General features: G+C 39.8%; 10 protein-coding genes across 32 annotated transcripts; 6 read left to right on the forward strand and 4 right to left on the reverse strand.

Moving 5' to 3' along the window:
* Nucleotides 1–952: 952 nt before the first annotated feature.
* On the reverse strand, nt 953–4,619 carry lg4h1orf35 (linkage group 4 C1orf35 homolog). Its single transcript, XM_018676365.2, has 8 exons — nt 4,470–4,619; nt 3,362–3,512; nt 3,224–3,269; nt 3,033–3,115; nt 2,803–2,875; nt 2,533–2,612; nt 2,262–2,384; nt 953–1,673 (listed from the first exon to the last, which is right to left on the reverse strand). Exons 1-8 carry the CDS (start codon nt 4,564–4,566, stop codon nt 1,418–1,420), a joined length of 909 nt encoding a protein of 302 aa, XP_018531881.1. The 5' UTR covers nt 4,567–4,619; the 3' UTR covers nt 953–1,417.
* guk1a (guanylate kinase 1a) lies at nt 3,961–12,795 on the forward strand. 4 transcript variants are annotated; one of them, XM_018676373.2, is made up of 7 exons: nt 5,108–5,248; nt 9,328–9,441; nt 9,582–9,623; nt 9,744–9,979; nt 10,176–10,260; nt 10,353–10,438; nt 11,324–12,795. In XM_018676373.2, exons 1-7 carry the CDS (start codon nt 5,215–5,217, stop codon nt 11,360–11,362), a joined length of 636 nt encoding a protein of 211 aa, XP_018531889.1. In that variant the 5' UTR covers nt 5,108–5,214; the 3' UTR covers nt 11,363–12,795. The 4 variants fall into 4 exon arrangements, with proteins under 4 accessions (XP_018531887.1, XP_018531889.1, XP_018531884.1 ...); XM_018676371.2 differs by lacking the exon at nt 5,108–5,248 and adding an exon at nt 3,961–4,341 and having other exon boundaries at nt 9,582–9,979; XM_018676368.2 differs by having other exon boundaries at nt 9,582–9,979.
* A 59-nt stretch (nt 12,796–12,854) lies between these two features.
* Nucleotides 12,855–67,325, reverse strand: obscnb (obscurin, cytoskeletal calmodulin and titin-interacting RhoGEF b). Of its 16 annotated transcripts, XM_051069948.1 has the most exons (88): nt 66,933–67,325; nt 64,529–65,615; nt 61,773–62,042; nt 61,404–61,664; nt 60,825–61,130; nt 60,453–60,719; nt 60,180–60,286; nt 59,657–59,825; nt 58,917–59,192; nt 58,549–58,830; nt 58,096–58,371; nt 57,699–57,980; nt 56,586–56,879; nt 55,930–56,211; nt 55,476–55,751; nt 55,121–55,393; nt 54,756–55,022; nt 54,388–54,657; nt 54,024–54,290; nt 53,593–53,859; nt 53,364–53,476; nt 53,117–53,270; nt 52,876–53,037; nt 52,640–52,744; nt 51,548–51,814; nt 50,459–50,728; nt 50,030–50,296; nt 49,628–49,894; nt 49,263–49,529; nt 48,890–49,159; nt 48,531–48,800; nt 48,121–48,387; nt 46,801–47,067; nt 46,380–46,646; nt 45,892–46,158; nt 45,322–45,588; nt 44,831–45,097; nt 44,276–44,542; nt 43,685–43,951; nt 43,104–43,370; nt 42,531–42,797; nt 41,686–41,760; nt 41,018–41,092; nt 40,425–40,520; nt 39,693–39,764; nt 38,532–38,612; nt 37,266–37,532; nt 36,839–37,105; nt 36,116–36,382; nt 35,336–35,605; nt 34,202–34,471; nt 33,440–33,718; nt 32,699–32,956; nt 32,159–32,425; nt 31,737–32,009; nt 29,307–29,573; nt 28,800–29,075; nt 28,365–28,637; nt 27,751–28,041; nt 27,498–27,527; nt 25,959–27,260; nt 25,502–25,783; nt 24,933–25,014; nt 24,691–24,812; nt 24,376–24,573; nt 24,232–24,264; nt 24,034–24,132; nt 23,726–23,944; nt 23,515–23,548; nt 23,345–23,397; nt 23,139–23,237; nt 21,914–21,970; nt 21,072–21,211; nt 19,936–20,136; nt 19,735–19,811; nt 19,483–19,653; nt 19,167–19,326; nt 18,776–18,892; nt 18,481–18,645; nt 18,196–18,354; nt 17,901–18,078; nt 17,682–17,795; nt 17,365–17,532; nt 17,030–17,132; nt 16,780–16,909; nt 16,342–16,435; nt 16,150–16,192; nt 12,855–15,295 (listed from the first exon to the last, which is right to left on the reverse strand). In XM_051069948.1, the coding sequence occupies exons 2-88, from the start codon at nt 65,604–65,606 to the stop codon at nt 14,191–14,193; spliced, it is 20,511 nt and encodes a 6,836-aa protein (XP_050925905.1). In that variant the 5' UTR covers nt 65,607–65,615; nt 66,933–67,325; the 3' UTR covers nt 12,855–14,190. The 16 variants fall into 16 exon arrangements, with proteins under 16 accessions (XP_050925905.1, XP_050925906.1, XP_050925907.1 ...); XM_051069949.1 differs by lacking the exon at nt 29,307–29,573; XM_051069950.1 differs by lacking the exons at nt 29,307–29,573; nt 31,737–32,009.
* Nucleotides 67,326–71,307: 3,982 nt separating this feature from the next.
* Nucleotides 71,308–82,570, reverse strand: atg9b (autophagy related 9B). Its single transcript, XM_051069964.1, has 14 exons — nt 81,867–82,570; nt 81,657–81,702; nt 81,261–81,323; nt 80,474–80,644; nt 78,573–78,714; nt 77,721–78,469; nt 77,100–77,253; nt 76,663–76,842; nt 76,280–76,525; nt 75,736–75,974; nt 75,511–75,604; nt 75,156–75,240; nt 74,540–74,712; nt 71,308–74,390 (listed from the first exon to the last, which is right to left on the reverse strand). Exons 1-13 carry the CDS (start codon nt 81,973–81,975, stop codon nt 74,558–74,560), a joined length of 2,433 nt encoding a protein of 810 aa, XP_050925921.1. The 5' UTR covers nt 81,976–82,570; the 3' UTR covers nt 71,308–74,390; nt 74,540–74,557.
* A 635-nt stretch (nt 82,571–83,205) lies between these two features.
* abcb8 (ATP-binding cassette, sub-family B (MDR/TAP), member 8) lies at nt 83,206–89,198 on the forward strand. Its single transcript, XM_018676379.2, has 16 exons — nt 83,206–83,414; nt 84,464–84,794; nt 84,898–85,053; nt 85,652–85,746; nt 85,865–85,970; nt 86,058–86,219; nt 86,689–86,774; nt 86,889–86,986; nt 87,091–87,196; nt 87,286–87,319; nt 87,418–87,554; nt 87,641–87,735; nt 87,828–87,961; nt 88,097–88,244; nt 88,330–88,580; nt 88,798–89,198. The coding sequence occupies exons 1-16, from the start codon at nt 83,320–83,322 to the stop codon at nt 88,879–88,881; spliced, it is 2,118 nt and encodes a 705-aa protein (XP_018531895.1). The 5' UTR covers nt 83,206–83,319; the 3' UTR covers nt 88,882–89,198.
* An 887-nt stretch (nt 89,199–90,085) lies between these two features.
* Nucleotides 90,086–97,410, forward strand: cdk5 (cyclin-dependent kinase 5). The gene is made up of 12 exons (XM_018676383.2): nt 90,086–90,307; nt 90,612–90,700; nt 90,788–90,855; nt 90,996–91,056; nt 91,141–91,197; nt 91,404–91,499; nt 91,753–91,827; nt 93,316–93,412; nt 93,852–93,921; nt 94,102–94,162; nt 94,266–94,346; nt 94,590–97,410. Exons 1-12 carry the CDS (start codon nt 90,271–90,273, stop codon nt 94,674–94,676), a joined length of 879 nt encoding a protein of 292 aa, XP_018531899.1. The 5' UTR covers nt 90,086–90,270; the 3' UTR covers nt 94,677–97,410.
* Nucleotides 97,411–98,026: 616 nt separating this feature from the next.
* asic1c (acid-sensing (proton-gated) ion channel 1c) lies at nt 98,027–182,056 on the reverse strand. Of its 4 annotated transcripts, none has more exons than XM_018676388.2 (11): nt 180,471–182,056; nt 112,632–112,782; nt 111,912–112,039; nt 107,410–107,560; nt 107,241–107,297; nt 106,628–106,781; nt 106,311–106,402; nt 105,876–105,955; nt 105,514–105,585; nt 102,382–102,434; nt 98,027–101,194 (listed from the first exon to the last, which is right to left on the reverse strand). In XM_018676388.2, exons 1-11 carry the CDS (start codon nt 181,023–181,025, stop codon nt 101,116–101,118), a joined length of 1,572 nt encoding a protein of 523 aa, XP_018531904.1. In that variant the 5' UTR covers nt 181,026–182,056; the 3' UTR covers nt 98,027–101,115. The 4 variants fall into 4 exon arrangements, with proteins under 4 accessions (XP_018531904.1, XP_018531902.1, XP_018531900.1 ...); XM_018676386.2 differs by lacking the exons at nt 111,912–112,039; nt 180,471–182,056 and adding exons at nt 109,429–109,556; nt 115,504–116,731; XM_018676384.2 differs by lacking the exon at nt 180,471–182,056 and adding an exon at nt 115,504–116,729.
* Nucleotides 182,057–188,408: 6,352 nt separating this feature from the next.
* Nucleotides 188,409–188,994, forward strand: zgc:92591. Its single transcript, XM_018676391.2, has 2 exons — nt 188,409–188,615; nt 188,704–188,994. Exons 1-2 carry the CDS (start codon nt 188,502–188,504, stop codon nt 188,938–188,940), a joined length of 351 nt encoding a protein of 116 aa, XP_018531907.1. The 5' UTR covers nt 188,409–188,501; the 3' UTR covers nt 188,941–188,994.
* A 5,257-nt stretch (nt 188,995–194,251) lies between these two features.
* On the forward strand, nt 194,252–199,420 carry asb10 (ankyrin repeat and SOCS box containing 10). 2 transcript variants are annotated; one of them, XM_018676392.2, is made up of 5 exons: nt 194,252–194,711; nt 196,047–196,314; nt 197,249–197,753; nt 198,291–198,404; nt 198,670–199,420. In XM_018676392.2, the coding sequence occupies exons 1-5, from the start codon at nt 194,387–194,389 to the stop codon at nt 198,853–198,855; spliced, it is 1,398 nt and encodes a 465-aa protein (XP_018531908.1). In that variant the 5' UTR covers nt 194,252–194,386; the 3' UTR covers nt 198,856–199,420. The 2 variants fall into 2 exon arrangements, with proteins under 2 accessions (XP_018531908.1, XP_018531909.1); XM_018676393.2 differs by lacking the exon at nt 194,252–194,711 and adding an exon at nt 195,193–195,789.
* Nucleotides 199,421–201,347: 1,927 nt separating this feature from the next.
* Nucleotides 201,348–203,983, forward strand: gbx1 (gastrulation brain homeobox 1). The gene is made up of 2 exons (XM_018676168.2): nt 201,348–202,176; nt 202,908–203,983. Exons 1-2 carry the CDS (start codon nt 201,726–201,728, stop codon nt 203,420–203,422), a joined length of 966 nt encoding a protein of 321 aa, XP_018531684.1. The 5' UTR covers nt 201,348–201,725; the 3' UTR covers nt 203,423–203,983.
* The last annotated feature ends 3,756 nt before the right edge of the window (nt 203,984–207,739 follow it).

Consider the following 207,739-nt stretch of genomic DNA (forward strand, 5'->3'; position numbering starts at 1 on the left):
AGACTTCAGGAGACAATGCTGTGATTTAACAACAGACCCAATTATTTGGTGTCAGAGTAAACTGTTGGGGTGGTCACCCTTTGACCTAGGAAGAAATGTGATGCCCCAAGGTGATGGAAACCACCCAATGTTTGGGTTAAAGCAGTAATGTGGAGAGCACACCCTGACTCACATTGTGTAGGGGTGGCAATCTAGGACAGCATTCTTGCAGGTTGATTAGGCTGCCGTGGTTAATGCAGCCAAGCCTATAAAACATGGCAGGATAGTACGGCGGTGGTGCAAGGAGAGGGAGTTCGAGTCTTGGATCCCTCATGGGGTGGCTTTGTCTGGCCTCCTCTCCTGCTGCTCCATCAGCTTGGTTTGTGTGTGGCGGTCTAACGGTACTCGGCCATATAAAAGGACCAGCCTGGTTTTTTGCACTCTTCTTTATGAATGCCTTGCTCTTTTTTAGTGCACCCCCCAGGTGCCAGCAAGCAGAATACCCTCTTTCAGACCAATTCAGGGCAAATGCAAACACTACACTCTATTATGACCAGTGGAGAGCATTCCAATGGTATCGCACCAGTCGGGGAGCTCAACCTTAGAACGGTGAGGGATTAAGGAGCGCTGGGATGACTGAGAAAAAGAAAAGGACCAGAGCTGCTGAGTAGTGCAAGAGGCACAGCGGGATGGAGGACACGTCTGAAGACAAAAAGGCATCAAGGAGAGTAGCATCCTAGAGGATTTTCAAGAGAAATACACTTAATTGATTTTTCAAATGTAGTCTCAATTTTGCAGGAGGTAGCCATGAAGTCTTATATTTAAGTATTTTCATTGTGTGACTGATGCTTACTGATATGTTTTATCTGTGACACAACTTGCTGCAACCTTCAAAATCTTCAGCTACAGTCATACCATTATACCTGTATGGTACCTTTAAAACAGACACATAAAAATGATAACTAAATCTGTATCTGTTTTTGAAATCTTTACTTAAACTTCAGGAACACACAATTATGGCACAATAAAAGTTTCTGCAGCAACAATTTCTATTATTTCCTGAGCAGAAACAGCCACCAGGGCAAGACATAGGAATAAAAGATCATTCCATTTGCTATTCAAACAATTTTTATCTTTGCATGATATTTTATCTAACGAAATAAAAACTAAAAATCCACAGCCTGTTACAATACAGAAAATATTGGTGGTATAATCACATAGAATTAACTTGGTGTCAAACACAACCCAAAATAACAAAAAACACCAGTGTCCTGTGATGAACAGACCAACTGGTTCAGTGAAAAGTTAAAACAGGAGGCCAAAGCCTTGTCTGTCTGTATGGTCGTCCAGGGTAAATGAGGTCTTCAGGGCCAGTCGAGCTGCTGTAGAGCGCTCTGTCCACATTATGCATCTTTGAATTGCAGGGACACGGGGGGCATCAGTCGTCCGAGTCTGTGTCGTGGCGCCGCCTGTGGCTTTGTGTGGCACCAGCAGGGGCCATCTTGTGGCTGGCAGGGTTACGGGAGACAGGAGACCCCCCGTCAGAGGAGTCTGTGTCATGCCGCTGCTGTCGATGATGGGGGTGGGAGGGCTGTCGCTCAGCCTTTGTGCCCCCCCTTGAATGGCTGTCATGGGGTCTGGCTCCAGTCTGACTATGGTATGATGGATTATGATGATGGTGGTCCTTTCTGTGCCTGAAGAGTAAAAGGAAACAGACAATCAGGGACTAGCATTGTGGTGAGGATCAGTTAAGATGTTGTGATGCTGGTGAAGAAGTAATTGCCCGACTAGCTTTGCAGTGACATCCGCGGAAAATACAAAATAGCAGCTGTTACTGAATATAACTGGCTACTGCACTGACAAATGTCTGTATATTTAGCAGTTAATATCATGAATTCTCTACATCATATGTTGGTTTATATTGTGAATACTCCCTTGCTGGCACCAATTACTGAAGCACATAATTTCCATTATTCAATCTGGTATGCCCAACCAACACCTGATTTACATGATATAGCTATCATCTTGGGATACATGCTCCCCAACTTTTAGAAGTTGCTGTGTACAGGAAAGTGCCTTGGTGCCATCTAGTGCTGACAGAGGAAACCTTCTGTATCATAGCATGTCTGCAAGATTGCAAATTTGGTGGACTGCCTCTGTTCCCAAACCAAATTCATCTGTTTCTTAAAGCCATGGTTTGTGATAATTCCATTATTTTGTTCATTCTCAGATGACCGGTGACTTCTGATGACCAAAATCTCCACATGGAGAAATGAACCAACCTCTTTCTGTCGTCATCTGACTCTGAGGAGGATGAGTCTCTTCTTTGCCTTTTCCTCTTTTTATCCTTCTTCTTTTTCTCTTTTTTGCTCTTCTTTTCTTTCTTCTTCTTTTTGCTCTCATGCCTAGAGTTTAAAAATAAGTGGTGACAATAATTATTATTCAAGTAAAAACTGAAAATTGGATACAGGGTCAGAGTTGCCCCAGTAGAACTGAATGTTTGATGTTTTTTGAGCTTGAAATGTGATATAGGTGGTAATTAATGTTACCCACTGTGGTTCCAGTTCTCTTTTTCCTACACTCTCAGTGGTTCTTGTTGTTGCAGTTTCTGGTCGACCCTCAGTCTTGTGGTGCTGTAAAGACAGCATTTCTTTAACTCTGCATCATGGTGCAGATCGCATGATATAAACTTCTCAACAAGTCACTTTCATTCATCATACTGCTTTGTACATTGTTAATATTATCAATATCAATATATTAAAGATGTGAACTATTCCTTCTTCTGTGACATTTGAAAAGGCAGTGGACGAAAAACAAACTTACTGTAAAAACTGGTAAGCCTAATTTAGCAGCCTCCTTTTCTTTTTGGGAGAGCACCATTTTCCTTGACCCTGCACTGTACATGGAAGCACACACTTGTAGAAAAACACTTTACAATCACAGTACATTCAAATAAGCAGCTCTCTCGCCACCACTTGAACGTCAAGAGCAACAATTTAACTGAACAAAAATAGACCCACGCTTTCTCATTAAGAAGACAGAAAAAAAATCACCTGGAGCTTCCCAAGCCTGAGACACGGTCCACGTTTCTCTCCTCACCATCAGCCTCTTCCCTTCTGCAAACATCTGCAAGATCCTAGTATCAAAATTGGATAAAATTCATATCATTCAGTATTTTTAAAGCAGACAATTAAAAAAAAAAAAAAGCTTTCAACTGAAAGCAAAACTGAACAAAGTTGCATACTTCTTTAGTCAGGCCAGTTGGTTGTCTCTTTATGTTCTTGTGCCCTCTAGGTTGAGAACAGAAAACATAAATGGATTACATTTGTCAATATATGTTTGCATTTGTTAGCCATTTCTCTTTTTAAGAAGTCATACATACAGGGCAGCCATCAGTGCCTCGTGCTCTGCAGCCTTGACAGCAGCAAGTTCATCCTCTTTGGACAAAGCTGCGCCTCCTTTTTTGTCCTTTGCATACCATGTCAGGTCTTTGCCTTTTTGCCATCGTCCTACTGGTGCCATCAAAGAGTTCCCTGGAAATGACACAAAAGAGTTGAGAGCCGTAGAGAAATACACAATATACACGTTGTTTCCACTGTACTAAAATAAAAGTTTTACCCTGTGAATTTTAACTACAAAAGCCAATCAGATTCTCATCCTTTTGTCTCTAGATGCTGTCTTTTCAGAACAATGCTCCAAAAGATTCAGCAATGTTTACATTTGAGAAGCCAAACCATCACATATCTAACAGTGATACTATTTGGGAAAATGACTTGACTCATTAAACTGTATAAAACAAACAAAACACTGATCATTTTTTTGTAGAATGACCAACTAAATCACTGCAGCTCTATGAGGATACTGGTGTTTGCAGATGCTGACTTGATTATCGAGACTCACTGGAACAGCACACATTAAATTCTGTTTTGGGGTCTGACTGGACGCGTGAATGAGGAGGAAATTGGGACACGCACATTTTGAGTCACATCCTCTTTCCAGGGTCACCTGTTGAGCTCAGTAGATTTTAAAATCCCTGCTGCTGACAGGATGTGCGCGGAAATTATACGCATTCTATTTTTTTATTTGACTTGCTGAGCAGGTTGTGTAACAGTACTCTGTTTTAACCTTTTATGTCGCAGCTGTGGTGGGTGCTACGTCGCTCCTGATTAGCATGCTGACATGTTGGCAGGTGGCTTAGATAACGGGGTGACTACGTATGAGTGCTCAGAGAGAGAGAGAGAGAAGGAGAGAGGGGGGAGCAATGAAAGCTAGGACCTGCTGTTTGTAAAGTGGAAAACAGCAAGAAAACCAAGCGACTAGACCAGCGCAGACACTGTGGAATGAGGGACTCTACAACAAAAGGTATGTAAAAGCAGTACGTGGGGCGCTTGAGCCATTATGTGTGAGGTTTTAAATGTCTTCCGCTGTTGGTCCTAAGTTAGCAGGCGGCTGTTAGTATCGTCTCTGGTCAACGCCGATAGCGAACTTACCGAGATAATTTTCTCTGTGTTTATCGACTTTCACGTCATCCCAGTTGAATTGGTCCTGGCCTCCCCGGATCCCTCCAGCTCTTGAAGAACCAAACATTTTTAGTCAGTTACTTTTAGACTGAGAGCAGCGGGCCGTTAGTTCAACTAGCTAACTTTTAGCCACGGTAGCACACGAGCAGCGTGATTGGTCAGGCCTTCAGCGGTCACTCATCCGGGGAGTTTTGCGGAGAGTTCATGCGTTGATCGGACCACCGTGGTTCCTGGTCCACCACCAGGTTTCCCTTAAGCAGTGGGACTAACCCGGCAACTAATTTGTTCGTATTCCCCTGAAAGGACTACAGAGCGCCAGAGGAATAGTTGAGTAAAACGGCGTCAACAGATATGCTATGCTATGCAATACAGCGTACGTCACTCTGTGGCAGCCTGAAAACAAAGCTACAGTAATACGAACGCCTCTCCGCGCTTTTAGTAATCTCTCCGTTGCAGGAAAAATGTAGCTACCAGCCCACTACATTCATATATTTAAACTGCCATCGTTTGCACCATATCTTAAGTTTGGCTAATGTTAGTAAAACTTTACGTTTATTTGGTTTGTGTCGCGCATTCTCGGCGTGACGTGTTAATGTTGTGACCCGCAGTGATGACGTAGACAGCACAGGTTCCCTAATGGCTCTCGCAGCGGAGGAGGGAGAAAACCCAAACCCTCCAGACACGGTCCCGCAGTCTTAGACAAACGTGACTCCCGATGTACATGAGCTATTTTTCCAGACTATTTTCAGGTAAGAAGGAGGATGTTTGCTTGTTCGATTTTTTTTTTTTACAATCTTGATATGTTTGAACTGCCTGCCGTACCACTGTAGCGAAGAAACAGCCATTCATTTCCCTCAACGTGACTGTTTTTATGCACCGTTACTGCAGGAGAAGATTCTTGTTGTTTACTGAGCTGGATTAAGTTTAGATGATGCAATGTCACTTAGTAGTCCTCAGTAAGGGGGCTATGTCTCTTCTTGCTAACAACTGTTCATTCAACTGGTCATTCATTCATTGATGGAAGAAGTATTCAGATCCTTTACTGAGATTAAAGTACCAGTGCAACAATATAAAAACACAGTGTACTCCATTACAAGTAAATGTCCTGCATTCAAAATGTTATTAAGTAAAAGTACAAACGTATTGACAAGAAAATATATTTAAATGATCATAGTAAGAAAAATTACCCCTGTGAGTGATATCCTGTTATGCATTATATTATTAAATGATTTGCTGTTGTAAAAACTAACTCGCTAAAACTTTTCTTTTTATTAAAATACAAGATACACTGAATATGATTTAAATACATGCACTGTTTTCTGTCATAATACTCTTCCACAAAGGCAAAATAAACAAACAAAAAAGCACCGCTAACCAAGTCTTGCTAAAATCTTAATCATAACCTAGTGACCACAGCAACATGATACATGTAACAATTATAGCAACCTTTATAATCATCATTTAATCTTCACTATTATTTATGCAACAAAACCGCTACTGTTTGATTTTTAGTAGTTGAATTTATGACATTTATGTGTGTATTTTAAAACCCATCACATGTTTTGAATGTAAAATCTTGTACAGTAACTAGTAAATATATGCTGCATCTTTATCTCAGCCAATGACAACAAGGTCATTTAGTTTTTATGTGATCAGCATCAGTGCACACAACAGTCCAGTGCATTTTCATCTTCTCTAGGTTTAAATCAATAACATTTTATTGCTCCTACCAGTGAGTCAAAGTGCAGTTTGCAGTGCCTGATTTAATTGTTTTTATCTGTTAGATAAGTCTGGCACAAGGCTGTAGACACTCACTATATGATAGTAATGACTGGGAAATGTTACTTTCGTAGTTTTGTCAAAAGATAAAATGAGTTAGAATAAAATCACAGCATTACACAGAATAAAGAAGAAAACTGGTTTAACGTGTGCCCACATAAATAACCTCTATTGTGGGGTAAACTGAACTAATAACACTACTGTTTTGACAGACTGTGTATTTTGTATGCATGTATTCTAGGGCTACAACAAATGATTAATTTCACTACTGGTGAGACTGTCAAGAATTGTCACATAGTAGAACCTGGAACGATGAAACATTTGTTACTTTTTGCTGATCAATTCTTTGTCGATCAACTCATGTGACTACTAAAGTCTAATAGATTTCACATGACTGAAACTTTGCTTCAGGCAAATATCACTCACATGAGATTTAGTGCACAAGGTTAAAGTCAAGCACAGTACAGCTTCTAATAAGTGTCAGCCCGTCCTGATAGTAAACTCACATGCCTCTCATTTCCTGTCACGGAGCTCTAATCAAATTACGAGAGGTTGGCCCTTGTGCAAGTGAGTGGGAGCTGCAAGTTTCAGACACTTTGTCAGTAAGAAATGCAAATTACATCTTGTTAATTATTGGGGTGGAGGTTTCCTTCCTTGAATAAGACACAGAACTTCTGCCTGTTTGAAGAATTAATTCATCTCGACTCCGTGATCGAACTTTTCTGTAGACACGCAGAGGCAAAAGGAGACTCTTCAAGTGGCAGTGGTAGTGTTACATGCTGGGGCTGCAGCTGATGATTCTTTTTATTATCAGTTCATGAATTTATGATGTTTTCTCTTATTCAGTCATTACACAGGTTATTTTTTCATTTTGGCAATCTGTTGTTAAGCTAACTTGATGAGGCTTTTAGAAATGTATTTCTTTTTTTAAATGAATGTTTGATGAATGTACAGCAGGTGTACATTGCAATGGGCATGAAAATCTCCTTTACTTCCAGAGCTGAAATGAAAATTAATCAGTTAATCACTTTGGACATCTTTTTTATTTTATTATTTTATACACTAAATAATAAATAATAAAATAATTTAATAGAAATATTTGGTAGTTGCAGCCTTGCTTGTTTCTAAACGATAACAGCAAACCACTGTAAGCTGCCCAAACCGATTCATGGATCACATCATCCGGTGGTGGAGGGTTTGAGGAGGAGGTTTAATGCCCATTCTAAAACAGGACTTTGAAAATTCTAAGGCCTCTTCACTGATCTCTGAAAAAGGAACTCCTGCACCTTTAATTAGCCATGTTGCTGTTTATGGGAAGCATTCAAGAGCCAATGGAGAATGACTCTTGTCATTTGCACCTGCAAACACAACCTCGCTGCATCTGGTTTGCCTGGAGACAAGACAACTCCCAATGCTGTGATTTTATTCTTTTCTGTTAAAAGACCACAGAGACGTGCCAAAGTCTAGCACAGTTCACTTTTGTTTTTAAAGATGGATTAGGATAGTGTACATATTTTTTTTTGTAATTTAGTGCATGTTATCATGTTATATGGATTACTCATTTTTGGAGTAATTGCCAACCCATCTGATACCTGATACTGATGTAAGTAATAGGACTATAATTATTAATTTTAATTATTGAACACGATGGCTGATATAAGCTCTCCACTGTAGTTTTAGTAGCTTAGCAGCACAGCTGGTTTCTTATTGCTGATATCTGTTTGGAGTGTTACTGAAAAACTTTTATAAATACTTTGAAGAATGTCTCAGCCTTTGGACTAGAAATAATACACACATGGGTCTTTTCTGCAGCATCACATCATTATGTGTAATCCTCTCAAAATATTACATTTCTACGACAAGCCTAGTGGTGTGTAAACACGGCCCTGCCCTCTCTTTCCCTCCTCCATCCTGCTATTGTACACAATCCACCTAACACACAGTCAGACCCTCCCTGCTCACTTCTCACTTAACCACCCTGTCTGCTTTCGCTCTGTGTGTTTTGAGGAAAGGTAAGAAGGAACACTACAGATTGAATTCTTTTATTTGAAATCACTGGTAAAGGGGAATGAAGTTGTGTTGAATATATCACTTTAGCTGTTTTACAAACCTGTATACTGCAATTACTCCCCTTATAGGCTTGTCAGTGACTCGATGGCTGTATATTTTAGGTAAAGGAAATCATGCTTCATTCTTCCTGACTGTCAGAAATGCCTACATATGAGCTGTGAGCATGCGCAGGAGGTGGAGACATTTTATCAACAAAGTCGCATGTGGAATGGGGAGGGACTTAAGCTTAACACCCTGTGCCTGTTCTCCTCTTTTTTTGCCTAAGCACACAAGTTTTGTATGTTGTTAGCATTAGCTAGCTTTAGCACCTTCCCACCTCTGCCACTGTTCCTAGCAGTGTTACACATGCTGGGGTGTTCTTGCCTCGGCAATGCCTGGCAATATGCTTTCCATTTACAACTCCTGCTTGGCTCCTCTTAACCCAGAGGATGGCCATGTGAGATGTCAGTCATATCTTTGCACCACCTCGTGGGCATCAAGTCCAGTCAGTCCCTGCAGTACACCAGGTTCTAGGACATTTTCTCCCGTCCTTGGGGCAGAATGACATCCTCAAGTCTGTATTAAAAGCATTTTTTCTGCTCAGTCCTCAGTAATTCTTAGCTGTTGGAGTGGAGAAGGGCTCTCCAATTAGTGAGTATTTGTTCCTCCCCAGCACCATGGTAACCTCACGGCTTGCTAACCTCTGCTGATAGGCTCTGCTCCCGTGGGAGATATTTTGGTCTCATCACTCGGTCTGCCTTTGAGAACCGCTGGTTTATCATTTTATCATGTTTATCGCACCAGAGCAAGACTTGTCCAAACATGTTAACCTGCTCTAATGGTGTGAAACTGCTGTCTATTTAAAGTTATACGTTGGTTGGACAGACTGGCTCCTGTGATGACTCATGCTGCAAGACTCCAGTGGTTTTGTGTAATTCTTTCAGCCTCAGCCTTTCGTTTCCAGTACTGAAAACCCCTCATTTCTCTGCCTCTCTTTCAGCTATGGCTGGACCAAGGCCTGTGGTGCTTAGCGGCCCGTCCGGGGCAGGGAAGAGCACTCTGCTAAAGAAACTCATGAAGGAATACGACAGTGTCTTTGGCTTCAGCGTCTCCCGTAAGTGTGCTAACAGTGTGGATGTATATGTGTGTGCTTATTGTCACTCAAGTAAACAAACAAATGCAAATGAACTAATCATTTAGCTTTAGACTCAAATGCAGCACAGACTATGACATAAATGTGATTTCATTCCTCAGACACAACAAGAAAACCTCGACCTGGGGAAGAGAATGGCAAAGGTACAGAATGTTCCTCCTCTTTCGTGACCAAGCTAATGGCTCATTTTTTAATTTCCAGTCAGCAGTTTTGTCATTTTTTTTTTCCTTCTGTACATACGTTTCCTTATTTTGGGGTTTCAGATTACCACTACGTTACACGGGAGGCGATGCAGGCAGGCATCGACAAGGGTGATTTCATCGAGAGCGCAGAGTTTTCCGGGAACATGTACGGGACGAGTAAAGCCGCTGTGCAAGACGTCCAGGCCAAGAACCTCATCTGTATACTTGACATTGACATGCAGGGTGTGAGGAACATCAAAGAGACAGACCTCAGTCCCATCTACATCTCCATCCAGCCACCATCCATGGAAGTCCTGGTGAGAACGGAGGGAAATGCCTTTCACTGAAAAACCAGTCTGCGTCAGGAGGTTCCTATTATTATATAAAGGAGTTCCTGGGTGTGACCTTGAGTTTGCTTTGTACCATAGGTATCTGGTCATACAGGTTTTGGATGCTCTATGAATATTTTGCCTTTTGTTCATTGACGTCTGCTTTTGGATTTTATTGTTTCAGGAAAAACGTTTAAGAGACAGAAAAACAGAGTCAGAGGAGAGCCTCCAGAAGCGTTTACATGCAGCCAAGGTGGACATGGAATTTAGTAAGTATTGACTTTGAGTTTGATCATAAAAAACTTTTTAACAACATACATGTTCAAATCATGGCTGTAAGAATAATTTTATCTTCCTCTAGGTAAAGAACCTGGTGTATTTGATGTTGTAATTGTCAATGATAATTTGGATGAAGCTTACGGGCAGTTAAAACACACTCTTCTTGAGGTGAGCTACAATTGCAACACACACATTCCACACACTTTTACATAGATAACGCACATTGAAATACTGTTTTAATGCTTTTAGTTGTGCATCTAAAAATGGTAGCTTTATTAGTAATGTAGCTACAGCTGATAAAATCTGTTAGTGACAGTTATCTTCACCACTAAAATTCATTGTCACCCAGTAAGAATGAGAGTCCTGCTTTTATCTCCCCCAGTCTGAAATTAAGGACCTATTGTTTAAAGATTAAGTGTGAATTTTAAGTTTTAATCTGCCTCCATTATTGTAAACTTCACATGTGCCATCAAAAGGAAAGCATGACAGACGTAGCAACAGTATTTAAGGAGAGTATATATATATACACACACACACACACATATATATATATACATATAATTGACCATATATATATATATATATATATATATATATATGGTCAATTTATGAAAAATAAAATGCACTCTTGTTCTGTTCAGTATACTCAGGGTTTTGTTGCCACAGTATCATTTGGTCTGGTATGACCAATAGCTTGTGGCGGCAAATGTATCTAATTTTAGGTTGATATTGCTGTGTTATTCACATCAATATGATGGTTAATTGTATGATCTTTCACTACTTTCGCTCCTGTTAACATTATGCTGTAGCATGTCACAAATTTTTAATTTTTAATTTTATTTTTTTTAAAGAAACTCACTCTTGAGCTATTCAAGCAAATTCAATGTGCCATTGTTCTGTAATTACCACTGGTGGCCACAGGTCGCTGTTCAGCAAAATTCACAAAATTTTGCTTTAGATTTGCGAGTCCATTGATTTTTTTCTTTATTTCATGATCAATATTAACTACCTGCATTTGGAACGTTTGTAAAAAATTTTTTTTTCTTTCTCTAGGAAATTACTAAGGTCAAGAAGATCAACATGTCTTCGTAGGAGACAGCAGCATCCTGGCACCTTTTTAGTCCCATCCAGCCACTCCTCACAGAACTGCAGACCTCCATTCCAGTTGTGTACATTCCCTCAGGTGGTGGTCTGTATGAAGGTTTTACATAGTGTTTAGAATTACATGGTAACATACTTTTTATATTTTTATTTTCAGTTATATGAAAAAAAGATACTCCAATAATCCGTACTTGATATATGACTGGCATGGTAGGGTGTTTTCTGTTGAATAGGATTTATGGTGTGCAGCTTGGTCCTCTCACCAGCGTGGACTAACACAAACAGGTAGTAACCTAATTCATTCCATCTTGTGGATAAATTGGTTTGTCAAAGGTATGAAAAAGCACATAACTTGGTTAGTGGCAGCAAGTTATACTACCCTTACCACTTCATGGTTTCTTGGGCAAACAGTTATACTGTGTTTATAATGAAAGATTTGCAGAGAGAGTAAAATGTCCTGGTGACAGATATAGTGAGAGTTTGATATCAGCACTCTGCCCTCTGTGCACATTTAGTTCAGGAGGGAAACTTCAGCATCATAAGTAATCTCTGGAAAACATGGCGGCTGTTTACTTACAAGGGATACATGCAAGTCAATTGTGCTGTTAAAATAATGAAACTATTCCAGTGCTGGTTAATGCTTTTACTCTACAGAATTTTTTTGTAAATTGCCACATAATGTGCTAACTCCATTAAAGCTTGGTTTGCTGGATAAGGATAAATACTGATGTGCTCTAGAAGGATTTAATGATAGAGTTAGAAAATGTGGCTTAGAATAAAAAACAATAGTACATCTAATGTCACTTTAGAATGAAGCTTTTTATTTTTGGGGGGGCTACGACAGAACAGTTTTAACTGTTTATTTTACAGTTGTAAATTTGTAAAACTTTTATATTGTTAACTTAATCACTCTGCAGCTTCAGCTGTAGAGTAAAACAACATTCAGTGGACTGTTTTGATTCCTAAGAAAAGGAGAGCTTTTTAACTTTGAAGTCAGATTAATTGGCATGTTTATCTTTTTTTATATTGCTTAGACTTGAGCACACGACAAATCTCCTTTTACTTGAAAGCTAAAAAGACATTTATAAACCATTTGTAAATTGACACATTTTTTAATTGTCAAATTTTTCAACTTCATGGATATTTAAAATACCCAGACAATTATATTCAGGCACCTTGTAACACCCATTCCTTTGTGCAGATAATTGTGTGCTCCTGATATAACTGTTTATTCTTCATTTGATTAAATGTGCAAATGTTACATCATATTCATTGAGATGCATGCAGTCCTCTGGTTTGCCATTCAGACTTAACCAGCTATTACAATATTAGGCTTGTTGTGTAAAAATATGTCATTATGTATTTCCAACGTCTAGCAGTAAAACTATGTTACCTGTTGAAACTCCAATAAATATGTTACAGTACTAGAAGAATAATTATTTGTATGTGTGCTAGAAATAAGAATTGGGAAAGAAACTAGTGATTATTTGCAGGACATTTATTTAATGTTTCTCATATTTCCAAAAACTACACATGTACAGTAGAAGCAATTACAATCTGTTAGTGCCTTCAATATTATTACATAACATGATCCTTATAGCAGACTACAACACCAACACCACACATCTTTAAGGAGGCAGTTATTCTAGTCACTTTTTAAATTGCATTGAAAAGGTAGTAAATTCTGTGAGCTCAAGTACTCAGCACAGACTTTTGCTCATAATCAAATATGACAGGTCAGGTTCCTTTGGATAAACACATCTGCTTTGGAAAAGCAAGTACATGCAGTCACTCATCTACTCTATCACATACATGAATATCCCTGTGATATCCTGTGAGTTCACAGGTCATTGCAATGCATCAACAGATGTCAAAAATGTCTAAAAAGCTAAATTCACTGTAGACATATCTGCAAACAAATGCAGTCAAACACAGTTAAACATCTTCTGTGAAACAGGTTGTCAGTTCACCTACTACATGATATGCTTGTAGAAATGCCATATTCATATAAACTGCTCATCAAGAAATCGTTCACAAACAACCAAAGTAGTAGAGATTTTACCAAACTGACTATAGTTTGACCGTACATCTTTGATTAAACTTAAACAGCCTATGGACCACAACAGTCACTAAAGTTCTGTTGTTAATGTTACATAATCAGTGCATATTTAACTATTGCAACACTGAAATTGAAACATATAGTCATGACCTCATTAAAAGTCAATAATAATGTTTGCTGATCCAGGAATTCAAGACACTGCAAAAGTGCAAAAGGCAACATTTCTTGCAAGGTACAAAAGTAAAACCAAAACAAATATATATGAACATGGCAAGAATCATACTAAAGATAATGCCTGGATCAGTTAATATTAGTCAAGGTTTTCATGAAGTTATGTGTAAGTGAAATGTGATGTTTTTCTTTCTTACAAAATACAGCTCAGCAACAGACAATGAACCTCTTCATCAATGAAATGTCAAACCTTAGTTTCTAGGTTTTTGTCCCTCATGCGCATTGTATAACACATTTTCATGACATATAGCAGATGTAAAGGAACAGCATGAGTTTGAAACCTACTTACAGTGACATGCCTACATTTTCCAACTCGCCCAGTCGAGAGAGACAAGGTGACTCTAGCCATTTGACAAAAAAAAAGAGACTCAGAGAGCCTATTTTCTGATGGGAAGCTTCAACATGGAATGGTCTGTCAAATGCAGTAAATGTACTTGAGGTTAGGATATGCTCCTTTTCATCATGTAAGTAGAAATGTCCCCATTTAAGACTAAAAGGGTTTATGGTACCAAATTAAAAATGTTTGCCTCTACTGGTTCTGATAAAGGTTATCTCTAATTTGAAGAGTGACTGGCTTACCCACTGATGTGTAGCCGTAGGTCTGAGTCGACACTTTTGTTTTAAAGCTCTGCTGCCCGCCCTCAACTCTCTGCACCTCTGAGCAGTATGAGGGCTTCACTTCCAGCTTTGCGTGGCTTACTTGGATTGGGACGTGCCTCTCCGTCCTGGACCGTGCTCCACTGGTTTGGGGGGAGGTGGACGGGAAAAGGCTGCTGGAGAGATGCTCCTTGAAGCGACTGAAGAAGCTGCTCCTCTGCCTCGGTGCTACGACTGGTCGCCCCACGTTCAGGAGCACTGGCTGTCCCACCGTGGACCCGCCAATCTCCCTCTGCAGCACAGAGATCTCACACGGCTTTTCAACTGTGACGTTGGAGGAACGGTAGGTCTCCCCTTCTTCTGGAACGTAATCCTCCAAGTCCTCGAGGGTCAGAACGCGATCCCCTTGTTTCAGGATCTTAGGTTCCTGCTTTCTGTGCACATCATGATCGTTATCTTCGTCGTCAGGTTCAAAGATGACAGTTTGTTGATCGTCCAGGTCGTCGCTGTCCTCTCCAGCTGCAGTGAGGACAGTTGAGACCTCATAAGGCTCTCCAGAGGCAGAACCAGAGGGAGCATTTCCCTCCTCTTCTACCCAGGAAAGCGTCTGGTTGCTGACGTCTCCCGGCAGCTCAGCTTGAGCCTGCTCCACCAGTTTGTTGTTGGAATTGTTAGCGTTTGGATTTTCTGGTGGAGACCTTTTGGGTCTGGAGGGAGTGCCTGCACGATCAGACCCTGCAGGTGAGATGCCTCTCCTCCTGGGAAGCCTGGGAGATTTATTGACCTTGTACTCGATGACCTCCTCTACCTCAACCCACCTGGGCTTGATCTCCATGGACCTGGCTTCAGCACCCTCAGGCTCAGTAACATAGAGGGTAGGGATGGTGGTCTTTCTCGGAGTGGGCATCCTCCTCGTCCTGACTGTAGGGGGCTCTGGGGTGGATGTCTCAGATCGGTGGGATCCAGCAACAGTTAAGCCGGGAGATCGGTGCCTCCTCATACGTGGGTTCTTCACCACAGTGGTTATAGTCTCCTCACTAGATTGAAAAGACAACCACACGCAATATTAGTGCTATAGATAAAGATCATCTGTGCAAAAAAAAGTTTTCACAGTGATGATCGAAGCTGTTGAGCTTAAATGGCCACTCATAATTCAACCGCACAAGTGACACTGAGCTATGTAACTAATTAGGAAAAGGTGACTCCCCAAATACTGCAAAGGAAAGGATGTCACATGTATCCAGAAAGCATTGTGCCCTATTTACAGTGCATGGTTTAAAAGGATATAATCACAACAATATGAAGTCATCCTTTCTTTACATGCTGTAATTTTGATATTTCTGTCTACTATGTACAATCAATGTCGTTTGTATGTTTGTCTCTTTTTGGAGACAAACATACAAATCTGAATCAGAGGTCTAAACTTAGAGGGTGTTGAATGCTGTATAGATTAAGACTACATAAATAAAACTGACTTGAAGTGACATACAAATGCTGTATGAGGAGCTGCAAAAATAAAGTTGCTGGTTAAAAAAGACAGCACCCTGGTGAAAACAGCCCATCCTTTCATCATCTTTGTGTTAGAATCCTTTGCACTCAGGCTTTAAATACTACACAACAATGCATACATGGGGCCAGAGAGAGGAACGCACACATACAGAACTGCTCCAACCTCTCAGCCCACGTTCTAGTAAGCAGTATCTTCACAAAAAAAGATCCCAATCAAGTCAGCTCCTGCAGTGGAAATCTATCATCAGACAACTATCCTAATTATCATCTGACAATAAAAGATAAAGCTACACTTCTTACTTGAGGGAAACTGTATAGATGTCTCACACAGGCAACAGACATACTTCATGCAGGAGGGTCATTTTAGCCCAGGAACACTTACATAATGATGGTTTTCTTTGGTATTTTCATCTCCTGCTCAGTAACTATGGAAGAAGAAGCAGAAAAAACAAAGAAGATGATTAGTCTAAGCTTGAGTTGAAATGAAAAAGAACAGATCTATAGACTTCAGAACATGGAAAATGTGTATATTATACAATGAGTCCCTCTGCAAGGATAAGGTCAGTTTTCCTACCTTCAATAGTGATGGCCTGTTCACCAGTGCGAGCCACAGCAGAGGGTAGAACTAAATCAGCAGCACACTTGGTACTGCCCAGACGGTTGGAAAGCTGGAAACATCAGGATATATTTTTAGAGTCTTAAAGATGACTTATTGTTGCTAATTGATATCAACTGACTTATAGTCAACTCTTAGGTCTAAGACATAATTAACATTACTAAAAAAAAAATTTAACATACATTTTCTTTAAAACTAGAACTACTGCTTTCAAAATTGACTGGAACTCTTAAAGTTGCTCAGAACTCTTCAGGGTTTGTTGTGGGTATCATATTTCAAATTTAAAGTTTCATAAAACTCACAGGACTTGTTTTTTCTCTCTACATATTACATTAAAAACACTTCTCATATGATTCAAATATAATACAAGTATTGTACTGAATAGTGTAGACCAACCTCACACTCGTAGTGTCCCAAGTCTCTCTCTGTCAGGTTTTTTATTACCAAGACCAGAACCCCACTACGGAGCTCACTGTAGGTCTGATACTTTTCCTGGTCAGTCAGCAGCCTGCCATCTTTAAACCATCTTAAACAGGTACACACAAAGAGCAGAGATTAACACACAGAGTCACAAGATAACTTACTAAATTTTATTAAAATGTTTTACCAGTTTCACAGTGATGAATATAAAGTAAAGCATCCATACCTGATCTTGGGGATGGGGGCGCTCTGTATGACACAGGTGAACTGTGCATCCTCACCGGCAACAAAGACAGCATTCCTCATCTTATTCACAAAACGAGGAGGTACTGTCGGAAAACACGTCAAAATGGATTATACGTTTAAGCACTAGAAAAATGCACTGAAGTGATGAAGGATCTCTTCATCCCTCCACACTTTAATATGAATATATAATGTAAACTGCCAAAAAAAATGTAATCCTTAACTGCAAAAGGATTTCCTTCTTAGTCTGAGTTATTATAGCTATCTCCAATGCTGCATTATAGTCATGAATGAAACCATCTGGTATTTGCTGCTTACCCTGAACTGTAATCTTTCCAAGAGTGCTGGCATTGCCAGCTGAGCTAGTGGCAAAGCACATGTACTGGCCAGAATCATCTGCAGTCATGTTGTCTAGGATCAGTGTGCAGGAACCATCAGGGTCCTCAATGATGATGTGATGAGGATCTGCCTCAACTGTACGTCCATCTGTATTCAAAATATAAACCAGTGCATTAACAACACACATTTGGCCAAGTTAGGCTGGCACCAGATTTAGGGTACGTACCGTTAGTCTCCATTCGTTTATATATTGTCAAGTATAGCAATGTCTAAAAAACATTGTGCACATTTCATACCTTTGTACCATGTGACCACAGGCTTGGGCACTCCAGTGACTTTACAGGCCAGCTTAACAGTCTGTCCCAGCTCTGCTGTGCAGTTTGCCAGAATTTCATCAAAGTCAGGGGGACCTGTAAAAACAGATTAATCATAAAAGGCAATGTTTGAAAGTAATTTAAAAAAAAAAAGGATAAGATACAGCAAAAACTTAGATTGTGTGTGTGTGTCCTGCTCACTCCATGTAGGCATGCTGTAACGCTGCTGGAGTTCTCTGAAGTCCCTCAACCATGAGTTCTTGATGGTAACAGTTCGGGCCTGCAAGGTGTATTTCCTCACAGAGTCCTCACGTTCGTGCCAGATTTCAAAGGCACGGTCATCACCCTCCACCGTCTCATTCACATCAATGTTATTCAGCTGTGACAAGATGAACAATACAGAGAACATCATTTAGGCTGTGGATCCAAGAAAAATGACAATAAAGAGGAAAATCTTTCAAAGAAAAAAAAGATGTGATCACATTAAAGGTCTTACCTTCATCATGTTCTTAAAGACATATGCTTGAGTATCAGTGTTGCTGTCTCTCTTGGGTTTGCAGATTATACAGTAGTTCTTAAAGAGGAAGACGTGGCGGTGGTGACCTCTAGAGGACGTCCTAATTCCAGGCGCTCCCTCCCACACTTGGAAGGGTCCCTAGTGCAAAATTACAAACAAACAAAACAACACACACAAAAAAACCCAATACAGAAAGTTATATACATTTAATCACAAAATCACGCCCCTAATCAGTGAATTCCTCAGTTAGTTAAGATATCCCACCTGTCTAATTGGCTCTCCGAGTACTTCCAGTGTGGCCGGATAGTTCTCGATCATGGAGACGTGGTGGGTATTCTCTGAGCGTTGAGGGAGTGCAGACACCATTGCATAAGCCTCCTCCAGCAGGCAGCAGTTCTGACCATTTTTTGCCTTGTTCCGAATGAGCTCCTGAGGATGTTACAGTAGAGGCTTCAACACAACTGAGGTGATAGTGATGCAGGTCTAAAAGCAAAATGCCTTACACTTGCAAGTGATATATCCTAGCAAGACTGCTGCAAGTTCTATAAGAAGTTGTCACCTTGAGGAAAGCCTTGTATTTCTGAATCCTCTCCAGTGGTTGTTGGAGGTAGGTGTTGATGCTGTGTACAGGGGGACCTGAAGGGTCTGCATTAGCCTGTTCTTTCTCAGTGTATTCCTACGATGTGATGAAAGGAAGATTTTTAAATTTCAATATTTATATTTTGCCACTGCACAGTCCTTTCAGGGTCACCATAATGATCAGGTACAGATGAAGTATAAGTTAGCAAAGAAATTCATGCTTTAAATAAGACGACAAAACAAATTATTTGCAAGTTATTGAAAAATAAATATCTTCATAGTGTGGTAACAGATATTAAGTTTATATTTGGGTTTAGGTTGTGACACACTGCAATATTAGCTCTGGCCTTACATGAGCAGAGCTGTGTTACCTTGAAGAAGCGGTGGACCGTCTTGTCACTGACAGCAGATTCTGCCTGACCCTGACCAACGAGATACTGGAGGTACTTCTCAAAGCCCTCCTTGTTCTTCAGGAAGCACATGGCTATATCATCATCTGTGTCGCAGTCATTTAGCTTTGGCAGGAATGCCCTAAAAACAGAATTGTGGAGAAATTGATGCGTTGACGAGAAAATGTCACCATCATTTTTCAGAAAAGAGAATGAATATTCTCTGGGTAGAGAACACTCATGTTCTTTAACTTGCTTTTAAAACAGTTGACTAAAAGTAATTAGGAGGTGAGCTCACTTGCTGTGGAAGGACTTGATATCATCAACGTTCCTGAATATGGTTTCCTTTTGGCTGCTGACATCAGGCGGTGCATCAGGGCCATCTGCATGCTTCAGGTGATGGGAGGTGAAGAAGTCTATCTCCTTTACAAACTCTGATTCACTGTTTATCAGGTCCTGGATCAGTTGGCTGGGGAAAAGAAATAATAGTATGGCATAATGCTTCCTTTAATTCCAGTATTTGCTTTGAGTGCAGATGCGCTTTACTTACAACAATTTCCTCTTGTATTCACCCTCAGTCACCTCCTCTGCACTTGTCTCTGGGAGGTCACCTGTATCAGCTGAGAGCTGAAATAGCACATATTTTTATTATTACCTTTAAAATGCTCAGAGGCATCACAACAATGAAATAATTCTTGAGTAACAAATTTCTATATTACACTGGGTCAGTGGCTATATTCTTGAGACCTACTTTGAGTTTCTTGTCCAAGTAGGCAGGTGAGACCCAGCCTTGACGGGATGGTGTAGTTTTGGTCGGTTTGGTCCGGACTAACCATTTGAGTGGATGGGCTGAGTCCAAAACCTCCACATACTGTCCCTCTTTCAGAGAGATAGATTCTTTGCTTGCCATGGTGGGGTTGTAGTCAGCTGTTGCCACATAGATGTCAAACATCTGTAAAAAAAAAAAAAAAAAAAAAAGTATTAGTATGTATGTATGAACATTAATCACAGGTCACATCAGGTCATTAGGTCCTTTTGTTTATTGCCAAATACATTTTTTGCATTTTGCATATGAATTCCAGCATTACATAAGGAAGTCGTGGGAAGCGAGTGAGAAAAAAAATTATGGTGATCTAGAATAATCTTTGTAAAGTTCTCTTTTTTCCCTCCATCTGTGAAACAGTTTTGTCAGACAAAAAGAAAAAGATTTTAAGATTGGTTAGTGATGCACTTTGGCCAAAATGTGTATTACTATTAACAACAAACACTCTTTTTTACCCACCTGTATCACAGATGAAAAATGTAAAACTTCAGCAAGATTGTAATGGCAAAAACCTTTTTTTCACCTATTCTTAGGTCATAAACACTGGATAGGAAACAATTCAGATCGGACTTGGTCCAGAAAATGGATCACCAGAATTTTTTTTCTCACTTGCCTCTCAGGGCTTCCTCAATTAGATCTGTTGCCACTTTTGTCCAAATAAGTAAAGTAATAAAGACAGACTATACTGTACAGGTATAAGCTTCTTGTTTGCAGTTCACTAATGTCAGATTGGGTAAGGTAAGGTACAGGTAAGATATTGAAACTGTTTTGTATCACTGTCATTTGGAGTCCAAGTTTTTCCTATTTATCCAGGGTAGAAAATAAATGTTTTTTTTTTCAGGAAATATTCTGTTCTAGAAATGGTTTGATTCTATTTTATGTGGCTGTAGTTTGTGGTGTCCTTGGACTGTAAGTTGCTTTTTATATTTTTTCACCTCTATTTATGTTCATAAGTCTCACAGTCTTAAAATGTAGGGTGATTTCTTCATATGTGTCACAAGTATAAACAACTTATGGTCCACCAGTATTCACTTCATAGTAAACTAATGATTTCCATATCTCACCTCTCCCCTGGCATCCCCCTCATCAGACTCTGATGAGGAGTCGGCAATGAGGGATGGAGGACGAGAGCGACCGTGATGAGGTGATGGAGAAGGAGTCTTGGTCTCGTCATCACTGTCGACACCAGGTACGCGTAATGAAGCTGGGGCAGCGAGGATGGAGGGAGGCAATCAGAGGAACACAGGTCAGTCAGTTGTGCAAAGAACTTGAGCATGAAGAATTAATATAATCTTTTTTTGTCATGTACCATTAAAACAAGATATTCAACAAAGGAAGGAGTTATTATACTGTCAAAGCTTAGCTGAGGCAGGACCACTCAGCTTCAAGTCACATTTCAAGTGATAACTGATTCTCTGCTGGCATCTGCTGGTGATGTTCCTCCAAACAGGCAGAGTCAATATTCCAATACATCATTTCAGATTTTGGTTCAAAATAAATACATACAGATGTAAAGAAGTGCAATATAAAAATCCACATCAACGATCAAGTCGCTAAAAATACTTTGCTAATGACTACCAATTTAATACTGACAGTGTTAGTGTTGTGACAACATGCAAAACAAAACTACAGTACAGATAAAAATAACTGTCTGAGCTCTCCACATACATGTCTGTAAGCATGTATTCAAGATATAAGTAGGTGAGAGACCAATTTAAAAAGACAAGAAAAGTACATTGATGATGTCTGAGGAGGTGTAAAGGTGTGCAGAAATGACACATTTTCCTGTATGTATAAAACTGTTTCCACAAGTCATGTCCATTGCGACCCAGTTCTATTGAAGTATCTCACTAACTTGTGTTCCTTGTAGAAAAATGTAGAGATATTATGAAGCTGAGATACATACTGGTAGTTTTGGGCCAAGATTTCATCCACTGGAGCACTTCATGATTCTGTAAGCTGTCTGAATAACAAATTAATGATTGAATGAGCATTTAATTGGTTGGATTCAATAAAGTGATGGATGTAAAAAAAAATGGTGAAGGAATGATGTCTGTGTGAATCAGTGAGAGGTTTTAAGTCATGTACACATGGGTAAAGCAAAACATGCTGGAAAAACAAGCACAAGAAAAGCATTTGTCAAGTTTGGTGTAAACCCAAAATTTACTGGAAAGTGAATTCTAATTCAAGAATTCAAGTGTTAAAACATTCAAATTAAACAACACTTTTACAATTCTTGAATAATCAGAATGAATTCACTGAATTCAACCAAACCTGACTGGCATGTAACATTGGATTATTTATCCAACAGCGGATTATTTAGCATTTTTTAGCATTAGCTATTTGCAAGGCACTTCACAGCAGCTTGCATATTTCATATGCAGTATCAGAAACTTACTACTCAGTATAATTTAAAAGGGGAAAGGCAACAAAGGGATTTTTATTCCAACCACAGATAAAACCAGGTAAATTAAGAGACAGGGTCTCCGTCTGTGTCTGAAATCACCTGGTATGGTGTTTGGCTGGGATGAAAACCTTTATACTTTTGTGAGTCTAGGGCCTTAGTTACCTCTCTCTGACCTACAGTATGTTATGTATGATGACTGAAGAATTAATGATTTCACACTGTATAAAACACTCTGTAATTATATTTTTTTAGCTGAGCATGCAGGTTGAGGTTTGATTACCATTTACAGCCTGGCTGTAGCCTTCCTGGCTAACCTCTAGAGCTGGAATATATTCCTGTGTCCATATTATGAGGTAAATGTAAATCTGGACACATAACCAAGCTAAAACAATTTATTCAACACATCTAATTACTTTAAGCCATGGCAAAGCTGTCAACGCTTCATGGGAGCTGCAGTAAAATATTATCATTGTTTTATCTTGGTTTAAACCAGGTTTGAAGTAGCCTGATTATGTAAGCTATGTAATGCTTTAAACATGAATCAACCTGACTCAAGTCAGGCTTTTCACAATAAGTCAAGCTTTTTTAAGCTTCCTATCTGGAATGCCTTCTGGACATATTGTTACATTACTGAGTATTTCTTTAGTAGAAAATACTGTAAACTGCAACTTGAATAGTTCAATGTTTTATTGCAGAGATAAAATGGTCCATAACATAGACTTACCCTGGCTGATCTTTGCTGAAACCATTTCAGTGATCTGGGAGGTGAGTTTCATTAGGAATTCCTCTGTACCTACTTCACCTAGGCAGGGTATTTTACCCTCTGCAGTAGAGAATAGAGGACCATTGGGTAACAAAGAGGAAAGAGCACCATAAATATTGTAGTATTTATTACTACAAAAAATATATAATACAATAAATAAGTCTTACCTTTTGCCGTGCTAGCCCCCTCTTCTGGTGGACTGACTGTAATGCCAAGAACCCTGAGGAGAATTTAATGGTAAATGTTATTTTCAGATATTTTCATTTACTTTAAATGTATAGCATATTCATGTCCTTTTTATGTGCAATTGTACTCTGAATCTCAAAGAAAAACATACTCTGAGGCTTTGGTCTCTTTCTTTGTTTGGGGTGCTGGGGAAAGAGGACACACACACACACACACACACACATGTACAGTTAGAATCAAACACAGGAGGCAAACTCTAATGCAGTAGGTTTGCACTCTACTAAGGGTCTTGTAGTTTATGGATATTCTTGTGGTAAATTTAATTTTGGTATAAAGCATTTAGTTGTCTTTGTTTTCCTTACTGTCATCCACCTCAAGGTGGGCAGTGCAGATGGACTGTCCTGCTCTATTTGTAGCAATACAGGTGTAGGCGCCAGTGTACTCTGTGCCCACATCCATCAAGATGAGGCTGTGCTGGCGTCCAGAACTTGCTATTTTGTATCCCTTAGTATCAGGTTTGATCCACAGGACATCCTCCTGTGATTCCTCCTTTAGCCAGGAGACCATAGGAGTGGGAGACCCTGAGAAAGAAAAGGTGGGTATAGGGATGACGGATGACAGATAAGCCAGATCTGATCCCATTAAGATAAAAACAGTGAAGTGAACAAACCTTCTACTTTGACAGACAGAGTGATGCTTGCTCCCTGTTTCACCTTCCTGTTACTGAATCTTTCAAGGAAGCGAGGTGGCACCAGGGGTTCCTTGGAGTCTGTAGAAAAAAACAAAACAAAAGCACAGTCACATATAATATATTATTATGATCTACTAAAGTACTTGGGCCAAGTGTGTAGGCTGAATGTTAAATTACCTTTCTTATCTTGTGGCATAATCTCCCCAGGACCTGTTGGAAAATACAAGTGTTACTGTGTCTGTAAACATCTTAAACACAATTTAAAATACAGCACTTCTTACTTTTACGCATCGTCAGCTTTTCAGGCTTTTGCATACGTACTCAGAACTATCAGTCGGGCAGAGGAGTAAGCAGAACCGGCTGCATTGCTGATGTAAGCAGAGTACTCCCCCATATCTTCTTTCTTCACCTCTAGAATCTCCACACCATGAGCATCTCTCTCTGCCATCAACTGAATCCTTTCTGAGGGCCGAAGAGGGTGGCCATCTTTGAACCAGTATACTCTGGGTTTGGGGAAGCCTGGAAGACATAGATATTTCAGAAACATTATTCTTTACTCATATCAATTTTTTTGTAAGTTGACTTTATAAGCCTATTCCAAACAGCTGCTATATGTTTGCCTTCCATGAAATTTACCTTTTACTCTGAGTTGCATTTTAGCAATAGGTGAACCTGGACTAACATGAACGTCATGAAGCTCCTCCACCACTTGTGGCAGCTGATCATCTTCAGCCACAGACTCAAAGGTCTCAGTTTCCCTGCATGAGAACAGTAGAATACTTCACCTCAAGAATTCAAGATTCATTAATATTATGAAATAAAATACCTTTATTAGTACGTCTTTTTAGACAACATAAAACTGTTTATAGTATATTCACCTGGACATGTAGCCTTTGGCACTGACATAGGAGGATGTCTCAGTGGCATCAGCAGCAGTGTCATAATCTGAGCTGCAAGACACTGATGGAAAGGAATGATGTACATTATACAATGATCAGGGGAATCAGGGATAGGGTGTATGTCACTGTGTGCATCTGATTCTCTAATTTTGCCATCCCTTTGAGAACCAGTTTAAGTTTTGTACAGTTAGTTTGACGATGCTTTTGCAAAGTAGGCTCATTTTGACCACTCTGCTTTTTTAAGAGGGTAGTTAAAGATGAAGAAATTGGTTTCAGGTTAAGACATTCAGTCATTAATTTCCAACAACTTGTATAAAATGTTCTATTATAATACTGTTGTATTTAGTGTATGTGCTATAGCTGTGCTGGAGATATCTCAAGGTGTCAAACCCAAGATGTTGCACTGTGTAAGTTAATGGCCAATTTTCCACAAGCAAAACAGAAGTGCTCACTAGAGTGTGTAGTTGAGTAATGATTCAAACCAAGGTACTCACTGCTATTTGTAAAACATACGTGAATGTTTATGTACGTAATATATGTTCACTTACTGTCAACTCTGAGTTCAGCCTTAGTGGCTGCGATGCCGCTGCTGTTTTCAGCTGTGCAGCGATAGACGCCCATGTCAGTGGGAAGCACAGTGGTAATGATCAGCTGGTGGCAGCCCTCCTGGTCTTCATTGATCATGTAATGGTCATTCTCCTCCAACAATTTACCATCCTTATACCAGCGGACAGTTGGAGGGGGCTTGCCAATCACAACACAATCAAAGCTGACCGGATAACCATCTGGAACGTCCTGGCTCTGCAGCTCTGTCAAGAAGACTGGGGCAGCTGGGTAACAAATTGAGAGTAAAAAAAAGAAAATAAAAATGGCCACAGGTAATGGGACAGAAATCTAAATAATATTGATTATTTAAAAAACGATTTATTGATGATTTAGAGAGTACATTAAAAAAAATGCGTAATGATCATAAGAGGAAAACAACCACCCTCGTTTGTTTCTTACCCAGGGCTCCAGTCATGAATGCAGGAGGCTGTCTATCTTGTGTGGGGGTCTGTGTGCCATCTTGCACGTAGCCCATCTTTCTAATCCGCAGCTCCACTTTGAGAGGCCCTGCCTCCAGGATGGTGGTCTCCACAGGAACCCCATGGACTGTAAACATCTCCTGGAACCTCTTAGAGGCGACTTCAGCCTCTGTCCGTGAATCAAAGCGAATGTAGATGTAATTGTCATCCTCACGATAAGAGTGAGGATCTGGGGGATGCAGGTCTCCTTCATCTGCACTGACAAACGGTTCTTCCTCAACATCTGGTGGGAGACGTGTGCGCAACAGGCGCCGCAGACGTCTGCTTGCCTGCCTCAGTGACTCATCCATTTCACTACCTGAGGAGCTCTCGGGCTCACTGTCGGCACTGTAGCCCACCGTTAGTGGACGGCGCCCAGATGACTCTCTTACTGTTCCTACTGTCACTTTACCACTGTGGGAGGTAACTCCAAACTTGTTGGTGACCTCACAGGTGTAAACCCCAGTATCCTTTGTGGTGATGGCAGTAATGACCAGTGAGCAAGTACCATCATTGTAGATATCAATGTGGTGGTGTTTGCCATCTGTCAATGGTTCTCCATCCTTCAGCCAACGCACCTTATCAGGTTTACCTTCTGCCACACATTCCAGATGTATGGTGCCATTAGGTTCTTTGGTCTGATCTTTGAAGACGTCTTTGAAGACAGGACGCATGTCCTTGCGGGCCTTGTAGCCCTTGAAGGCTGCTTGAATCTTAATGGCAGCCTCTCTGAGCTCAGGCTCGTCCTCTTTACTGATCTCCATTATGCTAGCCTCCTCTGTGGATACCTCTTTTTTATCTATCTGCTCAACTACAGTTGTTTTCACTTCAGTCTGATGCACTGTTCTCTGCTCTGCCATCTGGAAATGTGCAAAGAATCTCTCAGTGGACAGTGTCTCTGCCTCATTGGCTGCTGTGACAGTAGATTTGCTGCTCTTCTTGAGGTAAGACACAAGCGATGAACCCCCTGACTCGTCCCCAGAGCTGGTGCATAAGTTGGACTCTGTCTGCTTCTTAGACACAATGACCTGCTCCTTCTCTCCTGATTTTATTTCTACTGTCTTTGCCGACTTCTGTCCATCCTCAGGTTGTTCAGTGATGGAGTCCAAAGTGGGCTCTCGACTCATGCGCCGTTTCTTAGCCGAAGCCTCCCACAGCTCATGGAGATCACCTTCTTCAGCAGCCTCTGGAGGCAGGCTTGGCTGCCCCAGCACTTCTGCCTCCATCTGTTTTGCCTCTCCACCTATAACCAAAATGCAGTTTTCATTGTTACTTTGATAAATGTTTTAACATGTTACTGTCAGCATTTCCACACAGCACAACACCTAGTGGTGCTGACCAGTTATTCCAACTTAGCATGACAAACATTTTGTCAGATGGCTTCAGATGTTTAAAAGGGATAAGTGTGTAGAGGTATTTAACTACAGCAGAACTTGTAGGATAAATACAAAAAACCTACACACCAAACACAATGTCTTACCTGGACAAATGAGTGGCTGCACAGGTGCCTCTGTGTAACAAAGACAAAACAAACAGCACCAAAATAAATTTTATAATCCGAGATAAATAATTAACTATGTACTACCAAACCAAACAGATCCAAGTACTTTTTGTGTCAAAAGTGACAACAAGGTTTTTCATACATAAAAACTAGAAGTTAACTGAGCAATAATAAGTAAAATGTCCTGACTAATGTCTTTGGTGGATGTTAGAAATGTTACTAATCCACTCACCGAGCTGCACAGTTTGAGGCAGCTCAACAGGCTCTCCAGTCCCAGCTCTGTTAATGCCTGCCACTCTGAACCTATAACTGCTCCCTGGAATAAGATTTTCAACCACAAACTCTGTGTTACACACAGGTTCGGAATGACACGGAAGCCAGAGGGCACTGTCCACCAGCCGCATCTCCACCCTGTAGCCCAGGATGGGACTCCCCCCATCGTGTAGTGGAGTGAACCAAGAAAGAGTAACGGACTGTTTGGTCTTACTGAGGACCTCAGGGTCCTCTGGGGGATCAGGTACAGCTGTTGGAAAGAAAGGGAGCTCTTATGAACACTGAGGAAAAAAGTACACAGAAAGCAACCTTAATCTGTCAGTGTTTGCTTTCAATATTTTGGTATGTGTGCCTATCCTTTATCCAATAAAGCAAAAATATTAATTCACAAACGGAAGTATGGATATATCTTTATTTTTTGTCAAACCAAATTTTTACTTAAAATCTAATGATTACATTTTTCAATGTTAAGATACAAAAAGCTAAAAGATTAGAAACATTATGATAAGGAAAGTTTGCCTTAAAACAAATAGTTCACAGTGGTATTGCTTTAGAGGAGACCAAAACACTTACTGATGATGGTAAGCTTGGCCAAAGAAAGAGCATCCCTAGCAGCAAATGTTATTTCCTGCTGGGGCAAAAGTGGTGCCTGTCTAAGGACAAGGCGATACGAGCGGCCGTCAGCCCTCATAGCCCAGAGATCGCTGGGCTTGAGCTCGACTCCATTAGCATACCAAGCTACTTCTGCCGCAGGGATGGGCTCGGTCAGCTCGACACAAAATTCAACCTTCTCTCCCACTGCAGCCACCCTGTCCTCCAGACCCTTCACAACATCCAGCTGCCATCCTTATGAGAGAAATATACAGGATTAAATGCAAAAAGATGTTAGTTACAGTTATGGGAATATATATATACAAAACATAATCATAAGAATGATAAATGATTCAGGCATGATGTTGCTGTAAATACAACAAGAGAGTCTTGCAGTGATCATTGGGGGCGACTCACCCTTGACAGAGAGCTGGGCAGATGTGGATGCTGTGCCAGCTTTGAAGGTCACTGTGCAACTGTCTTTAACGCGCAACTCTTTCAGCAGGAGCAGATGACGACGACCACTCTCAAACGTCACTACCTCAGCATTAGGAGATTCTTTCACTGGTTTGCCATCAAGAAGCCAGCAGAAATCTTTGCTCTCAGGACGTGAGAGGGCACACTCAAACAGTGCTTCGCCTCCATCAAAGGTTTCCATATTCTCTAAGCCCTGGACAATGGTAATGGGTTTGCCTGTAGAAGACAAAAGGAAAATGAAAAAAGAAAGAGAGCACTCTCAAAAAAGATTTTAAGAAGACTGTAATGTTTAGAATGCCAAATCATTTGGGATTTTGCCAACAAATGGCACAAACTTTGTGACAATCAGCAACAGATCATTTTATTTGGCCAAACATTTGTTAGGCTTGAGGGAGCAGAGGAGAGTCCCTAAAGGTTGGTGCTCTTTCCATGTGGAGGGAAGCTCACCTTCCACATGAAGTGAAGCAACCACACAGGTCCCCTCTGCTTCACAGGAGTATGTTCCCCTGTCCTCAGCGGACACGCAGCTAATGTACAAGCGAGCCACATTCCAGTCCTGCTCCACTACCACCCTTCGGCCATCAGCCAGCAGTGGCTGCCCGTCTTTCTTCCACTGAGCCTTGACCGGCCGTGAGTACTGGCAGATGAACTGGGCCGGTTGGTTTTCGACCACCCGAAGGTCCTCCATCTCGCTCACCACTTCAACTGTGGGATCTGAGGTTGGGGTCAGGGGTCATAGGGTCAGGCCTCGGCCATGAGATATAAGGAAGCAGGACATGCCGACTGACATATGGGCTTTATAACCCCCAAAAGCATACTGAGGTATGGTTCATATGGGAGCAACATTATTGTGTTTTTATGGATTGTCCAATACAAACTCTAAGTACTGTGGTATAATATCTAAATGTATATTTTAATGTCCACTGTGACCACTGTCTCATCCTTTGTGAGCATCCAGGGGGTCAAAAAGCCCAAACATCAAGGTTCAGGGTAATGGTCACAACCAAGGGCCAAGAAGAGATGGCAGCTAATGAGAAGGGAGGGTATGATAAGTGGATAGAGATATCAAACTCATGAGGTAGGTAGAGGGGAGTTAGGGGTTTTAGTGCTTGAAGGTTAGGACTTGGTGGGATGGGATGGTGGAGGTGGAACAAGAGCATTCAACAGCAGTAGGCCTGCATGGATGGGTGGAGCAGCACTTGATGAACACAACATTTCTGTTTTCACTATTCAGTAGTTCACTGAATAAAACCTTAACATCACCAGAACCAAGCCTACTGTTTGTTATTCACTGAATCCAGTCACCAAATAATCGCTCATTATTCACATTATCAAGGGTTATATACAGTTGGGGCTGCACAGTTAACCATATAATAATCACGATCATGCTTTTGGCTTTTGACACTTTAAGAGTGCAACAAATCAACTTCTATTGATTGTTCTCTGCTTCCCAAAGGCAGTTGTTGATGTCGGCAAGAGCATTAGCTGCAGCTTCAACAGCAGTCATAACACCGGGTAGAGTTCACTGAGTTGATCAAATCATAAACAAGGCTTCAATCTGGGCAAAAATGTAAGAGGTCATTTATATGAGTCAAGTAAAAAAACAGCAGCGAGATGTTGGGGCAGCATATAACAGGACATCAGTGGACCAGCAGCAACACCCGACTTAGCCACCAGGAATGCTCGCTTGAGTGATGAAGACTGACCAAACTGTCAGGGAAAACTGCTGGTGGGAATGATGAAGACTAGACCAATAAATTCAAGAGTGCTCATCAGCTGAGCAACGGGAGTTGTAGGGCAGAGCTTCACCATGGACCAGTTGTTTTTTTCAGGTTCTGCTATGGACAAAGCTCAGAGGGAATTCTGCCTGGGTCCAATAACAAGTTTGAATGTGACCAACACAAAGAAACCACTGACACCAGACACATGGCAACAGTTGACTAATGAGTAATGGTTTATGTAATGTTTGTGTGTGTGTGTGTGTTATAGCCAGCGATGTACCAGTATCTTACTTTCTGTTCTCACACAGTTGCTTAAGTGCAGGAATGGTTGTTGCGTGGGTGATGTATATTTTAAGGGAACATTTGTTGGTTAAAGCACTAACTAATATTGACTGTAGATGGCACAGGAGTCAAAAGACATATTCTTCTTAGTATTTTCTGATTGTATCCATTTTTATGAGAAAAAATTGATTTCATGTCAAACACAATCGTGATTATCATATTATCATTTCAGCAGCCCAAAATACAGCAGATTGCCAGGATTCCAAGACAATCCAAGAGACGAGTAAGTCTAAATCACAGATTTCCATTAAAATTAAAGACTGGTCATTTTTGATCATTGGCACATTTAGCCAAAACATTTGTGTTTTGGTTTAGATGCTATTCTGCTCTACACTAACAAAAAATTTGTTGTGGTGCTGCACCCAGTTGTATGTTTTGGTTGTATTAAAGCATGGGACATGGAACGCTCTACTGCTATTATTATTATTATTAATCAAGTGAGGACCAATGCTGATCATGCATGATGAAGCACTGATATGTTAATATTCATGAACTTCAAACTTTTTATGCAACCCTGCAGAAAACAATCATAATTCACGGTATATTCACTCATTTTTTTTCAAGAGGAATTTTGTTTGGTCCATGCTAATCATTACGCAGAAAACAGAAAAGATTTGGTACATGCCTACTATTTAATTCAAAATGATGATAAATGTTGCCAGTTGCTAAGGTTGCTTGGATTTAAAATAAGCAATGAATGCTGTGTTTGTAAGATTTCAAATGTGCTAGCTTGACTTAAAATACTGCAGGGTCTAAAAAAAGACTGAGATACTGCTTATCTCAGTCTCTAGTGGTTTTCTGTGTAACATGATACCTTTGACTAAGAGCTTGGCTGTTGACGTTAAACTGCCAGCTTTGAACATGACGGTGCCAGAGTCATCTGTGGCCAGGTTCTTTAAGGTGAGCGTGTAGATGTGGCCCTGGCTCAGCCCTATCTCACTAAAGGGGCTGTTCTCCAGCAAGGTGCCATCCAACCACCACTGCACCTTGCCAGGCGCCCTACCAGACAGCTGGCAGGAGAAGGTTGCCCATTCCCCAACAAAGACGTCGGTGGTCTTAAGACCAGAAACAATGAGGACTTCTTTCACTGTTGAGTGAAACAAAATATGCACACACTGAGCCTAAAACTTAGTCATTATCAGCATTATGCCAACTTAAAAGACAACATGATATCATACCAGAAGACAAGAAAATGTACCATCGAGGACAAACGCAAAAGTATTGAAGAGAGGCTACCTTTCACTGCCAAAGAAGCTGTAGTGAGCTGGTCTCCTGCGTCACAGGTGTAGTAGCCACTGTCTTCAGGCTCCAGGTTCTGTATACAGAGCTCTTGGACGCACCCTTTCTGCCTCATCTGATACTTCTTACCGGGCTGGAGGACCATGCCTCCTTTCCTCCACTCAACACGAACACCTGGCTTAGACACCTCACAACGCAGGGTGATATCATCACCCTCAATGGCGTCCTCGCTCGTGAGCTCTTTTTGGAAGAACACTGGGGCACCTGGTGAGAATTTGAAATGGGAAAGTTTGGCGTCAGATGTTGAGGTGACAAGTTTGGCATCAGACAGATGAGGTGACGAGATAAACATCTCTGAGGGACTTGAGACAAAAATTTTGTGGATGCATAGTGATGCCAGACTGGATGTGTGGTTGGTTTGAGGGAAGTGGAAGTTCAAGAATATTTGAGTTGTTCATTTCAATTCAATTTTGGTCCATAGTCTTGAATTTGATCAACAGGAAAGAGACTTATTTTAGAGGTGGCATCATTCTTTACCTTCCACGGTCAAGGTGACGTCACACTGTGCATCTCCGGTGTCACAGGTGTACGTTCCAGAGTCCTCAGGCACCACATTGTAGATACAAAGCTCATGGAAAGCTCCATTCTTCCTCAGGTCATACTTGAGACCTGCTTGGATGGCCATGTTGTTTCTGATCCAGATCACATTGGCCTTGGGGTCAGAGATGGTGCAGGCCAGAGTGACCGTTTCATCCTCTACTGCCACAGTGTTGTGCGGTTTCTCTAATATTAACACTGCAAATATGGGAAACCCAAAACTAGATTTAATAACAGTAGCATTTATATGTACCCCTCCCCCTGTCTTTTACAGCCCTGGCATTAATCATTTCAGAACTATATACATAAATAAATCAATGCATGCACTGATTACTGTATGCTGTCATACATCTTACAGCATAGTGAATAATGCTCTGACATTTAATCAGAAACAGATCTAGTGTCATTAAAAAAAACAAAGAAACCAAGCTAAAAAACAAACACTTGATAAGTGCTGAAAACTCTCTATCTTTAAGAAACTAACTGACAAAATTAAGTAGTTGCTTTAGTTAGGATTTTGAGGTTAGTATTTAGCATTTTTGGAGAACATTTCTAAAAGTTAGGATGTTGAAGATGATGGTGCCAGCAGATTTCCATTTGCCAAGACAAAGCTGTTTGATGGTTCGATGGAGATGGATGTGAGGATTAAAAACTCTCAAGTGATCACGTCATCCCCTTTACCTTTGGGTTTCTCCTCCACCAGCAGGCAGGCCACGCTCTTCTCTTCTCCCATGACAAAGGCAACATCTCCTGATTCGTCTGTGGTCACCATCTTCAGGACCAAACGGTGCACCTTGCCGTGGCTGCTCATTTGATTCAGGTCGTTATTCTGGAGAAGGTTGTCTCCAAGCCACCATTCCCCGTTTGCCACGCCTGAGTGTGAGAGCTCCACTTCAAAGACAGCGTCCTGCCCAGTGATTACGGTAATGTCGCAGAGTTCTCGGGTGATGCGCACACGCTCTGAGGGCAAACGGGATGAATTTTGAGTGATCAGACGTCAGCAGAGCTTCCAGAGAGCATCACTATGAGGGTGTGTCCATCATCAAGAGTCTAATTTTAATTCTCTCTTAACATTTCATTCCTCAAGTTTGATCTCAGGAACAATAATGTAGTACTCTGGCCTGTGCAACTGTAATGACAACTGATTACACTAGCATTAGGTTATCAACTACATGATAATATTTAAAATAAAACAGAAAAAAACTTTATATTTCCTGCATGTATATTGTAAATGTGATGACTCCCACCACATTACAGATCAGAAAATTCATTCATTCAAGTCAAGGAAAGTTACTATATGGCTGTGAAATCCAATAGCATAAAAAGACAAGTAGAAGACATGATCCAGTGATTTAGAATGGGTTGGGTGAATGTAAAATGAACTTCAGGAGGGATGAAGACGAGACGAGATGAGATGAGACATAGATGAGATGGTGCCATTACCTTTAACAGTCAGGGTAGCAGTGCTTTTCCTGTCCCCTGTGTCGCTGGTATAATCTCCACTATCCTCCACATTCAGCTTGTGTATAACCAGGGTGTGAGTAGTAGCTCTCTGCTCTATGGTGTACTTCTCCCCATGTGTGAGCACAGTTGAGCCCTTCCGCCAGGTCACCTTACAGTCAGGGCGGGACGTCTCACAGGACAGGGTGGCTTTGCCTCCTTCGGTGGCCTCTTGACTTTCCAGCTCCTTCTTGAACAGCACGGGTGCGGCTGCTAGAAAAACCATTATCGATTAGGATGAATTATCTAAGACTTTTCAGCAGTAAACACGGCCACCACAAAACACAATGTACTCAGAAGAGAGTTTTTAGTCATACTCACAATTTCAATAATTCCATACAATGGAGAAGCTTTGAACAGAACATTAACAGCACTGTTAAAAATCACTAGTTAACCTATACTTGACCCACTTTTTTAAGAGGCATTGATAGACTGAATAAAAAAGAAAAAAAAAAAATTGTCAAAGAGCACTGTAAAATAATATGAAGGATTTATCATTTCAAGTGCAGTATGCTAATGTGTAAACACTCTATTGACACAAAAGGTTATGGAAATGTAAATTTGGTTTTGTCACTTGAAATAAAGGAATAGAAGAGTGAAAAAAGTTGACAAAAGTTTAATCAACAAATAACATAGCATCTTCTTCAAACAATGAAGAACTGTTGATGCTGTGCATCAAAAAACTGTACTGCAAGAATTAAAGGTAAAAATATTGGTCAACAGGACCAATATGTAATTTAAATACAAGGTTTGAAAGAAAGAGGGAATGTGATTAGTTCAAATTCAAAGGAGGGAGGAGTGAACATGCATATACTACAGAAATGTGATGGAATATGCTGTGAAGTGCACAAGTTGTATGAATAAGAAAGTGAGATGAGAGTTGAACATGTCAAAACAAATCCAAGCATCCAAACTTTGGGATGCTCTGCAGGAAAGTTTTGAAAAGACAGAAGGCAAGTGTCCCATGAGAAGGAAGACAGGGAGTAAATGAACAGAGGAAACAGAGGAAGTCCAAATGTTACTGCAGAAGCAGCAGATTCTTGTCTTAAGAAATAAAGAGCTAAATGTCTCTCTTACCTCTGACTGTTAGAGACGCAGTGGAAGTGTGGTTTCCCACTGTGAAAGTGACTGTTCCTGAGTCAGCTGCGGTGACACCTCTGAGTGTGAGGCTGTGTACTTTGCCCTCAGCCTTGATCAGGTTCATTTCGTTATTCTGCAGTGGGACGTCCTCGAGTTTCCACTGGGCCAGAGGTGTCTCCTCATGAGAAACCACACACTCAAAGTGGACGTCTTCACCCTCACATACAACGCAGCTCTCCAAGAATTTCAGTATGTTGACCTCAACCTCTGTTTAGCAAATAAATTTCATTAAAATAGTCACATATCTATTGCCTGAAATGAAGTGTGCTTGACAAAGGCATGGCTGAAGTTGTGCAGTCTGTGATCAAAGTGTGATTAAATTCATAAAGATTTCTGTCAAGCTGTTATTGTGAGTACCAAGTGAAGAGAAACAGAGTTGGGTGTGTTATTTTTTGTGAGGAGAGAACAAAGACAGGCACAAATGATGAGATGAAATCAGTGATCAAGCTCAACAGAAAAGTGTTTGTGTGAATATTACAAGTGCTTTGAAAATAGTGAATGACAAAACAAGAACACACGTGGGATGAGAAATAATTCTTGAACATTCAAGTGCAGCCAAGAAGGACAGGACAGGACCTCCAGATGAAAGGTTGATGCACTTCACACTCAAGTGCTGCTTTGTAAGGCAGTCAACAAGACAGAGTGATGAGGGACGCGCAGAAAGATGCGACACAAGAGAGAGCATGAAAAAGAAAATGTTAAATAGAAAAACCCTACCCCGCACAGTGAGGACAGCTGAAGTCCTCTGACTGCCTGTGTCACAGGAGTACTCTCCTGAGTCAGCTCCCTGCAGTTTATAGACAACAAGCTCGACTACAGTCCCTTCCTGTTTCAACTGATACTTGCTGCTGGATTCAAGCACTCTGTCGCTGCACCTCCAGACCACACTGGCTCCTGGTTTTGTGGTCTCACAGCGAAGAATGGCTATTTCTCCTGCCTCTCTTTCGAGGTTCTGCAGCTGGGTTTTGAAAAGAACAGGCTGGGCTGCAGGGGAGAAAATTGAGGAAATGAGAGGGAAAAAATTTGGTGAACTGAAAGAAAACTGGCACAATTTGTAACCCACCACACATAAAACTACTGTGTTGGGTCAAAAAGTAAATAGTAAAGGTGGTCAGTCATATACACAGTCTCTTAGTCTCAAGTCTTAATCCTAATTTGGGCGACTAAAAATAAAGTAGCCCAAATTAAACTGTTCCTCACAGTAAAAGACAGTCTAACATAGCTTAAGCATAACTAAAAAAGCAACCAACATTAGGTAACATTAGATAAAAGCTTATCTTTTCATATTCTTTTCATTTAAAGTATCTTATATTTAATGTGTAATATTCACAGTAATAAAAAGGTCAAGTCTTTTCAAATTTCTAATAGGGGTTACAATACTGAAGTCTTTAATCCAACTCAAGTATCTCCACTGCAAACAAGAGTTTCTAGCCAGCGTACCCTTTACAGTTAGTTCTGCAGTGCTTTGATGGTCACCAGTGTCACATGTGTAACTCCCAGAGTCCGCTGGGTCTACATCATGGATTACTAGTGTGGCAACTTTTCCTGTCTGTCCAATTTCATACTTGGCACAAGAACATAGACCAAGCTGTCCTTTCCTCCACTCCAAAGGAACACCAGGTTTAGAGAGCTCACAGTGCAGGGTGACACTGTCGCCCTCGTCAGCTGTTAGGCTTTCCAGCTCTTTTGTAAATATGATTGGGGCAGCTGATGGGTGACAAGAAATAACCAGATTTTTAACCAGATCTACATTACAAAAGTCAAGAATGGCGATGAAGAGATGCAGTGAAATAAAGAATGAATATATGAAATGAAAGACTTCAAAGACAGAGGACAGAATGAGATGACGACATGTTCTCCATCCTACCATTTACTGCAAGAGAGGCTGAGCTTATTGTGTCCTCTGAACAGCATGAGTAGTTTCCTGTGTCTCCAGGTTTCAGATCAAAGATGTGTAGCTCATAACTGAATCCTGTTTGTCTCATTTGGTACTTTTCTCCCAAACTCAGAACTTGAGTTCCCTTCTTCCATTCGACAGGGAGTCCGGGTTTAGAAAGCTCACAGTGCAGAGTAACACTACCTCCCTCCTCAGCTTCCTGGCTTTCCAGGTCTTGAATGACTATGACTGGAAGAACTGGGGATTGAATACATGAGATAAGGTGTTGGCATGTACCTGTTGTAACCCACATGCTTTCAGATTGGATGCCAGATGCAGCCTATGGTATTCTGTTTAAAAAAAAATAAATTATAACTTACCTGACTGAGCATATGTTTATGTGTAAAAATAAGTAAAAACAAAAATATGAAATAAAACAAGGAAATATGTGACTTCTTTAATATGTATACGCACACTCGCAGACACATACACATAACAACACTGATGCACAGCCAATGATCCCTGCTCCCATTCAAAACAGGAGGCCAGCTAAGTGTTTATCGAGTCTGTCAAACCCAGCTCTTAATTATTCCCCTCTGCAAACAACAATCCAGAAAACAGCAAATCAGGCATTCACAACTGAATATGACGTGAGCAACAAGAAGCCAGACTGAATATACAGCATACAAAAACCCACATGGAAAAAAACAACAAAACTAAGGGGAAACAATATGCAGGTGCCACAAAAGTTCTACCTTCTCCTTTCACTTTGGCAACCAGCTTTGCAGGCTCTGGCTTTAGGTTGACTTCAGAGACAGCAGGCTTTTGTATCTCTGCAAGTGTAATTAATGTCATTAGACCTTACATTTCTGCTGTGATAAACACAGAGCAGCACAAACGTAAGAATATTAGTGGAATTTAAGATGAATAAAAAGGAACAAAGAATGTTGGTAAACTGATAAATTGCACAAAAACCACCAACAATACTGAAATCAGCAGAGAGCAATTGATTCACTCCAACTAAATGCAACTGCTAGTATGCAATTTATAAACTCATCAGGAGAACAAATGAGCCAGACTGTTGGCAAAACCCTCAAGACACAAAGATATTGTGTCTGGATGTGTAGCATATGCTATCAAAGAATGTGCTTTGGCAAAACCCCAGTATACAAAAAAACCTGCGGAATACAAACACAACTCCACTTACACACTTTACAAAATGTGTTCTTGGAGTTTCTATATAAAACTACCACATACCTTCAGCTCTCTTTTTGGATTCCTGCTTCTCAGGTTCAACTTTGGAGATCACTGCTGAAGCTGGTGACTTCTCTGCTGTAACTGAAGTTATTTAAATTTTAATTTAATTTACATAAACTGGAAATCTTAATCAACAGACTGTTTCCAAGACATCAAAATACCACAGAGACTGGATTTTAATGGAACGTGTCAAAAATCCTCACTTCTTGTGAAGATGATACAAACATTCATGCACAGTACACCATGAAGCAACAGCAACACGTGAAAAAACAACAGACAGTGCCATAACCAAGAGCCTTCTCTCAATTAAGAGACAATAGTAGCACAGTGACAAATGCCAACCAAACAACATCAATGAGTAGATTTCAGATAAAAAGGATATTCTCTTCTGTATAGTGAGGTAACACCTTAATCGAGGTTCAAACCTTCCACAGCTTTGCTAAGCTCTTTAATCTGTAATGTCACAGCTGCTGGAGCATTTGATGGCCTAACTGCTATGATAAAACCCTTAAGCCTGATCATACCTGAAACATGGTGCCCACAGAGCCCAAGCAGCCTCAGATCTTGTTTTCAGAGTCTATTAATCCAGTAAGCATTTGCTGAGTACACGTTATAGATCTTAAGCACTCAAACTGTGTCACAAGCCACGATATACCATACAATTCACAGAACAACATGTCTTAGGTAACATGCCCGCTGCTGACAGTCATCTACTAAATGTGATAATAGCTGCTTACAAATTTCATCATCATTTCATCATGTCACTTCCATCAAAAAACAAAAGAAGCAGTTAGAACAGTTAACAAAATGAAACACTGCAGTGCAAGGACAAATATCACATAGCAGCTGTAGCCAGACATCAATACAATATCCAATAGAATTCAATATTATACCATCTTTCACTATATTCATATTGTGATATCCTGTAAACATGACTTTAAGAGCTAATTTTACTTTACATTATTATTGTTTGTCAGTTGCCAGCCCCTCACAGCAACACAAATAAGCTACAGCCAAACATACAACAAGCTTAATACACCACAGAAAGTAGAAAGCATCAACAGACCATGAACACCTGCATTTGGTAACACAAGGCATGGGCAATGCGGCAGGAAACAATGAAGAAGCAGGAAGCTAAGAAGAGTTCAAATCCTTGCATACCTGCTACTGATCCTTTGGTCCCCTGCTTCTGGGCATCCTGTTTGACAGATAGTCCAGCAGCTGTCTTCTCAGCTGGGATAAAACACAACATTAACTTCACAATCTCATGAGTTTTATTACCTGAAGACAATTGCCAACCAGAGCCAGTAAAGCATACACAGTCACCAGTAAACCCAGTTTACCATCACTTGTTTACAACTTGGCATACTGATAGATGCCCTTATGTCACATTAAATATGTTGATGTCCACATAGTAAGTGTCAAAACAAGGGTAAGAAATATCTCTGACAACAGAAAGCAATGAAAATTAATAAAGCTACATGCAATGACAATGAAAGCCTCTCTCCTCTCTTCTCTCACAGATCATTATCAGCGGTCTAACACAAAGCAACAATCCAAACCAGTGCTGCCGTAAACATGTTCCACCTTCAACCCAGACCAGCAGTAAACAAGCCATTAAAACAACAGTGTTTGCCACAAACTGTAACTGACAGAATAGCAACAAATGTCAAAGCCAATAAAAAAAAACAAAAGTCACCTTCTTTATACATTTCAGACATTCATCAGGCAACACAACAAGCTGCACAGACAGTAAATCCAAACTGTACTGCCCCTGTATTTTCCAGTTATACAAGCCTGAGAATTATATATAAAACAAATAGCAGCCACACTTCCAGTAAGAACAGATGTCACAGTATCCGACAAAAGCCATGCAAATGTGTGTGTCATTACCTTCACCTCCCACTTTAAGCTGTTGTGAATCTCTCTGAATCTCCTGTTTGAGAAGCTGCTGTTTAGGAGCCTGTTCAGTAGCTGGCAGAACCACAGCTATGAAGTTGAACACAATATTGGTACATGTGATTCTCATATCTTACAATCAATCTTAGTCTCAGTCTTAAACGTTTTTTTTTTTAAAACAGTTGATAGGAACAAAGACGTGTCTCCAAACCAATCAGTCATGCAACACATTAATCCAGAGACCACAGAAATCCATAGATGTCTGGACTCAAATGGAGCAGAAGCACCAAAAATGACATAGACCATGACATTGAACAGGGGAACAAAGAAGCCACATTTACCAGCAGCCAGATGAAATGGATTTTAGGTAACAAATATAAAGGTAGGGTAAATCCCTAATCCCTGAAACAACAAGACACTATGTAAGCCGATTCATGACCCAACAAGTTTCTGTCTGTTAATACCAGTCAGAATCCAAGACTCAGCCAGTTTCTCACTTTTGGCCTCCATTTTTGAGGCATTGCACACATGGATTAATTATAAATGCACAAATAAACAAGCAAAGTTGATAATCTTCAGAAAATTACCTTCCACTGCTCCATTTATCTCCTGCCTGTTGTGTTTGTCTTTAGCAGCTATGGAGGGAGCTGCATGTGTCTTGGCTGAAAATATGACATGGGCATAGAAATGCTGCATAAAGTGTAATGGCAGGAATCTGTGACACTGGCATACCAACAGTATTTAATATGGGCAGCTGAGCCCAGCCTGTATAACTGCCACAAACACAAAGACCTTCAATCTCCTCAAACCACACAATGTAACAATAAACCATGCCACACAAGTAAATAATGCAGATATTAACTCCAACCAACAACATTGTCAAAGTATAATCATGCTACTTTTTGGCACAAATACAAGGGTTCCTATTTCTTCTTTCTGTGTTTTTTTTTAAACATTTGCTGGTTTGGTGCATATACTACAAATAAAACAATGACATAAAAATTAAAAGGAAATCCCATTATCAGACAGAAGCAACATTTAATACTGCAGAAGCGACCAAGAACGACCAAGTAAAATATCTGGTAAACCAGAAAGAAATAATGCCACAGGAACAGTTTTATCTCGCAGTGCATAAGCAAAGTATAGGGCCAATTTAAGGGCAGCCTGCACAGGGCAACACAAAGGCTATTATCAAGGTGGACAAAGCACAAAAAGCTGTAAATCAAGCCAGCACATTTCCACCGTCCCTCCGTACCTTCCATTGTTTCCCTGGTCTCCTGCCTTTTAGTTTCCAGTTTAGCTGCTGAAGGAGGAGCTGACAGCTTCACAGCTAGATAAAACAGTTGCAATTCAGAATGCTGTGACAGACTTTATTATCTGTAATGCTTTACCACTATAACTAAATATTGCCTTACAAAATGGCGCAGAACTTGAGAATTAAAATAATTTCACAAATCAGCAAGCACCATAACACATAGCTGATAACTACAAAGATCAATTGGCTTGTCTGATTAAATAGACGAAAACAGTTTATGGACCAGCATGCATACGTTATCTGTGGTCGACATTACAATCAACAAAAACAAACACAGAAGACATACAGACAGACAGACAAAAAGCAACAAACAAAGTCAACTAAAATGACATTTTTTTCTCAAATGCACAGTAAAAAAGGAAAAAAAAGAAAAAGTGAAAGATGTGATGAAAAATCTTCCAGAGAAGAGGCAAAATTCAAACTCATAGCATACTGCAGAAAAGCAATCCTGTGAAAGGCATTCTAGTGATTCATGAGTACAATGTGAAGAAGATATCCATGAAAGCTGGAAGAAAGCTGATATTTTATGCGCCAGCAAACTCAAAAAAAGACAGTGACAAAAATTTCATAGCAAAAGCAAGTTCTTCAATACAAGTGCTCAAGATCAGTTTAACAAAAATATATTTTCTATTGATTCAACATTAGTGCTTCAAGTACTCTTGGTTAAATCTAAACAATGAAAAAAATATGTTCCAACACAAAATGGAAGAAACTGGTTAGTTTTTCCACATTATAAAGACACATCTTAATATATTGTAGAGGTTTAAAATCACTAATCCTCCTACCCTTAACGTTGAGGCTAGCTGTGGTCTTCTGATCCCCACACACACAGCTGTAGTCTCCACTGTCTTCTGGTACAACTTTGTTGATCAGGAGTTCATTCACAGAGGCCTTCTGCTTCATCTGGTACTTCTCTCCAGACTTCAGGACCTGTGCTCCCTTCTTCCACTCCACAGGAACTCCAGGTTTAGAGATCTCACAATGCAGAGTAATGCTGGTTCCCTCCTCAGTCTCCTGGCTCTCCAACTTCTGTTTGAAGGTCACTGGTTGGGCTGAGAAGTTTTTGTTTGTTAGCAGTCAGTAGCATGCCTTAACATACAACACAAAAATACATATGTATAAAATGCAGAACACAACAGACAGATATTGACAATTTGCAATCTGTGACAACATGCAGATTTTGAAAGAAAATATCCATCCATCCAGTAGCTATAACATCCTTTGAGGGTTGTGGAAGGCTGGAGCCAATCCCAGCTGACACTGAGTGAGAATATCTAAATATGTACATACAAAACATGGTTCTATACAACTTTCCAAAAACATCCCATAAACAACCTCTTTAGTAATCCTCTTCCTACCCTTCACATTGAGGCTGGCTGTGGTCTTCTGATCCCCACACACACAGCTGTAGTCTCCACTGTCTTCTGGTACAAGTTTGTTGATCAGGAGTTCATTCACAGAGGCCTTCTGCTTCATCTGGTACTTCTCTCCAGACTTCAGGACCTGTGCTCCCTTCTTCCACTCCACAGGAACTCCAGGTTTAGAGATTTCACAACGCAGAGTAATGCTGGTTCCCTCCTCAGCCTCCTGGCTCTCCAACTTCTGTTTGAAGCTCACTGGCTGGGCTGAGCATTGATTAGCTGGTTAGTAGTCATTGGTATGCAGTATATAGAGTATCAAATTGGTAAAACACAGAACACAATAGACAGACATCGACTATTTGCAATCTGTGATGACATGCCAGCTCCAAAACAAAATATTCATCCATCCATCTATCCAGTAGCTGTACCACTTATCCCTTTAGAGCTGTGGGGAAGGCTGGAGCCAATCCCAGCTGACAACTGGTGAGACTGTCTAAATATGTACATACAAAATGTGGATCTGTCCAATTTTCTAAAAACCAATCCATGGGCAAACTCTTTAAAAATCCCCTTCCTACCCTTCACGTTGAGGCTGGCTGTGGTCTTCTGGTCTCCACACACACAAGTGTAGTCTCCACTGTCTTCTGGCACCACTTTGTTGATCAGGAGTTCATTCACAGAGGCCTTCTGCTTCATCTGATACTTCTCTCCAGACTTCAGGACCTGTGCTCCCTTCTTCCACTCCACAGGAACTCCAGGTTTAGAGATTTCACAACGCAGAGTAATGCTGGTTCCCTCTTCAGCCTTCTGGCTCTCCAACTTCTGTTTGAAGGTCACTGGTTGGGCTGAGCATTGATTAGTTGGTTAGCAGTCATTGGTATGCAGTATAGACGGTATTAAATGCTGTGACATACAACACAAAAATACATATGTATAAAATGCAGAACAGACAGATATTGACAGTTTGCATTCTGTGACATGCCGGTTCTGAAAGAAAATATCCATCCATCCAGTAGCTATACCACTCATCCTTTGAAGGTCACCTGGAAGGCTGGAGCCAATCCCAGCTGACATTGGGTGAGACTGCCTAGATATGTACATACAAAACATGGATCTGTCCAATTTTCTAAAACCAATTCATGGACAAACTCTAATAATCCTCTCCCTACCCTTAATGTTGAGGCTAGCTGTGGTCTTCTGATCTCCACACACACAGCTGTAGTCTCCACTGTCTTCTGGTACAACTTTGTTGATCAGGAGTTCATTCACAGAGGCCTTCTGCTTCATCTGATACTTCTCTCCAGACTTCAGGACCTGTGCTCCCTTCTTCCACTCCACAGGAACTCCAGGTTTAGAGATCTCACAATGCAGAGTAATGCTGGCTCCCTCCTCAGTCTCCTGGCTCTCCAACTTCTGTTTGAAGGTCACTGGTTGGGCTGAGAAGTTTTAGCTGGTTAGTGTCAGTGGCATGCCTTGACATACAACACAAAAATACATATAAAATCAGCCAAACACAGAACACAACAGACAGACATTGGCAATTTGCAATCCATGATAAATACCAACTCAAAAACATCCATCCATCCAGTAGCTATACCACTTATCCATTGGGGGTCATAGGGAGGTCATTGGATGAGTGTTTAAATACATACATACAAAATCTGTTACTGTGCAATTTTCCACAAACATTCCATGGACAAACTCTTTAATAATCCTCTCCCTACCCTTTACATTGAGGCTAGCTGTGGTCTTCTGGTCTCCACACACACAGCTGTACTCTCCACTGTCTTCTGGTACAACTTTGTTGATCAGGAGTTCATTCACAGAGGCCTTCTGCTTCATCTGATACTTCTCTCCAGACTTCAGGACCTGTGCTCCCTTCTTCCACTCTACTTGAACTCCAGGTTTAGAGATCTCACAACACAGAGTAATGCTGGTTCCCTCTTCAGCCTTCTGGCTCTCCAACTTCTGTTTGAAGGTCACTGGTTGGGCTGAGTATTAATTAGTTGGTTAGCAGTCAGGAGCATGCTATAACAAACATTTTTTTTTTAATGTTTAACACAGAAAACAGACACAGAACCCCAAAACAGACACTGTCAGGTTGCAATTGACAATGTCATGTATAGGAGATTCCACAATAAATGTGTCTAAATATGTACATATAAAAACCTGTTGCATACACTTTCTCAAAAATGTTCCAGGGACTAACTCCTACCCTTCACGTTGAGGCTAGCTGTGGTCTTCTGATCCCCACACACACAGCTGTAGTCTCCACTGTCTTCTGGCACAACTTTGTTGATCAGGAGTTCATTCACAGAGGCCTTCTGCTTCATCTGGTACTTCTCTCCAGACTTCAGGACCTGTGCTCCCTTCTTCCACTCCACAGGAACTCCAGGTTTAGAGATTTCACAATGCAGAGTAATGCTGGCTCCCTCCTCAGTCTCCTGGCTCTCCAACTTCTGTTTGAAGGTCACTGGTTGGGCTGAGAAGTTTTAGCTGGTTAGTGTCAGTGACATGCCTTGACATACAACACAAAAATACATATGTATAAAATGCAGAATACAACAGACAGACATTGGCAATTCGCAATCCATGATAAATACCAACTCAAAAACATCCATCCATCCAGTAGCTATACCACTTATCCATTGAGGGTCATAGGGAGGCTGGAGCCAATCCAAGCTCACATTGGATGAGTGTTTAAATACATACATACAAAATCTGTTACTGTGCAATTTTCCAACATACATTCCATGGACAAACTCTTTAATAATCCTCTCCCTACCCTTTACATTGAGGCTAGCTGTGGTCTTCTGATCTCCACACACACAGCTGTAGTCTCCACTGTCTTCTGGTACCACTTTGTTGATCAGGAGTTCATTCACAGAGGCCTTCTGCTTCATCTGGTACTTCTCTCCAGACTTCAGGACCTGTGCTCCCTTCTTCCACTCCACAGGAACTCCAGGTTTAGAGATCTCACAACGCAGAGTAATGCTGGTTCCCTCTTCAGCCTTCTGGCTCTCCAACTTCTGTTTGAAGGTCACTGGTTGGGCTGAGTATTAATTAGTTGGTTAGCAGTCAGGAGCATGCCATAACAAATTTTTTTTTAATGTTTAACACAGAAAACAGACACAGAACCCCAAAACAGACACTGTCAGGTTGCAATTGACAATGTCATGTATAGGAGATTCCACAATAAATGTGTCTAAATATGTACATATAAAAACCTGTTGCATACACTTTCTCAAAAATGTTCCAGGAACTAACTCCTACCCTTTACATTGAGGCTAGCTGTGGTCTTCTGATCTCCACACACACAGCTGTAGTCTCCACTGTCTTCTGGTACAACTTTGTTGATCAGGAGTTCATTCACAGAGGCCTTCTGCTTCATCTGGTACTTCTCTCCAGACTTCAGGACCTGTGCTCCCTTCTTCCACTCCACAGGAACTCCAGGTTTAGAGATCTCACAATGCAGAGTAACGCTGACTCCCTCCTCGACTTCCTGGTTCTTCAGCTTCTGTGTGAAGGTCGGCGGCAATGCTGTGCAACCAAGTTTTCATTACTTGACTCAAAATCAGTTGAAATAAATAGCTTAACAAAACTTTTAACAAAACATGACAAAAACAAACACACGTGGAACTCTTTTGGGAAATAAAACATAATCATTTCCTGTAAGACTTTGCTGAATCCATACCATTGACTTTCACAGTTGCAGATGTCTTCTGATCCCCACAGACACAAGAGTACTCTCCACTATCTTCAACTTTCAAATCTTTAATATGAAGTTCCAAAGAGCTGTCCTGCTGCTTCATCTCATACTTCTCTCCAGCTTTCAGAATTTCAGAGCCTTTCTTCCACTGAACATCAGCTGCAGGTTTTGATAACTCACAGCGAAGAGTCACAGTCTCCCCTTCTTTTTTATCCTGGTTCTTGAGCTTTTCTGTAAAACTGGCGGGCAGGGCTAAAACAAAATGAACAACAAGGTGAATATATAAACATTGTGGCATTTTGTTGGGTTGTGATGGAGGATGGAAAACGATAGAGGCGAAGATGATGAATGATGAAATGCTCCTGTTGTCCAACATCACCCTTTATGAAATGCACAAAAGATAACGAACATAGGAAACATTCATTTATGCAGTGAGTCAAGACAGTGCATTTGTGAACGGGTCACCTGGATGGATGTCATTCATATTTTTGCAAATGTGCAAACAGTCTCTCGGTCATACAAATCCCAAGACAAAGAGGACAGAAATGGCATGAACTCAAGAGCTACGCAGATCCTTTAGTAATACACTCACAAAGCAAGGCACTGAGAACCATTTTCCATAGAAAAATACATAATATGTAGTAACAATTCTTCTAATCTATGACATGTGGGACCCATATACTTTCTGATCCCCAGCAACCACAGAGATATTGCTTGAGTCCCTTGGAGTCAGCTCTCAGTATTCTACAGGATATACTACTGTAGAACCTGAATATCACTTGGCTGCAGGGGGGGAGTGACCTAAGCACTATTATAAACTAGACAGATCACAGTAGGGCTGACACAGCAAACAAATGTAGCAAATTCCCCTTCAAAACACATCCCATATTTTTGTTTTCTCCACAGTAACCACAGCGTTGCTTTTAGTAGTAGTAAAACCAAACCAAAAAAAGAGGTAAATCAATATGGCATTCACTTCCTGTGGCATGACCAAATTTAAACAGGAACAAAATAGTACTGAACACAGGCGCACACAGATCTTGACAGCCTTCAATAGATGTTACAAAAAATATGCAAAATGCAATAACAAGGCAATTGTCTCAGCTTCATCCTTGCACCCTAGCACCCTGTAAATAATGACTTAGCATTAATTATGTTCTTCTAAACCTCATCATATCTTCCAAAGGTGAGACCTTGTAGACATGTCTATTCAATTATCTCTTTGAACAGAATTCATAAAGATAATTGGCTATGCAGGACAAAAACTTACCCCAACCTTGTACAGATAGACACTTAAGTCCTTACCTTTGACTGTCACCTTTGCCATGCTCTTAGCAGTGCCCACGTCACAAGTGTAGATATCGGTGTCTTTCTCCTCCAAACGTTTGATGGTGAGAGTTAAGACCCCCTCTTTCTGGGACATCTCATATCGACCGCCAGCCTTGAGCTCTGTGTGACCTTTAAGCCATATCACCACGGATGGGGTCTGGGCTGTCTCACACTGCAATGTCACAGAGCCCTTCTCATCTGCTTGGCTGTCCTTTAGTGGTTTGATGAATTTATGGATTGGTTCTGTAAAAAGAGAACAACCTCACTAAAATTTATATGCGCCGTTTGGATTTGCAAGATTGCTCTACAGTTTCTGCAAACAAAGTTGAGCTCATACTAAAAATAAGAACTACAGTAAGATGGAAGTAAAGTAATTTCCGTCTTACCCTTGATTTCCAGTTGGGCCCTGGTGGTCGCACCACCAACAACTTCACAACTGTACTCTCCAGAGTCTTGAGCAGAGACATTATGGATTGTGAGCTTCATGACCTTATCTTCTTGGCTGATGTCATACTTCTGGCTCTTTTTAATGGCTCTGTCTTCCTTGGCCCACTTTACTGTGGAACTAGCCTGTGTCACCTCACAGGTAAATACAGCATCTTCCCCTTGAACAGCACTAACGTTCTGTAGTCCTCTGGACACAGATGAGGCTCTGCCTGCACCAAGGGATGACAACATGTTTATATTAATACCTTAATCTTTTTGTAACTTTGTCAAGGTCTCTTCAAATAGATATGAAGCTTACCTTCAACAGTTAATGTTGTTTTAGAGCTCAGGTCTTTAATTTTGAAGACCACTTCACCAGCATCAGCAGGGGTGACATCCTTAATGGTTAGCATGTACTTGCGGCCTTTACTGATAACCTTAAAACGGCCTCCGTTTGAAATGGTTTTACCATTAAGAGTCCACGAGCACTCATCCGTGCTCTCACGAGACAGAATGCACTCAAAGTTGCATGTCTCTCCCTCGTTCACCTCAGCTGACTTCAGCCATTTGGTAATTCCAATGCCAATCTCTAAATTTGGGACAGAGAACATAAGGTGGTGAAGATGCTTAACAAAACCATATGTATCCAGGCTAACACTGTAAGACTGTACATCTCTAACAACAGCACCAACCTCTTACAGTGACCTTTGCTTTAGAAACCTCAGTTCCGAGATCGCAAGTGTACTCCCCAGCGTCATCTTTGGTGACATCCTTGATGATCAGTCCCAAGGACTTGCCCGTGTGAAGGAGCTCATACTTTGGTCCAGCCTTCAAGACTTTACCCTCTTTTCTCCATATGGGAGAAACCCTGGGCTTAGACGCCTCACACGCCAGAGTTATCATGCCTTTCTCCTCTCCGATGATATCGTCCAGAGACTTGAGGAACACTGCACGCTTCTCTGCAGGGCGATTGAGAACATAAAGAATGGTCATCATCATCATTTTATGTGACAAACCTTTTTTTGTGCTTGTAAACATAGTGAGTGATAGTTCTTACCTTTAACCTTAAGTGTAACAGACTCTTTCACCTTGCGTACTTGAAAGGTGATAGTGCCCCCATCCTGGGGTGCCAAGTTCTTCAGTGTGAGCTTGTGAACCTTCCCCTCGTGAGTGACTGTGTTAACTTCGTTAGTAAAGAGCACCTTGTCATTCAGAAGCCACTGTGCCTCTTCATCTGCATAGTTAATCTCACATGTGAACACTGCATCATTGTCTTCATCAACCTCTGTGTTCGACATGTGCTTGGTGATTTTAATTTCACGCACTAGATGGAAGAAATAAGACAGTCGTTTTAGTTTAGTTCAAAGACCATGTTAGTCCAAAACAATTTGAAAACAGCTGCTTTATGAGATGTGTTAATAAGACAATGCATAAATGTTTTGTGATATCCACACTGTACCTTCAACAGTAAGTTTGCCTTTGGTCTCAGCTGGTCCAGACTGACAGCGGTACTCTCCACTGTCTTCCTCAGTTAACCTCTGAATGGTAAGTTGAGCCCTTGTAGCATCTTGCTTCATGTTATACTTGTCTGATGCTGTCAGAGGTACCTGTCCTTTAAACCAGTTAACCTCTTTGGGCGGTGCGGAAAACTTGCAGGTTAATATGGCAGAGCTTTTCTCTTTGGCCTTCACATCTTTGATGGGCTCTGCGATCTCAAGTGGTCGCTCTGAATGTGAGGAGCAATATTTGATTAGGTTTAACAGGACTTTGCTGGAAATATTTATCAGTATTAACAGATTATGAATCATTATAACCAACTGCTGTATCAACTACTGTACTGTATCATTATAACCAACTATTGTATCAACGTGCAGCTGAACATATTTACCTTTGACTGTGAGTTGAGCAAGAGATTTGCTCTTCCCAGCTGTGAACTGCACAGGTCCCGTCATCGATGCTTTGGTCTTTTTGAAAGTGAGACGGTGCAAAGTGCCCTCTTTCTCCATTTCAACGTCAGTGCTCTCCTGCACAGCGACTCCATTCAGTGTCCATATAGGAGGTTTCACCAGTTCCATACTGATTTCAACTTCGAAAACAGCTGCAAATGGTTCTGTCACTTCTACTGAACTAAGCTCTCGCACAATGCTGATGGACTGCTCTGGAGGGGTCACAAAAAGAAAACACTTTAGTTAGAAGTCACTGAAATTATTTTGTAAAATAAAAGTAATGTAGATTTATAGTAAAGACCCAAATCAAACTGCAAATCCCATTTACTGTACATTCTTGTCAAACTCTAGTGGTGAGAAATCAAGAAATAGCATCCAATATTTTACATGTGCTATAAAACTAAACTTGCAGGAACTTAAATCGGTAATTAGGTATTAGGTAATACATGAGTGAGCACTTTAGATTTTTGTTATTCCAGGCAATAGGAAAAGAATCAAAATAAAAATTATAGTAATCTTTGAAAAATGTTTGTTTAATAATAGCCCCTGTTTGCACAAGGTCCCCAAAGCTAAAGCTAAATTACAGCTCTTGTATGATAATCCACTGTGAGAAATGTGTTTGAAATTATACAGTTAACTTGAAATTAACAAAAACCGGTGTTTTTACTTATTTTGCCCAATGTGACATTTCGCCCTCCTGTGTGTTTTGTTACACCTGTTAGCACAGTTTTAATTTCTCTTGAAATATGAATTTCCATGTTAATTCATTTCTCAGGTCTGGCTTATTGCAAAACAGCCAAGAAATAAATCAACATTATGTTCCATATTTCCCATTAGTACAATATTTTCAGATAGATTTTGTAGGTAGACAGACAAACAAATACCTCATTGACTGGGAGTCTGATGGCTTGTTTTGTGTGAATACTTTGAGTATGTATATGTATTTACACAATCATACACATAAGTGCCCTACAACTGCTAAACCTCACACTAAGTTTACAATCGACCTTTGTCATCTTCCATGGTGTTACCTTCTACAAGCAGTTTGCAGGATGTCTTGTCATCAGTGGCGTCACAGGTGTATGTGTCTTCGTCTCCGGAGTCCACATCATTGATGGTGAGTTTTCGGTACACGTCCTCACTTTTGATTTCGTACTTCTTGCCGGGTTTGATCTCCAGCTTGTTCTTGTACCACTTCACCTTCGCACTGGCACGTGACACTTGGCATTCAAGATGACCACGATGCTTATACATCGCTATCTTATCCCTGAGTTTCTTCACAAACTTGACAGGCAGCTCTACAGTAACAATAACACTGAATCAGTGAAAACTATCGTGTTTGCCACAAAAGGAACATTAATGGCTATGAAGGCCTTGCCAAAGCCCTTGCCTAAGCGCACTACAGAACAGGCAATGTTCATAACTGAATTATGGTCAAGCCAGAGCAAATGAGGCTGAAATGTAATGGCATATTGATGATTTTGATGCATAACTGGTGCCAACACTTTTTGCAAAAGCTAAAGCAGCAGAGTCTATAATGACACACTACATTAAATAGGAACCACTGTGTGTCAGTCATTTTTTGTTTACATCTCAGCTGCTGAATTACATCCAGCAAGACACTAACTGATGCAACTTAAAGCAACTTATGATCAACTGATAGCAAAGTATGCCAGTATTTATGCCTTCAGCATAATTTTGGGTAGATTTTTTTCACATGTCTAGAGATTTCCAGTCATTAAATGACCTCAACATGTCCAAAATCACTGGAGCAATGACGTCATCTGTATAAACCATCACACAGATGTTTACCTATATTCAATCAAGAAAGAAATCTATGACAAAACCCCTGGGAAATGATCCTAGACCTCAGCTAGTCACCACAAGAGTTGTGTTCCCTTTGCCATCAGGCCTCAATGAGGCATAACAATGTAAATGCAAGCTGCAACTGGATTTTCTATCTCACCAGACTAAATATTATAATCCCACTGGTTTTGACAAAATGAATAGAGAATCCACTTGCAACCACATCTGTACATTGTGATATAATAGTTAAACAATCCATGCAACAGTATATACAATATTTGCTGTGATTTTAGTACATAACACCTTGATTCATTTACCTTTCACTTTAAGTTTTGCAGTTGAAGAGGCCTTCTCAGCTGTAAATTTAATCTCACCCATATCTTCTGGGGAAACTGACTTAAACAGCAACACATAGGTTCGGCCTGGAATAAGACAGAAGACAGCATATAGAAACAAAATATTATTAGTGATTATCATTATTCAGATAGATTCTATAACTTTGCATAGAGCACAGGTAGATGAGCACATTATTATAAATCACTTGAGATCTTACCCTCCTGTCTCATCTTGATGTTGTCACCAGCTTTGAGTTTAGCACTCCCTTTGTGCCACTGACAGTCCACTTCATCGTGTGAGATTTCACAGACGAAAGTGGCACTCTCCTTCTCCATCACTTCCACATCCTCCAGTTTTTTAATTATCTTGATTTCTCTGGCTGCAGGGAAACATTTTAAAGATGTTTTTATATCATGGGTATCAGTAAACTGTGCCCTAAGTAACAGTACAATGTTTACCATGGACAGTGAGCTTGGCAGCGGTGTTGTCATCAGTAGTACGACAGATGTAAGAGCCTGTATCTTCAGGGGTGCATTTGTTGATGACCAAAGTACGCTTTCGGCCCGAGGAATGGATGCTGAAGTTTTTCCCTGGTTTCAGTTCTGCATCATCCTGAAGATAATGTTTTCCAGAAGGTTACACATGCTCCATACAGTTTTTCAGTCTTGTTATTTTACTCTGCAGACAGCTCAAACCCTTTCTCACCTTGAACCATTTAACATCTGCATTTGTTCTGGACACTTCACATTCAAACGTAGCTTTCTCCTTCTCAGGAACACTGATATCCATCATGGGCTTGGAGATCATTGCTGGAGGTTCTGTAAAATCAACAATCATTGTGGACGTGAAGTTAATTGGTACTACACAGTAAGTGACAACTGGTCAGCCAACTACTACTACTGACAGAGGACCAGACGGACTAACAGGCCCTTACCTGTGATAATCAGTTTCCCAGAAGTATGGATGCCCTCTGCATGGAAGGCAATAGTTCCTGCATCCTCCCTCTTGAGATTGGACAACGTAAGGGCGTGCTTCTTTCCCAGAGCCGTGATACGGCAGTTTGCCCCCGACCTCAGCTTGGCCCCATCCCTGGTCCAGGAGCCATCGACATCAGCCTGGCTCAGTTCTACCTCAAGTGTTACTGTCTCTGTCTCATGTGCCTTGGTTTCTGCTAGGCCCTTTATTACATGGATCTTCTTCACTGAAGAGAGGAGGAAGAAATGTTGGAGTGTTAGCATGCAGGCATGTTGTCCTAGCTTATAACTCAAAATTTATAGCCAAACACACATCACACTTTTTGGGTTAAGATATGTGCTTAAATACTGTATATTGTATCTTAAAACAAATGTAAGGGACAAGTCTTACTCTCTACACTGAGTTTGGCCTGCGTCTTATCATCCAAAGTTTCACAGGAGTAGATGCCACGGTCAGCGTGAGTCACGCTCTTGAAGACCAGAGCCTGCTTGGCTCCATCTACCCGAATCTCCAGGTTTCCTGCAGGCTGCAGCACTACACTGTTCTTCATCCACCTGACTTCATTTGATGCTTTACTGAGCTCCACCTCCAGCTTCACTTCGCTCTGCTCCTCCACTGTCAGGTTTTCTAGCTTCTTCTTAAAAGTCACAGGCTCATCTAAATGGGGCACACAGAAGTGTTGACATTAATAAGGAAATTATATTACTCCAACATACATAAAATAGATATTTTAACACTAAATACAAAGTCTTACGTTGCACTTGCAGGGTTGCTTTGCAGCTTTTGCCTTCTGCATCAACACTAATCTCTCCAGCATCTTTCTGGGTGACAGAGGTGACGGTGAGTGAGTGACTGTTGCCACCGTGCTCAATCTTATACTTCAGCCCAGCAGTGACGGGAATACTGTTGTGGAACCACTTAACGTTGACGTCGGCTGGGGTGACAGCACACTTGAAAATGGCATCTTTTCCCTCCATTGCAGCCACATTGTTCAGTTTGGCAGTCAACCTCACCAGTCTGGGCGCTGAAAGGAATGAGTGACATAAAATGAAGCTGAGTTCCAACTTTGAAATGGTGAATTTTTCAGTATTAGCCACAGATCTTAGTTAAATGGTGAATTACCTTTGGAGGAGACTTTAGCAGAGGTCTTGTCATTGCGACATTCACAGCTGTATTCTCCCTCATCTTCCTTAGCCATGCCGGTCACAGTGAGAACCCGCTTGGCGCCGTCTGTCCTGATGCAGTACCTGCCTCCAGGTTTTATCTCACGACCATTATGGTGCCAGATGACATCCCCCGAGGCTTGATTTAGTTCACACATCAGGCTGAACGTGCCCCCCAGCTCCACATCAACAGATTTCAAGGGGACAACAAACTTCAAAGCTGAATCTGAAATGAAAACAGAGGGGTTGGATGTCGAAGCAGAATCTGGCAGATGCAGACATCTACACAGCAGTTATCAGGTTATAAACTTTTCTATGACCTACCTTTAACCTGAACTTTGAACTCCAGTTTGTCATCAGCAGTTTGACAGGAGTATATTCCACTGTCTTTGGCTTCGGTGGATTTTACGATCAGAGTGCGAGAGCGGCCATCTTTTTTCATCTCATACTTGCTGCTCTCCTTGACCTCCACACCATCTCTAAACCACTTCACACTGCCACTCTCTGTGGTCAGCTCAGTGGTCAGAACAATGTTTTCACTTGCTTGAACTACACATGTGTCCTTGACAGGCTTCTTCTGGAACTTAACAGCTGCATCTACAGAGAGATAAGAACTTCTTTTCAGTAGCTTTCTTATCAATCTTGTGGCAAAATTAATCGTATTTAAAATATACTTTACCTGTCACCTGCAGCTTGAATACAAGCTTCTCTGTTCCAGCCTCACATGTATACTCTCCAGCGTCTTTTTTCTCCATTTTTTCGATCACCAGCTCACGACTCTTGCCCTTTGACTCCATGTGAACTGCTTTGCTGGAAGTGAGCAGCTTGCCGTCCTTGTACCATTTCACCTCTGTCTTGGAATCAGAAACCTCACAGCTCAGAGTGGCTTTCTGGGAGAGAGTGGCTCTCACCTCTTTTTGGACTGACTCCTTGTTAGAGAAGCCAGCTGGGGCATCTGCAAAGTAAATAAAAAATGTGATGTAAAGGAATGACAGCAAATCAGACGACCCAAAAAATACACGGACACTGCCAAAACCTTTCAGCTGCAGTGAACAGACTTAATAACAAATAAAACAAAGTAAATTCAAATTTGCATACTCTAGGAAATTCTAGCAACATCCTGTTCCTCCTACCTGCCACCTGTATCTTAAAGACCAACTTGTCAGTCCCAGCCTCACAGATGTACTCTCCAGCATCCTTCTTCTCCACGCTGTCGATCACCAGCTGGCGACTCTTGCCCTTCGACTCTACATGGATTGTCTTGCTAGAAGTGAGCAGTTTGCCATCCTTGTACCATTTCACCTCTGTCTTCATATCAGCTACCTCACAGGTCAAAGTAGCTTTCTGGGAGAGAATGGCTTTCACCTCCCTTTGGACAGACTCCTTGTTGGAGAAGGCTGACTTGAGTTGGACATCTAAAAAGGTATTAATGAAAAAACACCTTCATTTCGACACATCTGCACAAAAAACATAACCAATAAAACAGCAACAGAGATTGAATAAAGTGGACAAATGTGCTATATTTGAGATTAGCAAATACTACTGCCACTACTACATTCATAAAAAAAGAACGACAGTATGCACAAATGTGTGATAACAGTAACAAATGATAACAATCCAACCAAACCAAGCATTTAGGCAAAACTAAAAAATCATATCTCCACTGCAGCTGTTTTTCAGCTTTGTTCTGACTCACCTAAAATCTTCTTTCAGACAGGCAGACAGACATACTAGATTTGCACAAGTCACATCCCACTCACATATACCATTCCCATTACTGTCCTCATACCTGTCATCTGTACTTTAAATGCCAATTTTTCTGTCCCGACTTCACAGATGTACTCTCCCGCATCTTTCTTCTCCACGCTGTCCATCACCACCTGACGAATCTTGCCCTTTGATTCCAAGCGAACTGTTCTGCTGGGACTCAGCACTTTGCCATCTTTGTACCATTTCACCTCTGTCTTGTTATCAGCTACCTCACAGCTCAGAGTGGCTTTCTGGGAGAGAGTGGCTTTCACTTCTTTCTGGACAGATTCTTTGTTGAGGAAAGCAGACTTAGCTGAGATTTCTGTGGAGGTGACTGGAAAGAAGTGTGGCGGGGATACAATTACTAACACAAAATCAGTCTGGACTCTAAAACCACAAAACAAACACTGCTCTGGCTGAACTGAAAACACACAAGCAAACTTTACAGATGTAGAACACAGGGCCACAATGAACTCTGTTAAAGCATATAAAGCTGAAGGACACAACTACAGTATGTAACAGTTTGCAGTCATAAAGTGAAAGCAGTTATCTGAAAACAGCCACAGAGAGGCACAACTGAAACATCAACAATTCTTTCTGAATGAAAGACCAAATTACAACACAGGACCTGACAAACAGCAGAGCCACAAGATACCAGAGCAGCTTCGCCAAACAAATGCAACAAGAAATTCTGATCATGGAGCTTAGTTGTTCATATATGCAGCAACAACCCAAAACACTATGACCATTTCAATCATCACTTAATAACTTAAGGACAATACTGGACTTTAGACATTTGAGCAAATCATGTCCAATATCTGATAACTGACACAGACAATGCAGCCAAAAAAAGAGCACAACACAGCACAAACACAAAACAAAATAAATTTCACACAGTAAAAGTTTTTCTCATCTCTATAAAAAACAAGACAGCATAAGCTTTACATACAGGTGCCATTTAGTATTTTATTTTATATATATTATCTTATATTATATATATTACATCTATTACAGTACAATTATGACCGAATAAGACAATCAACAAAAACAAGATTTAAACTAAAATGTACATTTGTATTAAGTGTCTACCAATGACTATCTCTAATTTAATAATCATGATTGGTCATTTTTAAATATCATGCATTCTCCTTACCGTCCACGTGTACTTTAAAGGCCAACTTCTCAGTCCCAGCCTCACAGATGTACTCTCCAGCATCCTTCTTCTCCACGCTGTCGATCACCAGCTGGCGACTCTTGCCCTTCGACTCTACGTGGATTGTCTTGCTAGAAGTGAGCAGTTTGCCATCCTTGTACCATTTCACCTCTGTCTTCATATCAGCTACCTCACAGCTCAGAGTGGCTTTCTGGGAGAGAATGGCTTTCACATCCCTCTGGATAGACTCCTTGTTGGAGAATGCAGACTGGACCTGTGTGTCTGTGGAGAAGACCATAAATGAGGATGACAAGAACTTTTTCCCTGTCCACTGATGTGTTAACATCTGCAATACCTGTTGAGTACATCAGTAAGCTAGTTCAGTCGTTGCCCCTACCTGCTACCTGGAGTTTGAAGACCAACTTGTCAGTCCCAGCCTCACAGATGTACTCTCCAGCATCCTTCTTCTCCACGCTGTCGATCACCAGCTGGCGACTCTTGCCCTTCGACTCTGCGTGAATCACCTTGCTAGAAGCGAGGATCTTGCCATCCTTATACCATTTCACCTCTGTCTTGGAATCAGCTACCTCACAGCTCAGAGTGGCTTTCTGGGAGAGAGTGGCTTTCACCTCCTTCTGAACTGACTCCTTGTTGAAGAAAGCTGACTGGGCCTCTGAGGGTAACATCAATGAGAAATACTGTGTTGTTATGAGCACTGTTTAAGTCTGCCAGTGACTGAAACATATTAGAAACATATAAGGCACCTTCCTCATGCCTTCATAACTCTACAAATGGGAAACATTTGCTAAATCCAACAGTCTATATTAATTAATAAATCGAGCAGTCCTACCTGACACAGATACCTTGAAGACCAGCTTATCCACTCCAGCTTCACAGGTATATTCTCCAGCATCACTCCTCTCCACTTTTTCAATCACCAGCTGACGAGTATTGCCTTTTACCTCTGAGTATATGGTCCGACTGGATACCAACACCTTGCCATCTTTATACCATTTCACTTCTGTCTTGCCATCAGACACGGTGCAACTAAGAGTTGCTTTCTGGGAGAGAGTGGCTTTCACCTCCCTTTGGACTGACTCCTTGTTGGAGAAGGCAGCGAGGGCTTGAGTTTCTGAGATGAAAATAAGGTGAGGAATATTATATCTGCGATATGCAGTCTAACGTTGAACAGCACTACAAAAAGCATCACATTCTCACCTTTTATCTTGACCTGGAATGTGACTTTGTCCGCTGCCGTCTCACAGGAGTAATGTCCTTCGTCACTTTTCTTTGCGTTCTTGATGATGAGTTTCCTTTGAGTCCCTTTAGAGATGATGGTAGTTCTTTGGTCCTCAGTGATTTCCACCTGATCTTTTCTCCACACAACGGCTGCGCTGGCAGGAGACACCTCACAGCTTAGCTCAAGATCTCCTTTAAGGGAAGATGACAGCCCCATGGGACCTCTGGCCTTGTTCAGAAACTTGGCAGGTTCATCTTAGAGGAAAAGAAATGGAAACTTAATGTGTTTTTAATAAATAAATATCTGTCATTTTAATTTTTTGCTCTCATATGAATAATTATGTGTTCTCTCAAGCTCATGTGTAGGACGAGCGTGAGTTGGCTTTGCACGGCCACACTGAAGTTGACTACATGATGACAGATAGCTTTCCTCTGTTTGATGGCTGATGGACATATGCTAGTTGCCATCAAAGCAGGTCACATTCCAATATATCACATGGTCTAAGACAAACTGTCTGCACATGGGCTTGAGGCAGCACTTGTTGCACACACTGAGCCCAGTTCATTTTATGAAATCAACTCTGCGCCACGCAGGACATATATAGTACTTAACATCTGGTAAAACATTTGCTTCACTGATCAATAGCTTCAGCACATTTTCAAACAATCAACAGCAGACAGATACTGGAGTACTGGAACCTGTACTTGTGTAAGTGTACCTTTAAGAGCGAGTTGCACAGACATCCTGTCATCAGCTAAAACACACTCATAGATGCCCACATCTTCCTCTGTAACGTTGTGTACCATCAGGATTCTCTTGCGGTCAGTGATGACGTATTCATACTTCTTGCCCATTTTCAGCTCCTTCCCATTCTTCATCCAAACCACCTGCAGAACAAATACAGAACAGCCACAACAGACATGATAAAGTAAAGGCTAGGTTTAAAAAAAACAAAACTTTAATTTTCTACCCAAGGGCCAAGTAGCCTACTGTTACTTTAGCATTAACAAATGGGAGTTTTTGTGCTGACACACACTCACTACAAAACAGTCTCTTCTGCAGACTATTCTGAGCAACAGTAGCATATGGTTGATGTTAGTGGGTAAATGCCTCTCAGTTACAGAAATCACAGCACTTGTACATCTTCCACCCCTGCATACTTGTGAAATTAAAGCTATATTAATATTATCTATGAAAGCAAAAAGTGACAGTTGGAAATGGCGTATGTTTCCATTGCAAACCTGTGTATCGTAATCCGACACCTCAGCAGTCAGCTGAGCGGTGGCTTGGGCACTGCAGGTCACCACCTCCATCAAATCTGACTTGTTAGTGAACCTAACAGAAGGGGCTAAAAATACAGTTGGAAGGTGAGGAGGTGTTATTGATTTGCTTCTCACAAAAATACATTAAATAGCAATTGCCTTTAATTAAAAACAAGGTGAAGAACTAGTCTACAAATCTGAATTTTACATTTTTCCTACTGATAGTTTAACTGGCTATGATTAAGTGCATACCCTTCACAGACAGGATGCAACTGCTTTGTGAACCTCCACCCACAAACTTGACTTCAGCTCCATTCATTTCCATGGTTACGACACGGATGAGCAGAGTGTGTGTGGTCTTGGCCCTGGTGATGAGGTAGTCAGCTCCGCTGCGGAGGAGGCGGCCATTCAGAGACCAGAAGCCAGAACAAACAGCAGACAGCTCCACGGAGACAGAGAACTCCTCGCCAGAGACTGCGGTGCTGTTCATCAGGCCTTTCCTGATTTCTGCAGTGGGTTCTGGAGGCAAAGACCAAACCAGACGTAAAAGGAAAGAACACTTGAATGAGTGCAACAACGGCAGATAGCCATGAATGAAAAATGCCACGGAGACGTCAGCCTTACCAAGGTAGAAGCTTCCAGGCACCTCCAGGTAGGGACTCTGGCCAAAGTCATTCATGGCAGAGATACGGAACTGGTAGCTGGCCTCTTCAGTGAAGTTGCAGATGGTGATCTCTGTGGTTATAATGGTTTCTCCAGCATTGCACCTCTGCCATGTCTGAGTGCCAACCTTTCTCCTCTCCACAATGTAACCCTTGATAGGCACAGGGCGATCGCTGTCAGGAGGAGACCACTGGATGGTGATGGATGAGTCAGTCTTGTTCTGCACCACAGCATTGACTGGGGGATCGGGAGGATGTTTCCTTGCAGCTAGAGCAGAGAGAGTGATGATGGTCATGCTGTTTATCTTATTGGATGAGTATTGAGTGATTGTAGTATATCAAAAGAACAATTTATGGGTTATATGTATTTTTTACAAGCTAGGTTTTACTCTCTTAGTTCATCATTCTTGTCAGCTTACTTATTGTTGATGCTGTATGAAGTCACAGGGACACAAGGCATCACAGACTTAAGCTTGGCCAATTTTTATCACAATTTAAGGTTAAATTCAGGCCTAAAAAAAAACATTTTTTCCATCCTCACCAGTGACAGAGAATCGAGTTGAAGTCTTGCAGTCTCCAGCGACAAAGGCCACTTCTCCTGAGTCATCCGGCTGGCAATCTCTAATGGTGAGTGTGTACTGTCTGAGCACACACGCAATGGAAATACGGGAATCCTCCTTCAGTCTTTCCCCATTGCGGGTCCAGTAGGCGTCTGGGCAGGGATGCTCCAGCTCCACAATGAAGATGACAGTGTCACTGACGGGAACAACTGTTCTCCGGGGAAGCTTCTTGGTAATGTTGCCTGGGATATGAGAATAAGTAGATGTTACAAAAAAGAAAAAATAGCTTTATGGTCTCCCTATAAAATATCTAAACAAGAACAAATGGAGGAAAAAAATCTCAATTATACCCAGGACAGTGAGCTCAGCCACAGTGCGACTGCCCTCTTTCATCTCACAGACATAAACACCATCATCGTTGGTGGTGACGTTGTGTATGGTGAGGCGACGCAGGGTGCCCTCCTCTTCCATGCGATATTTAATACTTTGCTCCAGCCTGGTTTCCTCCATGAACCAGTTGGTCTGGGTGGCAATCTGAGGCACCTCACACATCAGCATGGCCGACGCTTTCTCCTGTACTTCCACATCCTGCAGCTTCCTTCTGAAGGGCACTTTAGGCTCTGACACAAGGAAAGTTACAGAAACTTCAGGTTACACAGCCATATTGACAGTTCTGCATATGTCAGTCTATCACCTACAAATGAAAAATATACTTTATGATACTGTCAACTGCTTTCCAAAATCTCTGCTTTTATTCCCCTGTGATGTTGTCTGTAGTTCAGGCTAGTGCAATTTCAAAATCAAGTCAGAGAAACTAGAAACATGCTCGTTGAGGTAATCTGTCAGCATTTAATCAATGTAATCTGTGTGCTGTGTTTAAGGAAGCTTCAGCACCCAAGATTAGAGACTTGGCTATTGAGCAATGTTTCTAAGAGTCAAAAGCTCTAAACTGACATTACTGTTTTCATCACATGTTTGCATGTCCTTTAGTTTAAATCTCTGACAATACAGTGGCAAGTGAAATAAAAGCTTTTTGGTAGTCAGCTGTTAAACCTTGAATGTTGACACCAAGGCCGGATGGTAAAACAATGGTTGTTTGGAAGGTAGGAAATCCAACAAGTAAAAGTATAATAATTTCTGAAGCTAAACTATACAAAATACTGTGCACCTAATAATGTCAAAAAATTACTGAAGATTTACATGACTAGCTTTTAATGTGAACTGAAGGTTTCAATATGCTTACTACACCCACTATTTACTACTATTTCACTGGAGGTTTCAGAGTACATCTTGTATGTTTCCCCTACATCTGTGTTCTCAGTTTTCTTTCTGCACTCTGCACCATAAATGAGGGGTACAGTTTCAGACTGTATCCATATCCATACTTTGGATCTAAGCCAACAGTTTGAACACTTTACCTCAGGAATCCAGTGTTGAAACATGTGGACTCTGAGTTATGGGAGAAGTCCACTGGGTTCAGTAAATCACTCCAAGTATTCACATAAAATAAATGTAATATTTACATTAAGATATTTATGATATTTCCTATAATGTGCCTTCCAAAGGACAAGTGAGCTGTTTTCAGCTTAGTGGTTAAATATTTTTGCTTTGAGAATATCAGTTTGCACAAAAGTAATGGCCATTAAATTAGATATAGTCTGGCTGCTAAAATAAACCAACCCTTTTATTCACATTTATTTTGTTCATTAGTATACAAAAAACTGTGCTTTGTTAGGTAAATCCTCCCAGGAATGTGACTGACTTCCTTTTCTGCAAGAACTCTCATTTTGTTGAACAGTCCAATGTAAAGCTGAATGATAAGCCAGATTTTCATGTGCGTGTTGTTGATGGCTGTAACTGTGTATTGTATGTGTTGTTACCATTTCTTTTCAGTTCATTGTATTTTTCTTTTTGTTCAGTGCTGTAATTTATGTATTTGTTGTAAAACTGATAAATGGTCATTCAACCACCAAAAGTTCAAAATGTTCCTTTTTAACAGGTTGCGGGGCAAACATCAGACGTATCCATTTTCCTGCACCCACCAGTACAACACAGGTAACATCGGTGGCACAGCCAACTGAATGGAGATTAACAACTAACATCAATTTACAACACTACAGTTTCATCCCTTGGGCCAATTTCTTCCCGGGGGGAAGTCACACTAGCCATGGTGCCAGTGTGCTCCAGTAAGTGAGTGACCGTCTTAGCAACTGCGAACCACTCATCACCAGCAGAAAATAGATGCAACACAACACCTTCCTTCAGAGATAGAGCCAGAATTCAACCTTGTTGTGAAAAGCCACACACATTTTGAGAGGATTAAATGAGGATTCAGTACAAGTGATTTGGACCACACTTATGGTACCACAGCTACCAACAACAAATTTATGTTATTAACATACACCTTATTCCTCTGGGCCATGTACCTCCATTTATATTGCTATTAAACCACATGAATGAGCCACACTGATATACAGGGGGGACATGTTCGCTCATTACAATGATCTTAGTCACTGTAGTTTATTTTGAGTAAATTACATATACTCCATCCTGGTGTTATAAATACTCAGTAGACCACCAAACGTGTATTAATGTACAGCTCAAAATAGTCCCTAACAAATAACTATTCGCCTCTGTTTGCATAATGTTTTCTATAAACTACACTGCTCAGCTGTTTAAGGAAATGATTCACCCTTTTTTGAAAATAAGATGATACATTTGAGACCTGTGTTTACAGAGTAATGTCTTCAAGTGGACTTGGGGCTTTGGGCAGTATTGGTTTTAGGCTTTCCATGGGAAACATGAAGCGGTCTAGAGCTTAGATGATATATGTGTTTATAGATGTTGCATCTAATTCTTCAAGAAAATTTTTTCAAATGTCTATCCATCCATTATCTATCATCCATTATCTATCATCTTATCGTTTATCCATTAAGGGTCACAGGGGGGCTGGAGCCTATCCCAGCTGACATTGGGCGAGAGGCGGGGTACACCCTGTAGAGATCGCCACTTTCTTTCAAATGTGATTTATAAAAGTTGTTAGCTAGTTAGTTTAGTTATCACTGCATGACACCTTTTCTTAGGATGTGGCATTTTAAAGGCTTACCTTTCACTGTTACCAACACAGCACTGTAGGTCTGCCCAGCCATGTTGGTTGCATTGCAGGTGTAGAGGCCATTATCGCTCTGCTTGCAGTACAGGATCTTGAGGATGAAGTTTTCAGCTTGGTCCTCATAAATTACATGTCTGCGGCCCTCACTGATGTTGGTTCCATCCTTCCTCCAGATAATGTGGGGTTTAGGGTGACCCGTCACAAAGCAGCTGAGCTTGGCATGTTTGCCCTCAGTCACTGTGCAGGTTCGGGTGAACACACCTTTGGGTAGCTTTGCCAGCACTGATGCCCTCAGCTGATGTTCCAGACTCAAACCGTCTGCGATGGTGGCTGTGGAGGAAGAGGAAACCAAGGAGCTGCCCTCTTCAGTGCGATAGATGGAGATATCCTTCTTCATTTCCTCTTTGCGCTTTTGGAGGTGAGAGAGGAGGGAGGTGTTCTTATCCGCAGACAGGTGGCGGGAATCCTGAGCGTCTACAACAAGAGCTGCTGCGGTGTGCGCACGGCCAACGCTGTTCTGGGCCCTGCAGGTGTAGGTGCCGTTGTCAAGGTTACGTACACTTTGGATTTTTAAGGTGCTGCTGTCGCTGTCAGAGACGATCTTGATGCGGTTCGTCTCCCCCAGGTAGCGCCCATCCTTTTCCCAATCAAAGTTGGCTTCAGGGTGAGCTGCAACCCGGCAGTGGAAAACAACATCACCTCCCAAACCTACACGTGCAGAGGTAGGCTTTACAATGAAAACAGGGGCCCTCTGGGCCATCTCCGTCGGCAGGGCCACTTTAACAGTTACAGCAGCATAGGCCTCCCCAACACTGTTTTTGGCCCGGCACATGTACTGGCCACTGTCCTCCAGCGTTAAGTCATAGATGGTCAAACGGTACACATTTCCATCCTCCACGGTCTTGAAGCGGCCCCCAGATGTCAGCTTCAGCTTGTCCTTCTCCCAGGTGATCAGTGGGGTTGGGCTGCCTACGATGGTGCAGCTGAGTGTGGTGTCTTTGCCCGCACACACCGAGAATGCCTTTGGGCGAGTGAGAAACCTGGGGGCTCCTCCAAACAAGTTTGGATCCATTGTTTTTTCCTATATTCAAAGAAAAGGTGAAAGTTACAATACAATACCAGGGAAGGAATTAAAACAAATAATATGCTAAATTAAACAGGGCTTTAAGTCCTTATGAATGTTCTCATAACTGGCAATAAAATAATGCTGTAGTATGACAGAGTTTTCTACTGGCCAATTTAAACACATTTCATATAAAAATTTCATAGTGTGTCTGACACTTAATTTTCTAGAATTATTCAGTTTCACTGTTATAATTGAATTCGCTTAAATTAATTTGCTTATTAACTGTAACAAGTGAGGATTTTTTTCAATGATCATAGAAAGACTGTGTCAGTCATTTTATATTACTTCCTGATCACGTTTTAAATGAAGTCAATTTTATTTATATAGCGCTGAATCACATCAAAAGTTATCTCAAGGCACTTTTCATATAGAGCCAGTCTAGTCTGTACTATTTATATTAATATATTTACAGAGAGAAACCCAACAATTCTCAACATGAGCAACAATAGGTGAGAGTGGCAAGGAAAAACTTCTGTTTAAGAGGCAGAAACCTCGAGCAGAACCGGACACATCTGTCTCGACCGGTTGGGTGACAAAGAAACCCCGTTAAATAGACCCAAACCACTGTGAGATGAAACCGTTTGCAAGGTGTATTCTATAAATACGCTATGCTGTGAAAATAGACATAACTCCACACTTCAGATTGTAATATTTATAGGTGGCAGCAGTTACAGTATCAGTCATACCCCCGTCCTGGCCTTGCAGACATTCATTAGCACAAAGACTTAACCTCATGCCACGCAGCCTATTCAATAGGAAGATACTTTAGTAACACAACAACAAATGAATTCCTCCTGTAACAAGGTCAAATCGAGAAGATATGTGCCTTTCAGAGACTGACATTTGCCAGCTTTGTCACCTCTCTGTCGCTTGAACCGCCTGTCCCAAAAATAACCTCAGCTGTCAGACCCCGTCTCTGTCCATTGCCATTTCTAGAAGTGAATGGGACATCAGCTGTTTGATAAAGCTCCCTACAGAAACATTTATCGCAGTGTCTCTTTTCTATAAGCCAATGGAAACATCTCAAAAAAATAAAATATATGTTGCACTTCAATCACTAATGTGCTGGTTTGTTTAAAAAAATGCGAAAATTGGAGAACACACGCTTGTAGCTGGTCAAAAAAAAAAAAAAACAACCTATAAAACATCCTAATTTCAGAGGAAATCGACAGAAACGCAGCCTTTAACCTGGGTTAAGTTCTCAATATAAGTATCATTATAAAAGTAAGTATTAATGCTGTTATATTTTTTGGCCAAACAGTACTTGTTCACCTTGAGTCTTCAGCCACTCAGGTAAAAATGGCGTTGAATCATGTGGGCTTTAACTTCAATTGGCCGTCAGGATTTCCGGATGAAGCCTACTCCAGTATCAGCGCAGTAGAAATCCCACCAACATTAATGACAGAAAAAAAACTTTTTTGTGCTCAAATATCCTTGAAATGGTTGTAAATCCAGGATGGTGGAACATCCCCCCAGTCTCCTGCGGTGGGCGGTTGACTAGACTTATTTTTTCTTTCTTCTCCGGTACCTCATGATGCCAAATAGCTGACGTGCCTCTTTTGGCGCAGCCTCCTGTCCAAAATAGATTTGTCATTTACTGTGGAGATAGGAGATAGCCTGTTGGTGAGGAAGGGAAGGAGAGCGGAGCAGACTGGCCTGGCCTCTGCTGAGCTGCTCACTGCTGCACGCTGCACACGACAACTCGGCCAGTTAAGTCGTAAACAACTCATAATGGTGATTTTTTTTTTTTTTTTTTTTTTTTTTTTTTACTGCTAAAATGTTTTTATACCGGCAAGTGGAAACTTTCAGTGGCAGCACATCATAAATTAGACAACATTTCTTTAAATCCATCCCATTGTTTTTTTGTTTTGTTTTTTCTGCTCTTGTCTATGTTGAGGTCACGAGTTCAAATTCCCAAACACAACCCCCATTTCCCCGTCAGAAATGTGCAGCCAGACACCTAAAAGAAAGTCTATGATTAAGAAAAATCAGTAACACCTCTGTTCATTTTATCTACCTACATAAAGGTACAACGCTTTTTCCACACTGTAAAACACAGTAAATAATCACAATAGAACTTTGGTGTGGCAATACTGATTGTTGTCTTTGTGTTTTTATTTGATGGCCTAAAAGTAGTCAAATTTAAACAGACTGAGTCATGTGTAATTTCAGCTGTAAGTCTTAAGGTCAGCCTTTTAAGAGAAGGGGAAAAAACGGGAAAAAACGGAAGTTGTGTATCCCTATCCTCGTCCCAGGAGGTAGGGTGAATTTACAATTTGGTCAAAAGTCAACGATCTTTAAATTTTGTTGCATGGTTTTTAACCATACAATGACAATAAAGGCGTTCTATTCTAAAAATACATAGGTATTTCAGACATTAAATCACTAACACTGTAGCTGAGGCTGCATAAGGTCACTGATCGCTCATTTTGTGTTGACTTGGGTCACATGACTTGGACTGGAGTCACTGTGGAGTCAGACTATAGATCCACAAGAAGCCAAAAATGCTGAAAATGTGCCTAGTACAGGACTATTGATGATTTACAGACTCAGCACAACAAAACCAAAAAAATACTTCTGAGCCAACAACTTGTAAATCAGTCTCTTGCCACTTACACCTGTAAGTAATGATCTTTTGGCTCATGTTACCACAGGGTGTAAAGTAGAGAGAGGTCATCTTAGGATGAGCCAAATTAAAAATAAAGTAGTTGAATGTGAACAATAAAGATAATACCAGTCCTCTTATCAGACTCTGGTGAGAAATAAACACATTTTACAAAATGTCAGTGTTCCTTTAAAACTTTCTGTTCTGACCTTTTCTCTTGTTTCAGGTGAACCTGTCAGTAAGCAGTAGCAGACAATCTGTGAATATTTCATTCACTGTCTAAATAATAACAGAGCATTATTTCTAAGTCAATGGTCATGTTGCCTGTTGACTCATTTGTCTTTTCAGTCACAATTTTCTGAGTAACCTCCCCTTTCTCACAGACTATGTCCTCTGAGTAAGACTAGAAAATCCCTGTCATCCATGTGTGTATGTACACAGCGTGTGCTGAGCCTGTATTGTGATTGAATGTAAATGTGATTGGGGGTAAGCTGAGAGATTAGCTGAACTTGCCCCAGAGCCTGTGGCACATTGTATTCCACAACCACCTGCTGCCCATAATTAAATTATGACTTCATGCTGTAAAAATACAGTAATGTGTTAAAAGTATCTCTGATGACATCTACACAATGATGAAAACACTTAGCAATCATTCAGCATGACAAAGCAATCCTGACACGGTAGGGCATCTGTGTGCCACTTTCTATTATGCTCTAATTTATCACGTTTGGAGACATAATTATTTTTCTGAAATCTAATGCTAAGTCTTACCCCTTCCCTCCCTATTCTTTGGCTCCCATGGTATTTTCTTAGTCTTGTAGTGTGGGCTTTCCCCCTCTGTGCCAATGAGTGACAGCAGCAGGTCGCTGGGACCCTGATTTAAACTTCCCGAAACTCTAGCAGGTCGGTAATCCACTGTTGCTGCTTGCCCCCACTTCGTCCTGTTCTGGCTACTGGTTCAGTAGCCTTAGTATCTACTGAGAAAAAGAGAGATGTCTCTGTCCCACATTCATCCAAGCCATCCAAGAATATTTTATATAAACTTAAATTTTAACTTACCTCCAATTATTTATCCTGTCCTCTGCCCTTTCTGTAGTCTGTGGTCTTTGTTGCCCAATCAGTTAGTAGCATCAAATCACATCGTGGATGGTATTTCCACAACCTCTGGTGATCGTCCAGAACTGACTCTCAGCTAGCTGTCACCCTCTCATGGCACCTGGAGCACAACACACAGTAGAGGGCAGCAGACAGACACACAGCTCCTAGCTGTGCTTTCAACAACTATAGAGTTGGATAAAATCCCATGCAAAACATTTCATAGCGATGAGACAATTTTCACAAAATGGATGCAATGTATACTCTCCAGTATTTGACCTCACAGCCTTCCAGATGACCTCTCTGCCATTTCAGGAGTAGGGTCACGGTTGTATCATGTTCACAGCCCAAACACCCAAGTGTTACCTCAAAAGAACATGTACAAAGCAGATGACAAGTGAGACAAATGTCGGTTGTGCCAAGTACAGATAGCCAAGAGTGAACAGCAGATGGCGTACATGTACCTTAAAAGGTCCAGTGGGACAATGATATTAACTAAATGGGGAGATAGACGAAGCTAAATAGTGTGTAACAAAATAGAAACTCATCGTGTTTATTTACAGTGCAGATGCCTTTCACTGTAGTGCCAGAAATAAGACAACAGGGTGTACACAGGACAAAAAGCGCTGCCACAGAAAACCATGAAACAAAAGTCACCATAACCATCCTAACCCACAAAATGAAGACAAACTGCTAAAATGAGGGAACCAGTCATATAACAAAGTACACCTAGGCAACCTCAAGATTTACACCACCCTTGAGCCACCAATCAGCTTTTATTAAAAACAGTCTAAACAAAGTGCAAATCAAAGCAAGCAAGTGCTGTTCACACCAAGGACTGGACAACAGAACCGATGTTAGAACTGTTATGCACAGAAGAAGAGGTGCAGCACAAAAAAATACAGATGCTTTTTGAATGACAGAATGAACATGTCCTCTGTAGGACTGTTTCAAGCCAAATGCACTGGATACATCCTTTCTTTTTGAGAATTTGTGCCAGTAAGTAAACACAATGTAATCAATATGCATGTTGTTGTACTGTGTAACAGTGCATTTTAATTTTAATTTATTAAAGATACTATTTATGTTGTTTTGATGTCTGTGACTGATGTTAAATGTTGAATAAATGTTTTGTGTACATACCATGTTGTGATGTCCAGGTTAGTGAGTCCCAACCTGAGGGTTTAGATGAATCCTGAAAGAGTTTCAAGAGGATTAACAGGAAAGGAAAACAGGGGGAAAAACACTGAGGTTTTTTTCAGTTAACAAGTGCCTAACTTTACTCCCTTAAGTAAAAATCACTCTTTAGCTGAAATGGTCACGATCACTAGACATGAGAAACAACTAATAACGACGCAGATGGACACTGGTCACAGGCCAAAGGGTTGGGAACAACTTGTCCCGGTTAGGCTTTTTCCTGCAACTTGTATTGCTCTCATAGGGATGAGAAGTATGTTTGAGGTTTGTTAGTTTATCCTCTATACAATGATCAGTTTGGGACATCTCAGACTTAACTTACTGAGCAAACAATAGTTATTTAGCATGCACCCACAGTTAGTGTTTCAAAAACCACTCCATGTTAAGCTGTTGGTGGTGCTAGATAAAACTGTCAAAAGTTCCCCAAACTCATCACAATTCATCCACTGGGGACCATGAATGTCTGTAGCAAATCTAACAGCAATCCATCCAATGGTGGTCGAAATAATAAACTGTTGGGCAGACAAACTGAAAAGGCATTGAGCCATGCAAAAAAACAAAAAAATCCAAAAACACTTTTCTAAATTAATGCTGTGACGTAAAAGATCACCTCTTAAATTCAGAAAAGCCAACATCATTACCAATATAACAGGTTGTGATACAATTAGAGTGGCACCAAACATGTTGTCATATAGATGATTCATTCACAAGCTGACACAGCAAACTAGCAACAGAAATATACAACAGAGAGAAAATTAAAATATATTTTTATTTCAAATAAACGTCACATAGTCAACCACACATGAAATGATTAAATACACTCAAAATTTGCCTCTCTACTCACTCACAGAAAACAATATGTCTTGTAAAGCTGTGCTGAAAACAGGTTCTTTTGGCATGTTTCATTTTTCAGCTAGTGTTTCTTAATTTACAGAACAAAACAGACAGACAAACCAATGTACCAAAAAAAAAAAGTCTTAAAACATATTCAATATTTCAGGATGAAAACTTAGCACCTTGTTCCAGTCACTGTGATTTTTAGACTGGTGTATAGTGGATAAGAAACCATAGTATGATGAGAGGGTTGGCCATGATGACACTGCCAATTACAAGGCATACTCCTGCTTCTTTAGAATTTTCAAGACAGTGCTAGTTTAGACACCATGATGAGAAGAAGTGCACTGTCAGGTGCAACAGACTGACACAAGATCTCAAGATCTCATCTTACAAGCCACATCCACAATTTCACTACATACTCGATGCTATACATGATGACTTGCAAAAACTAAAATACTGTACATAGTATGTGCTGCTAAATCTGTGAAAGCAAATCTGATGGTTTACATGAAATGGCTTCTAAAGAGAGCGAATACTAGTCCTTAACACTAAGGCACTGCTGAAAATAAAATGACAAACGCAACAGTGAGGTACAAATGTGGAGACCGCCAAAAGAAATCAACTCTTAGCACAAAGCTGAGCTCCAGTGTCTCTGCAACAGAAACTCACTGCATTTGTAAGATGTACCACAAATAAACAGTCACCACGATACCCATGTAAGCATAGAGTGTGACAGAAACACACAAGTCATCCCCTACAGGGCAAACTTCTTTTTTTTTTTTTACTGACCAGAGGTAAGAATGACCTTATGTGATTGGCCACAGTGTTTCCAAGTGGTCTGCTGTGGACAATGACATTACAATACGTGCTGATGCTAATATACAAACAATAAGAAGAGGTCATTTAAGGATGGAGACTGACTCAGCGTCCCTTTTGAGACCTGCCCTTTCTTAACTGATACATTTGTATATATACACACACATTTTAAAAATGTTTTTTTTTCAGTGCAAAATTCTTAGTTTGTGTTAGCATAATAACGCAGGTGTCTAAATGAATTTCTCCCACAGATACACACATACTCAAAAAGAAAGTGGAACAGTTTCTAAGCAGTGTCGGCAAAGACGTATCTGTACCCTCTAAAGTTTTGCAGGAGTGGAGGATGAGATCTTTGAAGAATACAATAAAAATGGGTAGTGATTTTTTTTGAAGAATACAATAAAAATGGGTAGTGATTTTTCTTTTACGCACTATAGCAACAAGCAGATTTAATCCAAGTTTATTTTACGTTTAAATCACATTCGCATCATGCAGCTGGGCATGTTATCGTTGCACTAATAAAACCTTTTTATCAGAAGTTCAAAAGCAAAATTTGTTTTTTGAAACTACTTTTAGTGATTGGGGGTACATGCCATTTCTTTTCATTAATAAGATTATAAGATTTTGTGAAAGTGACAAAACAGTCTAAATATTTTCTTCAAATAAATAATACATATACATCAATTAAATATCCAGGGGGAAACAGGTAATAAATACTCTTAAAGCTAACAAATGATGCTGACTGTGGAAAAGCTTTATTTTCTCCCCATGCTCTTACTTTGAAAGCCCGAGAGGAACTGTCCCTGTTCTAAAATCTCCAAACCTAACGCTGCAGAGGCAGCAGCCTCTGATATATATATATATATCAGCTTTTATGATGAAGATCTATTTATATGTGAGCTTTTGTGAAAGATTTGTAAAAGTAATATCACCCTGTTTTGTTAATAAAAAAAAAAATCTTCCCCATCATTTCTGAGACATCTGACTCAAAACATATGTTGGACAAGAAATACTAACAGAAAATGAAAGGGGTTCCTCTTACACCTGCCATTAAAATCAAAATGCAGTTAAAAGATGCATCTGTACACTGCAAAAAAAAACCCATATGTTTATATATATATTTACACAAGAGTAAATACACTGCAGAGGTATTGATTGGAGTATTAGTTTTTCTTCACCACCACTGAGGTAATTCGGAAAACTAAGATTTAAATACATATGTTTATATGGGTGTTAAGGCATTAAGCTGACGTTCAGCCTAAAGAGAATTAAAAAGACATCTTCTTATCTGCATTGAGATTTTAATGCCAAGTGTACTTGGTGCCCAAAGTTCAGTCCTGTGTTTGAGTAAAAGCAACATCTTGATAGATTGGCTGTATAAATATTAACACTGAACACAATCTGTATTTAGGACAACTAAACACAGACAGCAGCATCAAAGCATGTGTATGCCTAGTTTAAAGACCCAACAGGCTTTTGCCAGGTACACATGGCATTTTAGTATTACGGCTACTGTACAGTCAGCTCTTTCTCATAGCAATACTTGGTATCTTTTCCGACGATTAGATCTGGTAGTAAAAATGTGGACTTTTAAAGGATAAGTAAGACGCAAAAGTGTATTTACAAATCACCAGGGTAAAACAGCACAACTTGAAATACTGAATTAATTCTTTTTTTTTTTTTTTAGATGATCAAAATTGTTCAGGCAGCTAAGATGCAGCTTGCAGTCTTTGTAGCACAGAAGACACCATTCAGTGAAATCTTCCATTAGACTCACACTGTAAAACCTTGTGATGCACAGATACTTGGATTGTGCGCACAGAGGCTGAGAAGTTGTGATGAGCCTTTTTGCATTCCACAATAAAACTGCTCACACCCACCATCACACACTGATCCTATGAATACAACTATATTGTGTCTCTGTCACGTGTACTTTATATGTAGTTTGTTTGTACAAGTTTATGCAAAGATCATGAAGAAACGGACGGAAGACGTATGGTTTCCCTGATGCCATAGTCTGCCTGGTGTGACAGGATGAGGCGCATAGGTGCAGAGACAGTGGTTATTCAATGAGTCCCTCCCACAACAAATGCTGAATGAAGTTTTAAAGGTCCATGCTAAATTCTCCATGACGATCATCTAAGGCCACAATGTTCATCGAAGAAAATAAAATGTAAACACTACAAAAGAAAAGAGAAGAGAAATTATCATGGTAACGTATCCTTTGTAGGCTAAAAGGCCACTGTTAGGTTCAGTTAACAAGTACGTCAAAGAATACAGAATCACAAAGCAAAGTGTCATCTTAAGAGTTGAAAAACTGAACATATACCTTATGACATAAGGCACTTCAACAGCTACTCCTGGTGCCCTGCTTTGGAGTAGATCCACTGTTAATCTCCTGATCATCTTCATTCTCCTCCTCCTCCTCTTCTTGCCAGCCACCAAGGTGGACTGTGGTGGGCATGGACATGCTGGAACCAAGGCCACCATGTGCCTGGAAGCCTGAGGAAACAAAGTGGGATTATCTAGTTTAAATTCCACACTTTTTCACACCCTGCAGATTTAGTGGTCAGTGTTTTTAATATGTTCTTGTTAATAGATTACCAACTGTAATATACTTATACATACAGTATGTTACTATTTTCACAAATTTGAGAATTAGCAAACTTACATACTGCTCTCAGATTTCCATGACCCCAAACAAACCATTAAAATGTACATAATCTTATGGTTTTAAAAAAAAGGACTATACTTAGGAAATCGTCTATTCTAAAACCTATTCTAATCTAATATTAAGTCATTGTAAGGCTCTGCTGAATTTGCAGTTATAGATCACTGAGTCAATGTTGACATCAAAAATATAAGGAAAGACATCATATATAAACTAGGGAGAAGTTTTTTCCCTAAACTTTACATCAATGTTCAAAATCAATATTTTTTTTTACCAGTGTTTGTGTGCAGGTCTCTCATTGGCACTGCACTCTGCCACTGCCCTGAAGTTCTCTGTGGGTGAGAGCTCTGCTGATGGAGCTGGAGAGACAAGCAATTGTCAGTGTACAGCAGAACAGAGTCCTAGACTAGTGGTCTACAAGGAATACTCAAAGTGGTATTCCATCCAAATTCTGTTTTTTGAGCATCAAATATTTATCCCTGTAGACTTGGAAATAGCACCATAAAAACTGAAACCAATACATTTTGTGAAGTATAACTTTAAAACTCCAGGCACACAACAGCAAAAGTGGGTTATGTATAATAATAATAATAATGTCTAAACGCTAAGGTTCATGATTAGGAAATCACCTCATGCATGTAGATGGCATGGAGGCTCATCTCGGCGGAGGCGAACTCTGAATGCAGCGCATTGCTCCGGATGCGTGAGTCACTGTTAGACATACTGAAAAAATAAATGCATTAATTAAAGCTGATGGTGCTGAAATATTTGCATTTATTTATCACTTTCAACATAAGCTAACCCAGCTGAAGTATGTAAATAACACTACAAAAAATACAGTGTCTGGTAAGCACCTGTCAATGATGGTACGATCGCTGCGGTACATGGTGCTCTCGGGGTGGACGGAGGACGGCAGCAGGCCCTGTGCACGGCTGCGGCCAGTATGTGCGAGCTGGGAAGTGGACAAAGAAGCCAGGACGCTGGCAGCAGCAGATGCAGCGGTGCTTGGTGGGATGAAGTGATGGTCTCGCCCTTGTAGTCCAGATGCAGTTAGAATAGGGTGGGCCAGGACGCTGGCCAACAGATTATCAGGCTGGAAACAACAACATACTTTAATATAGTGTCACTAGGTGAATAAAATTATATTGGAATAGTAAAAAAAAAAAAGACAGTGACATAAACAGTGGGTTTATGGAGAAAGATCTATGCTAGAAATATTCAAATATCCAGTGGTAAAGAATATTTATTTGTAACATTTACGCTGATGTATTACTATAAGCTGACTGTATCCACGCATCTTCCAATATTTACAGACAATACAATTTAATTAATATGACTTATATCTTTAGCTCCTGTGTGGCACATGTTGTGATCTCTATGGTGCTCAGGTTTTCTTACCCCAGTGGCAGACTCATTGGATTGCAGTGAGGTGCAGAGAGGAGCCTCAGAAAGCAGCAACTGGGGAGAGGGGCCACCCTGTGCATCATGCTGTACTTTCTCCTTCAGATGGCTGATAAATACTGAGCTCTCCTGTGGCGGCTGCCAGTGTGGGTTCTTAATGGTGAAATGCATGAGGGACAGTTCTGTCTTGCCATTTTCAGCCTGTTGGTACACAGAGGCCTCTGTCTGACCCTCAGACATCCACTGCAGAAACATCCAAAGATATGTATTAATTCAAGAAACATTATCATCAGCTTATTACAGTTCAGCCTTTCTTCAGTTTCAGAAATGTGTTGAATAGGCCGGCTTGAATCTTGTGTAACAGAAGGAAAAAGCCTTACTGTTGGGTTTCCATGGCGTCTGATATCCATCTGCGCAAAGGAACAGATGTCTCCAACTCCAACCACCTCCACAGTAAAGTTCCTGAAGAAGTCAATGATCTCCAAAGATTTGTTCCTCAGATGGAAAATGAGAATGAAGGGTGTGACGATAGGACTGAGCAGCTCCTCTAAAATAAACACCTGAATTGGACAGAGACAACATTTATTATATGCTCTCAAATTGTTAAAGTATTCATATTTAGAAGGAGTCATATGTTGATCAATGTTCGAAAAAATGCATCAAATAATCCAGTGATTTTACTAGTTGACTCTACCCAACCTGACAAAGTCTTCATGTTAACCAGGTGCTACTTAAAAAACTCTATCAGTCACAACCAATACACATCCATCACTTCAGTCTGAGTGTGACAAATCCATGGAGTTTCTCCCTTCCTCACCGCTTTGTATTGAAACAGCTGCGCCACCTCGTCACGGGTCTCGCTCTTGTTAGCACTGCCCCTCCAGTGGTCTGGCATGTAGTGAATGTGTGCCAGCATGCACTGCAGCAGCTGCTCTGGACACCACACCATATGCTCATCCGGGATGAAGGACCTGGCGTTGGACACATACAAAACATGAACATTTTCCAACAGAACCATTGTACAGTACCTGTACATGTGAGATAATTAAGACAATCTAAATTTAGTAAAATCTGATTTCTGACTGAAAATCTGTGATTGATTAGGTGATTAGATTCATACAGAAGGGATATATAGGATGAAAGCAGTTGTAAATTAAAATTAGCTATTGTTCTTGTGTTTCCTGTACAGATAAGATAGATAACCCCCACAAGTTGGAGAGGTCCTGCAAACTGATAAAGTGTAAATGAAAAAAAATTATTTAAAAAAATGCAAATCAGGTTATATCACAATGTACAGACATGTATCTATGTACATCTGTATATCATCATATAAATAGCAAAAGAAACAGTAAAAAGTACTGACAACTTCCTCAAGTGTTACACCTACAGAGAGTGATCCAGAATAGTCGCAGGAAAAAATCTTGCTCTGAAAGCTCACCTGGCGATCGTAATAACCACCCCCAGCACAGTGATAGCAGTAAGAATGTGCTGCACTGTCAGGACGTCCTCATCATAAACTGTCAGCGCAATGAGAACAGCCAACACTGAGCCTGAGAAGAAGGCTATATTCTTTGCGAGCACAGTCAGCAGTGGTGATGTAAAGGAGTTCATATATTTGGTAGTGGGTTTGTAGCCACGACCTAGACGTCCATGCAGCTCATGGTCCAGCTCATTGAAGTGACGCAGGTACAGGCGACCATACAGGGACCAGCGCCGTGCACCCAGGTTTCCGGGTTCTCTTCGGATTATTTCAGTATAGCTGAAGAAAGCATAAAGCACCTGCCACACCAGGATGAAGGGGCAGAGCAGCAAATTGGCCAAACCCATCAGCAGGATGACTCTGCTAAGCTGCTGGGCTAGCTCTAGGCGGTTTCCATTCCGCTTGTACTTGGGGTGCAGGTTCCACTTATTCTGAAACAGAGAGCCGGGACCCCAGAAGAGGATGAGCTCAAAGTTGTACTTGAGGCCCTGGGTGAGGAACACCACATTGCCCAGCAGGGGGAGCTGCAGCTGCACTGGCAGCAGTGATTTGTTTATCATGGCCACCATGTAGTTCTTGAATCGAAGGATGCGGTGATAGATGTCAAGTTCTGTCAGCTCCTTCTTGTGTATGCACATTTGCTGTTCCCGTTGTAGGCTGATGAGCCGGTCCTGGACTTCTTGCCATGTGAAGTTGCATAGTTCGTCCTGGGACAAAGAGGCAAGAGGCAGAAAGTAAACAAACTATGCATGACAATGCAACTCATTTTTTGTGGCACTCTTGATACAGGCCTCCAAGTGTAGCACTTACCATTCTGATCTTCAGAGCTTTGATGTAGAACTGCCTGATCTCCCAGTAGCTCAGAACATTGCAAAAGACTTTAACAAGTCGATAGATCCAGAAGATGGCTGCCATGATGAGAAGAAATATGATCCAGCTGTTCTCTTGAATCCTGAGCAGAAAACGGAGGTAGAAGCATGGCAAATAAATAGAAGCTTATGAAAAAAAGTGGTCAAGACATGAGGCCTATTTGAAATCTGAGCATTAGAATTACAGAACAATGAAAAACATTAACACTGACCTTTATTTAGTATGCAATTTAAAATACAATAAACAGATGAGAAACTGTTGCTCTCAGTGTATGTTGTAATCTATTGAACTGACACTGAGCTCCTGTTTACAGGTTTTAGGTAAGGTGGCCTACTTACATCACTCTATAATTAAGGAAGCTTCCAAGTACTCCATGTCAAAACACACAACATGTTGAGCTTCAGTAATCTGTACTTACAAACACATATTAGCCAATACCTGTGCAGTTTCTGAGGCTATGTAGTTTCTATATCATTGAAGGCAATTTGCAAACATAATAAACAAAATATCAGGAAGTTCTCTGGGGAAATATCTGGTTTTAAAAGGGAAATTAGACATGGTGTATGAGGAAGACAGAGTTTCCAAACAGTGGGGCAAGCTGTTCCCAAATTAGAATTCCAAGTGGTCGTACGTCATTGACTTTGATATAAACAAGTTTAGAGTCACAATTAGAATGAGGAACAAATTGATGAGAGGCCTATTAGACTAACTTGAAAAAATAAGCAGAGGCAGGACTACATCTTGGGGAAAAAAAAAATATAGGGCTTGGGGGGGGTGTCCCTTGCAGCCAGCCAGTGAGGTGTCATGTGGTTGTCAGCTTGCAGGCCCGGCCAAGTTGTCAGTATCTCAGCTGCCAGTTTTACATCACTGACGCTATCAATTACATTGCCCTGTTCCCTAAAACCAGCCTGAACACAGAGTACACAAATACCCTCCTCTGAGTAACCATTACTTGCAGGAATGTTGCAACTCGAAGCTACTGATCTCAGGTTGAAATAAACAACAAAACTAAGAAAGAAAAGCAATTTCATAGAAACTGACATCACCTGTACTTGAAATGAAACAGACTTAAAAATAACATGTCAATTGGACCAAAAAAAAAAAAGAAAAGAAAAAAGAATTTCAAAGCTTGTTTTTGAACCATTTTAAATTGACTGGAAAGTGTAATGCTAGCTGTCCTGGTAGTGTTATCACTACTGATAATATGACTCTTTTCCAACATGAATAACCTTAATTTCACAGATTTTTTCAAAAATATATTACACAAAATATTACAACAACTTGCTTGTCCAAGGCATAAAAACAAAAAGAGGATACTCAGGTCAGCAAATAACTGGTTTAGTGTTCATGATGTCAGACAGGGTAATGAAAAGACTATTTCTTCTTAAGTCACTGCAGTGCTGACAGTTCATAAAAGAGCTTAAAGAGTCATTGATTAGCATTATAAATACAGGAGTGTTCTCATAATTTTCTAGAAACCCACAGGGTACAACTAAATAGGCTACTGTTCCATATTCCTGCCCTGTGAATGTGACTGTATCTTGCCATCTGAAGCTACATCTGACACGATCCAATAAGAAATGAAGTCTGTAAGTCTGATTACAACTGTATTAAGCCAGACAAATTAAATCCCTCTGAAGGCCTGTCTCTAAAAGGGTTCTAATAATATCCAAGACCATGTCTGCTTGAGAACAAAGTATCTAATCAAACTGGCTGAAACGAGGGGACAAGCATATTGGACATCACTTTATGTGACTCTATAGCTTTTCCGATTAATTCACCTTGACTTTTCCGCTAATTTTCTCCCATAGGAATAATATTACTCCATTAAACATCATTACCTCTCAGTGCACTGCTGGCTGGGTAGGATGGCATCTGGGAGAGTGACTTTGTTCCTGTCCAAGGGATTCTGGCCTGGCCCGGTGTGGTTGACTGCTCGATTGGCAAACAGGACATCGTACTCCACACAGTTGACAAGGAACGTTGTGAATGTGACAACAAACAAAAACTGACTGTTTGGATGAGATGAGGGAAGAAAACAAGAGATTAGGCATCATATTTAATATGCATATACTATACGCTGCATATACTGACAAGTGATTAATTGATAATAGGGTGGTTAAGACAGATCAATTGCAGTTCACTCATTAAATATGTTAACAGGATGAGGTTTGTTTTGAGCTGTTATTTTGAGGACAGATTTTCTACAGCTAATGGTTTAAAAAGCTCCTTATTAATAAACCCATTGTGGCCAGACTGAGACATACACAAGACCAGGATCCAATAACAGAGATGGCCTACTGGCATGGTATCTCAGTCAGCAGGATCACAAAATAAACAATATGCTGCACTGATACACTGGAACTAAAGTGATTAAGACTAACAGAAATGCTAAGATAGTAAAGGAGAAAAACCTATCACATGATATTCAAGTACAGGTGCTGTTGAAATCACCTGGTAGGGCTAGTTCATGCTGAGGCCTGAGGCACACTCAGCTGTCATAACAACATGAAAAATACCAGTGACTTAAATAAGGCCTGGATTTTACTGAAAATAAGCATGCTGTTTGAACTGCACACTTGTGATGTTTTCTTTAGGTATCTGAACTCTGCACATCCTTATACTTACACAAGTTCAAAGAACTCTGACAGCATCATACAAGCAAAGCCATTCTTCTGATGAAAATGATAGATGTGGACAGGCTGGTTAAGGAAAATCTGACATAACATAGACTGGAAAACATTAAACATGACATTATACTCGAAGTCTGACTGTGCATTGATTAAACAAGGGTAATGTTCAGGGCATGATATCACAAATGTAGCAATCATCAAGCTGGTAAAAATTCACTTTCATAGTGATCACTTTAGTAGCACTGTAAAAACATGTAACAGACAAGAGGTAAACAGCGTGAAACAACTACTGTCAATAAGTTTGTGAGTCAGCATAACATAGTATCAGTGACCTGTGCAATGACAGTACACTTGGTAGACCTGCTATTCAACTATACTGTATTTAAAGGATATCCTTGTGAAGAAATTATCCAGGTTCTTGATATGGTGCCATGAATCTGTAAGAGAAATGTAAGAATGAACTCGCTAGAACCCGTAATAAACTTTGACACAGTTGCATCGCCTTTTTCAGACTAATAACATTCAGGTACAAGTCTTTCACAACGAAACAAGTCAATTATATCAAATACCACTTGTTCTTTTGTCATAATAACATGTTTACCTTTCAGGCCTTCAGGCACATGCACCAGTAAATCCTCCTCCCCTGGTGGCGAGTCCTCCTCAATATCCTCAATTCTCTGGTACTCCTGATAAGCTTCAAAGTTGGCCATTGTGCTTCACATTCTTAAGGTCACTCCCAACTGACGAGCTGCTTGTAGTAAACACTGTCTGAAACGAATGCAGCCTCGCAAGCTCAACTACATACTGTAGCTAGCTCAAGCAGTTCAAGTGAGGGTAATGTTAGCTACAGCTAACATTAGCTTGCTAACTTGCTAGTCTGACGGACGGCGCTTGTGTAACTCTACACTACCATGATAACAAGTAAAATACAGGGATGCAGTTTAAAATTAACTAGACAAATATTCGGTAGATAACTAATAAATTCAATATACCTGCATGTAAGCTAAGTACCTAAGCCAACTGTGTGATGGCTGGCTAGCCTGTGAATGATTCAGCCACTCGTGTAGTCAGGGTGACAACGGTTTGTTTTGTTCCCGACTTGGTCCGTCCATCTGCTGCTCTTGATCTTCTTTCGTCTTTGCTTCGAGTCTAGTCTAGAGCCAGGGTTCGTATAAAACGTACGGCGTGTTTTAATCACGACACGGAGGTCTTCAGTCTACCCCGAGGTCCGTTAGTCGGTTTCCAAAAATACACGCTCCTGTGTGTGTCCCACTGTTTTTGTCTTTCACAAACAAATGTCAACAAAACGTCATTGACGTCACTTCGGGTTTAACGCTGCATTCACATATGTCAGGAAGAATGAGAAGAACAACAAAAAACACGCGTTATTCCGACTTGGAAGTGTTCATGTATTATTCTAAGGTGGTAGTGCTAACCCTGTAGTCACACCACATTAATAGCCTAAATTGGCTACTTTTGTAGTGGTACGTATTGATGGCGGTTCGCTGGAGTATGGAGCTAGAACTGATTGTATTATTGTTAACGTTGAATTTTACTCTGCGTCTTGCCAAGTTTGTTTACATGTTCGAAGTTCTGCTCATCAGATGTGATATATCGTTAGTGTCAGAAATTCCCGATGTATCCGATTCAGAACTGCAAGTTGGAGGTCAACGTACAACAGGTTTTCCCACATGGCAGATCGTATTTACAACCTAAACGATGTCACCTGAACGCGGCACTACTAACGTAATTTCCGGTTAACGGTTGTAGTTTTTCTGAGTTTTCCCCGAAGAAAGTCAGTTTTTGTCGAGTCGCTGTCAAACCATGTTGCACATATCACTTAAATTTCGTCAGTATACTGCCTGTTGTGAAACAAAATAACACCCTGTTGTCACAAACCAATACTAACGGTAAATACGAAGTCCTGTGTAGGCACAGAAATGCACTCTGGGTCAGTGCAAACATGGCAGCCTGCGGGTTGCCTGTGGATTACTGTAGAGCTTAACGAGTGTTTTGACCTAACGAGCTTGTTATTACTGAAATAAGCATCAAACATGTTTCAGATACTTTGTAGTAAAGCAAGCATCGCTGCTCCTGTGCGGTCATTGTCGTTATACCCGCGATGTAATAAAACAGCAAATATATCACGGTAGGGTAATGTGACCGGCTGCTAGTTTAGCTAATGACAGCTGATCTGTATCCGATTTATAAGTTAATTAACCAGTACTGACAAGCTTGGCCTACTTTGGTTTTCTAGACAGGACGTCTTGACAGTTGGTTTTGCATTCAGATACAGATAAATGGCTACAGTGGGATGTACTTGTGTTCCAGACTAGAGCTAAACCAGTGAGAAGATTAATCGATAAATCGATCGAAACTTTTTCAGCAAATAATCTCATGCTCAAGAACTGCACATTAAAAAGAAAAAAGCATTTAAAATGAATTGATATATTTTTAAAGGTTAAGGAGAGTTAAGTTGATTAATTGCTTTCGTTGTGTTCAACATAGCAGGAATTTCAAACATTTGTCTGTTCAAGCTTCTCACACGAGCTGCTTTTCTCTGCTTTACATCACTGTAAATTTTATAACGTTAGGTTCTGGAAGCAGTTTGAGGTTTATACTCACAGTACTCACATGCCCATGTGTGGTGATAGAGTTACTAGTTGCTGCTATCATTCCTCCTGTTCATCCCTTCCCAGTAGAGACAGATGATAAATTGTCCAGTGGCTTAATGTAGATATATCTGTATCAGATGATATGTAACAATAATTAGCAGTAGAGAACTGCCAAACTAGATTATTAATAAAGTCATTTCGAGACAGTATCACCTTTCCACTAGAGAGCACTAACCAGTTAAGTTTTCAGTTCTAAACTTTCCAGCTCATGATGTATCTTGATATCAGATTTTGGAAACTCCTGAATATAGATATTGATATCAGCCTCAGAAATCCTGTTTCGATTGGACCATATTTCCCAGAGTGACTCCAGCAATTAATTAATATCAGTTAATTCAGAAGATAATCAGTAGGTTAATTGATCATGATAATTGCCCTGATACAGATCAATCTTGACTTTGTAAGCCCAAAAATTGACTGGCCATAATGTCTTGGAGGCAATGCTTTTGTTACATTAGCTTTGCAGAACTTTAATGATTTTGGTTATTGAATGTCTAATTGTATTGATATTCTTCCTATCCAGATGGTATATATCTCCAGGATCTAATGGATACTGCTCCTCACAACAGCCTGGAAATGCCGTCAGTCGTATTTGGAGCCTCACTCAGAGAGCTCTCCGCCAGTCTGCCACCCGAACATCCAAACCCCCAGGAGTGGCTCTGAAGTTCATCCTTGGACCAGCGGTACTCACCGTCTCTGCCCGACTATTTTGCCACATAGCTTACTGTGAGGCGGACGTGAATAACAACACTCCTGTGGAAGTTGTAGCCAAAAGCCCTGCACCTGAGTTCAAATGGCATATCCTGTGGGAATTCGTCAAACCTCAGCTCTTTGCTCTCATTGGGGCTGTGGTGGTAAGCCTGAATCAGTTCACTCAAATCTAATGTCAGCGTTTTTAAAATGAGTGAAATGAAAAGTTATATGCTGATTAACTAAACTGAGTATTTTTCTTTTCAGCTTGCATTTGGTGCAGCTATCTTGAATATTCAAATCCCCTTGATGCTTGGAGACCTGGTGAATGTTGTGGCACGTTACCTGAGAGAACATACTGGGAATTATGCCCATGAGATAAGAGGTCCTGCCCTGAAACTACTTGGACTGTATGGCATCCAAGTAAGTACACAAGAAATCTGTGTTCTAAGATATGTATACTGGGTAGTATCTTATGATAATAATAAAGTAGTTGTGAGCATGTGTAGTATTAATATACTTTCCTGCCATATTTTGCTGTCAAACAATGATATACCTTGGATATAACTATGGAAGTTCAGTGAGGTGTTTTATTTCCACGAGGATTCCTGGGCTAAGTGTGCTATTTTCAATGAGACCTGGACATTTATTTCTTTGTAAATTAACTGCAGAGGGTTCGTGCAATAAATGCAACACCTGGACAATAACGCATTCCAATACAACAGCTCTGAAATAACTACCACCTTTACGAGCCTCATTATACTACATTTTTATTGAAACTATGTCAACTTTACGATATTGTCACTGTAGTTTGTTTGTTATGAGCGACTTGCAGATCTGATAGTTTGAGAAAGTTCAGTTTTTCCTAGTTAGTCAGGATGCTTATTTGCCTCACACGTCTGCATCCTCTGTTCCACTCTCTTTCATTTCTCAGAAAATGGGCATAAAAACATATAAATGTCACAGTCGTTTTTTGGAACATGGCCTGTTACAGCAATTGTTAATCACTTCCTTTGCTCAGGGCCTGCTGACGACTGGCTACATCATCCTGCTCTCGCGGGTCGGGGAGAGAGTGGCAGCTGACATGAGGAAAACCCTTTTTGCATCCTTGCTGAGGTACACACAGCAAGCATAACACTAATTATCTACTGTTAAGATTACAGATGGACCACATCTGCAGTACAAACAACATGACCATTGTTAATGCTGTCATTGTTGGGGGTTTTTATCTCAGGCAAGACGTGGCTTTCTTTGATGCCAATAAAACTGGGCAGCTGGTGAATCGTTTGACTGCTGACATTCAGGAGTTCAAGTCATCCTTTAAATTGGTTATCTCTCAGGTATTGTGTAATAATCAGTAATATGTAAACTGTATGCTGGTTTAAACCCTCTAATTCCTGTTTTTTGCTCTTTCTGCATATTTGCAGGGTCTGAGGAGTATTACACAGACAGTTGGATGCTTCATCTCTCTCTACATCATCTCCCCTAAACTCACAGGTTTGACAGTAGTTGTCCTTCCCTGTCTGGTGGGAGCTGGGGCTCTCATTGGCTCATTCCTCCGCAAACTATCCCGTATGGCTCAAGAACAGGTACAAGATCAAATACAGTATTATGTTTGGACTGCACGGTGTTTTGTATACAGTTTTAAAGGACAGCCATATTACAAAAAGCTGTAGAACAGGCCTTGTGACGACTGTGGCAGACACTGAACCTTCTCCTCTCTTGACACATTATAGATCTGTTCTAACTACTGCCATCAAATGTTTAGATGTTTAGTTTCTTCACGTCTTCTTCACTCCTTCTCTGATTTTCATGATTTTGTGGGCTGACACAAAACATAAAGATATGTCTGTGCCAACACCTGTATTGTGGGATATATCGCTGACACTCAAAATAAGTCATCACAAATAGTCTGAAGTGACAGAACATTGTTTTCTTAAGATTTCTGTCAGCATTGTTAAATTAACTTACTACAGACAACACATTGGAATTGCATACTTAAAGTAAATCAATTTGATGTCTGACTGTGCCTTTACTTAATGTTGTGTTAAATTTGAGGTGGCAAAAGCAACAGGAGTGGCAGATGAGGCACTTGGCAATGTGCGGACTGTGAAAGCTTTTGCCATGGAGGAACGGGAGCTCCAGTAAGTGAGAGTATATTTTGATATATTCATAGCTATAATACTGTTAGTGCCACAGTGTACTGTGTCTGAGTTTTAATAGGTAATATGTTTTAATTTCCATCATCTTTTTCCCAGATTATACGCATACGAAGTTGACAAATCATGTGAAATCAATGAAAATCTTGGTGCTGGAATTGCGGTTTTCCAGGGACTGTCAAACATTGCCCTGAATTGTGAGTGTGTGTTACTAATGTTGACCACAATGTTAATCAGATTGGTATGGTATCCCAGAACTTCTGTTATGGTAATATTTTTGCATTGTGCACCATTGATACAGGTATTGTTCTGGGAACTATTTTTGCTGGAGGGACTTTAATTTCTAGCAATGAACTGTCCCCTGGAGACCTCATGTCTTTCCTGGTTGCCTCCCAGACTGTTCAGAGGTAAAAGACAACTTCACAACGGTTGCTCTGTATTACCATTTACTGTTAAACATATGAGTTTAAATGTAGTTGATTGTCTTTCTGCTCAGGTCACTGGCCAGTATCTCCATCCTTTTTGGACAGGTGAGTAAAAATTCTATACAGGTACAGAGAACGTTTCAGCTCAGTGTTACATGTTTAAAAGGTAGAATTATATGACGTGTCTCTTACCTTTTCCACAGGTGGTGAGGGGGATAAGCTCCGGAGCCCGAGTTTTTGAATACCTCACTTTGGAGCCGACCATCCCACTCGCTGGGGGAGGACGCATCCCGTACCATTCTCTGATGGGAAGAGTAGACTTTATGAACATTTCATTCAGGTTGGATCCCCATCTGAACTCAAAACAGAAGCAGATTTCTGATCCGATGATACAATCTATTGATTTCTTTTTGTGTATATTTACAGTTATCCAACAAGACCTGGCCATCAGATCTTGAAGAAGCTCAACTTAACGCTGCCTCCGAGTAAAACTGTTGCCATTGTTGGAGAATCTGGAGGAGGTAATTTATTAGCTTTTGCTTCTAATTGTAATTAATGGACAAGTAAACAACCTGATGGTGAGCATATACATTGTCAATCCAATGCGTTGTAGGAAAGTCTACAGTGGCGTCCTTGCTGGAGCGTTTCTATGACCCGACCAGCGGTGTAATCATGCTGGATGGACTGGACATAAGAACACTTGACCTGTCCTGGCTCAGGGGACAAGTTATTGGGTTTATCAATCAGGTAAGGATTGCTCATCATTAGTGTGTCCCAATTTTTCTATATGGGGATATGAGTAATAAGTCAGTTTAATAGATTATTAATTAGCCATATTTGTCGCTGTCCAGTTTTCACCGTATCTTTCAATACTTTGCGCAGGAGCCAGTTTTGTTCGGATCATCTATCATGGAGAACATCCGCTTTGGGAAGCCCGAGGCCACAGATGCCGAGGTCATTAACGCAGCCAAGCAAGCCAATGCTCACCGCTTCATTACAGGTTTCCCAGATGGCTATAACACTGTGGTTGGTAAGTGCTCTCATTTAAAACGTTTACTACTGATAAGGAATTGGCGGGACATGTAAGTACTAAGCTCTGGATTTCTCGAAACCAGGCGAGCGAGGTGTGACATTATCAGGTGGCCAGAAACAGCGCATTGCCATCGCCCGCGCCTTGATCAAGAACCCCAGCATCCTGGTGCTGGATGAAGCCACCAGCGCCCTGGATGCAGAATCGGAGCGAGTGGTGCAGGAGGCTCTGGACAGGGCCACAAAGGGTCGCACTGTGCTCATCATCGCCCACCGGCTGAGCACCATTCAAGGGGCTGACCTCATCTGTGTTATGAGCAACGGCCGCATTGTGGAGGTGAGGCAGCAGAGTACTCAGAGTAAATAGAGGTGCTCTTATCTCTTGTTAAATGTCTCGGCTAATTTATTAGACAACCTTGTAAGTTTAAAGACGCACTGAGGAGAATTGACTTTATTCAGCTGTCAGTAATTCATATGGATATATTGGATGCTTCTCAGTGAACAGTGTAATATAGGTTTTAATTAAATCTAACAGCTTCCTCTTTTCTTTTAAGGCTGGGACTCACTTGGAACTGCTGAGCAAAGGAGGACTTTATTCTGATCTGATCCGCAGACAAAGAGCTGAGGGGCAGCAATGAGCATGTTTACTATAGATCTACAATAAATAATGGAGTTTATTTTTAAATGCATGGGGGAGGCTTGCTTGAACACAATGAATTATACAAAATGTACTGCATCTACCAGCTCACCGTCTACTTTTATGACTCTCAGATTTACATGTGTAAATGTACTGTGTAAGTGGACCAACTGGATAAACCTGTGAAGATTAACAAACTACACTACTGTACAGTCTTTACCCAAGATGGGAATTTCATGGCACTGTCTTCTCTTATTCTGTATAGAATGATAATTTATCCTGTGATAGAACAAATAATTAAAATTTGTTTTGATTAGAGTGAGCTGTATTTTTTCCTTTAATGGATCATAATACACTGAATTTTTATTTTATTTATTTTCTTTTCACAAATACACAGCTGAAGAGACTAACCACTGGAACTATATAATCTGATACCTGTTGATGAATTGCTGTTTCAGCACCAATATTAAGCCCCTTACACAGGTGGTAACTATAAAACTACTTCTTAAAGCAAGCAAGTACCTGTGCATATATGATTTCACCAACTATAGTTACATATTTTGAGTAATCTGAGACACAGCTACTGAAAACTAAATACCACTTTCCAACCCTAGTGTTTGATGCTACCAAGACTTTGGATTTAGTATGACTTTTATGCCTCTTTTTGATGTGGTATTATTATTTTATCCACCCTTTGCATATGTGCTGAAACAAAGTCTTTCACATCACTCATCACTCTTCCTTAATAGTATTATGAGCTGCCAAATGGAGTAAGTAAATAGCTAAGATTTGCATCCCTTTGAAATGGTGTTTACATCAATGAACAGGCAAATTATACTAATCAACATGTAGCCTGTGGATAGTTGACTCCTTTTGTAGTTTAAGATTAGATTACACATGATCAGAAAGAGCAACAGATTTAAGAGGATTTTTTTAGATATCACATAACAGTAAGTATCCACCTTCCCTTACAGCTGTTCTCTTTAACTGCAGTCTGTGTCAGTGTGTGTCAGTCAGTGTGTCAAGTTGCAGAGTCTGAGAATCTGGTCCTAGTTTATGTACTGTCAACAGTCATTTTGCTTTTACTACCACAGTCTCTCATAAAATGTCTTCAAAGAACAGGAAATTGCCCCTGCTACTAAGATGATGCTGCATCCAGCAATGATTAAGATTCTTTGGTTTGGGGTTTCAAGAGTGTTGCAGTTTATGTTTTGGCCTCTAGATGACAAACAACACAAGCCTGGCTGCTGCAGAGCGAGCAGGAGCAGCAAGTGCAGATAGCTTTCAAGCTAACGCTAGCTATCACAACATAATAAACCCCCCCGCAGTCTGGGGCTTTAATCAGTCACTAGTTTGGTAGCTGGTTCAAGGCTGGCTTCGTTGGCCCAACATGCAGAAATATGAAAAGCTTGAAAAAATTGGAGAGGGTAAGTTTCACAAGCTTTTTGTAAAGTTAACATTAGCTAGCAGGGTTTGCTAACATAGCATTCATGTAGTTGCAGAGCTAGCTAACGTTAGCCGGATTGAAAGGTGTGCCTGCGTTAACAAATCCTTTAATGAACCATATACATATGCTGTAGTATTTACTTATACAGTGTGTGTCAGTCACAATATCTGTCCGAAGATTTCTGCCCGCCAGCCTTTTCGATGTTAACGTTAGCTTGGTAGTTCAGCTAGCTAATGTTAGGGACTTCTTGCTTTGCCATTCAAAAATCAACGTTTTCTCCGTAGGCACGTACGGGACAGTGTTTAAGGCTAAAAACCGAGAAACCCACGAAATTGTGGCTTTGAAAAGGGTGAGGCTGGACGACGACGATGAGGTATGTTTTCAGAGTGAAATTGTTGCCATTACAGTATACATTTGCTAGTAGGCTAGTGCTAATCACAGTAGTTGTCATTTGTTTCAGGGGGTGCCCAGCTCTGCTCTGAGAGAAATCTGTCTTCTGAAGGAGCTAAAGCATAAAAACATTGTCAGGTCAGTCTTCTACCCACACTGAATTTAACTTATTGTTATGTCATGTCGTGTTTGACTGTCAGACAAGCTGAAGTGTCAAACAATTTGCATTCAACCCTGACGTCAACAAACAATAACTTAAAGCTGCTCTGTCTCCTCAGACTACATGATGTTTTGCACAGTGACAAGAAGTTAACGTTGGTTTTTGAATATTGTGATCAGGTGAGACAGAGTCATCTGAAACGTACAATTTCTGTTTTTAATCGGTCTCTTCTGAGGCTAATCTGTGTCTCCTATCAACTGCAGGATTTGAAGAAGTATTTTGACAGCTGCAATGGGGATCTAGATCCTGAAACTGTGAAGGTGAGAGATAAACATGCTGGGTAATCCACGAAGAGAGTTTTACTACAGACAGCATGCCTGCTTAGAAGCATACTGTAGATAGCTTAATTTTAACATAGCACGACCTATGACTACTGAATATCATCACTATGTCAGTTACGTTTTTTGAAAGTTGCAATTAACAGCTTAAATGTCATTTTGTTTTTACACTGGGTTTTCCTCTGCAGTCATTCATGTACCAGCTGTTGAAAGGCCTTGCTTTCTGTCACAGTCGAAATGTTCTTCATAGAGATCTGAAGCCGCAGAATCTCCTCATCAACAGAGTGAGTGTTTATGTGCATTTGGACTTTGACTTGAAGGCTGCTAAAAATTCAGTAGTGTGTGAGCAAATCATTCAGTTCCATAATGCTGAAGGAAAGTGGTTATTCTGTCTGGATGGCTTGCTCCGGATCTTATGGTGCAAGCCAGTGTGAAATGTATTGCTAAAGCCGATCTAATGCACTGTAGAGACTGTAGTTTATTAGTGCACGTTGATATCATTTGGAGGGATTTGGTAACTTGTGTCTCTGTCTACAGAACGGGGAGCTGAAACTGGCTGACTTCGGGTTGGCTCGAGCCTTTGGCATTCCTGTGAGGTGTTACTCAGCAGAGGTAGGTTGTACATCATTAACACAGCAGGTGCTAATAACTGACTGCTTCCAGCTGAAGTCTAAAAACCTGCATGAAATTGCATTTATTTTTTGGCACATTCAACACTTAAAAATAAACCAAGTCAGAGACTGATTTCTGAACATTCTGACTACCACAGAGGAATTCTGAATCTGGTGCTCACTAAAAGTAAAGATTAGTCCTCTTTAATCGAGGCGTTAAAGAAGTAAACAGTCCAAACAGTATTTCATAAATAAAATGAAACATTCAGGCTCTGTTTTAAGGCTGGAAAATATGACCTAAAAATCCCTATCTCAGTGTAATAAGTGATATCAAAATATGGCACAGTAACAAGCAAAGTGCAACAACACTGACAAAACTGTGTGGCCTCTTTCACAATCCCAAATGTTTTTTAGACTTTTAAAATGAGTTTGTCTCATTTGTGGTCTTGTTATTTGCCTGCACAGTCAATGGCCTCAATTAAATTCTCTGAGGTCCTGAAGTTGAGCTGTTAAATTAATGATGGGATAGAGTGGAACACACTGCAGCATGTGTTGCTGATGCTGATGCTATCAGAGAGATGACAGGCGAGTCTTAGATAGGTTTGGTGCTATTGGTTGGCTGACCTAAGGGCCCGCGAGCCAGTCTCATGGGGCGTTTGACCCGGGGTGACACTACTGATCTGAAAATGTAATAAACAGAAAACCTAGAGGGGAACAGAGTTTGAAGCATTGAGAATTTGAAGGAAGGTCATTTGAAAGGTCATTTCATTTCAGAGAATGTATTACCCTGAGACTCTTAGCACTGTTTCAGCCAGAAGAAATGAACAATTCTTCACTGTGTGGATATACTGTATACTGTGTGTGGTACATGCAGTGTACATTGCATAAAGTACATTCATTCAGGAGCAAGAGGTGGATCTTTTTTAAGCAAATAACTAAAAGCATGTTCTTTGTGCATTAAACAGTGTGACATTTTCCAACTAATTAGACACTTAAAGCAAGTTTATGCTACTGAAAATGACTTATGAAAAGTTAGTTGTGTTTCTGTAGCAGGTGGTCACATAATTAACATCTGTACTTTCAGTCTGAAACAAGCTTTTCCAACTGCCCACATGCTCTCTCTTGGGGAAATATAACTTTTTTATATATATATATTTAATTTTATTATTTTTTTTCCTGTGCTCTGTCAGTGCACTTCACCAGACACATTTTCATAAAACCTGGGATTAGAACTGTAAAATACTTGACACCTGACAAAGCAGCAGTTTGTTAAAATGTCAGGAAGTTGTAATGGAAACCAGATGCAGGTGTAAGTTCACCATTTAGCGTTAGCTGACAGTGCTGCCAAATCCATTTCACTGTCAGTAGAAAATATTACTCACCTCAGAGACACTGCATGCATGAACGGTTGTGTTAACACTAGTTTTGGCCAAGATAATTGATGTAATTAGTCTAATTATAACACTGTGCTTTGTGTTTTTGTACGTAGGTGGTGACCTTGTGGTACCGGCCTCCAGATGTGCTGTTTGGTGCTAAACTTTATTCTACCTCAATTGACATGTGGTCCGCTGGATGCATATTTGCAGGTTTGTTTGTGATGGTTGATGCAAATGAGGATATAAGTTAGTCTGTTCTTGTCCTTGTAGTTTTGTTTTCTTACTTAGCAGAACTGGGATACAGTTGAAACTAATAATGTCATCCATTTAACTATAGTGCATTTTAAATCATGACAGTGGTTAAACATTGTAAAGAGGTTTCACTTTCTTTCAGGTCATGTGTATAAAGGCCACAGAGTAGAATAGGTATAATACAATACATTATCACAATTCAAACATATGACACTAAAATTTGGAACAGCTTACCAGATGATGTGAACTCTATTAAATCTGATAGTTTTCAAAAACATATAAATTGAAAGAGGCTAGGACCACAATAGAAATAAGTTATTTTAATTTTTCCAGATTTTATTCCAATAATTGTTTTATTTTAAATAAATTTAACCGTGTTTTATTTTGTCTAATTCAGAGCTGGCTAATGCTGGAAGGCCTTTATTCCCTGGGAATGATGTGGACGACCAGTTGAAAAGAATCTTCAGATATCTTTTTTTTTTTAAACCTCATATGTATTGATACAATGAGGCTCCTCCTTGGCAATGTGGGACTCTGAGACCACACAGGTTTGTTCAGGCAGAACTATTGATCCACTAGATGATCAATGATTTACACTAAGTCTTAACCTCTCTGTTGGAAGAAGTGTTTCTTTAACCACACAGTACATTGTTGGGTACACCAACTGAAGAACAGTGGCAGACAATGACCAAACTCCCCGATTACAAGGTAAATTATTTACATGGTTTATTTAGTGTTAGCTCAGCTTACATTTTGTTTTATCAAGTTCTGTAACTGAAATATTTTTTACTGTCTCTTTTTCGGCCTACAGCCATATCCCATGTATCCAGCCACCACCTCATTGGTGAATGTGGTCCCCAAACTAAGTAGCACAGGACGGGATCTACTCCAGGTACTTTCACTTTCAATTTGCCTCTTTAAATTAAAATAATGTGGTAATGTATGTCTTTTCAGGTAATGCATACCCTAATACTAAAACACATTTTTAAAAAACATCCTAAAATGATTTCTTCTATAATGTTTTTGTGAGTGGCAGCTAGAAACTCATACCAGTTGCTGCCAATATGCACTTGTGCTTGCCAGAAATTTGATATTGCTGCTCACTTATTAAAATGTTTCCTTTGATCTCACCCAGAACCTGTTGAAATGTAATCCTGTCCAGAGGATCTCTGCAGAGGAGGCCTTGCAGCACCCTTACTTTGCTGATTTCTGCCCACCCTAAATGTTAAATTTCCTCTCAGTGAACCTCAGCCGCCAGAATCAATCATCCTTCACTCTGTTGGTTTCATTAGGACCAGTCCCAACAAGGCAAAAATCACTCACCAGTTTGTCAAACGCTCACCCTGCAATTCATTCTGTTGTGCCTCTGTGTGGAACAAAGTCCTAGTGGCTCTGCAAGGTTTTAGGCTCTTTTAAGTTGCAAGCTGGTTTAATTTGGTATACCTACACCTCTCTGCTCATTAGCTGTAATGTGGGAGGGTACACTATGTGTTGTAATGAATAAATTTTATACCTGCAGAAATGGCTCTTAACAAGGAGCCTCTCTTATCCAAGAGAATTAATTTAACATGTGCTGGTTATCTCTGACTTTTAAATAGTTGACCACAAATGAACGAAGGCCCTTTGAATCTGTGGTGATCTGGATCCAAAATTCTAAGTGTTACTGCATCAGTTACACAAACAGCCTCTCTAACATGATGGTTTCTATTCCTGTTCTAATGTGTTTTGCCAGTGTGCTTCCATTAATATAAAAGACTTAACATTGGTGGAGCCTATAGCCCAATTGGTAATGGATTTTCATAGCTAATACTAATATGGATATTGAAGGAGTTTTAAAAAATCTGATAACACTATATCAGCCAATATTCTTTTTTTTTTATACACATAGTAATTAACATTTTTGATGAGGATTTATTAATTTTTTTTTGACCAAGATACACGTGTACTGAGTGAGATATTTTGTAGTGCACACAGTTGGACAGACACTTTCTAAATGATCTAAAACATATCTTTGGCATTTCAGGACTTTTGTTTGTAGTTACTTATCAGCCATGATATACACAGGTTCTAATAAATATGTGATAAGTTAATATCTGTTGATATATTGGCTCTACTTGAGACCACAGATTCCTGGGGCAGCTAATACTAAAAATTCACTATTTAAAAACAAGTAATAGGACATTGATCTGCCAGTTTTAGAATCACAAATGACTTGATTTTTTTTTTTTTTTTTCTTGAAACGGCTGAAGTCAATGTTACCCCTCTTTTTAGGCTGCATGTTTTTTTGTATAATGCTGTATTTTACAGGTTTGATTAATTTCCATATTATTTCCTTAAAGGTTTCCTGGTTAGAACTATGTCATTTGGTACTAATGACAGGGAAAATCTGAAGTCTCTTGAAATAACTGATCCAGTTGTATTTGCAGATTATGTATTTATCCATCATCCATCTATTACTGGAAACCTTTTTTCTTTATACATTGTGTTTTTGTTTGCACATCAAATTCATATTTTTGCTCTCAAGGTTACACAAGCTGTTCATCAGAACTGATCGATTAGAACTGTACTAACTGAACAGTAGTATATATAATTAGGACAAATAACATATGTCTCTCCTGGAAACATCCTATGAAATTAGAAACTTTTTTTTTTTTTTAACTTAGACCAGATTAGACTACAAACCTCTATTTCATTGTCCCACTAACTATTACAAGATTGTACAATAGCATGGGTAGCTAATTTATAATTTTTTTTTCCCTCAGGCTTTTTATTTCCCATTTTGGATTTGTCTTTGTGCACTTTGTAACTGACAGTTTTATTTTAAATCGTTTAGTTATCGATATTATTAAAACACATTGAACACTGACAGCCAGGATTATAGCCGGTTATCAATAAATGGGCCAATATATTATATGTATGTTAATGACTAGAGGACCATTTGTGACACAACATCTTTATCATTATTAAAATGTCTTTTAGCTTTTCTGAAACGCTTTTGTAATAGTTAAATTAGAGATGGAAAAAATGCAGATAATCTACTGGTAATCTGTATTTTCATATAATGATTGTTTTGCACCATTAGCTGTTTCCATTTTGGTTACTTATTATGTTAACATGGGTAACAGCTTGCAGTGTTATTTCGCTTCAGATTGTTACAGTGCTACTTATCCCATAAAAGCCTACATAATGAGTTGTGTTACACGTAGCTGTCTTAATAGGGAAAAGGCTTTATTTTCATTTCGCTGATGTAAGACAAAGATAATGGATGCATGTATTTATTAATGATGGAATGTCTGCTCTCTTTTTTTGCATTTGTTTATATGTAGCACAACTTCATTTGGTACAGAAATTCCTTTTCAATGATTTAAGTAATACTCAGATCTATAATATTTAGCAGGCTCTTTTTTAGGATTTAAAATGTTGAAGGTTGTGAATTAAGTTATAATGAAAAAAAAAACAAACACAAAAGCATTTGCTCTCAGTATTTCATTATCTCATAACAACAGGACATTTCAGATAAACTGCTGTAGAGTTTACACAGCCTAAAGTTTAATTTTAAATGAAGAGTGGATTTTGCACTTTGCTAGTATCTTTGCTTTTGTTGGTAGAAAACTTGGGATGAATATTGTCAGTGACTCTTTTTGTGTATATTTCAGCCAATAAGACTCAGTATTCAGTAAAGTTGACATAAATACACGTTTGCTTTTGAAATTGGGAGTTCATTCTTGACCTTGTAAACAGTAGCTGACAAACTAACCTTGCCACAGGATCCATGTAGTAGCTGCACTGGAGCTTTCAACCAAGTCCATACCAAGAGGGCAAACTCCCATCTGCTGAGGAAGATTGTGATAGTCAATCAAAAGCTTCAGAACAGCTTTTAAATGAATCTTGTTGTTAGATTGCTTTGTCAATGCTTGCTTTTTTTTTTTTTAAATAAACAATTTACACAGCTTGCATATCAGTAGTCATCTATACAGCTTCAGCATTTTGGGAACAGGTCTTTGTTAGAATTGCTGTTGTGCAGCAATTATGTTAAATAGTGCTCTCAGGTTTGAAAAAGCTGTGAAAACTTGCTTTCAAATCTTAAGTGTTTCTCAGTAACATCATAAAATTCACACCTGACATAGCAACAATCAGAGTTAAGAGTTAAACTTTAACTTCTTTAGGTACAGTAATATTTGGCAGAACTCTGACTTTAAAAACTCAGCTAATCTGCTTCATCAGCCACACAACTGGCATCACATTTTGATTCAAATATTGATTAATTCTGACTGGTACATGGAAGTACGTGACATAAACCTTTTCCCTGCAGAGCCCTGTCTAAATGTAATCAATGAGAAGAGCTCAGACTCACACACACACACACAAACACAGAAATCTAGTGTCAAATAACCAGAATTGAATACCAGAAACCAGAATAACTTTCATCTAGGATCCCATCACTCAAACTGAGCAGGTGACTGAGGCAATATTTTTCCAATACTTTTCAGTTGTCAGGCAGTTAAGTTTGGTGGTGAGGTGGTTTGAAACACTCACGGCAGTTTTAAGACTGAGTACGTTACGCATAGATAAGTGTGTATTAACTATTTAATGTACAGTTCAGAGTTAAAATCACATATCTACAATAAAATGCACATAGAGCATGTAGAGCCAGATGAAGCAAGTCTAGTTCCCCAGATGTGTGTGAGCACACATGAAAATCTTGATGTTACCTGTAAGAACCAGTCTTAAAGGCACATTTTTTTTCCACTTCAAGCCACATTATGTTTTCTGAATCCATAAAAACGTGTGACAGATATTGCAGTTTCCCACCTCTGCGTAATATCTCTCTTTTGTTGAATATTGCACAATCCCAAGCCTGGTTTGAGGAGGATTTTCATAATAAAGATCCAAGACAGTGTACCACAGGATGTGGAGAACACTATTTTTGATTCATCTGGCTCCAAAAATACACTTTGGACAATACAAAGTGAATAGCATGGCTAATATTACATTAAGAGACCAGAGATAATAGGAATACACAATGGTCATGCAAGGAAGAAAACGGGTGATGTGCCGTAAAATTATTAACCTTAAGATTAAAATAGTTCAAATCTCTTGTGTTTGGTGACAGAAATATATAGAATATTGTTATCTACTTGGCCATTACTATGCAGTAAATGTCAGTTGAGGACTACTTAATGAGCACAAACAGTTCAGTAATAGTTTCTGCCAGTTCAGATACACTCTGCTGTTCTTTCACTGGTAGTATAAGGCAGGGGGTGGGGAGAGAGAGGTAAAGACCCGGGACATTTTTCACAAATCCTACATATCCCCACAGTTTGCGGTAGGTGTTTTTGCAACAACATGACACACACACTCAAAGTCATCATGGCAATGCAGCATCTTCAGAGTAGCATCATCGTGTAACATGAATTGGCATTTGTGTCTCTTTGTTTGGCTGATGATGGTTATTATACACTTATACGTATCATACATCTGGCGTCGCAGTTGGCAGCTGTTTTAGTCTACATCCATTCCAGCTGTTGAGTACGTTATGAATTGAAAATGGGAGTCTCAAATCAAATAATTTCTTTTGATGTCAATTTGTCAACAGTGGTATCTGATTCAGTGCATTTATTGCTCAAGACACAACGCCACTGATTCACCCTTTTTTTCCTGTTTCCTGAAAGGTAACATTTCCATTTGGATAGAGTCTCTTCACGAGGTGGTGTTTCTGGCTCCTCTTGGGAGTACTCTATATTCCTGATAATGCTGGAGCAGTGAACACACCATGTATAACAGTGTGAGAAAGTTAAAACTTGAGCCAAAAAAAGGTAGTCACACAACCATAGACGTCCAGTCATTGGCTTTCGAGTGATGGCTGATCTCCAAAGGTTTGTGCTTCACATCAACAGTCATCTAATACACAGACAACAGAGTAATAAAGCTACAGTGTTATGAACACCACTCACTTGATCTGCATTATACTTGAAAGTTTCACATTTAAAAAAAGTTCTCAATAAAGTATTTATAGTGAAGGGTGCGTACGTGTACCTACAAGTCCCTGTGGTGTCAAGGACGTTAACAAGAGAGGAAGTAGACTGACACGAAGATAAGAAGAAAAGTTGTGTACATGAGTAAGATGGGTAAATATAGAGTTTATTATACTTGATCATTTATACATCACAAACTGGTATTTGTGACTTATTACATGTTCTGGAATAATAATAATAATAATAATAATAATAATAACTATAATAATAGGATACAATGGTAAAATTGTACAATGCATTTCTGTTATAAATCAACTGAACTGAATGGGGCTGAGGTGCATGGTGGTTTTTGATGTTTTGAGGCAATTCTCTTGTATCTAGTTAGGTCTATCCAGCTGTCAGTCATGTTGTAATCACCAGAAACTTTTTTGATCTATATATATATATATATGTTTGACAAATGTCTCACATTAGCAGTATAGAATTTCTTCATGGCATTTGATTGCATTTATTTACAAATTTCTGTCAAGTTAAGGAATGTCGCCATCAAGAAACTCTGCTTATGTTCAATAGAGAATAGATTACTATCACAGGGGATTGTGCTGATGAACACCTTTAAGACACGATAATGAAAAAAAAAATTAATTAAAAAAAAATTTTAAAAGGCAGAAGAAAGCCAGATTGTTCTTGTTCTGATGAATTACACAGAAATAAGGGGCAACTTTTACAGCAAGCTGAACGCTAGCATTGTTTTGCGACGGTCAGCATAGCAACACTATCCCAGAAAAATGGGAAACATAAATGAAAATTAAAATGTCAGCTATATAAAGATATAAAGATACAATCAACAGCCTTTTTTTGCCTCCTGACTCACTTTTTTAGATCCTTAATGCATGTAAAAAGTGAGTAAAGTCATCCCAGGGTCCATGTGGAACACAACTAAATACTTGCATATATACAAATAATCAAGTTCCTCTTCTGGTTTTAAATCGAATAACCACAGTTGTCTAATTAATGAGGCGATTCAAAGCCTCACAGTAGCAAAAGGCAACATTAAACACTAGTCTAGTGTTTTGATTCAGGTGTGAGCAGCTCTTTTAAACCAACAATCAGCTCCTCAAAGTTGAGCAGATTTCTAAAAAGGCTCTCCTGTTCTAACTGGTGACAGGTATAAGGTCACTCGATACAGCATTGGTTAGATGCTGGAGACGTAACACTGATAAGAAACTGCAATGCTACACATACCAATCCACATGTATTATTCTTTTTTTTTTTTGTTTCTTTTTTTGATTGATGTACAACAAAACTAGCACAACAGTACTACGGAACTCATTTCAACACAGGTCAGAATCCCTTTTTTTTTTGGATACATTTATCTTCAGTGATTGTATACTCTAAAATGACTGGATAAGAAAAACAAATCCACAAAATGAAACATGAACAAATTAACATTGATGCCTTGAAATGGCAGTTAAACCTGAGTTCTGTTTTGGAAGTGGTCTCTTTTTTTCTGATGATAGTATTCTATTTCTATTCAGGCATTGATAAACTCTACTATACGCTTTTGAGTTGTACACTCAACCCTTTTGTCTGTTAAATACATAAATTATTTCACAGTTTGCTGTCAAGTCCCCCTGCCCGCGACCCCTACTTTATGTTGTCAACAAGCAAACTCCTCAAAGTTGCCTAGAGTCGGGTGACGAGGTAACATGTTCGGCGTGAATCCGAGACTGTCCGAGTGACTCCGGAGTGTGTCACAGGTGCTCTGCAAGACAGAGGGGAAGGAAGGAGGGAAGACGAGTTCAACCGGGTTAAGGGAGGGGTAATGAAGGGAGTGATGATGATGATGATGATAATGATGATGATGATGGTGATGATATGGGAAAGAAATGAGCCACAGGTAAAATGAGAGCGAACGGGACGATCGTGGAAGGATGTGGAGGATTTAAAAACAATGTGGCGATGGACAGGTTGAGCAAAAAAATAAGTGGATCAGTATTAATGCAGCAGACATGGGGACAGGACATATAACGGAGGACAATGAATGACAGAAACATATGTGGACGATGGTAAGGGAATGAATACAACGGATTTGGAGGGTCCAAGATCAGCCACGTCGCATATGTTTCACAGGTAGTGGGAAGAGAGTTTAAAGAAAATTGGGGTGGGAGAGGTGGGGAAAGATGGATGAAAGGAGGGAGAGGAGAAAGAAAACAGCATATTTTTAGTCCTGTTTTTATGCTAGCATGTGAAATTCTTTAAGTTACGGAGGCTGAAACATCCACATATGTCTGCATTTCCCTGTATGTGCGCTCGCTGAGAAGATAACTGCTGATATGTGGATAACAACATTGGTAGTCCCATTGGCAAAAATGGCTATTCCAGCAGACAAAGAACCATTTATGTTTTGTGCAAACTCACTGCATGCAGACCTGCGATAACATCACAAAGTAATGCATCTAGTGATGTTATCTGGCACGAAATGCATTGCCTCTAAATGGACCTCTGTGCTGCAGGGAAACAAATAGATCTCAAGTGGTTCAGCTTTTTGTACAACAGTTCAATAAATACGTAATCTGTTTTCACAGGAGAACTGCGCTTTATCCTATGGGAGAGAAAGCATCATTATTCAGTGGATGGAGCAGGTTTTGCATAGTGCAGAGTCAAATCTCTTTATGCGCTTGGAGAATCCAACCAACTCATGTCTTCTGTTGAGCCGATAAATACAGACACACACCAAAACTAAACTGTCCTGACACTGCGGTAGATATTAAAAAGCTCACTGCAGCTGGATAATCACCCCTTCTTTTTTTTCCCCCGTTGACTGTCTGCTAAAGCCAACCAAATCATTTGTAGCCACTGAGGAAATGATGTATGAGATGGTCTCAAGTATGTATGAAAGAGAGGGACAGCATGGGAGGGAGGGCATCTATTATTAATGGGGTGTGCTACCTGGGGGCATGATTAGGCGTGACACCAGGGCTGGTTGGGTTCTCTGGAAACTCCTGGAATAGACATGATGAAAAGAAAGATGGGTGAGGGTGACTGAAATGAAAATAAAACACAATGCAAATGCTATTAGTTAAACCTGTGAGGGAATACTGAAAGAGAGCGTCTTCCCCTCAGTGATATCATTAAAGTACTGAAGGAAGTTGGCAGTTCAATTTAAGATTTTAGGTTTTTTTTTCCTCAATAAGCAGGCCAATTACTGTCATCCAAAAGTGTTGACGATCATTGAAGAGAATGAAAGTCAAACTTAAAATAGAGTCTAATAAACAACTGAATGCATTACTTCATTGCCAGGTTGTTTGAGTGGAGATGTGACAATGGACTAGTTGAAAAACAGTTATTGAATATGAGATAAAGTAAGTAAAGAGGATGGTTTATAGTAAGCAGGTGAACACATGACATGAATGGAGCAGAATACAGTAAATATCACACTATGTCAGACTCTGAGAAAAGCATGACATACTGTAAATATCAGCCTATTAAATAAATGCTTTGTCTACTGCCACCTTTTAATTCGGAAAATGACCCTCCAAATAAAACGGACTAAAACAACCTCCTCCTTTAACTATGCTGGCTTAAATGACAAAAATCCATTTCTACAAAAGAGAAAGGAACAACTTGTTTTTCAATCTTTTTTTTTTCCCTCCACATCAGCTATTCAAACCAATTTCTGAACCGAAGGCAACCAAGCATGCATAAACACAATCCTCATGCAGACACAAACCCATAACTTTTTCACCAATTTAAAGAGAGGCTAGTGAACAAACCTATTTTGCATGCTGTATTTTTACATGTGATGAAAAAGTCTTGGGCTTGTGTGACACATAACAAGGAAATACAGCTTGCACTTCCGAGATTCAGCCAAGAGGGCTTATATATATGTGTGTATATATATATATATGTATATACACACACACACACACTCAGGGACAAAAGGAAGTGTCTGTGTTTAACTTAAATCTGCTTAAATGCTTTGGATTACAACAGCACCAGAAAAGAGGATGTTTTTTTTTTTTGTCTACAGTGAACTGCAGAGATGGATTAGTGGCCTTTAGCTGTTATTTGGACCTTGGTCATGACCAGTGGTCCACATGTGTTAGAAAATAATGGATTAGATTTTGAAAAATTCTATTGGCAGTGTAATGATATAAGGGATATTTCACATATTTCAAGTGTTCCTTATTTATTACGTGAGTAATTTTGACAGAGAAGTATTATCTGCAAAAAGTATTTAAAGTACTTCAAGTAGCAGTACATGTTTAAGCACAGTACTCGAGTATTGTATGTATTTAGTTACATTGCACCACTGAAATCAGCTAACTTAATGCCCAATAATTTGGTCTTTGCAAGCTGCTCTGCAGGTACCTCATCAACAGACAAATTAAGATGAGTGGCCTTAGCCAAAAAATTCTGCAGCTAAAAACTATATATTTAGCCCTAGCTATGTTCAATACTAATTTATTTGCAAAAGTAGTGGTGGTCTCTAGCTCTATTGACACCAATCAAACACAGATCAGATTCAAGCTGTCCACATACATAACTAAATAAGCATTTTTTAAAGAACGTAGGGTTTATAAACATAGCAAAATAAAAGAAGACCCAAGCTACTGCCTTGTGGTACTCCTTAAAATGTTTGTCATCAGTGAAGAATCTTGCTATCTTCTGTCAGACTGATAAAACTCAATCCAGGCAAAAGATGATGTGATGAATAATCATATTTAAGTTTGGCATTAAAAATAAAATGATCAGTAACATCGAATCATTCAGTTAAGTCGAATGATTCGAATGAGCTCAACATGGTTTACCATGAATCAGTCATGTACTAATTTAGAAGCCTGGTCTTCAAGCATGTTGTGCTGTTATAGTCAGATTCTACTAAAATAATGTACATTTTATCTTAAAATAATTTATTTCTAGCCTTGACAGCACAGGAATTACACTAATACAAATAAGTCTACAATTGCAGAAGTAAGACCTGACTTTCCATCTTTTGGTGAAGGTTTGATTCAGCAGTATGAGCAGAACATTTGCTGATTACTGATATTAATAACGTGTGTTTCAGTTATAAATAATTTCTTAATTGCTCTATATAAACCTTACATAACAGTCTGCAGGGGAAGTAATGTTGCCTCTGGATACAGTGCATTAAAGCACTGGGCTCAACAAAATACTGTGATTTAGAGCAAGACAGAAATGCTTCACATTACTCTAGTTCTGAAGTTAAAATAGGTTTTATCGCCTCAAAGGCTTTGAGAATGAGTTGATCATCAAATGTTTATAAAATCTCCAGACCTCTTAATCATGTTCTGCTTTCTGCTCATTCATCTACTCTCTTATGAAGCTATTCTGTTTTCTCTAATCATACTGCCAGACATAAAGCAGGAAAACGTAAGCACAATAACAGCTTTCTCTGCTCTAAGTGAACTGTAATTACATGATTGAGGGTGATGCAGAGGAGCTACTGGAAATTCCTGAAAAGTGGGTTGGTGTGTGGGATTAACTAAGATTAGGTCCCTAACCTCTGATCCTAAGAGTAGTTTATGATTCAGAAACTGAAACACAGGTCAGATACTTCTTCTGCTTGTCTATGCACTGAGGTTTAAGGGCACTCAAGTAGCAAAACATTTGACAAACCACAAAAAAACTGCTTGGAAAAAATGCTTACAAAGTCAGTTTGTAAATACTCATCTACATTGCATCTGAAAAACTATTTAAGATTTTGGTCCTCATAGGCAATAATTTGTGTTGCTTCTCTAATATTCACCATGTAAATAAAAAGTACTGTGTGAGTATAATATTACACTGATTATGCATTCATACAGTGCCATAAAAACAATATTTATGTATTATTAATAATTGTGTTCTCTAGAACAATACATTGTTTCTGCAAGATAAATTGAAGCTAATGACGACATAATGTTGTGTGGCTGCGCTTTCTCTCTGGTGCTGTTCAGTAAAAGCATTTCAAATGTGAGCAGACATTTTGTTGTTGTCACTGTTGTTGTTATTCCTGAGCTCATTACATTCATATACATCACATTCATTTCATTCAGTCAAATCCATTCTGAGAATTACCAGATTGTCGCTCTGGCAACGCTGTGGTCGTTTCTTGCGTATGAAGTAACCCAAAACCTTATCCTTCAACACCTAAATGCAAAAACATCAGATACACATTACAAACAGATTAAATAAATCACTGTCATCAAATTAAACATTAGCAGTACAATTCTATTCAAGTGCAGTCTGTGAATAATTTAACTAATAAATTAACTAGCTGTTAAAACAATAGTTTGACATTTCTAGCTCTCATCTAACTCTCAGCAGAAATGCATATTTCCCAAAAAATGTCAAATTATTCCTGTATTAATTTGCCTTTATATACATAGACAAAAATATGGAGAAGTAATGATTGGTAGTGTAAATTGTAATTACTTTACCTCATATAGGTAGTCAAATATTTCCAGTATTGTTAAAACACTGGCTCCGATGAACAGCCCCATCTGACCTCCAATGTCACCTAGAAAAAGAGAGATTAACAGATATTGGCAGGTACAGTAATTGAACAATGGTGAGTGAAACCATTCCCCGCGCTGTCACTTTTAATTCAGTATCTCTCTGAGTAATCTGCAGCAGAATTGTCAAAAGTGTCCATCCAGCCCAAACTCCTCATCAGACCCAACCCGGCCGCCCTTGCAAGAGCATCAGATTATGAAAATGTGTTCAGCCTGTTTCACAAGTTCAAAGAGGAAACCTCAAAGCACCAGGCGTGAACATACATTGTGAAATGTGCAGCAGGGGCCCGCTGAGAGTGCAGATACCGAGGTCAGCCACATTTTTCTGTCACAATGAACCAGGGAGTGCGAGAATCTTACCGAGCAGCCCTGCAATTTCATAGGCCTTCTTCTGCTCAATCTTCTCATAATTCAGAGCTTCAAAGAAGATGTCCAAGACCAATATATTTTCTCTGGAGAGGGGACAGACAAGAGCACACCCAAAAGATTTTATTTCTGATGATATTACACTAGACTAAATTTTATTTTACGTTTCCTGTGTAACTATCTTTCATTATTGTTACATTGAAGGTGAACGATGGAGACTCAGGTCATGCTATTTCACAGTGCATCCATCCATCAACAGAAAAAAAAGAGGCCATAATCTGAATAACTCACTGCTCCCAAATAATACTTACCCAATATACTGCTCAGTTTTGTTGAATTTCTTAGCCAGATATTTAGCAGATGCCTTACTGGGGATCTTAACCATGGACAGCTCCTTGCCATAGCGAGTCATGTTGCAGGGGGTCTGACAGACACAGTAATCGTTGTCTTTCTCTACCAAAAAGTCTGTGGATGATCAAAGTCATTCAAAAATATCGTGATCACTGCGAGGAATCAAACAAACCTGCACACAGAGAGGCTCTCAGTTTCTGCTAAAAATATCTCTTCACACGACAGAAAAACTACATTCGCTGCCATCGTTCACTTTCCATGAAAGCAAATAATGACTGAAGCTATAATACAGAGGAAGGAGGGAGAAAAAAAGGAACCGCTGTGGGATTTATTTGGCATCAGTGAAGCATAGACACATCACAAATCTTCCTGATGGAATTTTTAAACAATAATTTAACTTTATTACTTTGCTTCAATACTGTTTGAGATCAAAGTAATTCCAAGTTAAAGCTACAGAGGCATTGTCTGAAGGCTGGAATAGTCTCATGGTGCTGCTGCTGAACACTTGGTTGAATTCAGACATTAATACAAAACTATTACACTAATATTTCATAGTAGAGTGTGTGGGCTCACCTAAAGCTGGGTCAGCACAGTCTTTGTACTGCTCAGGTGTGCAAACTGTTGATGTCCCTGTTTAAAATAACATAAAAGTCAAATCAATTATGCATTAAATATAAAAGAGATGCTACATGAGGAAACAAGTATTTACAATATTTTTCACTGGTGAAGTCTGAATTCATACCAGGCATGTGAACCATCCTGCAGTTGCAATTCTCCAGCAGGTACCGTGTTTCACAGTCAATGCGGCAGGCGGTGATGCTGTACGTGGAGAAGTATTCAGAGTCTATGGGAGTAGACTTGCAATCTCCCCAAGGCGGAGGGAGGTACTGAAGCTGAAAGAGCAAACAGCACATGTTTTCCCTCAGTATATAAGCGCTCGGGATTACAACGAACAACATGATGCAAGCCCAGTACAACAGAAGTACAAGAAGAGGACAACAAGATGACAAAAAAAAAACAAAAACAAAAAAACACAAATGTCTCAAACATAAAAAATACAGAAGCATTTAAATGAAAATGAGCACTGAGACAATATTTGCACAAAATGTCCAGTCAGAACAGCATTATTGCTCATGTATAGCAGCAAGCAGATGTCATGCAGAACATTACTAATGCAGGTCTAGTCCCTGGTAGGAAGCAGAGTACCATGGGAATAGAGACAGGCTTAATAGAAATCTTTAAAATACTGTATGTCGTTTCAGACAGGACACCACAATCAATGGACAAATTTTACAACCTTGAGAATGAAACTCAGAACAACAAACAGTTTACAGTTTTTAAATGAACAATTATATGGATTTAACAGACATTATACAGAATATAACATCCTATAGTGTAGTAATAAGTGGTATATTTGATGAAAATGAGTCCTAATAAATAAACTTCCCTCTAAAAGCTTATTGTTGATGAACTGTTTAGATTTTCTAATCTTCATCATTGAGAGTCTATTATAAGACTACCCTGACTGCAGAGGCCTGTGAATGAAGATGCAGCGTACAGTCACTCCGCAGTCTCATTAGAGGTAAAACTCTCATTAAAAGGTGAGGAGCAGGTCATTACATTTATGAGTAACTCTGGGAATTCTAAATGAATCCACTAATGAGGAATATTTAATGACTTTTAAGGTTTTGGTTCACACTAAACATTAGACCCCTGGTGCTCGTCGTACAGTGTGTGCACAATCTGCTCAGAGCTCTCTTTAACATTTTAAGAGGAAGTCCTTTTTTGGTAATCTGAACACTGACATTTAACCACCAGCAACACTTTTCTTTCCCCTTTATAAGTCTTGTTTACAGCAGTTTATGATAATGAGTGCCTACTACTCATTTTCATGACAAAAATGAACCAATTATTTACGAAGGGCACTGATGCTTGCTTGGGCATTTGAGCGCACAGCTGCTAATTGCGGTGGGAGCTAGCCAGCAATCAATGCCAAAGGCTTCTTCCTGACAAACTTCACAGAGAAATGATGCTGCTGTTGTCACATTTAGGTTCACTGTAATTCCCAATCATCTCCGCAAGCTCTTAACCAGGCTAACTCTGACAATCTAACGGTCATTTAGTCGATAGAGAGTGACAGAGATAGAGGACAATTCTCTGAGGAACTGGACTTAAACTGGCAAACATGATTAAGCCTGTATTGAACTCCTTTCTAGCCCACAGACTCTCATAACTGGAGATACAGTGGGGATAAAACCCTGGTGCAATAAACGCTAGACTTCAAACTGATGCCAGAGTCCTCATGGGTAATAAACTCTAATGAATCACATTGTCTGGTCCCTCTAGATGACATTAAGGAGCGGTCCAGTGGATCGCCCCGACGACACATAAAAGCAAAACAAATAAATAAATAACTAAAATGCTAACAGAACTGCACATGGCTGTGAAGGGGTAAAGCCAAGCAACAGCTCTGATGAAGATACGGACTCGGATGAATGGCTTAAAGCTGGAATGAAACACATTAGTTGCTCTTTATTGATATCTATTAAACAGAGAAGACCATGACGACAAGGAGAGACTGCAGATGTTGTTGCTTCAGCCACACAGAGGGGGGCAGATGGATCCATTCCTCAGGGAAGGAAGAGGGCCAGCAGATGAAAGGATGGAATTTGATGATGGGTGTGTAGCTATTTAACAATACAGTATTTATTTATTTATTTATTTTAATGGCATGCAGCAAGCCCAGACAGTCATACGCTACCCTCTGCTCTTGAGTGGAAACGAACGTTTGGAAGCCGGGGGCGACCCCGAAGCCCAGCTCATGGAGGAAAGGAGGCTCTGACTGAGAGTGAAGCTGTACCTTTATGCCGGCCTCATAGGACGTCTCATCTAGGGCGGAGGGGTGAGGGAACACAGCCCACATCATTATCAAAAATTAAAGAGGAGCAACAGCAAGGTAAGGGACAGAAAGTGGTCAACCCCTCTCCTGTCGTTGGTTTAACAACAAAACAGCTCCCAGTGGTGGTGCGTGAGCACTCTGCAGTATTAGTGCACTGGTGGGTTGTCATTCAGCCATTCTCCTCTTGTCTTCACTCAAACTTGAGTTCAGTTACAACCGTTACATAATTCTAGCCCAAAAATTTAGTGGTGTAGTCCTCATGTCTCTCTTGGCTCACAAGTCACAGCCTCCTATTAAAAATTAAATTCCTCTGACAGCAGCTTTACAAATGAAAAGTCTTGAAATCATAAGTGCTTCATCCAGCTGTCTATTATTACACTGAGAGCAGTGTCACTGTACTCGTCAGAGACTGACTGAAATTAATGCTGGCCAGACTTTAATGACAGCCTAATTAATTCAGCACGTCTTTCAGGTCGTAAACATGTCTTTTAGCTGTCACTGGCGTGGGCGCTCGTGTCATGATTATAAATGACAATCCATGAACTTGTGCTTTCTGGGGCGGGAAACCTTGCGATGGTGATTAACAGTCCAGATTCACTTCCTTGGAGATGGCTGAATGATGATACACTTGGAGCATTTTTACGACATTTGTAGAGAGAAAGAGAAAGAGAGAAAGAAGACAGACACATATTCAAAACTGCTTCTCCCCCCAAAAAATTAAATTTGTCATCTTTGTGGTGTCCAAGTGTCTGTCTCAGGAAAACTCTGCCTCAATCATCCCATGTTATTCTGCTAAAAAGAAGGGTGACGATTTTATTTGATCATTTATCTCATGCTCATGAACAGACCAAGACCATTAACTTCAGGAGCAAAATCATTTAAATTAGGCTCGATTAATAGTTAAAGTGATGAATTAGAGTTATTGCTAGAGTATTCATTACTTCAGAACTTCACAAGCACTGATTATGTGGTGGAAATTTTAATCAGCCTGCGGCACAATGCAAAAATACACTTGATCTCAAAGGTAATCATTGCAGAAACCTAAAATCCTTTATGGCTCAACTGCCATTTTCTTGTGACTTACAATTAGGGTTCTGCTGTTTGTCAGAGGATATTCTGTCACTGTTTCCTTTTGGAAATCAAAGGTGTTTGGCTTGTGCGCTATTCTAGCACAGACAAAAGAGACATAATTTGAATTTGTTGTCTTGGCAACATCGCATAGCTGCTGTACAGTTTCATTAGGTTTGGATAGGAAATCTGTGCACTCAGTATTGTGACCTTGCACATAGGCTTTTAGATCAATTCAGGCTTAACTATAGTTATTACTTTTCATCCTTCATTAGTAGCAGTGGGGGGACAGTTGAGGACTAAGAGCGAGTTTTCTACAGCCGTTTTACTGTGCCCCTGAATCATAATACATTTTAAAATATGTCTTCAAAATAGCTGTGGGGCCATGTTTGCATATTTTAAGTTTCAGTGGAGATAAACTAATATGATGACAGGTGCACCAGGCTTCTTAACATCAAAAACATCAAGGTAATTTAATCGTCTTTCCCTCAAGATATACTAAGTCTTCAGAGTCTTCAAAGGTTATTTGTAGTATGGCTTTAAAGCAGCATGAATGTTGCTGCCAACACACCATTTAGCTATCAAGAAATCATCTTTAATGTTTAATATTACATTATCAATTTCTTTCAGGGGTGTTAATTATAGGAGATTGGTCATTTTCTCCTCAAAACCTTTAATTGAGGTTGACTTTTTTTTATTGGTCATAGTTAATGTTTTGGTCATTAAAGCCTGCTGACCATATCTTTGTGTGAAATCTTTGAGCCTTTCTCACAGCTTTTCTCTGCCTGCTCTTTGAATGTGTCACTAGAGACGACTTTCACAGTCTTCAAATGGCAGTATTCATAATTTCATATATTCACTTTTTTTCCCTGACTAAAAGTAGTGAAGACTGAATATGAAAAATAAAACAAACACTTTAAGCTGCCAGATATTTCGCATGCTGTGTGGTCTGAGGTTCTTTTGGCTCTGATAAGCACAGTATGCTCGCACGCTTGCATCCAATCATAACTTGGCCCTGCTCTATCAATGTTCCTTGGCTGCTATGATTCTTCAGTTTCATTTTTCGTACCCAGATTCACAGGCTGTTTATTTAACACTTTAACTGCACATTTCCCACACAAGGTTAATATGAGATCAGATTTTGCTCCAGGCTCTGCGACACAGAGGTAATGGGCACTGGCTGGCGAGGATTTGAGAACGAACATAAAATGAAGCAGAGCAAAAGAAAAAAAAAAAAAAGGTTGAGGTTGGAGGGGAGGAGGCTGAACTTTAGGTACCAGTTGCTGCTGACATGACACAAAAGTTTGAAAACCAGGGGCCACACCAAATCCCAGTTGGTCAATGAAGGGCGGCTCATCCTGGCTGTGGATCTGAACCTTGATGCCTGCTTCGTAGGAGGTCTCATCTGTGGATACAGCACGCCAGAAAATGTAACAAAAGGCACGGTCGCCTATGGAAACCCGCTTTGTGGCTCTTTATCCTTTCACTAGTAGAGATGCTGAATTGTATATGGATACATAGAGGTTTTCTAAAGCCCAAACTAGAAGCTTCTATCTGAGAAATACTCATATGTTAGTGTGCTGCACCAATATTTAACAGATTTACAACCAAAGATTTATTGCATGCTGTTTAGTTTATGAATGTATGGTACAGTGGTGTTGTTGTCCACCATAAAGTGGAAACAATATGCCAGTGAATGGAATTTATTAGGTCTGATGTCAGCTTTAGATCTGTAGAAATAGATCACGGTAATATGCTATTAAACATGGTAGTATATCACTTCTGCTCAGTGAAAAAGAACGCAAAGATTTAGCAGCAAGTTAATGATAAGTACTGAAAAATCTTGGTGTTTTCTACATCTACATGTCATAGAAATGACTAGAGGAGTAGTAGGGATTTCCAGGGTAACCAAACAAAATGGATAAATCTACACATCACTGTTACACAAGTCAAAATATTACCATAAATGTCAGACTGGTGGATTAAACTGCACTCACCTGTCTCTCCCCAAACAGGCAGATATTCATCCTGCTGAATATCCAGCATGATCTCCAAGCCGTTCCCCGTGCCGCCTTTTAATGTGGTGAGCAAAGGGTTGCCATCTAATCCCGAGTTGAAGGTGTAGCATTTTCCGTAGCGTGTGTAAATCTGTAAATTAAAAACAGAAAAAAAACACACAGGAGCATAAATGAAAAGTCAAAGCTTTTACTCAATGCTGTGGTAAAGAGTGCACCAGTACAAGATGTATTACAAGCCAGCCTGTAATTGTGCAGGACAGGTAATCATTGCAGAGGTTTTGTGATTATCAGAGAAAGCAGTCCCGGCTTTAAAAAGGCACCTGGCTCTGATTTGAGGAATTAATGAGCGTTCCTTAGCAGCAGCAGCAGCAGCAGCAGCAGCAGCAGCTATCAATCTTTACCCAATTTCACTCCAAATTTCCCCTGAGTAATTTAGAGTGAACGTACTATTTTGTCGTCATTAAATAAGAAACATCTGAGGTGGGAGCTCTCTGGACACACAAACAAACTCCAAATTGGGTTTGTAAAAGACATTTGTGTGTCTTGACTTACAAACTTCTTAAGAGACCAAACCTGTGCCAGTATGAGCTCAGTGGTACTTAACGATTGATGTGCAATCACTACTGTGGGTTTGCTCACACCAAATATCTGATTTAATTAATCCAACTTGGGTTATTTATTTTCAGCTCACAGTTAACAGGCTGGCAAATTTTTCAATTTTATGGATTTTCCTTGTGATTGGAAATTTCTCCATCTTGTCCCAGACAAGTACAAATAAATCTGTATTATGATTAGAAAAGATAATATTTCAAACTGAACTCAGGCTACAGTTTGATTAAGGACTAAAAACGCTTACAGTCCTGAATACAGCTTAAGGGGCTGAATGAATTCAAGATAATACAGATGCAACTCTACAGATGCAACTCTACCGATATAATATCTTTTTATAATGTTATCATTTTTTAGGCTTCACAAACAATAAAGCCTATTCAAGTGGTGAAATCCAGACACCAAAATTCAAGATGAAAATCAAATAGATGGTTTTCAAAGCAAAATATTTATCTAAATTTCAGCATTAATTATTGGTGGAAACATTTCAGAATAAGGTATTTTCTCTCATAATATTCATATTATTATGGCCCTTTTTTGCTTCCATATATACCTCCCTACTGTAAAAATGAAAGAGCAATTTGCTTCATCGAACCATATTTGCTACATTCATGATGCAGGTCATCCAAATATCCTTAATTAGCAAAGAGTAATACGGCATACACAGTATAATGTTGCACCCAGACAGAAATGTTTGGCTGAGATGATATATTTGCTGTCTTGCTCAACAATTTGCTCTCCACTTCTGTCTTCACTACATTTCTGAACAACATGTCACCACTGTAAAGAAAAGGAACCCATCTAATGGTGAATTTTCTTCAGTATCCAGTGTGGTGAGGTTGTGGTGAGAGGGCTGCTGGTAAAAAAACTCAACCGGCATGGCAATGGCAAAGCTGATCTCGAGAGATCAGAGGCAGTGCTCCATGTCCAGACTTAGACAGATTTACATGAAGCTCAGACAGATAAGACAGAGCTTTGGTCCTTTCCCCCTGCTGGCTATATAATGAGGTCTGCAAAGTGAGTAGAAACTGCAGACTATTTTTTAAAGATTCAGATTTAACGTTAGATAAAACAGGAGCTTTATTCAGTCACAGAACAGCATCACCATGTGTTGCTTAAATTGCAGGCACACAAGACAGTTTATATCCTAATTCAACCCTGATCTGGCCATGATAGATGATTTTAAAGAGCATGGAAGCTCTGCACTGGTTTGTAGAAAACAGGGGAAGCCCCCATAGACAGCTGACATCTTGCTGTATGCAAGACTTTACATTGCAAACGTCTCAGTGCAGTTGAAGCTGTCACAGATACATGTTTGATTTTTATGACTGGGATCTAGATGAACCTGAAGTGGATGCTGAGATTTTTATCTGCAAAGGTGGGTGGTTAAATGCCAGCCATGGGTTAGTGTTTTAAATCTACAAGCAAGGTCCCAGATTTATTATTTCCAACGCTGCAGAAATTAATTTGTCACTCTGCACGCAGGCTTCTCACTGCAGAAGTTTCCCCATTTAGGTTTGTGAATATTTTCTGATGGTGTTAAAAGCTACCGGTTTGTGTTGAAAGTATTTATTAGAAACATTACACCATCTGGAATAGTAGGACTATGGTTTACAAATGTCACCCACTTCCTTCATGCAGCATTCAGCAGTTCCTCAAAGGGTATAATAGACTTCCGTCTGGTATTTTAAATGAGAAACTCAGCTGTATTTTTCAAGCAAGAACATATACTCTACACGCCCTCCAGATGTTTAATTAGAGAAGCTAAAATTTTAATTTGGACTGATTTACGATGTCTGAATTATTGATGCTCTAATTTTTCTTCCCTAATATTGTTGTCACGGGTTATAAAGCAAAAAGGTGCTGAAGCACCTGGCAACTGGAGAACTCGCCTGGGTAAATTTAGCTGAATGAGAAACTTCAAAAACTGTAAAGCAGACATTGATGTCATTGATGATGACGTGATATTGATTTCCCACCACAACATGAAGGTAACATTGTGTTTGTTTCTTTGAGTGACTTTTTATAGACATCAAGTTTAATAAGGCGAAAGCTGTCATGTTTGAGAGGCAAAACCAGGACAGGCTTGTTTGCAGCTTTAGAGACATCAACACTTTAAAACACCCTGAGAGAAAGCCTGCTGGAGGGAGCTTCATCAAATGCTTACATTAATTATTAATACACCTTGTAAACAACACTCATATCCACACCTGGCAAACACCATCTTTCTCTCTGTACATACAGTGCTGAAGTTTTTGTAGGTGCACGTCTCCCCGCGAAACCTGCACTCCAGCAGCATGTCCTCCAGCTGGTGGCCGAGGCGTCCCATCATTTCAGTGGTGTTGATGCGATAGTCAGGGGGCGGGGTGTAGTTGTTGAAGTCCAGCAGGCTCAGCAGACCCTGTTTGTGGCTGTCTTTAAGGATGGACATGCTCCTCTCCATTACTGTGTGGTTAGGATACATGAGGTCCATCCAGTAGCCGCTGTGATACAGGTCGTCCTTGGTCAGAGTGGATACACGGAAAACATTTTTGTTGCAGAAAGTAACAGCTGGGAAGGACATGTTGTGAGCCCACACCATGTAGATCTTGGTGATGGCGGGGTACGACATCAGGTAGAGGATTCGATTCCAGGACCAGGTGAAGAGGAGACCTACACAAACAAAGAAGGCCATAATCCAGATGACTCGCTGCGGTTTTGACTTGTCCGGAGAGAAGACGAATTTCAAACCGTGGATCTTGGTCTTCATTATGAAATCCACTGTGATCTCTTTCCATGTTGGTTTCAGTGAGCTGGACTCGGTGTTTCGTAGAGTTGCCTCCTGGGTGTCATTTTGTTTGTGTGGCCCCAGGGCGATTGATTCGGACGTGGGTGCTTTAACCATAATTGCTCGAGTCAAGGCAGGTGCTTCTTTACCAAAAGCAGTTTCTCAATAGCCCACCCTAGACTTCCCCAATTTACACACAGTGACTTTCTCCACAAGCATCTCCAGGTTTATGTATAAGAAATTCCAGGTAGCAGCGACTGGAGTCCTAATGTGCAGCTGTCCCACTGTTCAGGCTTGAAAAGATATAAACAAAGGAAGTGAGCTCCTTGGGGGACGTAAAATTGATTTACATAATGATTCCTTTATGAGAAAAACAGCTGAATCACTCCATTAACAAAAACCATCAAGCGTAACCATCACTAGTCCTTCATCAATAGATAAATGGACGTGATAATTGCAGATGTAAGCGACGGCTTCACTCCCAGAGGCAATCACTTTGAAAATCCGGTGAGGCTTACCCCTGTTGCTCAGATCTTTCACTCCTCCATCTCCCTCTCCAGTGCCAGACAATACTTGCAGATTTCGGTGGTTTCTCTCTTTGTGCAGTAGCTGCCCAGAATCCAACTCCTCCCTTTTTCCACAGATTGAAGAGATGCTTTTTAGTCTGTTGACTTGCAGCCTGCAGAAAGGAATATAAAGCTTGTTGCCCCCCCTACACACTCTCTCTACAGTCGAATGGAGAATGAGGTGGAGCCAGTGGATGAAATTGTTTTCCTCCGGTGATGAAGTAGACCTCCAATGGTATGGAGAGGCGGGGGAAGGTATCAATCAAAGTGGAAATAATTGTGATAAAGAAATTGTGCAACCGAAGAAAGCATGAAGTCTGAAATTCTTTAATATTGCAGAATCTGCAGCTCGCTTGTAGATCAATATATCTATATAATTGATAACTGAGAGGAGGCAGCTAGTTGGAAAAAAACACAGGAAAAATCCCTTTCAAAATGTGTTAGAAATAGCCATTATGGCACATTTTCTCGTTCTTCTTTTCTGCCAGTTTCAAATATAATTTCACAAATGCAGTGTAATGAGAGCTGACATCCTGCTGCATGCAGATGTGGCACTGGCTGATATTAAAGGTGCTTTGCTCCATTTATGAGAGACTATCAGAGGATTCTGCTTGGCAGAAAGCGCAGCTTCATCCTGAGACTATTTTTTTCATTATGTTAGCTGGAATCTTTTCAGTCTGTAATGTGAGTATTGGCTGGGTAACCTGATCGCAGCTGTGATGATATATGGTTGTGGAAAATAATTCTGAAAAGTGGAAAGTACATAGAGGAGGGGGTATTATTTGCAAGTTTAGATGGCATGAATTGGACTTAAATAATTGGATCTGACTCTGATTAAATTTAAAAGATAAGGGTGGAAATGACTTGTGGGCATCATGGGGTCTGAATTTTAGTAACTGGAGTGACTGGACTGCAGAAATGTCAAGAGTTGCCAGAACTGATGTTTCAGTGTCTCTCATTTCATCTTAAAAGCTACAGTCATGAAAATTGAGCAAATGGGATTTTTTGTAAAACACAACATTTTTTAAATGGATTAAACAAACAAGCTATGATTTTTTTTAATTGGTGAGCTTTAGCGACACTGGGGGGGTGTTTTAACTTTGGGAACAGCCAGGGTAGCTGTATCCAGGCTTTATGGGCTTTTAAACTAAGCTAATTGTCTCTAGCTTCATACTCAATGTACAGACATGAAAGTGGTATCAATCTTCTAATTTAACTCTCGGCAAGAAGCAAATAAACATGTTTAAGTGTGGAAGTACTTCTTTAAGAGAAAGTAGGTGGAAAGTGGTCTCATAATAAGTGTTTTCAAGTTAGAACTGTATGAATTCCTGGAGCTATCATTCAATTTTATTTGGGTGCAATTATTTTAGCTCTGCTATGTCATGTGAGAGAGCAAGCTTTTTCCTTTTTCCCCCGCAGACATCTGCTGTCTAACAGCCCTCAGGCCTACTTTAAAGTGTGTCGAAAATAACCACTGGTTTATCTGTGATGTCTTTTTCATTTACTTGCACTGACTCCTTAAATTACTGTGCTGTAGTTTAAGTTCCCAGTTTTCATCACACTGGCACGATTTGCTTTCTTTTAATCAAAACCAATGATAAGCAATTCTGTAAGTAAGTAAAATTCTGTTTAACTAACACCTTTACAAAGTGCTTCATAAAAAAAATATAAGGTTTAAAGAACAAAAAAAAGTGAACAGAAGTTAAAAGAGGCTTATGATTACTGCGAGCAATGTAACTGGATGTCATAATAACCAGCTGTGATAAGGGTTTGGTAATCACACATGAACTCTGTCAGGATCACACAGCCTTCCAGTTCTGGAGGACAAATAAATAAAATGTTACAAAAATGCAACAGATTTTTTCTGCATTCAACAGAATTATCACAAGGTCAGACTGTAGTCTTCAGGTGGTCACGCACTGGGAATCCTCTTTTCCTACCAGCTAATTTGTTCTATAACTAAGATGCAAAACTTAATTTAATTAAAAAAAGCTTATTTCAAAACATTTAAATTTACTTCCAGCCAATTAAATTACAGCCAAAAAAATATTAGTTCATAACAGAGACTGAGAGCAATACTATGCAGAACAGTGTTCTGTGTGTTCAGAAGTTGTGGTAATAACAGTCTGATAACATTAATGAATGTCTGGATGCTGAAAAATAAAGAGAAGCCACAGTAACAGCTTCAGTACTGTGGTAATAGTTATTTTCCCTCTGTGCGCTTTCAGAGCATTCCAGCAGCAAAACAACTAAATTAATTGCCTAAATACAGCTCCCCCAACAGCCACTGTACGTCATGTCTGCACCAGGCCTATTTTTTTTCCTGGCTTCATTTTTAGCCTTATGTTTGCATCACTTTATTCTCGGAAACAGCCAGATAGGGCATTTTTAATTGTAGAATGCGGGATGCTCTTTCTGTTAGGAAAAATCCAATCAAAGTGAACATCAGGCTCTGTTTTTGCATCAGCAAGGATGACTACCTCAGTTTCAGACCCAATAACAAAGCAAAACTGAGAGAGAAAAAATACTAGAGCTGCATGAGTGGTGGGCAAGTAAATTACTTCAACAATACATCTTATCAGAGTTGCAGCTGACTACCTGGTTTCTCCACTTATTGACCAGCTGCATTGATTTCTTCTATTCTCAGTTTCTTTGGAACCATGTCAATAGATATGAGGCACATTTAACTGGTGAGTTAATTGCTTGAGCTCATTTGTCCTATACAAACCCAGTGGAGGCGTGAGGCAGACAGCTTTCCTGCTCCCTGAATCGTCCCTCGTCAGCAGTTTGAACCAAAGCACAATTTCATTACTTCTAGCTCCAGAGGTTACACACTGGCAATGCATGAGAATCATCATTAGTCTTTTTAACATGGGCTTTCTGTATCTGACAGCAGTTCTCCACCAGTAGACTTCAGTCTCAGCCTTTTATTGTGTAGTGCATTTGGGGACAAGAATGTGCTGTGTGAAAGCACTCCTTTACATTTTAAACTTTTCATTTTGGACCAAATTCTTGTCAATTTAATCAACAAGACCTGAGATGAGCCTCGACCCTTAATATAATATACTGTGCTATTAATCAAAGTGATGTATTGCTAATTTAAAAAAGGAACTCTTTAAGTAGTTGAGACTAGAGTTCAAAGTCTGCAGAAAAGCTGCAAATAATCAAGTAACACTTAGCTGAGCATCCTCATTTTGTTACCTCATCATCAACAAGCTGTAAACACAACACTAAGATATCACCATCTTATAAGGCTGATAATGGTTAACATGATAGATTGATTCCTAATTACACAGAGCAACATTTGCATTCATTTGGTTTATTCTATCTTTTTTGCCATAAACAATCAAACCAAAACAATGAGCTGAAAGTTGCTAAAATGCATCACACACAATATTTTTTTCCAAAGTTAATATAAACATATTGATCAGTGCAGATCAGTTAAGAATTAACACTGGAGTACTTGAATTAAATCTTATCAATGTAATTTTTTTTGTTTTCAGCAGAGTCTGTGATGTGTTGGGGTATAGATAAAAGAACGAGGCAGTGCACTTCATATCTTTGTGTGAACATGAATTCTCTATTTCCCCTGCACCTCTGTTATTGATATAAGACGATATAATAAGGTCTCAGTATTTCCAATTCACTCTATGAAAATAAGAAACAACAAAGCTTTCCAATCTGGTGCAACACTCTGCAATCATGTTTCTGTACTGCACTGAACTGTTTCAAAACTTTTTCTGAAATGGCTTACACTTTGTCTGACTCTAACTTTAAAATAAAATAAAAAACTGTGTTTATTTGTGAAATCATTTCACAAAATCATTAATTTAATTAAAATATCCCCTCCAACACAATGCTGCAATCACTCAAGAATATCAAGCGCTCCGGGCAAAAATTAATGATTTTTCTTCTCTATAAAATTGCTAGCCTCCTTATTGAAGACACATTTCTGCTGCTCACACATTTCCATTGTTATCTTCCTGGGAATGCAAACACGTTTCATCTTTGTCTCAGTATTCAAGCATGTAATTAGGGGATCATAGCGTAATAAAATGTACCACATTGAAATGAGCCACTGATTGCTGTTTGATGGAAAAGGAAAGTAGAACTATTTGAAAGATTTTTTACATTTACTGCCCAGCTTTAAGACCCAGCTGAGTGATTCCTGAGACAGTCAGGGACTGACACTAACCACCCTCTTTTATGTCAAAGCCAAGTTGAACCCCAGAGGTCTCATTAGAGGAGAGGCAGAGTTTTGACTGAGTAAAGGGGAAAGCTCCTTCAAGGCCCAGTGAGAATGTTCAACACCAAATGAAATCCTGGCAGCAATTAGGTGCACATCAGAAACATACAGACACAGAGACAGGGCATAGGGGAAGATGGGGAAAAAAGTTAAAGCCATATCCAACATTAATGTCCAGTTACTGTGAACAGTGGATTTATTAATTAGCAGATGAACAGAAAATTAATCTGGAATAATTTTTGTGATTGTTAAAGCAAAAATGCCAAAAATTCACTGTTTCTGTAGCTTCTCAATTGAGAATATTTGGTTGCTTTCTTACTTCCCTATGATATACTGGACATCTATGACGATAAAATGGACATATATTTGGGGTTTTGGACTGTTGGTCAGAGAAAACAAGCAATCTGATTATCTTAACTTGGATTAATTTATGATTGAGGCATTTCTGACATAGGCAAAATAACTGGCAGATTAATCAATAATGAAAATAATCTTAGCTGCAACTCTAAGTGAATGCTTACTGAACATACATAGAAAAAGAGCTGCAGCTAACTATCATCTTCATTATTGATTCATCTGATAATTGTTCTGTTTATAAAATGTCATAGACTAATTAAAAACATATCCATATTATCACTTTTTTGCTGACTCCATACTTTATGTAACACTGATAGTGAGTCTTATTAACATACATACAGAGACTTGTTTTTGCTTTGAAACTTTTAGACGAAAATCGACAAAGTTCTGTAATATTTAAAGCTTGAATAAATAAAGCTGATTTGGTGAATATTAAAGAGATATTCCACATATATTATACCAAAGTTTCTCGACTGTGAGTTCAGGATTCCTCATGGAGCTACTTGACATGCAGCATGCCACACTTAGATTCACATGAAAACTTTACAACTTCAGTCCTTGGGAATTTCCAAACTTCAAAATCAGGACCAGAAAACAGGCTGGGAAGTTTTGTGTTAACACAGTGATTTAAGATGACCAAAGCCTCGTAGGCTGTTAGAGCCAAAACATTTGCAATCAGGTCTGTCACTCTAGCGGACAGGCAGCTTCTTTAGCAGAGGGAGACATCTTGTGGCCTGCCTCTAACTAACCTCTCACTGCCTTGAAAAGCAGCATGGCCACTCTGTATGCTGCAGGAGTAATGCAAGGGAAGCAAGAAAGGATTTTTAGCTAAGAGAGGCTGATACTGTGAAATACCTCATAGAAAATTCATCAAAAAGGGAGAAACGTTGGCATGTACTTTATAAGAAAAATTTAATAAATAAAATAGAGGCCCAAAGCTGTTTTAGAGAAGAGTATATCAGTATATATTTTATTGGTCATAAACCTATTTTAATCTTTTTTTCTGTAAGTGTTATATTCTTGAGTTGCTGCAGCATGTTTTTCAGGTTCAGTAATGGAAAAAGCAAGACTTGGTGTTTTGTATTTGAAATCTAGAGTAATTGTAAACATCTCTGACACAGCACATGTACTGTGTATCCCCTCCCAGTAGACCGGGTGGAGGGCAGATGCAGTCTGTATCAATAAAAAACAGATGCTGCTGGCTGCACCTGCTGTCTCTCTCCCTTGTTCCATCCCAGGCAGAATCCAACTAAAAAAACATAAGTGCGCTGTCACTCAAGCTTTCAGTCTGCAGCCTGCAGTCACACTTTGATAAACTCAGTCCTCAAATTTCCTCACTGGTACTTTCATTTGCAAGGATAATCTTGCTTTTTTCCTCCCCCTGCATGTTCTCATCTTGTTTGCTCAGCTGGTGGCTTTTGGTATCTATTCCTGAATCCATTTTGCCTGCTTGCCCAGAAATTAAGCAAAGTAAGCACTTGCCAGGGGACTAAAAGTGCCACAGAGAAAACACCATTCCATCCAGAGTTTTTCCTTCTATCAGGTGAACATATTATGTATTCAAATCATATCCTCAAACATCCGCAAGGCTACACGGGCCATCTCTCTTTCCAACATTCAATGAAATGTCATTACAAGATGTAAATGTAAAGGATTTTTAACACTTGCTTATATCATCAGTCATACTTTCAAAAAATGCTTTGCCTTTTCCAATAACATGTCATGTCTGGCTTCCCCTGTACAATATTAGGTGGTGTCGAGGGAAATCTCAGTTTACTTGAAAGAAGATAGCGATACAATACTTTGGAAGACGCAAAGCACTGCTCTTATTGGCTAAGAGAGCAGGATATAGATCCCACAGGCCATTAGCAGAAACAAAAAGTACATATGCTCATGACAGGCAATCCAAGATCAAAGGCAAATGTGGTGTGAAACCTTGAGTAATTTTTTCCTCATTATTATCAAGTAAAATATGAAAATCTGGATACTAACAGGTATACTATATGCTTTTGTTTGGATATCAGACCATGCCAGAAGGATGGTAATCTACAACATAACATAATAGCACTATTGGTTTTGGACAGAGCCACACTTGTGTCCGGTGTCTGCACCTAACAAGCTAATTAACTTAAGAGGTTCTGTCAACTGGCACCTCCAATGTCTGCCTCTGGCTGTATGATGTGCAAGTCAGCAAAAAGCGTCCCCGCGCAGCGTCCCTGCTATGAATTCCTTCACTATTCCTCTTCAGCGCCATTGATCGGACTGCCAATACTGCACTTACAGTAACAGTGGCTCCCACACTGGCCTTTACTGACACTGAGTAATGGAACAAACACATTAGGTATTTGCTATTTGGCCTGTCATCTACGCTCACTGCCTCAGATTTGTTTATTTCATTGTTTGCACTGTGGAGCTTTATTTCATCTCTCCCCTCCCTCTTCATGCTCTAGGCAGCACTGTAATTTTGTGCTTCTTCACACACCTCTTCCCTTCATCTCTCCTAATGCTTCCAGTTGTGCATCGTGGCGCTGGCTCGGCTCCAAGGCAGGCTGAATCACAATGATGGTGTCAGTCCTCAGCTGAGTCCCAGTCCCACCTCAATCTAAGCACAGCACAGCCTCCTTTTCTCCTTTCTCTCCTCCTTTCTCTTTTGTTTCCACTTTGTCTTAGCTCTCGCCTTCAACTCTATTTCTTGCTTTTTACCCTTTCTCTATCTCTCTTGTATAAGCTACTTCTCGTCTGTCTTTTTTTCTCCCCATCTCCCACACTGCCTATTTTCTGCTTCTGTCTGCAGCCAGACTCATTGTTTCTGAACAGGTCTGACACTCAATCCTGACTTCTGCTTCCTCTCTTCACCTCTTCTCTTTTCTTTGCCCTCCAAAGCACAACTTTAGCCTCCAGACTATACTGCAATGGATGAAGTAATACACCACATGTGGGTCCTGGTTTGGCAGACCCTGAACAAATCCCTCAACACTGCAGACAGGCTATAATGTAATATTAAAAAGGCTTGAGCTTTGGTTTCAACAAGAGCTGATACCTCAACAGGAAGTTCAATCACAACACATGATATCAACAGTAAATGGATAAACGTGTTAGAATCAAGTCCCCGCGCTGGCACAGACTCGCTAAAGCACTGAGCTGGTGATCGATTGAAATGATATTACACCAACTTCAGCATGCATCCTGCATATACACACTGACAGATGATTTATCTGGTCAGAGCCAATCTTGCAGGTTTAATCCACAGCAGTGAGCTCGGTTGTGTTGGGGCTGCTTACACTTTGGAGTATTAATGAGGCAATCAATCACACACCAGTTCACAGACAGTGTGTCTACGGCAACAAGATGGAGGCATGAGATTAATTTTGATAATGAAAGAAAGCCTCCACTAAGAAAGTTATTTGGCCGATCAATTGTGTTGAAATCTGAAATGTTTTCTTCGGTATGATATTGAGTTTTAAACACTGTCTGATATACAAAAATAGATTAATTTCATACAGATATAGTCTTGCAGAAAGACAATTGGAACAAAGCTTATTACTACAGTTCACTCACAGACTGGTACAGAGACACTCAAGACTATGTAACTGTATATATTTATAGCACAGAGTAGAGAAATTCCAGCATCTACCATCTGCCAGCTTTTTAATATCTGAGACTTGTTCTCCTCCAGTGAATTACAGCATCCTCTCCCCCCAAAAATATTTTATTACTTTATGCAGAGGGAATAATTGCACTTGGGGACCCTGATATTTCTTATCCAAGATCTCTCAGTACCACTGCACCCATATCCAGCTCATTAGTTGAAACATCTGGTCTCTCCTGTCACTGTGGGCATGCTGAGTTTCTTTAGCTGCTATTTCTTTGTCTGACTTTGACACAAAAATACACATTGTGTGTGGCACCCAAAAAAAAAAAAAAAAAACACTACACAGAATGAAGTATCATACAGGTAATATGTTAAATTCTAGGAGAGCAGAGATAATGGTACTCTAAGGGGTTTAGATAAGAAAAGATAACTGTCTATTTATTCTAATGTTCTGCTGTTTTAATGCAATATCAAAATGCATAACTCTTAAAAGTAATATGTATCAGCGGAGGCATTTGTGTGATTTTATGCATATATTTTCTCCCATTTTTCCACATCCAGAGAGCTAATTGTCAGATGTTGTCTAGACCTTGTGTGAGTCATCTTGCAGTGATGTTGCTGAAGTATATAATGGGTAATCTCAAATCCATCACATCTCATCTCCTGTGAGAGGACCTGCCTCTGAGCCTCCCACAGTAAGATCAGCAGGCCGAGGAGGGGGAATTCAGGCAGCTCCATGAATCTTTAATTAGTCCCCTCTATACTTAGGCCCTCAGAGCATCTCCAGTTTCTGACATTTAGCTGAAATTTGCCCTTTATGCGTGAGGATGTGACAGAACCAAGGTCACGTAACTGACCACAGTCATATCAAAATCTGCCTTTACTGGTGAACATGTGCCGTTGTTTTTCGAGCTATGAGCTATGAGTCAAATCTGATGCGCCATTTTAATGTACGAGTCTGAAGCTCTTCTTACAGTAGATGTCAGGCTTGGTGTGGGTTGAAAAGCCAAAGCTCATCTTTCAATTTAAACCATTGTCTCATACAAAATAATAGTATTGCCACTGAAGAACTACTAAGTGATTAGTTTAAATCATTTGCCTCAGTTTCACTGCTGCTGGTTTTCAAAGAAACTGTGCAGCATGACAAGCCCATCTTGGTGCTGGGCTTTCATCACTCAAATCAATGGTCCATTTCATCGAAATACAATCCTTCCCCTGTCTCTGCAGCAGGACGATTAAGTTCCATTCAAATTCTGCTGACATGATTTTATCTCATTGGTGGAGGCATGAAAATTGAGGGAAAAAAAACTGGATTATGACAAAAATAAAAACTAAAACTTAAGAAAAACGACCTTTTGATTACAAATATGACACAGTTTTGTTTTTGTGACATTATGTGTTTTTGGTTTCGTGAGAGGAGAGAAACCACTGGAACATTTGGTGTCAATGACGATGATCATTCTGAGGTATTTGCAAAGGAAAACAATACTGTATTAAAAACTCTACTCGTCTTGAAAACAGCATATGCTTGCTTCATAATGCATGATGCATGATGTCAGCAGAGATTTGTTGAACCATATGGCACTTCGGTAATTTACACATTTCTGAGGACATTTTAGAGGAAGTAACTCTCATTTCTCCTTCAAGAAAAATAACTATTAATACTAGTCACAAAATGAAGAATTGTGCACAGTATAGATATTGGCATCACCATAAAAGGCCAGGAAATATCTTGCTGTTTTTGGCGTCAGCTCTTGTAAACAGAGATAGAGCATTGCTTTATTAGTATTCCTCAGAAACTGTTCCTGTCTTACACCCCCATACCTGTTGTTCCCCCTAGAGCTACTTAATCTTTCCACAAACATGCCATTAATTTTTAAAAAATGTAGGATTACAAGACCATTCCTGAAAAAAACAATTAAGAAATGACAACATAATTTGAATGAAAGTGACGTCTCTTTCCCTAACGATATCTGATGTGAATGTGTTTGTCTCGTCATGACAATGCTCATTTTATATAAAGAACCGCTCTTCTTACAGCAGTTCTCTGCTTAAATGTCTCCCAGCGTTCATAAACATAAACTGACTCATATTTCATTTTACCGTGGGCAGAATGAAGCATTCAAATTGTAGCATTATAATGACTATTAAACAGCTCACAGTTGTTGGTATTGTTGCCAAAGGCTTCTGCATATATTCAAATATCACTTTTAAACACTTACGTACATTTTTCCTTTAATTTAATACATAAGTTTAGATTTTTTGATAAATATCCTACAGACATATTCTGAAATATTTAAGATAGGACTCTGTAACAGCTCACCATCCAGAGATTAGTGTTTTCCTATAATGAGCCTGACGCAGTCAACCCTGATTTCACCCAAGGGTAGACCTACAGAAGGAACCATACTTACTGTAGTAAAGTTCTCTGGACCGCAGTCCTTGCCTCTATATTTGCAGTCAAGCAACATATCCTCTATACTGTGGCTGGCCCTCTGCACAAACTCCAGCATGTTGAAGGTTTTGCTAGGGAAAAACTTGCTGTTGTCCGTGGGCTGCCCTAAAGCAGCCATGAAGTCATCAAAATCCCCCTGCTCCACACCCAGGAGTCCAGCCATCCAGAATATGTCGTTCCGGCGGATCTGCGACTTTCGAAAGCTGTTGTAGTTGCAGAGGGTGATGGCGGGGAAGTACATGACAGGACTGTCCATTTCATCCAGGATGGTGACATGGGGGTACTGGTAATACTCGATCACACGGTCGGCCACTTGGTAGAGGAAGATGGAAAGGGAGGAGCTGAATGCGGCAGCCCAAAGCAGCCGTCGGATAGTCACTCCGCCAGGCAGGAAGATGTGGCTCAGGCCGTGTAGGGTACAGTTGGCCCCGAACACGGTGATGTCCGATGGCGGGCGTGGCGCCTCCTCCTCTGGGGCTCCCATTTTCTCCAAAAAGCTTCCAGGTTAAGCTCTGTGATCGTTGAGTGTGACCTTGCTGCAGTGGTGACCCGCTGAATACTGGTGTGAGCAGAGATGTTCACCGAAACTAAATGTACAAGGGAGGCTGGACCAGACAGGGTCTGGTTTCCTCTTCAAACCCGTGGGAGGGGAATGAGTTGGATATCTGAAGCTGGGAAGGTGCAATGGACTGTTATATCAACCAATCCTGATTGAGATCTTAGAGGGCACATTGAATTCAAGAGATCCGGTTTCATTTGGGAAGTAAGACTAATCCCACAGCGGGTAGTGGTGGATAGATCAGAGAGGGATACACCAGAGAAGCATAGATGAAAACGGAAGCATATTCAATTCAGTGACCTCTAACTCACCAAAATTCTGGTATATTCTGTAACTCTAGTGTATCCAGGGAAGGTTTCTGGATACTCATCATTGTTAATGTGTGAATAATACCTTGTAACTCCAACTTGAAGGACCTCATTCGAAATGATTTAATGCTATTTAATGAGCGAAAAAACAAACAAACATTGTGACCCAATCAAAACCCATTGGAGACATCACAAATGTGTGGTCGGGCGCTGAAAACGAGGATGGTCTTCTTAGTTCCTGAAAAGCTGACATTTTGCAGATACAAAATGTCACCAATTCCCAATTAGTATCACATTTAACAACATCAGCACACAAATAGCGTGAGCTGCCATGTACAACCACAGCAATCTATTATTACTCACTGAGAACCTACACTGGGGTAATGGTTTAGTGCTTTCCTTAATGAAACCTTAACGGACATTGTTGTGAAAGGCCAGAGTATTACTCATTCATGGCTCCCATTATGCGTATTGCAGCTGGTGACAGGATTCAAACCTGGCACCCTTCATAATCACAGACTCACATTTATAATCTTTGGGCTGCTGCCATTCTTCCTGAACATGTAGATTTCTTTTAACGATTACATATAATACAGTGACATAAGTCATTCTGGAGAGGTAAAGCAGGTATTCATCTACTGTACATATTCTCAATAACTGCTTTAAATCCATTAAATCCAGAATCAAAAAACACGTTAAGTTCTAGTCGATTCAACCAGAGCTGATCCCTTAAGTTTGCAGCACACATCATCTTCTATCTTGCTGCAGCCTCCCTATCATGTGTTTTGTAACAGCATCAATTATTAATGTGTTCTCCTGCATACATTTCAACTCATGGACAGAGGTGTATTTTCGCAGAATGCAGGCCCGAGTTTATTTCAGTCCATCCTTATAAGCATCTGTCTCGACTGAAATTGATTTGCTCAGATCAGCGTTCATTTAAAATGAAGTTAATAAGTTAACTGATGTTGGGAGCGAAGCGAAGACCTCAGCCACACCTCTAATCATCTGTCAGAACTGCTGCCAATATACCTGTGTTTTCAACCTCTTCTGTTTGTCTCGGCTGTCTTTCCCAACCCACCAATCATTCTTCATCATTTATACCTCTTCCCTCTTCGTGTATTCCCTTATCTAACCTTCTTTTCATCCTCAAATCTCCTTCTATCCTTCCACTCCTTAATTTAGTCCTGTGCATACCTCTCTCAGCTTTACTCCCTGCAGTTACTGTCTGGGGCTCCCAAATATTATTGATGACTGATTTCCTCAAGCTTTGTTGTCTTGCATTTGTGATGTCTGATCATTAAGCCACTTTAAGTCTGAATAACTTAAAATTTGAACACAGTGTACTTTCTGAGTTCTTGATATGCTGTGCAATGCATCCCTAAAGTGAAGACATTATAACCTCAAACCTGCATTAATCAATGTTTTGGCCACTTGGAGGCAGCACAACAACCTGTAGACACAATAATAGCATGCAGACACCTTAAAGAGCTGATATGGGAAACGTGTTAACAAACAGCAAGCAGCAAACTCAACAGTAGCATTCATTCGGAGTCAAGTTTCCTGGTGGTGCTGGTGAGCACAAGTCCAGTATTGACTTCACTGTTAGCACTGTTTAGGTCTCAACAATCTCCCAAGGGAAATGCTTGGCTCTTTAGCTACTAAATGTCCACCATAATGTTCACCTTTCATTTAATCTATTCTTAATGTAAAATTATTGATTTGTCCAGCTTTAACAGCTGTAGCTTTACTGGTGGGGGTTGCCATATGTGTCTGCACCAAACACTCAGATAGCCCTGACCCCATCATTTAATTCATGCCTGCCAGAGAAGGACTGTACATGAAGGGTAGGTCATAACTCACACTGCATACTTATACTTTCATAATAGCACTTGTTTTCTTGTTTGACATGCTTTAAAAACATTAAGCACTACCTAAATGTTCTGACTCTGTATACATGGTGACAATCAATGGATATATGCAACATAGCTTTCATTTGAGTAAAGTTAGTGGTTTAATGAGAAAATAATGAACTGTTCAAAAATGCAACATCCCACAATGTTAATAAATCTTCTCCTGGATCTGCAACAAGGACTTATTTCTTGTTCCTTGGCTGATTTCCTACTAACTTTCCACCAAATGTCATTAAAACCTGTTTACTGTTTGAGATAATCTAATAAAGTAACAGACAAGCCTGCAGAGAAGTGCACAGGATGGGAAAGATATAAAAATCCTTGGCAGTGGTAGTAACTAGAACAAGTACAAAAAAACAAAAACCTTATGCTAAAGCTGCAGTATACTTCAACTGAGCATTCAAAAACTCAAAGGCAACCAAATCTGACTAAAAACTGATGTCTGAGTTGTCTTTAAAGATAATGTTCAATAAAAGAGAAACAATCGGGACCTCTCCCTGCAGCGAAAATCTCAAATGACTGAGAAAAACAATGTAGGCAATGTCAAGTGAAGCAAAGACACATCAAAACTACAGAAGTTCACAAACACAGCACCTTAAAGAATGTGCAGCTTTAAACTTAAGCTTCTTTCATGCACAGTTTCCAGAGACATTGAGTACTTCCCTTTACTTAAGTGTAAGTAAATTCATTCAAAAGCTCTTCACTATGCTCACAATAAATTGAGCAGTTGCCCTGCGAGTACCATCTCTGCTGCTCTATGTCACCCTTTGGGTAAAATGAAGTAATCTTTCTTCAACTACAGCAAATGGGAAAGTGGTCGAAGGGTATTTCAGTAATTAATAGGTGCACTCTGAGGGAAGTGCAAACCACTACTCAATCAATAGGCTGTGGAGTTTCTCCAGCTGCTTTAAGTTGGGCGTACTGGTTAACGTGCTGCCTTAAGAAATCAGCAATTCAGTGCATCATGGGCTTGTCCGTGGCCTGAAAACACTTTCTTTCACTCTACAGTGAGGAGAAGCAAAGGCTGCATTCACACGTGTCAAGATTACTGATATCTTCTGAGACTGACTGCTCTTTCTCATCAGCCACTTTGTATCCTGACTGTGTGGAGAATGTCAGAGAGTTAGTCTGGTGGATCTGATGGAGGACATGTTACGGGTGGCTACAAGAATGTCATTTTCATAATACTGAAAGGTCATTTAAATACTGAGCCTGGAGGAAAAAGGTTTCAACCTGTCCCTCTGCTCCTCAAATTCTAATTACCTCTCCTCCACTGTGGTCAACCCGAGTGCATCTCCGCAACCAGCCATCCAGCCAAATGTTGAGTTTACAAGAAGGGTAAAGTGTTCTTGACAATTTTCCAGTTCTTTTTTTTCTTTTTTTTGGGGTTAAAAACTGCTTGGCCTGCACAGGAAAGTCAGAGGTCAAGAGCAAAGCAGTGTACCTGCAACTGTCCTGTGCAAGGACACTTCAGATCATAGAGATTTTATCCAACTGTTTTCCCAACTCACAAACTCCTTTCATGTATTTCCAAAATCAAAACCGAGTGAAGGAGCCAAGTTTGAAAGTGCTGAGCTGACATATTAATGTAATGACACATTTCACATCAATAAGCCTTGGTGAGATAATGATGAACAAGTATGCAAATAAACTGATTAAAATTCAGGGACTGAACAGGATGCTGGAATTCATTTCAAGATGTTTTAAACCCCACACCCCAAACTCCTGAGTGTAGAGCTTCGAGGTTCATCCAAGATTTAATTTCTTCAACCACTCAGAGGTGACAAATGCTAAATAGTGACTCACTGTGAGAATTTAAATTCATTCTTGACTTCGGACCTGTTTTGCCCAAAATGTCCTGTTTTTTGGACCTTTCAGCCACAAACCACAAGCTCCATCTGCTGAGAAAGACTATGAGATATGGTTGAAAGTAGAGCTAAAATGATTAGTTTCATTCTAGATTAATCTGCTGATTATTTTCTCCATTAATTAATTCCTCTTTTATTTCATAAATAAAACTGTGAAAAGTGCCCATTTCATTTCAATTTTCCAAATTAGCTACAATGTGTCTATAACTGCAAATTACTTCCAGAATCAAAAACACTTCTCAAAAATACCATTAAATAAATTATAATTATGACAGTACCTCTCTCTACCAAGGATCCAGCTATCAAGGGCAAAATCCTTACACAGACTTCCAAGGGGACCGAGTGAGTGAGTGAGTGAGTAAGTGAGTGAGAGAGAGTGATTGTGTATGTGCGTGTTGACAAAGTCTGAAATAATGAACTTCAATACAACACTCGCCAAAAATATTGTTTGTGTGTGTGTGTGGGTGTTACATGTCCCCCGGTCCCCCCATGGCAATTTCATGCATATCAGGTTAACAAAAATTCTTCTCAGAATCACAACATTATAGCTTAACAGCATGACATACATTTGGTTTGGTAAATTTAGATTTCTATCTTTTCATTCTCTGCAAAATAAAGGAAATCACTGATCGTTTTTTTGCCAGCTGGACCACCAGGACACCCCCAAACACATTTAATACCAGCGCAGTATCTGCTGCTCTGCATCCACTATTCCACTTTCACCTCATAAAAGCAGATTTGAAATGCCAATAATCAGAATCTGGGACCTAACTGAATGTAGACTGCAGCTGGCTTCTCTTATGGCAAGCAGGAAATGGGCAACAACTAATGAGGAAATTCAATATTTCAGTATTGACCCAAACGCATTAGAATCCCGGATAAATTGGGTATCATAACAGTAAGGGGAAGATGCGATAGCTGTTGGTTAATACTGTGGAATTGCTTCACAGGGAGCATGGTCTATGACTTCTTATGTCTTTGTGCTTCATGGTAATGACAGAATCCTTCCCCAGTTTGATTTAATGCCTAATTCCATGCAGACATTTATTCATCAGGCATAAGCAGAGGACTTCATACGGCTGCCAAAGTAATCACACTGAATATAAAAGCAAGAAAAGCTTCACTGTGGGTACTTCAAAGGACCTTTCAAAAATTAATTTCTGTCCATCTAAGACAGCAATTAGCTGTAAGTACAGTTAAGGGGAATAAAAGGTGACTTTCCCCCTTCCCCATCTATTTAAGGGAGCAGTTTGGAAACAACGCTCAAGGAGAAAATCTTATCTGAAATGACTTTCACATATCGTCCGTGTACTCGCAGACTGAAGACACCTTGACTCTTCAAAGAATGAACTTTTAAGAATTATATAAAAGTGATTGTACAGGTTTGTCTTGGTGTCAGAGGGAACCCTGCTGAAGCACCTTGTCCTCAAAGGATTCAATAGCATATGATCAGTCAATGTCAAATATTATTATCCAGGGAGACAAGTCTAATCTGTGATGCCATTAGGAGACTAACCTTTAAGTCTGAGGATTGACCGACAACTCCACCTTGAGGACGGCGTTAAGATTAACCCTGATAATATTCTGGAGAACCACTTAAATGTACAGATCTTTGAGGTTGAAATTCAAACCATATGCCCCCCTTAAAATTGAATTAATGGTTACAGTTACTTGTGCCTTGGATGATCTTTGACTTGCGATAATGAACACTTTTCTCCTAGGCGATCCAGATAATAACGGCTCTACTCTGCGAGTGCTGACTTAGTGGAATTTGTGCTGCATGGTCTTTTCTGAGCTTTTACTCCCAAATCAATGCTGTTTACATGTAGTAGCTCTGAACCAAAACATGTGCTCCCAGGAAACTGCAGTGTCCACAAGTCCTCCTATGCCACTTGATGAACCCTTGAGATAAGAGTCTTGTCTCTGATTTTTATTGAAATTTCTGTATATAGGCACAGTAATCTTGGCTAAGTTATCCAGGGTTACAAAAATAACACATGTGAATGTCGGTTTACAGCCAACCACTGAGGACAGTGCTGGATTCCCAGCGGCCAGGGTGTAATGTAGCATTGCATTGTAAATGATAAAGGATCACGTCCACTGAAAATCAACATCCCAGCACGCTGCATCAAGGCACCTATGCTTCAATCAACCCGTCAGGGCTCATTTTACAATAATGATCCTCTCTCGCTGTACATGATTACAGGTATCAAGATGACACCACACTGCAAAATGACCCACTGAAGGTTAACCCACTGTTTACAATAACAGTGCTCATAGAAGAAGAAAAAGGAGTGGCTTGCTTTTCCTGCTTATTAATCATGATAAATCTATCAAATGTTTGTTGTGATGTTGATTGATGGAATCCATTAGATCTTATATCACTAATCATCACAGCTAAGTATTTTCAGCCATTTAGTCAACATGACTTGTTTTGAAGGAATGCTGATATCATCAAATAGACTCGAGTATTTAGGCAGCTCTACTGCATAATATCCACCCTGCTTGCCCTGACTTTGCACTGCTGTACAAAGTCAGCTAACTGGATTAGCACTGACAGTCGAAAGGAGGCACTGGACAGTTCTTATCAATAAAGAATTACTCCCTCTTCTCATTTATGCCTGGGTGTAAAGTTTGCATGGAGAACACAAGCTTGCCTCCGACTCACTCCTACAGCCATTAATTATAGCAGCTATAAACTGCTTTGGACCAATTAATATAGTACTGGAGGGAGCTTGATTGTTTTGATAGCTGTCTGAAAGACGTCTGCAAGAGGAAAAAAAAAAAGATGATGATGAGGAAAACACAATAACTGCGAGGGGTGTGACAGCCCTTTAGAGCGCCTGGTCCTGTCTGCTGCTGTGCACCTCCCTTGGGGAAACTGGCAGGAAGTCCATCAGAGGAATGGCTGATACTTGTGCCGGCTAGATGTACGCGAGTGGAGGCCGTCAGTCTCCCTCTCCCTCCCCTGGTATTTGGTTTGTGGTTTTGGGCAGGATTAGACTACTTTTGTACATTGCAAAACATTCCCCACTGTGTCAGAGTTTATAGAAAGTAAACAACTGGACGTGACAAAATTTTCTTCAGTTCAATAAAGACAGGATTGAGACTTTCTGGCATCAAGGAGGAAAGACCTAAAGTTAATGTTCATCTTGATTCCAGCCTATAAAGCCTAAAGGTCGTGTTAGAAATCTTGATGTTTTAATGGATCTCAGCTTCCAAGCTACACTCAGGCAATAACTAAATCATCCTTTTATCATCTAAAACATAGAGCAAGATATTATTATAGATTTATTATAGATTTCATGTCCATATAAAACTTGGAGAGCACTGACCAACTCTTATTACTAAATAATTTACTTGGTAAAAGATGTGCTTGACAAAAAATAATTGCAGCATGGATTGTGTCCATTGGAAAGGTGTTTTCCAATCCACAGTCTTGTAGCGCACAGGTTTGTTGAGGTGGTAGTTAGGACAGGACTTTGACACTGGAGGCTAGAGTTTGTGTCTTCCATCCTTAATGGTAATAAAGATAAAGAAAAAGAAAAAGCAAACACATCCTGTCTTATGTGACTATAGAGTTCAATATTTACATTACAATGATCTTTCCTAGACCTTAAGCAAGTGCTTTGAATGACCTGAACATAACAATAAAATTGCAAACCACATTTCATGTTCATGTTTTCATTGAGCATGAATGTTTCAATTATATGCTGGTAAAAAAAAAATGTAGCAAAACATGTATTTACTGCTTCAAATTTGTACTGTTAACTGTTCATTTTTAAGAGACAATATTTACTTCTTTCACCAACCAAGAGCCAGAAGAACAGAGTATATTATAGTCCTATTCTTAATTCTTTACCCCAGTTTCTATTTCTGGTATAGACTGGACAGTACAGAGTTATATATGCATTCATAGAAACCCAGTGGGCCCTATAGTATTCTAGGAAACAGCCTATACTCAAAGCCAGGCAGTAAAGTTGAATTTAGCGGCTACTCTACTCTCTTTGCAATCTTAAATGTACCTGAACTTACAAATGTAAATTAAAAACTCATTTTTTGTACCTTGGAATAATTTTTTATTTCATTTCCTGCATTAAATTTATGACTACTTATTACTGCACTGAAACTCTAGTATAACATTTATTCTCTTTCATTATTTCTTTCATCATATTTTTTATTCCCATATAGTTTATTTCCCTTTTCAGATGTTCTTCAGTGTTTGAGATGTGCTACACAAATAAACTTGCTTTGCCCACTAATCCATGCACTGATGTTCCTTATTTACATATTTGAGATTAACTTTCCGTTCGGTTTATAGAAAACCTTCAAAAACTCATGTGTGGTGTCCTCATCTGAGCTGGGCTGTGACAGGGACATGGTGTGTGAACAGCACATTGAAACCAATTACCTCCTTTCTGTGTATTTGACAGGCAACTTTAAGCTGAGACAAAATAAATGAGCACGTAAGTCGGCTCTGGAATCAATGGCATTAAAGTCTGTATTTTTACTGATTGCTAGAATCTTTCCCTATTACATCTGATCGTTTGGTATGGCAGAGAACTGTCATTGGGCTGCAGGCTTGAGTTAACTAATCAGGCTATCTTCGGCCTGTAATGGCTGTGTATAAAGCATGTGGAATTCAATTAAATTGGGCAAGTAAACATTCACTCAGCTACAACCTGTGACATTAATCCATGAGAACATCCTGGTTGAGCCCTACTTCCCTTATTCCCCTGGGATTAACTAAGTCAGTCTTTCTGATGATTAACCAAGCAGGACAGAAGCAAGGACACCAAGGCTCATACATATGAAACACTTCGTACACTACGGCAATTTAAAATTAATCAATAGTTTCTGAAACCTGCTTTGTGGATGTTACAAATTACCCACAACAGAGGCAACTGGCCATTGTTCTGGAGAAATAAGCAGCAGTACCTGACCTCTCCTGCTGTACTGTGGCTCGGTTATTACCTCCACTTGTTTACAGCTTCTTCTGGTTTTCAACTCTCTGGGCGCTGAGCGCAGAACCTGTCTGTAAAGTAATGTAAACTGTAAACTGTGAAGACCAACTTTTCATTTCAGCTGTGCTGAGGTGTCCACTCCCTGTCTTCATATTTTGGCAGCTGCTACAGGGTCATATGTCTTTTTTGGGGGGAGTGGAAGCTTACATACAGTATATAACTTCGCATGTCTATTCTCAGAGCAATTTTTTTTTTGTCGAGTCCTTTAAGCAGACAGTGAAGTGAAAAGCTTCCATTATCCTTTTCAGCTGCCTCCTTAACAAGCTCTCCTGTGTGCCTCAGAGCTATCTGCTATGCATCTGCACTGTTCATCCACCAAGCGCTCACTACCAACACAGTCCCTGCAAACTGTCTTCACCCCATACCCCCCCCCCCCCCCCGGCAGTATAGTCTTAAAGACCGCATCGCTGCTTCACCAACAGAGACAGTTTTAACATTCAAACAGCTGCATGTCTGCATGTCTGTCAAATACAGACTGATAGATCCTTGAGCTATGATGCTAAATGCTTGTTGATATATCTGAAGACACGTAGCATAAAAGGATTTGTGCTCACAGGGCTCCATGTTTGACATTTCTCCTGGTCAATTAAGCGATCTATTTAGTTATTACAGAAAAATGAAATGTCAGTCAGCACGTTGACACAGACACAAAAAGTATTTCAAAGAGTCCTTTTGTGCCCTGATTCAATTAATAGAGGCTGGCAGCAGGTGGCAATGTTTATTTAGTCACAGATACAGTATTGTGGCAAAGTGCTATTGTGTCTGAAACAGTGATAGTGAACAGAAAGATTCTTTAATGACTAACTAATCAAAATCATACTCTCAGTGGCTACTTTTTTTAGGAACACCTGTGAAATCTAATGCAATCCAATACAACAGCTTAGTCATAAATTTTACCTTTACAACGATAACAATGTTCAGTTTAGAGCTGTCACTGTCAGAGAGGTATTAATCTCTCTATAGTTGTTTATCATTGACATTGCAGGATGCAGCAGTGTTGAAGTGAATTGCTTTATACTGACAAGTGTTTCTAATGTTTTGTCCACCCCACTGACAAACATTATAGGGGAAGAATATTAGAAACACATTTTCAATACAATGTAGCCCAGTACAAAGTATAATAAAGTAATAAAGATATAGCTTAATTAACACCAAAAGGAAAGTCTGAGCAAAAACTGGCCTTCTGAAATTTGATAAAGGAGAATGTGGCAGAGCTGTTGTACTGGATTGCATTGGATTGTATGGGTGTACCTTTTGAAGTACCTTTTACTCTTTGTTACATACTGGACTGAACTCTCCATACGTCATGAATACAACTGGAAGATCAACTTACAGTACTGAACACAGACCTACTATAACTTAGCTGTATTACATATTAACAGCTTAGGAATCAACGCACGCACATGGAAACAGTGTATATTCCATCATCAGGCAAACTACTGAGCCACAAATCATTCTGTTAGCGTAGACAAACAAGCTATTTATCTATCCTGGTCCAGATCTGCTCCTGTCAGCAGAGGCGAGCCTCCCGATTAGGCCTCGGCAGAGACTTGTGAAGTCTGTGTTCTGTGAGATTTGATTTTTTCATTCTCATGGATGTCACATTCACTTGTTTTCACTTGCACAGCTGAGCATTAATAATCATCATATATATCATATATCATTCATCTTGAGGGTTTGTTCTGAGGTATCTGAGAAAGCTCATTTATCTAACGCGAGGCAAACTTCATCCCTGTGTAACATATATTTGTGCCAAAGAGCAAAAAAAGGCAGAATAAGTGACTAGAAGTAGTTAGACTAGTGGTTGAGGAAGGAGGCTCATGCATTCCTGACACCTGAGAATTTCAATTTAATTTAAGTTCACTCGTGTGCGAGATTACAGCGGGTCTGGGAGCCTGTGAGAGGCGCTGGTACATGGCAGTGGAAGGGGACTTGGCTTTCCACCTATTACTCTCAAGCCTCCATGACCAATAGCATACAGCAAGGTACACAAGTCTGTCCACCCATGATAAATGCTCTTAGGGCAAATCTGTAGGTGACAGAAAAGCTGGTGCTGTGTGATGCAATTTGTCTTCAAGAACACAGTCTATAATTTAAGGAAAATAATTTTCTCTGACACTGTGATCACATCTAGTGAACTGTGAAAGAGAGGGAAAGAGAGGAGTGAGCTCTCGATTAGACATCTTAGCTACATCACTTCAAATCCACATCGATTTACCGGTGTAATCAGGGCAGTTAAGAGACAATTATGCACATAATCACTGGTATCTATACAGTATATAGACTCCTTTCTAAATAAAACAGATGCTCCATCAAGTCTAAACTTATAGAAAGCCTGTTATTTTCAGTGATCAATTGGTCTTTAGATCTCTTTGTTCCCTCACACTGATTACGCAGTTTGTGTGCAGCCATGTGTCATCAGGGTGTGAGAAGAGAAACACAGGATTGGGTCTGGTCCAATGACAGGCACGTTCTGATGGATGGGAGGAGACGGCTTTGGTTTCAGGGCTACAGCTTTTTAATTTGTGAAGGATCATTAGCTGGAGAAGGCTCCTGCTTGTAGCTCTGGGGGGTGGGGAGTCAAATAGATGCAGCACAAAGAGGTACCTCTTCATCCATCTAGATGCTGCTGTAGCTCTCACAGCTGGTAAAAGAGGATATTATTCATGCGTTACAATGCAACGTGAACTGTAGACTGTAAGCTGCACATGGTGGGTCTTGGCATGAAAACTACCTTTCTGTGTGAATTATGTGGCTTTTGAAATACAGGAATACCAAGCAAGCTTGAGTCAAGCACTATATATCCTGGACTTGTCATCCAATCCCCCTCCCACACACACAGCAGTGTGTGTGGGCATAGAGTGTCAGGCTAGGGTCTCACTTACTGCCGCAGTCACTATGTAAAGTAGATTCATATATGCAAACAGTCTACACAACTGATTCAGATTTGCCCACAGGGTAAAGATATATGTTTGCGACTTGTCTACTTTTCACCAATGACACGACTACAGTACAGATTTTGGCTTCATTATCAGGTTCATGTCCAAATCAAATATAATTTCACAATGAGAATTTACCTGAAATATAGTGCTGTGGAAGTTCAGACATGATACCACAGGGGTTAATGATAATGTTCAGTATGTTTTCTGTGATTTTGTGATCCGCTGCTCTGCGTGCCTGACAGAAAAACCCACACTTAGACACAGATACTGTAATTTTCATACAGTTCTTACACCCCAAGGTGCTGTTTACTGTGGTTAAGTAGGGGTTAAATAAGCATTTTCCCTATGCCTCCTGTGTTTTCAAGAATAAACGCTCTGCGGCAGTGGATGTGTTTTTTATCCTCGAGCCCACTCATATGGTGCTTTTTGATTTCCCCCCAAATCAATAGAAAGGAAACAATACAATCAAGTGCCCGAGGCACACCACTCATTCTGTTGAACACATGTCTACATCGTGACTGCTCCAGGAGGTTGAGTATAATCAGAGTATACACAACATTTTCCTGTTCTCCTTCTTTTTGGACATTGAAAAGGAATTAATGAAAAGGCTGAAAATATTTCAAGTGTTTCATTTAAAAACATACACAATATGGATCAAGTACAATGAAATGACACCTGATGTTCAATACATTTAAATATACAAAAGACACAATTTACAGTTAGATAAAACAAATCTAGTCAATTATCACTGCTTATCACTTATGTAACATTTAAAGAGTTATCAACTTTTAGTTTCAAGAAAAAAATTATTTACTGAAGAAGTCATCTTTCATCCCTGATGTGTTGCATAAAAACTACACTAAAACAGCAGAGAATAACACAATGGCTCTAATATTACCAAATACAGAACATGCACATTTCTTGCATTAAAAAGAAAGGTTAAGCTTGTGCTCTTCTGTGTTTTTCTACAAATCTGGTTCTGACCAATGGATATTTGTGCATGACTGAACTCATCAACTGTGTACATCTCCTCCAAAGGAAAGGCTGATGGGGCAGTTAGCTCATTTACATGAAGTGTTTCTTGTTAATTTCAATGGAGGCATGCACTCACATTGTGTAGTTTTGCCAACCTGCCATCACTGTAAAGCCTCGGTTATAAAACCAAGCTATTTATAGAAACATGTCAATGGGCAGGTTGTGTGATATAAAGCAGCACAGTGTACAGGCCATTGAAGAAGATTTACTACGGTTGTTTCTAGAGGATTTTCTCTGAGGGGAAAGGGAGGGTTTTGCTGTGTCAGTCAAAATAGATGTAAATTGAAAATGTGATAGCAAGAAATGAAGGTACTAAAGTAAAATGATGTATAGATGAGTGATAATCTCTGATGGTTTTGGCCCCCATGACCACCTTTTACAGCGTGAGGAGACTACATATGATAATGAGTAATGAAAATTTTAAGAGAAGGTGCCTATCTGTGGTGTGGAGATGTTTTTAAATGCGATAGAATTTACCCCGAGTACATTATATTGTTTTTATCTGCATGCACCGATCAAAGGTTATTGATAAAAGCACAACATACAACACTGGTCAAAAGTATAAGAACCTCAAATTTTCCAGTTTTTAATTGAAGTTTGAAGAAAAGGAATAGAGAAATCTTTTTGTTTGACTAAATTTAATCTTTTTTTTTACTCATTCAATAACTGCATACATTTCTAACATTCCAAAATGGAAATAAAATATTGTTCAGAAAGTACTGCAACAAATGTGTTGCACCTGTTGTTTGCTTTGTTTTCACCTTCTGTCCAGTTCATCTTGAACCAGTTTGATGGGGGTTTAAGTCTGGAGACTGCGCTGGTCTTCCATCATTTGAAGCCACTGTCTAGTTCTTTTCCTCTAAAGTTTTGGGTCATTATCTTGCTGTAGGATGAACCCCTGACCAAACAGTCTGTCTTTCTTTGTTACTTTACTTTCTGAAAGCTATATACAGCACCACTTCCTGCAGTGCAGTAAATAATCAACAAAAGTTGGGGAAACTGTAAGAACTGTTTGCATCAACTTTCAAGGCTTCATTTACTCCCACTACTACAGGAAAGCTTTTAGTTAAACGGTTTCTTAATCCATGAAAAACTTCTGTTTTCTCTGAAATTTACAAGATTTTCAGTTTTTGGTTACCTTTTTTTCCTTTTTACCTTGGGCAGTTAACAGCTGATAATTGCACCATTCAAGGTTATTCACTGGACTTAAACTACTTAAATTAAAAAACCCAATAAAAAATGGAAACAAAACTTTTTACCAGACACATCTGTTGCTGCATGGTGGCAGCCTCGGAGGGTTGAGGATTAGTCTCATGATATGTTAAATATGTCAACACTGAAACGAACCGAAAAGCTTTGTAAATATAAACAATTAACAATTCACTTTCTTTTCAGGAATTTTTCGGTCTATGATCTATTCATTCTGACAACAACAGGGTTAATTAGATATTCATGAAGAGGAATGTTGCTGACAACACTTCCATCACTAAGTGATTATGCAAAATTTGTGATTCATTAAATTGACACCACACTTTTCATTGCTCTTTGTTTTTGCCATAAACTGCCAGTTCTCGCCTCTTCATCTTCTTAACCTATCAAGTTTATGCTGTTATCTCTCATTTCTCCAGGCATCCGTTTAATGAGCATCTAATCTTGTCATCATTAGCTTAATTTCTGTTAACAGTATCATCATGCACCTGGATATGGATGGATCATGTTCGTGGATAACTAGTCACAACTGTGTGATTGCATGACTCTGACAGCATAAAGTTGCACAAGACCAGCAATTAACTTCTGCTTGTTTTTTAAATATTCAGCACAAGGTACCCATATGACTGAACTTCTGCTCAATGAACCATGTTTTTTCACATGAGTAATATTTCACTGGATGGTTGTTGGTGCAGAATATTTACACAGTTGCAGAGAAATGGTGTTGCTCTGGTAGGCATGCAAAAGACCAACAACATATCAGAGGATCACTATGCAGTTAACCATCCGCCCACTTAGCTAGGCAAAAGGGCATAGAAAATGTATTAATTCTGTTGCATACAGATGTCACCTCATTCGCCTACCTGAACCCTGACTTGTGAAATGCCATGACTAACCAAAGCTAAACCAATACTAGACAGAAGACACAAATGATTTTTCATTCTCACAAAACTTATAATGGAGGAAACACAAAAACAGTGGATAAAAACGGAAATTAAAGCTTGTGTCCTTCGTCTTTTTTTCAAATGAAAAAAAAATGAAATTAAAGAGCAACTTAACACCTCTCTGGAATTTAAACACATCCTCCTCACTTAAAATACAAAGCAAATTTAAAGTGCAAAATCCCTCTATCTCCTTCGCACTCTTAATCTTTTTTCAAATCACATCGCCCAACAAAAGTTACGTATGTTACTAAAGGTCTATGAATTCTGGATGACAGCCAGAGGTGGTATGTAAAACCTGGATCTGTTACATAACTCTCCAACCACCAAAGGTTGATTTCAATTTTTGGGAGGCAGCTTTTCCGAGCTCACACATTTTTTACACACTGCTTTGCTATAGTCGAGATAGAATTACTTGATTTTGTCCAGAAAAAGGTAAAGATTAATTATAGTCTAGCAGATTCAATCACTCATAAAACACACAAACCAGTAGATTGGTTCTATGCTGTTATGAAGAATCTTACAAACCATTTATGGAAAAAGTAATTCTCAGCTAATGGGGTTGTCAGGTTGTAGCTGTCCTGTCCTGTCTTGAGAAGTCTGTCAGGGCATTAAAATCATAAACACCAGCAATATCACATGTTAGTAGCTGCAGTATCTTCCAAGTTGGGTGAACCAGTAAGACAGACAGAGAAAAACAGCAGGTTCAGTTCAAGTCTATTGTCATACATAGACATATGCTCACGAAGCAGTGCATTCCAGTGCAATGCAAAGCCTGTGCTTGGGGCTACCTCCCTGCAGTGAACAGAAAAAAATACTAACAACTTGTAACATTCTTTCTCTACAGATCAATCCTAAACTCTACTCATTAATCCATTCTGTTAAAATAATTACTAAAAGTCTGAGAATCCCAAATACAGACTCTCTCTGGTTCTTGTTGATCTTTTCTTTATCCCACAAAATATTATATATATTATTATATATAGAGAGATAGATATGAACATGAATAGCCTACTGTTTGAATGGTTGTCTAATTAAGCCTAGATATTCACCTGACCGTGTACCTGGATAATGACAGCCTGTCTGAAAGGCTTCATCAGAGAACTCTGCCTAACTCTGGCACCTGATGCACAGACATTTGTAAAGTTCTGTTGAAAATACACTTGATATAGGTGATTACATTTTTTGAAAATCAACAAGGATCAGTTGATAATCTGTTATAAACTCTCACCAGAGCACTGTAGCTGCCAGTTGTAATTTCGTCTAATTGTTCCATTGCACATAAGCGATAAGACAGACTCTTCATATCACAAACAAACAAAAGCAGGAAGAAATATATTCAAATCAGGCATTATGGAGGCTGGAATAAAAATGTGTGTTTTCTGTCATCAGCACAGCCATCCTTGAGCTTTCACTTAATAATGAGACCCAGAGCAGCTTCTGTATCCTGAGGTTTCATCTCAGTACGGCTGCAATAATTTGGCCTTTGCATAGCTAATAAACACAAATTGAATACATATCAGTACACACGTCTATATATGTATTCAGGGAAATACTATGGAAGCCATTGCTGTTATTTAAACCTTATTACAGTCATTATTTCAGCACTATGAATGAAATTTTTTTGAGCCCTTCCTAATTATGAGGCTGGTCTCGTCGTGTCTTGCAGACTCTCTCAGTATTCATGATTGAAGGTTCAGCAAAGAATGGAAGCACATTTTCTGATACAACCTAATATGGTGCATCCATTTGTTCCCTTGTATTGAGGCGAGAGCAATGGTTTAATCAGGTCTGGTGTAATTAAATGTTGAAATTTAACATTTAGAGTAATGCAAAAAAAAAAGAAAAGAAAAGAAAAATTAATTTGTCTTTCCTTTGGCTAGAACCGAATGAGTTGAGGTTTGAAGGTGTGTCTACAGGAAAGCAAAGGTGCTGCTTCAGTGGAGCAGAAATCTTAAGCCAGTTCTTTCGCCTGCAATTTTTGCTGCAGACATACATTTCTAGAATTTTCCATTGTGCCACTCTCTGATTTAAATGCAAAGCTTAACACAAGTCATTTCATGTACAATGGCAACTCAGTATTCATACATAGGCATTAGAAACAAGTGATTTGTATTGACACATCCATATGTGCTAAAATTAATATAATGCTATATAATGACAAATTCTTTGCAGTACTGAGAATTGGCTCAAGTGGTCAGAGACATTAAAAAGTAATGGATATCTACTCTTGAATTTAGAACTCAGATGAGAATGAGATGAAAAACCAATTTGGTGCTGGACTAATAGCGAAGACATGGGACTGAAACAATTAGTCCATAAAATGATTTTTCAGCTGACTAAACAATGAATGAACAAAAATGTTGATTACTGAAGCTGCAAGCTGGATTTTTGGTCAAATGGGGGCAGCAGAACAAGTTGTAATCACAAACACTGACATTGTATTACCCCATTAAGTTGATATGTTGAATGTGTTAGCTAACAGTTGCACATCCTGTGGATACAGATTAAGATTTAAATTTAAGTCCAACATTCACTTCCTTTCACTTCCTTTTACCTCTGTTTTGGTTTCCACCAAGTCCTGAGGGGAACATGTGGCTCTTAAAAGGCTAAATGTTCTACTGTGTTCACCTGCTAGGCCTGTAACTATAACTAGTCTGTCATTTATGCAGGCAACATAAAGTGGGTTTATCAGTGTTTTTTGCTGTAAACAGCTGCCTGCTGAGGTTTAGAACAAGGGTAATAAGAATGGTGAAACAGAACCAAAACATTAAAGTTGCAGGCAGCAAACCAAAATAATGAGCTAAAAGATGTCATAACACTCAGTAGAGCTGAGGAGAACTGCAGAGTCTGGTCATAATCCTCTGTGAATTTCTCACTACAACAACTCATTTCACATTACACATCGTTGTTTGATCCAGTGTAAAAGTTAAAAAAAAAACATTGATTGGTGCAATTTTAAAGTCCTTTTTAGAACACAATTGCCACATGTTGAGTGCTTACAGCTTCTAAAATGAAAAAGGATTTGCTTTTGTTTTATATAATTTAAAATTTAATTTGAACTGACAAAACATCCAATTTTAAAGACTTTGGGAAACGGGAACGAGCATTTCTTAATATTTATTCACATCTAAAAGATTAAATGTTGATGATTTTCCAAGTATTTCAGATTAATAATTAATAAATACATTAATAATAAAACTATTTGTTAAGTTTCAGCCACAGGTAAAATAAGATAACACCTTAGGACACTTTAAGGCTGTGAGTAGTATATGTAGTTTATAACTGTGTGATAAGCAACATTTTATTGATTCCTTTGCTGTGAATACTTGAGAGGTGAGGTTCAGGGCTTGTCAGTATTGTACTATATTGTAGCTGTCTTGAACACAAAAGGTGGAACAATTCACAATCACTGATGACAGCAATCACACAGTGGAGCCTAGGTTTACATCACAGAGGATAATCAGCCTATGTGATGCACACAGGCTGTAATCAATAGCACAATGAAGATATACAGGTGGCTAACTTGAGGAAAAAAAATGACACAACCATATGACTAACTAGCTCTTTTAAGAGGCAGTTCACAGAGTGCAGATTCACAGTCAATCTACTTGTTTACTGGGCTGATGAGTGCTGAATCATAAGAGTACACTGCGTATAAGGTAGTCTCTAAAGCTGCTGAACACAAGTCTGTTGATCAGGTGTTTGAGTTAAATTATGCTGAGGGAAAAAATATCAGCGAGGAGGAGGATGACTCAATGCACCTTCCAGGGTAATGAAGCTGATGCACAAATACAGGTCTTGACATGCAAATGATGATCATGAACATTATGTACGATTATAAATTGGTATTTTTCACTGTCCCATCACGGATTCTCCACCTTTTTTTTAGAAGCAAACAAAATATCATTCGTGCTCTACAGTCAGACATCTCAGCCTGAGGCTCCATCTTCATTCCTGCACTGCACTGTCATATATAATGAAATAGAATGGACAGAATCTGATTAAACAATGTCCTTTGCCCTATATTCAGTTACCTCGATGTCTTTCAGTTTCAGCTGAGTGGCACTAGTCTTGTAATGTCAACATCTACAGGGCTCTGGACTAACTCTATCCATTAGGAGCACCAGTGTTCCTTACTAACGCCAGACTGATGTTGAATTTGTAATGCCAATACTAACAGTGATAATAACACAAAGGCTGATAGATTCTTTTCTCCCAAAAACATGTAACAGAAACCTCTGTATTAGCCAGCACTTGAACATAGTGATAAATTATATCTACTCCTTTCCTGAAGTTTAAAAGCACCACTTCTAACCAATGAATTAGTATTCAGCACATCAAAAGTTTGATGTGACTGATGATTGCTTTACTAATAAATATATTTATATTAAATTAATTTTATATATTAGAATTTAAGAGTTTTTGCTGTCTCTTCTTGAAAACTAAAATTTTGAATGTTTATTTTAAAATTGTACTCTTATTTGTTTCTAATTCCTTCTTTTTTCCATTTAGTTTGGATCAGTCTGCAGTCTTCACCCTCCATCTTGTCGCACTCAAAATTTTGTTTAGTTACTAGTCTCTTTTCCATTACTTTTTAAAAATATTTTTCCTCCATTTTTTTCTATATAAAGCCCTAACTTTAAATAGAATAATAATTTTGTGATTTGCATGTGTTATGGTGTTGATTGTGAAATTAAAAATGAATTTTGTTACAATAGTAACTAATGAGAGCTCAACAGTCTGCACCAGCAATGGTGGCAGTAGTTGGGGAGGGTGTCGCAATTTCATGTTCCTGAATCATGATATGAAATTGTGGACGCTTGTATCTCCGTTTTGGTCTTGGTTCCAGAACTGTTACACCCCTAATGTTTGACATAATTTTAAGTTCTTCTTTAAAAGATATATAGAACCAATAATACAGAACAAACTCCATTACAAATTACAACTAGAGTAAACAGGTGCAAATACTTCAATGCAAAACAGAAAGTCTAATGCTCACTGCTATGAACATTAGACCTTCATGTGTTAAAGAAGGCATCAGCTTTTCCCTGCATGATCAAGGTTGTTTTGAGTTCATTCATGTCCAGAGCTTCAGATCTTTCACCACTTAAAACAGAGTCTGAAATTACAGCATGAAAAGCTCAATTTCTGAACTTCTGCGAGACATGGCCTGAATTATTACGTATTTCTACACTGTAAGCATTACTCTGCAGAAATTAGGAGAGCAATTAGAGACATTAGTGTTAAACTTCCAAATCCAATTTTTGATGATTCAAATTACACTTTAAACTTAACCTCTAAAGTCATAATTTTAGTCAAATCGGTTTCATAGAAGTGTCTCTCAAGTGTTTGCAAAATCCAACTGAATAAAAGCGGTCCAATCCCTTGATCTTCCATCTTAAACAGGAAGAACTCTGAGCTGTAATACTCTTCTCTCTACCCCTAGGTATGGAGGAGTTTGTATCTGTTACCCTAACACTGCAGAATACCATAGAGAGCAACAAGCAGATTTTGCAATGTCACGCCGACATGTAGCTCCATACAGAGTGATGTATAAAAAGACAGAAACAGTGGCCTAACAGTACCTGGGATGATTTTCTAGTGTTCTGAGTACATTTTCTGGTTAGGACGGATAGCCCTGCCATGGCATAATGCTCATTTGGATGCAAATTCAAACAAACATTGGCCAAGTCTTCAAAGTCAGCCTCATGTAACGCCAAGGGAGCAGTTAAAAAGATTAGAGTCTTGTTTTTCCAGGATGTTCATGGCCACAACAGTGACTGAACTGTCACCGTGAGATTCAACTGAAACTTATTATGAGTCAGTGAGTTGAAGACTTGAAGAATTTTCAAGCATTAAATGATCGCTGATGAGAAATACCTTTTCTGATGGAAAGTACCTTTTCCAGCTGTGAATTTCAAGTTGGATCCTTGATTTTCAAGTATTACTGAGAGCAAATATATACATTTTTATGAGCAAATGCTACTAAAAGATTGAAATGGTGAAATACAACCACATCTTGACCTTACAAATATGCACTCTTCAGCCGAAGAGAAACATTTCTCTTTAACACACTGTATATAAAAGCTGTATTCCTGTAGATGATGACCAGCCAGAAAAGGGCCCAGCCTACATGCATTAGTACAGAGGTATGTCTGGCAGCAGGCACAGGGTTAGGGTGACTGTTTTTGCTTAAAATGAGTAGATGTGTCTACTGTAGACAGATGTCAGTAAGGCATGAAATGAGCCATCCCTACGGAGGCGTCTTCACAGCAGTGTGCAGCAGGTACCTCTATTTCTCACTGCACAACACCAGGCTGCTCATAGTGGCTCCACAGAGACTCTGCAGCTGGTTTGCAAAACATATATATCAGCAAAGCTGGTCTGATGTTCATTATTGTCAAATAACAATAATCACACCCACAGGGGTTGTGCTTCATCAAATCTGAATCCAGTACCAAATCCACTTTGGAATCACTTTTAAAATCTAATTTAGTTTGGCACTGGCAAATCCCTAAAGTTCTAAATAACTAAAATTCAAAGACAATCACCTTTTGTTTACTCAAAAAGCAGGAACACTGCAGCTTTAGCAGCAGCTTAATTAATGTTCACAACCTGTAGCTACAACCTGAAAATAAGATGAACAGCACTGAATATGGCTGATGAAATATGTATCCAGTGTTGGGGTAGCCTGTCTGCTTTTAAAACTTAGTTTTCACTAGCTACTGGTGTTCACTTTGCAGAACTATTCAGGCGATAAGCTTTAAGTTGATATAAAAGGAAGGTTAACTGTGCAATTGTCCTGATACTGACATGAATTTCTACAAAAGAGTTTCCACTCTGTTGGTCTTGTTGAATTACAAAACTACACAGTCCACTTGTGGTCATATAGTGGTGTTACAAAGCAATGTTTCTTGTCCGTTACAAACACTGGCTATTATCATAGCTGACATAGAACTGACTAAGATGAGCTAGGGCTGATAATAATATGCCAGCAGTGATGCCTGTCATATTAATTGGTGAAAGCAATGGTCACTGTTGGCTAAAAGTGAGAGGCCTGCTTTGTAACTGTTATCAAAGAGAGATAAGAGAAAATAGGTTCAATAAGAGATGGATAGAAAATGGATTCAACCTAAACCTACAAACTGCAATTCTGCATTCAGCAACAAAGCAAATCCAGCAATAAAGATGGTTGCAGCGTAGGACTGGACAATATGTTAAAATTCTCCAACCAGCCATCATCAGTCTAGCAACAGATATGTATGCTGGTATATTTGCTGTCCAACACTAAAAAGTCAAACAGTGTCAGGTGAAGGATACGTCTTTGGCATTTTCCAAATGAACAAACAGGTGGGGATATCACATTCTGTTAGATGATCAGAGTGCACAACTACACGTACAATTTATGGTCTGGTGTTCAAATATGATTTAAGAATTGATGTTGCTTTTCAGCACCAATCGATCAGACAACATCCACAAAAGACGGCTTAATTGTGATTTAGTCACTGTCTTGTTCTGCTAAAAATTAAAATCACAGGCATTTCTGATTAGCACATGCTTTGAATTTTGCGTTACGAAGTAGGCAAGGCATTAAATTAGCATATAAAATGATGTTAAATTGCACCAAAAAGACCTACCAGTGATGGTTGATGGCTGATATATTTGTCCAACCATTCAACTCTACAATAGAGAATACTAAAATAATTTTTGCGCTCTCTATCTTTAACTTTCCTAAACATGCGTTTAAATTCTAGTGGGGTATCATCAAAAAGACTACCCTGAAGTGGAAAATGGCTCACTAAATCCTGCCATTTCCCTAAAGCAAAGCCACCGAAAACAACCCCCTCAAGTCATAACAAGGAGGAAAAATGTGGTGGGGAAACGACTGCGAAGCCACTGTGTGAGCGAGAAACATGGGCCAGCTGCTCACTAGATCAGCTTCAGCAGGGGTATCTTACTCCATCACCACCGCATCAGTGAACACATCACATAGATTGTGAAAGGCTGCATCAATCAAACACCACGCCATGGGGAACTGAAGCTTTGAGCCCCTTAGGGAAAACTTTGGAGACAGTGTCAAAATGCAACAAAATATCAACAAATGAGCCTTGGGTTAGAGTACATTTTGAGCTCTCCAGACTCCCTACTGATACATATGGGTGTACTTCCTTCCCATGCTTAATCCATGCTTAAACAGCTAGGTACACTTTGAAGGAGAAAAACAAAATATCCAGTGAGGGTAGGGATCAAAAGTAGGAGAGAAGGGAGGAGAAGAGCCCTTAGAACAGATAAGTCCTGGTTTGCTTCCAACAGGCTTCAGTGCCTGCACTAAACCAAGATGATTTGCATGGATCTATGCCTGCAACAAATGGCTGATGAAGAAAAATACTGATAAACAGAAGGAACAGATACAGCTGTCTGCTCTTTCAGCACTGGGAATACCAGTGTGGGGTCAGCTGATGCAACAGAGTGTAGAGATCTAACACATTTGAAGTCTACAGTGTCAGATGAAGCTGAAATCACACTACATACAACATACATGTAAATGCAACTTCTCTAAATATGACTATAGTCTACTTGGATCTAGTTGTGAAGGAACTCGATACACTGTGCACTGTGAAAATAAACACAAAATGTGACTATTTTTTGTCATACTGAACTAAAATGCAGCTTGAGAAGGAGGTAGCTCACTGTAGCAGCAACTGTGTGTTCACTGATTTGGGAGAAAAAGACACAATAAAGAGGAGTGGAGGGCTACATGCCAAATGTGGAGGATAGGATGGTTAAGGAGACGTGAGCTGCATATGTTGTTTGTTCTGCAGAGAGCTGGAGGTAAATTATAAAGCCAAAATAATGAGGTCCAATCAAACCAGCAGGCTACACGGTGCCTTCTCTTATGTTTGCACTGCTGCAGAGCAAGTTTTCACTCCCAATTGCTGCCCACCGTTCTCCTTTTTAAGTGTTGTCTCACAGTGCAAGAGTATTGTAGGTTTTGTGCTGACAAAATCAAACATGTTTGAAAATCTCAAAATGTCTGAAGGGGCTCAAAAAGTAGATCACTCTGCCTCTCTTCTCTGCTCAAACTTTAAGAACAGCTCTGAAGTGATTTCAAATTTTATTGTGACATAGTTTATTCATTTCTGTCTCTCTTTAGTCTTGATGATTGATATTTGAACTTGCCTTACTTTTTGTGTAAGGAAATATAAAGTATAATGATACTACAACAAATTCTCATATTTCTCAATAGAGGATTAAACCATTTGGACATATTTGTGGAAACACTGTCTAAGCCTCAGGCCTGTGAGGCATTTCAAATGGCAGTAGTTGACTGACAACTGAGAGTTGGAGTTGCTAGGAGACGTCAATTTACTGAGAGACATGGTGTGCTGCTGTACTGACACGATGTATAGACTATGAAACTTGACACAAGGTGTTTTTCTCCCATTTTCCCATGATTAGCTATTTAAGTTATCTGTGACTTCTCAACATTCCATATTTGCATATATTTTTTCCCATTCAGAGAGTAGAAGTTAGTTAGCCTAGCTTACTAATGTAGCACTGATTTCCCACTCTGTGCTGTGTTCTGCCTAGCCTCCAAGCTAGCATAGGCTGTGGTGATGGCAAATGACCAGACTGTTAAAACTCACAGGCATGGGTAGTGTAGTCCACCAACCTCAGTGACACAGTCAATTTCAATCATGGAGAAACATTAGGAGTGCTAAAATCACTAATGGGGCTAAGCAACAGTTAGCCTGTGTTGCTGTCAGAAATGAAAAAATATAACAAACTTTTTTTATAGTGTCCACCCACACACATTCTGCACCAAAGTTCCAACATTATCAGACTGTACCAGAAAAAAGACTGTCGATACAGAAAAATAAAACAATCATTTTTATTTCAGCTTGACTTGCCATACCATTCATACTAACTGCAACTGTAATTTAAGATTTTGCAAACACCTTAGGTTTTGCACTACTATGTATTCCCAAAATGCAAATAAAATATCTTCAGAATATTTAAATTTAATCAATAATGGTAGAGAAGCAAAAAATGGTCCTACCTTTGTAAATACATAGCAGAGGCAGCAAAATGATAGCTGGGGGACTATCAGAATAAGGTGCCAGTGACTTCATGTTCAATACAAAGGTAGTCAGCTGGGATCTATTATTGCATGAGTACCATTTACCAAATCAAGACATATTGTTTTTGTCAGTCATGTATCTTAATAAGCTACATAAAAGCATTAAATATAGTGCGCTGCCATTCACACAGACTATGGGAATGTGTAGGAGTATGATGTCTCTAAGCATAGAGATTTTGTCAAAGCCAGTTGAATAATAACAGCAATTCACCAAGATACTCTGTTATTATGCTACTGTTCCAAAGGAAAATCCTTATCCTTCTCACAGATACACAATAAATGCTCCCTAAGCAGGTCTGACTTCATGCTATTGAACTGGGCTCAAAATTTACCAACTTCAAACATCAATAGCATACATCTGTTACCCTCATTCATGCACATGCGTGCGCACACACACATGAACAACTAACACGGCCTTGTGAAATAATTAAAGGAGATAATGACAGTACAGGCCTGAATGCTAAATTACTTCCCTCTTTTATTCTGCTATGACCGGTCGAGCTTCCTTTTAACTCCAAGGAAGAAAAAAGTGAAGGTTCAAAACACTCTATGATGCAGACTTAAAAGACAGGTTGTATTTTAATACAAAATGCTCAAGACATGACGTGTTTCATGGAGTGTGTGTGTGTGTGTATGATATGATTTCTATGGTGTGTGCATATGTGTGTGGGAGGCTGCACTGCGTTGTGTATTTGTGTGTATCTCTGTGTGTACAAATGAGTGGGTGGATAAGTGCATGCATGGGAATGTGTTTCTGTGTGTCACTGTGAGTCTGTGTGTATACACAAACATTTACTTGCTCTTCCAGGTCTTGTCTTGAATGTTACACCGGCTGAATTTGACCTTTCAACGTTCTCCAAAGCTACAAACAGGCAAAAGATCATGAAAATTGTGACAAAGATCAATTTCCTCATTTCTCCCTTCATCCCTTTCTTATGCTCCCTTAGGTTTTCTGCTTGGCCCTTTTCTCTCTGGCCTAAAACAGAATTAGTTGACCTCCTGCACTATGAAACTTCTCTGCTGATACTTTACCCTATCATCATAAGTATAATGAAGTGAGCGATAATTAATTAATGCAGCCCCTCCAAGATTAATATTGCAGTCCTCAGCGGAGTAGATAATATTCATATCTGTATCTGTGTGAGGAGGCAACGCTCCATTGCTTGTGATTGTGTCCAGAGAAAACAGCAGGTGACTGTCTGGCAAAAACACAGCACAACTGATGTAAATAAATCACAAGAAGCAGAGATCTGCAGCCCTCCTCCCCTCTACACTGCTGCACTCCTACACCACAATGACATCCAGCCAACAGGTTATTAATAGGGAATATATAAGGCACTAAATAGAACATTTTTAACAGGTTCCTCAGACTCAAGAGACTCAATAATGACAGGGAAACATAACATAAACTCAGTTTACGACGGAAACGATTAATGGATTAATCAGTTCCTTATCTTAAATTAACTTGCAACTACAAGTTCCACTTTGTCAAATGTCAATATTTTCTATGATTGTGTTTTTTGTTTTGGACCATTGGTTGAACAAGAAAATCAATTTGAAAACTCACTTTGCTGTGATGTGTGTTTTGACAATGTTCTAATGTTTTATGGATAATTAACTGAAAGAATAATTAGCTGATAAACCAATAATGAAAATGTTTGTTAGCTGTAGCCTTAATTCAGCCTTGATGACTGCATTAATACCGTTCTCCAGTTACGAAAACCTAATAATGATGGTTAGGCTGATAGAGCAACAGGCAACAGCATTATGTTTTATCATTGTACAGCAATTGGACAATCCTGGTGTCCAGAAAAAGCATATTAACTATTACGAGTACTCGTAAAATGAGAGTATCCAGCTCACCCCATGTTAATACTTTGCATTTGGCTTCAAACCAAGATAACAAACAAATTGTAAATGCTATTAAGTAAAATGTGCTGAAATATCCCTTTGAAAGCATCACTGCTAAAACGGTATCCCTTAAGTATGCATACTGTATTGAGTTTTTCTTTGGCACTTCACAGCAGCATTAGCCAAATGTATGTGAACTGGCTGTGGCTGTTAATAATGCCCCTGTGAAACCTGCATGCATTAATAATGAACTCAATCCACCCTTCCTCCTCCCTATCAGCTGTTCATTTAGTTAGAGAGGATAAACAAACCTCAGTCAGACTACACATGTGACCTTTTAAACTTCAGCTTGGTGTCAGCTGAGCAACTGTCACTCTGTCTCATCGAACACTCAGTGATATTTTCAGGGAGCAGGAAACCTTTAGCCAAGGAAGACATTAAAAGATTCAACATGAGTGTTTTAATACCTATGTTGTTTGCAAAGGCTCAGTCATTACTCTACTTGGCTTTATCTAAACTTGCTCAATGCCTCGGGCTGATTGATAGTCCTATTTTATCTACTGAAAGCAATTCAAGGCACCCCAAGTTGCACAAAATCTGGACTCAAGGGTGGACAGGCAACAAGCCCTGGAAACAAAATTATAACAGATTTTCCCAGATTTACTTCTTGAAATTCCGTGCACAAGTAACAACTGTCAGAAGGTGAAATAATCCCTCACTCACTTCACACAAAATCAGCCTAATATATCCCCATGCACAATCAGACAAATCTCTCTCAGCTGTCAATCTGGTGCTACGAGACCAAATGTAGAACGTAGAATACAGAACTAAATGTATTACTTATTAAGTGCAGGGCAACAAAACACAAAGAAAACCTGGTCTGCTGGGCTGTAGCTTATAACTTCACAGTAACATCCTAAACCAAAATGTTAAGCTGCCCTGTCAGCAGTTTTGTCTGCAATCGCAGGATACAGTCCTGTCCTGAAGAGAGAGGAATAGTAAGAAGGTACAAGTGGCAATGAAATTGCTTGCCACAAGAGACACCAATTTCCTGATGTGTGTCAAAAGCACCAGCAGAGAATAAATACAGTAATATCACAGAGACATCTGAGAGAATGATCTAGAGAAGGGTTTCTTCTAAAGACTGGTGTGGCATGCCTGCCAGTGTATTGTACTCCTTTCATCTTTTAAAAGAACATGTTTTCTGTTTTATTGTTTTGAATCACATGATTGCTCAAGTATGGATCTCACTCCCATCCATCTTAGGAGCATAATCTATTTTGGTTATATTAAAAAATGTCACTGAATAAAAGGCAGACAAAGCTTTTAAGTTAGAGGCATTTGTAGCAGCAAGAGAGCTCCCTGTAAGACAGGGAATTTAACAGAGGTAAATATTATGTAAACAGCAATAGAGAAAACTGTATTCTGTATGTGGTACTCTGACTTCTTGTGTGCATCTTCCCACTGTAATACTACTTTAACTCATTGCATTAATATCATAAATTAACATCTATATTAGTCCACTTTTGTAACCTATAACCATAACTATCCATGCTGTACCATTTGAGTAGAGACTCAAAATCAAGACTGTCACGCACCAAGTGTTCATTACACAGAAACACTCGACCCTGAACACTCCCTCATCCCATGTCTCATGTTTCCTTCACCCACACAGCCTCATAAACACATCTGTTTAAAAAAATGTTTCTACAGGAGTTTTGTGACCTTTGCAATCATTCTTAACAAACTGCCTCGCACACCATCGACTATTTTTGGTTAAACTGTTTTGACAAACTCCCCTCCCATTATCATCTGTCAGAGTTGGTTAGTTTTTCCATGTACAAGCAGTAAAACAAACTTCCTTTTGGAGGACAGACAGTATCTGTATATTTGTCTGTCTCTGTCTGTTTACTGTACCTCTGTTCCTCCATCCATCTACATCAAAGCTCTGACAGCAGTAGTGAGCACTATTGTGCGATCATGTGTTACCTTCATCTTGTACATCAGCAAAAGTGTACCAACATTAAAGCTTGTACACTATTTTCTTTGGCTGCAATTAGCTGAGCGCCCTGCTGGGCTAACTGCTTTACAAGTCTAAACTACGCACTTAAAGACTGCTGACAAAATATTTTGCCTTGAAAAACATTAACTTAAACAATGGCCATGGCTGGCAATATGTCTGCTTTACAGCTACAGAAGCTAGAACTTTCAATGGGGGAAAAATAAGTCTTACTATAGTTACAAAAATATAAATCCTTTTTAAACACGTGTGGCTCTGAAGTGTAATATCCATTCATCCTTGGTCTGTACACAAAGTATTTTAGCAAGCATAAAGCAAACAAGTCATCATCAGCCTACAAAAGGTGAAACGGTCAGTTCAGTTTGCTGCCAAAAAGCTGGCAGGGAAGAAAGCCCAAAAAGACTGTATTGTAGCTCAGTAATATACTCAGAAAAACAACTGGCTGAATGTCCAATATATTCGACCGCTATGCCATAATATGATATGATCGTACACCTGAGTGGTTTCACGTCCTTAAAGGCATTACATCTACAGTCTCAGCCTGAGGGCTGCAACAACAACAATCAACAGCAGACAGACGTGGTATTAGAAACAGCCTTACACTGTATCATATAAGGTCAACTCAGGCCTACTGGAAAAAGAAAAGCTTTTAGCATAATATATCATGTTGGTGGACTGTATTTATTCATCAAATCATATATACTGTGTCCAGGAAGCCTCAAGAATTTCAAAACCTTGAATTCAGAAAGCGTTGAGCAGAACTGATTAAGAACGGACCCCATAGGAGAAGTCAATTCCTATGCACTGGAGTCTGTATTTGACTGTGAAAAAGCAATTCAGTGAGTTAATGTGCAATAGACTTGACTCTTTCACCCAATGTGAGGCTGTGACTGATATTGTAGAAATATCTGGTTACACAGATACAAGTAATATTGATATAAAGGCTTATGGGGAGCTAAATCCCTTTGCTCATCCATCAACAACTGAGGCAGCTACACTCTGCCCTTTTGAATCCCATGAAACGAACACCTTGGGGAATGTGATGCTTGAATTGACAACATTCATAGGAATACTGTAACTGGAAACAGAGAAGATTGAGGTTTTGTAATAAAGAATAAAATTAAATTTTAAAAAAAACCTTGAGCTGTATACTGGCAAGCTTTCCATTTTTAACAAGTGTCCACGTGGACAGGCACTGACATATTTACATATTATCCCAGCCATCTGTCTGTAGTTGTACAATCATTAAAGGTTCATCTAGTCCAGTAGCCAGAAAATGCCCGTGAAATATTACCACTTGACCATGAAAACTCCTCACTCATAGAGCAGTTCTGCACAGTTGGAGGAACCTTCCCGAAATCAAAACAAAAAACGCCTCCTGACACAGCGGGGTCACCGACTCGAAGTATGTCTCGGTGCTCTGTAAACAGAGAAGAACCCTCAGGTCAGGCTGACAGAACAGATGCAACCGTTACGGCATCTGGGTGTGTCACAACCTCACATAAACGTCTCCACTGCACCACAGCCAGATGAGAGTGTGTACCAAACTACAGTAAAGCTAAGGTTCAGCCGTCTTTCATTTCTCTTAACTCATTCGACCACTCATGCACAACACACACACACACACACACACATAGCAGTGCTGCAATCACTGCTGTTCCAAATGTAATCACTAATGCTTGGTTTTGTCTCTGCTCTTGTATTCCCTTTTGCCATCCATGCTATTTTAATTCTGTTCCTAATCCCACCTACAGAGGCCCAGGTAATTACATATATTCAACACCAGTCCACACTGCAATATAGCAAGAGACTTGGAGGCAAAAAAAGAGCTCCAGCAGCTCCGTGCACTGTGTTTGTGCTTCAGTGAGGAACAAAAAGGACAATGCAGCTGCCTTGTCATTTTCTTACTCATGTTGCTTTCTGTCTGACAACGTTCCTGAACAATGACAGCACGCAGATCCGATGAGGTGATTCTCACACCCATATGGGACTTTGTGGTCTATGGCCGATCTTTGATTTCTGAATACATGATAGACTTGGGGCACAACGGATTTAACCAGATATTGATTTCTGTGACAATGCAGTTGTGTCTGCAATTTGAGCAGAATGGGAGTAAAAATAGAACCATTATTAAAGGATTAGTAGGCTTAATAAAGGTATAAGAAGATGACTCACCTACAAATCCACCCTGTGATCATGCTATGGCATAGAGCTAGCAAAAAAATAAAGAAACAAATAAAAAGAAACTAAATCCCTAAAGACTCTGATGTGGTGCGATTTGTTTGAAATGTGAGTTACATAAAGACCTTTATTAGGCACCCAGCTACTCCATTAATCAAGGAAGTGTGCTCAGATCCAGCTGAGGCCGGCTGGATAGCTGATCACAGTGGCTCTGTGATGGATTGTGTGTATTCTGTGTTCCCCCCAGTAAGGAGTGGTGCTCCCTGGGCCGGGCCAGCCCCCAGTGGCACACAGCCATAAGAAATTAGCTGAGTGTGCCCCACATTTTTTCTGCCTTGACATGAATCCGCAGATCCACTCCGATCAACAAAACAAGCAGTCTGGACTGGGAGGAGAACCGTGTGATGTGAGTCATCGTGCTGTCTTCTAAGGACGCTTGGCAGAGTCAAAACTATGGAGTAATGTGTAGGTCTTCATCCAGCTGCACGCTAATATCTGCCTGAGAGAAAATACGCTGCGTAACCTACAACAAATCTGTTTACAGATAATAAAAAAGGAATGCTGGTCTTTTCGATAGGGGTGGGGGATCGAGTCACATATTCCAAAACTGGATTGTGTTCATCGTTAATAACATTATGGCTTCTAATTACTATGGTGACAGACATGGCAATTATTATATACACACACACGCTCATACTCAACTTTTTGCAAAGACATAATATGCCATCAGTGGAGATGAACATTAGCAAAATAGAACCCAAAGAAAATAACCTAGTCCCTAGCCTTTTTCATTTCAAAAGACCTCAACCAGCGCTGCAGAGAACAATGGGTTTTCGGTGGTACTAGCACAGCCAAGGAGACAACGTTCTACACTGCTCAAGGCAACCATCAGTAAAGTGGTGGAAGAAATACCAGATCATTCTCTTGAATAAAATAAACAATACGACAGTGTAGAAATACACAAAAGTATTTTGTGTAAGCAGCAATAGAAATACTCAAGCAAAGTATGATTACCTCAAAATTGTACTTAAGTACAGTACTTGAGGAATGTTACTTTCCACCACTGGTAAAAGCAGATAGAGCTCTCCTGATGCAGATCACGTAGACTAATGCCTGTTTCTAACATTTAGTTCTTCCGTTTAGTTAAAGTCAACATTTTCAAATAAAAGAGCTTAATTCTTGCTGACTTGTATTTCTGCTTTATTTGTGTAGTCTGACAGTGACCTGCACCAGCACCAGCTAGCTTAACTGCCAGTTATGTTTCATATTGCAGTTCAGTGGACTACAAACATGAGAGACTGATCAGTCACACAGTGAACTGGAGAATCAAATCATGACACAAGGATCAAAATCAAATGTGATAATAAGATTACCCACTCCTACTATTTTCACTGTCAACAATTTTTCAACCACAATTCATACTAGGTTCACTGTGTAACATGACTTAATGACTGCAGATGAGCGATGTGATTATTGGAATCAATAACAACTTTGACTAGTTATTAGACATTCTCTGACTTCAGCAACAGTTGGCGGGACAGGAGTTTGCGCCTAAGCCCCTGACAGCAGTCTTGTCACCTCCGAGCATACGGCTAATATGCTGCATTCTCACCAAAGACAGCAGGGCAAATTGCAAACACTAATCAACAGCACGCTTTTAACATGCTGCTGTTGGAAAGCAACCTGCTTTGGGCAATGTCTGTTTGATTTAAGCAAATGTTATGGCTGTTTAAATATCACATACAATTTGTATTCACCATTCACACACACCCTAAAAAGAGGCGAAAAATGGTAGGCGGAGGGGAGGAGAGCGGGGAATGTGCTTGCAACGCCTTGGTGCTTGACGTTTGCTGAATCAATGAGATAAACATAGGGGCTCTGAATGTCAGAGTTTACATCTACAAGATTGAAGACTTAAATTTGGTCGCCGGCGACTGCTCTTAGGGAAAATTCCATTTAAAAAGGTCAGCCTCAGCCCTCCTCATACTGAATAACTAAATGTCTGGATCCCCATGTGGCTCTGGCCTCCTGTATCAAAAGCATGCAATTGACTTAAATGCCTTTGCTTCTGTTTAATAAAACCAGCCATTTCTGGAAATCGCAGAGGGTTATTATATCAAAGCAAATGTCCTTTCTCATACTTGAATTCATTCATTTTTAACTATTGGATCTCAGATTTCAGATTTATGACACAGAGCTTTTGATTTAAAATGTTGTCTGTATCAATAAAGTCTGATGCTCTCCATCAATGACTACCTTAATTGGCCAACACATCTGAGTGGATGGTATTAAAAGTCAACAATTAATTTTCCACCTATTCAATCCTGTAATTCAGTCACACCTAAACAAAGAAGATTAGCTAAACACTTGGCATTGATGCTCTGTTATTCATACAAGTTGTTGCCAGGGTCCTCGCTGAGGTCTGATGGTGGGACTACGGCTTCATAAGGAAACCTGGCTGCCTTATGGATGGGTCTCTGGCTGGGATTAGACTTACAACAGAAGACCAGGTGGCAGTGCAGTAGGAGGCTCTTGGCAGGAGGCGGTTTTGTGAGACTGGAGGGGAGGAGAATGTTATCCTGCTGGCTGAGGGAGCTGTTTCTCACCCCCTGGTACAAGCCGAGCACCATTCTGCCAGAACATGCCTGTGGCGTGTGGGACTTTCACCAAGCCTGGAAGGGAGAAGCTGAACTTCGGAATTATGAAGTTCAGTGCTGTGTGAGTTGTAGCATGATTTTATTTTGTATTTTAGATGGCCATGACTTTATTAATACCCTTGTTCATGTCCCTGGACAATAGTTTATTGATGAATACACAGGACACAAAGGCCGATTTCTAGACAAAAGGCAGTTTCCAGGGTAAAAATCATCTATTGTACAGCACATGAGAGATGTTACACAACTGGCAACAACTGTTTGAAGTACATAATAAGAAGTACTCAGCACTTAGCATTAACAGCAATAATGGCTACCATATCACATTACACTAATTGACTGGGAAATCCAGTGCAAAAACACCACAGTGGTGATTTCCGAGAATCAAAGATGTAACCACAATAATGACAGCACTTAAACACACAGAACTGAAATGTATAGCATATTTTTAGAGTGAAGCCAAGATTAATGTTCTTGCAACATTATCACATGCAGTGTTTACAGTGATGTTTTGGTGTCAGGCCAGGCTCTTGCCTTCATGTGCCAAACATGTCAGGGGATGGGGCCTCACATTAGCAAGAGACAAGCCTATGTATTTTTCACTCTGGCTCTGGTTCACAGACAAGAGAGGAAATTGGTCTGGTAAATGAGACTGGGTGTGGGCTGTGGGTGAAGGAGGAAGAAGACATGAGTTTGAGTGAAATGCTCTTTAAAAAGACTGGAGCAAAGATAGTCTGTGACAAGCCTAAATGAAGACAGACCTAACCTGGCAAATTAGTTAGAGCAGCAGTCTGAGTTAGCCTTTCCCCCTACTCAGACACTGACTCAAAAAGAAATGCATCTGATTATACGTAAAAATAAATACATAAATAAAAACAACATACAGTAGGTCTCAAAAGAGATGCATACCAGTGAATAACACTTCATAATAACCTGTATCCAAGCACTATCTGCCTGAGACTCTTTTAATTTACTCCTTTTCCATTCCAGACACAACCACAGAAACTTATTTCTCTCTGATTTCAAAGCTAGTGGAGTTTTTTTCCCCTCTGAGAGTTTATTCAGCAGACAGAAGTCAGTCCAAACCAGTATGAAGCACTCTTAACCCTTCCATGTGTGGTATGTCCTGAAAATCCCCAATGAGAATCACAACTGTTGTTCCCAAACGTCATGTGGGCAGATTCCCATGGATCCAGCTAATCTCATCACATGTTCCATTTCTGTGGTTCTAATATATACATACATAGATGAAACCATCCCTTATGAAACTGTAATCACAACATCATCTACAATGACAAAATGGCAATTACTTGCATGGAAATCAGAATTACTGTGCCAGTAACAGTGGCTGTGTAGTTACACAATGCTACAGTGTTTCTTATGTTAACACATACTGGAATACAGAAAATAAAACTCATGGTGAAATATCACTTGCCAAAGGCTTCCAAACAGTTGTGCCAACTGAGGACAATTATCAGACCCATAATGAGTTCATCAGGATAATGAAAGAGCCAAGGCTGATTTTCTATTCTGCATCTTAAACCCTTGTATTAGCTTCTCCACTAGCAATTTAGATTAGCAAGCCCAAACACAGACTCAAGAAATGCAATGAGCAGATAAGGCATTGCTGCTGCAGAACACACAGAGGTTACAGAAACACTTGCATCCAAAGTAACTGCTGCTGAGAATTAAATGTATAAGAATGATGTGGAAGAACACAGCATAGTCTATTTTTGAGGCTGATACCAATACTGACATTTCAGAGTTTAAAAAATCCAATTACAAAATATCAGCCAATGGAAATTTATCAACATCACCAAACTAAGCAGGGTATTTTTCAGTTGAAAAATACATTTGTCTGTGCTCTCTGGTGGATAAACTATGCAATCGAGACCCTGTTTTCCAGATGACCTCAAAGCAATGAGAGGGAAAGAGTTTTCATGGACCACAGTAACAAGTTAGAAAAATACAGCAGTGAGGACATTGAGTCGTTTTTGTTTGTCCAAGTAAACTATCCTAACCCTGACTGATGAGTTAACAGAGGTACTGAGCCACACCAGGTTAAGAGGCCACACCATCTCAGTTCTGCTACAGGTACAGGAAGGTTTTTTTGTTCCCAGTAAAATGTCCATGTAACTGAAGTCTTCCAGAGGGCAAGCATTTTCTGCTTGAATGAAAGAGTCTCAACCAGTTTGATGGTGTTGCTTGGTCAGCCATGTTTTTTTATCTAGTTTTGAAAAAAAAAAAAAATCTTGATTTACCCAGAATTCCTGACAAATTAGTCCTACATTAGATAGTCAAAAAATAAACAGCTTTGTGCAACCTTTATCAGAAGTCTGACTGTTCGTTAGATCTAAGCCATCATCAGAGTCTGTCCTTGTGAAACCAACCTCAGTGAATCTGAAATCAAACAATGACTCAGAGGTTGAAGTGCTGAATTTTTGCTTTAAATGAACTACACGCCCACGCAGGTGTTTTCAATTACTCTGGCTGATCTAACATCTTTTCAAAACCTTCAATGAAGTCGTCATATTTAACATTTGGCTGCAAATCCTTTGAAGTCAATGACATTACTGACAAGTCTCTCTATCGATATCACCAATATCTTCCCTGGTGGTTCTCTGCTTGGCCTATACACCAGCCTTACTAACTTACTACTTATTTTGGGGGAGTTTCCCTTCAGTCTGGTCCTCATCAAGTGAAACATATGATCAGTTCAATAATGTCTATGTGATCAACTTGGCCTGTCAAGAGTTCTTAAATGTTTGGCCCCGAAAATCCCTGTCTGCTTTGGCAGAACATGTAGGGTCACTGTCCAAGATCCTGCTCAAAACCAACTGCTACAATTATTATCATTACCCTTAGTATTTCTCATTATCATCATTATATTAGTCTGATTAGCTTTATTATTTGCATTATTTTTATCATTAGTCTTATTATTGTTCATCTTATCATTAGTAATATTATCATTATCATTATACATCCTGATGGGGAACCTGCATTGTGCTATGTTCTCTTGCCTCCTTTCCCACCAACCCCACCCCCTGCCACTGTCGCCAAGTACCTGCTCATGGGAGAATGTTACATCTCTGTAAATATTATTATATAGAATACCAGTCTAGACCTGATCTATATGAAAAGTGCCCAGAGATAACTTCTGTTATGATTTAACGCTATATAAATAAAACTGACTTGAAACTGACCTGACTGTTCTCCTGCACTGCCCTAAAATCGAGGCAGTGTGTATAAGAGGGTCGGCCAGTCCTCCACTGTTCACACAATTCGGAGATAAACATCCTCAAACGCTTTTAAATGCTAAAATCTTAAATTGTTTTAAATCAAATCCAACCTGTTGGGCTAAGGAAAAAAACAACTGAAAATGTGTCACCATCTATATACATATGGGCCACATTGTACACAGGATGCTGATGTATAAGTGCTAATTACAAAATGACTAAGCCAGTGATCATGTTCTGGTGTCCTGGTTGAAAAACATAGCTTTTGGTAAGATCCGTGAAACGATGTGAGTCACAGTTTGTTCAATCTTTTCAAAATGTGGCACACACATGTACTGTGCCTTATGCACTGACTATAAACAAAGGTGTTGCTGTGGAGCTGTAAAAGCGTGGCAAAGGCAGAATGGCAATGAATCACTGATCATTCATTTGCAGCTCTTCCCCATAAATTCATGACGGTGGTCGTTACTCATCCTCAGTTTGAAGCATGCGAATGAGGTCGACGCTCCCGTCATTAGCCCGTGTGAAATAAGCACCACCTCTCAGTGAGAAGTTTGAAACAGCACTCGGCACCACAGCAGATAATAAAGCATGGACAAGGCTATCTGCTTTAATTTATATGCAGGCAGAGAGTGATCTGCCTCGGGCGTGTTAGGCCTGACTAAGCAGAGTGAGTGAGACACTGACTTGTCTGCAGAGAGCCTTCCCACGACCCACTGAGGAGAAACACATCTCCTTCGGCTCCGGGCAGCGGTGCTGCGTTGACATTTGGTGTCTCTAACATCTATGCAACAATGGCTTAACATGCTCTTGACTGGACTTCACAATTACCATATGGAATCGGCACGTAGTGTAAACAGTGAGACCAGGATTTCAAAAGAACCCAGACAATGGTGGCAGTATCAAGAGACTACATTTGGGGAACATGTAGCCTAAAACCAGCCATTAGGGAATGCTAGTTCAGCTACCAAAGCAGCAGTTTCTTAATAACAATTACTGTTTTAAGTGCCTTCAAAAAGGAATGTTCCCCTGTGGCTGTCATTCATAGAGGCTCCTAATAGACTTTATCGGCAGATATGAGAGAGAGGCAGAGACAGAGAGGAAGATGGAGATGAAACAAAGAGGGGATGAGACAGACATGAGGACAGAATGAGAGAGAGAAACAGAGATTCCCTTGGCTTTCCGGGGTACATAAATTATCTGACTGCTGCATTTGTAAAATGCAAATATAGGATACTGTAAGTGCAGTGCTACATTATTTTAGTAATTACTGTATTCTGAGGCACCCAATAATCACTGAAATAACAGCTATGAGATGAATTTTCAAAACAAAGCTGTTCAAACCATAGGCATTTACAGTCAGCAGCAGCAGTCAGAGAGGGGGTCAATCTGGGCTAATACTGATACAACAGCTGAAAACAAACACAGAACACACACAGATAGATGGAGAAGGTAGATGATAGTATGAACTTGCGTCAAATAATATGCTGTTATTCTGTATGATTAACAGACATCATACCAAGAAAATTACCATTTTCTGATCAAAATAGCATGAGCTGTGGATTGTGTTGTGTTGGGAAAAGTATGAATCAGCAGCAGCAGAGGTTTTAGTAATCCGCACATACAGAGGCAGAGACAGGAGACAGGAAGGTACGAACTATGCTGCAGAATAGAGACACTTTGAGATAAGCACAGTTACAGAAAATGCAAACTAGATGAGTCACCACTCCTCCTTGCACGTATCAGAACAACACGTTTCAGGTAAGGTCATTACAATTACAGATAACAATACAGTGCCAGAATTCGCTGCTGTGCTAACAGTGTGATTGTTTTTCCACTATCTCTTGCAGGTTTGCAGTTCTGTCAATGTCCTCCCCATAACCCCTCCAGCTCACTTAGTGGGAGCTATGGCCCTCATCTATTGTGCTATTGTTGAAACCATTGCAAAGATTGGCAGTGGTTTGGTGATACAGGCACCGTCTGATTCATGGCGCTTTCTCAATATTAGCAGGAGTGCAAGCTGAGAGAGCACATTCACAACACCTACTACAGTGCATTTCTAGCTGTTCGCTGCAATAGCACAATGGCCACTTTCAACTGCCCTCCATTAAATCCACAGGTGGCTTGTAGGTTTCCAATCAAAGCCATTAACAAATGAGAGTCATTGTAATTTTGAATTATATCAAACTATGAGCTCAGCCCGAGTCACATTTAGATATCCATGACAACAGTCAAATTAGCACTTTTGAAGGGTGTGACCATGAATGCACACTCACCATTTCAGTGTCCGCGCTGCAACGGCCCAGCACCTTAACAAAACAAAACAAGCAAACACGCACGCAGGGGTGGAAGCTTTACATTCCAAAAATGTGTTTCTGGTGAGAATCGTGTCCCCAGTGAAACCATTATTTTATATCCTCCAGTTCCACAGACATAATGAGTCTCAGAGGAGTGTATTGTAACACCAAGCATCTTTTCCAAAACACAGAGGAAGACAGGAAAGGCTAATAAATTGGAACTTGTTACAGCTGTCATAATTTGGACCAATCACCAAAAAACTGTACAAAGGACACTTTGTTTTGTTATACTACAAGCTGTAAGAAATTCATACCTACAATCTAGGGGTGTAACGATTCTGAAACAGAGACCAAAACTGCAATACAGATGTCCACAATCGCATATCCCCGGACCTGTAACTTCCTCAAAATGTGAAAACTAATCCATAATCAGTGAGTTAAAATTGCATTCCAAGCCCTACACCAGTTTTACACAAGATGCATAAGAACAAATAATTTGCACAAGATTGAAGGAGCACAAAATTTTACAGCGCTACAAACTAAATGGAAATGTAAACGATAACAATTTAGTTTTATATGTAGATGTTTCATTTTATAGTAAAAGTGACAGCCCTTCTTCCACTGCAAACTCCAGGTAACATTCAACTTAAATGACTAGTGTGGCTAAAAAGGATGTGTAATACAAACAAGTTTCAATTATCCTTGAGTGAGATGGAGTGAGACAAATGCTAACTTTTCTCATAAAAGTTATATGAGTGACTTATATAAGAGCAAATGAATTACAAAATTAATAACTGTGATTATGAAATATATTCTTTGAGTGGAACTACCCTTTAAGATAACCTTGACCTTTTATGAGGCTTAAATACCAAAGCCAGGACAAATACCTCTACATGAATTTGAATGAATCTCTTCTCTAAAAATATTCTAGGGACAAAAATCTCATTGAGCCTGTGCTCACATATTGATTATGTTGAGCAAAGACTGCCTCCTTTAGTATGTTGTAATGTTCACTGATCCATTATATTGATTAGCAGGGAAATGAGATGTCATTTTGCTGTCAACATGGTCAAATGTTGGTGATCCGCTGTGCTCTGCATTGAGTGGCATTTAGAGCAAGATGAAATAGGGCTGACCGTGTTAACAACAGGAAGAGTGCTGTTGCACCTTAAGAGCTGGTTAGATGAGTCGGGTAATTGTGCTCAACGTAGAGTAATGCAATTCGTGATAACAGCATAGGAGCATGCCTCACAGACGACTGCCATGGCAACAGACTGGCCCAAGGTAGCAAGGGGCAAGGGGTTTTCTCATTTCAGTGTGAACTGAAATGAGAAAACAGATTCATCATCAACCAATATATCAAGCTTTGATCTATTTAAGCAGCTAATGGCCAGAGAAACTCCAGGTTTAACAAAGGTGGGTTATCATCTGTGTCTAAACACAGATGTAATGAAAAACAGGATTTAAATATTTAATGCAAATGGATTGGTCCAGGATTGTTAATGGCACTTTAGGTACTGCTGAGAGATCATGGGAAATATGGATTTACAGTTATTGTTTTCTTAATTAAAATTGTAGCTAATATATCTCATGAAAATCCCAACATAATCAGCCACAAAATTTAACTGATAATTCATCAGCAGTCCTGTGTAATTCTATTAACTATTTACACTTCAGACACTCAACAGTCTACTTGGTGGTGTGGAAAATCAGTTATTTAACTGGTGTGCAATAAGACCATGGCTGGATCCAGTATAGGACGACAAAAATAATTATGATCCAATGAGTTTTCAAAGGGCAGACACTGTTCTCCCTTGTCAATGCGACGACTTTCCCTTTGGCTACATCCTTTGAAATCTTTGAGTTACCAGGATGGGGAGAGATTTTTTAAAAAATACTGGGGAAGGCTTGTTGAATCATGCGATAATATATTTCACAAAGATATTGCTGAAAGCTGGAATAATAATTCACATTTTACATGATTTCATGTTTAGTCAAGATCTTTTTAAAGCTGAAATGATGGGATGATTTATCTGGAATCAGGAACAAGTTTTATAATCAATTCTTCAATTAATTACTAATAATGGGGGGGGGGGGGGGGGGGGGGGGGGGGGTGTTGACGGGACAAAACAAGCAATATGAGTATTTCTATTGTAATTCTTCACTACAATCTTAAATTTTATAGGTCAAAACAATTATTCAACTAATTAGGAAACTAATAGGTAGATTAGCCACTAATGACAATAATCTGTTCTTCCATTGTAGATCTGTCTAGGTTTTAGAGAGGAGCATTGACACTTAACATTAAAGAAACAACAGGTGAACTCAAATTATGAAATGTCAAATTGGACACACATATACATGAAACTGGTGGAAAAGAGCACGCACTTCACCTCTATAACTAAGGTTAGAATCAATAAGCACAAGTCAAACATTAACCTACAATGTCTCCTTGCATCAATGTACAAAACAAAAAAAAAAACAAAACAAAAAAAAAAAAGAATTTAATGTCAGCTCAGATGGTTACACACAGAGAGAAGGCTGAGGATTGCTGGGGTGGTCTGTTACTCTCATAACAGAGGTGTGACCTTCTGTCTGGCCATTGACCGCAGGCTATCACATCATCTAACAGCTTTGTATCTGTAACTGCACCATGTTCTGCAACCGCAGGCTGTAACAGTGTATAGAAATAAACTTGTTACAAAGCCTATTTGTGAACATGTCTCTATTTCTGGGTATTGCACTGTAAGATTGGATTTTCACAAGTACTGAAGTGTTTGAGGGCCACTGGCCTACTGTGTATTACTCAACATATTTCAGCTGACATTGTGAAAAGCAGCACAGATGATGCTATACAATATGTAACACATGCACTGTATGATAAAGAATAAAAGAACATAATGCTGCCATCCATGTAAAACCCTTGTGTGAAGTAAAGTGATATTTTGGATTTAGTATTAACCACAAATTAAAGGATTTTGAGACATAATAGTATTGGTCATGGTTGTTACAGGACAAATGAAAGGGCCAAATCGTGACAGAGTACATTATGTACCAACAGCAAACTAAGTGGGTATAATGAAGAAAAAAGAGGAGCAAGTGTAAAGCTCAGAGGCACACACCAATCTCTCTAAGATTAATTTCATTAAGAACACTAATTCAAGACTGCAAGCTATCTCATATCAAAGCAAAAGCACAGCAGACAACAACTTAGAGCTTTTTCCTTATTAGAATAAAATATTCTCAAAATCTTTTTGGGAAGTGAAGATATTCTCATGTATTTATTATTCCTACAATACTGTGAGTGAAAACATTTTGTTTCTCATAAACAAACTGGAGCAGTGTTGCTCTCTGTCATAAACCGGGCTTGTACAATACAGAGGGACATGTTGACAATTTGGCCTTCATATAAAGTAATCTGGTCTCGAAGAAGATAAACGAACCGCCACAGCCCATGAATGCAAATAAGCTAAGCACTGTAGCCCTATTTATGATGGTGTGACGCAGGTCACAATCAAGGTAATGACAGGTGAAATGATTTCTAGCACAGCTCTGTCTGTGTGATTAGTGGTTCGATGAACTAAAATGTACAGGACTAAAAGGAGTCGCCTGTTTTTGAGCTCTCGGCAAGATCTGGTGGAAATTAATAAACATTCTGAACATGTAGGAGGGCAGAATCGATTTACTCAGAGACATATTCATTTGTGCGTCCTCGTTATGTTGCTATACTTTAATGGAAAAAGCACTCATGCAAATAGAAGGTGCAAAAATGCTCATTGTGCCCAGGCAACATCAAAAAATATAGAAGTGTTTGTTTTACAAAAGCAAAATCGTCTTCTATTTAACTGTTGTTCTATACTCGCAAGTAATGAATGTAAATCAAAGTAGATTAACCTTTGCTTACAGTATAAATGAATGTGCTTTTCACAGTAACAATGCATAATTTCATCAAGTGATTTTACTTTACCTGAGGTTGCACAGATCACATATTCATAACAGTAAGTCTCAAGGAAACTGAGTGAGTCATGTGAGAGGCAATGGACCAATGTGTACTGTAGTTTCTAATGTCAAACTGTGCTCTGGTGATGTTATCGTCCTCATGCGGAGCTTTGATTCTGGAGATGAATTTTACCTTTTAAGTTTTGGAGAATTCGATTTTAAATGTTCTTCTGATGTCTGAAAGATCCTCACTACGGTCGGTTTAACATGTTGCTGAACCCTGGCTGTTTTCATCATGGAAAATAGGGCTGTGTGAAATCATATTGCAGTATCTATAAAAATAGATTTCAAAAATCAGTACATATGATGATATGGCCAAAAAAAAAAAATCACATAAAATTATCAAACTGGCTTGTAGGAACAATTTTCCACAATATCACTTCAGGCACTCTTACAATGCACTTACACATTCTGATACAAAGTAGTTGGCAGTAGTTGGCCTCTCATGACTCGTTAGTTCTGGGGGTGTGTTGTATTTGAGCACATAATTTACTCTGCTCAGACTGGACAGTTGTTTTCTGACATATCCGCTGCTGCCAGACACACCAACAATGTCAGCAATTTGTTTCCACACGTTCTTCTTCTTTCTAATGTCCTGGCAACTTGCTAAAGATGCATTGTAGGGAACTGAGATGCCAGAGACATTGAAGATAAGTTTTTTCTCAGTTTATGAAGTTCCTTTGTGTTCCTTTCCCTCTTTTTTCCCCTTTGTTCCTCATTTTTCCACTTGTCTCTATACGTTTACAAAGTGTATTCATACAGCACTCGGATAAACGCAAATTTTTCACACAGATTGCCAGAAATAGTCAAAACCTAGTTAGCCTCATGAAGTAAATTTTATTTTCATAGCCAGTAATCACAAATCTCAAATTCACCTCTAAAGAGTCTTATAATCTGTACAGCACGCAACACCCTCTATCCTTGGACCTGCCTTTCTGATAATGAACCTGGGGTATGTTTATTGCGCTGTTTCCAGCATTTTAATGGAGATAAATGGGGCCTTTTTGACATCTGGCCGAATGATAGGAGAATGGCCAACAATACACATAGAGTCAGACTTTCATCAGCCACTTGTTGCCAAATACAAATCAATGAAAAATGCATTGACTGGCTGAAATACAAAGTGGCTCTGGACATTCCAACTAATGCCTTTTATATATATATATATATATATATATATATATATCTCATACAGTAAATTCGTTCTCTCCTGCGTCACGCTGCACATCACGAGTTTCACTTTTTATGAATGTTTTGGGTATCTTTGTAAATATCTTCATTTTTCAATGGTGAGACTGCTGCTACTGCAGTAATTACCACTGCTGTGATAATTAATGCAATATAAACTTTGCCAGTACCGCCCACCTCTACTTCTAACCAAGGTCTGAAGCGAGCCAAGAAAAGTAACACCAGTCACAGCAACAACAGAGCGCAAAGGAACGTAGAGATCGTGGCTGCAATTATATGTATTATTTTATACTGAGGAACAATAATAAGCTGTGTTTTCTTGTAACTGTAATAATCTCCACACAAACAAAACATTTTTTATGATCATTAGATAGAAATGAAAGACTGCAGTGTGATAATCAACACCAGACATAATAATTCCTGTCAGGGATTGCTTAATGTGTAATCTAACATCACTATAAACTAACTTTTGATTACTACAGGGCAGCAACAGTCCCTCTATGAGCATTTTAGAGATATTACAGGGGACTTGTCATTTGGTTGCAGCGGCAGTGGGCTGTAATAACTAATGTTGTTATCTGCTGATGTCAAATGTGAGTGGTGACATAAGGCAATCTCAGATAGCGATTAGACTCATTCAAGACACCCTGACTGGAATGCAGACAAGAGAACCCAGCTTAGGTTGAGGGAAATGACAAAAACTGCAGTCAGGTTGGACAGTTTCAGCCTTGCCAAAACGGCACTGAAAGTCAGTGAGATATGTGTCCTATCTAAAAGAGCTGGATAGGTTATGAGACAAAGTGTCACATTCATAGGAATTAAACTATCAAGCAGCTTGCCAGTCTCCAGCTACCATTGTTTAAATAGTGTAGATTTATTGTTTTATGTCCCCATCTAGTAAAATATTTGAACCTGACTGGGCAGCATGCTACACCAGACTTCTAAATTCTAAGATGCAAGCTTGTTAAGTCACAAGATAATTATTCAGTGATTATGACAGAACAAAACAAAGCATGAAAATAATTACACTCATACCCTCTAATTTCTTCTGGGTCGTGTTGTTTTAACACTGATGTGTTACTATCCAAATGTGTTTCAGGCTGCAATCACAGAGATCGCATTATTAATTCACCTGTAGTCAGTGCTGTGGTGGTGTCCTGGTAAGTGGGAATACTGTCTTCATTCATCTGCTTCATTTTTGTAGTTGTGCGTGTGCACTATTAACATCCTTGTAGTGTTTAACCCATACTTATACATGTTATACCCTTTCACAAAGTTTGAGGGTTAGTGAACAACAGCAGGAGGAGGGACTTTGGTCCTTGAGTTCACCCTGAAGACAGCACCTCTCCCCAGGATGGTACACTGTCTGGGGGCTGCAATTGAGGCCTTAAAGTCTAAAATCAGTTAACGGCATCGAATACATGGAAATTTGAAAGATGATTGGCTGCAGCCATGCTCTACGAGATGGATAATGATAGGTATACCTGGCTTTTTGTAGGCAGGTAAATGCCTGACTAAAGGTGAGGATCTCAGATGGTGCTTCACTCAAACTATGCTAGCTGAACATTGCTGAACTCCAAAGTAACTGCCTCAAATGTAATGATGTCTTTTTTCCCCACTTACAGCCACTCTTCTTCCATGGCATCTTACATTTATTTTTAGATCTGGTTTGATACTTGGGAAAGAAATGATGGCAGGGAAAAATAGAACCATACTTCTCTCTGTAACCACTCTTCTCTTTCGTAGACATTCAGTACCATTGTTCTCCATACACACACACACAGATATTCCCTCTCTCTGTATCTTTGTCATGCTCTTATCTAAGACACGGAGAGCTGAAAGATATAGGTAAGACTGTAAACCGTAGAATGACACTGGTGATCCACTTTAAGGGCTTAAAATTTAAAAGACAGAGGACTGTCCAGCTCTAAAACATGTCCTAGAGGTGACATAGGGTCTACTATTTGTAACAAGGACACAGATTGTTGCTTCTCAGGCTATAACTGCCATCTATATCCTCATCAGTGAAGTTGAGCTTTTTCACACTGTTGCTTATAACTGCTGTGAAATTAGACTGTGTCAGCACTAATTTTGACAGGTTTAATGTGTGTATATAAGCCGACGAGATCACTTACAGGGGGGCTTGTCAGACAAAATATGACTATTTGTCCAAAGATTTTTCCATAATGGCCAAGTTTTATCGAGTATCGCTGATTAGTGCTGACATTTACTATAAAAGAAATAACTCTTAACACATTAGCTTGTGTGTATCCACATCAGGAACCTGGACCACTTCCCTTTAACCTAGTAACTGGTTTAAAGTTGCCATCTATGAACAATATAGAGAATGGTCATGGATTGCTCATTTTAAAAATGCATCGCACCATAGCTGCATTCATAGTATATATTTACAAGTTATCTTACTTTCCAGATATGCCCATGCTCTCTTATTTTTTCCCCAACTCCCTCTGCTCCTAAGTTTATACAGAGTACTTCTGCTACACTCTAAGTTCTCACAACGCATCACCTCTTGGAAAAACTCATGAAACATTATTCAGCGGAGCATCTTGCTTTCTTCTTCCCTGACAGTTCCCAGTATCGCTTCCCTTCACCGTGTTTACACATCAATTGCTGCTGTTTCCGGGCAGCTGGTACTATAGTGTGGATGTATGAATTCATTTATTTTTTACTAAAACTGATCAGCTTAATGATGCAGATTTAAAGCCCACTTGATTCTGAGGATAGCTTTGTTCCGCAAAGTCAGCCCATATATCCGCTTAACAAAACTAAATGACAACAGTGGGTTCACACAGTGGCTGCTGGGAGCAGGTGTGGATTTGGTGTTTTACTGCGACAAATTCTATTTCATGGTAAGTAGCTTTGTGAAGTGTTGTTACATGCTCTCACTGTGTATCCCTGTGAGTGTACTTAAGGCTCCATGTTTCAGTGTCAGCTGCCAAGTTCCTGACTGCAGACTTACCTCAGCGAGTCTGCCTATGTGTATGGACACACGGCAAGAGAATATGTAAACAAAAGTTTGCGCATGTGCATCAATGAGATCATGACTGATGCTGGATTTTCAGACAGCAGACACTGCAGGAAAAGCATGTGTAACAAATAAGTTGCACAAGTCAATATAATGGATCAACTTTAACGACTGTATGTAATGATAAAGGGAAGCATTTCTTTAGGGAAAAAAAGCTCTGATAAAACTGTGGAGCACTAAACAGAGACAAAGTTAGAGAATGCTGTTTAGTCGATCAGTGAACATAGTAGAGCATTTAACTGCTAAATAGCCAAATAGCCTGCTTGTGTCTAGATGCAAAAGATTCAGAGGTCCATCTGTCACATATATAAACAGTAATGAACAGAAATGCAATGTGGCATAATAAGGTTATGTTTAAAGACTAGTGTGAAATGAAAAAAAAACACAAATTCAAGATAAAATATAGAAATATATGTACAAATATACACATAAATTTCAAGGCAAACTATCCAATAAAGTTGTGTATATGCTCGGGTGCAGTTATTATTTACATCTCTGTCTGACAAATCAATGTCGTCTGTGAGACAGGTCTACTGGCTGATATTTATAAACTGACACATTCTTTTCTAGGATCTCTTAATTTGGTTATCAAAGAAATATTTACAGGCTTTCTTACAGTTGATCATTATACTTATTATTAGGAGAATCTGCATCACCATCTGCTGAACTGTGATATTTTACTCTGCCATCTCAGCTGCCGCAGAGTGTTGTAAACAAAAGAACCTGCTCGACAAACAATGAAATTATGACTGTTTTAAAATGACTGCAAGTGTGTTTTACTGCACTGTGTTCTCTATTTGTGCAAATCACCCAACATACACGCCACTGGTGACATACAGTATCTGTGATAAACCAAAAGTATCAGGGCCTCAGAAATATATTATATAGCTCTAGTATCAATTGCTTTAGAAGGGAAATGAGCCTCCAAATGTTGAGGAGCTCTGGCTAAACACTTAATCTCTGATGTGTAGATCTGCAAGTCACATTGTGTCAGTCGGCCTTGTCTCGACTGTAGACACGTTTCATCCCTTTGGCACCTGCTGTCATCTTGATGATTAGATGAAAGACAGCTCACATCTTAAAGACTGGGCTTCAGCACAATGTGATGATGAATACTGATTTTACACACTCTGTAAGAAATGGACAGAAATGTAGCCCAGGGGAACTTGTCATGACCTGTCAGGGCTTAAGAATGGAGCACTATATCCGAACTATCAGATTATGATAATCAACATCTTGTTCACTAGCTGCAGTCCATCATCGACTGAGGTGCCATTTACGTACTGTGTTAGTCATAGGCTACTCATGTGGTCTGTTAGAACCTCGGCAAGTCAATAAATACATATTGATAAAGGTCATTTTGTTGACAGTAACGCATCCATTTAAGCACAAGCACCACCTTAAAAAACATAAATCTACTGTGCAAAGAAGCATAATCCCGACCAAGTTCAGTTAAACTAATTGGGTGGATTATTGTTGACAATAGTGACAAAATGTCAAAATCAAAATCTGGTTAATCCAACTATGATTTTTAAATAGAAAATCATAAGTGGAGGTTTTCAGGATTACCAGTATGATAGGAATGGAAAGCAGGTGAAGATTTGAACTGTGGTTCTCTTAAGACTGGAAGGTAGATTTTTTACACCTCACCAAAGAGACTGTGTTGGATGTATTTCATCAGTCTGAAGAGTAAGCTCACGGTGGAAAGATTTTAAGCATAACAATCGGGGGCTTACAGAAAATAGTCAGCTAAGGACCAGGAAAAAAAAAAGAAAAAAGAAAGAAAGAAAGAAATAACAAATTCTCTAGCTACTGACAGGAAGCTAGAGAGCAAACCTCTTAGATAGCATTCATGTTTTGACAAGCTCAAGTGGCTATTTTGAATTTAAACTGGTGGTACAAAATGTTCTCAAAATTGGCCCTGCATGTGCCACAAAATAAAATCGATTTTTTTCATGACACTGGTAACATATGCCCCATGAAATCATTAAGAGGGATTAAAGTGGTTAATGGCATTGGAAATACAAATTGCCATTCTCCCCTTACTCACCCATCAATTACAGTGCAAAACATTTTGAATGCTTTGTTTCCCAACTGCATCATAACCCAGACTTAATGGAATTCTTCCTTCATTTATTCAAGGTCAAAGCTCATCACTCCCACAGTCCTTTGCATTGTAAATCTTCTTCTAAACATGTCTGTGGGGGAATTTGAATAATTGAAAATTTCCTCTAGGAGTCACCTAAATATCAGTATACTGGCGGTGAATAGTGGTTCTGTGTTTGGAAAGGAAAACAACATGAACACATATTAGTAGATAAAGTATAGCCTGGTATATGAGGTACATGTCTTTTTCGTGTTTTCAGCTGAAAATTTGTAATAAGCAGTAGCTGAGATGTTTTTTTCCCCCACTGAGGCAGGTTATGAACTCAGTTACTCTACTAGTGAGCAAGCCCCAGTGTTTGCTGTTAGTTGTGAGAGATTATTATCAGATACAGCACCCAACACTTAGCTAGATGGGTATGACATACTGGCACGTATCCAAGTCCTGACAAACACATTTCTGCCCACTGAGAGCATAATGCAGCGTGGTGTGGCACTGCTTTAACCACTCCATCCAAACAACACACCACAGTGATGGATGGGTATCAACAAGACCATTTGAATCTGACGCCAGCAATTCTTGGCCAGGTGAAAGTTTGCAGTTTGCTGGACCACCACATTTGCCTGACAAAAACAAAGACAATGTGCAGCAAAACCAAACTGATTAGATTTTTTTACTAGCTCATTTGATGCTGCAAGCATTTTCAATCAAGCAAGTATGACAGCAATTTGCTTCTCATGAATGATTTGTTTCTCTAGACACTCTTGACTGCTGCTTGGAAACAAACATGTAAATGGAGACATTCCCAATTTACAATATTTGTGAGACAAATTGAAAAGAAATAAGATTGAAAACCAACATTAAATTAGTGTTTTATCTCCTCCTACAGAAGAGAACAGCTTTGATCAACTCTCAAGATTGTAGAATTAGTCTCTTAAAAACTGGCCATCTGCGGGCGTTTCTTTCAGGGTTGATTAAAGATACAGCATAGATAAGAAATCGTATTTTTGAGGGGGGATAGACTAATTTGAGAGATAAGTAAGTTAGGTGTTACTCCATCAAACCTGTACTTAAAGAGATGGGATACAGGCACAGACACAGTGAGAATAATAAAAAGTAATAAACTGCTGCATCTTCATGGGTTTTCTGTTTGCTTGTTTTGTTTTGGGGGTGTTTGGCAAATGGACTGTATTCTTGTTTAAATAAAATAATAGACAAACCAGACAGAGATTATGAGAGCTTTGCCTACTGCTTTATGGGTCTGTATTTCATTCAAATAAAATGGGCTAATGGTAATGAAACAGCTCAAACTCAAACTGATTTTCTGCATTGGATAGCAGTGTGGAGCAAGTGGAAAACACAGGAATGACAGGAAGAGTCTTTACAGCATAATAATGATAAACAAATTTCAGATTAACAACAGTGGATAAACAGCAAAACGGTAATATAATCACACTTTTTACTTACTATTTTTCATTATGTTGATTTAACTGTAGCACCATTTTAACCCTTTCAAAGAAGGCTCAGGAACAACATCATTTTACTCTTGTAAGATCTGTGTCTTTTGAGTTAAAACATACAACATACTGACTAGCAGATGAACCTTTACATTAAGGCCTACCTATATACTCCCTGTTTAACTGCCACTTTTTAAGAATATACAGCCACATCTCACGGTGCACATGATAATTCAGCTGCAGTAATAGGGTGTGTTAAGATCTTTATATAATGTCTGATGCCACCTGGACCAACACATGAAACAGCTAAGGGGACAAGTTCATGTTAGTGTCATTCATATAGTATAGTATATGAACAGCTATGCTTGATTGGATAGATAGTCAAATGGAGATGAATAAAACCACAGAGTATGACTGCTTGCTGATAACCCAGTACCATAGCACCTTCTCTAAATGATTTCTAAAATAATTATTTCTACAGAAGTCAGATGTCAAATGTCTATACAATCAGTTTTGTTTAGACATTTGAAATGCACAACCAACATTACATTGCCAGTGACTGGTGAGAAATAACTCTTCTGAAACATAATTTGGAGCAGCACTTATGAATATTTGAAAGATTAGAGAGTAAGGACAAGAGGCAGTGCAGTGACCCCCAACCTCACAACAAAGCAATAATCACTTAGACACCTCAATTTGAACTATGTTATAAAAGCATCTGTCAAAACAAATTCTTGTGTGCATGCTTAAACTATTTATTTACTATAAACTTGACCTCAGTACAACACCTTATGGGTTTCCTCAAGATACAGGGACACACACACACAACACAAAAATAATTTAACAACTTCTTGGAAGCCGAGCTGTCTTCAGAGCTCACTGAGCAAGTCAGTAATGGCAAAACAGGAAAATCATTGCAGCATTTAATCTCAGGACCCTACCCTTATCACAAGTTTTATGCACTACTTGCTCTTGGTACAGCACAAGCTCCAACTGCAGTTCACAATGCAACACCACCAACAACTGACAACATTTAAAACACTATAGCATTAACACTGGTCTATATTAGAGTAGAAAGTGCATTAAAGCCAGGCATCCATTTCAAATATTTTGCTTGAGCAAACATTAAAAGTCCGTCTAAGCTCATTTGAAGATAAAAGAAAGGGACAAACTGTCAGATCTGGCAGGAAATAGAACAGCAGATATACAGTGCAGAATTACAGCATGTTAAGATAGGAATGAATACTTACTGTGGTGAAGTTCACCGGGTAGCAATCCTCTCCTCGAAAGGTGCACTGCAGTAGCATATCACCGATGTCATGACCTGTGCGGTTATAGAAATCAGTCATGTTGAATAGTTTGGGCTTGAAGTTCTGGAAGTTTGCCTTATCCTTAAGGGCAGCCAGAACCTCGGGCTCAGCCAAGTGGGGGTTGGCTATTTGGTAGTTATTATTGAGGAGGGCTAGGAGCTCTCCCACGTGATAGAGGTCATTTCTGGTGATTTTGGAGAAGCGGAACTCATTGAGGTTACAGAAGGTAACTGCTGGGAAGGTGAGGTTTGTCGCCGCCACCTCGTCCAGCTTGGTGACATGAGGGTACTCCAGGTAATATGACACTCGATCCATGCAGACCAGCATCAATAAGGCTAGTGAACCCAGGAATGAGAGAGTCCAAAGGAACCGGCGGAATGTCATGTGCCCATAGGCGAATATGTGACTCATGCCATGTAGGGTGGATATGTTAGCGAAAGCTTGCAGGTTGGAGGGCCTGATGCTTTCAATGCTGTCCTCTGAGCTTCCTTTCATGGCTGTAGATACTGTCTCCCCAAGAACTTCAGGTTAGATACTTTGCTTAGCAACAGCAACAGCAGAATCCAACCGGCAGTGTTGGTTTGGCACACTGCTTCTTTATTCCCTCAAGAAGTGGTAATGGTCTCAATAAATAGCTACCTTAAAATGGTTGTCAGTCTTTGTAACTGTTTTCTTTTCATTACAATTCACCTTCCAGTGGTTGTCAGCTGTTCCTGCAGTCCCAGGTCCCCCCTTTTCTTTCAGGCTGCTATTTTATTATCTCCAAAGCTGTCTCTCTCACTCCCTGCTCAGCTGTCCTTTGTAGCGGCACCAAACACAATGACAGCTCCAGAAACACCCACTTCTACCAAAACGCAATGCCTCCTGATTCCTGAGTGGTGTGAAAAGGGACAAGAATACAGGGGACAAGAAAAGAGAGAAGAACAGAGAAAACAGCAGACGTAAGGATAGAGGCGAGAGATGGGGGGGGACTGCAATGAAAGGGGCTAGCGTTTGGAGAGAGGTGCTAAGCCTAAGCAGTCAATGGGACCCTTCCTCCTCCAATCGGAGAGAATGCCTCTACATCGCTGTGATAATGGGATGCAATGGTTTTGTGAATGGAGGTAATAAAGAGAGAAATGGCTCACTGGTCCCTCGCTGCCACCTTCCTTTTTCTCTCGTGTCTCTTTTGCTCTTCTCTTTTCTTCCAGGGATGAAAATGAGAGGGTCAGAGACCTCCGACCAACCCACCACTGTGCTTGACAACCGGCGTTCACAGCTTCCACGGGTCCCACTTCCTTATTTGCAAAGATCCTCAGTTAATAGGGGAGACCACCTCTTGATGCTTCATGGCCACCCCCTACCAGCATAACCACTAAAGCCGCTTCGAGACCTCCAGCTTTGGTCCTGTTAACGTACAGATTTATATTCTGCCGTGTGGAGCCTTTCACTCTCTTTTTCGCTTCCTCTCTCTCTCCCACCACTCCCCCATTTCTTGCTTGCTCTCTCTCTCTCTCTCTCTCTCTCTCCCTTTTAGTCTCCCTCTATGTCTCTCTCCCTCTTCCTCTTTAGTAGTCAGGATCCATCCCACTGCTGAATGGCTGCTTTGCTTGTGTGTCTGTGCTCACAGGGGAAGTCTCTCAATCTGGACACCACCTTCATTGTATTATTATACTCTAATCTGCTGTTGCAGCCTCTGCCATCAACATGTTTGCTCGCATACAAGAAAGCCACAGGTTGTATGTTTATTGCACCGACGTACGTAATGGAGTTCCAGAAATGTCCACATTTTAACCTTTTCATAACAATGCAAACAAGTAAAGAAGGTAAATATATTACCCAAACCCTCTGGTTAGATGATTTCTTAATCATTATGTATAACAGATAAAACATCTGATTTTAGATCTTTATGTTTTGTCCTTTCTGGTGACTGTATAAATAAAATATTAAATTCTTTTCTAGTTCCAAGCAACAGACCAATCCCAAAAGCATTTCACAGTCTGGCCAAGGCAGTCCTAGGATATGGTTCACTGTGTGTGACTACAAGAGCCTTTCAGGCGTGACCAGTAATGGAGTTGGCGATTTTATTGGGGTTAAAAGTTCACCAAACCATTCTGAGAAACCTTTTCATTTCTCCTAGGACCAAACAAGATTATCACTCATTGGCTACCCGGGGATGTCTTATTATCATAACAATAGGTGAACCGCCAAGGATATGGCCACAGCCCTTGAGGATTAAATCAATATTCTGCCCTAGTAACCAAGCACAGAGACCATAGCAACCATTATCCACAACACTATGGAGGTATGCAATTGATAAAACTGTGATTTTATTCATATAATTTAGAGAAAGGCAATGTCAACCATACATTGGCATAGTCAAGATGCAATCTGAAAATTGCTCACTGGAGGAAATTCAACATGATGCCTGAAGTGATAGACTATTGTGGTTTTGAATCCATGACAGTCCTTTTACCTGACAGGAGACACTACCAGTTGGAACAGGTCTACCAGAACAATGTCAAAAGTATTGCAATTTCAAAAATACATTTTATTTGTTTATTTATTTATTTTTGGCTTATTCCCACCAAAAGCAGTCCAAACTGAAGTCAAAACAGGACTGAGTCCATTTAATGATGCACAACATCATGACACCTTAAACACATCTCTGTCAAAATGTCATTGATTCTACTAAGATGTTTGCATTTACAAGTGGTTGATGTTAAAATGTATAAAATTCAGCTGCACTGCTTTACATTCACAGTCATGACCGATAATGATTAATGTGCTAAAAAACTCTTAAGAGTGATGGATGATGCTGTGCCCATTTAACATATGAGACCTTCCTTGGGTTTTAATACCTCTTCGATCACAAACAATACAAGGAAAGTCAATGTTGTAGACAAAGACTGACAAACTACAAATCCTTCTCCAAGGAGTCACATTTAAGTTACTACTTTACTACTTTGAGAAGTACAACACATACACCTTAGTGAGCGTTAGGGAGCACTAGAAAAGGTATAGTATTGTAGTGGTAAAACCAAGGCACCTGGCTTTGTTGTTTTCTGAAAAACACACAGTAAGAAAGCCAATAGCAGCAACCATGTCTTATCTCCTGGGACTAGACAAGTCTGGAGTGTGGTGGGTGTGCAGTGGGGTTGACTCTTTCCTGTCCCAATGTGTTCATGATATTAAGTGTCCTGTCAGACCTAACGTCATCCATTTTATATGAGTAAAACAGGAACCACTGAGGTGAAAGCTTGTGACTATGGTGATGATATTACATACATGATTTCACAATAAGTGAACCATGATTTAAAACCTCAATAAAAAGAACATTGTGATACATAGCTGCATTTCCTTCAGTGGAGCAAACATATAAACAAACATTTATTCACATCTTGATAAATTAGAGTACAGTGAGTTTTGTCAGCATTATTGCATAAATCTGCATTTGGCATTCAATTTCCATATACAGTAATAGAATGCAAATACTCTTCACGCTGCATTTATTTGCATTCTCTTTACATTTGGGTAACATTTTCCTGTGTAAAGATTAGGAAACTTAAATTCCAAATTCATACTAGCAGGCATGCCTGTTGTTGCAGATTGCAGGATGAAAGCGGTGGACTTTTCAACAGTAATTGGCTTTCAAGTGGATGGTAGAATGCACAGAATAATGCAGGGAATATTAATAAGGAGGAGTAATATTTGAAGCGCTGCTAAGCACTGCACTGTCTGTTTTTGGGTCCTTTGAATTTGACTTTTGATTCTCAGCTAATACTCTGAAAAATTTCACACCTAAAACACATCTGGCTTTTAGATTAGTGGCTTTTCTGTTTCTTCCTAACTAACGCAATTGCTCATTATCTAATGTGGGTATGTTTGTAAAAGCATGCAAACATTAATTCAACATTCAAAAACAACCTGTTTTTGTAAAGTTAAAACTATTTATATTGATACAATACAACTAATAGGATTGTTGATTCTAATTATATTAGCCATAATACAGTTTACAGATGGTGCATCAGGTCTCACTGGGTTAATTAGCGCTCAGTTCAATAGATAGGAACCAATCTCTGGTCAGGTGTTCTGCCCACAGGATAAACAGTTTTTGAATGTTAGGGCAGCATGTTGCTGCAGTAGTTACTGTTGCTCTGCATGTTACTGTGCCCAGTGTTTATCATTGGAAATATGTTCAGGTTTAACAGATACTGAGAGGTTTAAATGGAAAAATTAACCAAGTGTTCAATTGGAAAGTTTGTCACAGACTTTGACTCATCAGACATAGTAATCAACACATCAATTAGGTCATCCATGGTGCAGTACCTCAGTGGCTTAAAGGGTTGGCTTAGCCTCTACACTGATGCAACCTAGACAAGAGTGAGATCCTCCTTGCTAAAACTACCATTTACAGTGAGGTCTGACACATGTGCCTCACTGAATTATTATTCGGGATACTACATGTTGAAATGTTGAGTAGCAAGAAATGACCAAATATATATGAAACAAGTAAACATCTTAATGGAGTGAAAACAGTACAGCACCATTGTCACCACTCTCACTGTGTGATTCTTAATGATGCTGGATATTAAGTAATGTGCTATAATTGCTGCAGTTCAGCGAAAATTCCTGTGACAAGCAAACCGCCCTGATATGATGTAGAGCTGAAAGGAGCAATTACAGCAAGTCATTCTTTGCGATGCCCAAGTTATGCAGATTTGGCAAGCACCTCACAGGACAGATTACCCTGTTAGGAACTGAACCTGGCAGTAAAGCAGTCAACATTTAAGAGCACATACATCATGAAGTTAAAGAAGGAGCAGCAGAGATGCAACGCTGCCGAACACAGCGGTGCCATTATGGGGGAGCAAGAGTACAACTTAAACTACATGAGACTGCAAGTGTGATCCTTCATAACTTCATACCCCAGCCTCTACACACTTTGATCTCCTATATATATAACATTCTGTAACTGGCACAAGCACATTTGGAACAGTAATTTATAATTACTGATTTTAAAAAAAAAGTCAATAATTGGAACTGTTTGAATAAATAAACAGAAGTACAAAAAACTACTACTTTGTTCACAGCTGGTTAGTAGTCAGCAAATACTGTTCATGACCCTTTTTTCCATCTGTGCCTTTCTATTAATATATGAAGATAACTGAATGCTGTTTTGTCCTTATTGTTTTGAATTGCTCATTCAACAAGGGGCAAAATGAAATAGCTCTAACATTTGCTTAAGAGTGTGTGTATGTTCACAGAAACACAAAACTGATATATCTTAAGACCGTGACATAACTTGTACATTTGCCAGCTACAGAGTAATCACCGCAGGTATCAAGCTAAGCTTTGTTCTATTAAGCTACAAAATCCTGCAGAAAAAATACAACAAACACATCTCATAGCCTTAAGCAATATGTTGATATGAAAGGCTGTGATAAACACAACAGCCAACATTTTTCTGTTTCTGCGACTGTCAGACAGACGTAGCGAGGTAGCAGATGTGTACAAGCACTCACCTTTTTTCCATCTTCTCTTCACAGATGAAACAGCCAGACAGCAGAAATCTGCCAGCAAACAGAGAAAAAGATGGCCTTCAGAATACAGTCAACCAATGGCTACTACTCAATGTTAGTGGCAGATGCTGAAAATGACCTCGCATAAATGGTGTCTGAGGTAAAAGCCTATTCATATGTAATCTATTGCTCGATCTGCTGTGTGCTTATGGAGAACAAAACTAAGAGGGGAAGAAAAAGTCCAGGACCCTGAGCACAGAAATGGCAATGTACTACATGGAGATTCAGTAATAAGCACTAACTCAAATGGTAACACTGCTGCTGTGTCACTGATCAACACAAATTTACCAATGTTTTTAGTAAATCCAGGAGCATATGAGAGGATCTGTAAAGTGTTATAGCCCAAGCCTGTGAAGTAAAATAATACAGATAGGTTTCTTCTTTTTTGTGCACCGAAAAACATTGCTTAGGCAAATGAACACAAACAAATATCAGCAGCTTCCTGTAGGTTTTCCAGAAGTCGTCCAGTGCCATTTAAAACCAAAAACATTTACACAATGAAGCTGTTACAAAGTTCCACAGCTCTCAGGTGTTTACCTTAACACTGCTGTGAATCTACTTCACACTCTACAACCTAAATGGCCTACTTGATATATAGAGATGTTGCAGTAACTTTCTCACATTCACTGCTCACCTATCGCAAGATAATTGTATAGATTCATCTCAAAAATTGAGTGAAGCCTCAAAAGCATGTTTAGAGTGAATACAACTGTGCCAAGCTTTAGGTTTGGCTTTTGTGTTCCTTCCAGTGCCTTGGATCTCATAAATCAAAATAATAGAACAAGCTAGGACCTACACACAACACACACACATCAGACAAGACAGATACATCAAACACATTATTGACTTATACTGCTATATTAGTATTAGAAAATATCTCATTGATGTATGTAGTAATGTCCAGCTGAAACCATAAAAATAACATTGCGGAGTACAGGGAATAAAAAGCAAAAGCCTTTGCCTTTAGATGAAAAAAACAGTGTGGTCAAAGGCAGTAGATTCTGGCATGTTTTCTAATCAAAGCTCCTTCTAGTTGCTCCTTAAATGTGCTATTATACTCAGAGACTACAACAATCACACACTGAGGGCCAATTTCGATGTTAAACTTTTCGACCCAAATAAAACAACAAAAATATCTAAAACAGATAATTCAGGCCTGGAGCAGACACATTTTTATCCCAATTATCAGCATGAAAATCTTACATTTGTCAGGATGTTCTATAAATACACATGTCCAAGGTCAAACACAACACTTAGAGATGGAACACTTCTAGACAAACCAATAGCCCCATTACCACAATCAAAGACCATGGTAACACCAGCTAAAATTGAAATACATTCTGTGGACCACACCAAGAGGGCAGATGAACCCACTAGGGGGCCTCAGAGCAATACCCACTTTGGGGCTCACCTCTATGACCAGCCAGTACCACTGAGCACTTGTAAATTGTGTACAGTCGCTGAATTTTTCATGGGCTGAAGGGATATGTTGAGAATATGCTCAGATTATTTTTTTCCAAGAGGGCAAATAAACAATCATTATCACTGAGCTTAAACACTACTTGGCCATTGCAATTACTATCAAATAGGAGTGAGTTTAGAAACAAAATAGTTTCAGTTAAATGATAGGAATTTAACAAGGTGCTGCTCTATATTAGAAAGCTTCAAGGCTAGAGACTGATTTAAATTCCCAAACATAGCTGCATTTTGTCAGACTACCGTACACTTAATCAAACTAAATGAACCTGGGGCTTTTGGGGGCTGGGGTTCTGGGGCAAGTGCCTGCTTTAATCCAGCCTCTTACTCATAATACCATACATTTTTAATAAGAATAGCCTCAGTGTACAGGAATCTATGTGAGAATACTAAAGGGCTACATCTTACCTTAACACTGGATGTGACTACAAATGTAGCTCAGGAGCGTTTTCTGGTAAATGTGATGATATTTAAATGTGCTAAGATATGTTGTAACCTAGAAACTACATAGAAGATTACAATGGATTATAATGGAATCTACAAAGGTATACAACTCGACTTTTACGCTTTTACGCAGGCTTTAAACCTGGTACAAGTGTGCCACCCAGTGGGCACCATTATTATGTGCAATGGAATTTAAGTAACTTCCATTTATTACATTACTCTCGTAGAATATCGCAGTACAAAAACAATACTACCCACCTGAATAAAAAACTAACACGGCTTGGAGGAGCTGTATTCCTTCTCGTATTCATTTCATCTTAATGTGGAGCGCAGGTCTGGCCGCTCCAAACACGACAGGTGAGTTGAATTATTCACTAATTAACGGTGCTACATGAACGGCCGTCCGTGAGCCAGAAAACTGGAATATTCATTCCTAAACTACTTGTTAAAGCATCTTGACGCATTTAATATTCGTCACACCGTTTCCAAAATGACTAATGATATATCCAAAAAGAAGGGGAAGAGTTCGAGTGAGAAAAAGGCGAAAAGAAAAGCCAAACGAAGAGAGACTTACGCCATGTACATCTATAAAGTTTTGAAACAGGTGGGTGAAAAGAAAGCGCGAGCCCAAGCTTCAACTGCCTCCTAAACTAAAATGAACAACTAACGACCCCTTTACACCGTCTTCAAAGGTTCATCCGGACACGGGGATTTCTAGCAGAGCCATGAGCATCATGAACTCCTTCGTAAATGACCTGTTCGAGAGGATTGCTACAGAGGCGTCAAGGCTGGCCCAGTACAATAAACGCTCCACTATCACCAGCAGAGAGGTGCAGACCGCGGTGAGGCTGCTGCTGCCCGGGGAGCTGGCTAAACACGCCGTGTCTGAAGGCACCAAGGCTGTTACCAAGTACACCAGCTCCAAGTGAAGACCTCCACAAGTCTTAAAACCTGGTTGATTTCAATAAACGCACAAAATCAGATTTATTTTTTTCTTCTTCATTTTTACATCCTCTTTCCTTTTTTCCATTTAGAGGAGAAAATTAGTAACACACAGTATTAGCCACTAGATGGGGTAATTGCATATCTGTCATGTTACAGGAATATCAACTGCAGCGTCTGTAGTTTCAATGGGGTAATTAAAAAAACACACACACACACACACACACACACACACATACACAACAACAACAACAACATTCAAGCCATAAATGTTCCTTCGAGCAAACGGAAAACACTAGAGATGGTATTTGGTCCAATCAGTACAATGGGGGCAGAAAAATATTTTATAAGTGCGATTTTTTTTTTTTTTTTTTTTTGATTGCTAATTGTCAAACCTTTAAGATAATATCTAGCTATGAGACTAAGCCCTCTGACAGCCAGAACACTTTAACAGCATTTTTGTAAAAACCATAAAATGAAATAAATGAATACTACACTTGTACTACACTTGTGTAGCGTTCAGTTGAGTGTGAGGAGGCTGAGTGACAAACTTGTTTGTTTTGAATCTTCATATTTGGCTGTCTCACATGTGTACATCATCATCCACTTCTTAAATCAATCCAACAGCCAAGGCACGAAACACAGGGTGGCTGTGAGAGCACATCAGCCCTGACAGGTGTGCATTTAAACAGGTGGGTTTTATGTTGACAGGCTAACTATTTAAGACCTTACATTGCCTCTGTGCTCCATCTTCACACTCAGATATAACCTACTAAATTTAATGTAAAATATTAATCTGAAAGGTAACAAATTATGAAGTATGAAGTAGCAAAAAAGAGAAGAAGAATCAAGCAAAGTACAAATCCAGATTCAGTACGAGAGTAAATGTAAGTTACTTTCAGCCACTGCAGAGGCATCATAAATGTGATGCGGATGATGTTTTGAGCACTAGTAAAGTGTCTTATTTCAGCAGCTATAGCGAGCCAGTGAGTTAACATGGCTGAGTCAGTGCTAGTAACAACATCGTTAACATAGCTGCCCAATTTAGCAATGATAATGTCATTCGCAGGTGTTCTTGTGTGTTAAATGACGCCATAATCGTAAAAACAAAGAAGCTTCGTCTGACACTTACCGATGTTTTGAAAACATTTCTACATTTCCCGAAGAGACCCTGCTGCAACCACAAGAATATCCAGCCTGTAACAACTTCTTAGAAAGAGGCAAACGAAGAAAACTGACCGTTTTTGAAGTTAGGAAGAAAGATGGCTACCGGAAATGACATTTGTTGTTCGTTCGTTAAAAAAAAAAAAATTGAAATGGAAAATGGCAGTGGTACAGATAAATTAACAAAAACTTATTTTATTATAAGGAGTTCTACAAGATGAAAAAGGAAAATATATTTATACATTTTACTGAACAAAACAGCCAGAATTGTTTCAAATCCAGTCCAGCTGGACAGACAAGTCCTAGAGGGATTTAAAAATGTCTTCAAAACAGGGGTAATTGTTGTAAAACAACCCACAGTTTATCAAAGTTTGATTTTTATGTGTCAAATCTCAACTCAATCATCATTTGTCTCACATATAAAGACAATGATGTGAGATGTACTACAAGCTACTATGTATGTACTATTATATTTAAACAGGTCACAGTAGATTGTTTTTAAAGTCAGCTTTTTCACCTCTGATGCATCCATCTAAACCTGACAAGATCTGTTATTCAGTTAGCTTTAAACATTGACATATTTATAAACTGACAGAGGAAATAATGCAACATCTTATCCTTGTTATGCATTCTAATCAGGTTTTTAAAAGACGGCACTGTCAACTGAATAGTACTTGATTACAGGATAATGACACCAGCGTTTGCACCAGTCCAATCTGCATAAAATGGAGGAACTGATAAAGGTCTCTCTAATTAGGATGGTGTTTACATCAGGCTTTACATAAACCTATTAAGCTACCCTTATCAACATCCTACAAAGCCAGGCTCACTGTGATAATGCACTTGGATGTGACTCCCACCACTGACTGTTATTGTTGAGATACCCATTTTAGATGTTTCCCAGTATTCTTGGTAATGATATGAAATCTACAGATGTTATTATGAGGGTGATACAGTCTTTGATGGCCGTGACTTTGTTCATGATTATCATGGCCATTTAGGTTTTTGTATCTTGCACCCTTCCCCATATCCCCTTTCATGCCCATGCCTACTGGTAGTCATTGCTGTCTCCTTTAGGCAGGCTGCTATGAACATATTATGGATGGGTGCATTAGTGAGTGATGCAGAACCCGGGCTGGCTTGCCTTGTTTTCGTGTGAGACTGCATCATTAGAAAATGTTCCACTTGGCAGGGAAGCGCGTATTAACTGCAACCGCAATGAAATGAGGTTGTGATAGATGGTTAAAGTTATACAGGACTATTAGGTTGAAATATGAACCTCTCAATTGTCATGATGAAACAGAGGGCTATTTGCGTGGTGATCAGTGCATTGAGAGACAATTGGAATCTGCAAAGACCGATACAATACATTATAGGTAGTGGGCTCAAAGCTGAAAGAGTACAGAAAAAGTAATCATGCTTCCACGGAGTAGTTTGAAGCTACTGTTCAATTCAGGGCTCTATAAATTCATTTAGGTTCTCCACCAAGCATCAAGCATCATGATGAGACCTGAAGAAGGTTTGCAAACAGGGCACCTTTCTAAACCCTTATCCATATATATGGAGATAAACCAGTGTTGATTGACTATGGAAGGCACTTTAATGGCATCAGAGACTTAAAGCAGACTAAGTGTGTCTACCTTAATGTGTCTATTGACCACAGATTCAATATAATATTAAGCTTAGACAATCAGAGCCAGTAGACGAATGCATAAATTCAGCAACTATCTTGTCTGTAGAAAATGTCACTAGCCAATTAAGCTCGTTCATTATCTCTTATTACGTTTCCATGGTGACCTCCCAGTTAGTCTACCACCAGAATAGAAACTTTAGACCCTGTTTCTTTGTAATGCCCTAGACGTGAACTGAAATGTGTAAATTGGATATTAATTGCTCTCTTCCCAGTACAGAATCATCTGTATGCCAGACAGGATCTCGCTTCCTCTGATTGTAAAAACATTAAATAACACATAAATCATTAAAATAAGAGACACCTGATGGATAATTGAGTGCTCTGGTGTCATGGTGACGCTCGCTCTAAACTTAGACTTTCTTTGGGTGCTCTGACTCTGCCTTAAACTAACAGCAGATCCAATTGTGAACCCATTAGCATTTAATATTACTGTAATTACTGTGTACATTTCATTATGTTCTCAGTATATTAAATGACTGCTCAGTGTGGAGGGAGGGCTATAGTTTAATCTTTTTCTGTATTACTGTGTGCCACAGTACTCAAAACAGCATTAAGAGGCACATAATCAGAGGGAACTAATTGCCTATGATTGCATAAATGAAGTGCCTCACTCTCATCAGGGCTGTTGCTGATGTCCAGCCTCTTTACGCCTTGGGAGAGGAAAGCAGTTGACCACAGTGCTGAAAACCTCAGAGAGACAGCCACTGGTGGGAAATGTGAGGAAACCAAAGGTTTAATATGTCCACGGGGAGCTGTGAGGGCAGGGTGTGTTACTACCGCTGATATTTTTTTGTTGTCATCAGAGTTGCCTCTGCTTCACAGAGGAGAAAAAAAAGAGGGAGAGAAACATGAATGCCCACCATTTGAGAAATGAATTTATCGAAGTCGCTGTCTTTTTCCCCATTAGTAAGTGTTTAGTTCAGCGTTTTAAATAATTGCGTTACCAGGAATGATATTTAAAATACATTTGGGAGTCAATGAGGCGGGAAAGTGCCTACATGTTTTGCTGATGACACCCGGGCCATTTGGAAGACATCAAAGTAGAGAGGAGGTAGCCCAGATGCATATTATAAACTCATTATGTATATCATTTAAAAGGATGTACTCCAGCCGCAAAAACAATATTCCTAGTCTCTCTCTGGTAATGTGTGTTTTCAAAGTTGAAACTCTTACTCGCCTTCAGTTTAATGTGGCATCTATTACCAAACTGTAACATAAAATAAATGACCTTGATTTCCATACCAGAACAGTCGTTAAGGTATAGATGAGATGCAGCTATGCTTCTGTGTTTTCAAATAGGAAAGAAGGTAAAACCTCAGCACAAATATCATGTATTTCTCTACCTGTGGTGCAGACCTTGTTTTCTGCAGAGCTTGTCTGTATCTTGATGGTCTCCAACACAGAGGCAGATAAACAGACCTTAAAATATATGTGTTTTATTACACTGTGTATTCAATGCTGCAAATTTTAATAGATGGTGATGTCAAAGCAGGTTAACCAGCCTTCCTCAAACTCAAATGTAATTCTGAATTATCCTTGATGACTAAAAAGTTGAACTGTAGTTTTTCTACTGGGTAGATTTTCCACCAGCAATGGAAAATTGTGGTCCATCAGTCAAAAGAGATGTTTGTCAGATGCCTAGGAAGTAGGCTTAAAAGGCTTAATTATGCGCCGTCCCTCCACCATCAGAACACTACACGTGGGGCAGAGTGACACAGCGGTTGCCAGTCATTCAGCCTAATGTTCTAATGCAGGGAGCCATGTGGATACATAAAATCCATTAAGGCTCTTGAAAAAAAAAAAAACAATGAGCAGAAAAAGACATTTTGCAAACACATACACACACAGGGGCTCAAAAATAGGGCATTCTTATTATTTGCTCTTCCTCAAAGAAAAATGTCAAGGCAAAATTTGACCTTAAAAGTTTCCCAAATGTTTAAAGCAGCTATTACTTTTCAAATTTAGCTTATTTTCATTTTTTTTGTTAATCAATAAAAGCCCTGCTGGGGAAAAGTAAAGGTTCTTAATCTAATTACTTCACCACTTATATGGTTTATTCTTGCTCACCACATTTAGAGTGGGGTAGATGGACAAGCACTAAATATATCAGGAATAAGCATTGCTTTTTAAGTCCATAAATGTGATGTTACCTATATTTTTAAGTAAGAAACCTCACATATTCTGCTCAGTAAAGTTTTGTCCAATAAGATACTATGTAATTTAGAAAAAAGCATGTACTATAGTTACAAAACATGACTTTATTCAACTCATTTGGTACTTGCAGCCTGACAGAGGCACTTCATGGCTGCAACTTTGCTGGAGGCAAACAGGAGAGGCTCGAGTGGCTGCATGTGAGACATAAAAATAGCATTACTTGTCACACTGCAGGGAAGGTCTCATACCGAATATCAAAACAACTCTGTGAACCAACCCTGTGAACAGCCGGCAGGCACATAGTGGACATTAGCCAGAGAAAGCGAAACAACAACAGAAACAGAGAGACAGGCCTTTTTAGACAGTCTCCCTCACTTTATCACACACAACCTCTTTTCTCTGTGTGAGGCAAGCCATTCAGGATGTCGCGAGGCAGCTTTGTCTTCACACCCATGGCCTTGCGCTCTCTTGAACTTGACGAGGATATGCTAGAGAGATACAAGTACAAGAGGCAGATGGCCTCCCATCACCTCAACAGCTATATGCTGAAGAAGGAGGCCAGGGACAGGGTACCACTGAGGTCCAGCACTGCCCTTCCACCAGCTGTGTGCCAAGATGTGGTCGTCCAGAACGCCCTGTATACAGGAGACTTGGAGGCTATGCAGCACCTCTTTCCTAGAGGATCCACAGCAAACCTCATCATTGAGCCACAGGGAGGGGACATGCGCTGGGTCGCCAGAGGGGAAGGTAGGAGACAACATCTGTCTTCATTAAGAATTAATTTAGGAATTCATACGATTTGGCACAGCACAGCTAGTATCTTTATCGTATTTCCCGGAGATTAGCATCCAAAATTCTGAATTTTAAAAGCACTTTGTATTTTGACAGAAATGACATTTTCTGTGTTGTTGCTAGAAAAATAGAAATAGAGAGGTCAAAATTCAGTAGATTTTTTTTTAACATGCAACTACAAGCAACATGTAACTGGTGCATCTCACCCTGAGGCAGTATTTAAAGACACAGTGATGCCATATTCATAGAAACAGCACGAGGCAATATTTATAGACACCATCAGATGTCCGTCACATAATTAGACTTGGGAGTCATCTGCGTTAATCTGTTGCCTTTCACTGAGGAGTGAAAAAAAAAAAACAGTTTACCCTTTTATTTTGATCAGTTCTAACCATTTTCCACACGCAATAACTTGTTAAGCTACTGAAAATTATATTCAAGACTACAATGATGAATGCATGACATAAATTGGGGCTTGGTAATACTGGATTTTACCGACAACTTTGATTTGTCAACTAAAGATTTGTCAGCAGAATGTGTTACTTCTAAATTTCTTGAATGCAAAATTCAGATCAGTTGTCCTTCAGTGGATTAGCTGAATCACTGAGCAGGTGATATGCAGTGCACCAGTCATTGGCTCCTGCACTGGCGAGGTTCACCAGGTCAAACAAAATATCACATAACACCTCCCTGAAATAGCCCCATCTGCACAAACAACCCACATAAGTGCTTATTCCACTCTGGAGAAGCCACACAACTAAAACGTTAAAAAACAAACCAGTTTGCTCCAAAATGGCTTACGTAGCACCAAAGGTTAAGTGGCGCAAACAAAAGACCTACCGCAGCGATGTGATCGCCACAGCCAAGGCCACAGGTTGTGTCCTACAGTTCTGGAACTCTCTGCTTGTTGGTGATGAGCTGACGATTCTCAGCATTGTGGACGACGACGACTATGACTACCTGATTGACGCCATTTATGACACTAGCAACATAGAGGAATGGAAGAACTTCAGATTTAACTACAGAGGCCTGAGTAGGTTTTCCAGTACTTTGGTTTTAAAGTTGTGATCACTGCTACCTTCAAGATAATTTGCATTAGAGAGAGATGTTGACATTCTGTTGAGGCATACTGTATCATCATTAATATTTTGAAATGTTATGGCCTTACACTATATCCTCTATTTAACAGAACTCTAACAATAGTTAAATCTAACAAGTGTGCTTATTTACAGTAGTTCTAATGCTTGAACTCAAAGTTGATGTTATGCAAATTATTCTCCCTGCTGGCAGGACTATGGTCGCTGACTTATGAGCAGGAACTGACCACACCACTTCACATCACGGCTGGTCGAGGTTTCACAGACTGCCTCAAACTCCTGCTGCAACGTGGGGCCAATGTAGACCTTGCACCCGGTGGCACCACTGCCCTCCATGAGTCCTGTGAAAACTGCCAACCAGAGTGTACCAAACTGCTGCTCATCCATGGTGCCAATGCCAATGCTGTCACTGAAGAGGGCCTCATGCCTCTGCACATTTGTACAAGGCCAGAATCCTTTGAGTGAGTAGAATTAAACTATAAAGGGCAGACCAAGATTCATTTAAGCAATAATCCTATTTATGGAAAGATACAAATAATACTATGAATTTGTGTGAACTTTGCTGTATAACCATTAGCTACCAGCTACAGTAGGACAGCCTCGCACCAACAGGAAACAATTAACACCTTAAAGCCTATATAGGTAAGTTTTACTGAACAGCAGTCACTGTCGCCTGAAGTGACAATTACAGGAAAAATGTAAATGCTTAAACATTAATTAGTGTAGCTTAGTCCTCTCTTGTGCTAGTAATAGCACAAGAGGGCAGTCAACAAGTCAGTAAATTGGCTCGATAATGTCAGTTACATAGCAATTTTTTCCTAAAATGTTTAGGAATTTAGCCATAAGCTATAAACGACTAGTCATACCAGACCGTATCTTGCGACTCTGTAGCTGCAAACCCCCAGAATGTATTTAACTGATTTTTATTGCTAATGAATTTTAAAACACAGAAAACTGTGATATTCAAAGTCAGTGAACTGTGACATCTGCCCAAAGTTTGCTCATATTAGCTAATGCTAGCCATTAGTCAAGAGTTACATTGCCTTGCTGTAAAACCACCCACTGCTGTTGAGAGTGCATGAAACCTGGCCACCAGGTGTGCAGAGAAGGTGAAATGAATGGCTAAAAGTGGCTATAAGTGTATGAAACACAGTATATTCAAACCAACTGACAAAAAAGACCAGGTATGATGGTATGAAATGACCTCCAGTTTGAAATCAATTTTAATGAACACATTTAGGAACACAATGGAAGGTGATGAAGGGGGATTGGAGGTCATTTGATATTTCTGCCCAGGGATGTCAGATGAAAAGGTGGGAACCACTGATCTAATGTGTAGGTAAAAATACAACTTGTGCCCTATTACAATTCAAGGTTGTATATTTCTGTCTATAGATGTGCCAAATATCTCCTCCAGTATGGTGCAGCAATCAGTGGTCGCACTGTCGACGAAAACGACACTCCCTTACATGTGGCGGCCAGGAACGGCCTCTTAGACCACACTGAGCTTTACCTACGCTATGGAGCTGCTGTGGACAAAAAGAACGAAGAGGGTGTCACGCCCCTGATTGCTGCTTGCTCTCAGCCCCAGGAACAGCAGGACCTGCAGCGTTACTTCAAGGTGTGCCAGCTGCTGCTGGGGGCCGGGGCTGACATCCACACCACAGACCAGGACAACCACACTCCCCTTCACGTGGCCTGTAAGAATGCAAATCCGGACATAGTGGATCTGCTCCTGGCTAATGGTTCCTGTGTTAACAACATGGACTATGGTGGTGAAGCTCCCATGCACAACATCCTTAAGGCTGTATGCTACAAGGTTTCCCATCACCCTGAGAGGATTGTCCGTGCTCTGCTCAACCATGGTTCTATTCGGGTGTGGCCTGGAGCTCTACCCATGGTAGGAAGTGAAAAGCTACATGTTATCTAAATATAATATGGACTAATGCATTCCAGATTGGCTTGTAGTAGTATGTTGAATTTACAGTATGAACCAACTGTTCATCAAGGTGGCTCATTTTACATAATTAGCAAGTACTGCACATGTAACACCTTGAGTAAGAGTCTTGAAATGCTAAACCTCTCCTTCCTTGCAATATTCCAGACTTCACAACTTCACATTCAAAATCATTCCCATTTCATGACACAACATGAAGTGTTGCACTCTCTGTGGGAAACAGACTACAACTATCAGTGAACCCACGTGCACTAGACAAAATGCCTGGTTCCTAATTAGGCAAGTGTTAATAGGAGATTAATTAGCACTAATTGCATAATTTCCAGTTAAACCCCTGGAGGGAAGACCAATCTGTTCATTTCACAAGTGTTTAATTACTTTATTTCTTCAGTTCTATGGAGTCACAAGCTCGCTCACGAACTTAAATGATGGTTCTATGAATCCTGACGCTTTGCTCCATGTCATGGGTGTTTCTTTTAGGTTTTGAGACACTGCTCTGAATCTCCACGCACCATCGAGGTTCTCCTCAACGCTTACAGTCACCTCAAAGTCACAGATACCTGGGTTGAGTCGGTTCCTCCAGAGACGTTTAAGGCGAGTGCTTTGAATGTTAATTGACAAAGAAGGGTTTAACCAGTGTGTATGTTTAAAGACAAAGGTTTATAGATGTTAGGTTCTCTATATTGTACCAGTATTTCATTTCTCTAAGTATCTACTTTGAACACAGTTTTTCCTATCTAACTAGTAGGCCTAAACCTTAGGAATATTTAAAATATAATTTAGTTTACTGTAAAGCAAGACAAATAGCATCAGTGTCTTCCTAAATGAACTCGTGAATTTGTGTTTCTTCTCCAATCAGGAGCACAAGGAGTTCTACGAGTCAGTCTTCTCCTTGGCAATGACTCCTCGCTCTCTGCAGCACTTGGCACGCTGCAAGCTCAGGAGCTTCCTGGAGGGCCGAGTGCACAAGGTGGTCCCTAAACTCGATCTGCCCACCTTCATCAAGAACTACCTGCTCCTGGAGTACAGAGGGTACATCCACTGAAAGCACTTTGTGTAGCTTTAGTGTTAGACCTAATGATGACTTAGCTGCTGTTACATGCGAGGAGGGAGTGGTCGTTCACCACAGAATTATACTCAGAAACTGTAGCAGTGTGCATCAGCACCCTGGATATTTTGAAATGTATGTTGCCACCTGTAAGCTCTTCAGGAGGAAGAAGCAGCTGCTTGTTTTCTGGCACTTCTATTCCACATCAACCTTTCAGTACTGTTACATTTTACTTTTGCACCACAAGAGGGAGCTATAGCCTTGAGTAGACAAAGTATATAGCAAGAATGCAACTGTATGTTTTATATTTTATTTATTTTGTGATCACATTTTTTACTTCTGCACTTGATAGTAAAGAGGCTAACATGCTTGTGTTTTTATACATGACAAGTACCATAGTTTGATGTTAATATGCACAGTAAGGATTGTGTTTTACACATTTAGAAATGCCATCAAATATTTGCATAGACAGTTATTATTCCCACAGGATATGATTGTAATTAGGTGTTTTATATCAAAATTATGTCTGATATAAAATAAATATTCCACCATGGTAATGCCATCTACCCTGTGTTCTTTTATTATTTCCTGTTGCCATTCATTTTCTCTCTTTCTTCTCTCACTTGATCGGCTCCTTTGTGTTTACTTCTCGTTTTTCATCACTCTACGTTTTTCTGAAAAAAAAAATGAATGATGCAAAATATATCTTAAAAAAATACAATAAGAAATACATCATATATAAGCAACATTTCAGCTTACAAAGGTAACTTAAAAGTGTAAAATTAAAGTCAAATTGAAGATGCCCTGAATCGTGTTGAATAATTACTACATTTTGGGCAGATTGTGATGTGTGCTTTTATTATGAAATGGCAGATAATCTTTTATGTGATTAGTTGATTTAAAACAGTTCATGACGAAATCTATAAAAAAGACACTTAGACCTGTCATTCTGTCATTCTCTCTCATTAGTCACTTTGCGAAAAAACTAAGTTAACTTCAGATGACAATCTGTTTATGGCAACATGTATTTAATGAATACAAATGAAGAACATCTTCCGGCCTGATTTTATCAATTTACCATATAAAGGTATATAAAGAAAAATAATAAATTTGACAACTAAAATGTGCGTTTTAATGACAGGTTGTGGGAGAACCTGTATTATAAACTCTCACAGTCATTGCGTGTAAGATTATGTGGGGGGGGGAGTCATAAAAATAGATCCAAATTATGAATCCTCTTTAAATGTTAATTTCGTTTGGCCATTAAAAACTTGTGACTAAAATTCGTTAAATAAAAACAAGCTTCATCCAGAGGAGCACTGTAACACCAGACATCCTCTCAGGGAAAGAGGCAGAGGAGCTCGGCAAATGGTTTCAATAGATCAAAGAGAGGTGCTGCTGAAGTCACTTGCAATTATAAGAATTAGCCTGGCCTGGCCCTCCACTGCTAATCAGAGTCGGTGGTGATATGTTTATGTCCTCGTGCAATCAGACGACCAGTTGGAGAGCCCGGGCACCCAGGACTCAATAGGGCTAATCATCATCAGTTCCCATTGCCATTTAAAAGGTGAAATGATCTGCGATTAAACCACTGCTTAAAGAAAAGAGAGAAGTGATTTTTTTTCTTCTTCTTCCACATGCATTTTTGATCAGGGGTGAATGACTACTCCCAATGCGCAAAACAAAAAGTCCGTGTTATTTAATTCATAAAAAGGTGGTTTAACTGACACATGATAAAGTTTATGATTCACAGCATTAACAAAAAAGAAAGAAAAAGAGTTCAAACAAAGTGGAAACCCACTCAGATTTGACTTTGGCCACTGTGCTGTCCGTGTGTCCACAGTGCAGTTGACCTCGCATAAACGCCTTTTATCTGAGTCTAATTTCGCGCAGAGTATCTCTCTCCAGGGAACAATTGTTGCGGCACTTCTTCTTCTTCTTCCTTTTCTCCTCTGAAAGCAAGCGCATTGTTTTTAGCCGCGGAGAATGGGACAGAGAGCGGAGAAACATCTGCCTCTCTCCTCCCTCCTGACTCTCGGTGCCCATCGGCCTCCCAATATCTCGACAAAAGCCACCGTTGTTTTACGCTGTCCCTTGAATCCGGAGTAATTACTTATCATCAATCAAAATTAATAATAGCTGATTGGGTTGGTGTGGTCAACGATTATAGAAGGGGAAGGGCTGGAGGAGTCTCTCACACCGTTTTTTTTTTCTTCTTTGCAGTCAATGGTGAAACCTGGCAAAGGGGGGGGGGGGGCTTGAGTGGAGGGAGGGAGGGTACGAGGAGGGGGGGGGGGGGTGCGACCCGTCTATTTGGTATCCACTGGGAAACTACCGCCTCTCAAGACGGCCAAAAAGTCAGAGGCTGAATAAGGAAATGAAGCGTAATTTGAGGAAGATGGATGAGCCCCCAGGGAAACACCCCCTTTTCATTCCTCTTGTATTGCAGATGATAACCAATGCGCTCTCGCCCTCTCTCTCTCTCTCTCTCTCTCTCACACACACACACACATACGTACACGCGGTGCACGGGAGAGAGGGGTCGGAGGGAGGAGTTGCGGAGAGGGGAGAGGTAGATAGATAGAGAGAGCGTGTGTTTATGTCTCAGTGTGTGACAAATAAGAGGGAAAAAAGGTAGCGGCGGTGGGGCACACAACAAAAGCGTCCCCCCACTGACTGACGCACATAGAGTAAGAGGCAGAGATCCGGAGACAGCGGTCCACTCCCAGGGATGACAACACGGCAGAGGATCTACTTTGAACCCACTCTGTCTTTAAACTGAAAAGTTTTGCGCGTCGTCGAGGAGGAGAAAAAACACGGGGGGAATCACCTGCTCTCGAGTTTCCACCAAAATAAAAAGTGCAAACATGCAGAGACCCGGCGGCCAAGGGACGGCGTTTTCAATCGATTCCCTGATAGGGACCCCTCAGCCCAGACCGGGACACCTGCTCTACACGGGCTACCCCATGTTCATGCCGTACAGACCTTTGGTTATTCCACAAGCTTTATCCCACTCGCCTTTATCGTCTGGTATACCTCCGCTCGCGCCTTTGGCTTCTTTTGCGGGACGTCTCACCAACACGTTCTGCGCCAGTTTGGGACAGGGGGTGCCGTCCATGGTGGCGCTCACCACGACCATGCCGAGCTTCTCGGATCCGCCGGACAGTTTCTACCCGCCGCAAGAACTCCCCGGTCCGCGTTTGAGCGCGGCCGACCCCGGAGCGAGGAGACAGGAGAGTCCGCACTCCGAGGAGCTGCACAGCCGGGACAAGGGCTCCGAACTGCTCAACTTCTCGGAAACTTTTCAAACAATATCAGGTGAGCTCGGCCTTGTGGCTTATTTATGCTTGGTTTTTTGTTTTGTTTTGTTTTTGTTTTTTTTTTTAGCACTTTCAGACTTCGAGGCCGGTTGCAACCAAAAGCGACCACTGTGCGTAAAACTGCTTAAGAGCAGAGGTCGCTGGGCCATGTCTGAAATAATCTGTGGTGTCTGAAGAGCAGTTGAATCCGTGAGAATAATGAATCTCCCATTAGCTTTGCCTGACAGAAATGACAGAATTATTAATGACACAGCACTCAACATCCTGGGGATGTAATTCGATGGAAGAAATGTCACAACTGTTCTTACAGTAACAGTCATTTAAAAATAGATCTGAAGCTATTTCTAATTGTTGATTATTTTTATTAAAATGACAACTAATTGGAGATCATGCTTAATCACGTCTTAGGAAAACGTTAGGGAAATAGTTTTGTTGAAAGACTAAGTTGCACTTTAGCCAAAACGTGCCAAGTAAGAACTTATTGAAAAATCCAACGTTTACACACAGGACAGCTGTAATGAGTTCAGCTGATGTTGCAGCTTATAACTCACATTTTTAGGATTTTTCAGGGAGTTGTGTGTTGGGTGTTTTCTCCACGAGCCCAGTCAAAATCCCAGTGATTGACGTCTAATGTGCAACAGTGCGTAATGGTGCTTTGTTTTTTTGGTTTGTTTGCAGACCCATGAATAAATGTCTCACTGTGAACGTGTGTCTTCTGTTTATTTCTAGGTGAGACCAAACTGTACAGTTCAGACGACGAGAAGCTGGACCTAAAGTCAGCAGACGCCGTTTGCAGCGACCGCGAGGACAGCTCCGCGGACAGCGAGAACGAAAGTTTCTCGGACGGGAACAACTGCGGCTCCATGTCCCAGAAGAGCAAACTAAAAACCGGCTCGCAGGAGGCGCTGCCGACCGGCGGCTCGGCGGGGAAGAGCCGCAGGAGACGAACAGCTTTTACCAGCGAACAGCTGCTCGAACTCGAAAAGGAGTTTCACTGTAAAAAGTACCTTTCTCTGACTGAGCGCTCCCAGATCGCGCACGCACTTAAACTGAGCGAGGTGCAGGTGAAGATCTGGTTTCAGAACCGCAGGGCCAAGTGGAAACGGATCAAGGCCGGCAACGTCAACAACAGGTCGGGAGAACCGGTGCGGAATCCCAAAATCGTGGTCCCCATCCCTGTGCACGTCAACAGGTTTGCTGTGAGGAGTCAGCACCAACAAATAGAGCAAGGGACCAGGCCATGAACTCAAGATGAAAATCAAAAATATTAATAATAATAATTAAAAAAAAACAAACACTTACATTGACTCTATGTTCCACTGATTTGTTGAACGCATGAAGCACAAAAAGGAGGATTCAGTAATTTTTGTCTGAGAGGTGAGACTGAGCAGGGAAGAGGATTCTCTCGCAGACAGATCAATTATTTGGCAATATGCTGTCATTTTTATTTATTGTTCTGTGAATATGTAAATATAAATGGGTTAAAAAATGGGCACTATGAGATGAGACTGTAAAGATTTTTTTTAAGTATTTATATGTAGGGCCAAAATGTTCTGTTGGTTATGTGCATGTCCTCATTTGGTGAAACTATTCTGGATTTTTTTTTTCTCCTTTTTTCGTGTTTTCGTACAATTTGTTGACAACATTTGCATGTAACTTAAGACGCTTTACATTTTGTTTGGCAACTGTAGGAACCACCTTTGACAGCTATTTGTGAAAAAAATAAGAAAAGATGTGAAGGAAATAATGACCAAACAAGGGACAACTGTAAAGTATATTGACCTAATAAATCGCTTTATACGAAAGTTGGGACCCAGATTGAATCATTATTACTGAGAGGGTAGACTAACTATGTTTTTAGCGTTTGTGTAAAATGTGTAAGAATTATTTTATCCTGCTAAAATGAAAAATGTGGCCTACACTGTTTGAACACAGCGACCAATTTTGACCTAACAGGAGTAGCCAAACTGCAGTCAGGCGGCTATTTTGATATTTTATAACACATTTTAAATAAAATATATAAAAAAACAGTATTTTTTTTACTCATAAAAACATTATTTCCAATTTTATAATTAGAATATTTCTGATAAATTCCTGATATACGAAGGCTTTCACTGAAAATCTTTTATATCCACAGAGCTCCATCGTGGTGATTTAAGTTCACTGATGTTTTTCACTGATGCAACATGTTACAGATGTTTTTTATCCCCAGAAACATCAAGACTTGAAAGTGTAGATAGATCTTTTTTTCCTTTCTTTTTTTTAAATAGCAGCGGTGACTGATTTCTCTTTAGGAGGCCATGTTGTCTAAAGTGGACTGAAGGATCCTCATTAGGCTGCAACACACTGTAATGAACTTCTCTTACAGTCACCACAGAGGAGCAAACCGCCAGCAGCTCTTCTCTAATCTGATCTGATAAAAAGTATATTTCGGTAAAACAACAAAAAAGTGACACAGTGATTTAGTAAGACGCTTATATTAAAACTCGCTAATGAAGATAAATGTGTTGTTTCTGTGGCCAGAGATTATCACACAATGGATACAAGGAAGAAGAAATGTGCCATTTCCTTTACAGAAGTGGTTTACAGAGAGATTTGATTTGAGATTTACTTTGAAATATTGATACCTGAAGGAGAATTTGTAACTAAATAAAACTGTATTGGAATGAAGTGAATGCCAAAATTAGAGAAAATCTAATGGGTTTTTATAGAATGCCCTTTATTGTCATTATACTTAAGTACAGCGAAATTGGATTATATGTTTGAAATAAGATTTATTGCAGTTGAGGAGTATACGCTTCATAAATGACAGTTTTCATAAAGGCAGACATCAAAGCTTATAGCTAATAAATAAAATTATTTCTATAGCTACGTAATTATTCAAACTAAAATACCTCATCTGCAAGATAGTGGCATAAGTAAATAAATGCCATGACCTGCTCACTCAAGACCAAACATGGAAACTTATAGCAGTGTGAAATTATAGAGCAGCATTATTGAAATAATCTGTAACTAAAATAATGTCTGACCACACAGATATCCTGTTACAGGAAAGGGAAAAGAGGGTTTGGCGTTTTTTATGCAAAGTTTTGTATGCATGGGTTTACACAGCTTCTCTGAACTGTTTCCAGAAAAATCTCATGTTGGAATAATTTTCACTTCAGCTCAGATGGGAGAAGGTGATTGGTTTCCCCATTTCCAAAATAGACTCAGGCCTCAAGCCATGTTTAACCCACTGCAGCAGCAGCACCTGTTGAAGTATGATGATGGGGCAAGATTCTTCAAATATTTTATTAGTATTAATATTTGATTAAATTAACCTGCTCTCTCCTAAATTAGTATTTAGCCAAAATGCAGTGGGTTTAGGCGACAGTGTATCCTCTTGAATATAACAGGAAACACACTATTATCTTATATGTCATTTCCCTCAAGCCTCTCATGGATGAAAACAATTCTATCTCAGTTTGACCTCAGAGCATAAACAGACACTTCATGACCTGGGCACCCATGAGTAGTAAAGTTTATTTCACCGTCCACCTCATACATCAAGACTGTGACACTTGGATGGGGATTCAAGGAGTGATGATCGTGTGAAGGAGGGAGCAGTGGAAGTTTTATTATGGTCCAAGAGCTGACTAATATAGATGGTCAATTCCACGACGTTGTGCCAGAGCGCAGCGGCTATTTCGGTCCCCGTGAGCTGTGCGGTGGAGATGACGGTGAGGAGCCATGGCACAGCTCAGACACTAATTTCATGTTGGTTGTTATTATCAAGATGCTGTGAGTGGGACTGTTTCATTCCACTTTTATTACGGGGTCAGTTTCTCTAAATTTGTTATTATTTGTGAAATTATTATCTCAAAAATGTTTGCTGAATTTGCTCGTTCAAAACACTAAATGAATAAATGGCTATGACAGATTTAGTGTATTTTTTTTTGGATGACTTTTCTGTAAATTTAATCCTATGAGTTCTAATAATCTCTCTTCCATTAAAGCCACATCTCAAGTGAACACCTCAGTCTCAAGACAGCATCTATATCATTCTGCCAGTCTGTTATTTGAATCCCAAATTGAAATATCAGAAGTTCTTTCCAGCAAAGACATTAAACCATTTCCACATTCCCACCTGGATAGAGTGAGCGAGAGAGAGAGAGAGAGAGAGAGAGAGAGACAGAGGAAAAGCGAGGGACCTCATTACTTGCTGGTTGTGTGAGTGTGCAGGCTGCTAAGCGCTGACTGGAGGCCTGACTTCTTGGGAGGGTCCGGACGGTCGTGGCTACAGTGATGTATGGGCAGATGCATCAAATCGCACAAGATAAACAAGCGATGAGTTTCATCAGGGCCATCATAGCTTTAATTTGGCTGCCTAATGAGTCAGATCTAGTGGCGGAGATAAGAGTTGTCAGAGGCCCGGCTCTAATGAATTTCTTGCCACTTGTAATCAAGGTTGCCTGTCTGAGGGGGGATGATTAATGGAACCCTGGAGGATTCCCTCGGCCCTCAGCCTTCATTACAGCTAATGCATTCTCAGGCAAATTAACAGAGAAATGCAGGCAAAAGCCAACGGGGAAGGGGAGAGAAAGAGAGAGGGAAGAAGGGAGAATGGGAGAGAGTGATGGGAACAGAGCGTTTATGTAAAACAAAGGAGAGAGAGAGTGGAGGATGAAGAGGAAGCTAGCATGGTGGGTATGAAACAGCCAGGTTGGCAGCAGGAGAGAGACAGAGAGGCAGAGATGTGCTGAAATCCACTGATTAGTGAGAGGTTCAAGGATATGGAAATGAGAGCGGAGACATGGGTTTGAGGCAGTCAGAAAGGGCAGGGTGCAACATGGATGTACTGGTTGGACATGATGGAGCTGAAATTGATAAATGGATGTTCAGGTCTGGGGGGACTCAGGAGAGGAGAGATGGTCAGATGGAAAGAGCAGAGTGGATATAATTACTGGTTAAAGAGGTTAAAAGGGTGATGGTAGGAGAAAAAAAAACAGGAAGCAACAGTAACCTATCCAAATCAGGACAAACATGTAAGACAGACCACTGCTCAACGCCACCGTAAAACAACATTTATGTTATGACCAGGCACATCACTGACTGCTTGCTAAACAGGCTGTTAAAGTGGCCTGTGGCCAGGCGGCTCCTACATGTTATGGAAATATGGATTTAATGTTTGCAAATATGGTCTCGTCAGGTCTTTGTGTACCCATCCATCAGCCTCAGACCCACCTCTGCAATCTTGGAGGCAATTTGTCTGAGAAGAGGTGGGCGGCAGAGAGCCCTCCTCACTGTTTAGCAGGCCCTGATGAAATATCAAAACACACAGCAGTGCAAGCAAGCTCTCTAGTCTCACCACAACAAACACAAGTGGCCGGGGTCTGCCAAGACGTGTGGCATGGTAATAAATTACAGGGCAGATTTTTTTTAATTTTTTTTTTATACTTCTCAGGAGCCAAAGAATAAATGGCCATCAGTTTAGGTTAGTGTGAGCAAGGCTTGATATTATTGATATTTAAAGCCCCCAAAGGCTTCAAAACTTAAAGCTGCTATAATTAATATTTTTACAT

The sequence above is a fragment of the Lates calcarifer genome, linkage group LG4 (assembly GCF_001640805.2).
Source record: "Lates calcarifer isolate ASB-BC8 linkage group LG4, TLL_Latcal_v3, whole genome shotgun sequence".
NCBI lineage: Eukaryota > Metazoa > Chordata > Actinopteri > Centropomidae > Lates > Lates calcarifer.

Excerpts from the sequence above, each read along its gene's own strand:
- guk1a (XM_018676368.2), top strand. The coding sequence starts at position 5,215 with ATGTACATGAGCTATTTTTCCAGACTATTTTCAG. Across the intron at positions 5,249-9,327 it reads TTTTTCCAGACTATTTTCAG|CTATGGCTGGACCAAGGCCT; the intron begins GTAAGAAGGAGG and ends CCTCTCTTTCAG. Across the intron at positions 9,442-9,581 it reads CTTTGGCTTCAGCGTCTCCC|ACACAACAAGAAAACCTCGA; the intron begins GTAAGTGTGCTA and ends TTCATTCCTCAG.
- lg4h1orf35 (XM_018676365.2), bottom strand. The coding sequence starts at position 4,566 with ATGTTTGGTTCTTCAAGAGCTGGAGGGATCCGGGGAGGCCAGGACCAA. Across the intron at positions 3,270-3,361 it reads GAGGCACTGATGGCTGCCCT|AGGGCACAAGAACATAAAGA; the intron begins GTATGTATGACT and ends TTCTCAACCTAG. Across the intron at positions 2,876-3,032 it reads TCAGGCTTGGGAAGCTCCAG|TGCAGGGTCAAGGAAAATGG; the intron begins GTGATTTTTTTT and ends TTCCATGTACAG.
- abcb8 (XM_018676379.2), top strand. The coding sequence starts at position 83,320 with ATGTTTCAGATACTTTGTAGTAAAGCAAGCATCGCTGCTCCTGTGCGG. Across the intron at positions 84,795-84,897 it reads CTCTCATTGGGGCTGTGGTG|CTTGCATTTGGTGCAGCTAT; the intron begins GTAAGCCTGAAT and ends TTTTCTTTTCAG. Across the intron at positions 86,220-86,688 it reads CCCGTATGGCTCAAGAACAG|GTGGCAAAAGCAACAGGAGT; the intron begins GTACAAGATCAA and ends GTTAAATTTGAG.
- asic1c (XM_018676386.2), bottom strand. The coding sequence starts at position 116,145 with ATGGTTAAAGCACCCACGTCCGAATCAATCGCCCTGGGGCCACACAAA. Across the intron at positions 106,403-106,627 it reads AAAACTGAGCAGTATATTGG|AGAAAATATATTGGTCTTGG; the intron begins GTAAGTATTATT and ends TCCCCTCTCCAG. Across the intron at positions 105,956-106,310 it reads TGAAATTGCAGGGCTGCTCG|GTGACATTGGAGGTCAGATG; the intron begins GTAAGATTCTCG and ends CTCTTTTTCTAG.
- asb10 (XM_018676392.2), top strand. The coding sequence starts at position 194,387 with ATGTCGCGAGGCAGCTTTGTCTTCACACCCATGGCCTTGCGCTCTCTT. Across the intron at positions 196,315-197,248 it reads ACAAGGCCAGAATCCTTTGA|ATGTGCCAAATATCTCCTCC; the intron begins GTGAGTAGAATT and ends TTCTGTCTATAG. Across the intron at positions 198,405-198,669 it reads TTCCTCCAGAGACGTTTAAG|GAGCACAAGGAGTTCTACGA; the intron begins GCGAGTGCTTTG and ends TTCTCCAATCAG.
- zgc:92591 (XM_018676391.2), top strand. The coding sequence starts at position 188,502 with ATGACTAATGATATATCCAAAAAGAAGGGGAAGAGTTCGAGTGAGAAA. Across the intron at positions 188,616-188,703 it reads TCTATAAAGTTTTGAAACAG|GTTCATCCGGACACGGGGAT; the intron begins GTGGGTGAAAAG and ends CCGTCTTCAAAG.
- gbx1 (XM_018676168.2), top strand. The coding sequence starts at position 201,726 with ATGCAGAGACCCGGCGGCCAAGGGACGGCGTTTTCAATCGATTCCCTG. Across the intron at positions 202,177-202,907 it reads AACTTTTCAAACAATATCAG|GTGAGACCAAACTGTACAGT; the intron begins GTGAGCTCGGCC and ends GTTTATTTCTAG.
- atg9b (XM_051069964.1), bottom strand. The coding sequence starts at position 81,975 with ATGGCCAACTTTGAAGCTTATCAGGAGTACCAGAGAATTGAGGATATT. Across the intron at positions 81,324-81,656 it reads GATAATTTCTTCACAAGGAT|CTATCATTTTCATCAGAAGA; the intron begins ATCCTTTAAATA and ends GCCTGTCCACAT. Across the intron at positions 78,470-78,572 it reads AAGCTCTGAAGATCAGAATG|GACGAACTATGCAACTTCAC; the intron begins GTAAGTGCTACA and ends TCTTTGTCCCAG.
- cdk5 (XM_018676383.2), top strand. The coding sequence starts at position 90,271 with ATGCAGAAATATGAAAAGCTTGAAAAAATTGGAGAGG. Across the intron at positions 91,198-91,403 it reads TAGATCCTGAAACTGTGAAG|TCATTCATGTACCAGCTGTT; the intron begins GTGAGAGATAAA and ends TTTCCTCTGCAG. Across the intron at positions 91,500-91,752 it reads AGAATCTCCTCATCAACAGA|AACGGGGAGCTGAAACTGGC; the intron begins GTGAGTGTTTAT and ends CTCTGTCTACAG.
- obscnb (XM_051069948.1), bottom strand. The coding sequence starts at position 65,606 with ATGGATCCAAACTTGTTTGGAGGAGCCCCCAGGTTTCTCACTCGCCCA. Across the intron at positions 56,212-56,585 it reads ATTTAAAGTACAGATGACAG|ATGTCCAACTCAAGTCAGCC; the intron begins GTATGAGGACAG and ends ATACCTTTTTAG. Across the intron at positions 18,646-18,775 it reads AATACAAGGCTTTCCTCAAG|GAGCTCATTCGGAACAAGGC; the intron begins GTGACAACTTCT and ends TAACATCCTCAG.